Here is a 288358-nt window from a genome sequence, read left to right on the forward strand (position 1 = left end):
AGATGAGTCTCTCACAAACACATTGGAAGGGCAATCTGAAGAGCCCCCAGGTACCAGTCTGGAAGTATGCATGTTTAGGTTAAATACATGTTAACAAATAAAATGTTTCCTGATCTTTCTTCTTCTCTCAGATATAGGAGAGACAATTTAAACAAAGATTTTTGGGAGGGGCTGTCTGTTGTTCCACGTGTTTCTATTGGCTAATAGCAGTAAGGACTGTCTGCTGTTCCACGTGTTTCTATTGGCTAATAGCAGTAAGGACTGTCTGCTGTTCCACGTGTTTCTATTGGCTAATAGCAGTAAGGACTGTCTGCTGTTCCATGTGTTTCTATTGGCTAATAGCAGTAAGGACTGTCTGTTGTTCCACGTGTTTCTATTGGCTAATAGCAGTAAGGACTGTCTGCTGTTCCATGTGTTTCTATTGGCTAATAGCAGTAAGGACTGTCTGCTGTTCCATGTGTTTCTATTGGCTAATAGCAGTAAGGACTGTCTGCTGTTCCACGTGTTTCTATTGGCTAATAGCAGTAAGGACTGTCTGCTGTTCCATGTGTTTCTATTGGCTAATAGCAGTAAGGACTGTCTGCTGTTCCATGTGTTTCTATTGGCTAATAGCAGTAAGGACTGTCTGCTGTTCCATGTGTTTCTATTGGCTAATAGCAGTAAGGACTGTCTGCTGTTCCATGTGTTTCTATTGGCTAATAGCAGTAAGGACTGTCTGCTGTTCCATGTGTTTCTATTGGCTAATAGCAGTAAGGACTGTCTGTTGTCCAAAGAGTTTGTATGGACTGACAGCAGTAAATGCCAAAATTATATTTCATTATATTTTTATATATTTTTGATATACTTCAAAACGATACTTGGTATGACCTTCTTAAAACATTTCCATGTAGTTCAGAAGAACCCCCCGGTTTAGACAGGGCTTAGACTCTTATGGGTTAATCATTCTGTGGTGGGATTTTCATAGCATTTATTCACAGAACTTTTCACAATGCATGCGGCCCAAGTGGTACCTATGGCTCGTCCAAACTAGTGCAGAGGGCATAGGATGCTATTTGGGACAAAGGTTCTGGCATCAAAGTAGGGCTCAATCAGTCATCCTCTAACAGCTGATGCAGGTTCTGGCATCACAGTAGGGCTCAATCAGTCATCCTCTAACAGCTGATGCAGGTTCTGGCATCACAATAGGGCTCAATCAGTCATCCTCTAACAGCTGATGCAGGTTCTGGCATCACAGTAGGGCTCAATCAGTCATCCTCTAACAGCTGATGCAGGTTCTGGCATCACAGTAGGGCTCAATCAGTCATCCTCTAACAGCTGATGCAGGTTCTGGCATCACAGTAGGGCTCAATCAGTCATCCTCTAACAGCTGATGCAGGTTCTGGCATCACAGTAGGGCTCAATCAGTCATCCTCTAACAGCTGATGCAGGTTCTGGCATCACAGTAGGGCTCAATCAGTCATCCTCAAACAGCTGATGCAGGTTCTGGCATCACAGTAGGGCTCAATCAGTCATCCTCTAACAGCTGATGCAGGTTCTGGCATCACAGTAGGGCTCAATCAGTCATCCTCTAACAGCTGATGCAGGTTCTGGCATCACAGTAGGGCTCAATCAGTCATGCTCTAACAGCTGATGCAGGTTCTGGCATCACAGTAGGGCTCAATCAGTCATCCTCTAACAGCTGATGCAGGTTCTGGCATCACAGTAGGGCTCAATCAGTCATCCTCAAACAGCTGATGCAGGTTCTGGCATCACAGTAGGGCTCAATCAGTCATCCTCTAACAGCTGATGCAGGTTCTGGCATCACAGTAGGGCTCAATCAGTCATCCTCTAACAGCTGATGCAGGTTCTGGCATCACAGTAGGGCTCAATCAGTCATCCTCTAACAGCTGATGCAGGTTCTGGCATCACAGTAGGGCTCAATCAGTCATGCTCTAACAGCTTACCACATCAGCCAGACCACAGTATTGCTTCAATAAATTAACACAGAAAGATAGCACACCACAATCAGGCTCAAATGCTTCATATCTTACAGAGTGGGAAGACAGCGTCACATTAAATCAGTTCTGTAGGCCTATGAGTCATTTAGTAGACTCTCTTATCCAGAGACACTACAGTAGTGAATCATTTAGTAGACTCTCTGATTAGAGCCACTACAGTAGTGAGTCATTTAGTAGACTCTCTTATCCAGAGACACTACAGTAGTGAATCATTTAGTAGACTCTCTGATTAGAGCCACTACAGTAGTGAATCATTTAGTAGACTCTCTTATCCAGAGACACTACAGTAGTGAATCATTTAGTAGACTCTCTTATCCAGAGACACTACAGTAGTGAATCATTTAGTAGACTCTCTGATTAGAGCCACTACAGTAGTGAGTCATTTAGTAGACTCTCTTATCCAGAGACACTACAGTAGTGAATCATTTAGTAGACTCTCTTATCCAGAGACACTACAGTAGTGAATCATTTAGTAGACTCTCTTATCCAGAGACACTACAGTAGTGAATCATTTAGCGGAATCTCTGATTAGAGCCACTACAGTAGTGAATCATTTAGCAGACTCTCTTATCCAGAGACACTACAGTAGTGAATCATTTAGTAGACTCTCTTATCCAGAGCCACTACAGTAGTGAATCATTTAGTAGACTCTCTGATTAGAGCCACTACAGTAGTGAATCATTTAGCAGACTCTCTTATCCAGAGACACTACAGTAGTGAATCATTTAGTAGACTCTCTGATTAGAGCCACTACAGTAGTGAGTCATTTAGTAGACTCTCTTATCCAGAGACACTACAGTAGTGAGTCATTTAGTAGACTCTCTTATCCAGAGACACTACAGTAGTGAATCATTTAGTAGACTCTCTTATCCAGAGACACTAAAATCAAATCAAATCAAATTTATTTATATAGCCCTTCGTACATCAGCTGATATCTCAAAGTGCTGTACAGAAACCCAGCCTAAAACCCCAAACAGCAAGCAATGCAGGTGGAGAAGCACAGTGGCTAGGAAAAACTCCCTAGAAAGGCCAATACCTAGGAAGAAACCTAGAGAGGAACCAGGCTATGTGGGGTGGCCAGTCCTCTTCTGGCTGTGCCGGGTGGAGATTATAACAGAACATGGTCAAGATGTTCAATGTTCATAAATGACCAGCATGGTCGAATAATAATAAGGCAGAACAGTTGAAACTAGAGCAGCAGCACAGTCAGGTGGAAGTTGAAACTGGAGCAGCAGCATGGCCAGGTAGACTGGGGACAGCAAGGAGTCATCATGTCAGGTAGTCCTGGGGCATGGTCCTAGGGCTCAGGTCAGTTGAAACTGGAACAGCAGCATGGCCAGGTGGACTGGGGACAGCAAGGAGTCATCATGTCAGGTAGTCCTGGGGCATGGTCCTAGGGCTCAGGTCCTCCGAGAGAGAGAAAGAAAGACTACTACTACAGTAGTGAATCATTTAGTAGACTCTCTTATCCAGAGACACTACAGTAGTGAATCATTTAGTAGACTCTCTTATCCAGAGACACTACAGTAGTGAATCATTTAGTAGACTCTCTTATCCAGAGCCACTACAGTAGTGAGTCATTTAGTAGACTCTCTTATCCAGAGACACTACAGTAGTGAATCATTTAGTAGACTCTCTGATTAGAGCCACTACAGTAGTGAGTCATTTAGTAGACTCTCTTATCCAGAGACACTACAGTAGTGAATCATTTAGTAGACTCTCTGATTAGAGCCACTACAGTAGTGAGTCATTTAGTAGACTCTCTTATCCAGAGACACTACAGTAGTGAATCATTTAGTAGACTCTCTGATTAGAGCCACTACAGTAGTGAGTCATTTAGTAGACTCTCTTATCCAGAGACACTACAGTAGTGAATCATTTAGTAGACTCTCTGATTAGAGCCACTACAGTAGTGAGTCATTTAGTAGACTCTCTTATCCAGAGACACTACAGTAGTGAATCATTTAGTAGACTCTCTGATTAGAGCCACTACAGTAGTGAGTCATTTAGTAGACTCTCTTATCCAGAGACACTACAGTAGTGAATCATTTAGTAGACTCTCTGATTAGAGCCACTACAGTAGTGAGTCATTTAGTAGACTCTCTTATCCAGAGACACTACAGTAGTGAATCATTTAGTAGACTCTCTGATTAGAGCCACTACAGTAGTGAGTCATTTAGTAGACTCTCTTATCCAGAGACACTACAGTAGTGAATCATTTAGTAGACTCTCTGATTAGAGCCACTACAGTAGGGAGTCATTTAGTAGACTCTCTTATCCAGAGACACTACAGTAGTGAATCATTTAGTAGACTCTCTGATTAGAGCCACTACAGTAGTGAGTCATTTAGTAGACTCTCTTATCCAGAGACACTACAGTAGTGAATCATTTAGTAGACTCTCTGATTAGAGCCACTACAGTAGTGAGTCATTTAGTAGACTCTCTTATCCAGAGACACTACAGTAGTGAATCATTTAGTAGACTCTCTGATTAGAGCCACTACAGTAGTGAGTCATTTAGTAGACTCTCTTATCCAGAGACACTACAGTAGTGAATCATTTAGTAGACTCTCTTATCCAGAGACACTACAGTAGTGAATCATTTAGCGGAATCTCTTATCCAGAGCCATTACAGTAGTGAGTCATTTAGTAGACTCTCTTATCCAGAGCCATTACAGTATTGAGTCATTTAGTAGACTCTCTGATTAGAGCCACTACAGTAGTGAGTCATTTAGCAGACTCTCTGATCCAGAGCCACTACAGTAGTGAGTCATTTAGCAGACTCTCTGATCCAGTTAGAATTAGAGTGTCAGTTAGAATTAGAGTGTCAGTTAGAATTAGAGTGTCAGTTAGAATTAGAGTGTCAGTTAGAATTAGAGTGTCAGTTAGAATTAGAGTGTCAGTTAGAATTAGAGTGTCAGTTAGAATTAGAGCGTCAGTTAGAATTAGAGCGTCAGTTAGAATTAGAGCGTCAGTTAGAATTAGAGCGTCAGTTAGAATTAGAGTGTCAGTTAGAATTAGGGTGTCAGTTAGAATTAGAGTGTCAGTTAGAATTAGAGTGTCAGTTAGAATTAGTGTCAGTTAGAATTAGTGTCAGTTAGAATTAGAGTGTCAGTTCGAATTAGAGCGTCAGTTAAAATTAGAGTGTCAGTTAGAATTAGAGTGTCAGTTAGAATTAGAGTGTCAGTTAGAATTAGAGCGTCAGTTAGAACTAGTGTCAGTTAGAATTAGAGCGTCAGTTAGAATTAGAGTGTCAGTTAGAATTAGAGTGTCAGTTAGAATTAGAGTGTCAGTTAGAATTAGTGTCAGTTAGAATTAGAGTGTCAGTTAGAATTAGTGTCAGTTAGAATTAGAGTGTCAGTTAGAATTAGAGCGTCAGTTAGAATTAGTGTCAGTTAGAATTAGAGTGTCAGTTAGAATTAGTGTCAGTTAGAATTAGAGTGTCAGTTAGAATTAGTGTCAGTTAGAATTAGAGTGTCAGTTAGAATTAGAGTGTCAGTTAGAATTAGAGTGTCAGTAAGAATTAGAGTGTCAGTTAGAATTAGAGTGTCAGTTAGAATTAGAGTGTCAGTTAGAATTAGAGTGTCAGTTAGAATTAGTGTCAGTTAGAATTAGAGCGTCAGTTAGAATTAGAGTGTCAGTTAGAATTAGAGTGTCAATTAGAATTAGAGCGTCAGTTAGAATTAGAGTGTCAGTTAGAATTAGTGTCAGTTAGAATTAGAGTGTCAGTTAGAATTAGTGTCAGTTAGAATTAGTGTCAGTTAGAATTAGTGTCAGTTAGAATTAGAGTGTCAGTTAGAATTAGTGTCAGTTAGAATTAGTGTCAGTTAGAATTAGAGTGTCAGTTAGAATTAGAGTGTCAGTTAGAATTAGAGTGTCAGTTAGAGTTAGAGCGTCAGTTAGAATTAGAGTGTCAGTTAGAATTAGTGTCAGTTAGAATTAGTGTCAGTTAGAATTAGTGTCAGTTAGAATTAGAGTGTCAGTTAGAATTAGTGTCAGTTAGAATTAGAGTGTCAGTTAGAATTAGAGTGTTAGTTAGAATTAGAGCGTCAGTTAGAATTAGAGTGTTAGTTAGAATTAGTGTCAGTTAGAATTAGTGTCAGTTAGAATTAGAGTGTCAGTTAGAATTAGAGTGTCAGTTAGAATTAGAGTGTCAGTTAGAATTAGAGTGTCAGTTAGAATTAGAGTGTCAGTTAGAATTAGAGTGTCAGTTAGAATTAGTGTCAGTTAGAATTAGAGTGTCAGTTAGAATTAGAGTGTCAGTTAGAATTAGAGTGTCAGTTAGAATTAGAGTGTCAGTTAGAATTAGAGTGTCAGTTAGAATTAGTGTCAGTTAGAATTAGAGTGTCAGTTAAAATTAGTGTCAGTTAGAATTAGAGTGTCAGTTAGAATTAGAGTGTCAGTTAGAATTAGAGTGTCAGTTAGAATTAGTGTCAGTTAGAATTAGAGTGTCAGTTAGAATTAGTGTCAGTTAGAATTAGAGTGTCAGTTAGAATTAGTGTCAGTTAGAATTAGTGTCAGTTAGAATTAGAGTGTCAGTTAGAATTAGTGTCAGTTAGAATTAGTGTCAGTTAGAATTAGAGTGTTAGTTAGAATTAGAGTGTCAGTTAGAATTAGAGTGTTAGTTAGAATTAGAGCGTTAGTTAGAATTAGAGTTTCAGTTCACGAAAGGCTTGAATTTATTCATGACATTTTTCTCATAAAGTAGACATAGTCCGCACAACAGCTGCCTATATGCAGTATTTAAATACATGCCATTATTTATGGAGTGTGTGCTATCTCCTGAATGATTCCTCTTTTCCTCATTCTAATGCTCCCACCCTGGTTTGAATGGAAGGTCCTAAATAATGCCTTCAGAAAGTATTCACGCCGCTTCTCTTTTTACACATTTTCTTGTGTTACAGCCTGAATTTAAAATAGATTGTATTTAGATTTCTTGTTACCAGCCTAAACACAATACCCCAAAATGTCAAAGTGGAATTTTTTACAAAAAATAAAAAAGTTCAACGCTGCCATGGAGACAAGTGTTTTAATACTAAAGCCTCTCTTGAAAAAGCCAAACCTTGACCCAGAAAATCCCCAAAATGTAATAAACTATTGGCCTATGTCGAATCTCCCATTCTTCTCAAACATTTTAGAAAAAGCTGATGCGCAGCAACTCATTGACTTCCTGAAGACAAACAATGTACACGAAATGCTTCGGTCTGGTTTTAGACCCCATCATAGCACCGAGACTGCACTCTGAAAGTGGTAAATTATCTTTTAATTGCATCAGACCAAGGTTCTGCATCTGTCCTCGTGCTCCTAGACCTTAGTGCTGCTTTTGACACCATCGATCACCACTTTTTGGGGGGAGAGATTAGAAACCCTAATTGGTCGCTGAATAGTAAGGAACTCCCCCGACCTCATTGTCTAGGTCCTAATTGGTCGCTGAATAGTAAGGAACTCCCCTCACCTCATTGTCTAGGTCCTAATTGGTCGCTGAATAGTAAGGAACTCCCCTCACCTCATTGTCTTGGTCCTAATTGGTCGCTGAATAGTAAGGAACTCCCCTCACCTCATTGTCTTGGTCCTAATTGGTCGCTGAATAGTAAGGAACTCCCCTCACCTCATTGTCTTGGTCCTAATTGGTCGCTGAATAGTAAGGAACTCCCCTCACCTCATTGTCTTGGTCCTAATTGGTCGCTGAATAGTAAGGAACTCCCCTCACCTCATTGTCTTGGTCCTAATTGGTCGCTGAATAGTAAGGAACTCCCCTCACCTCATTGTCTTGGTCCTAATTGGTCGCTGAATAGTAAGGAACTCCCCTCACCTCATTGTCTAGGTCCTAATTGGTCGCTGAATAGTAAGGAACTCCCCTCACCTCATTGTCTAGGTCCTAATTTAACAAATATAAATATTCCCAAAATGCATCCTGTTTGCAACAAGGCACTAAAGTATTCATCATCTGAAGACACATGATAAACTGTAGCTATATGAAGGGGTTGATGACGTGCTGACGTCACTTCCTGTCACAGCTTGTGGACTTGTTTAAGTGATGCTGTGCGTTTTCTTGCTAGCCTTACTTTGCTATGTGCCAACTTTAAGGTTTTTATTTTTTCCCCACGCTCAACTTTTTTCATTCAACTTTTTCACCCCGGACGCTTTATCTGGACGTGGTTCGTCAGGACCTCCACCAGCCGAAGCTAAGTAGTAACATTAACATGATGCCTTCTAATTGCAGTCACTGTACTCATAATATACAGGAGAACAATCGCCTTATGGCAAGGATAGCCGTGCTGCAAGCCCAGCTTCAGACGCAATCGTTAGGCAAGAGTAATTTAAGTGTAGGAAAGGATGAAACAGCGTCTGTGCCACCAGTAAGTACAGATAGTAGTATAAATCCCCTCACACGGTCCTCGCAGCCGGACAACTTTCTCAATGCTTCTGGAGGGAAATGCTGCAGGAATGTTCAACCGGTGTCACTCATTCAGCAGACAGAAATGTTCAACCGGTTCTCCCCATTAAGCAACGAGTCGAGTCAGAGGCAGAGCCTTCTCTTGTCTCTACTCCTCCGGTTACGGGGTCTGAGACGCCGAAGCTTCCCACCATTAGCTCTGACAAATTGAAAACCCTAGTTATTGGCGACTTCTTTACCCGCGGTATTAGACTTAAAACTAATCATCCAGCGATCATACACTGTTTACCAGGGGGCAGGGCTACCGACGTTAAGGCTAATCTGAAGATGGTGCTGGCTACGGCTAAAACTGGTGAGTGTAGAGAGTATAGAGATATTGTTATCCACGTCGGCACCAACGATGTTAGGATGAAACAGTCAGAGGTCACCAAGCGCAACATAGCCTCAGCATGTAAATCAGAAAGATGTGTCAGCATCGAGTAATTGTCTCTGGCCCCCTCCCAGTTAGGGGGAGTGATGAGCTCTACAGCAGAGTCTCTGGCCCCCTCCCAGTTAGGGGGAGTGATGAGCACTACAGCAGAGTCTCTGGCCCCCTCCCAGTTAAGGGGAGTGATGAGCTCTACAGCAGTCTCACAACTCAATCGCTGGTTGAAAACTGTTTTCTGCCCCTCCCAAAAGATAGAATTTGTAGATAATTGGCCCTCTTTCTGGGGCTCACCCACAAACAGGACCAAGCCTGGCCTGCTGAGGAGTGACAGACTCCATCCTAGCTGGAGGGGTGCTCTCATCTTATCTACCAACATAGACAGGGCTCTAACTCCTCTAGCTCCAAAATGAGATGGGGTGCAGGCCAGGCAGCAGGCTGTTAGCCAGCCTGCCAGCATAGTGGAGTCTGCAACTAGCACAGTCAGTGTAGTCAGCTCAGCTATCCCCATTGAGAACGTGTCTGTGCCTCGACCTGGGTTGGGCAAAACTAAACATGGCGGTGTTCGTCTTAGCAATCTCACTGGAGTAAAGACCTCCTCCATTCCTGTCATTATTGAAAGAGATTGTGATACCTCACATCTCAAAATAGGGCTACTTAATGTTAGATCCCTCACTTCCAAGGCAGTTATAGTCAATGAACTGATCATTATATCGCTGTGACTGGCCTGACTGAAACATGGCTCAGGCCTGATGAATTTACTGTGTTAAATGAGGCTTCTCCTCCTGGTTACACTAGTGACCATATCCCCCATGCATCTCGCAAAGGCGGAGGTGTTGCTAACATTTACGATACCAAATTTCAAATTACAAAAAAAAAAGACTGCATTTTTGTCTTTTGAGCTTCTAGTCATGAAATCTATGCAGCCTACTCAATCACTTTTTATAGCTACTGTTTACAGGCCTCCTGGGCCCTATACAGCGTTCCTAACTGAGTTCCCTGAATTCTTATCAGACATTGTAGTCATGAAATATAATATTCAAATTTTTGGTGACTTTAATATTCACATGGAAAAGTCCACAGACCCACTCCAAAAGGCTTTCGGAGCCATCATCGACTCAGTGGGTTTTGTCCAACATGTCTCCGGACCTACTCACTGCCACAGTCATACTCTGGACCTAGTTTTGTCCCATGGAATAAATATTGTGGATCTTAATGTTTTTCCTCATAATCCTGGACTATCGGACCACCATTTTATTACGTTTGCAATCGTAACAAATAATCTGGTACCCTAGATGCAGTCGCACCCCTAAAAACAAAAAATATTTGTCACAAGAAACTAGCTCCTGGTATACAAAAAATACTCTGAAGCAAGCTTCCAGAAAATTGGAACGGAAATGGCGCCACACCAAACTGGAAGTCTTCCGATTAGCTTGGAAAGACAGTACTGTACTGTATCGAAGAGCCCTTACTATCCTACCGATCCTCGACTTCGGCGATGTCATCTACAAAATTGCCTCCAACACTCTACTCAGCAAACTGGATGCAGTCTATCACAGTGCCATCCGTTTTGTTACTAAAGCACCTTATACCACCCACCACTGTGACCTGTATGCTCTAGTCGGCTGGCCCTCGCTACATATTCATCGCCAGACTCACTGGCTCCAGGTCATCTACAAGTCCATGCTAGGTAAAGTTCCACCTTATCTCAGTTCACTGGTCACGATGGCAACACCCGTAGCACGCGCTCCAGCAGGTGTATCTCACTGATCATCCCTAAAGCCAACACCTCATTTGGCCGCCTTTCCTTCCAGTTCTCTGCTGCCTGTGACTGGAACGAATTGCAAAAATCGTTGAAGTTGGAGACTTATCTCCCTCACCAACTTTAAACATCTGCATTCTGAGAAGCTAACCGATCGCTGCAGCTGTACATAGTCCATCGGTAAATAGCCCACCCAATCTATCTACCTCATCCCCATACTGTTTTTATTTATTTACTTTTCTGCTCTTTTGCACACCAGTATCTCTACCTGCACATGACCATCTGATCATTTATCCCTCCAGTGTTAATCTGTAATTATTTGCCTACCTCCTCATGCCTTTAGCACACAATGTATATAGACTCCCCTTTTTTTCTACTGTGTTATTGACTTGTTAATTGTTTACTCCATGTGTAACTCTGTGTTGTCTGCTCACACTGCTATGCTTTATCTTGGCCAGGTCGCAGTTGTAAATGAGAACTTGTTCTCAACTAGCCTACCTGGTTAAATAAAGGTGAAATATATATATTTTTTAAAGAAATACTGTTGCTCGATTATCCTATTTTTGCAACTTAATTGAGGAGAATAAGAACAATCCAAAATATATTTTTGATACTGTCGCAAAGCGAAAACGAAAAAGCAGCATTCTCCAAGAGAGGATGGCTTTCACTTCAGCAGTATTAAATTCATGAAAATCTTTGAGGAAAAGATCATGATCATTAGAAAGCAAATTACGGACTCCTCTTTAAATCTGCGTGTTTCTCCAAAGCTCAGTTGTCCTGAGTCTGCCCAACTCTGCCAGGACCTAGGATCAAGGGAGACACTCAAGTTTTTTGATACTATATCTCTTGACACAATGATGAAAATAATCATGGCCTCTAAACCTTCAAGCTGCATACTGGACCCTATTCCAACTAAACTACTGAAAGATCTGCTTCCTGTGCTTGGCCCTCCTATGTTGAACATAATAAACGTCTCTCTATCCACCAAACTCACTAAAAGTGGCAGTAATAAAGCCTCTCTTGAAAAAACCAAACCAAACCTCCTTCTATAGAGCTCAAATTTGAAGGAGTGGTCTGCCTATCCATGTGAGAGAGAGAGAGTGACTCGTTCTCGACCTTTGTGTTTTTAATGAAGACTCACTCATGATTGAGTGTCGTCTGGCCCAGGAGTGTGAAGGTGAATGGAAAGGCACTGGAGCAACGAACCGCCAATGCTGTCTCTGCCTGGCTGGTTCCCCCCTTTCCACTGGGATTCTCTGCCTCTAACCCTATGACAGGGGCTGTGTCACTGGCTTACTGGTGCTCTTCCATGCCATCCCTAGGAGGGGTGCGTCACTTGAGAGGGTTGAGTCACTGACGTGATCTTCCTGTCTGGATTGTGCCGTGGGGGAGATCTTTGTGGGCTATTCTCAGCCTTGTCTCAGGATGGTAAGTTGGTGATTGAAGATATCCCTCTAGTGGTGTGGGGGCTGTGTTTCGGCAAAGTGGGTGGGGTTATATCCTGCCTGGTTGGCCCTGTCCAGGTGTGTAGTCCGACGGGGTCACAGTGTATCCCGACGCTTCCTCTCTTAGCCTACAGTAATTATGCTGCAATACTTCATGTGTAGGGGGGCTAGGACCAGTCTGTTATATCTGGAGTATTTCTCCTGTCTTATCCGGTGTTCTGTGTGAATTTAAGTATGCTCTCTCTAATTCTCTCTGTTTCTCTCTCTCTCTTTCTGACATTTACTCCTGAGGTGCTGACCTGTTGCACCCTCTACAACCACCACTGTGATTATTATTATTGGACCATGCTGGTCATCTATAAACATTTGAACATCTTGGCCATGTTCTGTTATAATCTCCACCCCGCGTAGCCAGAAGAGGACTGGCCACCCCTCATAGCCTGGTTCCTCTCTAGGTTTCTTCCTAGGTTTTGACCTTTCTAGGGAGTTTTTCCTAGCCACCGTGCTTCTACACCTGCATTGCTTGCTGTTTGGGGTTTTAGGCTGGGTTTCTGTACAGCACTTTGAGATATCAGTTGATGTACGAAGGGCTATATAAATACATTTGATTTGATTTACTCTACTCTTCTACACTATGCTATACTCTACTGTACTGTATTTCACTATACTCTACTGTACACTACTCTGCTCTGCTCTACTATAGTCTACTCTACTATACTCTACACTACTCTACACTACACGACTCTACACTACTCTACTCTACTGTACTGTATTTCACTATACTCTACTGTACATTACTGTACTGTACTGTACTGTACTGTACTGTACTGTACTGTACTGTACTGTACTGTACTGTACTCCAATCTACTGTACACTACTCTACTCTACTGTACTCTACTCTACACCACTCTACTCTACACCACTCTACTCTACACTACACGACTATATTATACTATACACTACTCTACTCTTCTACAACTATGCTATACTCTACTGTACTGTACTTCACTGTACTCTACTCTACCGTACTCTACTCTACTGTACTATACTCTACTCTACACTACCATACACTACTATACACTACTATACTCTACTGTACTGTACTTCACCATACTCTACAGCACTCTACTATACTCTACTGTACTGTACAATACTCTACTCTACTGTACTGTATTTAACTATACTCTACTGTGCACTACTCTACTCTGCTCTACTATAGTCTACTATACTCTACTCTACACTACTCAACTTTACTGTACTCTACACGACTCTACTCTACTATACCCTACTGTACTGTATTTCACCATACTCTACTGTACATTACTCTACTCTACTGTACTGTACTATACTCCAATCTACTGTACACTACTCTACTCTACTGTACTCTACTCTACACCACTCTACTCTACACCACTCTACTCTACACTACACTACTCTACTCTACTATGTTATACTATACACTACTCTACTCTACTCTTCTACACTATGCTATACTCTACTGTACTGTACTGTACTTCACTCTACTCTACCGTATTCTACTCTACTGTACTATACTCTACTGTACTATACTTCACCATACTCTACTCTACTCTACTCTACTATACTATACTCTACTCTACTCTACACTACTCTACTATACACTACTATACTCCACTGTACTGTACTTCACTCTACTCCACTCTTCCACACTATACTATACTCTACTGTACTTCACCATAGTATACTCTACTCTACAGTACTCTACTGTACTATACTATACTCTACTCTACTGTACGCTACTGTACTATACTCTACTGTACTGTACTATACTCTACTCTACACTACACTACTCTACTCTACTATACACTACTATACTCTACTGTAATGTACTTCACTATACTCTACTCTACTCTGCAGCACTCTACTATACTCTACTGTACTGTACTATACTGTACTCTACACTACTCTACTCTACTCTACTCTACTCTACTCTACTCTACTCTACTCTACTGTACTATACTCTACTCTACTATACTCTACTCTACTATGCACTACTATACTATACTCTACTCTTCTACACTATACTGTACTGTACTTCACCATACTCTACTGTACTATAATGTACTGTACTATACTCTACTCTGCACTACTCTACTCTACTGTACTATACTCTACTGTACTATACTCTACTGTACTCAGCTCTACTGTACTCTACTCTACTGTACTCTACTCTTCTACACTATGCTATATTCTACTGTACTGTACTCCACTATACTCTACACCACTCTACTCTGCACTACTCTACTCTACTCTACACCACTCTACTCTGCACTACTCTACACTACTCTACTCTACTCTACACTACTCTACACTACTCTACACTACTCTATTCTATTCTACACTACTCTACACTACTCTACTCTACAGTACACTACTCTACTCTACACTGCTCTACACTACTCTACACTGCTCTACTCTACTCTAATCTACACTACTCTACACTACTCTACACTACTCTACACTACTCTATTCTATTCTACACTACTCTACTCTACTCTACACTACTCTACACTACTCTATTCTATTCTACACTACTCTACACTACACTACTCTACACTACTCTACACTACTCTATTCTATTCTACACTACTCTATTCTATTCTACACTACTCTACTCTACTCTACACTACTCTACTCTACTCTAATCTACACTACTCTACACTACTCTACACTACTCTATTCTATTCTACACTACTCTACACTATTTTACTCTACACTGCTCTACACTACTCTACACTGCTTTACACTACTCTACTATACACTACTGTACTTTACTTCACTCTACTCCACTCTTCCACACTATACTATACTCTACTGTACTTCACCATACTATACTCTACTCTACAGTACTCTACTGTACTATACTATACTCTACTGTACGCTACTGTACTATACTCTACTGTACTATACTCTACTCTACTCTACTCTACACTACACTACTCTACTCTACTATACACTACTATACTCTACTGTAATGTACTTCACTATACTCTACTCTACTCTGCAGCACTCTACTATACTCTACTGTACTGTACTATACTGTACTCTACTCTACTCTACTCTACTCTACTATGCACTACTATACTATACTCTACTCTTCTACACTATACTGTACTGTACTTCACCATACTCTACTCTACTATACTGTACTGTACTATACTATACTCTACTCTGCACTACTCTACTCTACTGTACTATACTCTACTGTACTATACTCTACTGTACTCAGCTCTACTGTACTCTACTCTACTCTACTCTACACTACTCTACTCTACTCTACTCTACTCTACTCTACTCTACTCTACACTACTCTACTCTAATCTACACTACTCTACACTACTCTACTCTACTCTACTCTACTCTAATCTACACTACTCTACTCTAATCTACACTACTCTACACTACTCTACTCTACTCTACTCTACACTACTCTACTCTACTCTACTCTACACTACTCTACTCTACTCTACTCTACACTACTCTACTCTACACTACTCTACTCTACTCTACTCTACTCTACTCTACACTACTCTACTCTACTCTACTATCTTTGATACTAACCACGTTTCATCCATAGTTTTTATGCGAGTGAAGTCATACCGACAGCTGCGATGGAAACAGGAAGTTTCGGTACAATTTTATATATGCCGACAGATCATTTGTTTGTTCGAAATGGTGGGGTATTTTTCTATCTGTAAATACATTATACGAGAAATAGTGGTGGAAATGCTTTATGCACAAGTATTGATATAAAAAACACATCATTTTGAGGTAAACTTGGAGTCACGTGATGATATGGTGTGTTGTCCTCCCACTACGACTCAGGAAACCATGCAGTTTATTAGACTACAGATGAAATAAGTGAAGATGATCTTCACAGGGTGGTGAAAGTCCACGGTGATGAGCTTGATGCTCCTTTCCAATAAATATTGAGGGTCTTATTCTGCTGACATGATGATTGATGCTTGAAAAATAAAAACATTCCAGCTCTTATCCATGTAGACTAGCTTACACGCACTGTATCCCGCACTGTATCCCGCACTGTATCCCGCACTGTATCCCGCACTGTATCTGCTAGCTGTGTGCTTACCCGCACTGTATCTGCTAGCTGTGTGCTTACACGCACTGTATCCCGCACTGTATCTGCTAGCTGTGTGCTTACCCGCACTGTATCCCGCACTGTATCTGCTAGCTGTGTGCTTACCCGCACTGTATCCCGCACTGTATCTGCTAGCTGTGTGCTTACCCGCACTGTATCTGCTAGCTGTGTGCTTACCCGCACTGTATCTGCTAGCTGTGTGCTTACCCGCACTGTATCCCGCACTGTATCTGCTAGCTGTGTGCTTACCCGCACTGTATCCCGCACTGTATCCCGCACTGTATCTGCTAGCTGTGTGCTTACCCGCACTGTATCCCGCACTGTATCCCGCACTGTATCCCGCACTGTATCCCGCACTGTATCTGCTAGCTGTGTGCTTACCCGCACTGTATCCCGCACTGTATCTGCTAGCTGTGTGCTTAACCACACGTGCCAAGACCAGAGTAGGCTATTTAACACAACGGTTTTTGTGACAAAACTAACAGTTGGAAATGCGATGGAAACACGTTGAATGTTCCATTTTAATTCGGTAATTACACTTTTAAGCGAAGGTCACGAGGTCATCACGCACGTTTAAAAAAAAATCTGCAACAAGTCCATTTGGTGGAAACACCGCTAGTGGGAAAACGCGTCCATTTTGCAACCAGCCTGAAAACAATGACCAGAAACTGTTAGAATTTATCACCGCAGTGATTTAGGAATCCATGTGACTAGGCAGCCACTTGTTGTTCTCCTTGCAGCTAATAACAAATGAGGCTAATTGTTTTTTTCTATTTGTTTTTGTTTTGTTTGCAGGGACAGATGGCAAATTGATTTGTTAATTTCACTCCATGGCAATGGCAGGACAAATCAGTTGTGCACAACTAGTTTGTAGGTAAGACATTTTAACATCTGATTAAAAACTTAGGAAATGCAACTAGCTATGTGGCGTTCAATCTTGCTAGCCAGCCAAGTTATTTGTGCATTCTTACACGATCAGTCAATCCATGCAGTGTCTGTTTACGTTAGCTAACTTTCTTCTTGTCACTTCCCCTCCCTTCGTGTTTCACCATTGCATATAAAGACAATTTTAGCATATTTTCAATTAAACGTAAACCGGTGACAACTTGATCAAGCCTATGAATATGCAAAACTGTTGACTAAACTATAGCACATTATTAACAAAGGTATTTGTGGTTCTCAGCAACTTGAAGCAGCACTGGTAGTCAGGTTTTCTTCCCCCATTGGCCTTATGTTTCTGTTCTCCTCAGGTTGGAGCACAACCCATCATTTATTCATTTAGTAATCAACAAGTGTTGATGTCTCCACATGTTTCTGGTTTTGAGGCTTGGGCATCTGAAGCTGCAGTTCATCTGTCTAATGAGAGAGACAGGCATCATCTGGGGAGTCTGTCTAATCCCCTGTTGGGAGAGAGACAGGCATCATCTGGGGAATCTGTCTAATCCCCTGCAAGGAGAGAGACAGGCATCATCTGGGGAGTCTGTCTAATCCCCTGCAAGGAGAGAGACAGGCATCATCTGGGGAGTCTGTCTAATCCCCTGTTGGGAGAGAGACAGGCATCATCTGGGGAGTGTAGTTCATCTGTCTAATCTCCTGCAAGGAGAGAGACAGGCATCATCTGGGGAGTGTAGTTCATCTGTCTAATCCCCTGCAAGGAGAGAGACAGGCATCATCTGGGGAGTCTGTCTAATCCCCTGCAAGGAGAGAGACAGGCATCATCTGGGGAGTCTGTCTAATCCCCTGCAAGGAGAGAGACAGGCATCATCTGGGGAGTGTAGTTCATCTGTCTAATCCCCTGCAAGGAGAGAGACAGGCATCATCTGGGGAGTCTGTCTAATCCCCTGCAAGGAGAGAGACAGGCATCATCTGGGGAGTCTGTCTAATCCCCTGCAAGGAGAGAGACAGGCATCATCTGGGGAGTCTGTCTAATCCCCTGCAAGGAGGGAGACAGGCATCATCTGGGGAGTCTGTCTAATCCCCTGCAAGGAGAGAGACAGGCATCATCTGGGGAGTCTGTCTAATCCCCTGCAAGGAGAGAGACAGGCATCATCTGGGGAGTGTAGTTCATCTGTCTAATCCCCTGCAAGGAGAGAGACAGGCATCATCTGGGGAGTCTGTCTAATCCCCTGCAAGGAGGGAGACAGGCATCATCTGGGGAGTCTGTCTAATCCCCTGCAAGGAGAGAGACAGGCATCATCTGGGGAGTCTGTCTAATCTCCTGCAAGGAGAGAGACAGGCATCATCTGGGGAGTCTGTCTAATCCCCTGCAAGGAGAGAGACAGGCATCGTCTGGGGAGTCTGTCTAATCCCCTGTTGGGAGAGAGACAGGCATCATCTGGGGAGTCTGTCTAATCCCCTGTTGGGAGAGAGACAGACATCATCTGGGGAGTCTGTCTAATCCCCTGCAAGGAGGGAGACAGGCATCATCTGGGGAGTCTGTCTAATCCCCTGCAAGGAGAGAGACAGGCATCATCTGGGGAGTCTGTCTAATCCCCTGCAAGGAGGGAGACAGGCATCATCTGGGGAGTCTGTCTAATCCCCTGCAAGGAGAGAGACAGGCATCATCTGGGGAGTCTGTCTAATCCCCTGCAAGGAGAGAGACAGGCATCATCTGGGGAGTGTAGTTCATCTGTCTAATCCCCTGCAAGGAGAGAGACAGGCATCATCTGGGGAGTCTGTCTAATCCCCTGCAAGGAGGGAGACAGGCATCATCTGGGGAGTCTGTCTAATCCCCTGCAAGGAGAGAGACAGGCATCATCTGGGGAGTCTGTCTAATCTCCTGCAAGGAGAGAGACAGGCATCATCTGGGGAGTCTGTCTAATCCCCTGCAAGGAGAGAGACAGGCATCGTCTGGGGAGTCTGTCTAATCCCCTGTTGGGAGAGAGACAGGCATCATCTGGGGAGTCTGTCTAATCCCCTGTTGGGAGAGAGACAGGCATCATCTGGGGAGTCTGTCTAATCCCCTGCAAGGAGGGAGACAGGCATCATCTGGGGAGTCTGTCTAATCCCCTGCAAGGAGAGAGACAGGCATCATCTGGGGAGTCTGTCTAATCCCCTGTTGGGAGAGAGACAGGCATCATCTGGGGAGTGTAGTTCATCTGTCTAATCTCCTGCAAGGAGAGAGACAGGCATCATCTGGGGAGTGTAGTTCATCTGTCTAATCCCCTGCAAGGAGAGAGACAGGCATCATCTGGGGAGTCTGTCTAATCCCCTGCAAGGAGAGAGACAGGCATCATCTGGGGAGTCTGTCTAATCCCCTGCAAGGAGAGAGACAGGCATCATCTGGGGAGTGTAGTTCATCTGTCTAATCCCCTGCAAGGAGAGAGACAGGCATCATCTGGGGAGTCTGTCTAATCCCCTGCAAGGAGAGAGACAGGCATCATCTGGGGAGTCTGTCTAATCTCCTGCAAGGAGAGAGACAGGCATCATCTGGGGAGTCTGTCTAATCCCCTGCAAGGAGAGAGACAGGCATCGTCTGGGGAGTCTGTCTAATCCCCTGTTGGGAGAGAGACAGGCATCATCTGGGGAGTCTGTCTAATCCCCTGTTGGGAGAGAGACAGGCATCATCTGGGGAGTCTGTCTAATCCCCTGCAAGGAGGGAGACAGGCATCATCTGGGGAGTGTAGTTCATCTGTCTAATCTCCTGCAAGGAGAGAGACAGGCATCATCTGGGGAGTCTGTCTAATCCCCTGCAAGGAGAGAGACAGGCATCATCTGGGGAGTCTGTCTAATCCCCTGCAAGGAGAGAGACAGGCATCATCTGGGGAGTCTGTCTAATCCCCTGCAAGGAGGGAGACAGGCATCATCTGGGGAGTCTGTCTAATCCCCTGCAAGGAGAGAGACAGGCATCATCTGGGGAGTCTGTCTAATCCCCTGCAAGGAGAGAGACAGGCATCATCTGGGGAGTGTAGTTCATCTGTCTAATCCCCTGCAAGGAGAGAGACAGGCATCATCTGGGGAGTCTGTCTAATCCCCTGCAAGGAGGGAGACAGGCATCATCTGGGGAGTCTGTCTAATCCCCTGCAAGGAGAGAGACAGGCATCATCTGGGGAGTCTGTCTAATCTCCTGCAAGGAGAGAGACAGGCATCATCTGGGGAGTCTGTCTAATCCCCTGCAAGGAGAGAGACAGGCATCATCTGGGGAGTCTGTCTAATCTCCTGCAAGGAGAGAGACAGGCATCATCTGGGGAGTCTGTCTAATCCCCTGTTGGGAGAGAGACAGGCATCATCTGGGGAATCTGTCTAATCCCCTGCAAGGAGAGAGACAGGCATCATCTGGGGAGTCTGTCTAATCCCCTGCAAGGAGAGAGACAGGCATCATCTGGGGAGTCTGTCTAATCCCCTGTTGGGAGAGAGACAGGCATCATCTGGGGAGTGTAGTTCATCTGTCTAATCTCCTGCAAGGAGAGAGACAGGCATCATCTGGGGAGTGTAGTTCATCTGTCTAATCCCCTGCAAGGAGAGAGACAGGCATCATCTGGGGAGTCTGTCTAATCCCCTGCAAGGAGAGAGACAGGCATCATCTGGGGAGTCTGTCTAATCCCCTGCAAGGAGAGAGACAGGCATCATCTGGGGAGTGTAGTTCATCTGTCTAATCCCCTGCAAGGAGAGAGACAGGCATCATCTGGGGAGTCTGTCTAATCCCCTGCAAGGAGAGAGACAGGCATCATCTGGGGAGTCTGTCTAATCCCCTGCAAGGAGAGAGACAGGCATCATCTGGGGAGTCTGTCTAATCCCCTGCAAGGAGGGAGACAGGCATCATCTGGGGAGTCTGTCTAATCCCCTGCAAGGAGAGAGACAGGCATCATCTGGGGAGTCTGTCTAATCCCCTGCAAGGAGAGAGACAGGCATCATCTGGGGAGTGTAGTTCATCTGTCTAATCCCCTGCAAGGAGAGAGACAGGCATCATCTGGGGAGTCTGTCTAATCCCCTGCAAGGAGGGAGACAGGCATCATCTGGGGAGTCTGTCTAATCCCCTGCAAGGAGAGAGACAGGCATCATCTGGGGAGTCTGTCTAATCTCCTGCAAGGAGAGAGACAGGCATCATCTGGGGAGTCTGTCTAATCCCCTGCAAGGAGAGAGACAGGCATCGTCTGGGGAGTCTGTCTAATCCCCTGTTGGGAGAGAGACAGGCATCATCTGGGGAGTCTGTCTAATCCCCTGTTGGGAGAGAGACAGGCATCATCTGGGGAGTCTGTCTAATCCCCTGCAAGGAGGGAGACAGGCATCATCTGGGGAGTGTAGTTCATCTGTCTAATCTCCTGCAAGGAGAGAGACAGGCATCATCTGGGGAGTCTGTCTAATCCCTTGCAAGGAGGGAGACAGGCATCATCTGGGGAGTCTGTCTAATCCCCTGCAAGGAGAGAGACAGGCATCATCTGGGGAGTCTGTCTAATCCCCTGCAAGGAGAGAGACAGGCATCATCTGGGGAGTCTGTCTAATCTCCTGCAAGGAGAGAGACAGGCATCATCTGGGGAGTCTGTCTAATCCCCTGCAAGGAGAGAGACAGGCATCGTCTGGGGAGTCTGTCTAATCCCCTGTTGGGAGAGAGACAGGCATCATCTGGGGAGTCTGTCTAATCCCCTGTTGGGAGAGAGACAGGCATCATCTGGGGAGTCTGTCTAATCCCCTGCAAGGAGGGAGACAGGCATCATCTGGGGAGTGTAGTTCATCTGTCTAATCTCCTGCAAGGAGAGAGACAGGCATCATCTGGGGAGTCTGTCTAATCCCTTGCAAGGAGGGAGACAGGCATCATCTGGGGAGTCTGTCTAATCCCCTGCAAGGAGGGAGACAGGCATCATCTGGGGAGTGTAGTTCGTCTGTCTAATCCCCTGCAAGGAGAGAGACAGGCATCATCTGGGGAGTGTAGTTCATCTGTCTAATCCCCTGCAAGGAGAGAGACAGGCATCATCTGGGGAGTCTGTCTAATCCCCTGCAAGGAGGGAGACAGGCATCATCTGGGGAGTCTGTCTAATCCCCTGCAAGGAGAGAGACAGGCATCATCTGGGGAGTCTGTCTAATCTCCTGCAAGGAGAGAGACAGGCATCATCTGGGGAGTCTGTCTAATCCCCTGCAAGGAGAGAGACAGGCATCATCTGGGGAGTCTGTCTAATCCCCTGCAAGGAGAGAGACAGGCATCATCTGGGGAGTCTGTCTAATCCCCTGTTGGGAGAGAGACAGGCATCATCTGGGGAGTCTGTCTAATCCCCTGTTGGGAGAGAGACAGGCATTATCTGGGGAGTCTGTCTAATCCCCTGCAAGGAGGGAGACAGGCATCATCTGGGGAGTGTAGTTCATCTGTCTAATCTCCTGCAAGGAGAGAGACAGGCATCATCTGGGGAGTCTGTCTAATCCCTTGCAAGGAGGGAGACAGGCATCATCTGGGGAGTCTGTCTAATCCCCTGCAAGGAGAGAGACAGGCATCATCTGGGGAGTCTGTCTAATCCCCTGCAAGGAGAGAGACAGGCATCATCTGGGGAGTCTGTCTAATCCCCTGCAAGGAGGGAGACAGGCATCATCTGGGGAGTGTAGTTCATCTGTCTAATCCCCTGCAAGGAGAGAGACAGGCATCATCTGGGGAGTGTAGTTCATCTGTCTAATCCCCTGCAAGGAGGGAGACAGGCATCATCTGGGGAGTCTGTCTAATCCCCTGCAAGGAGGGAGACAGGCATCATCTGCGGACTGTAGTTCATCTGTCTAATCCCCTGCAAGGAGAGAGACAGGCATCATCTGGGGAGTCTGTCTAATCCCCTGCAAGGAGAGAGACAGGCATCATCTGGGGAGTCTGTCTAATCCCCTGTTGGGAGAGAGACAGGCATCATCTGGGGAGTGTAGTTCATCTGTCTAATCCCCTGCAAGGAGGGAGACAGGCATCATCTGGGGAGTCTGTCTAATCTCCTGCAAGGAGAGAGACAGGCATCATCTGGGGAGTCTGTCTAATCCCCTGTTGGGAGAGAGACAGGCATCATCTGCGGAGAATCCCCTGTTGGGAGAGTGACAGGCATCATCTGCGGAGTCTGTCTAATCCCCTGCAAGGAGAGAGACAGGCATCATCTGGGGAGTCTGTCTAATCCCCTGCAAGGAGGGAGACAGGCATCATCTGGGGAGTCTGTCTAATCTCTTGCAAGGAGGGAGACAGGCATCATCTGGGGAGTCTGTCTAATTCCCTGCAAGGAGGGAGACAGGCATCATCTGGGGAGTGTAGTTCATCTGTCTAATCCCCTGCAAGGAGGGAGACAGGCATCATCTGGGGAGTCTGTCTAATCTCTTGCAAGGAGGGAGACAGGCATCATCTGGGGAGTCTGTCTAATCCCCTGTTGGGAGAGAGACAGGCATCATCTGGGGAGTCTGTCTAATCCCCTGCAAGGAGAGAGACAGGCATCATCTGGGGACTGTAGTTAATCTGTCTAATCCCCTGTTGGGAGAGAGACAGGCATCATCTGGGGAGTCTGTCTAATCCCCTGCAAGGAGAGAGACAGGCATCATCTGGGGAGTCTGTCTAATCCCCTGCAAGGAAAGAGACAGGCATCATCTGGGGAGTCTGTATAATCCCCTGCAAGGAGAGAGACAGGTATCATCTGGGGAGTCTGTCTAATCCCCTGCAAGGAGAGAGACAGGCATCATCTGGGGAGTCTGTATAATCCCCTGTTGGGAGAGAGACAGGCATCATCTGGGGAGTCTGTCTAATCCCCTGCAAGGAGAGAGACAGGCATCATCTGGGGAGTCTGTCTAATCTCTTGCAAGGAGGGAGACAGGCATCATCTGGGGAGTCTGTCTAATCCCCTGCAAGGAGAGAGACAGGCATCATCTGGGGAGTCTGTCTAATCCCCTGCAAGGAGGGAGACAGGCATCATCTGGGGAGTCTGTCTAATCTCTTGCAAGGAGGGAGACAGGCATTATCTGGGGAGTCTGTCTAATCCCCTGCAAGGAGGGAGACAGGCATCATCTGGGGAGTGTAGTTCATCTGTCTAATCCCCTGCAAGGAGGGAGACAGGCATCATCTGGGGAGTCTGTCTAATCTCTTGCAAGGAGGGAGACAGGCATCATCTGGGGAGTCTGTCTAATCCCCTGCAAGGAGAGAGACAGGCATCATCTGGGGAGTCTGTCTAATCCCCTGCAAGGAGGGAGACAGGCATCATCTGGGGAGTCTGTCTAATCCCCTGTTGGGAGAGAGACAGGCATCATCTGGGGAGTCTGTCTAATCCCCTGCAAGCAGAGAGACAGGCATCATCTGGGGACTGTAGTTCATCTGTCTAATCCCCTGTTGGGGGAGAGACAGGCATCATCTGGGGAGTCTGTCTAATCCCCTGCAAGGAGAGAGACAGGCATCATCTGGGGAGTCTGTCTAATCCCCTGCAAGGAGAGAGACAGGCATCATCTGGGGAGTCTGTCTAATCCCCTGTTGGGAGAGAGACAGGCATCATCTGGGGAGTCTGTCTAATCCCCTGCAAGGAGAGAGACAGGCATCATCTGGGGACTGTAGTTCATCTGTCTAATCCCCTGTTGGGAGAGAGACAGGCATCATCTGGGGAGTCTGTCTAATCCCCTGCAAGGAAAGAGACAGGCATCATCTGGGGAGTGTAGTTCATCTGTCTAATCCCCTGCAAGGAGGGAGACAGGCATCATCTGGGGAGTCTGTCTAATCTCCTGCAAGGAGAGAGACAGGCATCATCTGGGGAGTCTGTCTAATCCCCTGCAAGGAGGGAGACAGGCATCATCTGGGGAGTCTGTCTAATCCCCTGCAAGGAGGGACACAGGCATCATCTGGGGAGTGTAGTTCATCTGTCTAATCCCCTGCAAGGAGAGAGACAGGCATCATCTGGGGAGTGTAGTTCATCTGTCTAATCCCCTGCAAGGAGGGAGACAGGCATCATCTGGGGAGTCTGTCTAATCTCCTGCAAGGAGAGAGACAGGCATTATCTGTGGAGTCTGTCTAATCCCCTGCAAGGAGAGAGACAGGCATCATCTGGGGAGTCTGTCTAATCCCCTGCAAGGAGGGAGACAGGCATCATCTGCGGACTGTAGTTCATCTGTCTAATCCCCTGCAAGGAGAGAGACAGGCATCATCTGGGGAGTCTGTCTAATCCCCTGCAAGGAGAGAGACAGGCATCATCTGGGGAGTCTGTCTAATCCCCTGTTGGGAGAGAGACAGGCATCATCTGGGGAGTGTAGTTCATCTGTCTAATCCCCTGCAAGGAGGGAGACAGGCATCATCTGGGGAGTCTGTCTAATCCCCTGCAAGGAGGGAGACAGGCATCATCTGGGGAGTCTGTCTAATCCCCTGCAAGGAGAGAGACAGGCATCATCTGGGGACTGTAGTTCATCTGTCTAATCCCCTGTTGGGAGAGAGACAGGCATCATCTGGGGAGTCTGTCTAATCCCCTGCAAGGAGAGAGACAGGCATCATCTGGGGAGTCTGTCTAATATCTTGCAAGGAGGGAGACAGGCATCATCTGGGGAGTCTGTCTAATCCCCTGCAAGGAGAGAGACAGGCATCATCTGGGGAGTCTGTCTAATCCCCTGCAAGGAGGGAGACAGGCATCATCTGGGGAGTCTGTCTAATCTCTTGCAAGGAGGGAGACAGGCATTATCTGGGGAGTCTGTCTAATCCCCTGCAAGGAGGGAGACAGGCATCATCTGGGGAGTGTAGTTCATCTGTCTAATCCCCTGCAAGGAGGGAGACAGGCATCATCTGGGGAGTCTGTCTAATCTCTTGCAAGGAGGGAGACAGGCATCATCTGGGGAGTCTGTCTAATCCCCTGCAAGGAGAGAGACAGGCATCATCTGGGGAGTCTGTCTAATCCCCTGCAAGGAGGGAGACAGGCATCATCTGGGGAGTCTGTCTAATCCCCTGTTGGGAGAGAGACAGGCATCATATGGGGACTGTAGTTCATCTGTCTAATCCCCTGTTGGGAGAGAGACAGGCATCATCTGGGGAGTCTGTCTAATCCCCTGCAAGGAGAGAGACAGGCATCATCTGGGGAGTCTGTCTAATCCCCTGCAAGGAGAGAGACAGGCATCATCTGGGGAGTCTGTCTAATCCCCTGTTGGGAGAGAGACAGGCATCATCTGGGGAGTCTGTCTAATCCCCTGCAAGGAGAGAGACAGGCATCATCTGGGGACTGTAGTTCATCTGTCTAATCCCCTGTTGGGAGAGAGACAGGCATCATCTGGGGAGTCTGTCTAATCCCCTGCAAGGAAAGAGACAGGCATCATCTGGGGAGTGTAGTTCATCTGTCTAATCCCCTGCAAGGAGGGAGACAGGCATCATCTGGGGAGTCTGTCTAATCTCCTGCAAGGAGAGAGACAGGCATCATCTGGGGAGTCTGTCTAATCCCCTGCAAGGAGGGAGACAGGCATCATCTGGGGAGTCTGTCTAATCCCCTGCAAGGAGGGAGACAGGCATCATCTGGGGAGTGTAGTTCATCTGTCTAATCCCCTGCAAGGAGAGAGACAGGCATCATCTGGGGAGTGTAGTTCATCTGTCTAATCCCCTGCAAGGAGGGAGACAGGCATCATCTGGGGAGTCTGTCTAATCTCCTGCAAGGAGAGAGACAGGCATTATCTGTGGAGTCTGTCTAATCCCCTGCAAGGAGAGAGACAGGCATCATCTGGGGAGTCTGTCTAATCCCCTGCAAGGAGGGAGACAGGCATCATCTGCGGACTGTAGTTCATCTGTCTAATCCCCTGCAAGGAGAGAGACAGGCATCATCTGGGGAGTCTGTCTAATCCCCTGCAAGGAGAGAGACAGGCATCATCTGGGGAGTCTGTCTAATCCCCTGTTGGGAGAGAGACAGGCATCATCTGGGGAGTGTAGTTCATCTGTCTAATCCCCTGCAAGGAGGGAGACAGGCATCATCTGGGGAGTCTGTCTAATCCCCTGCAAGGAGGGAGACAGGCATCATCTGGGGAGTCTGTCTAATCCCCTGCAAGGAGAGAGACAGGCATCATCTGGGGACTGTAGTTCATCTGTCTAATCCCCTGTTGGGAGAGAGACAGGCATCATCTGGGGAGTCTGTCTAATCCCCTGCAAGGAAAGAGACAGGCATCATCTGGGGAGTGTAGTTCATCTGTCTAATCCCCTGCAAGGAGGGAGACAGGCATCATCTGGGGAGTCTGTCTAATCTCCTGCAAGGAGAGAGACAGGCATCATCTGGGGAGTCTGTCTAATCCCCTGCAAGGAGGGAGACAGGCATCATCTGGGGAGTCTGTCTAATCCCCTGCAAGGAGGGAGACAGGCATCATCTGGGGAGTGTAGTTCATCTGTCTAATCCCCTGCAAGGAGAGAGACAGGCATCATCTGGGGAGTGTAGTTCATCTGTCTAATCCCCTGCAAGGAGGGAGACAGGCATCATCTGGGGAGTCTGTCTAATCTCCTGCAAGGAGAGAGACAGGCATTATCTGTGGAGTCTGTCTAATCCCCTGCAAGGAGAGAGACAGGCATCATCTGGGGAGTCTGTCTAATCCCCTGCAAGGAGGGAGACAGGCATCATCTGCGGACTGTAGTTCATCTGTCTAATCCCCTGCAAGGAGAGAGACAGGCATCATCTGGGGAGTCTGTCTAATCCCCTGCAAGGAGAGAGACAGGCATCATCTGGGGAGTCTGTCTAATCCCCTGTTGGGAGAGAGACAGGCATCATCTGGGGAGTGTAGTTCATCTGTCTAATCCCCTGCAAGGAGGGAGACAGGCATCATCTGGGGAGTCTGTCTAATCCCCTGCAAGGAGGGAGACAGGCATCATCTGGGGAGTCTGTCTAATCCCCTGCAAGGAGAGAGACAGGCATCATCTGGGGACTGTAGTTCATCTGTCTAATCCCCTGTTGGGAGAGAGACAGGCATCATCTGGGGAGTCTGTCTAATCCCCTGCAAGGAAAGAGACAGGCATCATCTGGGGAGTGTAGTTCATCTGTCTAATCCCCTGCAAGGAGGGAGACAGGCATCATCTGGGGAGTCTGTCTAATCTCCTGCAAGGAGAGAGACAGGCATCATCTGGGGAGTCTGTCTAATCCCCTGCAAGGAGGGAGACAGGCATCATCTGGGGAGTCTGTCTAATCCCCTGCAAGGAGGGAGACAGGCATCATCTGGGGAGTGTAGTTCATCTGTCTAATCCCCTGCAAGGAGAGAGACAGGCATCATCTGGGGAGTGTAGTTCATCTGTCTAATCCCCTGCAAGGAGGGAGACAGGCATCATCTGGGGAGTCTGTCTAATCCCCTGCAAGGAGAGAGACAGGCATCATCTGGGGAGTCTGTCTAATCCCCTGCAAGGAGGGAGACAGGCATCATCTTCGGACTGTAGTTCATCTGTCTAATCCCCTGCAAGGAGAGAGACAGGCATCATCTGGGGGATCTGTCTAATCCCCTGCAAGGAGAGAGACAGGCATCATCTGGGGAGTCTGTCTAATCCCCTGTTGGGAGAGAGACAGGCATCATCTGGGGAGTGTAGTTCATCTGTCTAATCCCCTGCAAGGAGGGAGACAGGCATCATCTGGGGAGTCTGTCTAATCCCCTGCAAGGAGAGAGACAGGTATCATCTGGGGAGTCTGTCTAATCCCCTGCAAGGAGAGAGACAGGCATCATATGGGGAGTCTGTATAATCCCCTGTTGGGAGAGAGACAGGCATCATCTGGGGAGTCTGTCTAATCCCCTGCAAGGAGAGAGACAGGCATCATCTGGGGAGTCTGTCTAATCCCCTGCAAGGAGGGAGACAGGCATCATCTGGGGAGTCTGTCTAATCTCTTGCAAGGAGGGAGACAGGCATCATCTGGGGAGTCTGTCTAATCCCATGCAAGGAGGGAGACAGGCATCATCTGGGGAGTGTAGTTCATCTGTCTAATCCCCTGCAAGGAGGGAGACAGGCATCATCTGGGGAGTCTGTCTAATCTCTTGCAAGGAGGGAGACAGGCATCATCTGGGGAGTCTGTCTAATCCCCTGCAAGGAGAGAGACAGGCATCATCTGGGGAGTCTGTCTAATCCCCTGCAAGCAGGGAGACAGGCATCATCTGGGGAGTCTGTCTAATCCCCTGTTGGGAGAGAGACAGGCATCATCTGGGGAGTCTGTCTAATCCCCTGCAAGGAGAGAGACAGGCATCATCTGGGGACTGTAGTTCATCTGTCTAATCCCCTGTTGGGAGAGAGACAGGCATCATCTGGGGAGTCTGTCTAATCCCCTGCAAGGAAAGAGACAGGCATCATCTGGGGAGTCTGTCTAATCCCCTGCAAGGAGAGAGACAGGCATCATCTGGGGAGTCTGTATAATCCCCTGCAAGGAGAGAGACAGGTATCATCTGGGGAGTCTGTCTAATCCCCTGCAAGGAGAGAGACAAGTATCATCTGGGGAGTCTGTCTAATCCCCTGCAAGGAGGGAGACAGGCATCATCTGGGGAGTCTGTCTAATCCCCTGTTGGGAGAGAGACAGGCATCATCTGGGGAGTCTGTCTAATCCCCTGCAAGGAGAGAGACAGGCATCATCTGGGGACTGGAGTTCATCTGTCTAATCCCCTGTTGGGAGAGAGACAGGCATCATCTGGGGAGTCTGTCTAATCCCCTGCAAGGAAAGAGACAGGCATCATCTGGGGAGTGTAGTTCATCTGTCTAATCCCCTGCAAGGAGGGAGACAGGCATCATCTGGGGAGTCTGTCTAATCTCCTGCAAGGAGAGAGACAGGCATCATCTGGGGAGTCTGTCTAATCCCCTGCAAGGAAGGAGACAGGCATCATCTGGGGAGTCTGTCTAATCCCTTGCAAGGAGGGAGACAGGCATCATCTGGGGAGTGTAGTTCATCTGTCTAATCCCCTGCAAGGAGAGAGACAGGCATCATCTGGGGAGTGTAGTTCATCTGTCTAATCCCCTGCAAGGAGGGAGACAGGCATCATCTGGGGAGTCTGTCTAATCTCCTGCAAGGAGAGAGACAGGCATCATCTGTGGAGTCTGTCTAATCCCCTGCAAGGAGAGAGACAGGCATCATCTGGGGAGTCTGTCTAATCCCCTGCAAGGAGGGAGACAGGCATCATCTGCGGACTGTAGTTCATCTGTCTAATCCCCTGCAAGGAGAGAGACAGGCATCATCTGGGGAGTCTGTCTAATCCCCTGCAAGGAGAGAGACAGGCATCATCTGGGGAGTCTGTCTAATCCCCTGTTGGGAGAGAGACAGGCATCATCTGGGGAGTGTAGTTCATCTGTCTAATCTCCTGCAAGGAGAGAGACAGGCATCATCTGGGGAGTCTGTCTAATCCCCTGTTGGGAGAGAAACAGGCATCATCTGCGGAGAATCCCCTGTTGGGAGAGAGACAGGCATCATCTGCGGAGTCTGTCTAATCCCCTGCAGGGAGAGAGACAGGCATCATCTGGGGAGTCTTTCTAATCCCCTGCAAGGAGGGAGACAGGCATCATCTGGGGAGTCTGTCTAATCTCTTGCAAGGAGGGAGACAGGCATCATCTGGGGAGTCTGTCTAATCCCCTGCAAGGAGGGAGACAGGCATCATCTGGGGAGTGTAGTTAATCTGTCTAATCCCCTGCAAGGAGGGAGACAGGCATCATCTGGGGAGTCTGTCTAATCTCTTGCAAGGAGGGAGACAGGCATCATCTGGGGAGTCTGTCTAATCCCCTGCAAGGAGAGAGACAGGCATCATCTGGGGACTGTAGTTCATCTGTCTAATCCCCTGTTGGGAGAGAGACAGGCATCATCTTGGGAGTCTGTCTAATCCCCTGCAAGGAGAGAGACAGGCATCATCTGGGGAGTCTGTCTAATCCCCTGCAAGGAAAGAGACAGGCATCATCTGGGGAGTCTGTATAATCCCCTGCAAGGAGAGAGACAGGTATCATCTGGGGAGTCTGTCTAATCCCCTGCAAGGAGAGAGACAGGTATCATCTGGGGAGTCTGTCTAATCCCCTGCAAGGAGAGAGACAGGCATCATATGGGGAGTCTGTATAATCCCCTGTTGGGAGAGAGACAGGCATCATCTGGGGAGTCTGTCTAATCCCCTGCAAGGAGAGAGACAGGCATCATCTGGGGAGTCTGTCTAATCCCCTGCAAGGAGGGAGACAGGCATCATCTGGGGAGTCTGTCTAATCTCTTGCAAGGAGGGAGACAGGCATCATCTGGGGAGTCTGTCTAATCCCATGCAAGGAGGGAGACAGGCATCATCTGGGGAGTGTAGTTCATCTGTCTAATCCCCTGCAAGGAGGGAGACAGGCATCATCTGGGGAGTCTGTCTAATCTCTTGCAAGGAGGGAGACAGGCATCATCTGGGGAGTCTGTCTAATCCCCTGCAAGGAGAGAGACAGGCATCATCTGGGGAGTCTGTCTAATCCCCTGCAAGCAGGGAGACAGGCATCATCTGGGGAGTCTGTCTAATCCCCTGTTGGGAGAGAGACAGGCATCATCTGGGGAGTCTGTCTAATCCCCTGCAAGGAGAGAGACAGGCATCATCTGGGGACTGTAGTTCATCTGTCTAATCCCCTGTTGGGAGAGAGACAGGCATCATCTGGGGAGTCTGTCTAATCCCCTGCAAGGAAAGAGACAGGCATCATCTGGGGAGTCTGTCTAATCCCCTGCAAGGAGAGAGACAGGCATCATCTGGGGAGTCTGTATAATCCCCTGCAAGGAGAGAGACAGGTATCATCTGGGGAGTCTGTCTAATCCCCTGCAAGGAGAGAGACAAGTATCATCTGGGGAGTCTGTCTAATCCCCTGCAAGGAGAGAGACAGGCATCATCTGGGGAGTCTGTCTAATCCCCTGCAAGGAGAGAGACAGGCATCATCTGGGGAGTCTGTATAATCCCCTGCAAGGAGAGAGACAGGTATCATCTGGGGAGTCTGTCTAATCCCCTGCAAGGAGAGAGACAGGCATCATCTGGGGAGTCTGTATAATCCCCTGTTGGGAGAGAGACAGGCCTCATCTGGGGAGTCTGTCTAATCCCCTGCAAGGAGAGAGACAGGTATCATCTGGGGAGTCTGTCTAATCCCCTGCAAGGAGAGAGACAGGCATCATCTGGGGAGTCTGTATAATCCCCTGCAAGGAGAGAGACAGGCATCATCTGGGGAGTCTGTATAATCCCCTGCAAGGAGAGAGACAGGCATCATCTGGGGAGTCTGTATAATCCCCTGTTGGGAGAGAGACAGGCATCATCTGGGGAGTCTGTCTAATCCCCTGCAAGGAGAGAGACAGGCATCATCTGGGGAGTCTGTCTAATCTCTTGCAAGGAGGGAGACAGGCATCATCTGGGGAGTCTGTCTAATCCCCTGCAAGGAGAGAGACAGGCATCATCTGGGGAGTCTGTCTAATCCCCTGCAAGGAGGGAGACAGGCATCATCTGGGGAGTCTGTCTAATCTCTTGCAAGGAGGGAGACAGGCATCATCTGGGGAGTCTGTCTAATCCCCTGCAAGGAGGGAGACAGGCATCATCTGGGGAGGGTAGTTCATCTGTCTAATCCCCTGCAAGGAGGGAGACAGGCATCATCTGGGGAGTCTGTCTAATCTCTTGCAAGGAGGGAGACAGGCATCATCTGGGGAGTCTGTCTAATCCCCTGCAAGGAGAGAGACAGGCATCATCTGGGGAGTCTGTCTAATCCCCTGCAAGGAGGGAGACAGGCATCATCTGGGGAGTCTGTCTAATCCCCTGTTGGGAGAGAGACAGGCATCATCTGGGGAGTCTGTCTAATCCCCTGCAAGGAGAGAGACAGGCATCATCTGGGGACTGTAGTTCATCTGTCTAATCCCCTGTTGGGAGAGAGACAGGCATCATCTGGGGAGTCTGTCTAATCCCCTGCAAGGAGAGAGACAGGCATCATCTGGGGAGTCTGTCTAATCCCCTGCAAGGAGAGAGACAGGCATCATCTGGGGAGTCTGTATAATCCCCTGCAAGGAGAGAGACAGGCATCATCTGGGGAGTCTGTCTAATCCCCTGCAAGGAGAGAGACAGGTATCATCTGGGGAGTCTGTCTAATCCCCTGCAAGGAGAGAGACAGGCATCATCTGGGGAGTCTGTATAATCCCCTGTTGGGGAGTCTGTATTATCCCCTGTTGGGAGAGAGACAGGCATCATCTGGGGAGTCTGTCTAATCCCCTGCAAGGAGAGAGACAGGCATCATCTGGGGAGTCTGTCTAATCTCTTGCAAGGAGGGAGACAGGCATCATCTGGGGAGTCTGTCTAATCCCCTGCAAGGAGAGAGACAGGCATCATCTGGGGAGTCTGTCTAATCCCCTGCAAGGAGGGAGACAGGCATCATCTGGGGAGTCTGTCTAATCTCTTGCAAGGAGGGAGACAGGCATCATCTGGGGAGTCTGTCTAATCCCCTGCAAGGAGGGAGACAGGCATCATCTGGGGAGTGTAGTTCATCTGTCTAATCCCCTGCAAGGAGGGAGACAGGCATCATCTGGGGGGTCTGTCTAATCCCCTGCAAGGAGAGAGACAGGCATCACCTGGGGAGTCTGTCTAATCCCCTGCAAGGAGAGAGACAGGCATCATCTGGGGAGTCTGTCTAATCCCCTGCAAGGAGAGAGACAGGCATCACCTGGGGAGTCTGTCTAATCCCCTGCAAGGAGAGAGACAGGCATCACCTGGGGAGTCTGTCTAATACCCTGCAAGGAGAGAGACAGGCATCATCTGGGGAGTCTGTCTAATCCCCTGCAAGGAGGGAGACAGGCATCATCTGGGGAGTCTGTCTAATCTCCTGCAAGGAGAGAGACAGGCATCATCTGCGGACTGTAGTTCATCGGTCTAATCCCCTGCAAGGAGAGAGACAGGCATCATCTGGGGAGTCTGTCTAATCCCCTGCAAGGAGAGAGACAGGCATCATCTGGGGAGTATGTCTAATCCCCTGCAAGGAGAGAGACAGGCATCATCTGGGGAGTCTGTCTAATCCCCTGTTGGGAGAGAGACAGGCATCATCTGGGGAGTCTGTCTAATCCCCTGTTGGGAGAGAGACAGGCATCATCTGGGGAGTCTGTCTAATCCCCTGCAAGGAGAGAGACAGGCAGCATCTGGGGAGTCTGTCTAATCCCCTGCAAGGAGAGAGACAGGCATCATCTGGGGAGTCTGTCTAATCCCCTGTTGGGAGAGAGACAGGCATCATCTGGGGAGTCTGTCTAATCCCCTGCAAGGAGAGAGACAGACATAATATTACAATACTGTATTAATTTAATTTAATATATATTCCTGTTTGATATTCAATTCATTCATATAATTAAATTGGACATGTTCTCCTTTATAATATGCCAGTGTTTGTTTTGTATCTAATTAATTTAGGTTACGTCAGGATGAAGTAGTCTAGACCTTCTAATCTAGTTGTATTGCCTCATATATCGCCTAGCAATATTAGTTATCAATGCATAAAGTGAATATAAAACCAAGCTATCTTGAACATCAGTGTCATTTAATAATATGTGTGTTAAAAGATGCATTTATCACAATGCAGGCGTGCTCATTGGAAATTTAACAGCAGCAGTCTTAATGCAATGCGATACTAGCTTCACAGTGAAACACCACTATTCTGGCTATTTATCATTCTTAAACAGGAAGCAAAATAGGAAGCAAAACATCCACTTAGGTTGGAGTCATTAAAACTCGTTTTCAACCACTCCACAAATGTCTTGTTAACAAACTATAGTTTGGGCAAGTTGTTTAGGACATCTACTTTGTGCATGGCACAAGTCATTTTTTTCCAACAATTGTTTACAGACAGATTATTTCACTTATAATTCACTGTTTCACAATTCCAGTGGGTCAGAAGTTTACATGCTGTAAGTTGACTGTGCCTTTAAACAGCATAGAAAATTCCAGAAAATTATTGCATGGCTTTAGAAGCTTCTGATAGGCTAATTGACATAATTTGAGTCAATTGGAGGTGTGCCGGTGTATGCATTTCAAAGCCTACTTTCAAACTCAGTGCCTCTTTGCTTGACGTCATGGGAAAATCAAAAGAAATCAGCCAAGATCTCAGAAAATAATTGTAGACCTCCACAAGTCTGGTTCATCCTTGGGAGCAATTTCCAAACGACTAAAGGTACCACATTCATCTGTACAAGCAATAGTACACAAGTATAAACACCATGGGACCACGCAGCCGTCATACCGCTCAGGAAGGAGACGTGTTTGGTACTTTTGTGTGAAAAGTGCAAATCAATCCCAGAACAACAGCAAAGGACCTTGTGAAGACGGAGGAAACAAGTACAAAAGTATCTATATCCACAGTAATGCAAGTCATATTATCGACATAACCTGAAAGGCCGTTCAGCAAGGAAGAATGCAGTGCTCCAAAACTGCCATTAAATAGCCAGTCTACGGTTTGCAAATGCAAATGGGACAAAGATCAACATTTTTGGAGAAATGTCCTCTGGTCCGATGAAACAAAAAATATAACTGTTTGGCCGTAATGACCATCGTTATGTTTGGTTTGAAAAAGTGGGAGGCTTGCAAGCCCAAGAACATCATTCCAACCTTGAAGCACGGGGGTGGCAGCATCTTGTTGTGGGGGTGCTTTGCTGCAGGAGGGACTGGTGCACTTCACAAAATAGATGGCATCATGAGGTAGGGAAATTATGTTGATGTATTGAATCAACATCTTAAGACATCAGTCAGGAAGTTAAAGCTTGGTCGCAAATGGGTCTTCCAAATTGACAATGACCCCAAGCATACTTCCAAAGTTGTGGCAAAATGGCTTAAGGACAACAAAGTCAAGGTTTTGGAGTGGCCATCACAAAGCCTGACCTCAAACCTATAGAAAATATGTGGGCAGAACTGAAAAAGCGTGTGCGAGCAAGGAGGCCTACAAACCTGACTCAGTTACACCAGCTCTGCCAGGAGGAATGGGCCAATATTCACCCAACTTATTGTGGGAAGCTTGTGGAAGGCTACCCAAAATGTTTGACCAAAGTTAAACAATTTATAGGCAATGCAACCAAATACTAATTGAGTGTATGTAAACTTCTGACCCACTGGGAATGTGAAATAAAAGCTGAAATAAATCATTCTCTCTACTATTATTCTGACATGTCACATTCTTAAAATAACGTTGTGATCCTAACTGACCGAAGACAGGGAATTTTTTTACTAGGATTAAATGTCAGGAATTGTGAAAAACTTTAAATGTATTTGGGTAAGGTGTATGTAAACTTCTGACTCAACTGTATCTGTGACCAATAGATGCATATCCATAGATTAGGGCCTAATCAATTGATTTCAATTGACTGATTTCCTTACATGAACTGGAACTCAGTGAAACCTAAAAAGAATTGTGGCATTTTGTGTTTATATTTTTGTTTATTATACACGAGCACCAATACTTCCATGCGTTACGTTGATGATCTAGTAACACTTAAAGGGACAGTACACTAGGTAGGTCTATCAAACCATACACACCTCAAATCAACTTTGTATCGCTTTGGTTTTTAGATAAATATTTAAATGTGAGTGACATGGGATTTAGGTGTGCAGCACATCAGAAAGATGTGTAGGTGAGCAGTGGAGTGGGTGGAGTGGAAATGAGATGTTTTACCAGGTTTTGGTGAAGATGTTGGGAAGTTTCAGTGTCCAGTGGTGTGAAATTAAGGACAAAGTGATCAACGATGGTTAATAGCATTCAGACAATGTGCACAATGAGAAGTAGCATAACATACCATAACATCAGATAAGGACCCAGAGGAGGGAGAACACTATATTTGATAGATATAGCATAACATACCATAACATCAGATAAGGACCCAGAGGAGGGAGAACACTATATTTGATAGATATAGCATAACATACCATAACATCAGTTAAGAACTGGTCGTCTAGTCGTCTGGTCGGCATTCTGAACAGAGAGTAAAAGGTGCAGATTTCTGGGCGCGGAAGAATAGATTCAAGGCTTAATGTCCAGACAAGGGTATGATGGTAGGATGGTAGGATGGTAGGATGGTAGGAAAAACTAAAGGTTTTGTGATTATGCTGCGGTCTTTTATGGTTTATGGTTTTTATGGTTTAGTACGGTACCCTGCATCACTACTTCATTGCTCCAGACCAGTAGAAGGAGATTTAGGAGAGTTAGAGCACTGATTATTTTTTGGGGTCCCAAGGTGCTACTGTGTCTCTAAAAATACACTTGTTTTTTTTCTTACTACTCGTAAGCTTCAGCATTACTTACTAAAAACGTTATACTAATGTTTTGATTCTAAATACATTTAGACTACAATTAGGGTGTGGATATGTTAGGATTATTTTGCTCTCACTGTAGTATTGTAGAATACTACCGACCGGTTATGTCGTACAGCGTCCAAGTGGCACAGTGGTCTAAGACACTGCATTGCTACAGATGCTGGTTCAATACCTGTGACCGGTTGACCCATGTTAGGCTTTTAGTTTCTCTCCCTCTAAAAACAGAAATGAATCATTCTAAATAACGAACTGGCTTTATTTACAAATTAGTGAGAATGTCTCACCTCAGGTTCAAGAATGGCCTTTTTCTTGCTCACTCTAGGTTAAATTAAAACTTCTCCAAATATCATAATTTTTTAAACAAAGCAATTATTATTATTAATAAATTAATTTAGAATGATATAAAAGCCCCTTAGATATTCTCACAGAGCCTAATGAAAAATGCCCTTTAAATATTAATTTAGAATCCTCCAATCCTTGTATGCTCTTAGTACTGTAGCCTACTACCGCCCGTCATGATGTACAGCGCCATATTTTCCGCTCCATCCTAACGGAAACCCAGAGGGTTTCGTTTTTCTTGGAATTGAAACACCATAATATTAATCAAATTAATTAAGCTAAAAATGTTTAAATCAATCCCATATACTATGTTCTTACAAAAAAGGTCTTAAATTCTCTAGTAATGCCAATATTGAAGACTATCAAATGCTTTTCAAATATGCCCTCTGGTGGTCAAACTAGCACTAACTAGCATTAAAGGTAAAAATGTCTGACATTTAAATAACGTGCCATAGAATTCTACAGCAGCCCCCAAGGTGTGCTGCAGTATAATGTAAATTTTAAAGGAGGAACCACTGTAAGGAAATCAGTCAATTTAAATCAATTCATTAGGCCCTAATCTATGGATATGCATCTATTGGGCACAGATACCTTAAAAAGGTAAGGGCATGGATCAGAAAACCAGTCACTATCTGGAATGACCACCATTTGCCTCATGTAGCATGACATCGCCTTCACATAAAGTTGATCAGGCTGTTGATTGTGGCCCGTGGAAGGTTGTCCCACTCCTTTTCAATGTCTGTGAGAAGTTGCTGGATATTTTCAGGAACTGGGACATGCTGTCGTACACGTTGATCCAGAGCATCCCGAACATGCTCAATGGGTGACATGTAAAAGAAAAGGCTTTTTAAGAAAATCCAAAGGGTATGTGATGTATGTCCCTACCGCGTGAACAATCCAATGTTGGTTTGTGGTGGCTAGGTCACATGGTCAAGGAGCTAGGTCACATGGTCAAGGAGCTAGGTCACATGGTCAAGGAGCTAGGTCACATGGTCAAGGAGCTAGGTCACATGGTCAAGGAGCTAGGTCACATGGTCAAGGAGCTAGGTCACATGGTCAAGGAGCTAGGTCACATGGTCAAGGAGCTAGGTCACATGGTCAAGGAGCTATATGGATGGAAGCAAAAAAAGAAACGTCCCTTTTTCAGGATCTTGTCTTTCAAAGATGATTCGCAAAAATCCAAATAACTTCACAGATCTTCATTATAATGGGTTTAAACACTGTTTCCCATGCTTGTTCAACGAACCATAAACAATTAATGAACATGCACCTGTGGAAGGGTCGTTAAGACACTAACAGCTTACAGACAGTAGGCAATTAAGGTCACAGTTATGAAAACATAGGACACTAAAGAGGCCTTTCTACTGACTCTGAAAAACACCAAAATTAAGATGCCCAGGGTCCCTGCTCATCTGCGTGAAGGTGCCTTAGGCATGCTGCAAGGAGGCGTGAGGACTGCAGATCTGGCCAGAGCAATACATTGCAATGTCCACACTGTGAGACGCCTGAGACAGCGCTACAGGGAGACAGGACGGACAGCTGATCATCCTCGCTGTGGCTGACCACTTGTAACAACACCTGCACAGGATCGGTACATCCGAACATCACACTTGTGGGACAGGTACAGGATGGAAACAACACCTGCCCGAGTTACACCAGGAATGCACAATCCCTCCATCAGTGTTCAGACTGTCCTCAATAGGCTGAGAGAGGCTGGACTGAGGGCTTGTAGGCCTGTTGTAAGACAGGTCGTCACCAGACATCACCGGCAACAATGTCGCCTATGGGCACAATGTATATGAGATTGCTAAGTAACGTGGTTGAAGAGCTATTGACATTTGTAAATTTGATCTGAATAGTGTGATCATGCACTTTGTTGATATTACCCAACTCGTTGCAACGACGGTGCGCCAGGAAACTCAGGTTGGAATCAGGAAATTATGACCTGTGGAATGTTGTACACCTGTTTTCCTTCATCGGGTATGATGCTCAAATCGTGCTCGAGCTATTTTATTGGCAGGTCCGAATGTCAGACGAATATCGAAAGTCAAACCAACTTTACAACGTTAACGGCTGCAGCTGAGAGCGCGCGTAGCATCATGTGTCTGTGATTGGACCCCTGGTTTTAATGTCTATGGATTGGACCCCTGGATTCAATTTCTGTGATTGGACCCCTGGTTTTAATGTCTATGGATTGGACCCCTGGTTTTAATGTCTATGGATTGGACCCCTGGTTTCAATTTCTGTGATTGGACCCCTGGTTTTAATGTCTATGGATTGGACTCATCCGCAAATTTCTCACACTCCGTGCGCAGGTGGACGAACCGCGACCGGACTAGCGAGCGAGCATGGGGAGAGAACCCAACCGTTATATAAATAGAGGACATTTTCAAGCTGTCATAAGCCGCAAGGTTTGACATCCAAATAACTATTTCTTTTTTAATTGTATTTACGATATAATTAGCCTAGTCTAATTTCAATTTCTGTGTATAGCGTTACATTTCTTGACGAACGCTCTAGACTTTGTATGTTAAGCTACTGTTTGTAGCCTGTATTATTTTATATCTGGCAAAAGTTTGACTATTTCGAAGGATGTTTTTCTTATTCCATTTTTTTCAAACCATGCTTTAGAATCTTGCGTCTACCCTAACGGGGGAATCACCGCAGAACAACAGACGTGGTTTTTAATATCTTCCTCCGGTGACAATTTCAACATCGAGAAGGCATTCATCTCATCGTACATCAAACTACACTCAGGATTCCGACAGTTAAAATTAATGTCGCCTTCCAGAATGGACTTCGTATGCCTTTACTTTCTCCAGATGGTCCTTATTGGTGAGTACAACACGTCGGACATTATTTTGAATTAAAAGACTGTAAAGTTGCGCTGGTCAGACTAATCGGGGGGATGAGGGGGGCAACATGTATTTGGCTGGGGTAATTGAATCAGTATGTACAATATTCTCATCCATCTAGATTATTCTGAAGAAACAGACATACTACAGTTCTGACTTTATTTCTATGGAATGACCGTAAAGTATTGCTTATTGTTTTGTGGATGAGGGATTATTGCAAATTGATGTAGAGGCGTAATAGTCTGCATATACCAAAGCCATGTTGTACAGGGTCGCAGGCTGAACAGAGTGTGAAGCAAGAATTCTGGAGTTACCTTTACACCATTGAACTTCATAGACCCTCATTTAATGTTACTTGTTTTGGGCTTAATGTTTCTGTCCTGCACATTTGGCTGTAGTGGGGTGAATGAATCAGTGTGTGTGTGTGTGTGTGTGTGTGTGTGTGTGTGTGTGTGTGTGTGTGTGCGTGAACCATAGACATGAGAAATAGTGGTGCTGAGGATGCTGCAGCACCTCCTGAAAAATCACACCCAAAAATATATTTTTGGCAAAAACGCATTTTGTTTTACTAAAGTAGTGCAGTGGGCCTTTCTTTGTATTAACAGACTGATATTATATCAATAGTAGACATCTGTATTGCAGGCAAAAACATTTCAGCATCTTCGCTTTGGCAGAAAAGGTATTTGTATAATTAAGAGCAGTATCTTGCAGGATTCAATAGTTGTAATTGTAAGAGTTGTTTCTCTTTCTCTGTGATGTCACTCTAATGGATGAAAGAAAGAACATTGTGGCAGTTGGTAGAGCATGGCTCTTGCAATGTTGTGGATTTCATTCTCACAGGGGACCAGTATGAAAAAGTATGAAAATGAATTTGCTCACTACTGTAAGTTGCTCTGGGTAAGACTGTCTACGAAAAAGGAATGAATAGACCATTTCAGTTTTCACATAGCATTATGTACTGGGAAACATATATAAAGCAAGTATTTTTATATTCCAAAAGTATTATCCGATTAACTGTTTTCTACAGATAATTATCAGACTCAAGTTACAAATGCTGGTAAACACTCAAATGCATTTAGTTTGAAAAAATCACATACGTAATGCACTGGGTCTTTACAAGTTCTGTTTTAAAGTAGTGCACTGGGTCTTTACAAGTTCTGTTTTAAAGTAGTGCACTGGGTCTTGACTAGTCCTGTTTTAAAGTAGTGTACTGGGTCTTTAATAGTCCTGTATTAAAGTAGTGTACTGGGTCTTTAATAGTCCTGTTTTAAAGTAGTGTACTGGGTCTTGACTAGTCCTGTATTAAAGTAGTGTACTGGGTCTTGACTAGTCCTGTTTTAAAGTAGTGTACTGGGTCTTTAATAGTCCTGTATTAAAGTAGTGTACTGGGTCTTTAATAGTCCTGTTTTAAAGTAGTGTACTGGGTCTTGACTAGTCCTGTATTAAAGTAGTGTTCTGGGTCTTTACTAGTCTTTTACTAGTCCTGTATTAAAGTAGTGCACTGGGTCTTGACTAGTCCTGTTTTAAAGTAGTGTACTGGGTCTTTAATAGTCCTGTATTAAAGTAGTGTACTGGGTCTTTAATAGTCCTGTTTTAAAGTAGTGTACTGGGTCTTGACTAGTCCTGTATTAAAGTAGTGTACTGGGTCTTGACTAGTCCTGTTTTAAAGTAGTGTACTGGGTCTTTAATAGTCCTGTATTAAAGTAGTGTACTGGGTCTTTACTAGTCCTGTATTAAAGTAGTGTACTGGGCCTTTACTAGTCCTTTACTAGTCCTGTATTAAAGTAGTGTACTGGGTCTTGACTAGTCCTGTTTTAAAGTAGTGTACTGGGTCTTTACTAGTCCTTTACTAGTCCTGTATTAAAGTAGTGTACTGGGTCTTTACTAGTCCTTTACTAGTCCTGTATTAAAGTAGTGTACTGGGCCTTTACTAGTCCTTTACTAGTCCTGTATTAAAGTAGTGTACTGGGTATTTACTAGTCCTGTATTAAAGTAGTGTACTGGGCCTTTACTAGTCCTTTACTAGTCCTGTTTTAAAGTAGTGTACTGGGTCTTTACTAGTCCTTTACTAGTCCTGTATTAAAGTAGTATACTGGGTCTTTACTAGTCCTTTACTAGTCCTGTATTAAAGTAGTGTACTGGGTATTTAATAGTCCTGTATTAAAGTAGTGCACTGGGTCTTTACAAGTCCTGTTTTAAAGTAGTGTACTGGGTCTTGACTAGTCCTGTTTTAAAGTAGTGTACTGGGTCTTTAATAGTCCTGTATTAAAGTAGTGTACTGGGCCTTTACTAGTCCTTTACTAGTCCTGTATTAAAGTAGTGTACTGGGTCTTTACTAGTCCTGTATTAAAGTAGTGTACTGGGCCTTTACTAGTCCTTTACTAGTCCTGTATTAAAGTAGTGCACTGGGTCTTTACAAGTCCTGTTTTAAAGTAGTGTTCTGGGTCTTTACTAGTCTTTTACTAGTCCTGTATTAAAGTAGTGTACTGGGTCTTGACTAGTCCTGTTTTAAAGTAGTGCACTGGGTCTTTACTAGTCCTGTTTTAAAGTAGTGTACTGGGTCTTTACTAGTCCTTTACGAGTCCTGTATTAAAGTAGTGTACTGCGTCTTTACTAGTCCTTTACTAGTCCTGTATTAAAGTCGTGTACTGGGTCTTTACTAGTCCTGCATTAAATAGTGTACTGGGCCTTTACTAGTCCTGTATTAAAGTAGTGTACTGGGCCTTTGCTAGTCCTTTATTAAATAGTGTACTGGGCCTTTACTAGTCCTGTATTAAAGTAGTGTACTGGGTCTTTACTAGTCCTTTACTAGTCCTGTATTAAAGTAGTGTACTGGGTCTTTACTAGTCCTGTATTAAAGTAGTGCACTGGGCCTTTACTAGTCCTGTATTAAAGTAGTGTACTGGGTCTTTACTAGTCCTTTACTAGTCCTGTATTAAAGTAGTGTACTGGGTCTTTACTAGTCCTGTATTAAAGGAGTGTACTGGGTCTTTACTAGTCCTGTATTAAAGGAGTGTACTGGGTCTTTACTAGTCCTTTACTAGTCCTGTATTAAAGTAGTGTACTGGGCCTTTACTAGCCCTGTCTTAAAGGAGTGTACTGGGCCTTTACTAGTCCTGTATTAAAGTAGTGTACTGGGCCTTTACTAGTCCTGTATTAAAGGAGTGTACTGGGCCTTTACTAGTCGTTTACTAGTCCTTTACTAGTCCTGTATTAAAGTAGTGTACTGGGTCTTTACTAGTCCTTTACTAGTCCTGTATTAAAGTAGTGTACTGGGTATTTACTAGTCCTGTATTAAAGTAGTGCACTGGGTCTTTACAAGTCCTGTTTTAAAGTAGTGTACTGGGTCTTGACTAGTCCTGTTTTAAAGTAGTGTACTGGGTCTTTAATAGTCTTGTATTAAAGTAGTGTACTGGGCCTTTACTAGTCCTTTACTAGTCCTGTATTAAAGTAGTGTACTGGGTCTTTACTAGTCCTGTATTAAAGTAGTGTACTGGGCCTTTACTAGTCCTTTACTAGTCCTGTATTAAAGTAGTGTACTGGGTCTTGACTAGTCCTGTTTTAAAGTAGTGTACTGGGTCTTTAATAGTCCTGTATTAAAGTAGTGTACTGGGTCTTGACTAGTCCTGTTTTAAAGTAGTGTACTGGGTCTTTAATAGTCCTGTATTAAAGTAGTGTACTGGGCCTTTACTAGTCCTGTATTAAAGTAGTGTACTAGTCCTTTACTAGTCCTGTATTAAAGTAGTGTACTGGGCCTTTACTAGTCCTTTACTAGTCTTGTATTAAAGTAGTGTACTGGGTCTTTACTAGTCCTGTATTAAAGTAGTGTACTGGGCCTTTACTAGTCCTTTACTAGTCCTGTATTAAAGTAGTGTACTGGGCCTTTACTAGTCCTGTATTAAAGTAGTGTACTGGGTCTTTACTAGTCCTTTACTAGTCCTGTATTAAAGTAGTGTACTGGGCCTTTACTAGTCCTGTATTAAAGTAGTGTACTGGGCCTTTACTAGTCCTGTATTAAAGTAGTGTACTGGGCCTTTACTAGTCCTTTACTAGTCCTGTATTAAAGTAGTGTACTGGGTATTTACTAGTCCTGTATTAAAGTAGTGTACTGGGCCTTTACTAGTCCTGTATTAAAGTAGTGTACTGGGCCTTTACTAGTCCTTTACTAGTCCTGTATTAAGGTAGAGTACTGGGTCTTTACTAGTCCTGTATTAAAGTAGTGTACTGGGTCTTTACTAGTCCTGTCTTAAAGGAGTGTACTAGTCCTTTACTAGTCCTGTATTAAAGGAGTGTACTGGGTCTTTACTAGTCCTGTCTTAAAGGAGTGTACTGGGTCTTTACTAGTCCTTTAGTAGTCCTGTATTAAAGTAGTGTACTGGGCCTTTACTAGTCCTGTATTAAAGTAGTGTACTGGGCCTTTACTAGTCCTGTATTAAGGTAGAGTACTGGGTCTTTACTAGTCCTGTATTAAAGGAGTGTACTGGGCCTTTACTTGTCCTGTATTAAGGTAGAGTACTGGGTCTTTACTAGTCCTGTATTGAAGGAGTGTACTGGGCCTTTACTAGTCCTTTACTAGTCCTGTATTAAAGTAGTGTACTGGGCCTTTACTAGTCCTGTATTAAAGTAGTGTACTGGGCCTTTACTAGTCCTGTATTAAAGTAGTGTACTGGGCCTTTACTAGTCCTGTATTAAAGGAGTGTACTGGGTCTTTACTAGTCCTGTATTAAAGGAGTGTACTGGGTCTTTACTAGTCCTGTCTTAAAGGAGTGTACTGGGCCTTTACTAGTCCTGTATTAAAGTAGTGTACTGGGCCTTTACTAGTCCTGTATTAAAGTAGTGTACTAGTCCTTTACTAGTCCTGTATTAAAGTAGTGTACTAGTCCTTTACTAGTCCTGTATTAAAGGAGTGTACTGGGTCTTTACTAGTCCTTTACTAGTCCTGTATTAAAGGAGTGTACTGGGTCTTTACTAGTCCTGTCTTAAAGGAGTGTACTGGGCCTTTACTAGTCCTGTATTAAAGTAGTGTACTGGGCCTTTACTAGTCCTGTATTAAAGTAGTGTACTGGGTCTTTACTAGTCCTGTATTAAAGTAGTGTACTGGGCCTTTACTAGTCCTTTACTAGTCCTGTATTAAAGTAGTGTACTGGGTCTTTACTAGTCCTGTATTAAAGTAGTGTACTGGGCCTTTACTAGTCCTTTACTAGTCCTGTATTAAAGTAGTGTACTGGGTCTTGACTAGTCCTGTTTTAAAGTAGTGTACTGGGTCTTTAATAGTCCTGTATTAAAGTAGTGTACTGGGCCTTTACTAGTCCTGTATTAAAGTAGTGTACTAGTCCTTTACTAGTCCTGTATTAAAGTAGTGTACTAGTCCTTTACTAGTCCTGTATTAAAGGAGTGTACTAGTCCTTTACTAGTCCTGTATTAAAGTAGTGTACTGGGTATTTACTAGTCCTGTATTAAAGTAGTGTACTAGTCCTTTACTAGTCCTGTATTAAAGGAGTGTACTAGTCCTTTACTAGTCCTGTATTAAAGTAGTGCACTGGGTCTTTACAAGTCCTGTTTTAAAGTAGTGTTCTGGGTCTTTACTAGTCTTTTACTAGTCCTGTATTAAAGTAGTGTACTGGGTCTTGACTAGTCCTGTTTTAAAGTAGTGCACTGGGTCTTTACTAGTCCTGTTTTAAAGTAGTGTCTGGGTCTTTACTAGTCCTTTACGAGTCCTGTATTAAAGTAGTGTACTGCGTCTTTACTAGTCCTTTACTAGTCCTGTATTAAAGTCGGGTACTGGGTCTTTACTAGTCCTGTATTAAATAGTGTACTGGGCCTTTACTAGTCCTGTATTAAAGTAGTGTACTGGGCCTTTGCTAGTCCTTTATTAAATAGTGTACTGGGCCTTTACTAGTCCTGTATTAAGGTAGAGTACTGGGCCTTTACTAGTCCTGTATTAAAGGAGTGTACTGGGTCTTTACTAGTCCTTTACTAGTCCTGTATTAAAGTAGTGTACTGGGCCTTTACTAGTCCTGTATTAAAGTAGTGTACTGGGCCTTTACTAGTCCTGTATTAAAGTAGTGTACTGGGCCTTTACTAGTCCTTTACTAGTCCTGTATTAAAGTAGTGTACTGGGTATTTACTAGTCCTGTATTAAAGTAGTGTACTGGGCCTTTACTAGTCCTGTATTAAAGTAGTGTACTGGGCCTTTACTAGTCCTTTACTAGTCCTGTATTAAGGTAGAGTACTGGGTCTTTACTAGTCCTGTATTAAAGTAGTGTACTGGGTCTTTACTAGTCCTGTCTTAAAGGAGTGTACTAGTCCTTTACTAGTCCTGTATTAAAGGAGTGTACTGGGTCTTTACTAGTCCTGTCTTAAAGGAGTGTACTGGGTCTTTACTAGTCCTTTAGTAGTCCTGTATTAAAGTAGTGTACTGGGCCTTTACTAGTCCTGTATTAAAGTAGTGTACTGGGCCTTTACTAGTCCTGTATTAAGGTAGAGTACTGGGTCTTTACTAGTCCTGTATTAAAGGAGTGTACTGGGCCTTTACTTGTCCTGTATTAAGGTAGAGTACTGGGTCTTTACTAGTCCTGTATTAAAGGAGTGTACTGGGCCTTTACTAGTCCTTTACTAGTCCTGTATTAAAGTAGTGTACTGGGCCTTTACTAGTCCTGTATTAAAGTAGTGTACTGGGCCTTTACTAGTCCTGTATTAAAGTAGTGTACTGGGCCTTTACTAGTCCTGTATTAAAGGAGTGTACTGGGTCTTTACTAGTCCTGTATTAAAGGAGTGTACTGGGTCTTTACTAGTCCTGTCTTAAAGGAGTGTACTGGGCCTTTACTAGTCCTGTATTAAAGTAGTGTACTGGGCCTTTACTAGTCCTGTATTAAAGTAGTGTACTAGTCCTTTACTAGTCCTGTATTAAAGTAGTGTACTAGTCCTTTACTAGTCCTGTATTAAAGGAGTGTACTGGGTCTTTACTAGTCCTTTACTAGTCCTGTATTAAAGGAGTGTACTGGGTCTTTACTAGTCCTGTCTTAAAGGAGTGTACTGGGCCTTTACTAGTCCTGTATTAAAGTAGTGTACTGGGCCTTTACTAGTCCTGTATTAAAGTAGTGTACTGGGTCTTTACTAGTCCTGTATTAAAGTAGTGTACTGGGCCTTTACTAGTCCTTTACTAGTCCTGTATTAAAGTAGTGTACTGGGTCTTTACTAGTCCTGTATTAAAGTAGTGTACTGGGCCTTTACTAGTCCTTTACTAGTCCTGTATTAAAGTAGTGTACTGGGTCTTGACTAGTCCTGTTTTAAAGTAGTGTACTGGGTCTTTAATAGTCCTGTATTAAAGTAGTGTACTGGGCCTTTACTAGTCCTGTATTAAAGTAGTGTACTAGTCCTTTACTAGTCCTGTATTAAAGTAGTGTACTAGTCCTTTACTAGTCCTGTATTAAAGGAGTGTACTAGTCCTTTACTAGTCCTGTATTAAAGTAGTGTACTGGGTATTTACTAGTCCTGTATTAAAGTAGTGTACTAGTCCTTTACTAGTCCTGTATTAAAGGAGTGTACTAGTCCTTTACTAGTCCTGTATTAAAGTAGTGCACTGGGTCTTTACAAGTCCTGTTTTAAAGTAGTGTTCTGGGTCTTTACTAGTCTTTTACTAGTCCTGTATTAAAGTAGTGTACTGGGTCTTGACTAGTCCTGTTTTAAAGTAGTGCACTGGGTCTTTACTAGTCCTGTTTTAAAGTAGTGTCTGGGTCTTTACTAGTCCTTTACGAGTCCTGTATTAAAGTAGTGTACTGCGTCTTTACTAGTCCTTTACTAGTCCTGTATTAAAGTCGGGTACTGGGTCTTTACTAGTCCTGTATTAAATAGTGTACTGGGCCTTTACTAGTCCTGTATTAAAGTAGTGTACTGGGCCTTTGCTAGTCCTTTATTAAATAGTGTACTGGGCCTTTACTAGTCCTGTATTAAGGTAGAGTACTGGGCCTTTACTAGTCCTGTATTAAAGGAGTGTACTGGGTCTTTACTAGTCCTTTACTAGTCCTGTATTAAAGTAGTGTACTGGGCCTTTACTAGTCCTGTATTAAAGTAGTGTACTGGGCCTTTACTAGTCCTGTATTAAAGTAGTGTACTGGGCCTTTACTAGTCCTTTACTAGTCCTGTATTAAAGTAGTGTACTGGGTATTTACTAGTCCTGTATTAAAGTAGTGTACTGGGCCTTTACTAGTCCTGTATTAAAGTAGTGTACTGGGCCTTTACTAGTCCTTTACTAGTCCTGTATTAAGGTAGAGTACTGGGTCTTTACTAGTCCTGTATTAAAGTAGTGTACTGGGTCTTTACTAGTCCTGTCTTAAAGGAGTGTACTAGTCCTTTACTAGTCCTGTATTAAAGGAGTGTACTGGGTCTTTACTAGTCCTGTCTTAAAGGAGTGTACTGGGTCTTTACTAGTCCTTTAGTAGTCCTGTATTAAAGTAGTGTACTGGGCCTTTACTAGTCCTGTATTAAAGTAGTGTACTGGGCCTTTACTAGTCCTGTATTAAGGTAGAGTACTGGGTCTTTACTAGTCCTGTATTAAAGGAGTGTACTGGGCCTTTACTTGTCCTGTATTAAGGTAGAGTACTGGGTCTTTACTAGTCCTGTATTAAAGGAGTGTACTGGGCCTTTACTAGTCCTTTACTAGTCCTGTATTAAAGTAGTGTACTGGGCCTTTACTAGTCCTGTATTAAAGTAGTGTACTGGGCCTTTACTAGTCCTGTATTAAAGTAGTGTACTGGGCCTTTACTAGTCCTGTATTAAAGGAGTGTACTGGGTCTTTACTAGTCCTGTATTAAAGGAGTGTACTGGGTCTTTACTAGTCCTGTCTTAAAGGAGTGTACTGGGCCTTTACTAGTCCTGTATTAAAGTAGTGTACTGGGCCTTTACTAGTCCTGTATTAAAGTAGTGTACTAGTCCTTTACTAGTCCTGTATTAAAGTAGTGTACTAGTCCTTTACTAGTCCTGTATTAAAGGAGTGTACTGGGTCTTTACTAGTCCTTTACTAGTCCTGTATTAAAGGAGTGTACTGGGTCTTTACTAGTCCTGTCTTAAAGGAGTGTACTGGGCCTTTACTAGTCCTGTATTAAAGTAGTGTACTGGGCCTTTACTAGTCCTGTATTAAAGTAGTGTACTGGGTCTTTACTAGTCCTGTATTAAAGGAGTGTACTGGGCCTTTACTAGTCCTTTACTAGTCCTGTATTAATGGAGTTTCCTGGGCCTTTACTAGTCCTGTATTAAGGTAGTGTACTGGGCCTTTACTAGTCCTATATTAAATAGTGTACTGGGCCTTTACTAGTCCTATATTAAATAGTGTACCGTGCATTCTGCATCACCCCCCCCCCCCCCCCCCACCTACAAACTACTTCTCTTCGACTATGGTGTGAACAATGTTCTCATCTCAACATGTTCTCAAACATACACATTTCCAGTGTCTTACAGTGTAACACTGCAATAGGTAATAGTGTATTGCCTAAACTTATGCTCTCAATTCTGACTTTGGATGTGAGCTGAACGTAGTTCTCACTGTACCACGATGCTTCCGTCTGGCCGCTCTACCATTTAGGCCTGATTAGTGGAGTGCTACAGAGAAGGTTGTCCTTCTGGATGGTTCTCCCTTCTCCACAGAGGAACTCTGGAGCTCTGTCTGTGACCTGACCATCGGGTTCTTGATCACTTCCCTGACCAAGGTCCTTCTCCCCAGATTGCTCAGTTGGCCGGGTGGCCATTTCCATGAAGAGTCTTGGTGGTTCAAAACTTCTTCCATTTAAGAATGATGGAGGCCACTGTGTTCTTGGGGATCTTCAATGCAGCAGAAATGTTTGGGTAACCTTCCCCAGATCTGTGCCTCAACACAATCCTGTCTCAGTGCTCTACGGACAATTCCTTTGACCTCATCACTTGGTTTCTGCTCTCACATGCACTGTCAATTGTGGGACCTTATATAGACAGATGTGTGCATTTCCCCCAAAATATATATTTGTATTTATTTATTTCACCTTTATTTATTTATTTTATTTAACCAGGTAGGCTAGTTGAGAACACCTTTATTTAACCAGGTAGGCTAGTTGAGAACACCTTTATTTAACCAGGTAGGCTAGTTGAGAACACCTTTATTTAACCAGGTAGGCTAGTTGAGAACACCTTTATTTAAACAGGTAGGCTAGTTGAGAACACCTTTATTTAACCAGGTAGGCTAGTTGAGAACACCTTTATTTAACCAGGTAGGCTAGTTGAGAACACCTTTATTTAACCAGGTAGGCTAGTTGAGAACGAGTTCTCATTTACAACTGCGACCTGACCAAGATAAAGCACAGCAATTCGACACATACAACAACACAGAGTTACACATGGAATAAACAAACATACAGTCAATAACACAATAGAAAAAAGAAAGTCTATATACAGTGTGTGCAAATGACATGAGGAGGTAAGGCAATAAATAGGCCATAGTAGCGAAGTAATTACAATTTAGCAGATTAACACTGGAGTGATAGATGAGCAGATGATGGTGTGTAAGAAGTGATACTGGTGTGCAAAAGAGCAGCAAAGTAAATAAAAACAGTATGGGGATGAGGTAGATACATTGGGTGGGCTATTTACAGATGGACTATGTACAGCTGCAGTGATCAGTTAGCTGCTTAGATAGCCAATGTTTAGCCAGTGAGGGAAATATAAGTCTCCAGCTTCAGCGATTTCTGCAATTCGTTCCAGTCACTGGCAGCAGAGAACTGGAAGGAAAGGCGGGGAAAGGAGGAATTGGCTTTGGGGATGACCATTGAGATACACCTGCTGGAACGAGTGCTACGGGTGGCTGTTGTTATCGTGACCAGTGAGCTGAGATAAGGCGGAGCTTTACCTAGCATAGATTTATAGATGACCTGGAGCCAGTGGGTCTGGCGATGAATATGTAGTGTAGTGAGGGCACTGTACTAAACATCTTTACTAAACTTTAGACATGCGAGTTACCACACCCAGCCTCAGCGATGGTTAACTCAGGGAATTATTTTGGTCCCTGCTGAGTGAGATAAATCAGCCTCTTGCTCCTTATTTGTGGAACCATCTTCAAAATGTTGTTAAATGTGAGCTTGTGGTGCTTCTATGGTAATTCAGAAAGCTGAGGACCTGATGAATGTTTGTGTTTTTCTCTCTGCTTGCATTTTGGCTTTATATTTTGCCGTGTGAATATTCATTTCTGTAATTCAGAGAACGGTCTCAGTAGACTAACTGATAAAATAAAGGTTAGATAAATCACATTCGTCAGTTGTATAAATAAACAAAATAGCTGACATTGTATTCCCATTTGACCTTTGCTGTGCTTATAAATGGTTGAAAGCCCAGTGATAGACATTTGTGTGACAACTAAACCAAAAGTCATACATAGTTTTTCAATTGGGAATTTGGTTGTGCTTTTAGATGGTTGAAACCACAGTGATAACACATTGGGAATTCAACTAACTTCTGGCTGTCTTTTTGACTGGGTGAATAAAGGTTGGAATGTCATTGAGCAAAGCCTCAACCAAATATGACCTAATTATCCACGTTGAAATTACGTCGTGTGCCCAGTGAGAGGTAAATCTAACCTTCACCACCAGGTGACCCTGCGCTCCATTAGGACAGGATCCAGTTGGACCTGCTAACGCCACTGCTACATGATCACAACATGACTGGACTCTGCTTCGCTCCTCATAGTGACACTTGTTGTGAAGAGGGGGAGGGGATTGTCACACGCATACGCACACAAGCTCTTGCAGGTGCACTCTACACACACATACATTGTAATAATGTTGTATGGTGGTATTAAACATTTTTGTATTGTAGATATGTAGTGGTGTAATACTGTTATATAATGGACTGTTTTCTATTTTGTAATGTAAGTGCCTTAATGTGTTTGGACCCCAGGAAGAGTAGATGCTGCCTTGGCAACAGCTAATGGGGAACCCTAATAAATACAAATACAAATGTCTGTTATAAAAATATATTATGTGTTTTTGACATGAAGATCAACTGTACTAGTTGTTCTGATCTTGTCCCATCTTGATTACTGTCTGGTAATATGGTCAGGTGCAGTAAAGAAAGACCTTGCAAAGCTGCAGCTGGTTCAAAAGAGAGCATGCCTTTCACTTCCTTAACTGCAGTTATAATGTCTATGTTCATGTTTTTAGGTCAATTGTAAAGTATTTTTGTCTGTAATGTGTCAGATCCCAGGAAAACTAGCTGTCCTCATTGGCGTCGGCTAATGAGGCCCCCAGGAAGACTAGCTGTCCCTGTTGGCGTCGGCTAATGAGGCCCCCAGGAAAACTAGCTGTCCCTAATGGTGTCAGCTAATGAGGCCCCCAGGAAAACTAGCTGTCCCCAATGGTGTCAGCTAATGAGGCCCCCAGGAAGACTAGCTGTCCCTGTTGGTGGGCTAATGAGGCCCCCAGGAAAACTAGCTGTCCCCAATGGTGTCAGCTAATGAGGCCCCCAGGAAGACTAGCTGTCCCTGTTGGCGTCGGCTAATGAGGCCCCCAGGAAAACTAGCTGTCCCCAATGGTGTCAGCTAATGAGGCCCTCAGGAAGACTAGCTGTCCCTGTTGGTGGGCTAATGAGGCCCCCAGGAAGACTAACTGTCCCCAATGGTGTCAGCTAATGAGGCCCCCAGGAAGACTAGCTGTCCCTGTTGGCGTCGGCTAATGAGGCCCCCAGGAAAACTAGCTGTCCCCAATGGTGTCAGCTAATGAGGCCCCCAGGAAGACTAGCTGTCCCTGTTGGCGTCGGCTAATGAGGGCCCCAATAAAATCTAAATGAATACAAACGAATAATGTAAATGCACCCCCTTCTAGCCCCATACCTCACTGGAGCTCTCATTTGACCTCATCAGGAAATCACAACATGACAGTTGGTCCCTGGAGGCCACACCATCACAACAAGGCTGAACCCCATCCTTTCTCTACAGTATTATCACCATCACAACAAGGCTGAACCCCGTCCTTTCTCTACAGTATTACCACCATCACAACAAGGCTGAACCCCGTCCTTTCTCTACAGTATTACCACCATCACAACAAGGCTGAACCCCATCCTTTCTCTACAGTATTACCACCATCACAACAAGGCTGAACCCCATCCTTTCTCTACAGTATTACCACCATCACCATCACGATAAGGCCAAACCCCATCCTTTCTCTACAGTATTACCACCATCACCATCACAATAAGGCTGAACCCCATCCTTTCTCTACAGTATCACCACCATCACCATCACAACAAGGCTGAACCCCATCCTTTCTCTACAGTATCATCACCATCACAACAAGGCTGAACCCCATCCTTTCTCTACAGTATTATCACCATCACAACAAGGCTGAACCCCATCCATTCTCTACAGTATTACTACCCCCACCATCACAATAAGGCTGTGGACCTACTCGTCACAGTAGACACACACACGCGCGCACGCACGCACGCAGGCAGGCAGGCAGGCACACACGCGCAAACAAGCACACATTCACACACACACGTCACGTCAGAGCCCTCCTTCAGTGGAGACACACGTCACGGCAGAGCCCCTAGTCCATTGTGTTTTTCTGCTGAAGTTTTCACCTTTTCAGGGAAATGTCAACACAGGAGATGTTCTCTGTCCATCAGACTGCACTGAGGCACAGCCATGACGGCTCTACCCGGAGCCACAGGGAGCTCCAGTCTCCAGTTACTAATCTATGCTTGAGTTATTTGGCCAAAGTAAATTATCTAAGAATAACAATAGGTTTCACAACTTGGGTATCAACAACAACAGCAGCAGTACCAGCCATGTTTAATGCGTCTATTCTGTTGTGCTCTGTGTTTAGACCATTTTAAGTCTTTAGTGATGTGGACTAAAGTGATGTGGTGATGTGGACTTTAGTGATGTGGTAAACTAGCCTCTCAAGGCACATCATGATGACAGATGTGAGTGCTACAGGGCAGGTAGTCTTAGAGCTCTTAAGATCAGGAATGATGGTGGTCAGTTTGAGACGTGGGGATTACAGACTGGGACGAGGAAAGGTTGAATGGTTCTGACCGTGAATGCCGGTCTGCGGGTGCTCTGTGAACGCGCCAAGGAAATACCGTCCAGCCCTTTCGGCCTTACGAGTGCTAAACTGATTAAAAACCTTACTCACGTCGGCCTCGGAGAGGGAGATTACCCAGTCCCCTGGGGCAGCGTGGGCCCTTGAGCACAGATCAGTGTTGTTTTTGTCGAAGCACGCATAAAATGCATTGAGTTAATCTTTTAGAGAGTTATTGTTGGGCAGATCATAGCTGGGTCTTTCCTTGTAAGCATGCGGCAGGATTCGGAGTCTGTGGATTCCACCTTGTTCATATATTGTCCTTTTGCTTGTTTGATGGGAGCTCGTAGAAGGACTTCTTCGTCTGTGTCTTCAGCCGTAGGCTGCGATAGCGCTTTGTACAGTAGCCCTGTCCTTTAGATTAGCGCCAACATCTGCGTTATTCCAGGGCTTTTGATTAGGCAAGCAGCGAATCTTCACTGTGGGGACAACGACGGCATTAATGAAGCTGGTGACAGAGGTAGTTAGCACGTCGATGCTATCGGACGGAGTCCCAGAACATTATACATTCAGCGCTAGCAAAGCAGTTTGGTAGCATAGAGGACTGTTTCTCAACGGATCGCGCCATGGGTAGTTCCTGTTTTGAGTTTCTGCTTGTAAACAGGAAGCAGGAGTATAGAGTCATGATCTAATTTACCTACGGGGGGGGATGAGGGAGGGCCTTGAATGCTTGCTTGTGGGTAGAGTAACAGTGGTCTAGAACTGTATCGCCCCCTAGTGGAGAAGGAGACGTGTTGATGGAAGTTGGGCATTAAAAAGGAAAGCAGCCTCCGGGTTTATGTTTTCCTGCTTGTTTACAGCCGTGTACAGTTTGTTAAACGCCAGCTTGTTGTTTTTCTTGTCCTGAGGTGGAATATATACAGCAGTCACGATAACAGATGAAAACTCTCTCGGGAGGTTAGAAGGGTCGGCATTTGACCATCTGGTATTCCAAGACGAGTGAACAATGGTCAGCACACCATTGGCTGTTGATGAAGAGGCATACCCCACCCCCTCTGCATTTACCTGAATCCAATGTCCTGTCTGTATCATGCCTGCTCCCGCTCTCCCTCGCCATACTGCCTATCATTACGTACACCTGTCACACCCCTTCGTTACGCTCACCAGCCTCCTCATTGGACCCACCTGAGCTCCATCAATTATCTGTCTGTTCCTCACGTTATTCTCTGTGTCTGCATTAATGTCGTTACTGTCCCCTGTCCAGATGCTATTCCTGTCCTGTTTCCTGTCCGTTATTTATTACATGTTCTCCCTATACCAGCTTCCTGTCTCCAGCGTCGATCCTCACAATCTGCTTGGTGAATGGAGAATCCATCCAGTTGGATAGCCATGTTTCAGAAAAGCAGAGAATATTGCCAGAGCAGTCCAGTGTGTTGTGAAATCTCAACCAATCACAGCAGGCATTGCGATTTGAGATTAATTCCAGGGGTTTCTTGCAGTGCCTGCTCTACTGCCCGAAGTCAGTGATGGAAACTCATATCAGACGTAACAGTCTGCAATTTCTAAGTTCTTAGAACATCAAAAGGTTTGGGGCTGGACCAAAAACCTTCGGGGCTGAAGCCCCGGAAGGCCAAACCTAATGAAGCCTATAATGAAAACCAAGCATAATCACGTAGACACACACACACACACACACACACACACACACACACACACACACACACACACACACACACACACACACACACACACACACACACACACACACACACACACACACACACACACACACACACACACACACACACACACACACAATGTGTTGTGATTCATACATATTTAGTCCTTCAACTGACTTTTAGACTGCTTTCTCTCCCATTAATATTGTTGACAACCATGACAACATATTATTTGCATATCACAACATTAACACAACATTTGCATAATATTAATAAACACAATTAATAATTCATGTAGGGATACGAAAAGGCATCTGCTAAATATTCATATGAACTCGATCACAATCTTATAGCGTTCTGATATCACATACAATCAGGCTGTGCTAACCATGATGTTTCTGTTAATGCTGTAGTTAGCAGCTGCTTTAGGCTAGCTGCAGTACACGCATACCAACGAATGGTAGTATTAAGAGTTGACTACGACAGTGTGAGTGCAGTTTATTCAAAATGAGTCTACTCTAAATTCAACCAACTTGACAATTGTTGCGAGTCTGATGCATCAGGATCAGGCAAAAGCTTCCAGAGGTTTCTGAGGTGTCTGAAACACACACACACACACACACACACACAATAGATAAAATTGTCTCTCCTGCAATTATCCCCATAGCACCCTCATAATCAACACTGTAACTTCATAATCAACACCGTAAAACACTTCATTACCATCACAGTAATGACATCATTACCGGCCCCCAGTGCACCATGGGTAATAGACTCCGCAGATGTATCCCTTGGTACACTCTGTTTCCTCCACAGTATACCTCACTGTCCCACTCCTCTCTCTGTCCCACTCCCCTCACTGTCCCACTCCTCTCTCCTGCTTCCTCCACATTATACCTCACTGCCCCATTCCTCTCTCCTGCTTCCTCCACAGTATACCTCACTGTCCCACTCCTCTCTCCTGCTTCCTCCACAGTATACCTCACTGTCCCACTCCTCTCTCCTGCTTCCTCCACAGTATACCTCACTGTCCCACTCCTCTCACTGTCCCACTCCCCTCACTGTCCCACTCCTCTCACTGTCCCACTCCTCTCACTGTCCCACTCCTCTCACTGTCCCACTCCTCTCACTGTCCCACTCCTCTCACTGTCCCACTCCCCTCACTGTCCCACTCCTCTCTCCTGCTTCCTCCACAGTATACCTCACTGTTCCACTCCTCTCTCCTGCTTCCTCCACAGTATACCTCACTGTCCCACTCCTCTCTCCTGCTTCCTCCACAGTATACCTCACTGTCCCACTCCTCTCTCCTGCTTCCTCCACAGTATACCTCACTGTCCCACTCCTCTCTCCTGCTTCCTCCACAGTACACCTCACTGTCCCACTCCCCTCACTGCCCCACTCCTCTCTCCTGCTTCCTCCACAGTACACCTCACTGTCCCACTCCCCTCACTGTCCCACTCCTCTCTCCTGCTTCCTCCACAGTATACCTCACTGTCCCACTCCTCTCTCCTGCTTCCTCCACAGTACACCTCACTGTCCCACTCCCCTCACTGTCCCACTCCTCTCTCCTGCTTCCTCCACAGTATACCTCACTGTCCCACTCCTCTCTCCTGCTTCCTCCACAGTACACCTCACTGTCCCACTCCCCTCACTGTCCCACTCCTCTCTCCTGCTTCCTCCACAGTATACCTCACTGTCCCACTCCTCTCTCCTGCTTCCTCCACAGTACACCTCACTGTCCCACTCCCCTCACTGCCCCACTCCTCTCTCCTGCTTCCTCCACAGTACACCTCACTGTCCCACTCCCCTCACTGTCCCACTCCTATCTCCTGCTTCCTCCACAGTATACCTCACTGTTCCACTCCTCTCTCCTGCTTCCTCCACAGTATACCTCACTGTCCCACTCCTCTCACTGTCCCACTCCCCTCACTGTCCCACTCCTATCTCCTGCTTCCTCCACAGTATACCTCACTGTCCCACTCCTCTCTCCTGCTTCCTCCACAGTATACCTCACTGTCCCACTCCTCTCTCCTGCTTCCTCCACAGTATACCTCACTGTCCCACTCCTCTCACTGTCCCACTCCTCTCACTGTCCCACTCCTCTCACTGTCCCACTCCTCTCACTGTCCCACTCCCTCACTGTCCCACTCCTCTCACTGTCCCACTCCCTCACTGTCCCACTCCCCTCACTGTCCCACTCCTCTCTCCTGCTTCCTCCACAGTATATCTCACTGTCCCACTCCTCTCTCCTGCTTCCTCCACAGTATACCTCACTGCCCCACTCCTCTCTCCTGCTTCCTCCACAGTATACCTCACTGTCCCACTCCTCTCTCCTGCTTCCTCCACAGTATACCTCACTGTCCCACTCCTCTCTCCTGCTTCCTCCACAGTATACCTCACTGTCCCACTCCTCTATCCTGCTTCCTCCACAGTATAACTCACTGTCCCACTCCTCTCTCCTGCTTCCTCCACAGTATACCTCACTGTCCCACTCCTCTCACTGTCCCACTCCCCTCACTGTCCCACTCCTCTCTCCTGCTTCCTCCACAGTACACCTCACTGTCCCACTCCCCTCACTGTTCCACTCCTCTCTCCTGCTTCCTCCACAGTATACCTCACTGTCCCACTCCTCTATCCTGCTTCCTCCACAGTATAACTCACTGTCCCACTCCTCTCTCCTGCTTCCTCCACAGTATACCTCACTGTCCCACTCCCCTCACTGCCCCATTCCTCTCTCCTGCTTCCTCCACAGTATACCTCACTGTCCCACTCCCCTCACTGCCCCACTCCTCTCTCCTGCTTCCTCCACAGTATACCTCACTGTCCCACTCCTCTCTCCTGCTTCCTCCACAGTATACCTCACTGTCCCACTCCTCTCTCCTGCTTCCTCCACAGTATACCTCACTGTCCCACTCCTCTCTCCTGCTTCCTCCACAGTATACCTCACTGTCCCACTCCTCTCTCCTGCTTCCTCCACAGTATACCTCACTGTCCCACTCCTTTCTCTGTCCCACTCCCCTCACTGCCCCACTCCTCTCTCCTGCTTCCTCCACATTATACCTCACTGCCCCACTCCTCTCTCCTGCTTCCTCCACAGTATACCTCACTGCCCCACTCCTCTCTCCTGCTTCCTCCACAGTATACCTCACTGTCCCACTCCTCTCTCCTGCTTCCTCCACAGTATACCTCACTGTCCCACTCCTCACTCCTGCTTCCTCCACACTACATCAACAACATACCTTATCTATGAGTGGAGCAGAAGGAAGAGAAGCCTGATTTAAACAACATAGCTACTCTGGTTGAAGCCTGATTTAAACAACATAGCTACTCTGGTTGAAACCTGATTTAAACATCATCGCTACTCTGGTTGAAGCCTGATTTAAACATCATAGCTACTCTGGTTGAAGCCTGATTTAAACATCATAGCTACTCTGGTTGAAGCCTGATTTAAACATCATAGCTACTCTGGTTGAAGCCTGATTTAAACATCATAGCTACTCTGGTTGAAGCCTGATTTAAACATCATAGCTACTCTGATTGAAGCCTGATTTAAACACATAGCTACTCTGGGTGAAGCCTGATTTAAACAACATAGCTACTCTGGGTGAAGCCTGATTTAAACAACATAGCTACTCTGGTTGTGTAAGTGTGTCGTTCCAGTATGTTCCAGTGTTTCTAAAGGGACTGGACTGAGCAGCTTGTTGACTGGGTGGCGTGGACTAAGTCTCTCTGTAGTTGACCGGTAATAGCAGATCAAGGTGAAGGCCTGTTGGTTACCACCGTACAGCCTCAGTACATCTGTGACTATAGATGGAACTGTTGTTGATGACTCCACAGCTGACAGACACTAGATAATTAACAATAGTTCCAGCTCCAGCTCATCTCCTCTCCCGTTAAGACTGTAAAGCCAGCAGAATCTCAGAGCCACATGTCATTTATAGAATCTAACAGACCATAGGACAGAGACTGTGTCTCCCAAATGGCACCCTATTCCCTACATATCATATCATAGTTTGGACCAGGGTGTAGGGAATAGGGTGTAAGGAATAGACAACACAGCAACTCTTCTCTGATGAAAGCTTTACACAGGACCAGTCTGTAGAAACAAGATGTCACCATGAATAAAAATTTTAACGTCCCTCCTCGTTCCTTCTTTGTAAAGGGGCTCGGAACTAGAGAGAGCTTATTTGTTGTTTTTAAATAATTAAAGACAGATTCTTGTTAGAAAATCCTTTTGTTGTTTTGTAACTGACTCCTAGGCAATCTGAGCCACTCAACCCCCCTCCCTCCCAGGCAATCTGAGCTACTCAACCTCCCTCCCTCCCCCTCCCTCCCAGGCAATCTGAGCCACTCAACCTCCCTCCCAGGCAATCTAAGGCACTCAACCTCCCTCCCTCCCCGGCAATCTGAGCCACTCAACCTCCCTCCCATGCAATCTGAGGCACTCAACCTCCCTCCCTCCCTTCCACCGAGGCAATCTAAGCCACTCAACCTCCCTCCCAGACAATCTGAGGCACTCAACCCTCCCTCCCTCCCACCCAGGTCATCTGAGCCACTCGACCTCCCTCCCTCCCACCCAGGTAATCTGAGCCACTCGACCTCCCTCCCTCCCACCCAGGTAATCTGAGCCACTCGACCTGTCTCCCTCCCACCCAGGTAATCTGAGCCACTCGACCTCCCTCCCTCCCACCCAGACAATCTGAGGCACTCAACCTCCCTCCCTCCCACCCAGGTAATCTGAGCCACTCGACCTCCCTCCCTCCCACCCAGGTAATCTGAGCCACTCGACCTCCCTCCCTCCCACCCAGGTAATCTGAGCCACTCGACCTGTCTCCCTCCCACCCAGGTAATCTGAGCCACTCGACCTCCCTCCCTCCCACCCAGACAATCTGAGGCACTCAACCTCCCTCCCTCCCACCCAGGTAATCTGAGCCACTCGACCTCCCTCCCTCCCACCCAGGTAATCTGAGCCACTCGACCTCCCTCCCTCCCACCCAGGTAATCTGAGCCACTCGACCTCCCTCCCTCCCACCCAGGTAATCTGAGCCACTCGACCTCCCTCCCTCCCACCCAGGTAATCTGAGCCACTCAACCTCCCTCCCTCCCACCCAGGTAATCTGAGCCACTCGACCTCCCTCCCTCCCACCCAGGTAATCTGAGCCACTCGACCTCCCTCCCTCCCACCCAGGTAATCTGAGCCACTCGACCTCCCTCCCTCGCACCCAGGTAATCTGAGCCACTCGACCTCCCTCCCTCCCACCCAGGTAATCTGAGCCACTCGACCTCCCTCCCTCCCACCCAGGTAATCTGAGCCACTCAACCTCCCTCCCACCCAGGCAATCTGAGGCACTCAACCTCCCTCCCTCCCACCCAGGTAATCTGAGCCACTCGACCTCCCTCCCTCCCACCCAGGTAATCTGAGCCACTCGACCTCCCTCCCTCCCACCCAGGTAATCTGAGCCACTCGACCTGTCTCCCTCCCACCCCGGTAATCTGAGCCACTCTACCTCCCTCCCTCCCACCCAGACAATCTGAGGCACTCAACCTCCCTCCCTCCCACCCAGGTAATCTGAGCCACTCGACCTCCCTCCCTCCCACCCAGGTAATCTGAGCCACTCGACCTCCCTCCCTCCCACCCAGGTAATCTGAGCCACTCGACCTGTCTCCCTCCCACCCCGGTAATCTGAGCCACTCTACCTCCCTCCCTCCCACCCAGACAATCTGAGGCACTCAACCTCCCTCCCTCCCACCCAGGTAATCTGAGGCACTCAACCTCCCTCCCTCCCACCCAGGTAATCTGAGCCACTCGACCTCCCTCCCTCCCACCCAGGTAATCTGAGCCACTCGACCTGTCTCCCTCCCACCCAGACAACCTGAGGCACTCGACCTCCCTCCCTCCCACCCAGGTAATCTGAGCCACTCGACCTCCCTCCCTCCCACCCAGGTAATCTGAGCCACTCGACCTCCCTCCCTCCCACCCAGGTAATCTGAGCCACTCGACCTCCCTCCCTCCCACCCAGGTAATCTGAGCCACTCGACCTCCCTCCCTCCCACCCAGGTAATCTGAGCCACTCGACCTCCCTCCCTCCCACCCAGGTAATCTGAGCCACTCGACCTCCCTCCCTCCCACCCAGGTAATCTGAGCCACTCGACCTCCCTCCCCCCCACCCAGGTAATCTGAGCCACTCGACCTCCCTCCCTCCCACCCAGGTAATCTGAGCCACTCGACCTCCCTCCCTCCCACCCAGGTAATCTGAGCCACTCGACCTGTCTCCCTCCCACCCAGGTAATCTGAGGCACTCAACCTCCCTCCCACCCAGGTAATCTGAGCCACTCGACCTCCCTCCCTCCCACCCAGGTAATCTGAGCCACTCGACCTCCCTCCCACCCAGGTAATCTGAGCCACTCGACCTCCCTCCCTCCCACCCAGGTAATCTGAGCCACTCGACCTCCCTCCCTCCCACCCAGGTAATCTGAGCCACTCGACCTGTCTCCCTCCCACCCAGGTAATCTGAGCCACTCGACCTGTCTCCCTCCCACCCAGGTAATCTGAGGCACTCAACCTCCCTCCCACCCAGGTAATCTGAGCCACTCGACCTCCCTCCCTCCCACCCAGGTAATCTGAGCCACTCGACCTCCCTCCCACCCAGGTAATCTGAGCCACTCGACCTCCCTCCCTCCCACCCAGGTAATCTGAGGCACTCAACCTCCCTCCCACCCAGGTAATCTGAGCCACTCGACCTCCCTCCCTCCCACCCAGGTAATCTGAGCCACTCGACCTGTCTCCCTCCCACCCAGGTAATCTGAGCCACTCGACCTGTCTCCCTCCCACCCAGGTAATCTGAGCCACTCGACCTCCCTCCCTCCCACCCAGGTAATCTGAGCCACTCGACCTGTCTCCCTCCCACCCAGGTAATCTGAGCCACTCGACCTGTCTCCCTCCCCACCCAGGTAATCTGAGCCACTCGACCTCCCTCCCTCCCACCCAGGTAATCTGAGCCACTCGACCTGTCTCCCTCCCACCCAGGTAATCTGAGCCACTCGACCTGTCTCCCTCCCACCCAGGTAATCTGAGGCACTCAACCTCCCTCCCACCCAGGTAATCTGAGCCACTCAACCTCCCTCCCACCCAGGTAATCTGAGCCACTCGACCTGTCTCCCTCCCTCCCAGACAATCTGAGGCACTCAACCTCCCTCCCTCCCACCCAGGTAATCTGAGCCACTCGACCTCCCTCCCTCCCACCCAGGTAATCTGAGCCACTCGACCTCCCTCCCTCCCACCCAGGTAATCTGAGCCACTCGACCTCCCTCCCACCCACCCAGGTAATCTGAGCCACTCAACCTCCCTCCCACCCAGGTAATCTGAGCCACTCGACCTGTCTCCCTCCCTCCCAGACAATCTGAGGCACTCAACCTCCCTCCCTCCCACCCAGGTAATCTGAGCCACTCGACCTCCCTCCCTCCCACCCAGGTAATCTGAGCCACTCGACCTCCCTCCCTCCCACCCAGGTAATCTGAGCCACTCGACCTGTCTCCCTCCCACCCAGGTAATCTGAGCCACTCTACCTCCCTCCCTCCCACCCAGACAATCTGAGGCACTCAACCTCCCTCCCTCCCACCCAGGTAATCTGAGCCACTCGACCTGTCTCCCTCCCACCCAGGTAATCTGAGCCACTCGACCTGTCTCCCTCCCACCCAGGTAATCTGAGCCACTCGACCATCCCTCCCTCCCCACCCAGGTAATCTGAGCCACTCGACCTGTCTCCCTCCCACCCAGGTAATCTGAAGCCACTCGACCTGTCCTCCCTCCCACCCAGGTAATCTGAGGCACTCAACCTCCCTCCCACCCAGGTAATCTGAGCCACTCGACCTCCCTCCCTCCCACCCAGGTAATCTGAGCCACTCGACCTCCCTCCCACCACAGGTAATCTGAGCCACTCGACCTCCCTCCCTCCCACCCAGGTAATCTGAGCCACTCGACCTCCCTCCCTCCCACCCAGGTAATCTGAGCCACTCGACCTGTCTCCCTCCCACCCAGGTAATCTGAGCCACTCGACCTGTCTCCCTCCCACCCAGGTAATCTGAGGCACTCAACCTCCCTCCCACCCAGGTAATCTGAGCCACTCGACCTCCCTCCCTCCCCACCCAGGTAATCTGAGCCACTCGACCTCCCTCCCACCCAGGTAATCTGAGCCACTCGACCTCCCTCCCTCCCACCCAGGTAATCTGAGGCACTCAACCTCCCTCCCACCCAGGTAATCTGAGCCACTCGACCTCCCTCCCTCCCACCCAGGTAATCTGAGCCACTCGACCTGTCTCCCTCCCACCCAGGTAATCTGAGCCACTCGACCTCCCTCCCTCCACCCAGGTAATCTGAGCCACTCGACCTGTCTCCCTCCCACCCAGGTAATCTGAGCCACTCGACCTCCCTCCCTCCCACCCAGGTAATCTGAGCCACTCGACCTGTCTCCCTCCCACCCAGGTAATCTGAGCCACTCGACCTGTCTCCCTCCCACCCAGGTAATCTGAGCCACTCGACCTCCCTCCCTCCCACCCAGGTAATCTGAGCCACTCGACCTGTCTCCCTCCCACCCAGGTAATCTGAGCCACTCGACCTGTCTCCCTCCCACCCAGGTAATCTGAGGCACTCAACCTCCCTCCCACCCCAGGTAATCTGAGCCACTCGACCTCCCTCCCTCCCACCCAGGTAATCTGAGCCACTCGACCTCCCCTCCCACCCAGGTAATCTGAGCCACTCGACCTCCCTCCCTCCCACCCAGGTAATCTGAGCCACTCGACCTCCCTCCCCTCCCACCCAGGTAATCTGAGCCACTCGACCTGTCTCCCTCCCACCCAGGTAATCTGAGCCACTCGACCTGTCTCCCTCCCACCCAGGTAATCTAAGGCACTCAACCTCCCTCCCACCCGGTAATCTGAGCCACTCGACCTCCCTCCCTCCCACCCAGGTAATCTGAGCCACTCGACCTCCCTCCCACCCAGGTAATCTGAGCCACTCGACCTCCCTCCCTCCCACCCAGGTAATCTGAGCCACTCGACCTCCCTCCCTCCCACCCAGGTAATCTGAGCCACTCGACCTGTCTCCCTCCCACCCAGGTAATCTGAGCCACTCGACCTGTCTCCCTCCCACCCAGGTAATCTGAGCCACTCGACCTGTCTCCCTCCCACCCAGGTAATCTGAGCCACTCGACCTGTCTCCTCCCACCCAGGTAATCTGAGCCACTCGACCTGTCTCCCTCCCACCCAGGTAATCTGAGCCACTCGACCTCCCTCCCACCCACCCATGTAATCTGAGCCACTCGACCTCCCTCCCTCCCACCCAGGTATCTGAGCCACTCTACCTGTCTCCCTCCCACCCAGGTAATCTGAGCCACTCGACCTCCCTCCCTCCCACCCAGGTAATCTGAGGCACTCAACCTCCCTCCCACCCAGGTAATCTGAGCCACTCGACCTCCCTCCCTCCCACCCAGGTAATCTGAGCCACTCGACCTGTCTCCCTCCCACCCAGGTAATCTGAGCCACTCGACCTCCCTCCCTCCCACCCAGGTAATCTGAGCCACTCGACCTGTCTCCCTCCCACCCAGGTAATCTGAGCCACTCGACCTCCCTCCCTCCCACCCAGGTAATCTGAGCCACTCGACCTGTCTCCCTCCCACCCAGGTAATCTGAGCCACTCGACCTCCCTCCCTCCCACCCAGGTAATCTGAGCCACTCGACCTGTCTCCCTCCCATCCAGGTAATCTGAGCCACTCGACCTCCCTCCCACCCAGGTAATCTGAGCCACTCGACCTCCCTCCCTCCCACCCAGGTAATCTGAGCCACTCGACCTCCCTCCCACCCAGGTAATCTGAGCCACTCGACCTCCCTCCCTCCCACCCAGGTAATCTGAGCCACTCGACCTCCCTCCCTCCCACCCAGGTAATCTGAGCCACTCGACCTCCCTCCCTCCCACCCAGGTAATCTGAGGCACTCAACCTCCCTCCCACCCAGGTAATCTGAGCCACTCGACCTCCCTCCCTCCCACCCAGGTAATCTGAGCCACTCGACCTGTCTCCCTCCCACCCAGGTAATCTGAGCCACTCGACCTCCCTCCCTCCCACCCAGGTAATCTGAGCCACTCGACCTGTCTCCCTCCCACCCAGGTAATCTGAGCCACTCGACCTTCCTCCCTCCCACCCAGGTAATCTGAGCCACTCGACCTGTCTCCCTCCCACCCAGGTAATCTGAGCCACTCGACCTGTCTCCCTCCACCCAGGTAATCTGAGGCACTCAACCTCCCTCCCACCCAGGTAATCTGAGCCACTCGACCCTCCCTCCCACCCAGGTAATCTGAGCCACTCGACCTCCCTCCCTCCCACCAGGTAATCTGAGCCACTCGACCTGTCTCCCTCCCACCCAGGTAATCTGAGGCACTCAACCTCCCTCCCACCCAGGTAATCTGAGCCACTCGACCTCCTTCCCTCCCACCCAGGTAATCTGAGCCACTCGACCTCCCTCCCACCCAGGTAATCTGAGCCACTCGAACTCCCTCCCCTCCCACCCAGGTAATCTGAGCCACTCGACCCTCCCTCCCTCCCACCCAGGTAATCTGAGCCACTCGACCTGTCTCCCTCCCACCCAGGTAATCTGAGCCACTCGACCTGTCTCCCTCCCACCCAGGTAATCTGAGCCACTCGACATGTCTCCCTCCCACCCAGGTAATCTGAGCCACTCGACCTGTCTCCCTCCCACCCAGGTAATCTGAGCCACTCGACCTGTCCTCCCTCCCACCCAGGTAATCTGAGCCACTCGAACCTCCCTCCCACCCACCCAGGTAATCTGAGCCACTCGACCTCCCTCCCTCCCACCCAGGTAATCTGAGGCACTCAACCTCCCTCCCACCCAGGTAATCTGAGCCACTCGACCTCCCTCCCACCCAGGTAATCTGAGCCACTCGACCTCCCTCCCTCCCACCCAGGTAATCTGAGCCACTCGACCTGTCTCCCTCCCACCCAGGTAATCTGAGCCACTCGACCTCCCTCCCACCCAGGTAATCTGAGCCACTCGACCTCCTCCCTCCCACCCAGGTAATCTGAGCCACTCGACCTCCCTCCCACCCAGGTAATCTGAGCCACTCGACCTCCCTCCCTCCCACCCAGGTAATCTGAGCCACTCGACCTCCCTCCCTCCCACCCAGGTAATCTGAGCCACTCGACCTGTCTCCCTCCCACCCAGGTAATCTGAGCCACTCGACCTGTCTCCCTCCCACCCAGGTAATCTGAGCCACTCGACCTCCCTCCCTCCCACCCAGGTAATCTGAGCCACTCGACCTGTCTCCCTCCCACCCAGGTAATCTGAGCCACTCGACCTGTCTCCCTCCCACCCAGGTAATCTGAGCCACTCGACCTCCCTCCCTCCCACCCAGGTAATCTGAGCCACTCGACCTCTCCTCCCTCCCACCCAGGTAATCTGAGCCCTCGACCTGTCTCCCTCCCACCCAGGTAATCTGAGCCACTCGACCTGTCTCCCCTCCCACCCAGGTAATTCTGAGCCACTCGACCTGTCTCCCTCCCACCCAGGTAATCTGAGCCACTCGACCTGTCTCCCTCCCACCCAGGTAATCTGAGCCACTCGACCTGTCTCCCTCCCACCCAGGTAATCTGAGCCACTCGAACCTCCTCCCACCCACCCAGGTAATCTGAGCCACTCGACCTCCCTCCCTCCCACCCAGGTAATCTGAGCCACTCGACCTGTCTCCCTCCCACCCAGGTAATCTGAGCCACTCGACCTCCCTCCCTCCCACCCAGGTAATCTAGGCACTCAACCTCCCTCCCACCCAGGTAATCTGAGCCACTCGACCTCCCTCCCTCCACCCAGGTAATCTGAGCCACTCGACCTGTCTCCCTCCCACCCAGGTAATCTGAGCCACTCGACCCTCCCTCCCTCCCCACCCAGGTAATCTGCAGCCCACTCGACCTGGTCTCCCTCCCACCCAGGTAATCTGAGCCACTCGAACCTCCCTCCCTCCCACCCAGGTAATCTGAGCCACTCGACCTGTCTCCCTCCCATCCAGGTAATCTGAGCCACTCGACCTCCCTCCCACCCAGGTAATCTGAGCCACTCGACCTCCCTCCCTCCCACCCAGTGTATCTGAGCCACTCGACCTCCCTCCCTCCCACCCAGGTAATCTGAGCCACTCGACCTCCCTCCCTCCCACCCAGGTAATCTGAGCCACTCGACCTCCCTCCCTCCCACCCAGGTAATCTGAGGCACTCAACCTCCCTCCCACCCAGGTAATCTGAGCCACTCGACCTCCCTCCCTCCCACCCAGGTAATCTGAGCCACTCGACCTGTCTCCCTCCCACCCAGGTAATCTGAGCCACTCGACCTCCCTCCCTCCCACCCAGGTAATCTGAGCCACTCGACCTGTCTCCCTCCCACCCAGGTAATCTGAGCCACTCGACCTCCCTCCCTCCCACCCAGGTAATCTGAGCCACTCGACCTGTCTCCCTCCCACCCAGGTAATCTGAGCCACTCGACCCTCCCTCCCTCCCACCCAGGTAATCTGAGCCACTCGACCTCCCTCCCTCCCACCCAGGTAATCTGAGCCACTCGACCTGTCTCCCTCCCACCCAGGTAATCTGAGCCACTCGACCTCCCTCCCTCCCACCCAGGTAATCTGAGCCACTCGACCTGTCTCCCTCCCACCCAGGTAATCTGAGCCACTCGACCTCCCTCCCTCCCACCCAGGTAATCTGAGCCACTCGACCTGTCTCCCTCCCACCCAGGTAATCTGAGCCACTCGACCTCCCTCCCACCCAGGTAATCTGAGCCACTCGACCTCCCTCCCTCCCACCCAGGTAATCTGAGCCACTCGACCTCCCTCCCACCCAGGTAATCTGAGCCACTCGACCTCCCTCCCACCCAGGTAATCTGAGCCACTCGACCTCCCTCCCACCCAGGTAATCTGAGCCACTCGACCTCCCTCCCTCCCACCCAGGTAATCTGAGCCACTCGACCTCCCTCCCACCCAGGTAATCTGAGCCACTCGACCTCCCTCCCTCCCACCCAGGTAATCTGAGCCACTCGACCTCCCTCCCACCCAGGTAATCTGAGCCACTCGACCTCCCTCCCTCCCACCCAGGTAATCTGAGCCACTCGACCTCCCTCCCCTCCCACCCAGGTAATCTGAGCCACTCGACCTGTCTCCCTCCCACCCAGGTAATCTGAGCCACTCGACCTCCCTCCCCTCCCACCCAGGTAATCTGAGCCACTCGACCTCCCTCCCTCCCACCCAGGTAATCTGAGCCACTCGACCTGTCTCCCTCCCACCCAGGTAATCTGAGCCACTCGACCTCCCTCCCACCCAGGTAATCTGAGCCACTCGACCTGTCTCCCTCCCACCCAGGTAATCTGAGCCACTCGACCTGTCTCCCTCCCACCCAGGTAATCTGAGGCACTCAACCTCCCTCCCACCCAGGTAATCTGAGCCACTCGACCTCCCTCCCTCCCACCCAGGTAATCTGAGCCACTCGACCTCCCTCCCACCCAGGTAATCTGAGCCACTCGACCTCCCTCCCTCCCACCCAGGTAATCTGAGCCACTCGACCTCCCTCCCTCCCACCCAGGTAATCTGAGCCACTCGACCTGTCTCCCTCCCACCCAGGTAATCTGAGCCACTCGACCTGTCTCCCTCCCACCCAGGTAATCTGAGCCACTCGACCTGTCTCCCTCCCACCCAGGTAATCTGAGCCACTCGACCTGTCTCCCTCCCACCCAGGTAATCTGAGCCACTCGACCTGTCTCCCTCCCACCCAGGTAATCTGAGCCACTCGACCTGTCTCCCTCCCACCCAGGTAATCTGAGCCACTCGACCTCCCTCCCACCCACCCAGGTAATCTGAGCCACTCGACCTCCCTCCCTCCCACCCAGGTAATCTGAGCCACTCGACCTGTCTCCCTCCCACCCAGGTAATCTGAGCCACTCGACCTCCCTCCCTCCCACCCAGGTAATCTGAGGCACTCAACCTCCCTCCCACCCAGGTAATCTGAGCCACTCGACCTCCCTCCCTCCCACCCAGGTAATCTGAGCCACTCGACCTGTCTCCCTCCCACCCAGGTAATCTGAGCCACTCGACCTCCCTCCCTCCCACCCAGGTAATCTGAGCCACTCGACCTGTCTCCCTCCCACCCAGGTAATCTGAGCCACTCGACCTGTCTCCCTCCCACCCAGGTAATCTGAGCCACTCGACCTCCCTCCCTCCCACCCAGGTAATCTGAGCCACTCGACCTGTCTCCCTCCCACCCAGGTAATCTGAGGCACTCAACCTCCCTCCCACCCAGGTAATCTGAGCCACTCGACCTCCCTCCCTCCCACCCAGGTAATCTGAGCCACTCGACCTCCCTCCCACCCAGGTAATCTGAGCCACTCGACCTCCCTCCCTCCCACCCAGGTAATCTGAGCCACTCGACCTCCCTCCCTCCCACCCAGGTAATCTGAGCCACTCGACCTGTCTCCCTCCCACCCAGGTAATCTGAGCCACTCGACCTGTCTCCCTCCCACCCAGGTAATCTGAGCCACTCGACCTGTCTCCCTCCCACCCAGGTAATCTGAGCCACTCGACCTGTCTCCCTCCCACCCAGGTAATCTGAGCCACTCGACCTGTCTCCCTCCCACCCAGGTAATCTGAGCCACTCGACCTGTCTCCCTCCCACCCAGGTAATCTGAGCCACTCGACCTCCCTCCCACCCACCCAGGTAATCTGAGCCACTCGACCTCCCTCCCTCCCACCCAGGTAATCTGAGCCACTCGATCTGTCTCCCTCCCACCCAGGTAATCTGAGCCACTCGACCTGTCTCCCTCCCACCCAGGTAATCTGAGGCACTCAACCTCCCTCCCACCCAGGTAATCTGAGCCACTCGACCTCCCTCCCTCCCACCCAGGTAATCTGAGCCACTCGACCTGTCTCCCTCCCACCCAGGTAATCTGAGCCACTCGACCTCCCTCCCTCCCACCCAGGTAATCTGAGCCACTCGACCTGTCTCCCTCCCACCCAGGTAATCTGAGCCACTCGACCTGTCTCCCTCCCACCCAGGTAATCTGAGCCACTCGACCTCCCTCCCTCCCACCCAGGTAATCTGAGGCACTCAACCTCCCTCCCACCCAGGTAATCTGAGCCACTCGACCTCCCTCCCTCCCACCCAGGTAATCTGAGCCACTCGACCTGTCTCCCTCCCACCCAGGTAATCTGAGCCACTCGACCTCCCTCCCTCCCACCCAGGTAATCTGAGCCACTCGACCTGTCTCCCTCCCACCCAGGTAATCTGAGCCACTCGACCTGTCTCCCTCCCACCCAGGTAATCTGAGCCACTCGACCTCCCTCCCTCCCACCCAGGTAATCTGAGCCACTCGACCTGTCTCCCCCCACCCAGGTAATCTGAGCCACTCGACCTCCCTCCCACCCAGGTAATCTGAGCCACTCGACCTCCCTCCCTCCCACCCAGGTAATCTGAGCCACTCGACCTCCCTCCCACCCAGGTAATCTGAGCCACTCGACCTCCCTCCCACCCAGGTAATCTGAGCCACTCGACCTCCCTCCCTCCCACCCAGGTAATCTGAGCCACTCGACCTCCCTCCCTCCCACCCAGGTAATCTGAGCCACTCGACCTGTCTCCCCCCACCCAGGTAATCTGAGCCACTCGACCTCCCTCCCACCCAGGTAATCTGAGCCACTCGACCTCCCTCCCTCCCACCCAGGTAATCTGAGCCACTCGACCTCCCTCCCACCCAGGTAATCTGAGCCACTCGACCTCCCTCCCACCCAGGTAATCTGAGCCACTCGACCTCCCTCCCTCCCACCCAGGTAATCTGAGCCACTCGACCTCCCTCCCTCCCACCCAGGTAATCTGAGGCACTCAACCTCCCTCCCACCCAGGTAATCTGAGCCACTCGACCTCCCTCCCTCCCACCCAGGTAATCTGAGCCACTCGACCTGTCTCCCTCCCACCCAGGTAATCTGAGCCACTCGACCTCCCTCCCTCCCACCCAGGTAATCTGAGCCACTCGACCTGTCTCCCTCCCACCCAGGTAATCTGAGCCACTCGACCTCCCTCCCTCCCACCCCAGGTAATCTGAGCCACTCGACCTGTCTCCCTCCCACCCAGGTAATCTGAGCCACTCGACCTGTCTCCCTCCCACCCAGGTAATCTGAGCCACTCGACCTCCCTCCCTCCCACCCCAGGTAATCTGAGCCACTCGACCTGTCTCCCTCCCACCCAGGTAATCTGAGCCACTCGACCTGTCTCCCTCCCACCCAGGTAATCTGAGGCACTCAACCTCCCTCCCACCCAGGTAATCTGAGCCACTCGACCCTCCCTCCCTCCCACCCAGGTAATCTGAGCCACTCGACCTCCCTCCCACCCAGGTAATCTGAGCCACTCGACCTCCCTCCCTCCCACCCAGGTAATCTGAGCCACTCGACCTCCCTCCCTCCCACCCAGGTAATCTGAGCCACTCGACCTGTCTCCCTCCCACCCAGGTAATCTGAGCCACTCGACCTGTCTCCCTCCCACCCAGGTAATCTGAGGCACTCAACCTCCCTCCCACCCAGGTAATCTGAGCCACTCGACCTCCCTCCCTCCCACCCAGGTAATCTGAGCCACTCGACCTCCCTCCCACCCAGGTAATCTGAGCCACTCGACCTCCCTCCCTCCCACCCAGGTAATCTGAGCCACTCGACCTCCCTCCCACCCACCCAGGTAATCTAAGCCACTCGACCTCCCTCCCACCCAGGTAATCTGAGCCACTCGACCTCCCTCCCTCCCACCCAGGTAATCTGAGGCACTCAACCTCCCTCCCACCCAGGTAATCTGAGCCACTCGACCTCCCTCCCTCCCACCCAGGTAATCTGAGCCACTCGACCTGTCTCCCTCCCACCCAGGTAATCTGAGCCACTCGACCTCCCTCCCTCCCACCCAGGTAATCTGAGCCACTCGACCTGTCTCCCTCCCACCCAGGTAATCTGAGCCACTCGACCTCCCTCCCTCCCACCCAGGTAATCTGAGCCACTCGACCTGTCTCCCTCCCACCCAGGTAATCTGAGCCACTCGACCTCCCTCCCTCCCACCCAGGTAATCTGAGCCACTCGACCTGTCTCCCTCCCACCCAGGTAATCTGAGCCACTCGACCTCCCTCCCACCCAGGTAATCTGAGCCACTCGACCTCCCTCCCTCCCACCCAGGTAATCTGAGCCACTCGACCTCCCTCCCACCCAGGTAATCTGAGCCACTCGACCTCCCTCCCTCCCACCCAGGTAATCTGAGCCACTCGACCTCCCTCCCACCCAGGTAATCTGAGCCACTCGACCTCCCTCCCTCCCACCCAGGTAATCTGAGCCACTCGACCTCCCTCCCACCCAGGTAATCTGAGCCACTCGACCTCCCTCCCTCCCACCCAGGTAATCTGAGCCACTCGACCTCCCTCCCACCCAGGTAATCTGAGCCACTCGACCTCCCTCCCTCCCACCCAGGTAATCTGAGCCACTCGACCTCCCTCCCACCCAGGTAATCTGAGCCACTCGACCTCCCTCCCTCCCACCCAGGTAATCTGAGCCACTCGACCTGTCTCCCTCCCACCCAGGTAATCTGAGCCACTCGACCTCCCTCCCACCCAGGTAATCTGAGGCACTCAACCTCCCTCCCTCCCACCCAGGTAATCTGAGCCACTCGACCTGTCTCCCTCCCACCCAGGTAATCTGAGGCACTCAACCTCCCTCCCTCCCACCCAGGTAATCTGAGCCACTCGACCTCCCTCCCACCCAGGTAATCTGAGCCACTCGACCTCCCTCCCTCCCACCCAGGTAATCTGAGCCACTCGACCTGTCTCCCTCCCACCCAGGTAATCTGAGCCACTCGACCTCCCTCCCTCCCACCCAGGTAATCTGAGCCACTCGACCTGTCTCCCTCCCACCCAGGTAATCTGAGCCACTCGACCTCCCTCCCACCCAGGTAATCTGAGCCACTCGACCTCCCTCCCTCCCACCCAGGTAATCTGAGCCACTCGACCTCCCTCCCACCCAGGTAATCTGAGCCACTCGACCTCCCTCCCTCCCACCCAGGTAATCTGAGCCACTCGACCTCCCTCCCACCCAGGTAATCTGAGCCACTCGACCTCCCTCCCTCCCACCCAGGTAATCTGAGCCACTCGACCTCCCTCCCACCCAGGTAATCTGAGCCACTCGACCTGTCTCCCTCCCGCCCAGGTAATCTGAGCCACTCGACCTGTCTCCCTCCCACCCAGGTAATCTGAGCCACTCGACCTCCCTCCCACCCAGGTAATCTGAGGCACTCAACCTCCCTCCCTCCCACCCAGGTAATCTGAGCCACTCGACCTCCCTCCCACCCAGGTAATCTGAGCCACTCGACCTCCCTCCCTCCCACCCAGGTAATCTGAGCCACTCGACCTGTCTCCCTCCCACCCAGGTAATCTGAGCCACTCGACCTCCCTCCCTCCCACCCAGGTAATCTGAGCCACTCGACCTGTCTCCCTCCCACCCAGGTAATCTGAGCCACTCGACCTCCCTCCCACCCAGGTAATCTGAGCCACTCGACCTCCCTCCCACCCAGGTAATCTGAGCCACTCGACCTCCCTCCCTCCCACCCAGGTAATCTGAGCCACTCGACCTCCCTCCCACCCAGGTAATCTGAGCCACTCGACCTGTCTCCCTCCCGCCCCAGGTAATCCGAGCCACTCGACCTGTCTCCCTCCCACCCAGGTAATCTGAGCCACTCGACCTCCCTCCCACCCAGGTAATCTGAGGCACTCAACCTCCCTCCCTCCCACCCAGGTAATCTGAGCCACTCGACCTCCCTCCCACCCAGGTAATCTGAGCCACTCGACCTCCCTCCCTCCCACCCAGGTAATCTGAGCCACTCGACCTGTCTCCCTCCCACCCAGGTAATCTGAGCCACTCGACCTCCCTTCCTCCCACCCAGGTAATCTGAGCCACTCGACCTGTCTCCCTCCCACCCAGGTAATCTGAGCCACTCGACCTCCCTCCCTCCCACCCAGGTAATCTGAGCCACTCGACCTCCCTCCCTCCCACCCAGGTAATCTGAGCCACTCGACCTCCCTCCCTCCCACCCAGGTAATCTGAGCCACTCGACCTGTCTCCCTCCCACCCAGGTAATCTGAGCCACTCGACCTCCCTCCCACCCAGGTAATCTGAGCCACTCGACCTCCCTCCCTCCCACCCAGGTAATCTGAGCCACTCGACCTCCCTCCCTCCCACCCAGGTAATCTGAGCCACTCGACCTCCCTCCCTCCCACCCAGGTAATCTGAGCCACTCGACCTCCCTCCCTCCCACCCAGGTAATCTGAGCCACTCGACCTGTCTCCCTCCCACCCAGGTAATCTGAGACACTCGACCTCCCTCCCTCCCACCCAGGTAATCTGAGCCACTCGACCTCCCTCCCTCCCACCCAGGTAATCTGAGTCACTCGACCTGTCTCCCTCCCACCCAGGTAATCTGAGCCACTCGACCTCCCTCCCTCCCACCCAGGTAATCTGAGCCACTCGACCTCCCTCCCTCCCACCCAGGTAATCTGAGCCACTCGACCTCCCTCCCTCCCACCCAGGTAATCTGAGCCACTCGACCTCCCTCCCTCCCACCCAGGTAATCTGAGCCACTCGACCTGTCTCCCTCCCACCCAGGTAATCTGAGCCACTCGACCTCCCTCCCTCCCACCCAGGTAATCTGAGCCACTCGACCTCCCTCCCTCCCACCCAGGTAATCTGAGCCACTCGACCTGTCTCCCTCCCACCCAGGTAATCTGAGCCACTCGACCTCCCTCCCTCCCACCCAGGTAATCTGAGCCACTCGACCTGTCTCCCGCTCCATTTAGATGTAGATGTATTGGTGTATTGATTTAGGAAACATTTTTTGCTGCTACTGTCTCTTATGACTGAAAATAACTTCTGTACATCATGTTGCTGCTACTGTCTCTTATGACTGAAAATAACTTCTGTACATCATGTTGCTGCTACTGTCTCTTATGACTGAAAATAACTTCTGTACATCATGTTGCTGCTACTGTCTCTTATGACTGAAAATAACTTCTGAACATCATGTTGCTGCTACTGTCTCTTATGACTGAAAATAACTTCTGTACATCATGTTGCTGCTACTGTCTCTTATGACTGAAAATAACTTCTGGACATCATGTTGCTGCTACTGTCTCTTATGACTGAAAATAACTTCTGTACATCATGTTGCTGCTACTGTCTCTTATGACTGAAAATAACTTCTGTACATCATGTTGCGATTCCTCACCAACATTCTCACCAGCATCTGTTTTTCCTTTAATGAGTCCGACGTGAAGCCATACTGCTTTCCTGGGAACAGGCCCAAATCACCCGTCATTTGTGTGAAGAGACGACGGAGAAAAAGAAGACAGAGGTCGGGCTGCCTTCTGAGAATTTGTTGGCAATCGAATAAACCCTCCCTGCCTTTCGTTCTTCTAGCTAACGTGCAGTCATTGGAAAATAAAATCTACGAGGTAGATTTAACCAGCATTAAACATTAAAACTGTAATATCTTAAGCTTCACCGAGTCGTTGCTGAACGATGACATCATCAACATACAGCTGGCTGGTTATACGATATACCAGCAGGATAGAACAGCGGCATCTGATAAGACAAGGGGTGCGGACTATGCATATATGTAAACAACAGCTGGTGCATGATATCTAAGGAAGTCTTGAGGTTTTGCTAGTCTGAGGTAGAGTATCTCATGATAAGCAGTAGACCACACTATCTACCTAGAGCGTTTTCATCTGTATTTTTAGTAGCTGTCTACATACCACCACAGACCGATGCTGGCACAAAGACCGCATTGAATGAGCTGTATTCCGCCATAAGCAAACAAGAAAACGCTCATCCAGGGGCGGCACTCCTAGTGGCAGGGAAACTTATATCTGTTTTACCAAATTTCTATCAGCATGTTAAATGTGCAACCAGAGGGAAAATAACTCTAGACCACATTTACTCCACACACAGAGATGCATACAAAGCTCTCCCACGCCCTCCATTTGGCAAATCAGGACCATAATTCTATCCTCGCGATTCCTGCTTACAAGTAAAGATTAAAGCAGGAAGTACTAGTGACTCTGTCAATAAAAAAGTGGTCAGATGAAGCCGATGCTAAGCTACGGGACTGTTTTGCTATCACAGACTGGAACATGTTTCGGGATTCTTTTTACAGCATTGAGGAGTAGACCACATCAGTCATTAGCTTCACCAATGATGTCGTCCCCACAATGAGTGTACGTACATACCCCAACCAGAAGCCATGGATTACAGGCAAAATCCATACTGAGCTAAAGGCTAGAGCTGCTGCTTTCAAGGAGCGGGACTCTAACCCGGAAGCTTATAAGAGATCCCCCTATGCCTTCCGATGAACCATCAAACAGGAAAAGTATCAATACAGGACTATGATCGAATCGTACTACACCGGCTCCGACACTCGTCAGATGCGGCAGGGATTGCAAACCATTACAGACTACAGAGGGGAAGCACAGCCGAGAGCTGCCCAGTGACACGAGCTAAACTGCTATGCTTGCTTCGAGGCAAATAACACTGAAACATGCATGAGACCACCAGCTGTTCCGGACGCATGTGGGATCACGCTCTCGGCAGCCGATGTGAGTAAGACATTTAGACAGATCAACATTCACAAGGCCGCAGGAACAGACGAATCACAAAGTCGTGTACTGCGAGCTTTCGCTGACCAACTGGTAAGTGTCTTCACTGACATTTTCATACCTCTCCCTGTCCGAGTGTGTAATACCAACATGTTTTAAGCAGACCACCATAGTCCCATAGTCCATAGTCTCTGACGGGCCACCCTCAGGTGGTAAGGGTACGTAACAACACGTCCGCCTCGCTGATCCTCAACACGGGGCCCCTCAGGGGTGCGTGCTTAGTCCCCTCCTGTACTCCCTGTTCACATGACTGCACGGCCAGGCATGACTCCAACACCATCATTAAGTTTAGCGATTACACAACAGTGATAGGACTGATCACCGACAACTACGAGACAGCCTATAGGGAGGATGTCAGAGACCTGGCCGGGTGGTGCCAGAACAACAACCTCTTCCTCAACGTGATCAAGACAAATGAGATGATTGTGGACTACAGGAAAAGGAGGACCGAGCACGCCCCCATTCTCATCGACGGGGCTGTAATGGAGCAGGTTGAGAGCTTCAAGTTCCTTGTTGTCCACATCACCAACAAACTAACATGGTCTAAGCACACCGAGACAGTTGTGAAGAGGGCACAACAAAACCTATTCCACCTCCAGGAGACTGAAAAGATTTTGCATTTGTTCTCAGATCCTCACAAGGTTCTACAGCTGCACCGTCGAGATCATCATGACTGGTTTCATCACTGCCTGGTATGGCAACTGCTCTGCCTCCGACCGCAAAGCACTGCAGAGGGTAGAGCATACTAGAGGTCGGCATGGCCGACTAATTAGGGCCGATTTCAAGTTTTCATAACAATCGGTAATCTGCCTTTTTTGGATGCCAATTATGGCCAATTACATTGCAATCCACGAGGAGACTGTGTGGCAGGCTGACCACCTGTTACGCGACCACCTGTTACCACCTGTTATGCGCAGCATCAAAAGGACCTTGTGGCTGCAAGAAGCCAAGGTAAGTTGCTAGCTAGCATTAAACTTATCTTATAAAAAACAATCAATCTTAACATAATCACTAGTTAACTAAGCATGGTTGATGATATTACTAGGTTAACTAGCTTGTCCTGTGTTGCATATAATCAATGCTGTGCCTGTGAATTTATCATCGAATCACAGCCTACTTCAACTTTGCCAAACGGTTGATGATTTAACAAAACACAAATTGCACTTTTACTTTCTTCTCCAACACTTTGCATTATTTATCAAACTGAACATGTTTAATTATTTTATTTATTTGATACTATATTGATTTCATTTATGTATTATATTAAGTTCAAATAAAAGTGTTCATTCAGTATTGTTGTAATTGTCAATATTACAAATGCATTTTTTTTTAAATCAGCAGATTAATCGGTAGCGGCTTTTTTTTGGGTCCTCCAATAATCGGTATCGGTATCGGCGTTGAAAAAAATCATAATCGGTCGACCTCTAACACAAACCCACCGTCGCTGGACCAGACAGGACGCGCAAAAAATTACTATAAAAATCTAACTTTCATTAAATCACACATGCAAGATAGCAAATTAAAGCTACACTTGTTGTGAATCCAGCCAACATGTCAGATTTCAAAAAGGCTTTTCGGCGAAAGCAAACGATGCTATTATCTGAGGGTAGCACCTCCGTAAACAAAGAGTGAATCCATATTTCAACCCTGCAGGCTCGACACAAAACACAGAAATAAAAATATAATTCATGCCTTACCTTTGACAAGCTTCTTTTGTTGGCAATATGTCCCATACACATCACAAATGGTCCTTTTGTTTGATTAATTCCGTTGATATATATCCAAAATGTCCATGTATTTGGCGTGTTTGAATCACAGGTTCCAACTTGCTCAACTTGACTACAAAATATCTCAAAAGTTACTTTGTAAACTTTGCCAAAACATTTCAAACTACTTTTGTAATACAACTTTAGGCATTTTTTAACGTAAATAATTGATCAAATTGAAGAAGGGATACAGGAAGAAGACAAACTGTAGCTAGCTTTCTGGTCACGCGCCTCTATCTAACAGTACACTTCAAGTAACCCTCGTTCAAGATGGCCGTACTTCTTCATTACACAAAGGAATAACCTCAACCAATTTCTAAAGACTGTTGACATCCAGTGGAAGCGATAGGAACTGCAAGAAGGTCCCTTAGAAATGGATTCCCAATGGAAACCCATTGAAAAGAGAGTGACCTCAAAAAAGAAATCTGAATGGTTTGTCCTTGACGGTTCACCTGCTAAATATGTTCTGTTATACTCACAGACATGATTCAAACAGTTTTAGAAACTTCAGAGTGTTTTCCCACAAAATCCACTAATAATATGCATATCTTATCTTCTGGGGATGAGTAGCAGGCAGTTGAATTTGGGCATGCATTTCATCTGGACGTGAAAATACTGCCCCCTGTCACCAAGAAGTTAACGACCGTTCCCCAGGTGCATGTTCAATAATTGTTTATGGTTCATTGAGCAAGCATGGGAAACAGTGTTTAAACCCGTTACAATGAAGATCTGTGAAGTTATTTGGATTTTTATGGATTATCTTTGAAAGACAGGGTCCTGAAAAAGGGACGTTTCTTTGTTTGCTGAGTCTATATATAAAAATTTGGGTGATTTAAATCGTTTTTGGATTTTTTTTGGGGTCGTCCAATAATCGGTATCGGCATTGAAAAATCATAATCGTCATCTAGTGCGTACGGCCAGATTACTGCACCTGTACATAGCCCACCTATAATTTAGCCCAAACAACTACCTCTTTCCCAACTGTATTTAATTTATTTATTTATTTTGCTCCTTTGCACCCCATTATTTGTATTTCTACTTTGCACATTCTTCCACTGCAAATCTACCATTCCAGTGTTTTACTTGCTATATTGTATTTACTTTGCCACCATGGCCTTTTTTTGCCTTTACCGCCCTTCTCACCTCATTTGCTCACATCGTATATAGACTTGTTTCTACTGTATTATTGACTGTATGTTTGTTTTACTCCATGTGTAACTCTGTGTCGTTGTATGTGTCGAACTGCTTTGCTTTATCTTGGCCAGGTCGCAATTGTAAATGAGAACTTGTTCTCAACTTGCCTACCTGGTTAAATAAAGGTGAAAAAAAGTACATCACTGGGTCCAAGCTTCCTGCCATCCATGCGGTGTCAAAGGAAGGCCCTAAAAATTGTCAAAGTCTCCAGCCACCATAGTCATAGAATGCTCTCCCTGCTACTGCACGGCAAGCTGTATCAGAGCACCAAGTCTAGGTCTAAGAGGTTTCTTAACAGCTTATACCCCCAAGCCATAAGACTCCTGAACATCTAATCAAATGGCTACCCTGTCACGTTCGTTGTATGAATCAGACCAAGGTATGCGTACATTCTTTATTAATATACAAACTAACCAAAATAACAAGACGACACGTGACGCTATCAAAAGAGTGCTGAACAGGCGACTACTCATAGACAAGATCCCACAAACACCAAAAGGAAATGGCTGCCTAAATATGATCCTCAATCAGAGACAACGATAAACAGCTGTCTCTGATTGGGAACCATATCAGGCCAACAAAGAAATACAAAAACTCCTAGACTTACAAAACTCTAGACATACAAAACCCTAGACAATACAAAAACTCTAGACATACAAAACCCTAGACAATACAAAAACTAGCATACCCACCCTAGTCACACCCTGACCTAACCAAAATATCAAGAAAACAAAGATCTCAGGTCAGGGCATAAGGTCACTGTAAGGTCTAAACCTTTTGTATTCAGCATTTCACTGTAAGGTCTAAACCTTTTGTATTCAGCATTTCACTGTAAGGTCTACTACACCTGTTGTATTCAGCATTTCACTGTAAGGTCTACTACACCTGTTGTATTCAGCATTTCACTATAAGGTCTAGTACACCTGTTGTATTCAGCATTTCACTATAAGGTCTAGTACACCTGTTGTATTCAGCATTTCACTGTAAGGTCTACTACACCTGTTGTATTCAGCATTTCACTGTAAGGTCTACTACACCTGTTGTATTCAGCATTTCACTATAAGGTCTACTACACCTGTTGTATTCAGCATTTCACTGTAAGGTCTACTACACCTGTTGTATTCAGCATTTCACTGTAAGGTCTACTACACCTGTTGTATTCAGCATTTCACTGTAAGGTCTACTACACCTGTTGTATTCAGCATTTCACTGTAAGGTCTACTACACCTGTTGTATTCAGCATTTCACTGTAAGGTCTACTACACCTGTTGTATTCAGCATTTCACTGTAAGGTCTACTACACCTGTTGTATTCAGCATTTCACTATAAGGTCTACACCTGTTGTATTTGGCGCATGTTACTAATAACATTTGATTTGAAGTAGATAATATACAAAAGTGAAATAAACAGTGAAAATGAACAGTAAACATTACAAATACAGAAGTTCCAACAGTATAAAGACTTTACAAATGTCATTATGTGTGTATATACAGTGTTGTAACAATGTGTAAATGGTTAAAGTACAAAAGGGAAAATAAATACACATAAATATGGGTTGTATTCTTCACTGGTTTACCTTTTATTGTGGCAACAGGTCACAAATCTTACTGCTGTGATGGCACACCATGGTATTTCACCTAGTGGATATGGGAGTTTATCAAAATCGGGTTTGTTTTCTAATTCTTTGTGGATCTGTGTAACCTGAGGGAAATGTGTGTCTCTAATATGGTCATACATTGGGCAGGAGGTTAGGAAGTGCAGCTCGTTTTCCACCTCATTTTGTGGCCAGTGAGCACATAGCCTGTCTTCTCTTAATTAAAACCTCTTAAGGTATAAGGGGCAACATTTTCACTTTTGGATAAATAGCGTGCCCAATTTCAACTTCCTGCTACTCATGCCAAGAATATATGATATGCATATTATTAGTAGATTTTGATATAAAACACTCTGAAGTTTCTAAAACTGTTTGAATCATGTCTGTGACTATAACATAACTTATGTAGCAGGCAGAACCCTGAGGACTAACCGTTCAGATTTTTTTTTTTTTTAGGTCTGTTCAGTGGTTCTCAATGGGAAACGATGTTTTCAGTTCCTACCGCTTCCACTGGATGTCACCAGACTTTGGAATTTGGTTGAGGTTATTCCTTTGTGCAATGAATAAGTAGGCCATCTAGGAACTGCGTAACACAACACTGTTGAGAGTTGCGCAAGACTTGAAAAGTAGCTTGGTTTGTTGTCTTCCTGTATTGAACACAGATAGACCCGTCTTCAATTCGATCGATTATTAACGTTTAAAAATACCTCAAGTTGTATTACAAAAAGTAGTTTGAAATGTTTTGGCAAAGTTTACAGGCAACTTTTGAGATATTTTGTAGTGACGTTGTGCAAATTGGAAGCGGTGTTTTTCTGGATCAAACGCGCAAAAGTTAGATCTTTATATAATTTCATTTAAATTTGCTGCATTTTCCCTGGCTTTTGGCAAAGTGGGAATCAAGCGTCCCCTATACCATAAGACGTTTTTAAGAGCCTGCCTATGGCGGTCTTTCTCTGTAGCAAGGCTATGCTCACTGAGTCTTTACATAGTCAAAGCTTTCCTTAAGTTTGGGTCAGTCACAGTGGTCAGCCACTGTGTACTCTCTGTTTAGTGCCAAATAACATTCTAGTTTGCTCAGTTTTTTTGCTACTTCTTTCCAATGTGTCAAGTAATTATCTTTTTGTTTTCTCATGATTTGGTTGGGTCTAATTGTGCTGCTGTCCTTTGGCTCTGTGGGGTCTGTTTGAATTTGTGAATAGAGCCACGAGACCAACTTGCTTAAATGACTCTTCTCCAAATTCATCTCTCTGTAGGTGATGACTTTGTTATGGAATGTTTGGGAATCGCTTCATTTTAGGAGGTTGTAAATTGTAAAGTCTCTTTTCTGGATTATGACAATTAGAGGGTATCGGCCTAATCCTGCTCTGCATTATTTGGTGTTTTATGTTGTACACAGAGGATATTTTTTGCAGAATTCTGCATGCAGAGTCACAATTTGGTGTTTGTCCCATTTTGTGAATTCTTGGTTGGTGAGCGGACCCCAGACCTCACAACCATAAAGTGCAGTGGGTTCTATAACTGATTAAAGTATTTTTTGCCAGATCCTAATTGGTATGTTGAATTTAATGTTCCTTTTGATGGCATAGAAGGCCCTTCTTGCATTGTCTCTCAGCTCGTTCACAGCTTTGTGGAAGTTACCTGTGGCGCTGATGTTTAGGCCGAGGTATGTATAGTTTTTTTCTGTTCTAGGGCAGGTATTCCCAAACTGGGGTACGTGCAATGCCTTCGGGGTACACCAAATAAAAGTTTAATTCACATTTTCAAACAGTCCATTTAGATTTTCCAGCGGGGCAATACATGAGGGTGATGTTTTTTTCTCTCCTCGTTTCAAAAAATACAGTTAAACCATCTAGTCGAATACAGGTAGTCACATAATTAGCATCCAGTCAAATGAACCGTTATGCAGGAATTCCACTAATGTTCCAAACGTAGCTGCTGCTCATTCCTCTCGAAAATTGAGAAATGGTCAAAAAAATGTAAGGCCTCATAGAGACAAATAGAGAAAAATAGAGACAAATACTGCTACTACCAGCAGTACTACACCTGCACCTGTCGACGACACAGGTTTTTCTGCTTCCACCAGCACATCCAATGCAATGATATGGCCAGCGACCATGTAACGCTTTTACAACATACAGAAGTGCACTGGTTATCAAGGGGCAAAGTATTGACACCTTTTTTTAAATTGAGAGTCTAGCTTTAGTTTTCTTAGTGACCACTTGCATGACGATGAGTTTCTCACACCACTGGCCTGTCTGGGTGATGTATTTTTCTTGCCTGAATGTTCTGAATCTAGGATTACAGGGACTCTCCACAACTATATTCAATGTGCAGGACAAAATTGAGGTGATGATTAAGAAGTTGGAGCTCTTCTCTGTCTGTATTAACAAGGACAACACACAGGTCTTTCCATCATTGTATGAGTTTTTGTGTTCAGTTGAACAAGCTTACGGACAATGTCAAATGTGATATAGCGAAGCACCTGAGTGAGTTGGGTGCGCATTTACGCAAGTACTTTCCAGAAAAGGACAACACAAACAACTGTATTCGTTATCCCTTTCATGCCCTGCCTCCAGTCCACTTACTGATATCTGAACAAGAGAGCCTCATCAAAATTGTAACAAGCGGTTCTGTGAAAATTGGTTCTGTGAAAATGTTATTTAATCTGAAGCCACTGCCAGATTTCTGGATAGGGCTGCACTCAGAGTATCCTGCCTTGGCAAATCGTGCTGTTAAGACACTGATGCCCTTTGCAACCACGTACCTATGTGAGAGTGGATTCTCAGCCCTCAATAGCATGAAAACTAAATACAGGCACAGACTTTGTGTGAAAAAAATATTTAAGATGGAGTTATGTGTATGCTTTCAAGCACACCCTTCTCATTAAGCTGTGGTGAATTATTCACCATTTTAGATGAACAAACAAGGTTTTACATGTAAGATGGTTAAATAAAGAGCAAAATTATTGATTATTATTATATTATTATTTGTGCCCTGGTCCTATAAGAGCTTTTTGTCACTTCCCACGAGCCGGGTTGTGACAAAAACTCCAACTCATTCTTATGTTTAATAAATGTGTGTGTGTGTGTGGCAGGCTTACAATGATGGCAAAAAAATAACATTTGATAGTGTGCTGACCCTGGTGCTAGAGGAGGTACGCAGCTGGAGGTTGAATGTTTGAAGGGACTATAAAAGGTTTGGGAACCACTGCTCTTGGGCAACGGTGTCTAAATGAAATTTGTATTTGTGATCCTGGCGACTGGACCTTTTTTGGAACACCATTATTTTTGTCTTACTGAGATTTACTGTCAGGGCCCAGGTCTGTACAATCTGTGCAGAAGATCTAGGTGCTGCTGTAGACCCTTCTTGGTTGGGGACAGATCTAGGTGCTGCTGTAGGCCCTTCTTGGTTGGGGACAGATCTAGGTGCTGCTGTAGACCCTCCTTGGTTGGTGACAGATCTAGGTGCTGCTGTAGACCCTCCTTGGTTGGGGACAGATCTAGGTGCTGCTGTAGGCCCTCCTTGGTTGGGGACAGATCTAGGTGCTGCTGTAGACCCTTCTTGGTTGGGGACAGATCTAGGTGCTGCTGTAGGCCCTCCTTGGTTGGGGACAGATCTAGGTGCTGCTGTAGGCCCTTCTTGGTTGGTGACAGATCTAGGTGCTGCTGTAGGCCCTCCTTGGTTGGTGACAGATCTAGGTGCTGCTGTAGGCCCTCCTTGGTTGGGGACAGATCTAGGTGCTGCTGTAGGCCCTCTTTGGTTGGGGACAGATCTAGGTGCTGCTGTAGGCCCTTCTTGGTTGGGGACAGATCTAGGTGCTGCTGTAGGCCCTCCTTGGTTGGGGACAGATCTAGGTGCTGCTGTAGGCCCTCTTTGGTTGGGGACAGATCTAGGTGCTGCTGTAGGCCCTTCTTGGTTGGGGACAGATCTAGGTGCTGCTGTAGGCCCTCCTTGGTTGGGGACAGATCTAGGTGCTGCTGTAGGCCCTCCTTGGTTGGGGACAGATCTAGGTGCTGCTGTAGGCCCTCCTTGGTTGGTGACAGATCTAGGTGCTGCTGTAGGCCCTTCTTGGTTGGGGACAGATCTAGGTGCTGCTGTAGGCCCTCCTTGGTTGGGGACAGATCTAGGTGCTGCTGTAGGCCCTCTTTGGTTGGGGACAGATCTAGGTGCTGCTGTAGGCCCTTCTTGGTTGGGGACAGATCTAGGTGCTGCTGTAGGCCCTCCTTGGTTGGTGACAGATCTAGGTGCTGCTGTAGGCCCTCCTTGGTTGGTGACAGATCTAGGTGCTGCTGTAGGCTCTCCTTGGTTGGGGACAGAAGCACCAGATCATCAGCAAACGGTGACATTTCACTTCAGATTCTAGTAGGGGGATGCCGGGTGCTGCAGACTGTTCTAGTGCCCTTGTCAATTTGTTGATATATATTTTGAAGAGGGTGGGGCTTAAGCTGCATCCCTGTCTCAACCCATGGCCCTGTGGAAAGAAATTTGTTTTTTGCCAATTTTTGCATACATGAATTTTATAATGTCTTATGTTTTTCCCCCATCACCACTTTCCATCAATTTGTATAGCAGACCCTCATTTCAAAGGCTTTTTTGAAATCAACAAAGCATGAGAAGACTTTGTTCTGGTTTGTTTGTTTGTCAATTAGGGTGTGCAGGTTGAATAAATCAAATCAAATGTATTTATAAAGCCCTTCTTACATCAGCTGATATCTCAACGTGCTGTACAGAAACCCAGACTAAAACCCCAAACAGCAAGCAATGCAGGTGTAGAAGCACAGTGGCTAGAAAAAAACTTCTTAGATAGGCCAAAACCTAGGAAGAAACCTAGAGAGGAACCAGGCTATGAGGGGTGGCCAGTCCTCTTCTGGCTGTGCCGGGTGGAGATTATAACAGAACATCGCCAAGATGTTCAAATGTTCATAGATGACCAGCAGGGTCAAATAATAATAATCACAGTGGTTGTAGAGGCTGCAACAGGTCAGCACCTCAGGAGTAAATGTCAGTTGGCTTTTCATAGCCGATCATTCAGAGTATCTCTACCACTACATTGTCTGTCGTACGGTAATTTGGTAAAAAGCCAATTTGACATTTGTCAGTACATTGTTTTCACTGGGGAAATGTAGAAGTCTGTTGTTAATGATAATACAGAGGATTTTCCCAAGGTTTCTGTTGACACATATCCCACGGTAGTTATTAGGGTCAAATTTGTCTCCACTTTTGTGGATTGGGGTGATCAGCCCTTGGTTCCAAATATTGGGGAAGATGCCAGAGCTAAGGATGATGTTAAAGAGTTTAAGTGTAGCCAAATGGAATGTGTGGTCTGTATATTTTAGCATTTCATTGAAGACACCATCAACACCACAGGCCTTTTTGGGTTGGAGGGTTTGTATTTTGTCCTGCAGCTCATTCAACGTAATTGGAATCCAGTGGGTTCTGGTCTTTAATAGTTGATTCTAAGATTTGTATTTGATCATGTATATGTTTTTGCTGTTTGTTCTTTGTTACAGGGCAAATAAGATTGGAGAAGTGGTTTACCCAGACATCTCTGTTTTGGATAGATAACTGTTTTTTGTTTAGTGTTTTCCAGTTTTCCCAGAAGTGGTTAGAGTCTATTTGTTCTTCAATTTCATTGAGCTGATTTCTGACGTGCTGTTCCTTCTTTTACCATAGTGTATGTCTGTATTGTTTTAGTGATTCACCATAGTGAAGGCGTAGACTCAGGTTTTCTGGGTCTCTGTTTTTGGTTGGAACGGTTTCTCAATTTCTTTCGGATCAATAACTACACCTTCTCCCTCCCCGGAAATCTGAGCTACTCAACCGCTCTCTCTCTCTCTCTCTGTCCCTCTCTCGGTCCCTCTCTCTCTCTCTCTCTCTCTCTCTCTCTCTCTCTCTCGGTCCCTCTCTCTCTCTCTCTGTACCTCTCTCTTTCTCGGTCCCTCTCATCTCTCTCAGCCTCTCTCTCCACCTCTCCCGCCCTCCCTCTCTCTCTCTTTCTCTCTCTCTCTCTCTCCATCTCTCCTGCCCTCCCTCTCTCTCCCTCTCATCTCTCTCCACCTCTCCCTCCCTCCCTCTCTCTTAATTACACTGTTTTCTTCATGCATCAGATTAAGATTCCCAGTACTTTTTAGGGCAATACCACTTACCTAGAATATGAATAGCTGTTGTCCGTTATAAAGATCAGGCTCTGAGTGTTCAAATGAAATCAGGAAGCATGTAGTTGCTTTGGCAACACCAGAACGGTGTTTTTATCAAATCAACTCTTCGCAGCTCAGCTCAGCTGATTCAGATCTTGGTACATTTCCTCCTTCAGCACATCAAGGATATCATCTATCTCAGGACAGACAGGTTAGTGCTGCGATTAAACTTTGAATAGAACTCAGTGTCAAAACCTTCAGGTCTGGCAGCGTGAGTACAAGGCAGCATCAAAACCTTCAGGTCTGGCAGCGTGAGTACAAGGCAGCATCAAAACCTTCAGGTCTGGCAGCGTGAGTACAAGGCAGCATCAAAACCTTCAGGTCTGGCAGCGTGAGTACAAGGCAGCATCAAAACCTTCAGGTCTGGCAGCGTGAGTACAAGGCAGCATCAAAACCTTCAGGTCTGGCAGCGTGAGTAGAAGCCAGTATCAAAACCTTCAGGTCTCACCTACTGAGAGAGAGAGGACTGAAGGTTCTTCACCTACAGAGAGAAAGAGGACTGAAGATCATTCACCTACTGAGAGAGAGTGGACTGAAGGTCATTCACCTACTGAGAGAGGACTGAAGGTCATTCACCTACTGAGAGAGAGAGGATTGAAGGTCATTCACCTACTGAGAGAGAGGACTGAAGGTGATTCACCTACTGACAGAGAGGACTGAAGGTCATTCACCTACTGAGAGAGAGAGGACTGAAGATCATTCACCTATTAAGAAAGAGAGGATTGAAGGTCATTCACCTACTGAGAAAGAGAGGACTGAAGGTCATTCACCTACTGAGAGAGAGGACTGAAGGTGATTCACCTACTGAGAGAGAGGACTGAAGGTGATTCATCTACTGAGAGAGAGGACTGAAGGTGATTCACCTACAGAGAGAGAGGACTGAAGGTCATTCCCCTACTGAGAGAGGACTGAAGGTGATTCACCTACAGCGAGAGAGGACTGAAGGTGATTCACCTACAGAGAGAGAGTGAACTGAAGGTGATTAACCTACTGAGAGAGAGGACTGAAGGTCATTCCCCTACAGAGAGAGAGGACTGAAGGTCATTCCCCTACAGAGAGAGAGGACTGAAGGTCATTCACCTACTGAGAGAGAGGACTGAAGGTCATTCACCTACTGAGAGAGAGGACTGAAGGTCATTCACTTACAGAGAGAGAGGACTGAAGGTGATTCCCCTACTGAGAGGAAGAGTACTGAAGGTCATTCCCTACTGAGAGGAAGAGGACTGAAGGTGATTCCCCTACTGAGAGGAAGAGTACTGAAGGTCATTCCCTACTGAGAGGAAGAGGACTGAAGGTCATTCATCTACTGAGAGGAAGAGGACTGAAGGTCATTCCCCTACTGAGAGGAAGAGTACTGAAGGTCATTCCCTACTGAGAGAGAGGACTGCAGGTCATTCACCTACTGAGAGAGAGGACTGAAGGTCATTCACCTACTGAGAGAGAGGACTGAAGGTCATTCACTTACAGAGAGAGAGGACTGAAGGTGATTCCCCTACTGAGAGGAAGAGTACTGAAGGTCATTCCCTACTGAGAGAGAGGACTGAAGGTCATTCACCTACTGAGAGAGAGGACTGAAGGTCATTCACTTACAGAGAGAGAGGACTGAAGGTGATTCCCCTACTGAGAGGAAGAGTACTGAAGGTCATTCCCTACTGAGAGGAAGAGGACTGAAGGTCATTCATCTACTGAGAGAGAGTGGACTGGTCATTCACACGCAGTCAGGGGGATAAAGTTTAATCAGAAAGTATTCATACCCCTTGACTTATTCAACATTTTACAGCCTTGTTACAATCCAAAATATATATATTTTTCTCACACATTTCTGAAAACATGTTTTTAGAAATGTTTGCAAATGTATTGAAAAATTCAATATAACAATAGAGATAAACTCAAAATACCAACATGTGAGAAATACTGTACTTTATTACTGTTTCAATGGAAAACACTAAAATCATTTACTGATTTAATTAAAAATCTGTCCTCCAAATCAAGGTTTCACAATGAATGGCACCCTTAAATATTATTGTAAATAACATCTACCAAAATTAAACCAGGAATTACATTTTACTCATTTAAGTTTATCTAAGTGTTAAGGAACTATATTGAGCCATTACATCACTTCCTGTTTCACTAGGGTATAAAAACGGCTACAAGAAGATCCACAAATGATTGAATAGACCACTGAGCCCTGGCAGGGAAATTATTAAAACATTCAAAAGACATGGAACAGTTGAAAACCTCATGGGTAGAGGACGCAAATGCATTTTGCCCCCCAGGATAGGGAGGAGGATGGTGAGAGAAGCAACTAAATCCCCAAGAATCACTGTGAAAGAATTGCAGGCCAGACGCCACCTCCACAACCACAGGCTCTTTGGAAGGGTTGCCAGAAGAAAGACCTTAATGACCCCAATACACAGACACAAAGCGCTAGGAGTTTGCCAAACGTCATTTAAATTATGACTGGAGGAAGGTGCTCTGGTCAGATGAGACCAAAATGGAATGTTTTAGTCAGATACAGCAGTCCAGAGGCACCTCATACCCACGGGGAAATATGGAGGGGGGTCAGTGATGTTTTGGGGCTGTCTTAATTCCAGAGGTCCAGAGGCACCTCATACCCACGGGGAAATATGGAGGGGGGTCAGTGATGTTTTGGGGCTGTTTTAATTCCAGAGGTCCAGAGGCACCTCATACCCACGGGGAAATATGGAGGGGGGTCAGTGTGGTTTTGGGGCTGTTTTAATCCCAGAGGTCCAGGGGCACCTCATACCCACGGGGAAATATGGAGGGGGGTCAGTGTGGTTTTGGGGCTGTTTTAATCCCAGAGGTCCAGAGGCACCTCATACCCACGGGGAAATATGGAGGGGGGTCAGTGATGTTTTGGGGCTGTTTTAATCCCAGAGGTCCAGAGGCACCTCATACCCACGGGGAAATATGGAGGGGGGTCAGTGATGTTTTGGGGCTGTTTTAATTCCAGAAGTCCAGAGGCACTGGTTAAGTGATGGCATAATGAATTCCACCAAGCATCAGGAAATCTTGGCTGACAATCTGGTTGCCTCTGCCAGAAGGCTTCCAGAAGGCTGGGACTTGGCTGACTTTCCAACAAGACAATGACCCAAAACATACCTTAAGATCCACACAGAAATGGTTCTGTCACAACAAAATCAATGTTCTGCCATGGCCATCTCAGTCACCTGACCTCAATCCAATGGGAAACCTTTTGGGCTGAGTGGAAGAGGGCAGTTGATAAGCACAAACCCAAGAATGTGAAGGATCTTGAAAGGATCTGCATAGAGGAATGGTCCAAAATCCCTCCAAATGTGTTCCTCCAACCTTGTCAAACATTACAGGAAAAGACTCCACGCTGTTATCCTTGCCAGAGGCACTAAGTACTAAATGAGGAGTGCCAATAATGATGAAACCTTGATTTTGGTGAAATGTATTTGTTATTAAATAATTGTATGATTTTGGTGGGCTCCATTGACGGATCAATAACATCCACGGATCAATAACATCGTAGTCACAAGGATTATTAATGACTGAGGACGGATCAACAACATTGTAGACACAAGGATTAATAATACTAACCTAATTGACAGAGCAAAAATAAGGAAGTCGGTACAGGCTTCCATTGAAACATTAATATAGTATTTCTCAGGTTTTGAGTTTATCTCTATAATTATATAGTTTATATTTGTTAAAGTATTGTTTGTGCGTTGCCAGTCAGGGGTGCCAGTAATTTTGGAGCCCGCTGTATGTATTCACACCCCTGAGTAAATACATGTTAGAATCACCTTTGGCAGCGATTACAGAAGTAGAAAACTGTAACTAAGCCACTCAGAAACATTCTACGTCTTCTTGGTAAGCAACTCCAGTATATATTTGTTTTTTTCTCCCAGTGTAGATTTGGCCTTGTGTTTTAGGTTATTGTCCTGCTGAAAGGTGAATGTGTCTCCCAGTGTCTGTTGGAAAGCAGACTGAACCAGGTTTTTCTCTAGGATTTTGCCTGTGCTTAACTCTATTCCATGTTTATTTGTATAGTAAAAAACTCCCTAGTCCTTATCGATTACAAGCATACCCGGAACATGATGCAGCCACCACTATGCTTAAACGTATAAAGACTGGAATTCTGCCATGTGGTTGTATTGGATTTGCCATAAACACAACACTTTGTATTCAGGACAGAAAGTGAATTTCTTCTCCACATTTGTTGGCTGTTTTACTTTAGTGCCATATTGCAAACAGGATGCATGTTTTGGAACATGTTTTGTTCTGTACCGACTTCCTTATTTTTGCTCTGTCAATTAGGTTAGTATTAATAATCCTTGTGACTACAATGTTGTTGATCCGTCCTTAGTCATTAATAATCCTTAATAGTTTAATGATGCTGCGTCAATCTAAGTAACATAATAAAATGTGTTTCTATGGGCTGTAGTAGTAAAGGCCAAATTCAATATTTTAATCAACTAATTATATACATACACTACCAGTCAAAAGTTTGAACATACTTAATTATTCAATAGTTTTTCTTTATTTGTACTATTGTCTACATTGTAGAATAATACTGAAGACATCAAAACTATGAAATAACACATATGGAATAATATACTCACCAAAAAAGTTCAAACCAAACAAATTCAAACAAATTTCATATTTGAGATTTTCCAAAGTAGCCACCCTTTGCCTAGATGACAGCTTTGCACACTCTTGGCATTCTCTCAACCAGCTTCACCTGGAATGCCTTTCCAACAGTTTTGAAGGAGTTTCCACATATTTGTTTTTCAATAGGACAATGACCCAACACACCTCCAGGCTGTGTAGGGGCTATTAGACCAAGAAGGAGAGTGACGGTGTGCTGCATCACATGACCCGGCCTCCACAATCATCCAACCTCATGAGTTGGACTGCAAAGTGAAGGAAAAGCAGCCAACAAGTGCTCAGCATATGTGGGAACGTTTTCAAGACTGTTAGAAAAGCATTCCAGGTGAAGATGGTTGAGAGAATATCAAGAGTGTGCAAAGCTGTCATCAGTTCCATTTTTGCTTGGCCAGCAGATAGTTACATGACCTACAGCTAGTAACAGATAGTTACATGACCTACAGCTAGTAACTATAGTTACATGACCTACAGCTAGTAACAGATAGTTACATGACCTACAGCTAGTAACAGATAGTTACATGACCTACAGCTAGTAACAGATAGTTACATGACCTACAGCTAGTAACTATAGTTACATGACCTACAACTAGTAACTATAGTTACATGACCTACAGCTAGTAACTATAGTTACATGACCTACAGCTAGTAACTATAGTTACATGACCTACAGCTAGTAACTATAGTTACATGACCTACAGCTAGTAACTATAGTTACATGACCTACAGCTAGTAACTATAGTTACATGACCTACAGCTAGTAACTATAGTTACATGACCTACAGCTAGTAGCAGATAGTTACCTGGTTGGGGGTTTCCGACACAAAACAACTATTGATTTAGAACCACGGAGAAAGTAGAAAACAGGAGCTGCCTCCACTATTTCAGCACCATTTCAATATAAAATCACCTCTGCTCAGTTTAATACAGTGACAACTAAAAGATACCAAAAACTATTTAGCTCATACAACGTAAGATAAATATGATGTGGCTGTCCATGGTTCTGATTTGTGTGTGTGTGTGTGTGTGTGTGTGTGCGTGCGTGCGTGCGTGCGTGCGCGTGTTTGTTCGTTCGTTCAAGTAGAAAAACATGTTGACTCCCTAGTTGTAGAGGAGCACCGATGCCATCCTCCTCTCCTTCATGTTGACGAAACGAAAAGGAAGAGTTGCAAAGAAAAAAGCCTAATCTCAGACTGGCCAATAAAAAGAAAAGATTAAGATGGAAAAAAATAACACAGACACTGGACAGAAAGGCCAGTATCACGGAGTTGCCTCTTCACTGTTGACGTTGAGACTGGTGTTTTGCAGGTACTATTTAATGAAGCTGCCATTTGAGGACTTGTGAGGCGTCTGTTTCTCAAACTAGACACTCTAATATACTTGTCCTCTTGCTCAGTTGTGCACCGGGGCCTCCCACTCCTCTTTCTATTCTAGTTAGACCCGTTTGTGCTGTTCTAAGAAGGGAGTTGTACGAGATCTTCACTTTCTTGTCAAATTCTCACATGGAATAGCCTTCATTTCTCAGAACAAGAAAACACTGATGCGTCTCAGAAGAAAGTTCTTTGTTTCGGGTCATTTTGAGCCTGTAATCGAACCCAGAAATGCTGATGCTCCAGATACTCTGGAGTCTAAAGAAGGCCAGTTTTATTGCTTCTTTAATCAGCACAACAGTTTTCAGCTGTGCTAATATAATTGCAAAGGGTTTTCTAATGATCAATTAGCCTTTTAAAATAATAAACTTGGATTAGCTAACACAACGTACCATTGGAACACAGGAGTGATGGTTGCTGATAACGGGTCTCTGTACGCCTATGTAGATATTCCATACAAAATCTGCCATTTCCAGCTACAATAGTCATTTACAACATTAACAATGTCTACACTGTATTTCTGATCAATTTGATGTTATTTTAATGGATAAAAAAAAACTTGAATTTCAAAACTAGGACATTTCTAAGTGACCCCAAACTTTTGAACGATAGTGTATGTCTGAACCATGATAGATGTCTGTTATCCATGTAGCTGTACCATGATAGATGTCTGTCTGTTATCCATGTAGCTGTACCATGATAGATGTCTGTTATCCATGTAGCTGTACCATGATAGATGTCTGTCTGTTATCTATGTAGCTGTACCATGATAGATGTCTGTCACCCATGTAGCTGTACCATGATAGATGTCTGTTATCCATGTAGCTGTACCATGATAGATGTCTGTTATCCATGTAGCTGTACCATGATAGATGTCTGTTATCCATGTAGCTGTACCATGATAGATGTCTATCTGTTATCTATGTAGCTGTACCATGATAGATGTCTGTTATCCATGTAGCTGTACCATGATAGAGGTCTGTTACCCATGTAGCTGTACCATGATAGATGTCTGTTATCTATGCAGCTGTACCATGAAAGATGTCTGTCTGTTATCCATGTAGCTGTACCATGATAGATGTCTGTCTGTTATCCATGTAGCTGTACCATGATAGATGTCTGTCTGTTATCCATGTAGCTGTACCATGATAGATGTCTGTCTGTTATCCATGTAGCTGTACCATGATAGATGCCTGTTATCCATGTATCTGTACCATGATAGATGTCTGTTATCTATGTAGCTGTACCATGATATGTCTGTTATCCATGTAGCTGTACCATGATAGATGTCTGTCTGTTATCCATGTAGCTGTACCATGATAGATGTCTGTTATTCATGTATCTGTACCATCATAGATGTCTGTTATCTATGTAGCTGTACCATGATAGATGTCTATCTATGTAGCTGTACCATGATAGATGTCTGTTATCTATGTAGCTGTACCATGATATGTCTGTTATCCATGTAGCTGTACCATGATAGAGATCTGTCTGTTATCTATGTAGCTGTACCATGATATATGTCTGTTATCCATGTAGCTGTACCATGATAGATGCCTGTTATCCATGTAGCTGTACCATGATAGATGTCTGTCTGTTATCCATGTAGCTGTACCGTGATAGATGTCTGTCTGTTATCCATGTAGCTGTACCATGATAGATGTCTGTCTGTTATCCATGTAGCTGTACCATGATAGATGTCTGTTATCCATGTAGCTGTACCATGATAGATGTCTGTTATCCATGTAGCTGCACCATCATAGATGTCTGTCTGTTATCCATGTAGCTGTACCATGATAGATGTATGTTATCCATGTAGCTGCACCATCATAGATGTCTGTCTGTTATCCATGTAGCTGCACCATCATAGATGTCTGTCTGTTATCCATGTATCTGAACCATGATAGATGTCTGTTATCCATGTAGCTGTACCATGATATATGTCTGTTACCCATGTAGCAGTACCATGATAGATGTATGTTATCCATGTAGCTGCACCATCATAGATGTCTGTCTGTTATCCATGTAGCTGTACCACGATAGATGTCTGTTATCCATGTAGCTGTACCATGATAGATGTATGTTATCAATGTAGCTGTACCATGATATATGTCTGTCTGTTATCCATGTAGCTGTACCATGATAGATGTCTGTCTGTTATCCATGTAGCTGTACCATGATAGATGTCTGTTATCCATGTAGCTGTACCATGATAGATGTCTGTTATCCATGTAGCTGTACCATGATAGATGTCTGTTATCTATGTAGCTGTACCATGATAGAGGTCTGTTACCCATGTAGCTGTACCATGATAGATGTCTGTTATCTATGCAGCTGTACCATGATAGATGTCTGTCTGTTATCCATGTAGCTGTACCATGATAGATGTCTGTTATCCATGTAGCTGTACCATGATAGATGTCTGTCTGTTATCCATGTAGCTGTACCATGATAGATGTCTGTCTGTTATCCATGTAGCTGTACCATGATAGATGTCTGTTATCCATGTAGCTGTACCATGATATATGTCTGTCTGTTATCCATGTAGCTGTACCATGATAGATGTCTGTTATCCATGTATCTGTACCATCATAGATGTCTGTTATCTATGTAGCTGTACCATGATAGATGTCTATCTATGTAGCTGTACCATGATATGTCTGTTATCCATGTAGCTGTTCCATGATAGATGTCTGTCTGTTATCTATGTAGCTGTACCATGATATATGTCTGTTATCCATGTAGCTGTACCATGATAGATGCCTGTTATCCATGTAGCTGTACCATGATAGATGTCTGTTTGTTATCCATGTAGCTGTACCGTGATAGATGTCTGTCTGTTATCCATGTAGCTGTACCATGATATATGTCTGTCTGTTATCCATGTAGCTGTACCATGATAGATGTCTGTTATCCATGTAGCTGTACCATGATAGATGTCTGTTATCTATGTAGCTGTACCATGATAGATGTCTGTTATCCATGTAGCTGCACCATCATAGATGTCTGTCTGTTATCCATGTAGCTGTACCATGATAGATGTATGTTATCCATGTAGTTGCACCATCATAGATGTCTGTCTGTTATCAATGTAGCTGCACCATCATAGATGTCTGTCTGTTATCCATGTAGCTGTACCATGATAGATGTCTGTCTGTTATCCATGTAGTTGCACCATCATAGATGCCTGTCTGTTATCCATGTAGCTGTACCATGATAGATGTCTGTTATCCATGTAGCTGTACCATGATAGATGTCTGTTATCCATGTAGCTGTACCATGATAGATGTCTGTTATCCATGTAGCTGTACCATGATAGATGTCTGTTATCCATGTAGCTGCACCATCATAGATGTATGTCTGTTATCCATGTAGCTGTACCACGATAGATGTCTGTTATCAATGTAGCTGTACCATGATAGATGTATGTTATCAATGTAGCTGTACCATGATAGATGTCTGTCTGTTATCCATGTAGCTGTACCATGATACATGTCTGTTATCCATGTAGCTGTACCATGATAGATGTCTGTTATCCATGTAGCTGTACCATGATAGATGTCTATCTGTTATCTATGTAGCTGTACCATGATAGATGTATGTTACCCATGTAGATGACCCATGATAGATGTCTGTTATCTATGTAGCTGTACCATGATAGATGTCTGTTATCCATGTAGCTGTACCATGATAGATGTCTGTTATCTATGCAGCTGTACCATGATAGATGTCTGTTATCTATGCAGCTGTACCATGATAGATGTCTGTCTGTTATCCATGTAGCTGTACCATGATAGATGTCTGTTATCCATGTAGCTGTACCATGATAGATGTCTGTTATCCATGTAGCTGTACCATGATAGATGTCTGTCTGTTATCTATGTAGCTGTACCATGATAGATGTCTGTCTGTTATCCATGTAGCTGTACCATGATAGATGTCTGTTATCCATGCAGCTGTACCATGATAGATGTCTGTCTGTTATCCATGTAGCTGTACTATGATAGATGTCTGTCTGTTATCCATGTAGCTGTGCCATGATAGATGTCTGTCTGTTATCCATGTAGCTGTACCATGATAGATGTCTGTCTGTTATCCATGTAGCTGTACCATGATAGATGTCTGTTATCCATGTAGCTGTACCATGATATATGTCTGTCTGTTATCCATGTAGCTGTACCATGATAGATGTCTGTTATCCATGTATCTGTACCATCATAGATGTCTGTTATCTATGTAGCTGTACCATGATAGATGTCTATCTATGTAGCTGTACCATGATATGTCTGTTATCCATGTAGCTGTACCATGATAGATGTCTGTCTGTTATCTATGTAGCTGTACCATGATATATGTCTGTTATCCATGTAGCTGTACCATGATAGATGCCTGTTATCCATGTAGCTGTACCATGATAGATGTCTGTTTGTTATCCATGTAGCTGTACCGTGATAGATGTCTGTCTGTTATCCATGTAGCTGTACCATGATATATGTCTGTCTGTTATCCATGTAGCTGTACCATGATAGATGTCTGTTATCCATGTAGCTGTACCATGATAGATGTCTGTTATCCATGTAGCTGTACCATGATAGATGTCTGTTATCCATGTAGCTGCACCATCATAGATGTCTGTCTGTTATCCATGTAGCTGTACCATGATAGATGTATGTTATCCATGTAGTTGCACCATCATAGATGTCTGTCTGTTATCAATGTAGCTGCACCATCATAGATGTCTGTCTGTTATCCATGTAGCTGTACCATGATAGATGTCTGTCTGTTATCCATGTAGTTGCACCATCATAGATGCCTGTCTGTTATCCATGTAGCTGTACCATGATAGATGTCTGTTATCCATGTAGCTGTACCATGATAGATGTCTGTTATCCATGTAGCTGTACCATGATAGATGTCTGTTATCCATGTAGCTGTACCATGATAGATGTCTGTTATCCATGTAGCTGCACCATCATAGATGTATGTCTGTTATCCACGTAGCTGTACCACGATAGATGTCTGTTATCAATGTAGCTGTACCATGATAGATGTATGTTATCAATGTAGCTGTACCATGATAGATGTCTGTCTGTTATCCATGTAGCTGTACCATGATACATGTCTGTTATCCATGTAGCTGTACCATGATAGATGTCTGTTATCCATGTAGCTGTACCATGATAGATGTCTATCTGTTATCTATGTAGCTGTACCATGATAGATGTATGTTACCCATGTAGATGACCCATGATAGATGTCTGTTATCTATGTAGCTGTACCATGATAGATGTCTGTTATCCATGTAGCTGTACCATGATAGATGTCTGTTATCTATGCAGCTGTACCATGATAGATGTCTGTTATCTATGCAGCTGTACCATGATAGATGTCTGTCTGTTATCCATGTAGCTGTACCATGATAGATGTCTGTTATCCATGTAGCTGTACCATGATAGATGTCTGTTATCCATGTAGCTGTACCATGATAGATGTCTGTCTGTTATCTATGTAGCTGTACCATGATAGATGTCTGTCTGTTATCCATGTAGCTGTACCATGATAGATGTCTGTTATCCATGCAGCTGTACCATGATAGATGTCTGTCTGTTATCCATGTAGCTGTACTATGATAGATGTCTGTCTGTTATCCATGTAGCTGTGCCATGATAGATGTCTGTCTGTTATCCATGTAGCTGTACCATGATAGATGTCTGTCTGTTATCCATGTAGCTGTACCATGACAGATGTCTGTTATCCATGTAGCTGTACCATGATAGATGTATGTTATCCATGTAGCTGCACCATCATAGATGTCTGTCTGTTATCCATGTAGCTGTACCATGATAGATGTCTGTTATCCATGTAGCTGTACCATGATAGATGTCTGTTATCCATGTAGCTGTACCATGATAGATGTCTGTTATCCATGTAGCTGTACCATGATAGATGTCTATCTGTTATCTATGTAGCTGTACCATGATAGATGTCTGTTACCCATGTAGCTGTACCATGATAGATGTCTGTTATCTATGCAGCTGTACCATGATAGATGTCTGTCTGTTATCCATGTAGCTGTACCATGATAGATGTCTGTTATCTATGCAGCTGTACCATGATAGATGTCTATCTGTTATCTATGTAGCTGTACCATGATAGATGTCTGTTACCCATGTAGCTGTACCATGATAGATGTCTGTTATCTATGCAGCTGTACCATGATAGATGTCTGTTATCCATGTAGCTGTACCATGATAGATGTCTGTTATCCATGTAGCTGTACCATGATAGATGTCTGTTATCCATGTAGCTGTACCACGATAGATGTCTGTTATCAATGTAGCTGTACCATGATAGATGTATGTTATCAATGTAGCTGTACCATGATAGATGTCTGTCTGTTATCCATGTAGCTGTACCATGATACATGTCTGTTATCCATGTAGCTGTACCATGATAGATGTCTGTTATCCATGTAGCTGTACCATGATAGATGTCTATCTGTTATCTATGTAGCTGTACCATGATAGATGTATGTTACCCATGTAGATGACCCATGATAGATGTCTGTTATCTATGTAGCTGTACCATGATAGATGTCTGTTATCCATGTAGCTGTACCATGATAGATGTCTGTTATCTATGCAGCTGTACCATGATAGATGTCTGTTATCTATGCAGCTGTACCATGATAGATGTCTGTCTGTTATCCATGTAGCTGTACCATGATAGATGTCTGTTATCCATGTAGCTGTACCATGATAGATGTCTGTTATCCATGTAGCTGTACCATGATAGATGTCTGTCTGTTATCTATGTAGCTGTACCATGATAGATGTCTGTCTGTTATCCATGTAGCTGTACCATGATAGATGTCTGTTATCCATGCAGCTGTACCATGATAGATGTCTGTCTGTTATCCATGTAGCTGTACTATGATAGATGTCTGTCTGTTATCCATGTAGCTGTACCATGATATATGTCTGTCTGTTATCCATGTAGCTGTACCATGATAGATGTCTGTCTGTTATCCATGTAGCTGTACCATGATAGATGTCTGTTATCCATGTAGCTGTACCATGATAGATGTATGTTATCCATGTAGCTGCACCATCATAGATGTCTGTCTGTTATCCATGTAGCTGCACCATCATAGATGTCTGTTTGTTATCCATGTAGCTGTACCATGATAGATGTCTGTTATCCATGTAGCTGTACCATGATAGATGTCTGTTATCCATGTAGCTGTACCATGATAGATGTCTGTTATCCATGTAGCTGTACCATGATAGATGTCTATCTGTTATCTATGTAGCTGTACCATGATAGATGTCTGTTACCCATGTAGCTGTACCATGATAGATGTCTGTTATCTATGCAGCTGTACCATGATAGATGTCTGTCTGTTATCCATGTAGCTGTACCATGATAGATGTCTGTTATCTATGCAGCTGTACCATGATAGATGTCTGTCTGTTATCCATGTAGCTGTACCATGATAGATGTCTGTCTGTTATCCATGCAGCTGTACCATGATAGATGTCTGTCTGTTATCCATGTAGCTGTACCATGATAGATGTCTGTTATCCATGTAGCTGTACCATGATAGATGTATGTTATCCATGTAGCTGTACCATGATAGATGTCTATCTGTTATCTATGTAGCTGTACCATGATAGATGTATGTTACCCATGTAGCTGTACCATGATAGATGTCTGTTATCTATGTAGCTGTACCATGATAGATGTCTGTTATCCATGTAGCTGTACCATGATAGATGTCTGTTATCTATGCAGCTGTACCATGATAGATGTCTGTCTGTTATCCATGTAGCTGTACCATGATAGATGTCTGTCTGTTATCCATGTAGCTGTACCATGATAGATGTCTGTCTGTTATCCATGTAGCTGTACCATGATAGATGTCTGTCTGTTATCCATGTAGCTGTACCATGATAGGTGTCTGTTATCCATGTAGCTGTACCATGATAGATGTCTGTTATCCATGTAGCTGTACCATGATAGATGTATGTTATCCATGTAGCTGCACCATCATAGATGTCTGTCTGTTATCCATGTAGCTGCACCATCATAGATGTCTGTCTGTTATCCATGTAGCTGTACCATGATAGATGTCTGTTATCCATATAGCTGTACCATGATAGATGTCTGTTATCCATGTAGCTGTACCATGATAGATGTCTATCTGTTATCTATGTAGCTGTACCATGATAGATGTCTGTTACCCATGTAGCTGTACCATGATAGATGTCTGTTATCTATGTAGCTGTACCATGATAGATGTCTGTTACCCATGTAGCTGTACCATGATAGATGTCTGTTATCCATGCAGCTGTACCATGATAGATGTCTGTCTGTTATCCATGTAGCTGTACCATGATAGATGTCTGTCTGTTATCCATGTAGCTGTACCATGATAGATGTCTGTCTGTTATCCATGTAGCTGTACCATGATAGATGTCTGTCTGTTATCCATGTAGCTGTACCATGATAGATGTCTGTCTGTTATCCATGTAGCTGTACCATGATAGATGCCTGTTATCCATGTATCTGTACCATGATAGATGTCTGTTATCTATGTAGCTGTACCATGATATGTCTGTTATCCATGTAGCTGTACCATGATAGATGTCTGTCTGTTATCCATGTAGCTGTACCATGATAGATGTCTGTTATCCATGTATCTGTACCATCATAGATGTCTGTTATCTATGTAGCTGTACCATGATAGATGTCTATCTATGTAGCTGTACCATGATAGATGTCTGTTATCTATGTAGCTGTACCATGATATGTCTGTTATCCATGTAGCTGTACCATGATAGAGATCTGTCTGTTATCTATGTAGCTGTACCATGATAGATGTCTGTTATCTATGCAGCTGTACCATGATAGATGTCTGTTATCCATGTAGCTGTACCATGATAGATGTCTGTTATCCATGTAGCTGTACCATGATAGATGTCTGTTATCCATGTAGCTGTACCACGATAGATGTCTGTTATCAATGTAGCTGTACCATGATAGATGTATGTTATCAATGTAGCTGTACCATGATAGATGTCTGTCTGTTATCCATGTAGCTGTACCATGATACATGTCTGTTATCCATGTAGCTGTACCATGATAGATGTCTGTTATCCATGTAGCTGTACCATGATAGATGTCTATCTGTTATCTATGTAGCTGTACCATGATAGATGTATGTTACCCATGTAGATGACCCATGATAGATGTCTGTTATCTATGTAGCTGTACCATGATAGATGTCTGTTATCCATGTAGCTGTACCATGATAGATGTCTGTTATCTATGCAGCTGTACCATGATAGATGTCTGTTATCTATGCAGCTGTACCATGATAGATGTCTGTCTGTTATCCATGTAGCTGTACCATGATAGATGTCTGTTATCCATGTAGCTGTACCATGATAGATGTCTGTTATCCATGTAGCTGTACCATGATAGATGTCTGTCTGTTATCTATGTAGCTGTACCATGATAGATGTCTGTCTGTTATCCATGTAGCTGTACCATGATAGATGTCTGTTATCCATGCAGCTGTACCATGATAGATGTCTGTCTGTTATCCATGTAGCTGTACTATGATAGATGTCTGTCTGTTATCCATGTAGCTGTACCATGATATATGTCTGTCTGTTATCCATGTAGCTGTACCATGATAGATGTCTGTCTGTTATCCATGTAGCTGTACCATGATAGATGTCTGTTATCCATGTAGCTGTACCATGATAGATGTATGTTATCCATGTAGCTGCACCATCATAGATGTCTGTCTGTTATCCATGTAGCTGCACCATCATAGATGTCTGTTTGTTATCCATGTAGCTGTACCATGATAGATGTCTGTTATCCATGTAGCTGTACCATGATAGATGTCTGTTATCCATGTAGCTGTACCATGATAGATGTCTGTTATCCATGTAGCTGTACCATGATAGATGTCTATCTGTTATCTATGTAGCTGTACCATGATAGATGTCTGTTACCCATGTAGCTGTACCATGATAGATGTCTGTTATCTATGCAGCTGTACCATGATAGATGTCTGTCTGTTATCCATGTAGCTGTACCATGATAGATGTCTGTTATCTATGCAGCTGTACCATGATAGATGTCTGTCTGTTATCCATGTAGCTGTACCATGATAGATGTCTGTCTGTTATCCATGCAGCTGTACCATGATAGATGTCTGTCTGTTATCCATGTAGCTGTACCATGATAGATGTCTGTTATCCATGTAGCTGTACCATGATAGATGTATGTTATCCATGTAGCTGTACCATGATAGATGTCTATCTGTTATCTATGTAGCTGTACCATGATAGATGTATGTTACCCATGTAGCTGTACCATGATAGATGTCTGTTATCTATGTAGCTGTACCATGATAGATGTCTGTTATCCATGTAGCTGTACCATGATAGATGTCTGTTATCTATGCAGCTGTACCATGATAGATGTCTGTCTGTTATCCATGTAGCTGTACCATGATAGATGTCTGTCTGTTATCCATGTAGCTGTACCATGATAGATGTCTGTCTGTTATCCATGTAGCTGTACCATGATAGATGTCTGTCTGTTATCCATGTAGCTGTACCATGATAGGTGTCTGTTATCCATGTAGCTGTACCATGATAGATGTCTGTTATCCATGTAGCTGTACCATGATAGATGTATGTTATCCATGTAGCTGCACCATCATAGATGTCTGTCTGTTATCCATGTAGCTGCACCATCATAGATGTCTGTCTGTTATCCATGTAGCTGTACCATGATAGATGTCTGTTATCCATATAGCTGTACCATGATAGATGTCTGTTATCCATGTAGCTGTACCATGATAGATGTCTATCTGTTATCTATGTAGCTGTACCATGATAGATGTCTGTTACCCATGTAGCTGTACCATGATAGATGTCTGTTATCTATGTAGCTGTACCATGATAGATGTCTGTTACCCATGTAGCTGTACCATGATAGATGTCTTTATCCATGCAGCTGTACCATGATAGATGTCTGTCTGTTACCATGTAGCTGTACCATGATAGATGTCTGTCTGTTATCCATGTAGCTGTACCATGATAGATGTCTGTCTGTTATCCATGTAGCTGTACCATGATAGATGTCTGTCTGTTATCCATGTAGCTGTAGCCATGATAGATGTCTGTCTGGTATCCATGTAGCTGTACCATGATAGATGCCTGTTATCCATGTATCTTACCATGATAGATGTCTGTTATCTATGTAGCTGTACCATGATATGTCTGTTATCCATGTAGCTGTACCATGATAGATGTCTGTTCTGTTATCCATTAGCTGTACCATGATAGATGTCTGTTATCCATGTATCTGTACCATCATAGATGTCTGTTACTCTATGTAGCTGTACCATGATAGATGTCTATCTATGTAGCTGTACCATGATAGATGTCTGTTATCTATGTAGCTGTAGCATGATATATGTCTGTTATCCATGTAGCTGTACCATGATAGATGCCTGTTATCCATGTAAGCTGTACCATGATAGATTCTGTCTGTTATCCATGTAGCTGTACCGTGATAGATGTCTGTCTGTTATCCATGTAGCTGTACCATGATAGATGTCTGTCTGTTATCCATGTAGCTGTACCATGATAGATGTCTGTTATCCATGTAGCTGTACCATGATAGATGTATGTCTGTTATCCATGTAGCTGTACCATGATAGATGTCTGTCTGTTATCCATGTAGCTGTACCATGATAGATGTCTGTTATCCATGTAGCTGTACCATGATAGATGTCTGTCTGTTATCCATGTAGCTGTACCATGATAGATGTCTGTTATCCATGTAGCTGTACCATGATAGATGTCTGTTATCCATGTAGCTGTACCATGATAGATGTCTATCCATGTAGCTGTACCATGATATGTCTGTTATCCATGTAGCTGTACCATGATAGATGTCTGTCTGTTATCCATGTAGCTGTACCATGATAGATGTCTGTTATCCATGTAGCTGTACCATGATAGATGTCTGTTATCCATGTAGCTGTACCATGATAGATGTCTGTTTGTTATCCATGTAGCTGTACCGTGATAGATGTCTGTCTGTTATCCATGTAGCTGTACCATGATAGATGTCTGTCTGTTATCCATGTAGCTGTACCATGATAGATGTCTGTTATCCATGTAGCTGTACCATGATAGATGTCTGTTATCCATGTAGCTGTACCATGATAGATGTCTGTTATCCATGTAGCTGTACCATGATAGATGTCTGTCTGTTATCCATGTAGCTGTACCATGATAGATGTCTGTTATCCATGTAGCTGTACCATGATAGATGTCTGTCTGTTATCCATGTAGCTGTACCATGATAGATGTCTGTCTGTTATCCATGTAGCTGTACCATGATAGATGTCTGTCTGTTATCCATGTAGCTGTACCATGATAGATGCTGTCTCTTATACATGTAGCTGTACCATGATAGATGTCTGTTATCCATGTAGCTGTACCATGATAGATGTCTGTTATCCATGTAGCTGTACCATGATAGATGTCTGTTATCCATGTAGCTGTACCATGATAGATGTCTGTTATCCATGTAGCTGTACCATGATAGATGTATGTCTGTTATCCATGTAGCTGTACCATGATAGATGTCTGTTATCCATGTAGCTGTACCATGATAGATGTCTGTTATCCATGTAGCTGTACCATGATAGATGTCTGTCTGTTATCCATGTAGCTGTACCATGATAGATGTCTGTTATCCATGTAGCTGTACCATGATAGATGTCTGTTATCCATGTAGCTGTACCATGATAGATGTCTGTCTGTTATCTATGTAGCTGTACCATGATAGATGTCTGTTATCCATGTAGCTGTACCATGATAGATGTCTGTTATCTATGTAGCTGTACCATGATAGATGTCTGTTATCCATGTAGCTGTACCATGATAGATGTCTGTTATCCATGTAGCTGTACCATGATAGATGTCTGTTATCTATGTAGCTGTACCATGATAGATGTCTGTCTGTTATCCATGTAGCTGTACCATGATAGATGTCTGTTATCCATGTAGCTGTACCATGATAGATGTCTGTTATCCATGTAGCTGTACCATGATAGATGTCTGTCTGTTATCTATGTAGCTGTACCATGATAGATGTCTGTCTGTTATCCATGTAGCTGTACCATGATAGATGTCTGTTATCCATGTAGCTGTACCATGATAGATGTCTGTCTGTTATCCATGTAGCTGTACCATGATAGATGTCTGTCTGTTATCCATGTAGCTGTACCATGATAGATGTCTGTCTGTTATCCATGTAGCTGTACCATGATAGATGTCTGTCTGTTATCCATGTAGCTGTACCATGATAGATGTCTGTTATCCATGTAGCTGTACCATGATAGATGTATGTTATCCATGTAGCTGTACCATCATAGATGTCTGTCTGTTATCCATGTAGCTGTACCATGATAGATGTCTGTTATCCATGTAGCTGTACCATGATAGATGTCTGTTATCCATGTAGCTGTACCATGATAGATGTCTGTTATCCATGTAGCTGTACCATGATAGATGTCTATCTGTTATCTATGTAGCTGTACCATGATAGATGTCTGTCTGTTATCCATGTAGCTGTACCATGATACATGTCTGTTATCCATGTAGCGGTACCATGATAGATGTCTGTTATCCATGTAGCTGTACCATGATAGATGTCTATCTGTTATCTATGTAGCTGTACCATGATAGATGTATGTTACCATGTAGCTGACCATGATAGATGTCTGTTATCTATGTAGCTGTACCATGATAGATGTCTGTTATCCATGTAGCTGTACCATGATAGATGTCTGTTATCTATGTAGCTGTACCATGATAGATGTCTGTTATCTATGTAGCTGTACCATGATAGATGTCTGTCTGTTATCCATGTAGCTGTACCATGATAGATGTCTGTTATCCATGTAGCTGTACCATGATAGATGTCTGTTATCCATGTAGCTGTACCATGATAGATGTCTGTCTGTTATCTATGTAGCTGTACCATGATAGATGTCTGTCTGTTATCCATGTAGCTGTACCATGATAGATGTCTGTTATCCATGCAGCTGTACCATGATAGATGTCTGTCTGTTATCCATGTAGCTGTACCATGATAGATGTCTGTCTGTTATCCATGTAGCTGTACCATGATAGATGTCTGTCTGTTATCCATGTAGCTGTACCATGATAGATGTCTGTCTGTTATCCATGTAGCTGTACCATGATAGATGTCTGTTATCCATGTAGCTGTACCATGATAGATGTCTGTTATCCATGTAGCTGCACCATCATAGATGTCTGTCTGTTATCCATGTAGCTGTACCATGATAGATGTCTGTTATCCATGTAGCTGTACCATGATAGATGTCTGTTATCCATGTAGCTGTACCATGATAGATGTCTGTTATCCATGTAGCTGTACCATGATAGATGTCTATCTGTTATCTATGTAGCTGTACCATGATAGATGTCTGTTATCCATGTAGCTGTACCATGATAGATGTCTGTTATCTATGCAGCTGTACCATGATAGATGTCTGTCTGTTATCCATGTAGCTGTACCATGATAGATGTCTGTTATCCATGTAGCTGTACCATGATAGATGTCTGTCTGTTATCCATGTAGCTGTACCATGATAGATGTCTGTTATCCATGTAGCTGTACCATGATAGATGTCTGTTATCCATGTAGCTGTACCATGATAGATGTCTGTTATCCATGTAGCTGTACCATGATAGATGTCTGTTATCCATGTAGCTGTACCATGATAGATGTCTGTTATCCATGTAGCTGTACCATGATAGATGTCTGTTATCCATGTAGCTGTACCATGATAGATGTCTGTTATCCATGTAGCTGTACCATGATAGATGTCTGTCTGTTATCCATGTAGCTGTACCATGATAGATGTCTGTTATCCATGTAGCTGTACCATGATAGATGTCTGTTATCCATGTAGCTGTACCATGATAGATGTCTATCTGTTATCTATGTAGCTGTACCATGATAGATGTCTGTTATCCATGTAGCTGTACCATGATAGATGTCTGTTATCTATGTAGCTGTACCATGATAGATGTCTGTTATCCATGTAGCTGTACCATGATAGATGTCTGTTATCCATGTAGCTGTACCATGATAGATGTCTGTTATCCATGTAGCTGTACCATGATAGATGTCTGTTATCCATGTAGCTGTACCATGATAGATGTCTGTTATCCATGTAGCTGTACCATGATAGATGTCTGTTATCCATGTAGCTGTACCATGATAGATGTCTGTCTGTTATCCATGTAGCTGTACCATGATAGATGTCTGTTATCCATGTAGCTGTACCATGATAGATGTCTGTTATCCATGTAGCTGTACCATGATAGATGTCTATCTGTTATCCATGTAGCTGTACCATGATAGATGTCTGTTATCCATGTAGCTGTACCATGATAGATGTCTGTTATCTATGTAGCTGTACCATGATAGATGTCTGTTATCCATGTAGCTGTACCATGATAGATGTCTGTTATCTATGTAGCTGTACCATGATAGATGTCTGTTATCTATGTAGCTGTACCATGATAGATGTCTGTCTGTTATCCATGTAGCTGTACCATGATAGATGTCTGTTATCCATGTAGCTGTACCATGATAGATGTCTGTTATCCATGTAGCTGTACCATGATAGATGTCTGTCTGTTATCCATGTAGCTGTACCATGATAGATGTCTGTCTGTTATCCATGTAGCTGTACCATGATAGATGTCTGTTATCCATGTAGCTGTACCATGATAGATGTCTGTCTGTTATCCATGTAGCTGTACCATGATAGATGTCTGTCTGTTATCCATGTAGCTGTACCATGATAGATGTCTGTCTGTTATCCATGTAGCTGTACCATGATAGATGTCTGTCTGTTATCCATGTAGCTGTACCATGATAGATGTCTGTTATCCATGTAGCTGTACCATGATAGATGTCTGTTATCCATGTAGCTGTACCATGATAGATGTCTGTCTGTTATCCATGTAGCTGTACCATGATAGATGTCTGTTTGTTATCCATGTAGCTGTACCATGATAGATGTCTGTTATCCATGTAGCTGTACCATGATAGATGTCTGTTATCCATGTAGCTGTACCATGATAGATGTCTGTTATCCATGTAGCTGTACCATGATAGATGTCTATCTGTTATCCATGTAGCTGTACCATGATAGATGTCTGTTATCCATGTAGCTGTACCATGATAGATGTCTGTTATCTATGTAGCTGTACCATGATAGATGTCTGTCTGTTATCCATGTAGCTGTACCATGATAGATGTCTGTTATCTATGTAGCTGTACCATGATAGATGTCTGTCTGTTATCCATGTAGCTGTACCATGATAGATGTCTGTCTGTTATCCATGTAGCTGTACCATGATAGATGTCTGTCTGTTATCCATGTAGCTGTACCATGATAGATGTCTGTTATCCATGTAGCTGTACCATGATAGATGTCTGTTATCCATGTAGCTGTACCATGATAGATGTCTATCTGTTATCTATGTAGCTGTACCATGATAGATGTATGTTACCCATGTAGCTGTACCATGATAGATGTCTGTTATCTATGTAGCTGTACCATGATAGATGTCTGTTATCCATGTAGCTGTACCATGATAGATGTCTGTTATCTATGTAGCTGTACCATGATAGATGTCTGTCTGTTATCCATGTAGCTGTACCATGATAGATGTCTGTCTGTTATCCATGTAGCTGTACCATGATAGATGTCTGTCTGTTATCCATGTAGCTGTACCATGATAGATGTCTGTCTGTTATCCATGTAGCTGTACCATGATAGATGTCTGTTATCCATGTAGCTGTACCATGATAGATGTCTGTTATCCATGTAGCTGTACCATGATAGATGTCTGTTATCCATGTAGCTGTACCATGATAGATGTCTGTCTGTTATCCATGTAGCTGTACCATGATAGATGTCTGTCTGTTATCCATGTAGCTGTACCATGATAGATGTCTGTTATCCATGTAGCTGTACCATGATAGATGTCTGTTATCCATGTAGCTGTACCATGATAGATGTCTGTTATCCATGTAGCTGTACCATGATAGATGTCTGTTATCCATGTAGCTGTACCATGATAGATGTCTGTCTGTTATCCATGTAGCTGTACCATGATAGATGTCTGTTATCCATGTAGCTGTACCATGATAGATGTCTGTTATCCATGTAGCTGTACCATGATAGATGTCTATCTGTTATCTATGTAGCTGTACCATGATAGATGTATGTTATCCATGTAGCTGACCATGATAGATGTCTGTTATCCATGTAGCTGTACCATGATAGATGTCTGTTATCCATGTAGCTGTACCATGATAGATGTCTGTTATCCATGTAGCTGTACCATGATAGATGTCTGTTATCTATGTAGCTGTACCATGATAGATGTCTGTCTGTTATCCATGTAGCTGTACCATGATAGATGTCTGTTATCCATGTAGCTGTACCATGATAGATGTCTGTTATCCATGTAGCTGTACCATGATAGATGTCTGTCTGTTATCTATGTAGCTGTACCATGATAGATGTCTGTCTGTTATCCATGTAGCTGTACCATGATAGATGTCTGTTATCCATGTAGCTGTACCATGATAGATGTCTGTCTGTTATCCATGTAGCTGTACCATGATAGATGTCTGTCTGTTATCCATGTAGCTGTACCATGATAGATGTCTGTCTGTTATCCATGTAGCTGTACCATGATAGATGTCTGTCTGTTATCCATGTAGCTGTACCATGATAGATGTCTGTTATCCATGTAGCTGTACCATGATAGATGTCTGTTATCCATGTAGCTGTACCATGATAGATGTCTGTCTGTTATCCATGTAGCTGTACCATGATAGATGTCTGTTATCCATGTAGCTGTACCATGATAGATGTCTGTTATCCATGTAGCTGTACCATGATAGATGTCTGTTATCCATGTAGCTGTACCATGATAGATGTCTATCTGTTATCTATGTAGCTGTACCATGATAGATGTCTGTTATCCATGTAGCTGTACCATGATAGATGTCTGTTATCTATGTAGCTGTACCATGATAGATGTCTGTCTGTTATCCATGTAGCTGTACCATGATAGATGTCTGTTATCTATGTAGCTGTACCATGATAGATGTCTATCTGTTATCCATGTAGCTGTACCATGATAGATGTCTGTTATCCATGTAGCTGTACCATGATAGATGTCTGTTATCCATGTAGCTGTACCATGATAGATGTCTGTTATCCATGTAGCTGTACCATGATAGATGTCTGTTATCCATGTAGCTGTACCATGATAGATGTCTGTTATCCATGTAGCTGTACCACGATAGATGTCTGTTATCAATGTAGCTGTACCATGATAGATGTCTGTTATCAATGTAGCTGTACCATGATAGATGTCTGTCTGTTATCCATGTAGCTGTACCATGATAGATGTCTGTTATCCATGTAGCTGTACCATGATAGATGTCTGTTATCCATGTAGCTGTACCATGATAGATGTCTATCTGTTATCTATGTAGCTGTACCATGATAGATGTCTGTTATCCATGTAGCTGACCATGATAGATGTCTGTTATCTATGTAGCTGTACCATGATAGATGTCTGTTATCCATGTAGCTGTACCATGATAGATGTCTGTTATCTATGCAGCTGTACCATGATAGATGTCTGTTATCTATGTAGCTGTACCATGATAGATGTCTGTCTGTTATCCATGTAGCTGTACCATGATAGATGTCTGTTATCCATGTAGCTGTACCATGATAGATGTCTGTTATCCATGTAGCTGTACCATGATAGATGTCTGTCTGTTATCTATGTAGCTGTACCATGATAGATGTCTGTCTGTTATCCATGTAGCTGTACCATGATAGATGTCTGTTATCCATGTAGCTGTACCATGATAGATGTCTGTCTGTTATCCATGTAGCTGTACCATGATAGATGTCTGTCTGTTATCCATGTAGCTGTACCATGATATATGTCTGTCTGTTATCCATGTAGCTGTACCATGATAGATGTCTGTCTGTTATCCATGTAGCTGTACCATGATAGATGTCTGTTATCCATGTAGCTGTACCATGATAGATGTCTGTCTGTTATCCATGTAGCTGCACCATGATAGATGTCTGTTTGTTATCCATGTAGCTGTACCATGATAGATGTCTGTTATCCATGTAGCTGTACCATGATAGATGTCTGTTATCCATGTAGCTGTACCATGATAGATGTCTGTTATCCATGTAGCTGTACCATGATAGATGTCTATCTGTTATCTATGTAGCTGTACCATGATAGATGTCTGTTACCCATGTAGCTGTACCATGATAGATGTCTGTTATCTATGCAGCTGTACCATGATAGATGTCTGTCTGTTATCCATGTAGCTGTACCATGATAGATGTCTGTTATCTATGTAGCTGTACCATGATAGATGTCTGTCTGTTATCCATGTAGCTGTACCATGATAGATGTCTGTCTGTTATCCATGTAGCTGTACCATGATAGATGTCTGTCTGTTATCCATGTAGCTGTACCATGATAGATGTCTGTTATCCATGTATCTGTACCATGATAGATGTCTGTTATCTATGTAGCTGTACCATGATATGTCTGTTATCCATGTAGCTGTACCATGATAGATGTCTGTCTGTTATCCATGTAGCTGTACCATGATAGATGTCTGTTATCCATGTAGCTGTACCATGATAGATGTCTGTTATCTATGTAGCTGTACCATGATAGATGTCTATCTATGTAGCTGTACCATGATAGATGTCTGTTATCTATGTAGCTGTACCATGATATGTCTGTTATCCATGTAGCTGTACCATGATAGAGATCTGTCTGTTATCTATGTAGCTGTACCATGATAGATGTCTGTTATCTATGTAGCTGTACCATGATAGATGTCTGTTATCCATGTAGCTGTACCATGATAGATGTCTGTTATCCATGTAGCTGTACCATGATAGATGTCTGTTATCCATGTAGCTGTACCATGATAGATGTCTGTTATCAATGTAGCTGTACCATGATAGATGTCTGTTATCAATGTAGCTGTACCATGATAGATGTCTGTCTGTTATCCATGTAGCTGTACCATGATAGATGTCTGTTATCCATGTAGCTGTACCATGATAGATGTCTGTTATCCATGTAGCTGTACCATGATAGATGTCTATCTGTTATCTATGTAGCTGTACCATGATAGATGTATGTTACCCATGTAGCTGACCATGATAGATGTCTGTTATCTATGTAGCTGTACCATGATAGATGTCTGTTATCCATGTAGCTGTACCATGATAGATGTCTGTTATCTATGCAGCTGTACCATGATAGATGTCTGTTATCTATGCAGCTGTACCATGATAGATGTCTGTCTGTTATCCATGTAGCTGTACCATGATAGATGTCTGTTATCCATGTAGCTGTACCATGATAGATGTCTGTTATCCATGTAGCTGTACCATGATAGATGTCTGTCTGTTATCTATGTAGCTGTACCATGATAGATGTCTGTCTGTTATCCATGTAGCTGTACCATGATAGATGTCTGTTATCCATGCAGCTGTACCATGATAGATGTCTGTCTGTTATCCATGTAGCTGTACTATGATAGATGTCTGTCTGTTATCCATGTAGCTGTACCATGATATATGTCTGTCTGTTATCCATGTAGCTGTACCATGATAGATGTCTGTCTGTTATCCATGTAGCTGTACCATGATAGATGTCTGTTATCCATGTAGCTGTACCATGATAGATGTATGTTATCCATGTAGCTGCACCATCATAGATGTCTGTCTGTTATCCATGTAGCTGCACCATCATAGATGTCTGTTTGTTATCCATGTAGCTGTACCATGATAGATGTCTGTTATCCATGTAGCTGTACCATGATAGATGTCTGTTATCCATGTAGCTGTACCATGATAGATGTCTGTTATCCATGTAGCTGTACCATGATAGATGTCTATCTGTTATCTATGTAGCTGTACCATGATAGATGTCTGTTACCCATGTAGCTGTACCATGATAGATGTCTGTTATCTATGCAGCTGTACCATGATAGATGTCTGTCTGTTATCCATGTAGCTGTACCATGATAGATGTCTGTTATCTATGCAGCTGTACCATGATAGATGTCTGTCTGTTATCCATGTAGCTGTACCATGATAGATGTCTGTCTGTTATCCATGTAGCTGTACCATGATAGATGTCTGTCTGTTATCCATGTAGCTGTACCATGATAGATGTCTGTTATCCATGTAGCTGTACCATGATAGATGTCTGTTATCCATGTAGCTGTACCATGATAGATGTCTATCTGTTATCTATGTAGCTGTACCATGATAGATGTATGTTACCCATGTAGCTGTACCATGATAGATGTCTGTTATCTATGTAGCTGTACCATGATAGATGTCTGTTATCCATGTAGCTGTACCATGATAGATGTCTGTTATCTATGCAGCTGTACCATGATAGATGTCTGTCTGTTATCCATGTAGCTGTACCATGATAGATGTCTGTCTGTTATCCATGTAGCTGTACCATGATAGATGTCTGTCTGTTATCCATGTAGCTGTACCATGATAGATGTCTGTCTGTTATCCATGTAGCTGTACCATGATAGGTGTCTGTTATCCATGTAGCTGTACCATGATAGATGTCTGTTATCCATGTAGCTGTACCATGATAGATGTATGTTATCCATGTAGCTGCACCATCATAGATGTCTGTCTGTTATCCATGTAGCTGCACCATGATAGATGTCTGTCTGTTATCCATGTAGCTGTACCATGATAGATGTCTGTTATCCATGTAGCTGTACCATGATAGATGTCTGTTATCCATGTAGCTGTACCATGATAGATGTCTATCTGTTATCTATGTAGCTGTACCATGATAGATGTCTGTTACCCATGTAGCTGTACCATGATAGATGTCTGTTATCTATGTAGCTGTACCATGATAGATGTCTGTTACCCATGTAGCTGTACCATGATAGATGTCTGTTATCCATGCAGCTGTACCATGATAGATGTCTGTCTGTTATCCATGTAGCTGTACCATGATAGATGTCTGTCTGTTATCCATGTAGCTGTACCATGATAGATGTCTGTCTGTTATCCATGTAGCTGTACCATGATAGATGTCTGTCTGTTATCCATGTAGCTGTACCATGATAGATGTCTGTCTGTTATCCATGTAGCTGTACCATGATAGATGCCTGTTATCCATGTAGCTGTACCATGATAGATGTCTGTTATCTATGTAGCTGTACCATGATATGTCTGTTATCCATGTAGCTGTACCATGATAGATGTCTGTCTGTTATCCATGTAGCTGTACCATGATAGATGTCTGTTATCCATGTATCTGTACCATGATAGATGTCTGTTATCTATGTAGCTGTACCATGATAGATGTCTATCTATGTAGCTGTACCATGATAGATGTCTGTTATCTATGTAGCTGTACCATGATATGTCTGTTATCCATGTAGCTGTACCATGATAGAGATCTGTCTGTTATCTATGTAGCTGTACCATGATATATGTCTGTTATCCATGTAGCTGTACCATGATAGATGTCTGTTATCCATGTAGCTGTACCATGATAGATGTCTGTCTGTTATCCATGTAGCTGTACCATGATAGATGTCTGTCTGTTATCCATGTAGCTGTACCATGATAGATGTCTGTCTGTTATCCATGTAGCTGTACCATGATAGATGTCTGTTATCCATGTAGCTGTACCATGATAGATGTCTGTCTGTTATCCATGTAGCTGTACCATGATAGATGTCTGTTATCCATGTAGCTGTACCATGATAGATGTCTGTCTGTTATCCATGTAGCTGTACCATGATAGATGTCTGTCTGTTATCCATGTAGCTGTACCATGATAGATGTCTGTTATCCATGTAGCTGTACCATGATAGATGTCTGTTATCCATGTAGCTGTACCATGATAGATGTATGTTATCAATGTAGCTGTACCATGATATATGTCTGTCTGTTATCCATGTAGCTGTACCATGATAGATGTCTGTTATCCATGTAGCTGTACCATGATAGATGTCTGTTATCCATGTAGCTGTACCATGATAGATGTCTGTCTGTTATCCATGTAGCTGTACCATGATAGATGTCTGTTATCCATGTAGCTGTACCATGATAGATGTCTGTTATCCATGTAGCTGTACCATGATAGATGTCTGTTATCCATGTAGCTGTACCATGATAGATGTCTGTCTGTTATCCATGTAGCTGTACCATGATAGATGTCTGTTATCCATGTAGCTGTACCATGATAGATGTCTGTCTGTTATCCATGTAGCTGTACCATGATAGATGTCTGTCTGTTATCCATGTAGCTGTACCATGATAGATGTCTGTCTGTTATCCATGTAGCTGTACCATGATAGATGTCTGTCTGTTATCCATGTAGCTGTACCATGATAGATGTCTGTTATCCATGTAGCTGTACCATGATAGATGTCTGTTATCTATGTAGCTGTACCATGATAGATGTCTGTTATCTATGTAGCTGTACCATGATAGATGTCTGTCTGTTATCCATGTAGCTGTACCATGATAGATGTCTGTTATCCATGTAGCTGTACCATGATAGATGTCTGTTATCCATGTAGCTGTACCATGATAGATGTCTGTCTGTTATCTATGTAGCTGTACCATGATAGATGTCTGTCTGTTATCCATGTAGCTGTACCATGATAGATGTCTGTTATCCATGTAGCTGTACCATGATAGATGTCTGTCTGTTATCCATGTAGCTGTACCATGATAGATGTCTGTCTGTTATCCATGTAGCTGTACCATGATAGATGTCTGTCTGTTATCCATGTAGCTGTACCATGATAGATGTCTGTCTGTTATCTATGTAGCTGTACCATGATAGATGTCTGTTATCCATGTAGCTGTACCATGATAGATGTCTGTTATCCATGTAGCTGTACCACGATAGATGCCTGTTATCAATGTAGCTGTACCATGATAGATGTATGTTATCATGTAGCTGTACCATGATAGATGTCTGTCTGTTATCCATGTAGCTGTACCATGATAGATGTCTGTTATCCATGTAGCTGTACCATGATAGATGTCTGTTATCCATGTAGCTGTACCATGATAGATGTCTATCTGTTATCTATGTAGCTGTACCATGATAGATGTATGTTACCCATGTAGCTGACCATGATAGATGTCTGTTATCTATGTAGCTGTACCATGATAGATGTCTGTTATCCATGTAGCTGTACCATGATAGATGTCTGTTATCTATGCAGCTGTACCATGATAGATGTCTGTTATCTATGCAGCTGTACCATGATAGATGTCTGTCTGTTATCCATGTAGCTGTACCATGATAGATGTCTGTTATCCATGTAGCTGTACCATGATAGATGTCTGTTATCCATGTAGCTGTACCATGATAGATGTCTGTCTGTTATCTATGTAGCTGTACCATGATAGATGTCTGTCTGTTATCCATGTAGCTGTACCATGATAGATGTCTGTTATCCATGCAGCTGTACCATGATAGATGTCTGTCTGTTATCCATGTAGCTGTACTATGATAGATGTCTGTCTGTTATCCATGTAGCTGTACCATGATATATGTCTGTCTGTTATCCATGTAGCTGTACCATGATAGATGTCTGTCTGTTATCCATGTAGCTGTACCATGATAGATGTCTGTTATCCATGTAGCTGTACCATGATAGATGTATGTTATCCATGTAGCTGCACCATCATAGATGTCTGTCTGTTTCCATGTAGCTTGCACCATCTATAGATGTCTGTTGTTATCCATGTAGCTGTACCATGATAGATGTCTGTTATCCATGTAGCTGTACCATGATAGATGTCTGTTATCCATGTAGCTGTACCATGATAGATGTCTGTTATCCATGTAGCTGTACCATGATAGATGTCTATCTGTTATCTATGTAGCTGTACCATGATAGATGTTCTGTTACCCATGTAGCTGTACCATGATAGATGTCTGTTATCTATGCAGCTGTACCATGATAGATGTCTGTCTGTTATCCATGTAGCTGTACCATGATAGATGTCTGTTATCTATGCAGCTGTACCATGATAGATGTCTGTCTGTTATCCATGTAGCTGTACCATGATAGATGTCTGTCTGTTATCCATGCAGCTGTACATGAAGATGTCTGTCTGTTCCATGTAGCTGTACCATGATAGATGTCTGTTATCCATGTAGCTGTACCATGATAGATGTATGTTATCCATGTAGCTGTACCATGATAGATGTCTATCTGTTATCTATGTAGCTGTACCATGATAGATGTATGTTACCCATGTAGCTGTACCATGATAGATGTCTGTTATCTATGTAGCTGTACCATGATAGATGTCTGTTATCCATGTTAGCTGTACCATGATAGATGTCTGTTTATCTATGCAGCTGTACCATGATAGATGTCTGTCTGTTATCCATGTAGCTGTACATGATAGATGTCTGTCTGTTATCCATGTAGCTGTACCATGATAGATGTCTGTCTGTTATCCATGTAACTATACCATGATAGATGTCTGTCTGTTTATCCATGTAGCTGTACCATGATAGGTGTCTGTTATCCATGTAGCTGTACCATGATAGATGTCTGTTATCCATGTAGCTGTACATGATAGATGTATGTTATCCATGTAGCTGCACCATCATAGATGTCTGTCTGTTATCCATGTAGCTGCACCATCATAGATGTCTGTCTGTTATCCATGTACGCTGTACCATGATAGATGTCTGTTATCCATATAGCTGTACCATGATAGATGTCTGTTATGCCATGTAGCTGTAACCATGATAGATGTCTATCTGTTATCTATGTAGCTGTACCATGATAGATGTCTGTTACCCATGTAGCTGTACCATGATAGATGTCTGTTATCTATGTAGCTGTACCATGATAGATGTCTGTTACCATGTAGCTGTACCATGATAGATGTCTGTTATCCATGCAGCTGTACCATGATAGATGTCTGTCTGTTATCCATGTAGCTGTACCATGATAGATGTCTGTCTGTTATCCATGTAGCTGTACCATGATAGATGTCTGTCTGTTATCCATGTAGCTGTACCATGATAGATGTCTGTCTGTTATCCATGTAGCTGTACCATGATAGATGTCTGTCTGTTATCCATGTAGCTGTACCATGATAGATGCCTGTTATCCATGTAGCTGTACCATGATAGATGTCTGTTATCTATGTAGCTGTACCATGATATGTCTGTTATCCATGTAGCTTGTACCATGATAGATGTCTGTCTGTTATCCATGTAGCTGTACCATGATAGATGTCTGTTATCCATGTATCTGTACCATCATAGATGTCTGTTATCTATGTAGCTGTACCATGATAGATGTCTATCTATGTAGCTGTACCATGATAGATGTCTGTTATCTAGTAGCTGTACCATGATATGTCTGTTATCCATGTAGCTGTACCATGATAGAGATCTGTCTGTTATCTATGTAGCTGTACCATGATATATGTCTGTTATCCATGTAGCTGTACCATGATAGATGCCTGTTATCCATGTAGCTGTACCATGATAGATGTCTGTCTGTTATCCATGTAGCTGTAACCGTGATAGATGTATGTCTGTTATCCATGTAGCTGTACCATGATAGATGTCTGTCTGTTATCCATGTAGCTGTACCATGATAGATGTCTGTTATCCATGTAGCTGCACCATCATAGATGTCTGTCTGTTATCCATGTAGCTGTACCATGATAGATGTATGTTATCCATGTAGCTGCACCATCATAGATGTCTGTCTGTTATCCATGTAGCTCGCCACCATCATAGATGTCTGTCTGTTATCCATGTATCTGAACCATGATAGATGTCTGTTTATCCATGTAGCTGTACCATGATATATTGTCTGTTACCCATTTATCCAGTACCATGCACCCAATCATAGATGTCTGTCTGTTATCCATGTAGCTGTACCACGATAGATGTTTGTTATCCATGTAGCTCGTACCATGATAGATGTATGTTATAATGTATCTGTACATGATATATGTCTGTCTGTTATCCATGTAGCTGTACCATGATAGATGTCTGTTATCCATGTAGCTGTACCATGATAGATGTCTGTTATCCATGTAGCTGTACCATGATAGATGTCTGTTATCCATGTAGCTGCACCAATCATAGATGTCTGTCTGTTATCCATGTAGCTGTACCATGATAGATGTATGTTATCCATGTAGTTGCACCATCATAGATGTCTGTCTGTTATCAATGTAGCTGCACCATCATCAGATGTCTGTCTGTTATCCATGTAGCTGTACATGATAGATGTCTGTCTGTTATCCATGTAGTTGCACCATCATAGATGCCTGTCTGTTTACCATGTAGCTGTTACATGATAGATGTCTATCTGTTATCTATGTAGCTGTACCATGATAGATGTATGTTACCCATGTAGATGACCCATGATAGATGTCTGTTATCTATGTAGCTGTACCATGATAGATGTCTGTTATCCATGTAGCTGTACCATGATAGATGTCTGTTATCTATGCAGCTGTACCATGATAGATGTCTGTTATCTATGCAGCTGTACCATGATAGATGTCTGTCTGTTATCCATGTAGCTGTACCATGATAGATGTCTGTTATCCATGTAGCTGTACCATGATAGATGTCTGTTATCCATGTAGCTGTACCATGATAGATGTCTGTCTGTTATCTATGTAGCTGTACCATGATAGATGTCTGTCTGTTATCCATGTAGCTGTACCATGATAGATGTCTGTTATCCATGCAGCTGTACCATGATAGATGTCTGTCTGTTATCCATGTAGCTGTACTATGATAGATGTCTGTCTGTTATCCATGTAGCTGTACCATGATAGATGTCTGTCTGTTATCCATGTAGCTGTACCATGATAGATGTCTGTCTGTTATCCATGTAGCTGTTACCATTAGATGTCTGTTATCCATGTAGCTGTACCATGATAGATGTATGTTATCCCATGTAGCTGCACCATCATCAGATGTCTGTCTGTTATCCATGTAGCTGTACCATGATAGATGTCTGTTATCCATGTAGCTGTACCATGATAGATGTCTGTTATCCATGTAGCTGTACCATGATAGATGTCTGTTTATCCATGTAGCTGTACCATGATAGATGTCTATCTGTTATCTATGTAGCTGTACATGATAGATGTCTGTTACCCATGTAGCTGTACCATGATAGATGTCTGTTATCTATGCAGCTGTACCATGATAGATGTCTGTCTGTTATCCATGTAGCTGTACCATGATAGATGTCTGTTATCTATGCAGCTGTACCATGATAGATGTCTATCTGTTATCTATGTAGCTGTACCATGATAGATGTCTGTTACCCATGTAGCTGTACCATGATAGATGTCTGTTATCTATGCAGCTGTACCATGATAGATGTCTGTTATCCATGTAGCTGTACCATGATAGATGTCTGTTATCCATGTAGCTGTACCATGATAGATGTCTGTTATCCATGTAGCTGTACCACGATAGATGTCTGTTATCAATGTAGCTGTACCATGATAGATGTATGTTATCAATGTAGCTGTACCATGATAGATGTCTGTCTGTTATCCATGTAGCTGTACCATGATACATGTCTGTTATCCATGTAGCTGTACCATGATAGATGTCTGTTATCCATGTAGCTGTACCATGATAGATGTCTATCTGTTATCTATGTAGCTGTACCATGATAGATGTATGTTACCCATGTAGATGACCCATGATAGATGTCTGTTATCTATGTAGCTGTACCATGATAGATGTCTGTTGTCCATGTAGCTGTACCATGATAGATGTCTGTTATCTATGCAGCTGTACCATGATAGATGTCTGTTATCTATGCAGCTGTACCATGATAGATGTCTGTCTGTTATCCATGTAGCTGTACCATGATAGATGTCTGTTATCCATGTAGCTGTACCATGATAGATGTCTGTTATCCATGTAGCTGTACCATGATAGATGTCTGTCTGTTATCTATGTAGCTGTACCATGATAGATGTCTGTCTGTTATCCATGTAGCTGTACCATGATAGATGTCTGTTATCCATGCAGCTTGTACCATGATAGATGTCTGTCTGTTATCCATGTAGTCTGTACTATGATAGATGTCTGTCTGTTATCCATGTAGCTGTACCATGATATATGTCTGTCTGTTATCCATGTAGCTGTACCATGATAGATGTCTGTCTGTTATCCATGTAGCTGTACCATGATAGATGTCTGTTATCCATGTAGCTGTACCATGATAGATGTGTGTTATCCATGTAGCTGCACCATCATAGATGTCTGTCTGTTATCCATGTAGCTGCACCATCATAGATGTCTGTTGTTATCCATGTAGCTGTACCATGATAGATGTATCCATGTAGCTGTACAGATAGATGTCTGTTATCCATGTAGCTGTACCATGATAGATGTCTGTTATCCATGTAGCTGTACCATGATAGATGTCTATCTGTTATCTATGTAGCTGTACCATGATAGATGTCTGTTACCCATGTAGCTGTACCATGATAGATGTCTGTTATCTATGCAGCTGTACCATGATAGATATCTGTCTGTTATCCATGTAGCTGTACCATGATAGATGTCTGTTATCTATGCAGCTGTACCATGATAGATGTCTGTCTGTTATCCATGTAGCTGTACCATGATAGATGTCTGTCTGTTATCCATGCAGCTGTACCATGATAGATGTCTGTCTGTTATCCATGTAGCTGTACCATGATAGATGTCTGTTATCCATGTAGCTGTACCATGATAGATGTATGTTATCCATGTAGCTGTACCATGATAGATGTCTATCTGTTATCTATGTAGCTGTACCATGATAGATGTATGTTATCCATGTAGCTGTACCATGATAGATGTCTGTCTGTTATCCATGTAGCTGTACCATGATAGATGTCTGTCTGTTATCCATGTAGCTGTACCATGATAGGTGTCTGTTATCCATGTAGCTGTACCATGATAGATGTCTGTTATCCATGTAGCTGTACCATGATAGATGTATGTTATCCATGTAGCTGCACCATCATAGATGTCTGTCTGTTATCCATGTAGCTGCACCATCATAGATGTCTGTCTGTTATCCATGTAGCTGTACCATGATAGATGTCTGTTATCCATATAGCTGTACCATGATAGATGTCTGTTATCCATGTAGCTGTACCATGATAGATGTCTATCTGTTATCTATGTAGCTGTACCATGATAGATGTCTGTTACCCATGTAGCTGTACCATGATAGATGTCTGTTATCTATGTAGCTGTACCATGATAGATGTCTGTTACCCATGTAGCTGTACCATGATAGATGTCTGTTATCCATGCAGCTGTACCATGATAGATGTCTGTCTGTTATCCATGTAGCTGTACCATGATAGATGTCTGTCTGTTATCCATGTAGCTGTACCATGATAGATGTCTGTCTGTTATCCATGTAGCTGTACCATGATAGATGTCTGTCTGTTATCCATGTAGCTGTACCATGATAGATGTCTGTCTGTTATCCATGTAGCTGTACCATGATAGATGCCTGTTATCCATGTATCTGTACCATGATAGATGTCTGTTATCTATGTAGCTGTACCATGATATGTCTGTTATCCATGTAGCTGTACCATGATAGATGTCTGTCTGTTATCCATGTAGCTGTACCATGATAGATGTCTGTTATCCATGTATCTGTACCATCATAGATGTCTGTTATCTATGTAGCTGTACCATGATAGATGTCTATCTATGTAGCTGTACCATGATAGATGTCTGTTATCTATGTAGCTGTACCATGATATGTCTGTTATCCATGTAGCTGTACCATGATAGAGATCTGTCTGTTATCTATGTAGCTGTACCATGATATATGTCTGTTATCCATGTAGCTGTACCATGATAGATGCCTGTTATCCATGTAGCTGTACCATGATAGATGTCTGTCTGTTATCCATGTAGCTGTACCGTGATAGATGTCTGTCTGTTTTCCATGTAGCTGTACCATGATAGATGTCTGTCTGTTATCCATGTAGCTGTACCATGATAGATGTCTGTTATCCATGTAGCTGCACCATCATAGATGTCTGTCTGTTATCCATGTAGCTGTACCATGATAGATGTATGTTATCCATGTAGCTGCACCATCATAGATGTCTGTCTGTTATCCATGTAGCTGCACCATCATAGATGTCTGTCTGTTATCCATGTATCTGAACCATGATAGATGTCTGTTATCCATGTAGCTGTACCATGATATATGTCTGTTACCCATGTATCAGTACCATGATAGATGTATGTTATCCATGTAGCTGCACCATCATAGATGTCTGTCTGTTATCCATGTAGCTGTACCACGATAGATGTCTGTTATCCATGTAGCTGTACCATGATAGATGTATGTTATCAATGTAGCTGTACCATGATATATGTCTGTCTGTTATCCATGTAGCTGTACCATGATAGATGTCTGTTATCCATGTAGCTGTACCATGATAGATGTCTGTTATCCATGTAGCTGTACCATGATAGATGTCTGTTATCCATGTAGCTGCACCATCATAGATGTCTGTCTGTTATCCATGTAGCTGTACCATGATAGATGTATGTTATCCATGTAGTTGCACCATCATAGATGTCTGTCTGTTATCAATGTAGCTGCACCATCATAGATGTCTGTCTGTTATCCATGTAGCTGTACCATGATAGATGTCTGTCTGTTATCCATGTAGTTGCACCATCATAGATGCCTGTCTGTTATCCATGTAGCTGTACCATGATAGATGTCTGTTATCCATGTAGCTGTACCATGATAGATGTCTGTTATCCATGTAGCTGTACCATGATAGATGTCTGTTATCCATGTAGCTGCACCATCATAGATGTATGTCTGTTATCCATGTAGCTGTACCACGATAGATGTCTGTTATCAATGTAGCTGTACCATGATAGATGTATGTTATCAATGTAGCTGTACCATGATAGATGTCTGTCTGTTATCCATGTATCTGTACCATGATACATGTCTGTTATCCATGTAGCTGTACCATGATAGATGTCTGTTATCCATGTAGCTGTACCATGATAGATGTCTATCTGTTATCTATGTAGCTGTACCATGATAGATGTATGTTACCCATGTAGATGTACCATGATAGATGTCTGTTATCTATGTAGCTGTACCATCATAGATGTCTGTTATCCATGTAACTGTACCATGATAGATGTCTGTTATCTATGCAGCTGTACCATGATAGATGTCTGTCTGTTATCCATGTAGCTGTACCATGATAGATGTCTGTTATCCATGTAGCTGTACCATGATAGATGTCTGTTATCCATGTAGCTGTACCATGATAGATGTCTGTCTGTTATCTATGTAGCTGTACCATGATAGATGTCTGTCTGTTATCCATGTAGCTGTACCATGATAGATGTCTGTTATCCATGCAGCTGTACCATGATAGATGTCTGTCTGTTATCCATGTAGCTGTACTATGATAGATGTCTGTCTGTTATCCATGTAGCTGTACCATGATAGATGTCTGTCTGTTATCCATGTAGCTGTACCATGATAGATGTCTGTCTGTTATCCATGTAGCTGTACCATGATAGATGTCTGTTATCCATGTAGCTGTACCATGATAGATGTATGTTATCCATGTAGCTGCACCATCATAGATGTCTGTCTGTTATCCATGTAGCTGCACCATCATAGATGTCTGTCTGTTATCCATGTAGCTGTACCATGATAGATGTCTGTTATCCATGTAGCTGTACCATGATAGATGTCTGTTATCCATGTAGCTGTACCATGATAGATGTCTGTTATCCATGTAGCTGTACCATGATAGATGTCTATCTGTTATCTATGTAGCTGTACCATGATAGATATCTGTTACCCATGTAGCTGTACCATGATAGATGTCTGTTATCTATGCAGCTGTACCATGATAGATGTCTGTCTGTTATCCATGTAGCTGTACCATGATAGATGTCTGTTATCTATGCAGCTGTACCATGATAGATGTCTGTCTGTTATCCATGTAGCTGTACCATGATAGATGTCTGTCTGTTATCCATGCAGCTGTACCATGATAGATGTCTGTCTGTTATCCATGTAGCTGTACCATGATAGATGTCTGTTATCCATGTAGCTGTACCATGATAGATGTATGTTCTCCATGTAGCTGTACCATGATAGATGTCTATCTGTTATCTATGTAGCTGTACCATGATAGATGTATGTTACCCATGTAGCTGTACCATGATAGATGTCTGTTATCTATGTAGCTGTACCATGATAGATGTCTGTTATCCATGTAGCTGTACCATGATAGATGTCTGTTATCTATGCAGCTGTACCATGATAGATGTCTGTCTGTTATCCATGTAGCTGTACCATGATAGATGTCTGTCTGTTATCCATGTAGCTGTACCATGATAGATGTCTGTCTGTTATCCATGTAGCTGTACCATGATAGATGTCTGTCTGTTATCCATGTAGCTGTACCATGATAGGTGTCTGTTATCCATGTAGCTGTACCATGATAGATGTCTGTCTGTTATCCATGTAGCTGTACCATGATAGATGTATGTTATCCATGTAGCTGCACCATCATAGATGTCTGTCTGTTATCCATGTAGCTGCACCATCATAGATGTCTGTCTGTTATCCATGTAGCTGTACCATGATAGATGTCTGTTATCCATATAGCTGTACCATGATAGATGTCTGTTATCCATGTAGCTGTACCATGATAGATGTCTATCTGTTATCTATGTAGCTGTACCATGAAAGATGTCTGTTACCCATGTAGCTGTACCATGATAGATGTCTGTTATCTATGTAGCTGTACCATGATAGATGTCTGTTACCCATGTAGCTGTACCATGATAGATGTCTGTTATCCATGCAGCTGTACCATGATAGATGTCTGTCTGTTATCCATGTAGCTGTACCATGATAGATGTCTGTCTGTTATCCATGTAGCTGTACCATGATAGATGCCTGTCTGTTATCCATGTAGCTGTACCATGATAGATGTCTGTCTGTTATCCATGTAGCTGTACCATGATAGATGTCTGTTATCCATGTAGCTGTACCATGATATATGTCTGTCTGTTATCCATGTAGCTGTACCATGATAGATGTCTGTTATCCATGTATCTGTACCATCATAGATGTCTGTTATCCATGTAGCTGTACCATGATATATGTCTGTTACCCATGTAGCAGTACCATGATATATGCCTGTTATCCATGTAGCTGTACCATGATAGATGTATGTTAACCATGTAGCTGCACCATCATATATGTCTGTCTGTTATCCATGTAGCTGTACCACGCTAGATGTCTGTTAGCCATGTAGCTGTACCATGATAGATGTATGTTATCAATGTAGCTGTACCATGATATATGTCTGTCTGTTATCCATGTAGCTGTACCATGATAGATGCCTGTCTGTTATCCATGTAGCTGTACCATGATAGATGTCTGTTATCCATGTAGCTGTACCATGATAGATGTCTGTTATCCATGTAGCTGTACCATGATAGATGTCTGTTATCCATGTAGCTGTCCCATGATAGATGTCTATCTGTTATCTATGTAGCTGTACCATGATAGATGTCTGTTACCCATGTAGCTGTACCATGATAGATGTCTGTTATCTATGTAGCTGTACCATGATAGAGGTCTGTTACCCATGTAGCTGTACCATGATAGATGTCTGTTATCTATGCAGCTGTACCATGATAGATGTCTGTCTGTTAACCATGTAGCTGTACCATGATAGATGTCTGTCTGTTATCCATGTAGCTGTACCATGATAGATGTCTGTCTGTTATCCATGTAGCTGTACCATGATAGATGTCTGTCTGTTATCCATGTAGCTGTACCATGATAGATGTCTGTTATCCATGTAGCTGTACCATGATATATGTCTGTCTGTTATCCATGTAGCTGTACCATGATAGATGTCTGTTATCCATGTATCTGTACCATCATAGATGTCTGTTATCTATGTAGCTGTACCATGATAGATGTCTATCTATGTAGCTGTACCATGATAGATGTCTGTTATCTATGTAGCTGTACCATGATATGTCTGTTATCCATGTAGCTGTACCATGATAGATGTCTGTCTGTTATCTATGTAGCTGTACCATGATATATGTCTGTTATCCATGTAGCGGTACCATGATAGATGCCTGTTATCCATGTAGCTGTACCATGATAGATGTCTGTTTGTTATCCATGTAGCTGTACCGTGATAGATGTCTGTCTGTTATCCATGTAGCTGTACCATGATATATGTCTGTCTGTTATCCATGTAGCTGTACCATGATAGATGTCTGTTATCCATGTAGCTGTACCATGATAGATGTCTGTTATCCATGTAGCTGTACCATCATAGATGTCTGTTATCCATGTAGCTGCACCATCATAGATGTCTGTCTGTTATCCATGTAGCTGTACCATGATAGATGTATGGTATCCATGTAGTTGCACCATCATAGATGTCTGTCTGTTATCAATGTAGCTGCACCATCATAGATGTCTGTCTGTTATCCATGTAGCTGTACCATGATAGATGTCTGTCTGTTATCCATGTAGTTGCACCATCATAGATGCCTGTCTGTTATCCATGTAGCTGTACCATGATAGATGTCTGTTATCCATGTAGCTGTACCATCATAGATGTCTGTTATCCATGTAGCTGCACCATCATAGATGTCTGTCTGTTATCCATGTAGCTGTACCATGATAGATGTATGGTATCCATGTAGTTGCACCATCATAGATGTCTGTCTGTTATCAATGTAGCTGCACCATCATAGATGTCTGTCTGTTATCCATGTAGCTGTACCATGATAGATGTCTGTCTGTTATCCATGTAGTTGCACCATCATAGATGCCTGTCTGTTATCCATGTAGCTGTACCATGATAGATGTCTGTTATCCATGTAGCTGTACCATGATAGATGTCTGTTATCCATGTAGCTGTACCATGATAGATGTCTGTTATCCATGTAGCTGTACCATGATAGATGTCTGTTATCCATGTAGCTGCACCATCATAGATGTATGTCTGTTATCCATGTAGCTGTACCACGATAGATGTCTGTTATCAATGTAGCTGTACCATGATAGATGTATGTTATCAATGTAGCTGTACCATGATAGATGTCTGTCTGTTATCCATGTAGCTGTACCATGATAGATGTCTGTTATCCATGTAGCTGTACCATGATGAATGTCTGTTATCTATGTAGCTGTACCATGATAGATGTCTGTTACCCATGTAGCTGTACCATGATAGATGTCTGTTACCCATGTAGATGTACCATGATAGATGTCTGTCTGTTATCCATGTAGCTGTACCATGATAGATGTCTGTCTGTTATCCATGTAGCTGTACCATGATAGATGTCTGTCTGTTACCCATGTAGATGTACCATGATAGATGTCTGTTACCCATGTAGATGTACCATGATAGATGTCTGTCATCTATGTAGCTGTACCATGATAGATGTCTGTTATCCATGTAGCTGTACCATGATAGATGTCTGTTATCTATGCAGCTGTACCATGATAGATGTCTGTCTGTTATCCATGTAGCTGTACCGTGATAGATGTATGTCTGTTATCCATGTAGCTGTACCATGATAGATGTCTGTCTGTTATCCATGTAGCTGTACTATGATAGATGTCTGTCTGTTATCCATGTAGCTGTACCATGATAGATGTCTGTCTGTTATCCATGTCGCTGTACCATGATAGATGTCTGTTATCCATGTAGCTGTACCATGATAGATGTATGTTATCCATGTAGCTGCACCATCATAGATGTCTGTCTGTTATCCATGTAGCTGCACCATCATAGATGTCTGTCTGTTATCCATGTAGCTGTACCATGATAGATGTCTGTTATCCATGTAGCTGTACCATGATAGATGTCTGTTATCCATGTAGCTGTACCATGATAGATGTCTGTTATCCATGTAGCTGTACCATCATAGATGTCTGTTATCCATGTAGCTGCACCATCATAGATGTCTGTCTGTTATCCATGTAGCTGTACCATGATAGATGTATGGTATCCATGTAGTTGCACCATCATAGATGTCTGTCTGTTATCAATGTAGCTGCACCATCATAGATGTCTGTCTGTTATCCATGTAGCTGTACCATGATAGATGTCTGTCTGTTATCCATGTAGTTGCACCATCATAGATGCCTGTCTGTTATCCATGTAGCTGTACCATGATAGATGTCTGTTATCCATGTAGCTGTACCATGATAGATGTCTGTTATCCATGTAGCTGTACCATGATAGATGTCTGTTATCCATGTAGCTGTACCATGATAGATGTCTGTTATCCATGTAGCTGCACCATCATAGATGTATGTCTGTTATCCATGTAGCTGTACCACGATAGATGTCTGTTATCAATGTAGCTGTACCATGATAGATGTATGTTATCAATGTAGCTGTACCATGATAGATGTCTGTCTGTTATCCATGTAGCTGTACCATGATAGATGTCTGTTATCCATGTAGCTGTACCATGATGAATGTCTGTTATCTATGTAGCTGTACCATGATAGATGTCTGTTACCCATGTAGCTGTACCATGATAGATGTCTGTTACCCATGTAGATGTACCATGATAGATGTCTGTCTGTTATCCATGTAGCTGTACCATGATAGATGTCTGTATGTTATCCATGTAGCTGTACCATGATAGATGTCTGTCTGTTACCCATGTAGATGTACCATGATAGATGTCTGTTACCCATGTAGATGTACCATGATAGATGTCTGTCATCTATGTAGCTGTACCATGATAGATGTCTGTTATCCATGTAGCTGTACCATGATAGATGTCTGTTATCTATGCAGCTGTACCATGATAGATGTCTGTCTGTTATCCATGTAGCTGTACCGTGATAGATGTATGTCTGTTATCCATGTAGCTGTACCATGATAGATGTCTGTCTGTTATCCATGTAGCTGTACTATGATAGATGTCTGTCTGTTATCCATGTAGCTGTACCATGATAGATGTCTGTCTGTTATCCATGTCGCTGTACCATGATAGATGTCTGTTATCCATGTAGCTGTACCATGATACATGTATGTTATCCATGTAGCTGCACCATCATAGATGTCTGTCTGTTATCCATGTAGCTGCACCATCATAGATGTCTGTCTGTTATCCATGTAGCTGTACCATGATAGATGTCTGTTATCCATGTAGCTGTACCATGATAGATGTCTGTTATCCATGTAGCTGTACCATGATAGATGTCTGTTATCCATGTAGCTGTACCATGATAGATGTCTATCTGTTATCTATGTAGCTGTACCATGATAGATGTCTGTTACCCATGTAGCTGTACCATGATAGATGTCTGTTATCTATGTAGCTGTACCATGATAGATGTCTGTTATCCATGTAGCTGTACCATGATAGATGTCTGTTATCTATGCAGCTGTACCATGATAGATGTCTGTCTGTTATCCATGTAGCTGTACCATGATAGATGTCTGTCTGTTATCCATGTAGCTGTACCATGATAGATGTCTGTCTGTTATCCATGTAGCTGTACCATGATAGATGTCTGTCTGTTATCCATGTAGCTGTACCATGATAGATGTCTGTTATCCATGTAGCTGTACCATGATAGATGTATGTTATCCATGTAGCTGCACCATCATAGATGTCTGTCTGTTATCCATGTAGCTGCACCATCATAGATGTCTGTCTGTTATCCATGTAGCTGTACCATGATAGATGTCTGTTATCCATATAGCTGTACCATGATAGATGTCTGTTATCCATGTAGCTGTACCATGATAGATGTCTGTTATCCATGTAGCTGTACCATGATAGATGTCTATCTGTTATCTATGTAGCTGTACCATGATAGATGTCTGTTACCCATGTAGCTGTACCATGATAGATGTCTGTTATCTATGTAGCTGTACCATGATAGATGTCTGTTATCCATGTAGCTGTACCATGATAGATGTCTGTTATCTATGTAGCTGTACCATGATAGATGTCTGTTATCTATGTAGCTGTACCATGATAGATGTCTGTTATCCATGTAGCTGTACCATGATAGATGTCTGTTAGCCATGTAGCTGTACCATGATAGATGTGTCTGTTAGCCATGTAGCTGTACCATGATAGATGTCTGTCTGTTATCCATGTAGCTGTACCATGATAGATGTCTGTCTGTTATCCATGTAGCTGTACCATGATAGATGTCTGTTATCCATGTAGCTGTACCATGATATATGTCTGTTATCCATGTAGCTGTACCATGATAGATGTCTGTCTGTTATCCATGTAGCTGTACCATAATATATGTCTGTTATCCATGTAGCTCTACCATGATAGATGTCTGTTATCCATGTAGCTGTACCATGATAGAGGTCTGTTATCCATGTAGCTGTACCATGATAGATGTCTGTTATCCATGTAGCTGTACCATGATAGATGTCTGTTATCAATGTAGCTGTGCCACGATAGATGTCTGTGTATTATCCATGTAGCTGTACCATGATAGATGTCTGTCTGTTATCCATGTAGCTGTACCATGATAGATGTCTGTCTGTTATCCATGTAGCTGTACCATGATAGATGTCTGTTATCCATGTAGCTGTACCATGATAGATGTCTGTTATCTATGCAGCTGTACCATGATAGATGTCTGTCTGTTATCCATGTAGCTGTGCCATGATAGATGTCTGTCTGTTATCCATGTAGCTGTACCATGATTGATGTCTGTTATCCATGTAGCTGTACCATGATAGATGTCTGTTATCCATGTAGCTGTACCATGATAGATGTCTGTTATCCATGTAGCTGTACCATTCATGTACCATGAAGATTCAACCTCATTGTTTGGAAATAAATATGAACACAGGAAAATTACGTGTTTGACTTCACTGGGCCTCATTAGACTTTGCCACCCCATAGTGGATGAATAAAATCATAATTAGAATTTGCCACCCCATAGTGGATGAATAAAATCATAATTAGACTTTGCCACCCCATAGTGGAGCTGATGCTTTCAAGGAGCGGGACACTAATCCGGAGCGGGACACTAATCCGGACGCTTATAAGAAATTCCGCTATGCCCTCAGACGAACCATCAAACAGGTAAAGCGTCAATACAGGACTTAGACTGAATCTTACTACACCGGCTCTGATGCTCGTCGGATGTGGCAGGGCTTGAAAACTATTACGGACTACAAAGGGAGACCCAGCCACGAGCTGCCTAGTGACACGAGCCCACCAGACGAGCTAAATGCCTTTTATGATCACTTCGAGGCAAGCAACACTGAAGCATGCATGAGAGCACCAGCTGTTCTGGATGACTGTGATCAGGCTCTCCGTAGCCAATGTGGGAAAGTCCTTTAAACAGGTCAACATTCAAAGCCACAGGGCCAGACGGATTACAAGTACGTGTACTCAAAGCATGCACAGAGGAAGAGGCAAGTTTCTTCACTGACATTTTCAGCTTCTCCCTGGCCGAGTCTGTAATACCGACATGTTTCAAACAGACCATAGTCCCTGTGCCCAAGAAAGTGAAGGTAACTCTCCTAAATGATTGCCGCCCTGTAGCACTCACATCTGTAGCCATAAAGTACTTTGAAAGGCTGGTCATGGCTCACAACCCCATCATGCCAGAAACACACACTCCAATTTGCGTACCGCCCCAACAGATCCACAGAAGACACAATCTCAATCGCACTCCACACTGCCCTTTACCACCTGGACAAAAGGAACACCTATGTGAGAATGCTGTTCATTAACTTCTCTAGGGTAAGGGGCAGCATTGGGAATTTTGGATGAAAAGCGTGCCCAAATTAAAGGTCCTGCTACTCTGCCACTAAAGCTAGAATATGCATATAATTAGTCGATTTGGATAGAAAACACTCAAGTTTTGTAAAACTGTTTGAATGATGCCTGTGAGTATGACAGAACTCATATGGCAGGCAAAAACCAGGAGGTGGGAAATCTGAGGTTTGTAGTTTTTCGACTCTTCGAATACACAGTGTCTATGGGGTCATGTTACACTTCCTACGGCTTCCACTAGATGTCAACAGTCTTTAGAAACTTTTTTGATGCTTCTACTGTGTGGTGGGGCCGAATGAGAGGAGAATGAGTCATAGGTCTGCCAGCAGCTATATTTCTGATTTTTGTGACTCCTCTCTTTGGCTGTTTTTCTGTGACTTGGCTCTGACCTAACATAATTGTTTGGTTTGCTTTCGTCGTAAAGCCTTTTGTGGGTATATGTGGGTATTACAGACTCGGTCAGGGAGACATTGAAAATGTCAGTGAAGACACTTGCCAGTTGGTCCGCGCATGCTCGCAGTACACGTCCTGGTAATCCATCTGGCCCTGCAGCTTTGTGGATGTTGACATGTTTAAAGGTCTTGCTCACATTGGCTACCGAGAGCGTTATCACACAGTCATCCAGAACAGCTGGCGCTCTCGTGTATGCTTCAGTGTTGCTTGCCTCGAAGCGAGCATAAAAAGGCATTTAGGTCTTCTGGTAGGCTCTCGTCACTGGACAGCTCGCGTCTAGATCTCCCTTTGTAGTCTGTAATAGTTCTACAGGATTAGTATAAATGTGATCAATACATGTGGATGATCTTGTTCCTGTAGTGTTTGTAAACACCCTGGTAGGTTTATTAATAACCTGAACCAGATTACAGACATTGGTTACAGTGAGAAGCTTCCTCTTGAGCGGACAGCTTGATGAAAACCAGTCAATTATCAGGTCACCAAGAAAGTAGACCTCTCTGTTTACATCATATACACTATCAAGCATTTCACACATATTATTTAGATACTGACTGTTAGCACTTGGTGGCCTACAGCAACACCCCAAAATAAAAGGCTTTAGATGAAGGGCCAAGTGAACCTGCAACCACAACACTTCAATAACACCTGACATAAGATCTTCTCTAAGCATTACAGGGAATATGGCTCTGAATATATACAACACCTCCCCTATAAACATTACAGGGATATGGATCTGAATATATACAGCACCTCCCCTATAAACATTACAGGGATATGGCTCTGAATATATACAGTAACACCTCCCCTATAAACATTACAGGGATATGGCTCTGAATATATACAACACCTCCCCTATAAACATTACAGGGATATGGATCTGAATATATACAGCAACACCTCCCCTATAAACATTACAGGGATATGTATCTGAATATATACAGCAACACCTCCCCTATAAACATTACAGGGATATGGATCTGAATATATACAGCAACACCTCCCCTATAAACATTACAGGGATATGGCTCTGAATATATACAACACCTCCCCTATAAACATTACAGGGATATGGCTCTGAATATATACAACACCTCCCCTATAAACATTACAGGGATATGGCTCTGAATATATACAGCACCTCCCCTATAAACATTACAGGGATATGGCTCTGAATATATACAACAACACCTCCCCTATAAACATTACAGGGATATGGCTCTGAATATATATAACACCTCCCCTATAAACATTACAGGGATATGGCTCTGAATATATACAACACCTCCCCTATAAACATTACAGGGATATGGCTCTGAATATATACAACACCTCCCCTATAAACATTACAGGGATATGGCTCTGAATATATACAACACCTCCCCTATAAACATTACAGGGATATGGCTCTGAATATATACAACACCTCCCCTATAAACATTACAGGGATATGGCTCTGAATATATACAGCAACACCTCCCCTATAAACATTACAGGGATATGGCTCTGAATATATACAACACCTCCCCTATAAACATTACAGGGATATGGCTCTGAATATATACAGCAACACCTCCCCTATAAACATTACAGGGATATGGCTCTGAATATATACTACACCTCCCCTATAAACATTACAGGGATATGGCTCTGAATATATACAGCAACACCTCCCCTATAAACATTACAGGGATATGGCTCTGAATATATACAACACCTCCCCTATAAACATTACAGGGATATGGCTCTGAATATACACAACAACACCTCCCCTATAAACATTACAGGGATATGGCTCTGAATATATATAACAACACCTTCCATATAAACATTACAGGGATATGGCTCTGAATATATACAGCAACACCTCCCCTATAAACATTACAGGGATATGGCTCTGAATATATACAGCAACACCTCCCCTATAAACATTACAGGGATATGGCTCTGAATATATACAACACCTCCCCTATAAACATTACAGGGATATGGCTCTGAATATATACAACACCTCCCCTATAAACACTACAGGGATATGGCTCTGAATATATACAACACCTCCCCTATAAACATTACAGGGATATGGCTCTGAATATATACAGCAACACCTCCCCTATAAACATTACAGGGATATGGCTCTGAATATATACAACACCTCCCCTATAAACATTACAGGGATATGGCTCTGAATATATACAACACCTCCCCTATAAACACTACAGGGATATGGCTCTGAATATATACAACACCTCCCCTATAAACATTACAGGGATATGGCTCTGAATATATACAACACCTCCCCTATAAACATTACAGGGATATGACTGAATATATACAGCAACACCTCCCCTATAAACATTACAGGGATATGGCTCTGAATATACACAACAACACCGCCCACTATAAACATTACAGGGATATGGCTCTGAATATACACAACAACACCTCCCCTATAAACATTACAGGGATATGGCTCTGAATATATTCAGCAACACCTCCCCTATAAACATTACAGGGATATGGCTCTGAATATATACAGCAACATCTCCCCTATAAACATTACAGGGATATGGCTCTGAATATATACAACACCTCCCCTATAAACATTACAGGGATATGGCTCTGAATATATACAACACCTCCCCTATAAACATTACAGGGATATGGCTCTGAATATATACAACAACACCTCCCCTATAAACATTACAGGGATATGGCTCTGAATATATACAACACCTCCCCTATAAACATTACAGGGATATGGCTCTGAATATATACAACACCTCCCCTATAAACATTACAGGGATATGGCTCTGAATATATACAACACCTCCCCTATAAACATTACAGGGATATGGCTCTGAATATATACAACACCTCCCCTATAAACATTACAGGGATATGGCTCTGAATATACACAACAACACCTCCCCTATAAACATTACAGGGATATGACTGAATATATACAGCAACACCTCCCCTATAAACATTACAGGGATATGGCTCTGAATATATACAACACCTCCCCTATAAACATTACAGGGATATGGCTCTGAATATATACAACACCTCCCCTATAAACATTACAGGGATATGGCTCTGAATATACACAACAACACCTCCCCTATAAACATTACAGGGATATGGCTCTGAATATATACAACACCTCCCCTATAAACATTACTGGGATATGACTGAATATATACAACACCTCCCCTATAAACATTACTGGGATATGGCTCTGAATATATACAACAACACCTCCCCTATAAACATTACAGGGATATGGCTCTGAATATACACAACAACACCGCCCACTATAAACATTACAGGGATATGGCTCTGAATATATACAACAACACCTCCCCTATAAACATTACAGGGATATGGCCCTGAATATATACAGCACCTCCCCTATAAACATTACAGGGATATGGCTCTGAATATATACAACACCTCCCCTATAAACATTACAGGGATATGGCTCTGAATATATACAACACCTCCCCTATAAACATTACAGGGATATGGCTCTGAATATATACAGCAACACCTCCCCTATAAACATTACAGGGATATGGCTCTGAATATATACAACACCTCCCCTATAAACATTACAGGGATATGGCTCTGAATATATACAACACCTCCCCTATAAACATTACAGGGATATGGCTCTGAATATATACAACACCTCCCCTATAAACATTACAGGGATATGGCTCTGCATATATACAACACCTCCCCTATAAACATTACAGGGATATGGCTCTGAATATATACAACACCTGACATAAGATCTTCTCTAAGCATTACAGGGATATGGCTCTGAATATATACAGCAACACCTCCCCTATAAACATTACAGGGATATGGCTCTGAATATATACTACACCTCCCCTATAAACATTACAGGGATATGGCTCTGAATATATACAGCAACACCTCCCCTATAAACATTACAGGGATATGGCTCTGAATATATACACAACACCTCCCCTATAAACATTACAGGGATATGGCTCTGAATATATACAACACCTCCCCTATAAACATTACAGGGATATGGCTCTGAATATACACAACAACACCTCCCCTATAAACATTACAGGGATATGGCTCTGAATATATATAACAACACCTTCCATATAAACATTACAGGGATATGGCTCTGAATATATACAGCACCTCCCCTATAAACATTACAAGGATATGGCTCTGAATATATACAACACCTCCCCTATAAACACTACAGGGATATGGCTCTGAATATATACAACACCTCCCCTATAAACATTACAGGGATATGGCTCTGAATATATACAACACCTCCCCTATAAACATTACAGGGATATGACTGAATATATACAGCAACACCTCCCCTATAAACATTACAGGGATATGGCTCTGAATATATACAACACCTCCCCTATAAACATTACAGGGATATGGCTCTGAATATATACAACACCTCCCCTATAAACATTACAGGGATATGGCTCTGAATATACACAACAACACCTCCCCTATAAACATTACAGGGATATGGCTCTGAATATATACAACACCTCCCCTATAAACATTACTGGGATATGACTGAATATATACAACACCTCCCCTATAAACATTACTGGGATATGGCTCTGAATATATACAACAACACCTCCCCTATAAACATTACAGGGATATGGCTCTGAATATACACAACAACACCGCCCACTATAAACATTACAGGGATATGGCTCTGAATATATACAACAACACCTCCCCTATAAACATTACAGGGATATGGCCCTGAATATATACAGCACCTCCCCTATAAACATTACAGGGATATGGCTCTGAATATATACAACACCTCCCCTATAAACATTACAGGGATATGGCTCTGAATATATACAACACCTCCCCTATAAACATTACAGGGATATGGCTCTGAATATATACAGCAACACCTCCCCTATAAACATTACAGGGATATGGCTCTGAATATATACAACACCTCCCCTATAAACATTACAGGGATATGGCTCTGAATATATACAACACCTCCCCTATAAACATTACAGGGATATGGCTCTGAATATATACAACACCTCCCCTATAAACATTACAGGGATATGGCTCTGCATATATACAACACCTCCCCTATAAACATTACAGGGATATGGCTCTGAATATATACAACACCTGACATAAGATCTTCTCTAAGCATTACAGGGATATGGCTCTGAATATATACAGCAACACCTCCCCTATAAACATTACAGGGATATGGCTCTGAATATATACTACACCTCCCCTATAAACATTACAGGGATATGGCTCTGAATATATACAGCAACACCTCCCCTATAAACATTACAGGGATATGGCTCTGAATATATACACAACACCTCCCCTATAAACATTACAGGGATATGGCTCTGAATATATACAACACCTCCCCTATAAACATTACAGGGATATGGCTCTGAATATACACAACAACACCTCCCCTATAAACATTACAGGGATATGGCTCTGAATATATATAACAACACCTTCCATATAAACATTACAGGGATATGGCTCTGAATATATACAGCACCTCCCCTATAAACATTACAAGGATATGGCTCTGAATATATACAACACCTCCCCTATAAACACTACAGGGATATGGCTCTGAATATATACAACACCTCCCCTATAAACATTACAGGGATATGGCTCTGAATATATACAACACCTCCCCTATAAACATTACAGGGATATGACTGAATATATACAGCAACACCTCCCCTATAAACATTACAGGGATATGGCTCTGAATATACACAACAAAACCGCCCACTATAAACATTACAGGGATATGGCTCTGAATATACACAACAACACCTCCCCTATAAACATTACAGGGATATGGCTCTGAATATATTCAGCAACACCTCCCCTATAAACATTACAGGGATATGGCTCTGAATATATACAGCAACATCTCCCCTATAAACATTACAGGGATATGGCTCTGAATATATACAACACCTCCCCTATAAACATTACAGGGATATGGCTCTGAATATATACAACACCTCCCCTATAAACATTACAGGGATATGGCTCTGAATATATACAACACCTCCCCTATAAACATTACAGGGATATGGCTCTGAATATATACAACACCTCCCCTATAAACATTACAGGGATATGGCTCTGAATATATACAACACCTCCCCTATAAACATTACAGGGATATGGCTCTGAATATACACAACAACACCTCCCCTATAAACATTACAGGGATATGACTGAATATATACAGCAACACCTCCCCTATAAACATTACAGGGATATGGCTCTGAATATATACAACACCTCCCCTATAAACATTACAGGGATATGGCTCTGAATATATACAACACCTCCCCTATAAACATTACAGGGATATGGCTCTGAATATACACAACAACACCTCCCCTATAAACATTACAGGGATATGACTGAATATATACAGCAACACCTCCCCTATAAACATTACAGGGATATGGCTCTGAATATATACAACACCTCCCCTATAAACATTACAGGGATATGGCTCTGAATATATACAACAACACCTCCCCTATAAACATTACAGGGATATGGCTCTGAATATATACAACACCTCCCCTATAAACATTACTGGGATATGGCTCTGAATATACACAACAACACCTCCCCTATAAACATTACAGGGATATGGCTCTGAATATATATAACAACACCTTCCATATAAACATTACAGGGATATGGCTCTGAATATATACAGCAACACCTCCCCTATAAACATTACAGGGATATGGCTCTGAATATATACAGCAACACCTCCCCTATAAACATTACAGGGATATGGCTCTGAATATATACAACACCTCCCCTATAAACATTACAGGGATATGGCTCTGAATATATACAACACCTCCCCTATAAACACTACAGGGATATGGCTCTGAATATATACAACACCTCCCCTATAAACATTACAGGGATATGGCTCTGAATATATACAGCAACACCTCCCCTATAAACATTACAGGGATATGGCTCTGAATATATACAACACCTCCCCTATAAACATTACAGGGATATGGCTCTGAATATATACAACACCTCCCCTATAAACACTACAGGGATATGGCTCTGAATATATACAACACCTCCCCTATAAACATTACAGGGATATGGCTCTGAATATATACAACACCTCCCCTATAAACATTACAGGGATATGACTGAATATATACAGCAACACCTCCCCTATAAACATTACAGGGATATGGCTCTGAATATACACAACAACACCGCCCACTATAAACATTACAGGGATATGGCTCTGAATATACACAACAACACCTCCCCTATAAACATTACAGGGATATGGCTCTGAATATATTCAGCAACACCTCCCCTATAAACATTACAGGGATATGGCTCTGAATATATACAGCAACATCTCCCCTATAAACATTACAGGGATATGGCTCTGAATATATACAACACCTCCCCTATAAACATTACAGGGATATGGCTCTGAATATATACAACACCTCCCCTATAAACATTACAGGGATATGGCTCTGAATATATACAACAACACCTCCCCTATAAACATTACAGGGATATGGCTCTGAATATATACAACACCTCCCCTATAAACATTACAGGGATATGGCTCTGAATATATACAACACCTCCCCTATAAACATTACAGGGATATGGCTCTGAATATATACAACACCTCCCCTATAAACATTACAGGGATATGGCTCTGAATATATACAACACCTCCCCTATAAACATTACAGGGATATGGCTCTGAATATACACAACAACACCTCCCCTATAAACATTACAGGGATATGACTGAATATATACAGCAACACCTCCCCTATAAACATTACAGGGATATGGCTCTGAATATATACAACACCTCCCCTATAAACATTACAGGGATATGGCTCTGAATATATACAACACCTCCCCTATAAACATTACAGGGATATGGCTCTGAATATACACAACAACACCTCCCCTATAAACATTACAGGGATATGGCTCTGAATATATACAACACCTCCCCTATAAACATTACTGGGATATGACTGAATATATACAACACCTCCCCTATAAACATTACTGGGATATGGCTCTGAATATATACAACAACACCTCCCCTATAAACATTACAGGGATATGGCTCTGAATATACACAACAACACCGCCCACTATAAACATTACAGGGATATGGCTCTGAATATATACAACAACACCTCCCCTATAAACATTACAGGGATATGGCCCTGAATATATACAGCACCTCCCCTATAAACATTACAGGGATATGGCTCTGAATATATACAACACCTCCCCTATAAACATTACAGGGATATGGCTCTGAATATATACAACACCTCCCCTATAAACATTACAGGGATATGGCTCTGAATATATACAGCAACACCTCCCCTATAAACATTACAGGGATATGGCTCTGAATATATACAACACCTCCCCTATAAACATTACAGGGATATGGCTCTGAATATATACAACACCTCCCCTATAAACATTACAGGGATATGGCTCTGAATATATACAACACCTCCCCTATAAACATTACAGGGATATGGCTCTGCATATATACAACACCTCCCCTATAAACATTACAGGGATATGGCTCTGAATATATACAACACCTGACATAAGATCTTCTCTAAGCATTACAGGGATATGGCTCTGAATATATACAGCAACACCTCCCCTATAAACATTACAGGGATATGGCTCTGAATATATACTACACCTCCCCTATAAACATTACAGGGATATGGCTCTGAATATATACAGCAACACCTCCCCTATAAACATTACAGGGATATGGCTCTGAATATATACACAACACCTCCCCTATAAACATTACAGGGATATGGCTCTGAATATATACAACACCTCCCCTATAAACATTACAGGGATATGGCTCTGAATATACACAACAACACCTCCCCTATAAACATTACAGGGATATGGCTCTGAATATATATAACAACACCTTCCATATAAACATTACAGGGATATGGCTCTGAATATATACAGCACCTCCCCTATAAACATTACAAGGATATGGCTCTGAATATATACAACACCTCCCCTATAAACACTACAGGGATATGGCTCTGAATATATACAACACCTCCCCTATAAACATTACAGGGATATGGCTCTGAATATATACAACACCTCCCCTATAAACATTACAGGGATATGACTGAATATATACAGCAACACCTCCCCTATAAACATTACAGGGATATGGCTCTGAATATACACAACAAAACCGCCCACTATAAACATTACAGGGATATGGCTCTGAATATACACAACAACACCTCCCCTATAAACATTACAGGGATATGGCTCTGAATATATTCAGCAACACCTCCCCTATAAACATTACAGGGATATGGCTCTGAATATATACAGCAACATCTCCCCTATAAACATTACAGGGATATGGCTCTGAATATATACAACACCTCCCCTATAAACATTACAGGGATATGGCTCTGAATATATACAACACCTCCCCTATAAACATTACAGGGATATGGCTCTGAATATATACAACACCTCCCCTATAAACATTACAGGGATATGGCTCTGAATATATACAACACCTCCCCTATAAACATTACAGGGATATGGCTCTGAATATATACAACACCTCCCCTATAAACATTACAGGGATATGGCTCTGAATATACACAACAACACCTCCCCTATAAACATTACAGGGATATGACTGAATATATACAGCAACACCTCCCCTATAAACATTACAGGGATATGGCTCTGAATATATACAACACCTCCCCTATAAACATTACAGGGATATGGCTCTGAATATATACAACACCTCCCCTATAAACATTACAGGGATATGGCTCTGAATATACACAACAACACCTCCCCTATAAACATTACAGGGATATGACTGAATATATACAGCAACACCTCCCCTATAAACATTACAGGGATATGGCTCTGAATATATACAACACCTCCCCTATAAACATTACAGGGATATGGCTCTGAATATATACAACAACACCTCCCCTATAAACATTACAGGGATATGGCTCTGAATATATACAACACCTCCCCTATAAACATTACTGGGATATGGCTCTGAATATACACAACAACACCTCCCCTATAAACATTACAGGGATATGGCTCTGAATATATATAACAACACCTTCCATATAAACATTACAGGGATATGGCTCTGAATATATACAGCAACACCTCCCCTATAAACATTACAGGGATATGGCTCTGAATATATACAGCAACACCTCCCCTATAAACATTACAGGGATATGGCTCTGAATATATACAACACCTCCCCTATAAACATTACAGGGATATGGCTCTGAATATATACAACACCTCCCCTATAAACACTACAGGGATATGGCTCTGAATATATACAACACCTCCCCTATAAACATTACAGGGATATGGCTCTGAATATATACAGCAACACCTCCCCTATAAACATTACAGGGATATGGCTCTGAATATATACAACACCTCCCCTATAAACATTACAGGGATATGGCTCTGAATATATACAACACCTCCCCTATAAACACTACAGGGATATGGCTCTGAATATATACAACACCTCCCCTATAAACATTACAGGGATATGGCTCTGAATATATACAACACCTCCCCTATAAACATTACAGGGATATGACTGAATATATACAGCAACACCTCCCCTATAAACATTACAGGGATATGGCTCTGAATATACACAACAACACCGCCCACTATAAACATTACAGGGATATGGCTCTGAATATACACAACAACACCTCCCCTATAAACATTACAGGGATATGGCTCTGAATATATTCAGCAACACCTCCCCTATAAACATTACAGGGATATGGCTCTGAATATATACAGCAACATCTCCCCTATAAACATTACAGGGATATGGCTCTGAATATATACAACACCTCCCCTATAAACATTACAGGGATATGGCTCTGAATATATACAACACCTCCCCTATAAACATTACAGGGATATGGCTCTGAATATATACAACAACACCTCCCCTATAAACATTACAGGGATATGGCTCTGAATATATACAACACCTCCCCTATAAACATTACAGGGATATGGCTCTGAATATATACAACACCTCCCCTATAAACATTACAGGGATATGGCTCTGAATATATACAACACCTCCCCTATAAACATTACAGGGATATGGCTCTGAATATATACAACACCTCCCCTATAAACATTACAGGGATATGGCTCTGAATATACACAACAACACCTCCCCTATAAACATTACAGGGATATGACTGAATATATACAGCAACACCTCCCCTATAAACATTACAGGGATATGGCTCTGAATATATACAACACCTCCCCTATAAACATTACAGGGATATGGCTCTGAATATATACAACACCTCCCCTATAAACATTACAGGGATATGGCTCTGAATATACACAACAACACCTCCCCTATAAACATTACAGGGATATGGCTCTGAATATATACAACACCTCCCCTATAAACATTACTGGGATATGACTGAATATATACAACACCTCCCCTATAAACATTACTGGGATATGGCTCTGAATATATACAACAACACCTCCCCTATAAACATTACAGGGATATGGCTCTGAATATACACAACAACACCGCCCACTATAAACATTACAGGGATATGGCTCTGAATATATACAACAACACCTCCCCTATAAACATTACAGGGATATGGCCCTGAATATATACAGCACCTCCCCTATAAACATTACAGGGATATGGCTCTGAATATATACAACACCTCCCCTATAAACATTACAGGGATATGGCTCTGAATATATACAACACCTCCCCTATAAACATTACAGGGATATGGCTCTGAATATATACAGCAACACCTCCCCTATAAACATTACAGGGATATGGCTCTGAATATATACAACACCTCCCCTATAAACATTACAGGGATATGGCTCTGAATATATACAACACCTCCCCTATAAACATTACAGGGATATGGCTCTGAATATATACAACACCTCCCCTATAAACATTACAGGGATATGGCTCTGCATATATACAACACCTCCCCTATAAACATTACAGGGATATGGCTCTGAATATATACAACACCTGACATAAGATCTTCTCTAAGCATTACAGGGATATGGCTCTGAATATATACAGCAACACCTCCCCTATAAACATTACAGGGATATGGCTCTGAATATATACTACACCTCCCCTATAAACATTACAGGGATATGGCTCTGAATATATACAGCAACACCTCCCCTATAAACATTACAGGGATATGGCTCTGAATATATACACAACACCTCCCCTATAAACATTACAGGGATATGGCTCTGAATATATACAACACCTCCCCTATAAACATTACAGGGATATGGCTCTGAATATACACAACAACACCTCCCCTATAAACATTACAGGGATATGGCTCTGAATATATATAACAACACCTTCCATATAAACATTACAGGGATATGGCTCTGAATATATACAGCACCTCCCCTATAAACATTACAAGGATATGGCTCTGAATATATACAACACCTCCCCTATAAACACTACAGGGATATGGCTCTGAATATATACAACACCTCCCCTATAAACATTACAGGGATATGGCTCTGAATATATACAACACCTCCCCTATAAACATTACAGGGATATGACTGAATATATACAGCAACACCTCCCCTATAAACATTACAGGGATATGGCTCTGAATATACACAACAAAACCGCCCACTATAAACATTACAGGGATATGGCTCTGAATATACACAACAACACCTCCCCTATAAACATTACAGGGATATGGCTCTGAATATATTCAGCAACACCTCCCCTATAAACATTACAGGGATATGGCTCTGAATATATACAGCAACATCTCCCCTATAAACATTACAGGGATATGGCTCTGAATATATACAACACCTCCCCTATAAACATTACAGGGATATGGCTCTGAATATATACAACACCTCCCCTATAAACATTACAGGGATATGGCTCTGAATATATACAACACCTCCCCTATAAACATTACAGGGATATGGCTCTGAATATATACAACACCTCCCCTATAAACATTACAGGGATATGGCTCTGAATATATACAACACCTCCCCTATAAACATTACAGGGATATGGCTCTGAATATACACAACAACACCTCCCCTATAAACATTACAGGGATATGACTGAATATATACAGCAACACCTCCCCTATAAACATTACAGGGATATGGCTCTGAATATATACAACACCTCCCCTATAAACATTACAGGGATATGGCTCTGAATATATACAACACCTCCCCTATAAACATTACAGGGATATGGCTCTGAATATACACAACAACACCTCCCCTATAAACATTACAGGGATATGACTGAATATATACAGCAACACCTCCCCTATAAACATTACAGGGATATGGCTCTGAATATATACAACACCTCCCCTATAAACATTACAGGGATATGACTCTGAATATATACAACAACACCTCCCCTATAAACATTACAGGGATATGGCTCTGAATATATACAACACCTCCCCTATAAACATTACTGGGATATGGCTCTGAATATATACAACAACACCTCCCCTATAAACATTACAGGGATATGGCTCTGAATATACACAACAACACCGCCCACTATAAACATTACAGGGATATGGCTCTGAATATATACAACAACACCTCCCCTATAAACATTACAGGGATATGGCCCTGAATATATACAGCACCTCCCCTATAAACATTACAGGGATATGGCTCTGAATATATACAACACCTCCCCTATAAACATTACAGGGATATGGCTCTGAATATATACAACACCTCCCCTATAAACATTACAGGGATATGGCTCTGAATATACACAACAACACCTCCCCTATAAACATTACAGGGATATGACTGAATATATACAGCAACACCTCCCCTATAAACATTACAGGGATATGGCTCTGAATATATACAACACCTCCCCTATAAACATTACAGGGATATGGCTCTGAATATATACAACAACACCTCCCCTATAAACATTACAGGGATATGGCTCTGAATATATACAACACCTCCCCTATAAACATTACTGGGATATGGCTCTGAATATACACAACAACACCTCCCCTATAAACATTACAGGGATATGGCTCTGAATATATATAACAACACCTTCCATATAAACATTACAGGGATATGGCTCTGAATATATACAGCAACACCTCCCCTATAAACATTACAGGGATATGGCTCTGAATATATACAGCAACACCTCCCCTATAAACATTACAGGGATATGGCTCTGAATATATACAACACCTCCCCTATAAACATTACAGGGATATGGCTCTGAATATATACAACACCTCCCCTATAAACACTACAGGGATATGGCTCTGAATATATACAACACCTCCCCTATAAACATTACAGGGATATGGCTCTGAATATATACAGCAACACCTCCCCTATAAACATTACAGGGATATGGCTCTGAATATATACAACACCTCCCCTATAAACATTACAGGGATATGGCTCTGAATATATACAACACCTCCCCTATAAACACTACAGGGATATGGCTCTGAATATATACAACACCTCCCCTATAAACATTACAGGGATATGGCTCTGAATATATACAACACCTCCCCTATAAACATTACAGGGATATGACTGAATATATACAGCAACACCTCCCCTATAAACATTACAGGGATATGGCTCTGAATATACACAACAACACCGCCCACTATAAACATTACAGGGATATGGCTCTGAATATACACAACAACACCTCCCCTATAAACATTACAGGGATATGGCTCTGAATATATTCAGCAACACCTCCCCTATAAACATTACAGGGATATGGCTCTGAATATATACAGCAACATCTCCCCTATAAACATTACAGGGATATGGCTCTGAATATATACAACACCTCCCCTATAAACATTACAGGGATATGGCTCTGAATATATACAACACCTCCCCTATAAACATTACAGGGATATGGCTCTGAATATATACAACAACACCTCCCCTATAAACATTACAGGGATATGGCTCTGAATATATACAACACCTCCCCTATAAACATTACAGGGATATGGCTCTGAATATATACAACACCTCCCCTATAAACATTACAGGGATATGGCTCTGAATATATACAACACCTCCCCTATAAACATTACAGGGATATGGCTCTGAATATATACAACACCTCCCCTATAAACATTACAGGGATATGGCTCTGAATATACACAACAACACCTCCCCTATAAACATTACAGGGATATGACTGAATATATACAGCAACACCTCCCCTATAAACATTACAGGGATATGGCTCTGAATATATACAACACCTCCCCTATAAACATTACAGGGATATGGCTCTGAATATATACAACACCTCCCCTATAAACATTACAGGGATATGGCTCTGAATATACACAACAACACCTCCCCTATAAACATTACAGGGATATGGCTCTGAATATATACAACACCTCCCCTATAAACATTACTGGGATATGACTGAATATATACAACACCTCCCCTATAAACATTACTGGGATATGGCTCTGAATATATACAACAACACCTCCCCTATAAACATTACAGGGATATGGCTCTGAATATACACAACAACACCGCCCACTATAAACATTACAGGGATATGGCTCTGAATATATACAACAACACCTCCCCTATAAACATTACAGGGATATGGCCCTGAATATATACAGCACCTCCCCTATAAACATTACAGGGATATGGCTCTGAATATATACAACACCTCCCCTATAAACATTACAGGGATATGGCTCTGAATATATACAACACCTCCCCTATAAACATTACAGGGATATGGCTCTGAATATATACAGCAACACCTCCCCTATAAACATTACAGGGATATGGCTCTGAATATATACAACACCTCCCCTATAAACATTACAGGGATATGGCTCTGAATATATACAACACCTCCCCTATAAACATTACAGGGATATGGCTCTGAATATATACAACACCTCCCCTATAAACATTACAGGGATATGGCTCTGCATATATACAACACCTCCCCTATAAACATTACAGGGATATGGCTCTGAATATATACAACACCTGACATAAGATCTTCTCTAAGCATTACAGGGATATGGCTCTGAATATATACAGCAACACCTCCCCTATAAACATTACAGGGATATGGCTCTGAATATATACTACACCTCCCCTATAAACATTACAGGGATATGGCTCTGAATATATACAGCAACACCTCCCCTATAAACATTACAGGGATATGGCTCTGAATATATACACAACACCTCCCCTATAAACATTACAGGGATATGGCTCTGAATATATACAACACCTCCCCTATAAACATTACAGGGATATGGCTCTGAATATACACAACAACACCTCCCCTATAAACATTACAGGGATATGGCTCTGAATATATATAACAACACCTTCCATATAAACATTACAGGGATATGGCTCTGAATATATACAGCACCTCCCCTATAAACATTACAAGGATATGGCTCTGAATATATACAACACCTCCCCTATAAACACTACAGGGATATGGCTCTGAATATATACAACACCTCCCCTATAAACATTACAGGGATATGGCTCTGAATATATACAACACCTCCCCTATAAACATTACAGGGATATGACTGAATATATACAGCAACACCTCCCCTATAAACATTACAGGGATATGGCTCTGAATATACACAACAAAACCGCCCACTATAAACATTACAGGGATATGGCTCTGAATATACACAACAACACCTCCCCTATAAACATTACAGGGATATGGCTCTGAATATATTCAGCAACACCTCCCCTATAAACATTACAGGGATATGGCTCTGAATATATACAGCAACATCTCCCCTATAAACATTACAGGGATATGGCTCTGAATATATACAACACCTCCCCTATAAACATTACAGGGATATGGCTCTGAATATATACAACACCTCCCCTATAAACATTACAGGGATATGGCTCTGAATATATACAACACCTCCCCTATAAACATTACAGGGATATGGCTCTGAATATATACAACACCTCCCCTATAAACATTACAGGGATATGGCTCTGAATATATACAACACCTCCCCTATAAACATTACAGGGATATGGCTCTGAATATACACAACAACACCTCCCCTATAAACATTACAGGGATATGACTGAATATATACAGCAACACCTCCCCTATAAACATTACAGGGATATGGCTCTGAATATATACAACACCTCCCCTATAAACATTACAGGGATATGGCTCTGAATATATACAACACCTCCCCTATAAACATTACAGGGATATGGCTCTGAATATACACAACAACACCTCCCCTATAAACATTACAGGGATATGACTGAATATATACAGCAACACCTCCCCTATAAACATTACAGGGATATGGCTCTGAATATATACAACACCTCCCCTATAAACATTACAGGGATATGACTCTGAATATATACAACAACACCTCCCCTATAAACATTACAGGGATATGGCTCTGAATATATACAACACCTCCCCTATAAACATTACTGGGATATGGCTCTGAATATATACAACAACACCTCCCCTATAAACATTACAGGGATATGGCTCTGAATATACACAACAACACCGCCCACTATAAACATTACAGGGATATGGCTCTGAATATATACAACAACACCTCCCCTATAAACATTACAGGGATATGGCCCTGAATATATACAGCACCTCCCCTATAAACATTACAGGGATATGGCTCTGAATATATACAACACCTCCCCTATAAACATTACAGGGATATGGCTCTGAATATATACAACACCTCCCCTATAAACATTACAGGGATATGGCTCTGAATATATACAGCAACACCTCCCCTATAAACATTACAGGGATATGGCTCTGAATATATACAACACCTCCCCTATAAACATTACAGGGATATGGCTCTGAATATATACAACACCTCCCCTATAAACATTACAGGGATATGGCTCTGAATATATACAGCAACACCTCCCCTATAAACATTACAGGGATATGGCTCTGAATATATACAACACCTCCCCTATAAACATTACAGGGATATGGCTCTGAATATATATAACAACACCTCCCCTATAAACATTACAGGGATATGACTGAATATATACAGCAACACCTCCCCTATAAACATTACAGGGATATGGCTCTGAATATACACAGCAACACCTCCCCTATAAACATTACAGGGATATGGCTCTGAATATATACAACACCTCCCCTATAAACATTACAGGGATATGGCTCTGAATATATACAGCACCTCCCCTATAAACATTACAGGGATATGGCTCTGAATATACACAGCAACACCTCCCCTATAAACATTACAGGGATATGGCTCTGAATATATACAACACCTCCCCTATAAACATTACAGGGATATGGCTCTGAATATATACAACAACACCTCCCCTATAAACATTACAGGGATATGGCTCTGAATATATACAACACCTCCCCTATAAACATTACAGGGATATGGCTCTGAATATATACAACACCTCCCCTATAAACATTACAGGGATATGGCTCTGAATATATACAACACCTCCCCTATAAACATTACAGGGATATGGCTCTGAATATATACAACACCTCCCCTATAAACATTACAGGGATATGGCTCTGAATATATACAACAACACCGCCCACTATAAACATTACAGGGATATGGCTCTGAATATATACAACACCTCCCCTATAAACATTACAGGGATATGGCTCTGAATATATACAACACCTCCCCTATAAACATTACAGGGATATGGCTCTGAATATATACAACAACACCTCCCCTATAAACATTACAGGGATATGGCTCTGAATATACACAACAATACCTCCCCTATAAACATTACAGGGATATGGCTCTGAATATATACAGCAACACCTCCCCTATAAACATTACAGGGATATGGCTCTGAATATATACAACACCTCCCCTATAAACATTACAGGGATATGGCTCTGAATATACACAACAACACCTCCCCTATAAACATTACAGGGATATGGCTCTGAATATATACAACACCTCCCCTATAAACATTACTGGGATATGGCTCTGAATATATACAACAACACCTCCCCTATAAACATTACTGGGATATGGCTCTGAATAGATACAACAACACCGCCCACTATAAACATTACAGGGATATGGCTCTGAATATATACAACACCTCCCCTATAAACATTACAGGGATATGGCTCTGAATATATACAGCAACACCTCCCCTATAAACATTACAGGGATATGGCTCTGAATATATACAACACCTCCCCTATAAACATTACAGGGATATGACTCTGAATATATACAGCAACACCTCCCCTATAAACATTACAGGGATATGGCTCTGAATATATACAACACCTCCCCTATAAACATTACAGGGATATGGCTCTGAATATATACAACAACACCTCCCCTATAAACATTACAGGGATATGGCCCTGAATATATACAACAACACCTCCCCTATAAACATTACAGGGATATGGCTCTGAATATATACAGCAACACCTCCCCTATAAACATTACAGGGATATGGCTCTGAATATATACAACACCTCCCCTATAAACATTACAGGGATATGGCTCTGAATATATACAGCAACACCTCCCCTATAAACATTACAGGGATATGGCTCTGAATATAGACAGCAACACCTCCCCTATAAACATTCCTGTCTCTTCTAAAGATGTTATATCCTTGTATTTCTACTGCTGTATCATCAAATGAATTATCTAAGTGATTCTCAGAAATGGCTAATATATGAATGTTACCTGATGTTAGCAATCTGATTTCAAAGCCTACACATATAAATATGGGCTATTTTCAGACATTTCCTGGGAAGTTTGTTATGAATAGACATCATATGGAAAAGACAAACAAAGAAGATAACAAATACATACATTCAGTAGCCCATTAATGACCTGATCCCTGCTGTTATACTGACCTCTTCCTGACCCCAGCTGTTATACTGACCTGTTCCTGACCCCTGCTGTTATACTGACCTGTTCCTGACCCCTGCTGTTATACTGACCTGTTCCTGACCCCTGCTGTTATACTGACCTGTTCCTGACCCCTGCTGTTATACTGACCTGTTCCTGACCCCTGCTGTTATACTGACCTGTTCCTGACCCCTGCTGTTATACTGACCTCTTCCTGACCCCAGCTGTTAAACTGACCTCTTCCTGACCCCAGCTGTTAAACTGACCTGTTCCTGACCCCTGCTGTTATACTGACCTCTTCCTGACCCCAGCTGTTATACTGACCTGTTCCTGACCCCTGCTGTTATACTGACCTCTTCCTGACCCCAGCTGTTATACTGACCTGTTCCTGACCCTGCTGTTATCCTGACCTGTTCCTGACCCCTGCTGTTATCCTGACCTCTGCTGTTATACTGACCTGTTCCTGACCCCTGCTGTTATACTGCATTCTAAAAGATGACATATCATAAACTAGTCCTAACCATAACCAGTAACCCCTGACCTCTAACCCCTGAACTCTAACCGTAACCCCTGACCTCTAACCTCAACCCCTGACCTCTAACCCCTTACCTCTAATCCCTGACCTCTAACCCTAACCCCTGAACTCTAACCCCTGACCTCTAACCCTAACCTCTAATCCCTTACCTCTGACCATAACCCCTGACCTCTAACCCCTGACCCCTGACATCTAACCATAATCCCTGATCTCTAACCCTAACCCTGACCTCTAAACCGAACCTCTAACCCTAACCCCTGACCTCTAACCACTGCTGTTTCTATTTTCCCCCAGGGCTCCCCCTATTTGTGTCTGCGGGGAGGGACAGAGACTGTCTACAGGCTGGGGACACCTGCTCCAGTGATGATGGGTGCAGCCCTCGTCTGCGGACGCTGAGACAGTGTGTGGCGGGGGACGGCAGTGTGAAGCTGGGCCCTGGGGCCAGGAACCAGTGTGAGAACGCAGTCACGGCCCTGCTGTCCTCCCCGCTGCACGGCTGCCAGTGTAAACGAGGCATGAAGAGAGAGAAGAACTGCCTCAGTATCTATTGGAGCCTGCACCAGTCTGTCCTGCATGGTGAGACAATAACACCTAACCCTAATCTATATTACCAGTCTGTTTAACACCTAGTCCTAATCTATAGCACCAGTCTGTCCTACATGGTGAGATTATAACACCTAACCCTAATCTATAGTACCAGTCTATATAACACCTAGCGCTAATCTATAGTACCAGTCTGTCCTACATGTTGAGATTATAACACCTAACCCTAATCTATAGTACCAGTCTATATAACACCTAGCCCTAATCTATAGTACCAGTCTGTCCTACATGTTGAGATTATAACACCTAGCCCTAATCTAAAGTACCAGTCTATATAACACCTAACCCTAATCTGTAGTACCAGTCTATATAACACCTAGCCCTAATCTATAGTACCAGTCTATATAACACCTAGCCCTAATCTATAGTACCAGTCTATATAACACCTAGCCCTAATCTATAGTACCAGTCTATATAACACCTAGCCCTAATCTATAGTACCAGTCTGTCCTACATGGTGAGATTATATTAGCTAGTCCTAATCTATAGTACCAGTCTATATAACACCTAGCCCTAATCTATAGTACCAGTCTATATAACACCTAGTCCTAATCTATAGTACTAGTCTATATAACACCTAGCCCTAATCTATAGTACCAGTCTATATAAAACCTAGTCCTAATCTATAGTACCAGTCTATATAACACCTAGCCCTAATCTATAGTACCAGTCTATATAACATCTAGCCCTAATCTATAGTACCAGTCTATATAACACCTAGCCCTAATCTATAGTACCAGTCTGTCCTACATGGTGAGATTATAACACCTAACTCTAATCTATAGTACCAGTCTATATAACACCTACCCATAATCTATAGCACCAGTCTGTCCTACATGGTGAGATTATAACACCTAGCCCTAATCTATAGTACCGGTCTGTCCCACAAAATGATATTATAACGCCTAACCCTAATCTATAGTACCAGTCTATATAACACAGCCCTAATCTATAGTACCAGTTTATATAACACCTAGTCCTAATCTATAGTACCAGTCTATATAACATCTAGCCCTAATCTATAGTACCAGTCAAAGTCAAAATCCAGACCTGAATCCAATCGAGAATCTGTGGAAAGAAATCACAAATGCTCTCCATCCAACCTCACTGAGCTCGAGCTGTTTTGCAAGGAGGAATGGGAAAAAATGTCAGTCTCTCGATGTGCAAAACTGATAGAGACATACCCCAAGCGACTTACAGCTGTAATCGCAGCAAAAGGTGGCGCTACAAAGTATTAAGTTAAGGGGGCTGAATAATTTTGCACGCCCAATTTTTCAGTTTTTGATTTGTTAAAAAAGTTTGAAATATCCAATAAATGTCGTTCCACTTCATGATTGTGTCCCACTTGTTGATTCTTCACAAAAAAATACCGTTTTATATCTTTATGTTTGAAGCCTGAAATGTGGCAAAAGGTCGCAAAGTTCAAGGGGGCCGAATACTTTCGCAAGGCACTGTAACACCTAGCCCTAATCTATAGTACCAGTCTGTCCTACATGGTGAGATTATATTAGCTAGTCCTAATCTATAGTACCAGTCTATATAACACCTAGCCCTAATCTATAGTACCAGTCTATATAACACCTAGTCCTAATCTATAGTACTAGTCTATATAACACCTAGCCCTAATCTATAGTACCAGTCTATATAAAACCTAGTCCTAATCTATAGTACCAGTCTATATAACATCTTGCCCTAATCTATAGTACCAGTCTATATAACACCTAGCCCTAATCTATAGTACCAGTCTGTCCTACATGGTGAGATTATAACACCTAACTCTAATCTATAGTACCAGTCTATATAACACCTACCCATAATCTATAGCACCAGTCTGTCCTACATGGTGAGATTATAACACCTAGCCCTAATCTATAGTACCGGTCTGTCCCACAAAATGATATTATAACGCCTAACCCTAATCTAGAGTACCAGTCTATATAACACAGCCCTAATCTATAGTACCATTCTATATAACACCTAATCCTAATCTATAGTACCAGTCTGTCCTACATGTTGAGATTATAACACCTAACCCTAATCTATAGCACCAGTCTGTATAACACCTAGTCCTAATCTATAGTACCAGTCTATATAACACCTAGCCCTAATCTATAGTACCAGTCTATATAACACCTATTCCTAATCTATAGTACCAGTCTGTCCAACAGCTGTACATAGTCTATCGGTAAATAGCCCACCCATTTTTACCTACCTCATCCCCATACTGTTTTTATTTATTTACTTTTCTGCTCTTTTGCACACCAATATCTCTACCTGTACATGACCATCTGATCATTTATCACTCCAGTGTTAATCTGCAAAATTGTAATTATTCGCCTACCTCCTCATGCCTTTTGCACACAATGTATATAGACTCCACTTTTTTTTCTACTGTGTTATTGACTTGTTAATTGTTTACTCCATGTGTAACTCTGTGTTGTCTGTTCACACTGCTATGCTTTATCTTGGCCAGGTCGCAGTTGCAAATGAGAACTTGTTCTCAACTAGCCTACCTGGTTAAATAAAGGTGAAATAAATATATATATATTTTTTAAATAACACCTAGCCCTAATCTATAGAACCAGTCTGTATAACACCTAGCCCTAATCTATAGTACCAGTCTATTTAACACCTAGCCCTAATCTATAGTACCAGTCTATATAACACCTAGCCCTAATCTATAGTACCAGTCTGTCCAACATGGTGGGATTATAACACCTAGTCCTAATCTATAGAACCAGTTTAAATAACACAGCCCTAATCTATAGTAGCAGTCTATATAACACCTAGCCCTAATCTATAGTACCAGTCTGTCCTACATGGTGAGATTATATTACCTAGTCCTAATCTATAGTACCAGTCTATATAACACCTAGCCCTGATCTATAGTACCAGTCTATATAACACCTAGTCCTAATCTATAGTACCAGTCTATATAACACCTAGCCCTAATCTATAGTACCAGTCTATATAACACCTAGTCCTAATCTGTAGTACCAGTCTATATAACATCTAGCCCTAATCTATAGTACCAGTCTATATAACACCTAGCCCTAATCTATAGTACCAGTCTGTCCTACATGGTGAGATTATAACACCTAACCCTAATCTATAGTACCAGTCTATATAACACAGCCCTAATCTATAGTACCATTCTATATAACACCTAATCCTAATCTATAGTACCAGTCTGTCCTACATGTTGAGATTATAACACCTAACCCTAATCTATAGTACCAGTCTATATAACACCTAGCCCTAATCTATAGTACCAGTCTGTCCTACATGTTGAGATTATAACACCTAATCTATAGTACCAGTCTATATAACACCTAGCCCTAATCTATAGCACCAGTCTGTCTAACACCTAGTCCTAATCTATAGTACCAGTCTATATAACACCTAGCCCTAATCTATAGTACCGGTCTGTCCCACAAAATGATATTATAACGCCTAACCCTAATCTATAGTACCAGTCTATATAACACAGCCCTAATCTATAGCACCATTCTATATAACACCTAATCCTAATCTATAGTACCAGTCTGTCCTACATGTTGAGATTATAACACCTAACCCTAATCTATAGCACCAGTCTGTATAACACCTAGTCCTAATCTATAGTACCAGTCTATATAACACCTAGCCCTAATCTATAGTACCAGTCTATATAACACCTATTCCTAATCTATAGTACCAGTCTGTCCAACAGCTGTACATAGTCTATCGGTAAATAGCCCACCCATTTTTACCTACCTCATCCCCATACTGTTTTTATTTATTTACTTTTCTGCTCTTTTGCACACCAATATCTCTACCTGTACATGACCATCTGATCATTTATCACTCCAGTGTTAATCTGCAAAATTGTAATTATTCGCCTACCTCCTCATGCCTTTTGCACACAATGTATATAGACTCCACTTTTTTTTCTACTGTGTTATTGACTTGTTAATTGTTTACTCCATGTGTAACTCTGTGTTGTCTGTTCACACTGCTATGCTTTATCTTGGCCAGGTCGCAGTTGCAAATGAGAACTTGTTCTCAACTAGCCTACCTGGTTAAATAAAGGTGAAATAAATATATATATTTTTTTTAAATAACACCTAGCCCTAATCTATAGAACCAGTCTGTATAACACCTAGCCCTAATCTATAGTACCAGTCTATTTAACACCTAGCCCTAATCTATAGTACCAGTCTATATAACACCTAGCCCTAATCTATAGTACCAGTCTGTCCAACATGGTGGGATTATAACACCTAGTCCTAATCTATAGAACCAGTTTAAATAACACAGCCCTAATCTATAGTAGCAGTCTATATAACACCTAGCCCTAATCTATAGTACCAGTCTGTCCTACATGGTGAGATTATATTACCTAGTCCTAATCTATAGTACCAGTCTATATAACACCTAGCCCTGATCTATAGTACCAGTCTATATAACACCTAGTCCTAATCTATAGTACCAGTCTATATAACACCTAGCCCTAATCTATAGTACCAGTCTATATAACACCTAGTCCTAATCTGTAGTACCAGTCTATATAACATCTAGCCCTAATCTATAGTACCAGTCTATATAACACCTAGCCCTAATCTATAGTACCAGTCTGTCCTACATGGTGAGATTATAACACCTAACCCTAATCTATAGTACCAGTCTATATAACACAGCCCTAATCTATAGTACCATTCTATATAACACCTAATCCTAATCTATAGTACCAGTCTGTCCTACATGTTGAGATTATAACACCTAACCCTAATCTATAGTACCAGTCTATATAACACCTAGCCCTAATCTATAGTACCAGTCTGTCCTACATGTTGAGATTATAACACCTAATCTATAGTACCAGTCTATATAACACCTAGCCCTAATCTATAGCACCAGTCTGTCTAACACCTAGTCCTAATCTATAGTACCAGTCTATATAACACCTAGCCCTAATCTATAGTACCAGTCTATATAACACCTATTCCTAATCTATAGTACCAGTCTGTCCTACATGTTGAGATTATAACACTTAGGGACAGGGGGATTGAGAGAGGACAGGGAGAGAGAGTGGACAGGGAGAGAGAGAGAGGACAGGGACAGCGAGAGGACAGGGAGAGGGAAGACAAGGAGGTAATGGGACAGGTTGAGAGAGAGAGGCACAGGGAGATTGAGAGATGACAGGGAGAGAGAGAGGACAGGGAGAGGGAGAGAGTAGACAAGGAGATAATGGGACAATGAGAGAGAGGGACAGGGTGATTGAGAGAGGACAGGGAGAAAGAGAGAGAGGACAGGGAGAGAATGGGACAGGGAAAGAGGGACAGGGAGATTGAGAGAGGACAGGGAGATTGAGAGAGGACAGGGAGAGAGAGAGGACAAGGAGAGAATGGGACAGGGCGATTGAGAGAGGACAGGGAGTGCGAGAGAGTGGACAAGGAGAGAATGGGACAGGTTGAGAGAGAGAGGGACAGGGAGATTGAGAGAGGACAGGGAGAGAGAGAGGACAGGGAGAGGGAGAGAGAAGACAAGGAGAGAATGGAACAGGTTGAGAGAGGACAGGGAGAGAGAGAGGACAAGGAGAGAATGGGACAGGTTGAGAGAGAGAGAGGGACAGGGACAGGGAGAGAGAGGGGACAAGGTGAGAATGGGACAGGTTGAGAGAGTGTCAGGGAGAGAGAGAGAGAGAGGGACAGGGAGAGACAAACTGTCTCAGTATCTATTGGAGCCTGCATAGTGAGACCACAGGAAAGGCCAGGGAAGATGTCAGGGGTCAAAGATCAGACACGGGGTCAAGGAACCCTAGTCTGTAACTACTTTGTCAGCTCGACTGTATGTCCACCTACTTCAATTACTAAACATTTATTGGGTGATTCCTGAAAACATTGACGTGTGTCTGTCTGCAGGACTGAGTCTGGTGGAGAGTTACCCGTACGAACCAGAGGAGAGGGGCTTCGACTACGTACGCCTGGCCTACATGGCTGCAGGTGAGTGTTTACCCTGGGGGTAGATAGAGGGGGGCAGCTTTAGTCCTGTGCCTCTATCACTGCAGGTGAGTGTTTACCCTGGGGGTAGATAGAGGGGGGCAGCTATAGTCCTGTGCCTCTATCACTGCAGGTGAGTGTTTACCCTGGGGGTAGATAGAGGGAGGCAGCTATAGTCCTGTGCCCCTATCACTGCAGGTGAGTGTTTACCCTGGGGGTAGATAGAGGGGGGCAGCTTTAGTCCTGTGCCTCTATCACTGCAGGTGAGTGTTTACCCTGGGGGTAGATAGAGGGGGGCAGCTATAGTCCTGTGCCCCTATCACTGCAGGTGAGTGTTTACCCTGGGGGTAGATAGAGGGGGGCAGCTATAGTCCTGTGCCCCTATCACTGCAGGTGAGTGTTTACCCTGGGGGTAGATAGAGGGGGGCAGCTATAGTCCTGTGCCTCTATCACTGCAGGGGAGTGTTTACCCTGGGGGTAGATAGATGGGGCCTGCGGACAACTCTCGTAACTTGTCTGTGTGTCTACCCTGGGACCAACTCTCGTAACCTGTCTGTGTGTCTACCCTGGGAACAACTAGACTAACCTGTCTGTGTGTCTACCCTGGGAACAACTAGACTAACCTGTCTGTGTGTCTACCCTCGAACCAACTCTCGTAACCTGTCTGTGTGTCTACCCTGGGACCAACTCTCGTAACCTGTCTTTGTGTCTACCCTGGGACCAACTAGACTAACCTGTCTGTGTGTCTACCCTGGGACCAACTCTCGTAACCTGTCTTTGTGTCTACCCTGGGACCAACTAGACTAACCTGTCTGTGTGTCTACCCTGGGACCAACTCTCGTAACCTGTCTTTGTGTCTACCCTGGGACCAACTAGACTAACCTGTCTGTGTGTCTACCCTGGTACCAACTCTCGTAACCTGTCTTTGTGTCTACCCTGGGACCAACTAGACTAACCTGTCTGTGTGTCTACCCTGGGAACAACTAGACTAACCTGTCTGTGTGTCTACCCTGGGACCAACTCTCGTAACCTGTCTGTGTGTCTACCCTGGGACCAACTCTCGTAACCTGTCTGTGTCTACCCTGGGACCAACTAGACTAACCTGTCTGTGTCTCTACTCTGGGACCAACTAGACTAACCTGTCTGTGTGTCTACCCTGGGACCAACTAGACTAACCTGTCTGTGTGTCTACTCTGGGACCAACTAGACTAACCTGTCTGTGTGTCTACCCTGGGACCTACTAGACTAACCTGTCTGTGTGTCTACTCTGGGACCTACTAGACTAACCTGTCTGTGTGTCTACCCTGGGACCAACTAGACTAACCTGTCTGTGTGTCTACTCTGGGACCAACTAGACTTACCTGTCTGTGTCTACCCTGGGACCTACTAGACTAACCTGTCTGTGTGTCTACCCTGGGACCAACTAGACTAACCTGTCTGTGTGTCTACCCTGGGAACAACTAGACTAACCTGTCTGTGTGTCTACCCTGGGACCAACTAGTCTAACCTGTCTGTGTGTCTACCCTGGGACCAACTAGACTAACCTGTCCGTGTGTCTACCCTGGGACCAACTCTCGTAACCTGTCTGTGTGTCTACCCTGGGACCAACTCTCGTAACCTGTCTGTGTGTCTACCCTGGGACCAACTAGACTAACCTGTCTGTGTGTCTACTCTGGGACCTACTAGACTAACCTGTCTGTGTGTCTACTCTGGGACCAACTCTCGTAACCTGTCTGTGTGTCTACCCTGGGACCAACTCTCGTAACCTGTCTGTGTGTCTAGCCATGTTATTGCCTGGTACTCCTGCACATTGACTCAGTACTGGTATCTCTGTATATAGCCATGTTATTGCCTGGTACTCCTGCACATTGACTCAGTACTGGTACCTCTGTATATAGCCATGTTATTGCCTGGTACTCCTGCACATTGACTCAGTACTGGTACCTCTGTATATAGCCATGTTATTGCCTGGTACTCCTACACATTGACTCAGTACTGGTACCTCTGTATATAGCCATGTTATTGCCTGGTACTCCTGCACATTGACTCAGTACTGGTACATCTGTATATAGCCATGTTAATGCCTGGTACCCCTGCACATTGACTCAGTACTGGTACCTCTGTATATAGCCATGTTATTGCCTGGTACTCCTGCACATTGACTCAGTACTGGTACCTCTGTATATAGCCATGTTATTGCCTGGTACTCCTGCACATTGACTCAGTACTGGTACCTCTGTATATAGCCATGTTATTGCCTGGTACCCCTGCACATTGACTCAGTACTGGTACCTCTGTATATAGCCATGTTATTGCCTGGTACCCCTGCACATTGACTCAGTACTGGTACCTCTGTATATAGCCATGTTATTGCCTGGTACTCCTGCACATTGACTCAGTACTGGTACCTCTGTATATAGCCATGTTATTGCCTGGTACTCCTGTGTGAAGGGATAGAAATGGAGGAGCTGGCTCTCTGCTCTTCATTCACCCTACGCGCACACACACACACACACACACACACACACACACACACACGCACACACACACGCACACACGCACACACGCACACACGCACACACGCACACACGCACACACGCACACACACGCACACACGCACACACGCACGCACACACGCACACACACGCATTAACCCTCCAAAATATGATATTAAACGATGAGGGCTAATTAAACTCAGACAGTGTCCAGACAGAATAGACACATCCAACACTTGATTCATGTTATATTTAGTACCTTCTACAGATAAGACTTATTTTAGATTGCTTTTTAATTTACATAGAATGAATCCTTTTCATTTAATTTCCAGATGCAGGAGTCTTATCACTAAAAACTTCAATTAGTCTTATTAATCATTGGGACAGACATCCTGTATGGGTCCTGGTCAGAAGACATCCTGTTTGGATCCTTGTCTGAAGACACTCTGTTTGGGTCCTGGTCAGAAGACACTCTGTTTGGGTCCTGGTCAGAAGACATCCTGTTTGGGTCCTGGTCAGAAGACATCCTGTTTGGGTCCTGGTCAGAAGACATCCTGTTTGGGTCCTGGTCAGAAGACATCCTGTTTGGGTCCTGGTCAGAAGACATCCTGTTTGGGTCCTGGTCAGAAGACACTCTGTATGGGTCCTGGTCAGAAGACACTCTGATTGGGTCCTGGTCAGAAGACACTCTGATTGGGTCCTGGTCAGAAGACACTCTGTTTGGGTCCTGGTCAGAAGACACTCTGTTTGGGTCCTGGTCAGAAGACACTCTGTTTGGGTCCTGGTCAGAAGACACTCTGTTTGGGTCCTGGTCAGAAGACATCCTGTATGGGTCCTGGTCAGAAGACACTCTGTTTGGGTCCTGGTCAGAAGACATCCTGTTTGGGTCCTGGTCAGAAGACATCCTGTTCGGGTCCTGGTCAGGGTTAGGGACCACTACATAGGGGACAGGGTTAGGGACCACTACATAGGGGACAGGGTTAGGGACCACTACATAGGGGACAGGGTTTGGGACCACTACATAGGGGACAGGATTAGGGACCACTACATAGGGGACAGGGTTAGGGACCAATACATAGGGGACAGGGTTAGGGACCACTACATAGGGGACAGGGTTAGGGACCACTACATAGGGGACAGGGTTAGGGACCACTACATAGGGGACAGGGTTAGGGACCACTACATAGGGGACAGGGTTAGGGACCACTACATAGGGGACAGGATTAGGGACCACTACATAGGGGACAGGATTAGGGACCACTACATAGGGGACAGGGTTAGGGACCACTACATAGGGGACAGGGTTAGGGACCACTACATAGGGGACAGGGTTAGGGACCAGACTTAAAGTCAACATTTACTCAGAAGACATCCTGTTTGGGTCCTGGTCAGAAGACACTCTGTATGGGTCCTGGTCAGAAGACATCCTGTTTGGGTCCTGGTCAGAAGACACTCTGTTTGGGTCCTGGTCAGAAGACATCCTGTATGGGTCCTGGTCAGAAGACACTCTGATTGGGTCCTGGTCAGAAGACATCCTGTTTGGGTCCTGGTCAGAAGACATCCTGTTTGGGTCCTGGTCAGAAGACATCCTGTTCGGGTCCTGGTCAGGGTTAGGGACCACTACATAGGGGACAGGGTTAGGGACCACTACATAGGGGACAGGGTTAGGGACCACTACATAGGGGACAGGGAACACTACATAGGGGACAGGGAACACTACATAGGGGACAGGGAACACTACATAGGGGACAGGGACCACTACATAGGGGACAGGGTTAGGTGACCACTACATAGGGGACAGGGTTAGGTGACCACTACATAGGGGACAGGATTAGGGACCACTACATAGGGGACAGGGTTAGGGACCACTACATAGGGGACAGGGTTAGGAACCACTACATAGGGGACAGGGTTAGGGACCACTACATAGGGGACAGGGTTAGGGACCACTACATAGGGGACAGGGTTAGGGACCACTACATAGGGGACAGGGTTAGGGACCACTACATAGGGGACAGGGTTAGGGACCACTACATAGGGGACAGGGTTAGGGACCACTACATAGTGGACAGGGTTAGGGACCACTACATAGGGGACAGGGTTAGGGACCACTACATAGGGGACAGGGTTAGGGACCACTACATAGGGGACAGGGTTAGGGACCACTACATAGGGGACAGGTTTAGGGACCACTACATAGGGGACAGGGTTAGGGACCACTACATAGGGGACAGGGTTAGGGACCACTACATAGGGGACAGGGTTAGGGACCACTACATAGGGGACAGGGTTAGGGACCACTACATAGGGGACAGGGTTAGGGACCACTACATAGGGGACAGGGTTAGGGACCACTACATAGGGGACAGGGTTAGGGACCACTACATAGGGGACAGGGTTAGGGACCACTACATAGGGGACAGGGAACACTACATAGGGGACAGGGTTAGGGACCACTACATAGGGGACAGGGACCACTACATAGGGGACAGGGTTAGGGACCACTACATAGGGGACAGGGTTAGGGACCACTACATAGGGGACAGGGTTAGGGACCACTACATAGGGGACAGGGTTAGGGACCACTACATAGGGGACAGGGTTAGGGACCACTACATAGGGGACAGGGTTAGGGACCACTACATAGGGGACAGGATTAGGGACCACTACATAGGGGACAGGGTTAGGGACCACTACATAGGGGACAGGGTTAGGGACCACTACATAGGGGACAGGGTTAGGGACCACTACATAGGGGACAGGGTTAGGGACCACTACATAGGGGACAGGGTTAGGGACCACTACATAGGGGACAGGGTTAGGGACCACTACATAGGGGACAGGGTTAGGGACCACTACATAGGGGACAGGGTTAGGGACCACTACATAGGGGACAGGGTTAGGGACCACTACATAGGGGACAGGGTTAGGGACCACTACATAGGGGACAGGGTTAGGGACCACTACATAGGGGACAGGGTTAGGGACCACTACATAGGGGACAGGGTTAGGGACCACTACATAGGGGACAGGGTTAGGGACCACTACATAGGGGACAGGGTTAGGGACCACTACATAGGGGACAGGGTTAGGGACCACTACATAGGGGACAGGGTTAGGGACCACTACATAGGGGACAGGGTTAGGGACCACTACATAGGGGACAGGGTTAGGGACCACTACATAGGGGACAGGGTTAGGGACCACTACATAGGGGACAGGGTTAGGGACCACTACATAGGGGACAGGGTTAGGGACCACTACATAGGGGACAGGGTTAGGGACCACTACATAGGGGACAGGGTTAGGGACCACTACATAGGGGACAGGGTTAGGGACCACTACATAGGGGACAGGGTTAGGGACCACTACATAGGGGACAGGGTTAGGGACCACTACATAGGGGACAGGGTTAGGGACCACTACATAGGGGACAGGGTTAGGGACCACTACATAGGGGACAGGGTTAGGGACCACTACATAGGGGACAGGGTTAGGGACCACTACATAGGGGACAGGGTTAGGGACCACTACATAGGGGACAGGGTTAGGGACCACTACATAGGGGACAGGGTTAGGGACCACTACATAGGGGACAGGGTTAGGGACCACTACATAGGGGACAGGGTTAGGGACCACTACATAGGGGACAGGGTTAGGGACCACTACATAGGGGACAGGGTTAGGGACCACTACATAGGGGACAGGATTAGGGACCACTACATAGGGGACAGGGTTAGGGACCACTACATAGGGGACAGGGTTAGGGACCACTACATAGGGGACAGGGTTAGGGACCACTACATAGGGGACAGGGTTAGGGACCACTACATAGGGGACAGGGTTAGGGACCACTACATAGGGGACAGGGTTAGGGACCACTACATAGGGGACAGGGTTAGGGACCACTACATAGGGGACAGGGTTAGGGACCACTACATAGGGGACAGGGTTAGGGACCACTACATAGGGGACAGGGTTAGGGACCACTACATAGGGGACAGGGTTAGGGACCAGACTGAAAGTCAACTCAATCAAATGTATTTTTTAATGTATTTATAGTTATTATTTATTCATGAAGCTGTTTTACATAATCAGATGTCACAAAGTGCTATTCCTTGTTTTGTTTCCAGTAGATGAGGTGGGCATAACGACGTTGAACCGTTGTCTGGACGCGGCGAAGGCGTGTAACGTGGACGAGACGTGTCAGAAACTCCGTACGGAATACGTCTCGGCCTGCATCCAGCCGTCGGCCCGCTCAGGCCCTTGTAACAGAGCCAGGTGTAACAAGGCTCTCAGGAAGTTCTTCGACCGGGTCCCTCCTGACTACACCCACCAGCTGCTGTTCTGCCCCTGCACAGGTAGGAGGGGCGGGGGGGTAGTGTGGGTGTGTATAGTGTGTGGGTGTGTATAGTGTGTGGGTGTCTAGTGTAGTGTGTGAGTGTGTAGTGTGTGTAGTGGGTGAGTGTGTACTGTGTGGGTGTGCGTGTGTGGGTGTGTATAGTGTGTGTGTGTGTGTGTGTGTAGTGTGTGGGTGTGTATAGTGTGTGGGGGTGTGAGTGTAAGTGTAGTGTGTGGGTGTGTGTGTTTGAGTGTAGTGGGTGGGTGAGTGTGTAACTAACCCAGTCTAACCATGTCCAGACATGGCGTGCGCTGAGAGACGGAGACAGACCATCATACCAGCCTGCTCCTACGAGGACCAAGACAAACCCAACTGTCTGGCTGCACTGCGCATCTGTAGGAACGACTACGTATGCAGGTAAGGCTGGGTTGGCTGGGTGGGTGGGTGTATGGGTGGGTTGGCTGGGTTGGTTGGCTGGGTGGGTGGCTGGCTGGCTGGGTTGGCTGGGTGGGTGGGTTGACTAGGTGGGTTGGCTGGGTGGGTGGGTGGGTTGGTTGGTTGGTTGGCTGGGTGGGTTGGCTAGGTTGGTTGGCTGGGTGGGTGTATGGGTGGGTTGGCTGGGTGGGTGGGTGGGTTGGTGTGTGGGTGGATGTATGGGTGGGTTGGCTGGGTTGGTTGGCTGGGTGGGTGGCTGGCTGGCTGGGTTGACTGGGTGGGTTGGTGGGTGTATGGCTGGGTTGGCTGGGTTGGTTGGCTGGGTGGGTTGGCTAGGTTGGTTGGCTGGGTGGGTGTATGGGTGGGTTGGCTGGGTGGGTTGGCTGGGTGGGTTGGTGTGTGGGTGGGTGGGTGTATGGGTGGGTTGGCTGGGTTGGGTGGGTGTATGGGTGGGTTGGCTGGCTGGCTGGCTGGGTGGGTTGGCTGGGTGGGTGTATGGGTGGGTTGGCTGGGTGGGTGGGTATATGGTTGGGTTGGGTGGGTGGGTTGGGTGGGTGTATGGGTGGGTGGGTTGGGTGGGTGGGTGTGTTGGCGGGTGTATGGGTGGGTGGGTTGGGTGGGTGTGTTGGCGGGTGTATGGGTGGGTTGGCTGGGTGGGTGGGTGTATGGCTGGGTTGGCTGGGTTGGTTGGCTGGGTGGGTTGGCTAGGTTGGTTGGCTGGGTGGGTGTATGGGTGGGTTGGCTGGGTGGGTTGGCTGGGTGGGTGGGTGGGTTGGTGTGTGGGTGGATGGGTGTATGGGTGGGTTGGCTGGGTTGGGTGGGTGTATGGGTGGGTTGGCTGGCTGGCTGGGTGGGTTGGCTGGGTGGGTATATGGTTGGGTTGGGTGGGTGGGTTGGGTGGGTGTATGGGTGGGTGTGTTGGCGGGTGTATGGGTGGGTGGGTTGGGTGGGTGTGTTGGCGGGTGTATGGGTGGGTTGGCTGGGTGGGTGGGCGGGTGGGTGGGTGGGTTGGCTGGCTGGGTGGGTGGGTGGGTGGGTTGGCTGGGTGGGTGGATGTGCAGCTTTGTGTGTTCGACTGTATATTTGTGGGGGTGTGTTGAGACCATACGTTTCCACAGAGTCTAGAGGTATTCTGTTGGAGGGTCCAGTTCAACATACTATACTGTTGGAGGATCCAGTTCAACATACTACACTGTTGGATGGTCCAGTTCAACATACTACACTGTTGGAGGGTCCAGTTCAACATACTACACTGTTGGAGGGTCAAGTTCAACATACTACACTGTTGGATAGTCCAGTTCAACATACTACACTGTTGGAGGGTCCAGTTCAACATACTACACTGTTGGATAGTCCAGTTCAACATACTACACTGTTGGAGGATCCAGTTTAACATACTACACTGTTGGATGGTCCAGTTCAACATACTACACTGTTGGAGGGTCCAGTTCAACATACTACACTGTTGGATGGTCCAGTTCAACATACTACACTGTTGGATGGTCCAGTTCAACATACTACTGTGGTATACTGTTGGATGGTCCAGTTCAACATACTACACTGTTGGAGGGTCCAGTTCAACATACTATACTGTTGGATGGTCCAGTTCAACATACTATACTGTTGGATGGTCCAGTTCAACATACTATACTGTTGGATGGTCCAGTTCAACATACTATACTGTTGGATGGTCCAGTTCAACATACTACACTGTTGGATGGTCCAGTTCAACATACTACTGTGGTATACTGTTGGATGGTCCAGTTCAACATACTACACTGTTGGAGGGTCCAGTTCAACATACTACACTGTTGGATGGTCCAGTTCAACATACTACACTGTTGGATGGTCCAGTTCAACATACTACTGTGGTATACTGTTGGATGGTCCAGTTCAACATACTACACTGTTGGAGGGTCCAGTTCAACATACTATACTGTTGGATGGTCCAGTTCAACATACTATACTGTTGGATGGTCCAGTTCAACATACTATACTGTTGGATGGTCCAGTTCAACATACTATACTGTTGGATGGTCCAGTTCAACATACTATACTGTTGGATGGTCCAGTTCAACATACTATACTGTTGGATGGTCCAGTTCAACATACTACACTGTTGGAGGGTCCAGTTCAACATACTACACTGTTGGATGGTCCAGTTCAACATACTACACTGTTGGATGGTCCAGTTCAACATACTACTGTGGTATACTGTTGGATGGTCCAGTTCAACATACTACACTGTTGGAGGGTCCAGTTCTTGGCTGAGATGGGAGAACCTGCCAGAATGACATCAGTCTCTATAGCACTTCACCAATCTGGGTTTTATGGGAGAGTGGCCAGATAGAAGCCACTCCTGAGAAAAAGGCACATGACAGCAGTTTGCAAAAAGACACATGAAAGACTTTGGCAAAAGATTATGTGGTCTGATCAGACCAACATTTAACTATTTGGCCTGAATGCAAAGCACTGTTGTCATTCTAACCAGAAAGGAAGAGAGACTGTTGATTCTTCAAACAACAACTTTTTATTATAAGATTTGCAAAGCTGGAGCGGTTAACAATCACTCAAAAGGTGCAGAGTTAAGAGCCCAACGAACAAGAGTTGGGTCTCAGCTTTTATAACCGTTGTCTACGTGACAGTTTAACTTCTTCGATATAGGGGGCGCTCTTTTTATTTTTGGATAAAAAAACGTTCCCGTTTTAAACAAGATATTTTGTCACGAAAAGATGCTCGACTATGCATATAATTGACAGCTTTGGAAAGAAAACACTGACGTTTCCAAAACTGCAAAGATATTATCTGTGAGTGCCACAGAACTGATGCTGCAGGCGAAACCAAGATGAAATTTCAAACAGGAAATGGCCCAGATTTTGAAGGCGCTGTGTTCCAATGTCTCCTTATATGGCTGTGAATGCACAAGGAATGAGCCTACACTTTCTGTCGTTTCCCCAAGGTGTCTGCAGCATTGTGAAGTATTTGTAGGCATATCATTGGAAGATTGACCATAAGAGACTACATTTACCAGGTGCTCGCTTGGTGTCCTCCGTTGCAATTATTGCGTAATCTCCAGCTGCGTGTATTTTTCCATTTGCGTCAGAGGAGAAACCCAACTGCCACGAATGACTTATCATCGAATAGATATGTGAAAAACACCTTGAGGATTGATTCTAAACAACGTTTGCCATGTTTCTGTCGATATTATGGAGTTAATTTGGGAAAAAGTTTGGCGTTGTAATGACTGAATATTCGGGGGGTTTTCTTAGCCAAATGTGATGAACAAAACGGAGCTATTTCGTCTACACAAATAATATTTTGTGGAAAAATGAACATTTGCTATCTAACTAAGAGTCTCGTCATTGAAAACATCCGAAGTTCTTCAAAGGTAAATGATTTTATTTGAATGCTTTTCTTGTTTTTGTGAAAATGTTGCCTGCTGAATGCTAGGCTTAATGCTATGCTAGCTATCAATACTCTTACACAAATGCTTGTGTAGCTATGGTTGAAAAGCATATTTTGAAAATCTGAGATGACAGTGTTGTTAACAAAAGGCTAAGCTTGTGAGCCAATATATTTATTTCATTTCATTTGCGATTTTCATGAATAGTTAACGTTGCGTTATGGTAATGAGCTTGAGGCTATGATTACGCTCCCGGATACGGGATTGCTCGATGCAAGAAGTTAACAGATGTGTGAGAGCCTGGTGGGAACATAGCGTACAAACAAGTCATAACGCCAGTTTCGTTACTATCTAGCTGATGCTGCTCCAGCTAGCCTATGTTATCTTCATATCACCTGACAGCTGTGCCCTTGAAAGATACAAAAATAATAGGATGGACCAAAAATTGGTCACTCTCAGACGGCCCTTTGTCTTTGGCCACGTGACTAAGTTACACTGAGACAAGAGAGGAAAAATACTTGCTTCTTCTTACATGACAGAAACAGACAGTGGAAATGTACAGGTTTAAGGTTTATACAGCACATGCGCATAACATAGTTTGTTATTGTCCCCACCATATTCCTCCCTTTTGAGACTAATTTCAACCTAATACTAAATTACAAGTAAGCATGTATGTAATAATTCATAATGTAAGCCAATTATGTCATAATCTAAGCAAAAATTCAACCAAGCAAAATATAAAACGTTGTAGGAGAGGGTTTTCTTACACTAGTACATTATCTTTGTAAATGGCTTCTGTTGAGCCTCTGAGTTTTTTTTACCTTCACATGGTGCGAAATATTCTTCAGGGAATCATCATTTATACAGTTACACAGGAGTACACTCTTCATCTGTACAAAGAGGACAATCATCACGTTGACACTGTCCACAGTACAGGGGTTCAGCATCGACCTCCTGCTTCTTCCAGCAATGTGGCGGTTAATGTTTGCTGGACTCCCGTCCTGAGCCTGCGGTTGGCTCGAGCTGGAGTGGCTGTTTTAAGTCGCCGTGGGACTATGCTGGTGTTGCATACTTCAGTTGCATTATGGCCACTTCTTGCTTTGTGCTGTTCTGCTCCTCCCAGGAGCCATAAAATATCTGGCGTGAACCCACATAGACCTCTCTGTAACCTTTACCTCCATCTTGGTCGAAGGGAAGAGGAGGAGGAGAGGAGAAGGGAAGAGAAGGAGTTATATATGATGATGATGATGAGGGACACAGGAGGGTGTTAAATCAAATCAAATCCAAAAAAAGTGGGTATGTGGGTATGAGGTATGGTACTGTATATCATAGCAGATCCATATTAGTCTAATACCCTTGGTCTAGCAGTCATTAGTCTAATACCCTTGGTCTAGCAGTCATTAGTCTAATACCCTTGGTCTAGCAGTCATAAGTCTAATACCCTTGGTCTAGCAGTCATTAGTCTAATACCCTTGGTCTAGCAGTCATTAGTCTAATACCCTTGGTCCAGTAGTCATTAGTCTAATACCCTTGGTCTAGCAGTCATTAGTCTAATACCCTTGGTCCTGTAGTCATTAGTCTAATACCCTTGGTCCAGTAGTCATTAGTCTAATACCCTTGGTCTAGCAGTCATTAGTCTAATTCCCTTGGTCTAGCAGTCATTAGTCTAATTCCCTTGGTCTAGCAGTCATTAGTCTAATTCCCTTGGTCTAGCAGCCAGGAGATCTTATACATTTTGTTATATGAGATAATCTTCATCAGCTAACATCACTTTGGCATTTATGTAATACAGCGTGGTGTGGGTAAGGCTCTGCTTCTATGGTAGGCATGAGTGGGTAAGTCTCTGTGGTAGCCCTGAGTGGGTAAGGCTCTGTGGTAGCCATGTTTGGGTAAGGCTCTGTGGTAGCCACGAGTGGGTAAGGCTCTGTGGTAAGTGATGGATGTTGTATTCTGCATTCCTCCCTCCTCCTCCCCAGGTCCCGCTGGGCCCAGTTCCAGTATGACTGCCAGCCCTCAGAGCACGTTGCCAGCGGTTGCAAGCAGGACAACTACGCAGTCTGTCTCCTTGCCTACACCGGCCTCATAGGTAAGAACTAACACTCACAGGTTTGTTAATAATAGGCTTGCAAAACTGGACGGATGAAATTTGCAGATCGTGAGATGCTCCCGTTACCTGGGGGTAAGCTGGGTAGATGGTGGAGGAATGCAGGTGAGACAGGGGGAGGAAGGCAGGGAGACAGGGGAGCAAGGCAGAGGAGTAAGGAGGAGGAAGGCAGGTGAGTATTTTTATTTTATTTTTTATTTCACCTTTATTTAACCAGGTAGGCTAGTTGAGAACACCTTTATTTAACCAGGTAGGCTAGTTGAGAACACCTTTATTTAACCAGGTAGGCTAGTTGAGAACACCTTTATTTAACCAGGTAGGCTAGTTGAGAACACCTTTATTTAACCAGGTAGGCTAGTTGAGAACACCTTTATTTAACCAGGTAGGCTAGTTGAGAACACCTTTATTTAACCAGGTAGGCTAGTTGAGAACACCTTTATTTAACCAGGTAGGCTAGTTGAGAACACCTTTATTTAACCAGGTAGGCTAGTTGAGAACACCTTTATTTAACCAGGTAGGCTAGTTGAGAACACCTTTATTTAACCAGGTAGGCCAGTTGAGAACACCTTTATTTAACCAGGTAGGCTAGTTGAGAACACCTTTATTTAACCAGGTAGGCTAGTTGAGAACACCTTTATTTAACCAGGTAGGCTAGTTGAGAACACCTTTATTTAACCAGGTAGGCTAGTTGAGAACACCTTTATTTAACCAGGTAGGCTAGTTGAGAACACCTTTATTTAACCAGGTAGGCTAGTTGAGAACACCTTTATTTAACCAGGTAGGCTAGTTGAGAACACCTTTATTTAACCAGGTAGGCTAGTTGAGAACACCTTCATTTAACCAGGTAGGCTAGTTGAGAACACCTTTATTTAACCAGGTAGGCTAGTTGAGAACAAGTTCTCATTTGCAACTGCGACCTGGCCAAGATAAAGCATAGCAGTGTGAGCATACAACACAGAGTTACACATGGAGTAAACAATTAACAAGTCAATAACACAGTAGAAAACAAAGGGGGGGTCTATATACAATGTGTGCAAAAGGCATGAGGAGGTAGGCAAATAATTACAATTTTGCAGATTAACACTGGAGTGATAAATTATCAGATGGTCATGTACAGGTAGAGATATTGGTGTGCAGAAGAGCAGAAAAGTAAATAAATAAAAACAGTATGGGGATGAGGTGGGCTATTTACCAATAGACTATGTACAGCTGCAGCGATCGGTTAGCTGCTCAGATAGCTGATGTTTGAAGTTGGTGAGGGAGATAAAAGTCTCCAACTTCAGCGATTTTTGCAATTCGTACAGAGGAGTAAGAGGAGTAAGGGGGAGGAAGGGAGGAGAGATGGGAGGAGAGACAGGGGAGAAAGGGAGGAGAGATAGGGGAGGAAGGCAGAGGAGTAAGGGGGAGGAAGGGAGGAGAGATGGGAGGAAGGGAGGAGAGATGGGGGAGGAAGGCAGGGGAGGAAGGGGAGGAAGGCAGGGGAGACGGGGGAGGAAGGCAGAGGAGTGAGGGGGAGAAAGGCAGGGGAGTAAGGGGGAGGAAGGCAGAGGAGTAAGGGGGAGGAAGGCAGGGGAGTAAGGGGGAGGAAGGCAGGGGAGACGGGGGAGGAAGGCAGATGAGTAAGGGGGAGGAAGGGAGGAGAGACGGGGAGGAAGGGAGGAGAGACAGGGGAGGAAGGCAGAGGAGTAAGGGGGAGGAAGGCAGGGGAGGAAGGGAGGAGAGACGGGGGAGGAAGGCAGAGGAGTAAGGGGGAGGAAGGGAGGAGAGATGGGGGAGGAAGGCAGAGGAGGGGAGACGGGGGAAAGCGGGGAGACGGGGGAGGAAGGGAGGAGAGACGGGGGAGGGAGGGAGGGAGGAGAGACGGGGGAGGAAGGGAGGAGAGACGGGGGACGAAGGCAGAGGAGGAAGGGGAGGAAGGCAGGGGAGACGGGGGAGGAAGGGAGGAGAGACAGGGGAGGAAGGGAGGAGAGACGGGGGAGGAAGGCAGAGGAGTAAGGGGGAGGAAGGGAGGAGAGATGGGAGGAGAGACAGGGGAGGAAGGGAGGAGAGATAGGGGAGGAAGGCAGAGGAGTAAGGGGGAGGAAGGGAGGAGAGACGGGGAGGAAGGCAGAGGAGTGAGGGGGAGAAAGGCAGGGGAGTAAGGGGGAGGAAGGCAGAGGAGTAAGGGGGAGGAGGGCAGGGGAGTAAGGGGGAGGAAGGCAGGGGAGACGGGGGAGGAAGGCAGATGAGTAAGGGGGAGGAAGGGAGGAGAGACGGGGAGGAAGGGAGGAGAGACAAGGGAGGAGAGACGGGGGAGGAAGGTAGGAGAGACGGGGGAGGAAGGTAGGAGAGACGGAGGAGGAAGGGGGAGGACGGCAGGGGAGACGGGGGAGGAAGGCAGAGGAGTCAGGGGGAGGAAAGCAGAGAAGTAAGGGGGGAGGAAGGGAGGAGAGACGGGGGAGGAAGGCAGAGGAGTAAGGGGGAGGAAGGGAGGAGAGACGGGGGAGGAAGGCAGAGGAGTAAGGGGGAGGAAGGGAGGAGAGACGGGGGAGGAAGGGAGGAGAGACGGGGGAGGAATGGAGGAGAGACGGGGGAGGAATGGAGGAGAGACGGGGGAGGAAGGCAGAGGAGTAAGGGGGAGGAAGGGAGGAGAGACGGGGGAGGAAGGCAGAGGAGTAAGGGGGAGGAAGGGAGGAGAGACGGGGGAGGAAGGCAGAGGAGTAAGGGGGAGGAAGGCAGGGGAGACGGGGGAGGGAGGGAGGAGAGACGGGGGAGGAAGGCAGAGGAGTAAGGGGGAGGAAGGCAGAGGAGTAAGGGGGAGGAAGGCAGGGGAGACGGGGGAGGAAGGCAGGGGAGACGGGGGAGGAAGGCAGGGGAGACGGGGGAGGAAGGCAGGGGAGACGGGGGAGGAAGGCAGGGGAGACTGGGGAGGAAGGCAGGGGAATAAGGGGGGGGGGGAGGCTGGAATGATAGATGGGAGGAAGGGGAGACAGAAAGACGGAGAGAGACGTGAAGGGAGTTGGGGAGAGAGGCTGACGGAGAGAGAGAGATGAAGGGAGTTGGGGAGAGCGAGAGAGAGATGAAGGGAGTTGGGGAGAGAGAGAGATGAAGGGAGTTGGGGAGAGAGAGAGGGAGATTGGAGTCTCTGGAGTGCCTTTGGTGGATTTGGTCTGACATTGAATGCACTAAAAGAAAAAGCCTGAAAAGCATTTTACTCCAAATCTCGTGCAAAATATTGAATAGTGTCATTTTACCAATTGCACTATGTAGAAGTGAGGTTTGGGGTCCAACCTGTAATTACAATTGTAAGCATAGGGAGAAAGCCCAATGGAACATCTACATACAGAATTGTGCAGAATGATCCTTATTATCCAAAGAAAGTACCAGATAAGGCAGAGCAGAACTTGGAAGATTCACTTTAATTGTAAATATAAAGAAAAAGACTAACATTTTGGCACCATTTGAAAATAAGCCCCAAAGCATCCTCACAATTCAAAGCACTAGAAACCCACGAGCTGAACCCTGCAAAGAGTCCCCTATTATCCAAACACAGGGAAATGAAAACTTCTTATTTGACAATTTGGGAAAATGAAACAAAAACACAAACAAAATTGCTATTTGGCCCTCAAGAGAATACAAATTGGCAGAATATCTCTACTCTGTCAGAGATAGAAAGCAGAGACAGATCCTTACCAAATACAGCCTCAGCAACCAGCAATTGATTATTGAAAAAGGGAGACACAAAAAGACATGGAGCATCTATGTGGGAGGAGCATCTATGTGGGAGGAGCATCTATGTGGGAGGAGCATCTATGTGGTAGAGACAGAGATTCACTTCTTCCTCTACTGTGAGAAATACTCCAAAATAAGATAATATTTTTCCAAGAAAATATCTCAATCAATTCCCAACTTTATTAAGGTTACGTTCCTGCCAAGGCAGCAGCTACTCTTCCTGGGGTTTATTATGGATCCCCATTAGTTCCTGTTGCCAAGGCAGCAGCTACTCTTCCTGGGGTTTATTATGGATCCCCATTAGTTCCTGTTGCCAAGGCAGCAGCTACTCTTCCTGGGGTTTATTATGGATCCCCATTAGTTCCTGTTGCCAAGGCAGCAGCTACTCTTCCTGGGGTTTATTATGGATCCCCATTAGTTCCTGTTGCCAAGGCAGCAGCTACTCTTCCTGGGGTTTATTATGGATGCCCATTAGTTCCTGCCAAGGCAGCAGCTACTCTTCCTGGGGTTTATTATGGATCCCCATTAGTTCCTGTCAAGGCAGCAGCTACTCTTCCTGGGGTTTATTATGGATCCCCATTAGTTCCTGTCAAGGCAGCAGCTACTCTTCCTGGGGTTTATTATGGCCCCCATTAGTTCCTGCCAAGGCAGCAGCTACTCTTCCTGGGGTTTATTATGGATCCCCATTAGTTCCTGTTAAGGCAGCAGCTACTCTCCCTGGGGTTTATTATGGATCCCCATTAGTTCCTGCCAAGGCAGCAGCTACTCTTCCTGGGGTTTATTATGGATCCCCATTAGTTCCTGCCAAGGCAGCAGCTACTCTTCCTGGGGTTTATTATGGATCCCCATTCATTCCTGCCAAGGCAGCAGCTACTCGTCCTGGGGTCCAAATCAATTTGTATTAGTCACATGCACAGAATACAGCCTTACAGTGAAATGCTTACTACGAGCCCCTAACCAACAATTTTGTTTATAAAAAATGTGGATAAGAATAAGAAATAAGAGTAACAAGTAATTAAAGAGCAGCAGTAAAATAACAATAGCGAGACTATATACAGGCAGGTACCGATACACAGTCAATGTTTTATAAATTTTACCTTAATTTAACAAGTCAGTTAAGAACAAATTGTTATTTTCAATGATGGCCTAGGAATGGTTGGTTAATTGGCACCACACGTCCCGCTAGGGCACCTCCCCCCACTGCTCAACTGACACAGTAGCGCACAGAACGCAAAAAATATTCGTAGAAATATTTAACCTCCACACATTAACAAGTCCAATAGCTCAAATGAAAGATAAACACCTTGTTCATCTAGCCACCAAGTCAGATTTGATAAAATGTTTTACGGCGAAAACATAGCACATATTTATGTCAAACCACCACCAAAGATAGGCTAATTTACATAGCCATTTTGTAGAACAATAGATGCAATCACAAAAGCAGGATTAAAAGTAAAATAATTCACTAACCTTTTGAAAATCTTCATCAGATGACAGGAATAGGACATGTTATACAGTACATTTATGTTTTTTTCAATAATATGCTAATTATATCCATAAATCACGGTTTACATAGAAGGTCATGGCTAAAAAATGCTACAACAATGCCTGGAGAAATTATGGTAACTCTGCCAGATAACAGAAATACACATCATAAACGTTGACTAAATATACATGTTCTACATATACTTAGAAAGATACACTTCTTCTTAATAAAACAGCTGTGTTACATTTATTTTTAACTTTACAGATTTCGTTCACTAGGCTATAATGTGAGTCGGCGCTCAGGAATTAGCGTTTTGGCTCCTCTATCTCGGAGTCCACAGAAACCCAAATTTAACACATAAATGTTCCCTTACCTTTGCTGTTCTTCCATCAGAAGACCTGGAAGGGTTTATACTTACCAAAAACAGCTTTAGTTTTGAAGTCTGTGTCTTTCGGTTATCAAACACGACATATTTCGGTTGAAATGCAGCCAAAAAGTAAAGTCAGTTCGCACCAAAACGTCGAAATTACATATTATATGTCGACTAAACTTGTCAAACTTGGTTCAGAACACAGCGTTAGCATGCTATATAGCTTCACCGCAATTCTCAGGACAAAGAGAAACACACGCATCGTTTAATCAATCTTGAAAGAAAGACACCACAGGCGCAGAATGCGCGTGAGACTAACCTGTTTTCTCGCGCGACCGAAAGGATTCGGCCTGTCATTACTCTCCTGAGCTCGCGAATCACACAATGAGAAGCCCCATTGAAAGCGGACACCGCGCTGAAGGCATAGGAACTGTTCCCAGGACTGTAGGTGCTTGGGAAGGGTGGGGGCGATGACGTCAAAGTTGGGCCAACTTTTTGGATGACAAGAGAGTTTGGGGGAAGGAGTGCCCTGAGAGTTCTGCTTTACTTACAGACATAATTTAAACGGTTTTAGAAGCTTTAGAGTGTTTTCTATTCAATAATAATTTTTAATTGCATATATTAGCAATTTTTGACAGATTTCTTTTCTGTTTACTATGGGCACGCATTTCACCAACGGGGGCAGTATTCTGCCCTAGCCTTAACAGGTTTTAACTGCCTTGTTCAGGGGCAGAACGACAGATTTTGACCTTGTCAGCTCGGGGACTCGATCTTGCAACCGATCTTGCAACGCTCTAACCACTAAGCTATCTGCGGGTGGCACCAGTTATTTGAGGTAGTATGTACATGTAGGTAGAGTTATTAAAGTGACTATGCATAGATGTCACCAGAGAATGGCAGTGTTGTAAAGAGGGGTGAAGGGGAGGGGGGGGTTCCAGGAACATTAAGGAAGTTATATATCATTTTAAATATTACATGACACTTTTCACAACACATTAGTGTGTTCCCTCAGGCCACGACTCTACTGTCATGTATAAAACCATCGCAGAGTCCTAAAGGGCAGCCCTATATAATGCAATACTTTTCACCTGGGTTTATTTAAGGTTTGAAGAGGTAGTGTTTTTTCAGTTACATTACCTGAACACATCAGTTAATATCAATTACATTACCTGAACATATCAGTTTATATCAGTTACATTACCTGAACACATCAGTTTATATCAGTTACATTACCTGAACGAACACATCAGTTTATATCAGTTACATTACCTGAACGAACACATCAGTTTATATCAGTTACATTACTTGAACACATCAGTTTATATCAGTTACATTACCTGAACACGTCAGTTTATATCAGTTACATTACCTGAACACGTCAGTTTATATCAGTTACATTACCTGAACACATCAGTTAATATCAGTTACATTACCTGAACACATCAGTTAATATCAATTACATTACCTGAACACATCAGTTTATATCAGTTACATTACCTGAACACATCAGTTTATATCAGTTACATAACCTGAACACATCAGTTTATATCAGTTACATTACCTGAACACGTCAGTTTATATCAGTTACATTACCTGAACACATCAGTTTATATCAGTTACATTACCTGAACACATCAGTTTATATCAGTTACATTACCTGAACACATCAGTTTATATCAGTTACATTACCTGAACACATCAGTTTATATCAGTTACATTACCTGAACACATCAGTTTATATCAGTTACATTACATGAACACGTCAGTTTATATCACTTACATTACCTGAACACATCAGTTTATATCACTTACATTATGTGTAATGTGGCAGGGCTTGCAAACTATTACGGTTTACAAAGGAAAGACAAAGTTGTGAACTGTCCAATGACGTGAGCCTACCAGACAAGCTAAATTCCTGGGTAACTATATTACATCACTAGGTAACTATATTACATCACATCACTGGGTAACTATATTACATCACTGGGTAACTATATTACATTCCCATCACTGGGTAACTATATTACATTACTGGGTTATTGTGACCCAGCACTGTTGGGTTATGTGAATGAAAGATAAAAATAAATAAAAATAAATTAGGAACACAAAAAACAAAAACTTTAGAAACACAATCCATATTATATTTTGATGAAAAAATTGTCATTTTAATCCATAGAGACGTGAAGGAGAAGCTTGTCGGATGTTGATCTCTTTAATATATCCATTTAGCCTCCACTCCACTCCCCTACCGGGTATCCATTTACCCTCCACTCCACCAACCCCTACCGGGTATCCATTTAGCCTCCACTCCACTCCCCTACCGGGTATCCATTTAGCCTCCACTCCACTCCCCTACCGGGTATCCATTTAGCCTCCACTCCCCCAACCCCTACCGGGTATCCATTTAGCCTCCACTCTCCAACCCCTACCGGGTATCCATTTAGCCTCCACTCCACTCCCCTACCGGGTATCCATTTACCCTCAGCTCCCCCAACCCCTACCGGGTATCCATTTAGCCTCCACTCCCCAACCCCTACCGTGTATCCATTTAGCCTCCACCCCCCCCTACCGTGTATCCATTTAGCCTCCACCCCCCATACCGTGTAACTATTTAGCCTCCACTCTCCCTACCGGGTATCCATTTAGCCTCCACTCCCCAACCCCTACCGTGTATCCATTTAGCCTCCACTCCCCCTACCGTGTATCCATTTATCCTCCACTCCCCCTTCCGTGTATCCATTTAGCCTCCACTCCCCAACTCCTACCGTGTATCCATTTAGCCTCCACTCCCCCTACCAGGTATCCATTTAGCCTCCACTCCCAACCCCCTACCGGGTATCCGTTTAGCCTCCACTCCCCATCCCCTACCGGGTATCCATTTAGCCTCCACTCCACTCCCCCTACCGGGTATCCATTTAGCCTCCACTCCCCATCCCCTACCGTGTATCCATTTAGCCTCCACTCCCCTACCAGGTATCCATTTAGCCTCCACTCCCCATCCCCTACCGTGTATCCATTTAGCCTCCACTCCCCCCTACCAGGAATCCATTTAGCCTCCACTCCCCCTACCGTGTATCCATTTAGCCTCCACTCCCCCTACCGTGTATCCATTTAGCCTCCACTCCCCCTACCAGGTATCCATTTAGCCTCCACTCCCCCTACCGTGTATCCATTTAGCCTCCACTCCCCCTACCGTGTATCTATTTAGCCTCCACTCCCCTACTGTGTATCTATTTAGCCTCCACTCCCCCTACCGTGTATCTATTTAGCGTCCACTCCCCCTACCGTGTATCCATTTAGCCTCCACTCCCCCTACCGTGTATCCATTTAGCCTCCACTCCCCCTACCAGGTATCCATTTAGCCTCCACTCCCCCTACCGTGTATCTATTTAGCCTCCACTCCCCTACTGTGTATCTATTTAGCCTCCACTCCCCCTACCGTGTATCTATTTAGCGTCCACTCCCCCTACCGTGTATCCATTTAGCCTCCACTCCCCCTACCGTGTATCCATTTAGCCTCCACTCCCCAACTCCTACCGTGTATCTATTTAGCCTCCACTCCCCAACCCCTACCATGTATCCATTTAGCCTCCACTCCCCCTACCGTGTATCCATTTAGCCTACACGCCCCCTACCGGGTATCCATTTAGCCGCCACTCCCCAACCCCTACCAGGTATCCATTTAGCCTCCACTCCACTCCCCCTACCGGGTATCCATTTACCCTTCACTCCCCAACCCCTACCGGGTATCCATTTAGCCTCCACTCCACTCCCCCTACCGTGTATCCATTTAGCCTCCACTCCCCCTACCGTGTATCCATTTAGCCTCCACTCCCCCTACCGTGTATCTATTTAGCCTCCACTCCCCCTACTGTGTATCTATTCAGCCTCCACTCCCCCTACCGTGTATCTTTTTAGCCTCCACTCCCCCTACCGGGTATCCATTTAGCCTCCACCCCCCCTACCGTGTATCCATTTAGCCTCCACTCCCCAACTCCTACCGTGTATCTATTTAGCCTCCACTCCCCAACCCTTACCATGTATCCATTTAGCCTCCACTCCCCTTACCGTGTATCCATTTAGCCTCCACTCCCCCTACCGGGTATCCATTTAGCCTCCACTCCCCAACCCCCACCGGGTATCCATTTAGCCTCCACTCCCCAACCCCTACCGGGTATCCATTTAGCCTCCACTCCCCAACCCCTACCGGGTATCCATTTAGCCTCCACTCCACTCCCCCTACCGGGTATCCATTTAGCCTCCACTCCCCCAACCGTGTATCCATTTACCCTCCACTCCCCCTACCGGGAATCCATGTATCCTCTACTCCCCAACCCCTACGGGGTATGCATTTAGCCTCCACTCCCCAACCCCTACCGGGTATCCATTTAGCCTCCACTCCCCCTACCGTGTATCCATTTAGCCTCCACTCCCCCTACCGGGTATCCATTTATCCTCCACTCCCCAACCCCTACCGGGTATCCATTTAGCCTCCACTCCACTCCCCCCACCGGGTATCCATTTACCCTTCACTCCCCAACCCCTACCGGGTATCCATTTAGCCTCCACTCCACTCCCCCTACCGTGTATCCATTTAGCCTCCACTCCCCCTACCGTGTATCCATTTAGCCTCCACTCCCCCTACCGTGTATCTATTTAGCCTCCACTCCCCCCTACCGTGTATCCATTCACCCTCCACTCCCCCTACCGGGAATCCATGTATCCTCTACTCCCCAACCCCTACCGGGTATGCATTTAGCCTCCACTCCACTCCCCCTACTGGGTATCCATTCACCCTTCACTCAACTCCCCTTACCGGGTATCCATTTACCCTCCACTCCCCAACCCCTACCGGGTATCCATTTAGCCTCCACACCCCCTACCGTGTATCCATTTACCCTCCACTCCCCCTACCGGGAATCGAGTTATCCTCTACTCCCCCAACCCCTACTAGGTATCCATTTAGCCTCCACTCCCCCTACCGTGTATCCATTTACCCTCCTCTCCCCCTAACGGGTATCCATTTACCCTTCACTCCCCAACCCCTACCGGGTATCCATTTAGCCTCCACTCCACTCCCCCTACCGGGTATCCATTTAGCCTCCACTCCACTCCCCCTACCGGGTATCCATTTAGCCTCCACTCCCCCTACCGTGTATCCATTTAGCCTCCACTCCCCCTACCGTGTATCCATTTAGCCTCCACTCCCCCTACCGTGTATCCATTTAGCCTCCACTCCCCAACCCCTACCGTTTATCCATTTATCCTCCACTCCCCCTACAGGGTATCTATCTAGCCTCCACTCCACTCCCCCTACCGGGTATCCATTTACCCTCCACCCCCCTACCGGGTATCCATTTAGCCTCCACTCCACTCCCCCTACCGGGTATCCATCCACCCCCCCTACCGGGTATCCATTTAGCCTCCACTCCCCCTACCGGGTATCCATTTAGCCTCCACTCCACAACCCTTACCGGGCATCCATTTAGCCTCCACTCCACTCCCCCTACCGGGTATCCACTTACCCTCCACCCCCCCTACCGGGTATCCATTTAGCCTCCACTCCACTCCCCCTACCGGGTATCCATTTACTCTCCACCCCCCCTACCGGGTATCCATTTAGCCTCCACTCCACTCCCCCTACCGGGTATCTATTTACCCTCCACTCCCCCAAACCCTAACGGGTATCCATTTAGCCTCCACTCTCCAACCCTTACCGGCTATCCATTTACCCTCCACTCCCCCATCCGTACATCCATTTAGCCTCCACTCCCCCTACCGTGTATCCATTTAGCCTCCACTGCCCAACCCCTACCGTTTATCCATTCAGCCTCCTCTCCCCCTACCGTGTATCCATTTATCCTCCACTCCCCCTACCGGGTATCTATTTAGCCTCCACTCCCCAACCCCTACCGGGTATCCATTTATCCTCCACTCCCCAACCCCTACCGGGTATCCATTTAGCCTCCACTCCACTCCCCCCACCGGGTATCCATTTACCCTTCACTCCCCAACCCCTACCGGGTATCCATTTAGCCTCCACTCCACTCCCCCTACCGTGTATCCATTTAGCCTCCACTCCCCCTACCGTGTATCCATTTAGCCTCCACTCCCCCTACCGTGTATCTATTTAGCCTCCACTCCCCCTACCGTGTATCCATTCACCCTCCACTCCCCCTACCGGGAATCCATGTATCCTCTACTCCCCAACCCCTACCGGGTATGCATTTAGCCTCCACTCCACTCCCCCTACTGGGTATCCATTCACCCTTCACTCAACTCCCCTTACCGGGTATCCATTTACCCTCCACTCCCCAACCCCTACCGGGTATCCATTTAGCCTCCACACCCCCTACCGTGTATCCATTTACCCTCCACTCCCCCTACCGGGAATCCAGTTATCCTCTACTCCCCCAACCCCTACTAGGTATCCATTTAGCCTCCACTCCCCCTACCGTGTATCCATTTACCCTCCTCTCCCCCTAACGGGTATCCATTTACCCTTCACTCCCCAACCCCTACCGGGTATCCATTTAGCCTCCACTCCACTCCCCCTACCGGGTATCCATTTAGCCTCCACTCCACTCCCCCTACCGGGTATCCATTTAGCCTCCACTCCCCCTACCGTGTATCCATTTAGCCTCCACTCCCCCTACCGTGTATCCATTTAGCCTCCACTCCCCCTACCGTGTATCCATTTAGCCTCCACTCCCCAACCCCTACCGTTTATCCATTTATCCTCCACTCCCCCTACAGGGTATCTATCTAGCCTCCACTCCACTCCCCCTACCGGGTATCCATTTACCCTCCACCCCCCTACCGGGTATCCATTTAGCCTCCACTCCACTCCCCCTACCGGGTATCCATCCACCCCCCCTACCGGGTATCCATTTAGCCTCCACTCCCCCTACCGGGTATCCATTTAGCCTCCACTCCACAACCCTTACCGGGCATCCATTTAGCCTCCACTCCACTCCCCCTACCGGGTATCCACTTACCCTCCACCCCCCCTACCGGGTATCCATTTAGCCTCCACTCCACTCCCCCTACCGGGTATCCATTTACTCTCCACCCCCCCTACCGGGTATCCATTTAGCCTCCACTCTACTCCCCCTACCGGGTATCTATTTACCCTCCACTCCCCCAAACCCTAACGGGTATCCATTTAGCCTCCACTCTCCAACCCTTACCAGCTATCCATTTACCCTCCACTCCCCCATCCGTACATCCATTTAGCCTCCACTCCCCCTACCGTGTATCCATTTAGCCTCCACTGCCCAACCCCTACCGTTTATCCATTCAGCCTCCTCTCCCCCTACCGTGTATCCATTTATCCTCCACTCCCCCTACCGGGTATCTATTTAGCCTCCACTCCCCAACTCCTACCGTGTATCCATTTAGCCTCCACTCCCCCTACTGGGTAACCATTTAGCCTCCACTCCCCAACCACTACCGGGCATCCATTTAGCCTCCACTCCACTCCCCCTATCGGGTATCCATTTACCCTCCACCCCCCCTACCGGGTATCCATTTAGCCTCCACTCCACTCCCCCTACCGGGTATCTATTTACCCTCCACTCCCCCAAACCCTACCGGGTATCCATTTAGCCTCCACTCCACTCCCCCTACCGGGTATCCATTTAGCCTCCACTCCCCCTACCGTGTATCCATTTAGCCTCCACTCCCCCTACCGTGTATCCATTTAGCCTCCACTCCCCCTACCGTGTATCCATTTAGCCTCCACTCCCCAACCCCTACCGTTTATCCATTTATCCTCCACTCCCCCTACAGGGTATCTATTTAGCCTCCACTCCACAACCCTTACCGGGCATCCATTTAGCCTCCACTCCACTCCCCCTACCGGGTATCCATTTACCCTCCGCCCCCCTACCGGGTGTCCATTTAGCCTCCACTCCACTCCCCCTACCGGGTATCCATTTACCATCCACCCCCCCTACCGGGTATCCATTTAGCCTCCACTCCACAACCCTTACCGGGCATCCATTTAGCCTCCACTCCACTCCCCCTACCGGGTATCCATTTACCCTCCACCCCCCTACCGGGTGTCCATTTAGCCTCCACTCCACTCCCCCTACCGGGTATCCATTTACCCTCCACCCCCCTACCGGGTATCCATTTAGCCTCCACTCCACTCCCCCTACCGGGTATCCATCCACCCCCCCTATCGGGTATCCATTTAGCCTCCACTCCCCCTACCGGGTATCCATTTAGCCTCCACTCCACAACCCTTACCAGGCATCCATTTAGCCTCCACTCCACTCCCCCTACCGGGTATCCACTTACCCTCCACCCCCCCTACCGGGTATCCATTTAGCCTCCACTCCACTCCCCCTACCGGGTATCCATTTACTCTCCACCCCCCTACCGGGTATCCATTTAGCCTCCACTCCACTCCCCCTACCGGGTATCTATTTACCCTCCACTCCCCCAAACCCTACCGGGTATCCATTTAGCCTCCACTCTCCAACCCTTACCGGCTATCCATTTACCCTCCACTCCCCCATCCGTACATCCATTTAGCCTCCACTCGCCCTACCGTGTATCCATTTAGCCTCCACTGCCCAACCCCTACCGTTTATCCATTCAGCCTCCTCTCCCCCTACCGTGTATCCATTTATCCTCCACTCCCCCTACCGGGTATCTATTTAGCCTCCACTCCCCAACTCCTACCGTGTATCCATTTAGCCTCCACTCCCCCTACTGGGTAACCATTTAGCCTCCACTCCCCAACCCCAACCTGGTATCCATTTACCCTCCACTCCCTCTACCGGGTATCTATTTAGCCTCCACTCCACTCCCCCTACCGGGTATCCATTTAGCCTCCACTCCCCCAACCGGGTATCCATTTACCCTCTACTCCCCCAGGTTCTTTTGGTCGCCTGGCGGAGATATTTAGACAAATTGTTGTTGTTTTTTTTACAGAAATATTTGGTGATAGACTAGGAGTACTTTAAGTTCAATTCTCTCTGTGGGCTAATATTTCTGTATTTTCCTGAATACTGTTTTATGTTTCCTGGTTTTAGATTGTCTGTTTTTTACTCTCAATATTATAATTATTCATAGCAATGGATTTTCTGAGTCATGTCATGTCAATGCTCAAATCACTTTTATTTGTGTGTGTGTAATTCCCCTTTAATTGTTCATCTAGCAAGAGAGGAATGTGTCAGACTAGTGATGTTTCTGCTGTTAGGCCTACTGCTGCAGCACATCATGACAGAGTTGGCGAAACAATCGTCACCCAATTGACAGAAATAATTATTATATACTGTAGTTCTGTCAGGTAAGTCTACTTTGCAGTTAACATTTAATTGAGAAGGTTTTTGGGGAATGTCTACCCACAAGACGGTTATCATTAGCATCGCCAACTGACTACATACACAGAGTGATAGACACACGCACGCACCAAACAGACAGACTGGCAATATTGCTGGAAATTAATTGGCTAATATTGTGTTAGGTTTGGCTTTTTAAGCCAATAGAGGCTAACCAGGGGTGGGATAATGTCTTTAATTGGATAGTAGCTGGCAGGTTTATGTTTTTGACAGTTTGCGATGGAAAACATGAAAAAAATGCATGTACCTATAGAATTGATTGGCGAACTACTCATAGGCTCACGATCTACCTGTTGGAGAACCCTGGCTTAACTATCTACCTGTTCGAGAGCCCTGGCTTAACTAACTTATCTACCTGTTGGAGAACCCTGGCTTAACCATCTACCTGTTGGAGAACCCTGGCTTAACCATCTACCTGTTGGAGAGCCCAGGCTTAACCATCTACCTGTTGGGAGAACCCTGGCTTAACCATCTACCTGTTGGAGAGCCCTGGCTTAACCATCTACCTGTTGGAGAACCCTGGCTTAACCATCTACCTGTTGGAGAACCCTGGCTTAACTATCTACCTGTTGGAGAGCCCTGGCTTAACTATCTACCTGTTGGAGAACCCTGGCTTAACTACCTTATCTACCTGTTGGAGAGCCCAGGCTTAACCATCTACCTGTTGGAGAGCCCAGGCTTAACCATCTACCTGTTGGGAGAACCCTGGCTTAACCATCTACCTGTTGGAGAGCCCTGGCTTAACCATCTACCTGTTGGAGAGCCCTGGCTTAACCATCTACCTGTTGGAGAACCCTGGCTTAACCATCTACCTGTCGGAAAGCCCTGGCTTAACTACCTTATCTACCTGTTGGAGAACCCTGGCTTAACCATCTACCTGTTGGAGAGCCCAGGCTTAACTATCTACCTGTTGGAGAGCCCTGGCTTAACCATCTACCTGTTGGAGAGCCCAGGCTTAACCATCTACCTGTTGGAGAGCCCAGGCTTAACTATCTACCTGTTGGAGAGCCCTGGCTTAACCATCTACCTGTTGGGAGAGCCCAGGCTTAACCATCTACCTGTTGGAGAGCCCAGGCTTAACCATCTACCTGTTGGAGAACCCTGGCTTAACCATCTACCTGTTGGAGAACCCAGGCTTAACCATCTACCTGTTGGAGAGCCCTGGCTTAACTACCTTATCTACCTGTTGGAGAACCCTGGCTTAACTACCTTATCTACCTGTTGGAGAGCCCTGGCTTAAGTATCTACCTGTTGGAGAACCCTGGCTTAACTATCTACCTGTTGGAGAACCCTGGCTTAACTATCTTCTGGTTGGAGAACCCTGGCTTAACCATCTACCTGTTGGGAGAGCCCAGGCTTAACCATCTACCTGTTGGAGAGCCCCGGCTTAACCATCTACCTGTTGGAGAACCCTGGCTTAACCATCTACCTGTTGGAGAACCCAGGCTTAACCATCTACCTGTTGGGAGAGCGCCGGCTTAACCATCTACCTGTTGGGAGAGCCCAGGCTTAACTACCTTATCTACCTGTTGGAGAGCCCTGGCTTAACTACCTTATCTACCTGTTGGAGAGCCCTGGCTTAACTACCTTATCTACCTGTTGGAGAACCCTGGCTTAACTACCTTATCTACCTGTTGGAGAGCCCTGGCTTAAGTATCTACCTGTTGGAGAACCCTGGCTTAACTATCTACCTGTTGGAGAACCCTGGCTTAACTATCTTCCTGTTGGAGAACCCTGGCTTAACCATCTACCTGTTGGAGAACCCTGGCTTAACTATCTTCCTGTTGGAGAACCCTGGTTAAACCAAATGCAGGTTATTCATCAGCCCTCTACTGTTAAAAGCAAGATGGAGAAAGAGACCGGGAGAAAATACATCTCAACTAACAGTAGACTGAGAGATACTTGCTGTTAGGTGCCTAGGGGCCAGAGAGAATTGGATGGAGGTACATTTGAAGAATCATCTAGATAGCTGCAAGGCTCTGTCTCCAAACATTCCCCCATTCAACAGAGAGAAAACACAACACATTTTCCAGGGCTTCATCCCAAATGGCACCCTATTTGGCCTAAGTACACTATATAGGTGATAGGGTGCTATTTGGGACGAAGCCCAGAAAACCAGTCAACCTACAAACAAATAATATGGGTTAGGGTGTTTCTGCACACAGACACTGTGGGTTAGGGTGTTTCTGCACACAGACACTGTGGGTTAGGGTGTTTCTGCACACAGACACTGTGGGTTAGGGTGTTTCTGCACACAGACACTGTGGGTTAGGGTGTTTCTGCACACAGACACTGTGGGTTAGGGTGTTTCTGCACACAAACACTGTGGGTTAGGGTGTTTCTGCACACAGACACTGTGGGTTAGGGTGTTTCTGCACACAGACACTGTGGGTTAGGGTGTTTCTGCACACAGACACTGTGGGTTAGGGTGTTTCTGCACACAGACACTGTGGGTTAGGGTGTTTCTGCACACAAACACAGCTCACCTGTCTTCTCCAACTGAAGCTTTAGTCTCAAAACTCAACAAGGCTTTCATCTTCTATCAGTAAATATTCCCCGTTCATAGTCTGTGGAAAACAATATGCTCTGGGAATTGTTCTTTTGAAACAGAACATTTATATTTGTTAAGACTATTAGTAGTTGTAACGGTCGTCGCATGAAGGAGAGGACCAAAGCGCAGCGTGGTAAGTGTTCATCTTGATTTTTAATACGAATAGTGAACACTGAAACAAAAACAATAAAACCACAAATGAACTGAACGGTGAAATAAACACAGAACAGAAAATTAACACCTACGAAGCACAAGTGGGAAAAGGCTACCTAAGTATGATTCTCAATCAGAGACAACTAACGACACCTGCCTCTGATTGAGAACCATACCAGGCCAAACGCAAACACAGCATAGAAAACGGAACATAGATAACCCACCCAACTCACGCCCTGACCATACTAAAACAATGACATAACAAAAGAACTAAGGTCAGAACGTGACAGTAGTGCAACATGTGAATATTTGTGTCAGAGCAGTCTGCCTCAACCAACATGTGTCCAAGCAGTCTGCCTCAACCAACATATGTGTGTCAGAGCAGTCTGACTCAACCAACATGTGTGTCTGAGCAGTCTGCCTCAACCAACATGTCAGAGCAGTCTGCCTCAACCAACATCTGTGTGTCAGAGCAGTCTGCCTCAACCAACATCTGTGTGTCTGAGCAGTCTGCCTCAACCAACATATGTGTGTCAGAGCAGTCTGCCTCAACCAACATGTGTGTCTGAGCAGTCTGCCTCAACCAACATATGTCAGAGCAGTCTGCCTCAACCAACATATGTGGGGTCAGAGCAGTCTGTCTCAACCAACATATGTCAGAGCAGTCTTTCTCAACCAACATATGTGTGTCAGAGCAGTCTGCCTCAACCAACATATGTCTGAGCAGTCTGCCTTAACCAACATATGTGTGTCAGAGCAGTCTGCCTCAACCAACATGTGTGTCAGAGCAGTCTGTCTCAACCAACATGTGTGTCAGAGCAGTCTGTCTTAACCAACATGTGTGTCAGAGCAGTCTGCCTCAACCAACATGTGTGTCTGAGCAGTCTGCCTCAACCAACATATGTCAGAGCAGTCTGCCTCAACCAACATATGTGGGGTCAGAGCAGTCTGTCTCAACCAACATATGTCAGAGCAGTCTTTCTCAACCAACATATGTGTGTCAGAGCAGTCTGCCTCAACCAACATATGTGTGTCAGAGCAGTCTGCCTCAACCAACATATGTGTGTCAGAGCAGTCTGCCTCAACCAACATATGTGTGTCAGAGCAGTCTGCCTCAACCAACATGTGTGTCAGAGCAGTCTGTCTCAACCAACATGTGTGTCAGAGCAGTCTGTCTTAACCAACATGTGTGTCAGAGCAGTCTGCCTCAACCAACATATGTGTCAGAGCAGTCTGCCTCAACCAACATATGTCAGAGCAGTCTGCCTCAACCAACATATGTCAGAGCAGTCTGCCTCAACCAACATATGTCAGAGCAGTCTGCCTCAACCAACATATGTCAGAGCAGTCTGCCTCAACCAACATATGTCAGAGCAGTCTGTCTCAACCAACATATGTCAGAGCAGTCTTTCTCAACCAACATATGTCAGAGCAGTCTGTCTCAACCAACATATGTCAGAGCAGTCTGTCTCAACCAACATATGTCAGAGCAGTCTGCCTCAAACAACATATGTGTGTCAGAGCAGTCTGCCTCAACAAACATGTGTGTCAGAGCAGTCTGTCTCAACCAACATGTGTCAGAGCAGTCTGCCTCAAACAACATATGTGTGTCAGAGCAGCCGGTCTCAACCAACATATGTGTGTCAGAGCAGTCTGCCTCAACCAACAAGGTTGCACAATTAGATTCCCCATCTGATTGTGTATTTTAAATGTTGCATAGATGTTTCATTTCACATCTCTCCCCCCACCTTCCATCCCTCCCTCTCGCCCTGCCTCTCTCACCCTCCCGCCTTCTCTCTCTCACCCTCCCGCCTTCTCTCTCTCACCCTCCCGCCCTGCCTCTCTCTCACCCTCCCGCCCTGCCTCTCTCTCACCCTCCCGCCCTTCCTCTCTCTCACCCTCCCGCCCTGCCTCTCTCTCACCCTCCCGCCCTGCCTCTCTCTCACCCTCCCGCCCTGCCTCTCTCTCACCCTCCCGCCCTGCCTCTCTCTCACCCTCCCGCCCTGCCTCTCTCTCACCCTCCCGCCCTGCCTCTCTCTCACCCTCCCGCCCTGCCTCTCTCTCACCCTCCCGCCCTGCCTCTCTCTCAACCTCCCGCCCTGCCTCTCTCTCACCCTCCCGCCCTGCCTCTCTCTCACCCTCCCGCCCTGCCTCTCTCTCACCCTCCCGCCCTGCCTCTCTCTCACCCTCCCGCCCTGCCTCTCTCTCACCCTCCCGCCCTGCCTCTCTCTCACCCTCCCGCCCTGCCTCTCTCTCACCCTCCCGCCCTGCCTCTCTCTCACCCTCCCGCCCTGCCTCTCTCTCACCCTCCCGCCCTGCCTCTCTCTCACCCTCCCGCCCTGCCTCTCTCTCACCCTCCCGCCCTGCCTCTCTCTCACCCTCCCGCCCTGCCTCTCTCTCCAGGAAGTACGATAACGCCTAACTACCTGGATAACTCGACGTCTAATGTGGGTCCGTGGTGTTCGTGCTCTGCCTCCGGGAACCACCGGGAGCAGTGCGATGACTTCCTGGAATATTTCCATGACAACATCTGCCTGAGTGAGTGACAGCACCAGTCAACGTGCACTATGGTAACCGTAGAAACAACAACACAATATAGCTGTAGTAACACTACCGCCAAAACACTCCAACGGTAGTAACACTGTCAAATTACCACAACACCATCAACATTGTCTGCCATAACACCCCTAACACTATGGACAAGTGTTTCAGCCCCTCACCATACTGTACAATAAACTGGTGTTAGTTCAGCTGCCTGTCTGGAGATTCCTCATCAGTTAAGGTAGTTAAGCCAGGGCTCTCCAACAGGTAGATAGATGAGTTAAGGTAGTTAAGCCAGGGCTCTCCAACAGGTAGATAAGTTAGTTAAGGTAGTTAAGCCAGGGCTCTCCAGCAGGTAGATAAGTTAGTTAAGCTAGTTAAGCCAGGGCTCTCCAACAGGTAGATAAGTTAGTTAAGGTAGTTAAGCCAGGGCTCTCCAACAGGTAGATAAGTTAGTTAAGGTAGGTAAGCCAGGGCTCTCCAACAGGTAGATAAGTTAGTTAAGGTAGTTAAGCCAGGGCTCTCCAACAGGTAGATAAGTTAGTTAAGGTAGTTAAGCCAGGGCTCTCCAACAGGTAGATAAGTTAGTTAAGGTAGTTAAGCCAGGGCTCTCCAACAAATAGATACATGAGTTAAGGTAGTTAAGCCAGGGGTCTCCAACAAATAGATAAATGAGTTAAGGTTGGTAAGCCAGGGCTCTCCAACAGATAGATAAGTTAGTTAAGGTAGTTAAGCCAGGGCTCTCCAACAGGTAGATACGTTAGTTAAGGTAGTTAAGCCAGGGCTTTCCAACAGGTAGATAAGTTAGTTAAGGTAGTTAAGCCAGGGCTCTCCAACAGGTAATTAAGTTAGTTACGGTAGTTAAGCCAGGGCTCTCCAACAGATAGATAAGTTAGTTAAGGTAGTTAAGCCAGGGCTCTCCAACAGGTAGATACGTTAGTTAAGGTAGTTAAGCCAGGGCTTTCCAACAGGTAGATAAGTTAGTTAAGCCAGGGCTCTCCAACAGGTAATTAAGTTAGTTACGGTAGTTAAGCCAGGGCTCCCCAACAGGTAGATAAGATAGTTAAGCCAGGGCTCCCCAACAGGTAGATAAGATAGTTAAGCCAGGGCTCCCCAACAGGTAGATAAGATAGTTAAGCCAGGGCTCCCCAACAGGTAGATAAGATAGTTAAGCCAGGGCTCTCCCACAGGTAGATAAGATAGTTAAGCCAGGGCTCCCCAACAGGTAGATTTACATATCCCACCCATGGTTAGCCACTATTGGCTTAAAAAGCCAATTCATTTCCAGCAATATTGCCCATCTGTTTATGTGGTGCATGTACAGTTGAAGTCAGAAGTTTACATACACTTAGGTTGGAGTCATTAAAACTCGTTTTTCAACCACTCCACAAGAGGTTAATTAACAAACTATATTTTGGCAAGTCGGTTAGGACATCTACTTTGTGCATGACATAGGTAATTTTTCCAACAATTGTTTACAGACAGATTATTTCACTTATAATTCACTGTATCACAATTTCAGTGGGTCAGAAGTTTACATACACTAAATTGACTGTACCTTTAAACAGCATGGGAATTTCTAGAATATGATATCATGGCATTAGAAGCTTCTGATAGGCTAATTGACATAATTTGAGTCAATTGGAGGTGTACCTGTGGATGTATTTCAAGGCCTGCCTTCAAACTCAGTACCTCTTTGCTTCACATCATGGGAAATTCAATAGAAATCAGCCAAGACCTCAGACAAAAATTGTAGACCTCAAGTCTGGTTCATACTTGGGAGCAATTTCCAAATGTCTGAAGGGTACCGCTTTCATCTGTACAAACAATAGTATGCAAGTATAAACACCATGTGACCACGCAGCCGGCATACCGCTCAGGAAGGAGACTCATTTTGTCTCCTAGAGATGAACGTACTTTGGTGTCAAAAGTGCATGTGATTAAATAAATAAATGCTAAAATAAATCATTATCTCTGTTATTATTCTGATATTTCATATTCTTAAAATAAAGTGGTGATCCTAACTGACCTAAGACAGGGAATTTTTACTAGGATTAAATGTCAGGAATTGTGAAAAACCGAGTTTAAATGTATTTGGCTTAGGTGTATGTAAACTTCCTACTTCAACTGTACATATGAGACGAGTAATGTAGGATATGTAATCATTATTAAAGTGCCGTTATATAAAGTGACTAGTGATGCCTTTATTAAGTCCATTTACTTAAGTGGCTGGAGTTGAGTCTGTATGTTGGCAACAGCCTCTCTATGTTAATGATGGCTGTTTAACAGTCTGATGCCCTTGAGATAGAAGCTGTTTTTCAGTCTCTCGGCCCCTGCTTTGATGCACCTGTACTGACCTCGGCCTTCTGGATGATAGCGGGGTGAATAGGCAGTGGCTCGGGTGGTTGTTGTCCTTGATGATCTTTTTGGTCTGACGAGTTTGGAGGGTACTATGGTGTTAAATGCTGAGCTGTAGTCGATGAACAGCATTCTCACATAGGTATTCCTCTTGTCCAGATGGGTTAGGGCAATGTGCAGTGTGGTTGAGATTACGTCATTTGTGGACCTATTGGGGCGTTAAGCAAATTGAAATGTCTAGGGTGTCTGGTAAGGTAGAGGTGATATGATCCTTAACTAGCTTCTCAAAGCACTTCATGATGACAGAAGTGAGTGCTACGGGGCGATAGTCATTTAGTTCAGTTACCTTTGCCTTCTTGAGTACAGGAACAGTGGTGGCCATCTTGAAGCATGTGGGGACAGCAGACTGGGATAGGGAGAGGTTTAATGTGCCTGTAAGCACACCAGCCAGCTGATCTGCACATTCTCTGAGGACGCGGCTAGGGATGCCTTCTGGACCGGCAGCCTTGCGAGGGTTAACACGTTTAAATGTTTTACTCAAACCAATTTGTCACATACACATGGTTAGCAGATGTTAATGCGAGTGCAGCGAAATGCTTGTGCTTCTAGTTCATGCAGTAATATCTTAACAAGTAATCTAACCTAACAATTTCACAACAACTACCTTAAACACACAAGTGTAAAGGAATGAATAAGAATATGTACATATAAATATATGGATGATTGATGGCCGAACGGCGTGGGCAAGATGCAGTAGATGGTATAGAGTACAGTATATACATATGAGATGAGTAATGTAGGGTATGTAAACAAGTTGCAGTAGATGGTATAGAGTACAGTATATACATATGAGATGAGTAATGTAGGGTATGTAAACAAGTTGCAGTAGATGGTATAGAGTACAGTATATACATATGAGATGAGTAATGTAGGGTATGTAAACAAGTTGCAGTAGATGGTATAGAGTACAGTATATACATATGAGATGAGTAATGTAGGGTATGTAAACAAGATGCAGTAGATGGTATAGAGTACAGTATATACACATGAGAAGAGTAATGTAGGGTATGTAAACATTATATAAAGTGGCATTGTTTAAAGTGACTAGTGATACATTTATTACATACATTTTTCCATTATTAAAGTGGCTGGAGTTGAGTCAGTGTGTTGGCAGCAGCCACTCAATGTTAGTGGTGGCTGTTTAACAGTCTGATGGCCTTGAGACAGAGAGTTGAGTCAGTGTGTTGGCAGCAGCCACTCAATGTTAGTGGTGGCTGTTTAACAGTCTGATGGCCTTGAGACAGAGAGTTGAGTCAGTATGTTGGCAGCAGCCACTCAATGTTAGTGGTGGCTGTTTAACAGTCTGATGGCCTTGAGACAGAGAGTTGAGTCAGTGTGTTGGCAGCAGCCACTCAATGTTAGTGGTGGCTGTTTAACAGTCTGATGGCCTTGAGATAGAAGCTGTTTTTCAGTCTCTCGGTCCCTGCTTTGATGCACCTGTACTGACCTCACCTTCTGGATGATAGCGGGGTGAACAGGCAGTGGCTCGGGTGGTTGTTGTCCTTGTTGATCTTTTTGGCCTTCCTGTAACATCGGGTGGTGTAGGTGTCCTGGAGGGCAGGTAGTTTGCTCCCGGTGATGCGTTGTGCAGACCTCACTACCCTCTGGAGAGCCGGTTGTGGGCGGAGCAGTTTCCGTACCAGGTGGTGATACAGCCCGGCAGTGTTTTTGGTGACAAGCCAAATTTCTTCAGCCGCCTTCTTCACCACGCTGTCTGTGTGGGTGGAACATTTCAGTTTGTCCGTGATGTGTACGCCGAGGAACTTAACTTTCCACCTTCTCCACTACTGTCCCGTCGATGTGGATAGGGGGCTGCTCCCTCTGCTGTTTCCTGAAGTCCACAATCATCTCCTTAGTTTTGTTGACGTTGAGTGTGAGGTTATTTTCCTGACACCACACTCCGAGGGCCCTCACCTCCTCCCTGTAGGCCGTCACGTCATTGTTGGTAATCAAGCCTACCACTGTAGTGTCGTCTGCAAACTTGATGACGTTGGCCACGGAGAAGGAGAGCCCACAAGCTTTGGTAGCGGGCCGTTGTCAGTGGTACTGTATTGTCAAAGCGAGAAAATAAGTTGTTTAATTTGTCTGGGAGCAAGACGTTGATGTCCGCGACGGGTTATCTTCTGTAATCTGTGATTGACTGTAGACCCTGCGGGGTTATGTAGCCAGACAGTGATGCTAATGATAATAATAATTATTATTATTATTATTATAATAATCATAACGGCCTTGTGGGGAGACAGAAACACTTTCCCCAAAACCTTCTCAAATAAATGTTAGCTACAAGGTAGGCTGACAGAACTATACTGTATAATAATTATTTGCATCAATTGGGTGGCGATTATTTTGCCAACGATTATTATTTTGCCATGATGTGCTGTAGCAGTAGGCCTAACAGCAGAAACACAGAAATACTGACATTCCTCTCTTGCTAGATGCACAAGGGGAGTTACAGGCAAAAATCTAAATGTGGTATCTTTTTTTTTTACCTCAAAAATGGTCTTCTGATGTGATTTAAGCATTGCCATTGACTCTTCTGATTGTGATTTATAGAATCCACCTCTACCCAAATCTAACTGCCTGTAACTCAGGACCTAAAGCAAGGATATGCATATTCTTGATACCATTTGAAAGGAAACAATTTGAAGTTTGTGGAAATGTAAAATTAAAATTGGAGAATATAAAACATTAGATCTGGTTAAAGATAATACAAAGAAAATCCAATGAACCATTCTGTTACTGTTCAAGACTGACCAAGTTGCCTAGTTGATTTATTAATACAAGTGTTCTTTCACTGTGCACTCTCCTCAAACACGGTGTTCTTTCACTGTGCACTCTCCTCAAACACGGTGTTCTTTCACTGTGCACTCTCCTCATACACGGTGTTCTTTCACTGTGCACTCTCCTCAAACACGGTGTTCTTTCACTGTGCACTCTCCTCAAACACGGTGTTCTTTCACTGTGCACTCTCCTCAAACACGGTGTTCTTTCACTGTGCACTCTCCTCAAACACGGTGTTCTTTCACTGTGCACTCTCCTCAAACACGGTGTTCTTTCACTGTGCACTCTCCTCAAACACGGTGTTCTTTCACTGTGCACTCTCCTCAAACACGGTGTTCTTTCACTGTGCACTCTCCTCAAGACTAAATGAGTAGCTTGTGAAATGTTTCATTTTTTAAAGTAGCTCTCATGCTGGAAAATGTTGGAGACCCATGGACTAGAGCCTCCACACACACACACACACACACACACACACACACACACACACACACACACACACACACACACACACACACACACACACACACACACACACACACACACACACACACACACACACACACACACACACACCTACCCAAATACCTACATACCTACCTACCTACCCACCCAACTACCTACCCAACTACCTACCTACCTACCTACCTACCTACCCAACTACCTACCTACCTACCTACCTACCCAAATACCTACCTACCTACCTACCCAACTACCTACCTACCTACCCAACTACCTACCTACCTACCTCACTTAACTGTCCTCTGTCATTCTGAACAGGGAAAGCCATGCTAGCGTTTGGGAATGGGACAGACACGCAGTTCTCCGCAGGAGCAGCAAGCCAACCAGACATGCCCGGCCCGGCTCACACTACCCTCAACAACCACATCCAGCGCCTGGCAACCACCGTCTCTGGCATCACCATGGAAACTGAACTTAACGTCTTGGGAGCACAGATGCCCACTCAGGTAAGTAGTGCATAGGGTGTCATTTGGAACACAGCCCTAATGTGTGTTCCATGATGAGGTAACAGGAGAGAACCTGCTGTAAACAGCCACAAGGAGGTAACAGGAGAGAACCTGCTGTAACAGCCACGATGAGGTAACAGGAGAGAACCTGCTGTAACAGCCACAATGAGGTAACAGGAGAGAACCTGCTGTAACAGCCACGATGAGGTAACAGGAGAGAACCTGCTGTAACAGCCATGATGAGGTAACAGGAGAGAACCTGCTGTAACAGCCATGATGAGGTAACAGGAGAGAACCTGCTGTAACAGCCACGATGAGGTAACAGGAGAGAACCTGCTGTAACAGCCATGATGAGGTAACAGGAGAGAACCTGCTGTAACAGCCATGATGAGGTAACAGGAGAGAACCTGCTGTAACAGCCATGATGAGGTAACAGGAGAGAACCTACTAATAGCCATGATGAGGTAACAGGAGAGAACCTGCTGTAACAGCCATGATGAGGTAACAGGAGAGAACCTGCTGTAACAGCCATGATGAGGTAACAGGAGAGAACCTGCTGTAACAGCCATGATGAGGTAACAGGAGAGAACCTGCTGTAACAGCCATGATGAGGTAACAGAAGAGAACCTGCTGTAACAGCCATGATGAGGTAACAGGAGAGAACCTGCTGTAACAGCCATGATAAGGTAACAGGAGAGAACCTGCTGTAACAGCCATGATGAGGTAACAGAAGAGAACCTGCTGTAACAGCCATGATGAGGTAACAGAAGAGAACCTGCTGTAACAGCCATGATGAGGTAACAGTAGAGAATCTGCTATAACAGCCATGATGAGGTAATAGGAGAGAACCTTCTGTAACAGCCATGATGATGTAACAGGCAGTCCTACAGTAACAAGGTGGGGTCTCACTAACCAATAGTAGAATAGGATAGTGCCCTCAACCAATAGTAGAATAGGATAGTCTCACTTGATGTACAGGACACCCCCTGGACAGGACACTAGTCTATCTCCTGTTTCTGTAGTGAGACAGCTTGATGTACAGGACACCCCCTGGACAGGACACTAGTCTATCGCAGTCGCTAATTCAGTCCATCCTTATTGTGTAAATGCATTGCGTGCAGGAGACTTGCGGTGTAGTGTTGTCTTTTTGTTCAAACAATTCCCTTCTTCCCCAGGTGAATGAAATACAGTTTAAACTGCTACTTCCTAACAGAGTTTGTGTCTCCCCATGCAGGTGAATGACAAGGATAGACTTTGGGGTGATGATGGTGAAGACTCGACCCTGCTGGAGCTATTAGACCATGGAGCCCCTCCACTCCACCTGTCTGCCCTAGGCTGGACCATTCCCCTGGGTCTCTCCCTGCTGCTGTGCTACCAGTAGTCTGGCCTGGCCCTGGGGCTCCATAGACTACACTACACACTGATCGAAACTGGGGGTGGAGAGAGAGAGAAACACAGAGAGAGAGAGAGAGAGAGAGAGAGAGAGAGAGAGAGAGAGAGAGAGAGAGAGAGAGGATGTATGTACAATGCCTTCAGGAAGTATGCATATCCTTTGACCACATTTTGTGTTACAGCCTGAATTAAAAAATAATTCTCACCCATCTTGACACAATACCCCATAATGACAAAGTGAACACATCTGGATTTGGTGATTTTCTACCATTCTTCCCTGCAGATCTTTTCTAGCTCCATTACGTTAGATGGGGAGAGGCAGTGAACAGCAAGCTTGATTTTTTCCATAGATTGTCAATGGGATTCAAGTCTGGGCTTTGGCCACTCAAGGACTTTCACATTCTTGTTTGAAGCAATTCCAGCAATGCTTTGGCTGTTTGCTTGGGGTCATTGTCCTGTTAGGATGTAAATCTTCACCCCAGTCTAAGGTCGTTTGCGCTCTGAAGCAGGTTCTCATCAAGGAATTGCCTGTATTTGGCTCTATTCATTGTTCCCTCTAATCTTACCAGTTTGCTAGTCCCTGCAGCTGAAAGGCATCCCCATGGCAGGATGCTGCCACCACTATGCTTCGTGGTAGGGAGGGTGTTAGATGGGTGATGAGCTGTGCCTGGTTTTCTCCAGACATAGCGCTTTACATTCAGGACAAAGTGTAAATGTTTTATCTCATCAGATCACACAATGTTTTGCCTTATGATCTCAGTCTTTCACGTGCCTTTTTGCAAACATCCAGGCGTGCTGTCATGTGCCTTTTTCTCAGGAGTGGCTTCTGTCTACCCACTCTCCCATGAAGCCCAGATTGGTGACATGCTGTAGAGACTGTTATCCTTCTGGAAGGTTCTCCCATCTCAGCCAAGGAACTGTAAAACTCTGTGGTCATTGGGTTCTTGGTCACCTCCCTGACCAAGGTTCTTCTTGCCACGGGAACTCAGTTTTGTCGGACGGCCAACTCCAGACAGAGTCTGGGTAGCTCCATATTTTTTCCATTTCCCAATGATGGAGACCACTGCGCTCTTGTAAATTTTCAACACTCTAAACTATGGTATACATTTGACCAGATATATGCCTCATCACATCATGATATTTGTACGTCTAACTTTCTCACTCATGATTATTCGCGATTTATTCAGGACTATCCGTAACCATGGTAGCATCCACATTAATAGAGAAGTGTTCAGAAACACCTTCCTAATTGTGTTGCACCCTCTTTTACCCTCAGAACAGCCTCAATTTGTCAGGGACATGGACTATACAAGGTGTCTAAAGCGTTCCACAGGGATGCTGGCCCATGTTGACTCCAATGCTTCCCACAGTTGTGTCAAGTTGGCTGGACGGTGGTGGACCATGCTTGAGTGTGAAAAACCCCGCAGCGTTGCAATTTTTGACACAAACCGGTGAGCCTGGCACCTAATACCATACCCTGTTCAAAGGCACACATCTTTTGTCTTGCCAAGTCACCCTCTGATTGGCACACAGACACAATCAATGTCTCAATTGTCTCAAGGCTTAAAAATCCTTCTTTAACCTGTCTCCTCCCCTTCATCTACACTGATTGAAGTGGATTTTACAAATGACACCATTAAGGGATCATGTCTTTCACCTGGATTCACCTTTTCGATGGAAAGAGCAGGTGTTGATAATGTTGTGTCCACTCAATGTATTCTATATTCATTTTTACAATAAAAGTGACTCCAAATGTGACACAATACATTATTTACCATTAATTAATTTCTATGGATGGAAATACCCTCCAAATAAAGCTGCCAGTCTGCACGTTAAACCAATAGTCATGTATCAGGTATCAGGTCAAATTCAAAATGCTGGAGTATAGAGGCAAAACAACAACAAGACATGGTCACTGTCCCAATACTTCTGGAGTATAGAGGCAAAACAACAAGACATGGTCACTGTCCCAATACTTCTGGAGTATAGAGGCAAAACAACAAGACATGGTCACTGTCCCAATACTTCTGGAGTATAGAGGCAAAACAACACCAAGACATGGTCACTGTCCCAATACTTCTGGAGTATAGAGGCAAAACAACAACAAGACATGGTCACTGTCCCAATACTTCTGGAGTATAGAGGCAAAACAACAACAAGACATGGTCACTGTCCCAATACTTCTGGAGTATAGAGGCAAAACAACAAGACATGGTCACTGTCCCAACACTTCTGGAGTATAGAGGTAAAACAACAAGACATGGTCACTGTCCCAATACTTCTGGAGTATAGAGGCAAAACAACAACAAGACATGGTCACTGTCCCAATACTTCTGGAGTATAGAGGCAAAACAACACCAAGACATGGTCACTGTCCCAATACTTCTGGAGTATAGAGGCAAAACAACAACAAGACATGGTCACTGTCCCAATACTTCTGGAGTATAGAGGCAAAACAACAAGACATGGTCACTGTCCCAATACTTCTGGAGTATAGAGGCAAAACAACACCAAGACATGGTCACTGTCCCAATACTTCTGGAGTATAGAGGCAAAACAACAAGACATGGTCACTGTCCCAATACTTCTGGAGTATAGAGGCAAAACAACAAGACATGGTCACTGTCCCAATACTTCTGGAGTATAGAGGCAAAACAACAAGACATGGTCACTGTCCCAATACTTCTGGAGTATAGAGGCAAAACAACAACAAGACATGGTCACTGTCCCAATACTTCTGGAGTATAGAGGCAAAACAACAACAAGACATGGTCACTGTCCCAATACTTCTGGAGTATAGAGGCAAAACAACAAGACATGGTCACTGTCCCAATACTTCTGGAGTATAGAGGTAAAACAACAAGACATGGTCACTGTCCCAATACTTCTGGAGTATAGAGGCAAAACAACAACAAGACATGGTCACTGTCCCAATACTTCTGGAGTATAGAGGCAAAACAACAACAAGACATGGTCACTGTCCCAATACTTCTGGAGTATAGAGGTAAAACAACAAGACATGGTCACTGTCCCAATACTTCTGGAGTATAGAGGCAAAACAACAACAAGACATGGTCACTGTCCCAATACTTCTGGAGTATAGAGGCAAAACAACAACAAGACATGGTCACTGTCCCAATACTTCTGGAGTATAGAGGCAAAACAACAACAAGACATGGTCACTGTCCCAATACTTCTGGAGTATAGAGGCAAAACAACAACAAGACATGGTCACTGTCCCAATACTTCTGGAGTATAGAGGTAAAACAACAAGACATGGTCACTGTCCCAATACTTCTGGAGTATAGAGGCAAAACAACAACAAGACATGGTCACTGTCCCAATACTTCTGGAGTATAGAGGCAAAACAACAAGACATGGTCACTGTCCCAATACTTCTGGAGTATAGAGGCAAAACAACAACAAGACATGGTCACTGTCCCAATACTTCTGGAGTATAGAGGCAAAACAACAACAAGACATGGTCACTGTCCCAATACTTCTGGAGTATAGAGGCAAAACAACAACAAGACATGGTCACTGTCCCAATACTTCTGGAGTATAGAGGCAAAACAACAAGACATGGTCACTGTCCCAATACTTCTGGAGTATAGAGGCAAAACAACAAGACATGGTCACTGTCCCAATACTTCTGGAGTATAGAGGCAAAACAACAAGACATGGTCACTGTCCCAATACTTCTGGAGTATAGAGGTAAAACAACAAGACATGGTCACTGTCCCAATACTTCTGGAGTATAGAGGCAAAACAACAACAAGACATGGTCACTGTCCCAATACTTCTGGAGTATAGAGGCAAAACAACAACAAGACATGGTCACTGTCCCAATACTTCTGGAGTATAGAGGTAAAACAACAAGACATGGTCACTGTCCCAATACTTCTGGAGTATAGAGGCAAAACAACAACAAGACATGGTCACTGTCCCAATACTTCTGGAGTATAGAGGCAAAACAACAACAAGACATGGTCACTGTCCCAATACTTCTGGAGTATAGAGGCAAAACAACAACAAGACATGGTCACTGTCCCAATACTTCTGGAGTATAGAGGCAAAACAACAACAAGACATGGTCACTGTCCCAATACTTCTGGAGTATAGAGGTAAAACAACAAGACATGGTCACTGTCCCAATACTTCTGGAGTATAGAGGCAAAACAACAACAAGACATGGTCACTGTCCCAATACTTCTGGAGTATAGAGGCAAAACAACAAGACATGGTCACTGTCCCAATACTTCTGGAGTATAGAGGCAAAACAACAACAAGACATGGTCACTGTCCCAATACTTCTGGAGTATAGAGGCAAAACAACAACAAGACATGGTCACTGTCCCAATACTTCTGGAGTATAGAGGCAAAACAACAACAAGACATGGTCACTGTCCCAATACTTCTGGAGTATAGAGGCAAAACAACAAGACATGGTCACTGTCCCAATACTTCTGGAGTATAGAGGCAAAACAACAAGACATGGTCACTGTCCCAATACTTCTGGAGTATAGAGGCAAAACAACAAGACATGGTCACTGTCCCAATACTTCTGGAGTATAGAGGCAAAACAACAAGACATGGTCACTGTCCCAATACTTCTGGAGTATAGAGGCAAAACAACAACAAGACATGGTCACTGTCCCAATACTTCTGGAGTATAGAGGCAAAACAACAAGACATGGTCACTGTCCCAATACTTCTGGAGTATAGAGGCAAAACAACAAGACATGGTCACTGTCCCAATACTTCTGGAGTATAGAGGCAAAACAACAAGACATGGTCACTGTCCCAATACTTCTGGAGTATAGAGGCAAAACAACAACAAGACATGGTCACTGTCCCAATACTTCTGGAGTATAGAGGCAAAACAACAACAAGACATGGTCACTGTCCCAATACTTCTGGAGTATAGAGGCAAAACAACAAGACATGGTCACTGTCCCAATACTTCTGGAGTATAGAGGTAAAACAACAAGACATGGTCACTGTCCCAATACTTCTGGAGTATAGAGGCAAAACAACAACAAGACATGGTCACTGTCCCAATACTTCTGGAGTATAGAGGTAAAACAACAAGACATGGTCACTGTCCCAATACTTCTGGAGTATAGAGGCAAAACAACAACAAGACATGGTCACTGTCCCAATACTTCTGGAGTATAGAGGTAAAACAACAAGACATGGTCACTGTCCCAATACTTCTGGAGTATAGAGGCAAAACAACAACAAGACATGGTCACTGTCCCAATACTTCTGGAGTATAGAGGCAAAACAACAAGACATGGTCACTGTCCCAATACTTCTGGAGTATAGAGGCAAAACAACAACAAGACATGGTCACTGTCCCAATACTTCTGGAGTATAGAGGCAAAACAACAACAAGACATGGTCACTGTCCCAATACTTCTGGAGTATAGAGGCAAAACAACAACAAGACATGGTCACTGTCCCAATACTTCTGGAGTATAGAGGCAAAACAACAACAAGACATGGTCACTGTCCCAATACTTCTGGAGTATAGAGGCAAAACAACAAGACATGGTCACTGTCCCAATACTTCTGGAGTATAGAGGCAAAACAACAAGACATGGTCACTGTCCCAATACTTCTGGAGTATAGAGGCAAAACAACAAGACATGGTCACTGTCCCAATACTTCTGGAGTATAGAGGCAAAACAACAAGACATGGTCACTGTCCCAATACTTCTGGAGTATAGAGGCAAAACAACAACAAGACATGGTCACTGTCCCAATACTTCTGGAGTATAGAGGCAAAACAACAAGACATGGTCACTGTCCCAATACTTCTGGAGTATAGAGGCAAAACAACAACAAGACATGGTCACTGTCCCAATACTTCTGGAGTATAGAGGCAAAACAACAAGACATGGTCACTGTCCCAATACTTCTGGAGTATAGAGGCAAAACAACAAGACATGGTCACTGTCCCAATACTTCTGGAGTATAGAGGTAAAACAACAAGACATGGTCACTGTCCCAATACTTCTGGAGTATAGAGGCAAAACAACAACAAGACATGGTCACTGTCCCAATACTTCTGGAGTATAGAGGTAAAACAACAAGACATGGTCACTGTCCCAATACTTCTGGAGTATAGAGGCAAAACAACAACAAGACATGGTCACTGTCCCAATACTTCTGGAGTATAGAGGCAAAACAACAACAAGACATGGTCACTGTCCCAATACTTCTGGAGTATAGAGGCAAAACAACAAGACATGGTCACTGTCCCAATACTTCTGGAGTATAGAGGCAAAACAACAAGACATGGTCACTGTCCCAATACTTCTGGAGTATAGAGGCAAAACAACAAGACATGGTCACTGTCCCAATACTTCTGGAGTATAGAGGCAAAACAACAAGACATGGTCACTGTCCCAATACTTCTGGAGTATAGAGGCAAAACAACAACAAGACATGGTCACTGTCCCAATACTTCTGGAGTATAGAGGCAAAACAACAAGACATGGTCACTGTCCCAATACTTCTGGAGTATAGAGGCAAAACAACAACAAGACATGGTCACTGTCCCAATACTTCTGGAGTATAGAGGCAAAACAACAAGACATGGTCACTGTCCCAATACTTCTGGAGTATAGAGGCAAAACAACAACAAGACATGGTCACTGTCCCAATACTTCTGGAGTATAGAGGCAAAACAACAACAAGACATGGTCACTGTCCCAATACTTCTGGAGTATAGAGGCAAAACAACAAGACATGGTCACTGTCCCAATACTTCTGGAGTATAGAGGCAAAACAACAAGACATGGTCACTGTCCCAATACTTCTGGAGTATAGAGGCAAAACAACAAGACATGGTCACTGTCCCAATACTTCTGGAGTATAGAGGCAAAACAACACCAAGACATGGTCACTGTCCCAATACTTCTGGAGTATAGAGGCAAAACAACAAGACATGGTCACTGTCCCAATACTTCTGGAGTATAGAGGCAAAACAACAAGACATGGTCACTGTCCCAATACTTCTGGAGTATAGAGGCAAAACAACAAGACATGGTCACTGTCCCAATACTTCTGGAGTATAGAGGCAAAACAACAACAAGACATGGTCACTGTCCCAATACTTCTGGAGTATAGAGGCAAAACAACAACAAGACATGGTCACTGTCCCAATACTTCTGGAGTATAGAGGCAAAACAACAAGACATGGTCACTGTCCCAATACTTCTGGAGTATAGAGGTAAAACAACAAGACATGGTCACTGTCCCAATACTTCTGGAGTATAGAGGCAAAACAACAACAAGACATGGTCACTGTCCCAATACTTCTGGAGTATAGAGGCAAAACAACAACAAGACATGGTCACTGTCCCAATACTTCTGGAGTATAGAGGTAAAACAACAAGACATGGTCACTGTCCCAATACTTCTGGAGTATAGAGGCAAAACAACAACAAGACATGGTCACTGTCCCAATACTTCTGGAGTATAGAGGCAAAACAACAACAAGACATGGTCACTGTCCCAATACTTCTGGAGTATAGAGGCAAAACAACAACAAGACATGGTCACTGTCCCAATACTTCTGGAGTATAGAGGCAAAACAACAACAAGACATGGTCACTGTCCCAATACTTCTGGAGTATAGAGGTAAAACAACAAGACATGGTCACTGTCCCAATACTTCTGGAGTATAGAGGCAAAACAACAACAAGACATGGTCACTGTCCCAATACTTCTGGAGTATAGAGGCAAAACAACAAGACATGGTCACTGTCCCAATACTTCTGGAGTATAGAGGCAAAACAACAACAAGACATGGTCACTGTCCCAATACTTCTGGAGTATAGAGGCAAAACAACAACAAGACATGGTCACTGTCCCAATACTTCTGGAGTATAGAGGCAAAACAACAACAAGACATGGTCACTGTCCCAATACTTCTGGAGTATAGAGGCAAAACAACAAGACATGGTCACTGTCCCAATACTTCTGGAGTATAGAGGCAAAACAACAAGACATGGTCACTGTCCCAATACTTCTGGAGTATAGAGGCAAAACAACAAGACATGGTCACTGTCCCAATACTTCTGGAGTATAGAGGCAAAACAACAAGACATGGTCACTGTCCCAATACTTCTGGAGTATAGAGGCAAAACAACAACAAGACATGGTCACTGTCCCAATACTTCTGGAGTATAGAGGCAAAACAACAAGACATGGTCACTGTCCCAATACTTCTGGAGTATAGAGGCAAAACAACAAGACATGGTCACTGTCCCAATACTTCTGGAGTATAGAGGCAAAACAACAAGACATGGTCACTGTCCCAATACTTCTGGAGTATAGAGGCAAAACAACAACAAGACATGGTCACTGTCCCAATACTTCTGGAGTATAGAGGCAAAACAACAACAAGACATGGTCACTGTCCCAATACTTCTGGAGTATAGAGGCAAAACAACAAGACATGGTCACTGTCCCAATACTTCTGGAGTATAGAGGTAAAACAACAAGACATGGTCACTGTCCCAATACTTCTGGAGTATAGAGGCAAAACAACAACAAGACATGGTCACTGTCCCAATACTTCTGGAGTATAGAGGTAAAACAACAAGACATGGTCACTGTCCCAATACTTCTGGAGTATAGAGGCAAAACAACAACAAGACATGGTCACTGTCCCAATACTTCTGGAGTATAGAGGTAAAACAACAAGACATGGTCACTGTCCCAATACTTCTGGAGTATAGAGGCAAAACAACAACAAGACATGGTCACTGTCCCAATACTTCTGGAGTATAGAGGCAAAACAACAAGACATGGTCACTGTCCCAATACTTCTGGAGTATAGAGGCAAAACAACAACAAGACATGGTCACTGTCCCAATACTTCTGGAGTATAGAGGCAAAACAACAACAAGACATGGTCACTGTCCCAATACTTCTGGAGTATAGAGGCAAAACAACAACAAGACATGGTCACTGTCCCAATACTTCTGGAGTATAGAGGCAAAACAACAACAAGACATGGTCACTGTCCCAATACTTCTGGAGTATAGAGGCAAAACAACAAGACATGGTCACTGTCCCAATACTTCTGGAGTATAGAGGCAAAACAACAAGACATGGTCACTGTCCCAATACTTCTGGAGTATAGAGGCAAAACAACAAGACATGGTCACTGTCCCAATACTTCTGGAGTATAGAGGCAAAACAACAAGACATGGTCACTGTCCCAATACTTCTGGAGTATAGAGGCAAAACAACAACAAGACATGGTCACTGTCCCAATACTTCTGGAGTATAGAGGCAAAACAACAAGACATGGTCACTGTCCCAATACTTCTGGAGTATAGAGGCAAAACAACAACAAGACATGGTCACTGTCCCAATACTTCTGGAGTATAGAGGCAAAACAACAAGACATGGTCACTGTCCCAATACTTCTGGAGTATAGAGGCAAAACAACAACAAGACATGGTCACTGTCCCAATGCTTCTGGAGTATAGAGGCAAAACAACAACAAGACATGGTCACTGTCCCAATACTTCTGGAGTATAGAGGCAAAACAACAACAAGACATGGTCACTGTCCCAATACTTCTGGAGTATAGAGGCAAAACAACAAGACATGGTCACTGTCCCAATACTTCTGGAGTATAGAGGCAAAACAACAACAAGACATGGTCACTGTCCCAATACTTCTGGAGTATAGAGGCAAAACAACAACAAGACATGGTCACTGTCCCAATACTTCTGGAGTATAGAGGCAAAACAACAACAAGACATGGTCACTGTCCCAATACTTCTGGAGTATAGAGGCAAAACAACAACAAGACATGGTCACTGTCCCAATACTTCTGGAGTATAGAGGCAAAACAACAAGACATGGTCACTGTCCCAATACTTCTGGAGTATAGAGGCAAAACAACAAGACATGGTCACTGTCCCAATACTTCTGGAGTATAGAGGCAAAACAACAAGACATGGTCACTGTCCCAATACTTCTGGAGTATAGAGGCAAAACAACAAGACATGGTCACTGTCCCAATACTTCTGGAGTATAGAGGCAAAACAACAACAAGACATGGTCACTGTCCCAATACTTCTGGAGTATAGAGGCAAAACAACAAGACATGGTCACTGTCCCAATACTTCTGGAGTATAGAGGCAAAACAACAACAAGACATGGTCACTGTCCCAATACTTCTGGAGTATAGAGGCAAAACAACAAGACATGGTCACTGTCCCAATACTTCTGGAGTATAGAGGCAAAACAACAACAAGACATGGTCACTGTCCCAATGCTTCTGGAGTATAGAGGCAAAACAACAACAAGACATGGTCACTGTCCCAATACTTCTGGAGTATAGAGGCAAAACAACAAGACATGGTCACTGTCCCAATACTTCTGGAGTATAGAGGCAAAACAACAAGACATGGTCACTGTCCCAATACTTCTGGAGTATAGAGGCAAAACAACAACAAGACATGGTCACTGTCCCAATACTTCTGGAGTATAGAGGCAAAACAACAAGACATGGTCACTGTCCCAATACTTCTGGAGTATAGAGGCAAAACAACAACAAGACATGGTCACTGTCCCAATAATTCTGGAGTATAGAGGCAAAACAACAAGACATGGTCACTGTCCCAATACTTCTGGAGTATAGAGGCAAAACAACAACAAGACATGGTCACTGTCCCAATACTTCTGGAGTATAGAGGCAAAACAACACCAAGACATGGTCACTGTCCCAATACTTCTGGAGTATAGAGGCAAAACAACAACAAGACATGGTCACTGTCCCAATACTTCTGGAGTATAGAGGCAAAACAACAACAAGACATGGTCACTGTCCCAATACTTCTGGAGTATAGAGGTAAAACAACAAGACATGGTCACTGTCCCAATACTTCTGGAGTATAGAGGCAAAACAACAAGACATGGTCACTGTCCCAATACTTCTGGAGTATAGAGGTAAAACAACAAGACATGGTCACTGTCCCAATACTTCTGGAGTATAGAGGCAAAACAACAAGACATGGTCACTGTCCCAATACTTCTGGAGTATAGAGGCAAAACAACAAGACATGGTCACTGTCCCAATACTTCTGGAGTATAGAGGCAAAACAACAAGACATGGTCACTGTCCCAATACTTCTGGAGTATAGAGGCAAAACAACAACAAGACATGGTCACTGTCCCAATACTTCTGGAGTATAGAGGCAAAACAACAAGACATGGTCACTGTCCCAATACTTCTGGAGTATAGAGGCAAAACAACAACAAGACATGGTCACTGTCCCAATACTTCTGGAGTATAGAGGCAAAACAACAACAAGACATGGTCACTGTCCCAATACTTCTGGAGTATAGAGGTAAAACAACAAGACATGGTCACTGTCCCAATACTTCTGGAGTATAGAGGCAAAACAACAACAAGACATGGTCACTGTCCCAATACTTCTGGAGTATAGAGGCAAAACAACAACAAGACATGGTCACTGTCCCAATACTTCTGGAGTATAGAGGTAAAACAACAAGACATGGTCACTGTCCCAATACTTCTGGAGTATAGAGGCAAAACAACAACAAGACATGGTCACTGTCCCAATACTTCTGGAGTATAGAGGTAAAACAACAAGACATGGTCACTGTCCCAATACTTCTGGAGTATAGAGGCAAAACAACACCAAGACATGGTCACTGTCCCAATACTTCTGGAGTATAGAGGCAAAACAACAACAAGACATGGTCACTGTCCCAATACTTCTGGAGCTCACTGTATGTAAATAAGATATTTCTGTATTTCATTATCAATACATTTGCAAAAATGTCAACAAAAAAAAAATGCATTGTTTCATTATGGGGTATTGTGTGTATTTCGGTGAAACAACTTTAATCCATTTTGAATTCCGGCTGTAACAACAACATGTGGATAAGTCAAGGGGTGTGAATACTTTCTGAAGCCCCTGTACATATGTAAAGAAAAGGAAGGTATGTTCTGTCTCTCCTTCTCCTTTCACAAACCACTCATCTCTCCTCCCTCCTTCACAAACCACTCATCTCCTCCCTCCTTCACAAACCACTCATCTCTCCTCCCTCCTTCACAAACCACTCATCTCTCCTCCTTCCTTCACAAACCACTCATCTTTCCGCCCTCCTTCACAAACCACTAATCTCTCCACCCTCCTTTCACAAACCACTCATCTCTCCTCCTTCGTCCCCCTTCACAAACCACTCATCTCTCCTCTTCCTTTCACAAACCACTCATCTCTCCTCCTTCCTTCACAAACCACTCTCATCTCTTCTCCTTCATCCCCCCTTCACAAATCACTCATCTCTCCTCCTCCTTTCACAAACCACTCTTATCTCTCCTCCTTCCTTCAGAAACCACTCATCTCTCCTCCTTCCTTTCACAAACCACTCATCCCTCCTTCACAAACCACTCATCTCTCCACCCTCCTTTCACAAACCACTCATCTCTCCTCCTTCGTCCCCCTTCACAAACCACTCATCTCTCCTCTTCCTTTCACAAACCACTCATCTCTCCTCCTTCGTCCCCCCTTCACAAACCACTCATCTCTCCTCCTCCTTTCACAAACCACTCTCATCTCTCCTCCTTCCTTCACAAACCACTCATCTCTCCTCTTCCTTTCACAAACCACTCATCTCTCCTCCTTCGTCCCCCCTTCACAAACCACTCATCTCTCCTCCTCCTTTCACAAACCACTCTCATCTCTCCTCCTTCCTTCACAAACCGCTCTCATCTCCCCTCCTTCCTTCATAAACCACTCATCTTTCCTCCTTCGTCCCCCTTCACAATCCACTCATCTCTCCTCTTCCTTTCACAAACCACTCATCTCTCCTCTTCCTTTCACAAACCACTCATCTCTCCCCCTTTGTCCCCGCTTCACAAACCACTCATCTCTCCTCTTCCTTTCACAAACCACTCATCTCTCCTCCTTCGTCCCCCCTTCACAAACCACTCATCTCTCCTCCTCCTTTCACAAACCACTCTCATCTCTCCTCCTTCCTTCAGAAACCACTCATCTCTCCTCCTTCCTTCACAAACCACTAATCTCTTCTCCTTCCTTCACAAACCACTCATCTCTCCTCCTTCCTTCACAAACCACTCATCTCTCCACCCTCCTTTCACAAACCACTCATCTCTCCTCCTTCGTCCCCCTTCACAAACCACTCATCTCTCCTCTTCCTTTCACAAACCACTCATCTCTCCTCCTTCGTCCCCCCTTCACAAACCACTCATCTCTCCTCCTCCTTTCACAAACCACTCTCATCTCTCCTCCTTCCTTCACAAACCACTCTCATCTCTCCTCCTTCGTCCCCCATTCACAAACAACTCATCTCTCCTCCTCCTTTCACAAACCACTCTCAGGTCTCCTCCTTCCTTCACAAACCACTCATCTCTCCTCCTTCCTTCACAAACCACTCTCATCTCTCCTCCTTCCTTCACAAACCACTCTCATCTCTCCTCCTTCCTTCACAAACCACTCTCATCTCTCCTCCTTCCTTCACAAACCACTCATCTCTCCTCCTTCATCCCCCTTCACAAACCACTCATCTCTCCTCTTCCTTTCACAAACCACTCATCTCTCCTGCTTTGTCCCCCCTTCACAAACCACTCATCTCTCCTCCTTTGTCCCCCCTTCACAAACCACTCATCTCTCCTCCTCCTTTCACAAACCACTCTCATCTCTCCTCCTTCCTTCACAAACCACTCTCATCTCTCATCTCTCCAGTCTTTTTTCCCTCTATTTTCTATGGATCACTCAGATCAGATGCACTCTCTGTCAGAATGGGCCGACCGAGTTCTAACGGCTCAGGACATTCAGAACTTTCCTCCGTCATGTGATATATCAATGTGAACATTCTGAAGACTCCACCTTCTCCAATACCAACTGGCCTGATAGACACAGCAGCACAACGTCAGAACATAGAATTAGCTTGCGTCCCAAATGTCACCCTGTTCCCTATGTAGTGCACTACTTTTGACTAGGGCCCATAGGACTCTCATCAAAAGTAGGACACTAAATTCCGTCTTCAAGCAACTTACCCTTTTACTTAAGTTACGTCATAGTTCACTTTGTTACCAGCAACACTAAATTATGTCATAGTTCACCATGTTACCAGCAACACTAAATTATGTCATAGTTCACTTTGTTACCAGACGCTCTGAGCACAACTACATAGGATGAGAATGGTTACACCATGCTGTTAACCTTTTACTAAACTGTTTGTTATTGTATGGTAATGTTTAGTAATGTTTAAGTTACAAACATCTGGTGAAGAACATTCTGTTGTCATGACATCATTTACAGGGCGAATGGAGGAAGAAGAAGGTTAACGACCAAATGGCACCCTATTCCCTATACCATCACCCATAGGGCACTTTGACCAGGACCCACATGGCTCTAATAGGGCACTTTGACCAGGACCCACATGGCTCTAATAGGGCACTTTGACCAGGACCCATAGGGCTCTAATAGGGCACTGCGACCAGGACCCATAGGGCTCTAATAGGGCACTTTGACCAGGACCCATAGGGCTCTAATAGGGCACTGTGACCAGGACCCATAGGGCTCTAATAGGGCTGTTTGACCAGGACCCATAGGGCTCTAATAGGGCACATTGACCAGGACCCATAGGGCTCTAATAAGGCACTTTGACCAGGACCCATAGGGCTCTAATAGGGCACTTTGACCAGGACCCATAGGGCTCTAATAGGGCACATTGACCAGGACCCATAGGGCTCTAATAAGGCACTTTGACCAGGACCCATAGGGCTCTAATAGGGCTCTGTGATCAGGACCCATAGGGCTCTAATAGGGCTCTGTGACCAGGACCCATAGGGCTCTAATAGGGCACTTTGACCAGGACCCATAGGGCTCTGTGACCAGGACCCATAGGGCTCTAATAGGGCTGTTTGACCAGGACCCATGGGGCTCTAATAGGGCTCTGTGACCAGGACCCATAGGGCTCTAATAGGGCACTGTGACCAGGACCCATAGATCTCTAATAGGGCTCTGGTCTAAAGTAGAGCACTATATAGGGAATAGGGGGCCATTTGGAACTCTGGTTGGACTTGTACCTGGGAGGGATTCCCCAATAATGTAGATATTCAAATTAAATGTTTAAGATGTTAAGAGAGAAGTACATTTATTTGAATGTAATTGGACTTCACCACACCATTGTGGGGATCCTGGGGCAAGACAGATGCCATGGATCTCACTATGTTCCATGTGTCAGCCCATCTTTCTACAGTCAGAGGGCTGTATCTCAATGATCTCTTGTACCTCCAGAAGTGTGCACTCGTTCACTACTCCACACAGCATCGGGTTGGTCTTGGGCTTGAGAGGGAGTTTCCATATATATATATGTCCCTTTCCTTTAAAATACACGAAGGAAAGTGTACAAGTGCACACTTCAGGGGGAAAGAGAGTTAATTGGGACACGTCCTAAGAGTAAACATGTTCCATATCAGCCTACCTTTCACAGGGAACTACTCACCATATGGGACAAACAGAACAGACACTACATGACCAAAAGTATGTGGACACCTGATTGTCGAATATCTCATTACAAAATCATGGGCATTAATATGGAGTTGGTCCCCTCTTCGCTGCTATAACAGCCTCCACTCTTCTGGGAAGGCTTTCCACTAGATGTTGGAACATTGCTGCTATAACAGCCTCCACTCTTCTGGGAAGGCTTTCCACTAGATGTTGGAACATTGCTGCTATAACAGCCTCCACTCTTCTGGGAAGGCTTTCCACTAGATGTTGGAACATTGCTGCTATAACAGCCTCCACTCTTCTGGGAAGGCTTCCCACTAGATGTTGGAAAACATTGCTGCTATAACAGCCTCCACTCTTCTGGGAAGGCTTTCCACTAGATGTTGGAACATTGCTGCTATAACAGCCTCCACTCTTCTGGGAAGGCTTTCCACTAGATGTTGGAACATTGCTGCTATAACAGCCTCCACTCTTCTGGGAAGGCTTTCCACCAGATGTTGGAACATTGCTGCAGGGACTTGCTTCCATTCAGCCACAAGAGCATTAGTGAGGTCGGGGCACTGATGTTGGGCGATTAGACCTGACTCGCAGGTCTGATCTTAGGCTTGTGTGCCGCTGCACGGCCATGGTAACTCATTTCATGAAGCTCCCGGCGAACAGTTCTTTTGGAGTTTGGAACTCGGTACTGAGTGTTGCATCCGAGGACACACGATTTTTAAGCACTTCAGCACTCGGCGGTCCCATTATGTGAGCGTGTGTGGCCTACCACTTTGCGGCTGAGCCGTTGTTGCTCCCAGACGTTTCCCCTTCACAATAGCAGCACTGACATTTGACTGGGGCAGCTCGAGAAGGGTGGAAATTTGACGAACTGACTTGATGGAAAGGTGGCATCCTATGAAGGTGCCACATATTTTTGTATATACAGTGCATTCGGAAAGTATTCAGACCCCTTGACTTTTTTCACATTTTCTTACAGCCTTATTCTAAAATGGATTAAATAATAATTATTCCTCATCAATCCACACATACGTAATAACCTATAATGACAAAGCGAAAACATTTTTTTTTAGAAATGTTTGCAAATATATAAAAATAATTAAAAACAGAAATACCTTATTTACATAATTATTCAGACCTTTTGCTATGAGATTCTAAATTGAACTCAGGTGCATCCTGTTTCCGTTGATCATTCTTGAGATGTTTCTACAACTTGGTTGGAGTCCACCTGTGATAAATTCAATTGATTGGACATGATTTAGAAAGGCACACACCTCTCTATATAAGGTCCCACAGTTGACAGTGCACGTCAGAGCAAAAACCAAGCCTTGAGGTCAAAGGAATTGTCCATAAAGCTTGGAGACAGGATTGTTTCGAGGCACAGATATGGGAAAGGGTACTAAAACATGTCTGCAGCATTGAAGGTCCCCAAGAACACAGTGGCCTTCATCATTCTTAAATGGAAGAAGTTTAGAACCACCAAGACTCTTCCTAGAGCTGGCCGCCCGGCCAAACTGAGCAATCAGGGGACAAGGGCCTTGGTCCGGGAGGTGACCAAGAACCCGATGGTCACTCTGACAGAACTCCAGAGTTCCTCTGTGGAGATGGGAGAAGCTTCCAGAAGGACAATCATCTTTGCAGCACTCCACCAATCACACCTTTATTGTAGAGTGGACAGACGGAAGCCACTCCTCAGTAAAAGGCACATGACAGCACGCTTGGAGTTTGTCAAAAGGCACCTAAAGACTCTCAGACCATGAGAAACCAGATTCTCTGGTTTGATGAAACCAAGATTGAACTCTTTAGCCTGAATGCCAAGCTTCACATCTGGACGAAACCTGGCACCATCCCACGGTGAAGCATGGCGGTGGCAGCATCATGCTGTGGGGATGTTTTTCAGCGACAGGGACTGGGAGACTAGTCAGGATCGAGGGAAAGATGAACGGGTCAAAGTACAGAGAGATCCTTGATGGAAACCTGCTCGAGAATGCTCAGAACCTCAGACAGGACAACGACTCTAAGCACACAGCCAAGACAACGGGAGTGGCTTCTGGACAAATCTGAATGTCCTTGAGTGGCCCAACCAGAGCCCAGACTTGAACCCGATTGAACATCTCTGGAGAAACCTGAACATAGCTGTACAGTGACGCTCCACATCCAACCTGACAGAGCTTTAGAGGATCTGCAGATAAGAATGGGAGAAACACAGGTGTGCCATACTTTCCGAATGCACTGTATAGTGTACCTTTCACAGGGAACTACTACCTACATGGGACAAACAGAACAGGATTTCTTTAAAAAGCCATGATTTCATTTTAAATATTGACTCTAGTGATGAGACAGGGGTTTGATGAACGGATGATATCATGTTATATTGACTCTAGTGATGAGAGAGGGGTTTGATGAACGGATGATATCATGTTATATTGACTCTAGTGATGAGAGACAGGGGTTTGATGAACGGATGATATCATGTTTCATTGACTCTAGTGATGAGAGACAGGGGTTTGATGAACGGATGATATCATGTTACATTGACTCTAGTGATGAGAGACAGGGGTTTGATGAACGGATGATATCATGTTACATTGACTCTAGTGATGAGAGACAGGGGTTTGATGAACGGATGATATCATGTTATATTGACTCTAGTGATGAGAGACAGGGGTTTGATGAATGGATGATATCATGTTATATTGACTCTAGTGATGAGAGACAGGGGTTTGATGAACGGATGATATCATGTTACATTGACTCTAGTGATGAGAGACAGGGGTTTGATGAACGGATGATATCATGTTATATTGACTCTAGTGATGAGAGACAGGGGTTTGATGAATGGATGATATCATGTTATATTGACTCTAGTGATGAGAGACAGGGGTTTGATGAACGGATGATATCATGTTATATTGACTCTAGTGATGAGAGACAGGGGTTTGATGAATGGATGATATCATGTTACATTGACTCTAGTGATGAGAGACAGGGGTTTGATGAATGGATGATATCATGTTATATTGACTCTAGTGATGAGAGACAGGGGTTTGATGAACGGATGATATCATGTTACATTGACTCTAGTGATGAGAGACAGGGGTTTGATGAATGGATGATATCATGTTACATTGACTCTAGTGATGAGAGACAGGGGTTTGATGAACGGATGATATCATGTTATATTGACTCTAGTGATGAGAGACAGGGGTTTGATGAACGGATGATATCATGTTATATTGACTCTAGTGATGAGAGACAGGGGTTTGATGAACGGATGATATCATGTTATATTGACTCTAGTGATGAGAGACAGGGGTTTGATGAACGGATGATATCATGTTACATTGACTCTAGTGATGAGAGACAGGGGTTTGATGAACGGATGATATCATGTTACATTGACTCTAGTGATGAGAGACAGGGGTTTGATGAACGGATGATATCATGTTTCATTGACTCTAGTGATGAGAGACAGGGGTTTGATGAACAGATGATCTGTGACCCAACCTAAACCTTTCTCATAGCACAGGTCCTGGGCTCAGGTACAGAGAGGGTTGCAACTTCCCCCAAATTCCCAGGTTTTCCAGAAATCCTGGTTGGAGGATTTTTGGATTCCTGGCTTATTCCCTTCTGATTCCAATCATCTTCCACATGGGATTTTTGGAAAACCTGGGAATTTTGTGAGAAAATACCTGGATTTTCAACTCTAGTCAAGTACAGACTAAAACAGTTAAATCCGTAATGCCCTGTCCTGGAAGCCTCTGTCTCCCATCACTAGTTGAACCCAGCACAATTCTGTTGCCCTGGTCTGTTCTGATTGGTTTGTTATGAAGGCAGTGAACCAGTCAGGAGGTGTTCTGATGTTCTTCTGCACCGAGACAGAAACGACTGACTAACCTGCTTCCTGTTCCTCTCTCTCTGGGGGCAATTGGTTCCTGTCTCTCTGATTGGAGGATCTCATGTGTCACTCTCAGTCCCAGCCAATAAAGATGTCAGATAACACTGTAGAGTGGCGTGTACTTCCACCAGTTTCTCTGTGGGCTGTTACAGAAAGCTGGATCAATAAGTTAACTATTCAAAAAAACATTTTTTTAAGTGAATAAAGCGCAGATCTTCCGCGACCCAGGTTTGAATCTCTGCCATAGACTTAAAATTGGCTCAACAACTAATCTACAAATGTAGTTTTCTTAGTCAACCTGGAAATCAAGAGATGTGTCTTGCTGTTTATCAAAGTTAGCTGGACAACAATGTTCCTGTTCTCTGGAACGCCGATTTCTCCCAGGTGGAGTTAGGTTGTCAGCTTCATGATGACGATGTCTCTTTGTCAAATCATCAAATAAAATGTCATTTGTCACATGCGCTGAATACAACAGGTGTAGACCTTACCATGACATGCTGAATACAACAGGTGTAGACCTTACCATGACATGCTGAATACAACAGGTGTAGACCTTACCATGACATGCTGAATACAACAGGTGTAGACCTTACCATGACATGCTGAATACAACAGGTGTAGACCTTACCATGACATGCTGAATACAACAGGTGTAGACCTTACCATGACATGCTGAATACAACAGGTGTAGACCTTACCATGACATGCTGAATACAACAGGTGTAGACCTTACCATGACATGCTGAATACAACAGGTGTAGACCTTACCGTGACATGCTGAATACAACAGGTGTAGACCTTACCGTGACATGCTGAATACAACAGGTGTAGACCTTACCATGACATGCTGAATACAACAGGTGTAGACCTTACCATGACATGCTGAATACAACAGGTGTAGACCTTACCATGACATGCTGAATACAACAGGTGTAGACCTTACCATGACATGCTGAATACAACAGGTGTAGACCTTACCGTGACATGCTGAATACAACAGGTGTAGACCTTACCGTGACATGCTGAATACAACAGGTGTAGACCTTACCGTGACATGCTGAATACAACAGGTGTAGACCTTACCGTGACATGCTGAATACAACAGGTGTAGACCTTACCGTGACATGCTGAATACAACAGGTGTAGACCTTACCGTGACATGCTGAATACAACAGGTGTAGACCTTACCGTGACATGCTGAATACAACAGGTGTAGACCTTACCATGACATGCTGAATACAACAGGTGTAGACCTTACCATGACATGCTGAATACAACAGGTGTAGACCTTACCATGACATGCTGAATACAACAGGTGTAGACCTTACCATGACATGCTGAATACAACAGGTGTAGACCTTACCATGACATGCTGAATACAACAGGTGTAGACCTTACCATGACATGCTGAATACAACAGGTGTAGACCTTACCATGACATGCTGAATACAACAGGTGTAGACCTTACCATGACATGCTGAATACAACAGGTGTAGACCTTACCATGACATGCTGAATACAACAGGTGTAGACCTTACCATGACATGCTGAATACAACAGGTGTAGACCTTACCATGACATGCTGAATACAACAGGTGTAGACCTTACCATGACATGCTGAATACAACAGGTGTAGACCTTACCATGACATGCTGAATACAACAGGTGTAGACCTTACCATGACATGCTGAATACAACAGGTGTAGACCTTACCATGACATGCTGAATACAACAGGTGTAGACCTTACCATGACATGCTGAATACAACAGGTGTAGACCTTACCATGACATGCTGAATACAACAGGTGTAGACCTTACCGTGACATGCTGAATACAACAGGTGTAGACCTTACCGTGACATGCTGAATACAACAGGTGTAGACCTTACCGTGACATGCTGAATACAACAGGTGTAGACCTTACCGTGACATGCTGAATACAACAGGTGTAGACCTTACCGTGACATGCTGAATACAACAGGTGTAGACCTTACCGTGACATGCTGAATACAACAGGTGTAGACCTTACCGTGACATGCTGAATACAACAGGTGTAGACCTTACCGTGACATGCTGAATACAACAGGTGTAGACCTTACCGTGACATGCTGAATACAACAGGTGTAGACCTTACCGTGACATGCTGAATACAACAGGTGTAGACCTTACCGTGACATGCTGAATACAACAGGTGTAGACCTTACCGTGACATGCTGAATACAACAGGTGTAGACCTTACCGTGACATGCTGAATACAACAGGTGTAGACCTTACCATGACATGCTGAATACAACAGGTGTAGACCTTACCATGACATGCTGAATACAACAGGTGTAGACCTTACCATGACATGCTGAATACAACAGGTGTAGACCTTACCATGACATGCTGAATACAACAGGTGTAGACCTTACCGTGACATGCTGAATACAACAGGTGTAGACCTTACCGTGACATGCTGAATACAACAGGTGTAGACCTTACCATGACATGCTGAATACAACAGGTGTAGACCTTACCATGACATGCTGAATACAAGCCTTTAACCAACAATGCAGAGTTAAAAAAAAGAAAGAAAACATTTATAGTAACACAATAAAACAACAATAACAAGGCTATATATACAGGGGGTACCTGGGCTGAGTCAGTGTGGAGGCTATATATACAGGGGGTACCTGGGCTGAGTCAGTGTGGAGGCTATATATACAGGGGGTAGTGGGGCTGAGTCAGTGTGGAGGCAATATATACAGGGGGTAGTGGGGCTGAGTCAGTGTGGAGGCTATATATACAGGGGGTAGTGGGGCTGAGTCAGTGTGGAGGCTATATATACAGGGGGTAGTGGGGCTGAGTCAGTGTGGAGGCTATATATACAGGGAGTACCGGTACTGAGTCAGCGTGGAGGCTATATATACAGGGAGTACCGGTACTGAGTCAGTGTGGAGGCTATATATACAGGGGGTACCTGGGCTGAGTCAGCGTGGAGGCTATATATACAGGGGGTAGTGGGGCTGAGTCAGTGTGGAGGCTATATATACAGGGAGTACCGGTACTGAGTCAGCGTGGAGGCTATATATACAGGGGGTAGTGGGGCTGAGTCAGTGTGGAGGCTATATATACAGGGGGTAGTGGGGCTGAGTCAGTGTGGAGGCTATATATACAGGGGGTAGTGGGGCTGAGTCAGTGTGGAGGCTATATATACAGGGGTAGTGGGGCTGAGTCAGTGTGGAGGCTATATATACAGGGGGTAGTGGGGCTGAGTCAGTGTGGAGGCTATATAGACAGGGGGTAGTGGGGCTGAGTCAGTGTGGAGGCTATATATACAGGGGGTAGTGGGGCTGAGTCAGTGTGGAGGCTATATATACAGGGGGTAGTGGGGCTGAGTCAGTGTGGAGGCTATATATACAGGGGGTAGTGGGGATGAGTCAGTGTGGAGGCTATATATACAGGGGGTAGTGGGGCTGAGTCAGTGTGGAGGCTATATATACAGGGGGTAGTGGGGATGAGTCAGTGTGGAGGCTATATATACAGGGGGTAGTGGGGCTGAGTCAGTGTGGAGGCTATATATACAGGGGGTAGTGGGGCTGAGTCAGTGTGGAGGCTATATATACAGGGAGTACCGGTACTGAGTCAGTGTGGAGGCTATATATACAGGGAGTACCGGTACTGAGTCAGTGTGGAGGCTATATATACAGGGGGTAGTGGTACTGAGTCAGTGTGGAGGCTATATATACAGGGGGTAGTGGGGCTGAGTCAGTGTGGAGGCTATATATACAGGGGGTAGCGGGGCTGAGTCAGTGTGGAGGCTATATATACAGGGAGTACCGGTACTGAGTCAGTGTGGAGGCTATATATACAGGGGGTAGTGGTACTGAGTCAGTGTGGAGGCTATATATACAGGGGGTAGTGGGGCTGAGTCAGTGTGGAGGCTATATATACAGGGAGTACCGGTACTGAGTCAGTGTGGAGGCTATATATACAGGGGGTAGTGGGGCTGAGTCAGTGTGGAGGCTATATATACAGGGGGTAGTGGGGATGAGTCAGTGTGGAGGCTATATATACAGGGGGTAGTGGGGCTGAGTCAGTGTGGAGGCTATATATACAGGGGGTAGTGGGGATGAGTCAGTGTGGAGGCTATATATACAGGGGGTAGTGGGGCTGAGTCAGTGTGGAGGCTATATATACAGGGGGTAGTGGGGCTGAGTCAGTGTGGAGGCTATATATACAGGGGGTAGTGGGGCTGAGTCAGTGTGGAGGCTATATATACAGGGGGTAGTGGGGCTGAGTCAGTGTGGAGGCTATATATACAGGGGGTAGTGGGGATGAGTCAGTGTGGAGGCTATATATACAGGGGGTAGTGGGGCTGAGTCAGTGTGGAGGCTATATATACAGGGGGTAGTGGGGCTGAGTCAGTGTGGAGGCTATATATACAGGGGGTAGTGGGGCTGAGTCAGTGTGGAGGCTATATATACAGGGGGTAGTGGGGCTGAGTCAGTGTGGAGGCTATATATACAGGGGGTAGTGGGGATGAGTCAGTGTGGAGGCTATATATACAGGGGGTAGTGGGGCTGAGTCAGTGTGGAGGCTATATATACAGGGGGTAGTGGGGCTGAGTCAGTGTGGAGGCTATATATACAGGGGGTAGTGGGGCTGAGTCAGTGTGGAGGCTATATATACAGGGGGTACCTGGGCTGAGTCAGTGTGGAGGCTATATATACAGGGGGTAGTGGGGCTGAGTCAGTGTGGAGGCTATATATACAGGGGGTAGTGGGGCTGAGTCAGTGTGGAGGCTATATATACAGGGGGTAGTGGGGCTGAGTCAGTGTGGAGGCTATATATACAGGGGGTAGTGGGGCTGAGTCAGTGTGGAGGCTATATATACAGGGGGTAGTGGGGCTGAGTCAGTGTGGAGGCTATATATACAGGGGGGTAGTGGGGATGAGTCAGTGTGGAGGCTATATATACAGGGGGTAGTGGGGCTGAGTCAGTGTGGAGGCTATATATACAGGGGGTAGTGGTACTGAGTCAGTGTGGAGGCTATATATACAGGGGGTAGTGGGGCTGAGTCAGTGTGGAGGCTATATATACAGGGGGTAGTGGTACTGAGTCAGTGTGGAGGCTATATATACAGGGGGTAGTGGGGCTGAGTCAGTGTGGAGGCTATATATACAGGGGGTAGCGGGGCTGAGTCAGTGTGGAGGCTATATATACAGGGAGTACCGGTACTGAGTCAGTGTGGAGGCTATATATACAGGGGGTAGTGGTACTGAGTCAGTGTGGAGGCTATATATACAGGGGGTAGTGGGGCTGAGTCAGTGTGGAGGCTATATATACAGGGGGTAGTGGGGATGAGTCAGTGTGGAGGCTATATATACAGGGGGTAGTGGGGCTGAGTCAGTGTGGAGGCTATATATACAGGGGGTAGTGGGGCTGAGTCAGTGTGGAGGCTATATATACAGGGGGTAGTGGGGCTGAGTCAGTGTGGAGGCTATATATACAGGGGGTAGTGGGGCTGAGTCAGTGTGGAGGCTATATATACAGGGGGTAGTGGGGATGAGTCAGTGTGGAGGCTATATATACAGGGGGTAGTGGGGCTGAGTCAGTGTGGAGGCTATATATACAGGGGGTAGTGGGGCTGAGTCAGTGTGGAGGCTATATATACAGGGGGTAGTGGGGCTGAGTCAGTGTGGAGGCTATATATACAGGGGGTACCTGGGCTGAGTCAGTGTGGAGGCTATATATACAGGGGGTAGTGGGGCTGAGTCAGTGTGGAGGCTATATATACAGGGGGTAGTGGGGCTGAGTCAGTGTGGAGGCTATATATACAGGGGGTAGTGGGGCTGAGTCAGTGTGGAGGCTATATATACAGGGGGTAGTGGGGCTGAGTCAGTGTGGAGGCTATATATACAGGGGGTAGTGGGGCTGAGTCAGTGTGGAGGCTATATATACAGGGGGTAGTGGGGCTGAGTCAGTGTGGAGGCTATATATACAGGGGGTAGTGGGGCTGAGTCAGTGTGGAGGCTATATATACAGGGGGTAGTGGGGCTGAGTCAGTGTGGAGGCTATATATACAGGGGGTAGTGGGGCTGAGTCAGTGTGGAGGCTATATATACAGGGGGTAGTGGGGCTGAGTCAGTGTGGAGGCTATATATACAGGGAGTACCGGTACTGAGTCAGTGTGGAGGCTATATATACAGGGGGTAGTGGGGCTGAGTCAGTGTGGAGGCTATATATACAGGGGGTAGTGGGGATGAGTCAGTGTGGAGGCTATATATACAGGGGGTAGTGGGGCTGAGTCAGTGTGGAGGCTATATATACAGGGGGTAGTGGGGCTGAGTCAGTGTGGAGGCTAGATATACAGGGGGTAGTGGGAATGAGTCAGTGTGGAGGCTATATATACAGGGGGTAGTGGGGCTGAGTCAGTGTGGAGGCTATATATACAGGGGGTAGTGGGGATGAGTCAGTGTGGAGGCTATATATACAGGGGGTAGTGGGGCTGAGTCAGTGTGGAGGCTATATATACAGGGGGTAGTGGGGCTGAGTCAGTGTGGAGGCTATATATACAGGGGGTAGTGGGAATGAGTCAGTGTGGAGGCTATATATACAGGGGGTAGTGGGGCTGAGTCAGTGTGGAGGCTATATATACAGGGGGGTAGTGGGGCTGAGTCAGTGTGGAGGCTATATATACAGGGGGTAGTGGGGCTGAGTCAGTGTGGAGGCTATATATACAGGGGGTAGTGGGGCTGAGTCAGTGTGGAGGCTATATATACAGGGAGTACCGGGGCTGAGTCAGTGTGGAGGCTATATATACAGGGAGTACCGGGACTGAGTCAGTGTGGAGGCTATATATACAGGGGGTAGTGGTACTGAGTCAGTGTGGAGGCTATATATACAGGGAGTACCGGTACTGAGTCAGTGTGGAGGCTATATATACAGGGGGTACTGGTACTGAGTCAGTGTGGAGGCTATATATACAGGGAGTACAGGGGCTGAGTCAGTGTGGAGGCTATATATACAGGGGGTAGTGGTACTGAGTCAGTGTGGAGGCTATATATACAGGGGTAGCGGGACTGAGTCAGTGTGGAGGCTATATATACAGGGAGTACCGGGACTGAGTCAGTGTGGAGGCTATATATACAGGGGGTAGTGGGGCTGAGTCAGTGTGGAGGCTATATATACAGGGGGGTAGTGGTACTGAGTCAGTGTGGAGGCTATATATACAGGGGTAGCGGGACTGAGTCAGTGTGGAGGCTATATATACAGGGAGTACCGGGACTGAGTCAGTGTGGAGGCTATATATACAGGGGGTAGCGGGACTGAGTCAGTGTGGAGGCTATATATACAGGGGGTAGTGGGGCTGAGTCAGTGTGGAGGCTATATATACAGGGGGTAGTGGGGCTGAGTCAGTGTGGAGGCTATATATACAGGGGGTAGTGGGGCTGAGTCAGTGTGGAGGCTATATATACAGGGGGTAGTGGGGCTGAGTCAGTGTGGAGGCTATATATTCCGGGGGTAGTGGGGCTGAGTCAGTGTGGAGGCTATATATATAGGGAGTACCGGGGCTGAGTCAGTGTGGAGTCTATATATACAGGGAGTACCGGGACTGAGTTAATGTGGAGGCTATATATACAGGGGGTAGTGGTACTGAGTCAGTGTGGAGGCTATATATACAGGGAGTACCGGTACTGAGTCAGTGTGGAGGCTATATATACAGGGGGTACCGGTACTGAGTCAGTGTGGAGGCTATATATACAGGGAGTACAGGGGCTGAGTCAGTGTGCATTATATATATACAGGGGGTAGTGGTACTGAGTCAGTGTGGAGGCTATATATACAGGGGTAGCGGGACTGAGTCAGTGTGGAGGCTATATATACAGGGAGTACCGGGACTGAGTCAGTGTGGAGGCTATATATACAGGGGGTAGTGGGGCTGAGTCAGTGTGGAGGCTATATATACAGGGGGTAGTGGTACTGAGTCAGTGTGGAGGCTATATATACAGGGGTAGCGGGGCTGAGTCAGTGTGGAGGCTATATATACAGGGAGTACCGGGACTGAGTCAGTGTGGAGGCTATATATACAGGGGGTAGCGGGGCTGAGTCAGTGTGGAGGCTATATATACAGGGAGTACCGGTACTGAGTCAGTGTGGAGGCTATATATACAGGGAGTACCGGGACTGAGTCAGTGTGGAGGCTATATATACAGGGAGTACCGGGGCTGAGTCAGTGTGGAGGCTATATATACAGGGAGTACCGGGGCTGAGTCAGTGTGGAGGCTATATATACAGGGAATACCGGTACTGAGTCAGTGTGGAGGCTATATATACATGGGGTAGCGGTACTGAGTCAGTGTGGAGGCTATATATACAGGGAGTACCGGGGCTGAGTCAGTGTGGAGGCTATATATACACAGGGAGTACCGGTACTGAGTCAGTGTGGAGGCTATATATACATGGGGTAGCGGTACCCGAGTCAGTGTGGAGGCTATATATACAGGGAGTACCTGGGCTGAGTCAGTGTGGAGGCTATATATACAGGGGGTAGCGGTACTGAGTCAGTGCGGAGGCTATATATACAAGGAGTACCGGTACCGAGTCAGTGCGGAGGCTATATATACAGGGGGTAGTGGTACTGAGTCAGTGTGGAGGCTATATATACAGGGAGTACCGGGGCTGAGTCAGTGTGGAGGCTATATATACAGGGAGTACCGGGGCTGAGTCAGTGTGGAGGCTATATATACAGGGAGTACCGGTACTGAGTCAGTGTGGAGGCTATATATACATGGGGTAGCGGTACTGAGTCAGTGTGGAGGCTATATATACGGGGGTAGCGGTACTGATTCAGTGTGGAGGCTATATATACAGGGAGTACCGGGGCTGAGTCAGTGTGGAGGCTATATATACAGGGGGTAGCGGTACTGAGTCAGTGTGGAGGCTATATATACGGGGGTAGCGGTACTGATTCAGTGTGGAGGCTATATATACAGGGAGTACCGGGGCTGAGTCAGTGTGGAGGCTATATATACAGGGGGTAGCGGTACTGAGTCAGTGTGGAGGCTATATATACAGGGAGTACTGGGGCTGAGTCAGTGTGGAGGCTATATATACACAGGGAGTACCGGTACTGAGTCAGTGTGGAGGCTATATATACGGGGGTAGCGGTACTGAGTCAGTGTGGAGGCTATATATACAGGGAGTACCGGGACTGAGTCAGTGTGGAGGCTATATATACAGGGGGTAGCGGTACTGAGTCAGTGCGGAGGCTATATATACAGGGAGTACCGGGACTGAGTCAGTGTGGAGGCTATATATACAGGGGGTAGCGGTACCGAGTCAGTGCGGAGGCTATATATACAAGGAGTACCGGTACCGAGTCAGTGCGGAGGCTATATATACAGGGAGTACCGGGGCTGAGTCAGTGTGGAGGCTATATATACAGGGAGTACCGGGGCTGAGTCAGTGTGGAGGCTATATATACAGGGAGTACCGGTACTGAGTCAGTGTGGAGGCTATATATACATGGGGTAGCGGTACTGAGTCAGTGTGGAGGCTATATATACAGGGGGTAGCGGTACTGAGTCAGTGTGGAGGCTATATATACAGGGGGTAGCAGTACTGAGTCAGTGTGGAGGCTATATATACAGGGAGTACCGGGACTGAGTCAGCGTGGAGGCTATATATACAGGGGGTAGCGGTACTGAGTCAGCGTGGGAGGCTATATATACAGGGGGTAGCGGTACTGAGTCAGCGTGGAGGCTATATATACAGGGGGTAGCGGTACTGAGTCAGTGTGGAGGCTATATATACATGAGTTGGGAGTAGGACGGGGCTACTGAGGGGGAGACGGGGCTACTGAGGTGGGAGTAGGACGGGGCAACTGAGGGGGGAGGAGGACAGGGCTACTGAGGGGGAGTTGGACGGGGCCACTGAGGGGGGAGTAGGATGGGGCTACTGAGGGGGGAGTAGGACGGGGCCACTGAGGTGGGAGTAGGACGGGGCTACTGAGGGGGAGACGGGGCTACTGAGGGGGGAGGAGGACGGGGCTACTGAGGGGGAGTAGGACGGGGCTACTGAGGAGGAGTAGGACGGGGCTACTGAGGGGGAGTAGGACAGGGCTACTGAGTGGGAGTAGGACGGGGCTACTGAGGGGGAGTAGGACAGGGCTACTGAGTGGGAGTAGGACGGGGCTACTGAGGGGGAGTAGGACAGGGCTACTGAGGGGGAGTAGGACGGGGCTACTGAGGGGGAGTAGGACGGGGCTACTGAGGGGGAGTAGGACAGGGCTACTGAGGGGGAGTAGGACGGGGCTACTGAGGGGGAGTAGGACGGGGCTACTGAGGTGGGAGGAGGACGGGGCTACTGAGGGGGAGGAGGACGGGGCTACTGAGGGGGGAGGAGGACGGGGCTACTGAGGGGGGAGTATTACGGGGCTACTGAGGGGCAGTAGGACGGGGCTACTGAGGGGATTTTGAGGTACACTACACACTCCCCACTTCTCATCATGATTCATCTGGCCAGTATCAAGAACCACATACCGATTTTGAACACCTTAATTGAGTATTTTCTGCAGCTATGTTACTGTAATTTAATGATGCCAATGTGTTTTCATTATTTTATGAGAATTTGTAAGATTCTTGTTTGCATAAAATAGACGGAGACCAGCCATTTCAATAATAGGTAACAGAATTTATTCTTGGAGCGCGCTGCCACTTTACCACGAGCAACAGTTTATATACAATAACATGACGTCATTTCATTGCTTAACAGAATCCCCTCCTCTCGACCGGGACAAAGTGAGGTTAATAGTTCATTCTAACTTACTAACACACTCACAGGTCACACAACATAACTGAATTAACTTTTGACCCCCAACATTATTGATCACCACTTAGCTGGCAGTTCTAATTAACAGAAAACCTAGGAATGCACTCACTTCCTTATCTGAAAACCTCAGAGCTCAGTTTCGTCGGTTCAACCATAGGTTAACTACATTATCTGTTTACTTAATCCACAGACCATTCCTTTCTTCCCAGTTGGAATGGTGTTCATTAACTTTAATTACTCCTTGTCTGTGTCACACAATCCCTTCTTAGGAACTCATATTGTTAATCAGATATAATAAAACAGAGTATAAGTTTACTTAGTTACAGTTCCATTTAAAATGATTTGTTCAGTCATTTAATCATAATTTTCCCAACAGGCTACCAAACTCAAATTATAGATGTCGGATTAAAATGAGACTATAGCGTCCATAAAGTGACAAATGGATTTACATTTTTAGGTTCGTAGGTTAAACAGTTTTTATTACTTTTATGATGCATCCTCATAGGTGCTTCCTTTTTGTAGTATTTCTGACCGTGCTGTGTTGCTGGGCAACAACACAGCTGCTTGCACCTGGCTGCCAGTCATAATAAGTGTATGCTAACAAACCTAGGCTACTGTGGATAGCTAGCGATACGGTGGTATCTATGCTGAGGTTAATGAATAAATGCAAGCAGATATTTTGATTAGCTAGGTAGTTAGCTAGCTAACATTACCTAGCTAACGTTAGCATGCTTGGACAAAGTCCAGCAGTTAGTCTCTGTAGCTAGCTAACAACAGTCATCTGAAAGCTAGCTAGCTAATGAACAGGCAAATATAGGTATTTGGTTTTATTTTTTATACCTGTCATATGAGAGCTAACGTTGGCTAGGACACTAACCAACAAGCGAGGAAAGCTACCTAGCTATATATTTTTATAGTCATCATGGGCAGTGGTGTAAAGTATTGAAGTAAAAATACTTTAAAGTACTACTTAAGTAGTTTTGGGGGGTATCTGTACTTTACTATTTATATTTCTGACAACTTTTACTTTCACTACATTCCTACAGAAAATAATATACACTTTACTCCATACTCCATACATTTTCCCTGACACCCAAAAGTACTCATTACATTTTGAATGCTTAGCAGGAAAGGAAAATGGTCCAATTCAGGCACTTATCAAGAACACTTCTGATCTGGAGGACACACTAAACACAAATGCTTCATTTGTAAATGATGCGAGTGTTGGAGTGTGCCCCCTCAGTAAATTAAATTTGAAATGATTTATACATTTACTTTTGATACTTCAGTATATTTAATACCAAATACTTTTACTCAAGTAGTATTTTAGTGGGTGACTTTCACTTGAGTCTTGAGTTTCTATTAAGATATCTTTACTTTTACTCAAGTATGACAATTGGGTACTTTTCCCATAAAATGATTAATTCATTCAAGGTTTATAGAAAAGTCAGAAAAACAATAGTGCAAACCACGTCTCCACCATATATATGTTTTAAAAGTAACCAACAATTTACTCTGAGAATTTACCATGTTGAAAAGTGAATGAAATGTTACCACAGACATGATCAAAAAGTAGTCACTGCTCATTATACAACGGGTGGGTCTAATCCTGAATGCTGATTGGTTAAAAGCACAGTCCAACCGGTGTCTATTCCACAAATTAGCGCCGGCTAAATCTATGACATTAAAATGCCTATTTACTCTGTTCCATCTGACTGTGCAATCCACTATCTCATCAGCCCAGGCAGGGAATGTATAAACTTGGTATCCACTATAAAAAGCATCAAGACATTATCTCACATTTCTTTTAGACTAACAATTAGTTTTCAACAGTGGAGATTTGTATAAACCTTGCTGTCTGTCTCTCAGACATTTGTAACATTGTTTCAATATTCAAATTCGATCTCCAGCTGTCCTGTAGTAATGAACGTGTCGGGAGTCGGGACAAGACAGACAGGCAGGCAGCGTTTCTCAGCCAGTCAAAATCATGAATCAGCAGCATTTGTATATATACAAAGAACTATCAATAGAAAACAGGTAAACCAAACAAAGTGAAACTAGTTTGAAGTCTTTCCAGCTTCAGTTTGAAGTGATTGTGTTAGCTGTGTTGTTAGCTGTGTTGTTGGCTAGCTCCTCTGAACAACAGTGTCCTGACGGCACATTTTCTATGCCAGGTGAAATTACACCTCATTAGCTTATTGTTATGGATGTATCCAAATTAATGTCACTAGAAAACAGCTTAAACAAACACAAATGCAGCTACTGTTGGTATTCAAGCGTTTTGACGTGACTGTCAGTTAGCCATAGTTGGTTAGCTAGCAAGGGATAATAACTGCCAGCCAGTATGGCAATGGAAGATTTAGAACGAACGACTAGATAGATACAGAACAGAAAGACTGGCAACCGGACCAGCCAGCTTGGGTAGCAACCCTAGATTTGTGTCGGGACTATATCTTGTGGAAGGATGAAATAGTTAGAATAAATTCATAAAAATCTAACTTACTTAACTTATTTCACTTTTAGCCCTTTTTCTCACCAACTTCTTGATATCCAGTTGAAAGTTAAGAGGAGTCTTGTCTCATCACTGCAACTCCCCTACGGACTCGGGAGAGGCAACGTTCGAGAGCTGTGCGTCTTCCGAAACACGACCCTGCCAAGACACACTGCTTCTTGACACACTGCCCACTTAACCCGGAAGCCAGCCACATACCAACGTGTCGGAGGAAACACCGTCCAACTGATGACCAAAGTCAGCTTGCAGGCGCTCGGCCCGCCACAAGGAGTCGCAAGAGCACGATGAGAGGGAAATCCCGGCAGAATTAAGGCAGTTTATACCATTTTAAAACATTACAATACATTCAGACAGTGTACCCTCAGGCCCCTCCTCCACCACTACCACATATCTACAGTATTAAATCCATGTGTACGTGTGTGTATAGTGCGTGTGGTATCATGTGTGTGTGTCTGTGCCTATGTTTGTGTCTCTTCACAGTCCACGCTCTTCCGCAAGGTGTTTTTGTAATGTTTGTTAAATCTAATTTTACTGCTGGCGTGAGTTACCTGATGTGGAATAGAGTTCCATGTACTCATGGCTCTATGTAGTACTGTGCGCCTCCCATAGTCTGTTCTGGACTTGGGGACTGTGAAGAGACCTCTGGTGCCATGTCTTGTGGGGTATGCATGGGTGTCCGAGCTGTGTGCCTGTAGTTTAGACAGACAGCTTGGTGCCTTCAACATGTCAATACCTCTTCATAAATAAAAGTAGTGATGAAGTCAATCTGTCCTCCACTTTGAGCCAGGAGAGATTGACATGCATATTATTAAATGTTAGCTCTCTGCATACATCCAAGGGCCAACCGTGCGGCCCTGTTCTGAGCCAATTGTAATTTTCCTAAGTCCTGACCACACGACTGAAAAGTAGTCCAGGTGCGACAAAACTAGGGCCTGTAGGACCTGCCTTGTTGATAGTGCTGTCAAGAAGGTAGAAACTAGGGCCTGTAGGACCTGCCTTGTTGATAGTGCTGTTGAGAAGGTAGAAACTAGGGCCTGTAGGACCTGCCTTGTTGATAGTGCTGTTGAGAAGGTAGAAACTAGGGCCTGTAGGACCTGCCTTGTTGATAGTGCTGTCAAGAAGGTAGAAACTAGGGCCTGTAGGACCTGCCTTGTTGATAGTGCTGTTGAGAAGGTAGAAACTAGGGCCTGTAGGACCTGCCTTGTTGATAGTGTTGTTGAGAAGGTAGAAACTAGGGCCTGTAGGACCAACCTTGTTGATAGTGTATTTAAGAAGGTAGAAACTAGGGCCTGTAGGACCTGCCTTGTTGATAGTGTTGTTAAGAAGGTAGAAACTAGGGCCTGTAGGACCTGCCTTGTTGATAGTGTTGTTAAGAAGGTAGAAACTAGGGCCTGTAGGACCTGCCTTGTTGATAGTGCTGTTGAGAAGGTAGAAACTAGGGCCTGTAGGACCTGCCTTGTTGATAGTGTTGTTGAGAAGGTAGAAACTAGGGCCTGTAGGACCTGCCTTGTTGATAGTGCTGTTGAGAAGGTAGAAACTAGGGCCTGTAGGACCTGCCTTGTTGATAGTGCTGTTAAGAAGGTAGAAACTAGGGCCTGTAGGACCTGCCTTGTTGATAGTGTTGTTAAGAAGGTAGAAACTAGGGCCTGTAGGACCTGCCTTGTTGATAGTGTTGTTAAGAAGGTAGAAACTAGGGCCTGTAGGACCTGCCTTGTTGATAGTGTTGTTAAGAAGGTAGAAACTAGGGCCTGTAGGACCTGCCTTGTTGATAGTGTTGTTAAGAAGGTAGAAACTAGGGCCTGTAGGACCTACCTTGTTGATAGTGTTGGTAAAAAGGTAGAAACTAGGGCCTGTAGGACCTGCCTTGTTGATAGTGCTGTTGAGAAGGTAGAAACTAGGGCCTGTAGGACCTGCCTTGTTGATAGTGCTGTTAAGAAGGTAGAAACTAGGGCCTGTAGGACCTGCCTTGTTGATAGTGTTGTTAAGAAGGTAGAAACTAGGGCCTGTAGGACCTGCCTTGTTGATAGTGTTGTTAAGAAGGTAGAAACTAGGGCCTGTAGGACCTGCCTTGTTGATAGTGTTGTTAAAAAGGTAGAAACTAGGGCCTGTAGGACCTGCCTTGTTGATAGTGTTGTTAAGAAGGTAGAAACTAGGGCCTGTAGGACCTACCTTGTTGATAGTGTTGTCAAGAAGAGCAGCGCTTTATTATGGACAGACTTCTCCACCTCTTAGCTACTGATGTGTCAATATGTTTTGACCATGACAGTTTAACTCCAGGGCAGGTTTGTGACACAGTCTGGGATCGAACCCAGATCCGTAGTGAAGCCTCAGCACTGCGATGCAGTGGCTTAGACAGCTGCACCACTCGGGAGGCCTCTGCATAAAGTTTGTAATGAAAATATATGTAAAGCATTATTCGTAAGCCGTTGTATGAGTTTTCACTTAAATATAACTCTGTGGTGCTGATCAACGGCAGAACGGCACTAACTTGGAACCTCAACTGACAATAGAGGCTACAGGAGTGAAAACATGGGATTTTTATCAATGTAATCCACTAAATACAAAATAAACAGGGACTAAATATACACTACCGTTCAAAAGTTTGGGGTCACTCAGAAATGTCCTTGTTTTTGAAAGAAAAGCACATTTTTTGTCCATTAAAATAACATCAAATTGATCAGAAATACAGTGTAGACATTGTTAATGTAATGTTGTAAATGACTATTGTAGCTGGAAACTGAAGATTTTTTAAATGGAATATCTACATAGGCGTACAGAGACCCATTATCAGCAACCATCACTCCTGTGCTCCCAATGGTACGTTGTGTTAGCTAATCCAAGTTTATCATTTTAAAAGGCTAATTGATCATTAGAAAACCCTTTTGCAATTATTATGTTAGCACAGGTGTAAATTGTTGTCCTGATTAAAGAATCAGAGTATCTGACTCCAGAGTATCTGGAGCATCAGCATTTCTGGGTTCGATTACAGGCTCAAAATGACCCGAAACAAAGAACTTTCTTCTGAGACGCATCAGTCTTTTCTTGTTCTGAGAAATGAAGGCTATTCCATGCGAGAATTTGACAAGAAAGTAAAGATCTCGTACAACTCCCTTCCTAGAACAGCACAAACGGGTCTAACTAGAATAGAAAGAGGAGTGGGAGGCCCCGGTGCACAACTGAGCAAGAGGACAAGTATATTAGAGTGTCTAGTTTGAGAAACAGACACCTCACAAGTCCTCAAATGGCAGCTTCATTAAATAGTACCCGCAAAACACCAGTCTCAATGTCAACAGTGAAGAGGCAACTCCGGGATGCTGGCCTTCTAGGCAGAGTTCCTCTGTCCGGTGTCTGTGTACTTTTGCCCATCTTAATCTCTTATTTTTATTGGCCAGTCTGAGATGTCTTTTTCTTTGCAACTCTGCCTAGTTGACTGGCATCATAATACAACATAATTATACAATATAATTAAATTAAATTAAAATCTCAATTAAAAGTAATTGAGACACGAAAACGCTATTTTGAAATTAAACTGAATGGAACATTCAGAGACTTGTCCCGAAGCCACTCCTGCGTTGTCTTGGCTGTGAGCTTGGGGTCGTTGTCCTGTTGGCAGGTGAACCTTAGCTCCAGTCTGAGGTCCTGAGCGCTCTGGAACAGGTTTTCATCAAGGATCTCTGCACTTTGCTCTGTTCATGTTTCCCTCAATCCGGACTAGTCTCCCAGTACCTGCTGCTGAAAAACATCCCCACAGCATGATGCTGCCACCACCATGCTTCACTGTAAGGATTAGACCAGGTTCAGGCCAAAGAGTTCAATCATGGTTTCATCAAACCAGAGAATCTTTTTTGTCATGGTCTGAGTCCTTTAGGTGCCTCTTGGCAAACTCCAAGTGGGCTGTCATGTGCCTTTTACAGAGGAGTGGCTTCCATCTGGCCACTCGGCCATAAAGGCCTGATTGGTGGAGTGCTGCAGAAATGGTTGTCCTTCTGGAAGGTCCTCTCATCTCCACAGAGGAACTCTGGAGCGTTGTCAGAGTGACTATCGGGTTTTTGGTCACCTCCCTGTCCAAGGCCCTTCTCCCCCGATTGCTCAGTTTGGCCGGACGGCCAGCTCTAGGAAGAGTCTTGGTGGTTCCAAACTTCTTCCAGTTAAGAATGATGGAGGCCTTCCTGGGGACCTTCAATGATGCAAAAATTATTTGGTACCCTTCCCCAGATCTGTGCCTCAACACAATCCTGTCTCTGAGCTCTACGGACCATTCCTTTGACCTCATTACTTGGTTTTTGCTCTGACATTCACTGTCAACTGTGGGACCTTATATAGACAGGTGTGTGCCTTTCCAAATCATGTCCAATCAATTGAATTTACCACAGGTGGACTCCAACCAAGTTGTAGAAACATCTCAAGAATGATCAACGGAAACAGGATGCACCTGAACTCAATTTAGAGTCTCATAGCAAAGAGTCTGAAAACGTATGTAAAAAGGTATCTGTTTATTTTTTTTAAATAAATTCACAAAAAATTCTAAAACCTGCTTTGTTATTATGTGGTGTTGTGATGTTTTTAAAAATCTAATATTTAATCCATTTTAGATTTAGGTTGTAACCTAACAAACAAAATGTGTTAAGTCAATGGATCTGAATACTTCCTGAATGCACTGTAGATTATTTGTCTGTATGTATTGTTGATATAGACCTATTGTAAATGTGTATTATTGCTGCGTCACCATCATTGTTGCGCAAAGAAATACGAGTACAAACACACATCTTTAAGCTACATATTATTTTGACAGAGGTAATGAGCTGTCTATTGACCAGCATAGCCATGATTAAACAGGACCATGTTTGAAACACAAGCGGTCCTGAGCTTATGTCAATATTCCACAGGTAAACTAACGGTTACATAAACCAGGAATGCAGACAGGCTTTATCTGAGCTGTCCAACACATCTCCTCCTGCTGTTTACCTACTGACCAACAAAGCATGTTATTCTGATGTTTTGCTAAAATACAGGTTTAAGGAAATAAAAAGGCAGGCCTGTAGCACATTTATACGAGACAAAACAGCTCCGTCAAGCCTTGCAAAGCTTGCGTTTATTTAATAATTAAAAAGCTGTGTAATGGGATAATGTCTTACTGTGGTGTGTGGAGAATCCAATACTTCATCTTGTATGTGGTACAAATCACATTATTGTGTGGCCTCCTCTAAGAGTGAATGAGGTCTGAATCCTAAGCAACCTGCCTACACATAGTTTGGTGTACAATATCAACATAGCTACTGTAGTAGATCGACGCTGTGTGATGGAAAACCTTGGTAAAACATGGGTGGAATAGGCATTGGTGGTGCTCATGAATTTCCTTATTTTTTCCCCGGCTTCAGATCAATACCTGTTCTCACTTAAAACACAGCTTTAGTTTCTAACACAACAGTAAAAGGTAGACAACAACAGGTGAATTTTACCATTTAATTATAAAACATTCATGTCATTATTTTATTTACATTTGTAACTACAATATCATCACTTAGCTAGTAATCCTTAGTTTCAACATAGTTGAATCACTTTTCTAGTGGAGCTTTTTGTTCTGCTGAACATCATGTGCCGCCTTACATTACTGTACTTTAAGAGCCAGAGGAGTTGGATTTTCAAAACCAATCAACAAATATATCATTCACAATACTTTGTCATTATTTTAAAAAACAAACAGCATTGCTGCTAAATTATAGATATTACCAAACTATTTCCTCAAGTATCTACAATGCCAATTTACAAAGAGAGGAAGAGAGAGAAGAGAGAGAGGAGAAAGGGAGAGATAAAACAGAAAACTCTGTTGGATACCAGGGTATGTATGTTCCTAGGGGGTTGTTGTGTATCTCTGTTAATGGAGACCAGTTCCTAGGGGGTTGTTGTGTATCTCTGTTAACGGAGACCAGTTCCTAGGGGGTTGTTGTGTATCTCTGTTAACGGAGACCAGTTCCTAGGGGGTTGTTGTGTATCTCTGTTAATGGAGACCAGTTCCTAGGGGGTTGTTGTGTATCTCTGTTAATGGAGACCAGTTCCTAGGGGGTTGTTGTGTATCTCTGTTAACGGAGACCAGTTCCTAGGGGGTTGTTGTGTATCTCTGTTAACGGAGACCAGATCCTAGGGGGTTGTTGTGTATCTCTGTTAACTGAGACCAGTTCCTAGGGGGTTGTTGTGTATCTCTGTTAATGGAGACCAGTTCCTAGGGGGTTGTTGTGTATCTCTGTTAACTGAGACCAGTTCCTAGGGGGTTGTTGTGTATCTCTGTTAACTGAGACCAGTTCCTAGGGGGTTGTTGTGTATCTCTGTTAATGGAGACCAGTTCCTAGGGGGTTGTTGTGTATCTCTGTTAATGGAGACCAGTTCCTAGGGGGTTGTTGTGTATCTCTGTTAATGGAGACCAGTTCCTAGGGGGTTGTTGTGTATCTCTGTTAATGGAGACCAGTTCCTAGGGGGTTGTTGTGTATTTTTGACCTTTATTTTATTTTATTTTACTAGGCAAGTCAGTTAAGAACAAATTCTTATTTTCAATAACGGCCTAGGAACAGTGGGTTAACTGCCTGTTCAGGGGCAGAACGACAGATTTGTACCTTGTCAGCTCGGGGATTTGAACTTGCAACGTTCCGGTTAATAGTCCAACGCTCTAACCACTAGGCTACCCTGCCGTATCTCTGTTAACGGAGACCAGATCTTAGGGGGTTGTTGTGTATCTCTGTTAACGGAGACCAGTTCCTAGGGGGTTGTTGTGTATCTCTGTTAACGGAGACCAGTTCCTAGGGGGTTGTTGTGTATCTCTGTTAACGGAGACCAGTTCCTAGGGGGTTGTTGTGTATCTCTGTTAACGGAGACCAGTTCCTAGGGGGTTGTTGTGTATCTCTGTTAACGGAGACCAGATCCTAGGGGGTTGTTGTGTATCTCTGTTAACTGAGACCAGTTCCTAGGGGGTTGTTGTGTATCTCTGTTAAAGTAGACCAGTTCCTAGGGGGTTGTTGTGTGATAGCATGAGCTGACAGAATAGGAGCGGCAGCAGGGGTTTGGTCACCTGTTGAACAGATTTTAAAAGGTGTCACCAGGCAAGGGGCATCATGATGTTATGAGGAGAGTAGAGGACAGTGTATAGGTGCCACCCCAGGTAGAGGACAGTGTACAGGTGCCACCCCAGGTAGAGGACAGTGTACAGGTGCCACCCCAGGTAGAGGACAGTGTATAGGTGCCACCCCAGGTAGAGGACAGTGTACAGGTGCCACCCCAGGTAGATGCCGGGTACAGGGCCCCCCACCAGGTAGAGGACAGTGTATAGGTGCCACCCCAGGTAGAGGACAGTGTACAGGTGCCACCCCAGGTAGATGCCGGGTACAGGGCCCCCCCCCCAGGTAGAGGACAGTGTATAGGTGCCACCCCAGGTAGAGGACAGTGTACAGGTGCCACCCCAGGTAGAGGACAGTGTACAGGTGCCACCCCAGGTAGAGGACAGTGTATAGGTGCCACCCCAGGTAGAGGACAGTGTACAGGTGCCACCCCAGGTAGATGCCGGGTACAGGGCCCCCCACCAGGTAGAGGACAGTGTATAGGTGCCACCCCAGGTAGAGGACAGTGTACAGGTGCCACCCCAGGTAGATGCCGGGTACAGGGCCCCCCCCCCAGGTAGAGGACAGTGTATAGGTGCCACCCCAGGTAGAGGACAGTGTACAGGTGCCACCCCAGGTAGATGCCGGGTACAGGGCCCCCCCCCCCAGGTAGAGGACAGTGTATAGGTGCCACCCCAGGTAGAGGACAGTGTACAGGTGCCACCCCAGGTAGATGCCGGGTACAGGCCCCCCCCCCCCCCAGGTAGAGGACAGTGTATAGGTGCCACCCCAGGTAGAGGACAGTGTACAGGTGCCACCCCAGGTATATGCCGGGTACAGGGCCCCCCCCAGGTAGAGGACAGTGTAAAGGTGCCACCCCAGGTAGAGGACAGTGTACAGGTGCCACCCCAGGTAGAGGCCGGGTACAGGGGCCACCCCAGGTAGAGGCTGTGTACAGGGGCCCCCCAGGTAGAGGACAGTGTACAGGGGCCCCCCAGGTAGAGGACAGTGTACAGGTGCCACCCCAGGTAGAGGACAGTGTACAGGGGCCCCCCAGGTAGAGGCCGGGTACAGGGCCCCCCCCCCCCCAGGTAGAGGCCGGGTACAGGTGCCACCCCAGGTAGAGGACAGTGTACAGGGGCCCCCCAGGTAGAGGCCGGGTACAGGGCCCCCCCCCAGGTAGAGGCCGGGTACAGGGGCCACCCCACGTAGAGGCTGTGTACAGGGGCCCCCCAGGTAGAGGACAGTGTACAGGTGCCACCTCAGGTAGAGGACAGGATACAGGGGACTGGTTGAAAATATTGGACCCCCTGCCTGCATCTCGATCTGTAGAGGGATTTACTGTATGAGATCACAGAGAAACTCATCCCATAAGAGAGGTCACAGAGAAACTCATCCCATAATACAGGTCTACAGGTCACAGAGACACTCATCCCATAATACAGGTCTACAGGTCACAGAGACACTCATCCCATAATACAGGTCTACAGGTCACAGAGACACTCATCCCATAATACAGGTCTACAGGTCACAGAGACACTCATCCCATAATACAGGTCTACAGGTCACAGAGACACTCATCCCATAATACAGGTCTACAGGTCACAGAGACACTCATCCCATAATACAGGTTGCAGTTTCTCTTGCCATAGGCCTACATTCATTTACAGAGAACAATATTTTCCCCTTTGTGTTATTATTACTAAATGTAATCAAATTGAAATGTCCCCCAGCCTGTCTGTCCCAGTGAGGTATATAGGGAGATCTGCTGCTGCTGTGAAGATGGGAGGAGAAGAGAGGAAGTTTACACTGCCTTCACAATCCACGGGTCAAATCCCTCCCTAAGCCCTACCAATGTATTGCCGCACAGAAGGTCCTTCAGAAGCCAGGTGGGTTGGAGGTTGTTAGATACTAGGTGGCGATGCCCAGGTTAGCTCAAGAGGATTCTAAGATCCCATAATCCTTGGCATAAATGCGGAAGAATTCTAAACAATGAGAAGAGTAGTGCGAGCGAAATGACGGGAAATGCATCTTCAATTTAGGAGACTGGAGGCTACAGGCTCTCACAGGAGAGGAGGCTACAGGCTCTCACAGGAGAGGAGGCTACAGGCTCTCACAGGAGAGGAGGCTACAGGCTCTCACAGGAGAGGAGGCTACAGGCTCTCAGAGGAGACTGGAGGCTACAGGCTCTCAGAGGAGACTGGAGGCTACAGGCTCTCAGAGGAGACTGGAGGCTACAGGCTCTCAGAGGAGAGGAGGCTGGAGGAGACAGGAGATCTCTGTAAGGAGAGAGAGACATGATATCTCTGTTATGAGGAGAGAGATGTGATATCTCTGTTAGGAGAGAAAGACGTGATATCTCTGTTAGGAGAGAGAGACGTGATATCTCTGTTAGGAGAGAGAGAGACGTGATATCTCTGTTAGGAGAGAGAGACGTGATATCTCTGTTAGGAGAGAGAGACGTGATATCTCTGTTAGGAGAGAGAGACGTGATATCTCTGTTAGGAGAGAGAGACGTGATATCTCTGTTAGGAGAGAGAGACGTGATATCTCTGTTAGGAGAGAGAGACGTGATATCTCTGTTAGGAGAGAGAGACGTGATATCTCTGTTAGGAGAGAGAGACATGGAGATCTCTGTTAGGAGAGAGAGACATGGAGATCTCTGTTAGGAGAGAGAGACATGATATCTCTGTTAGGAGAGAGAGACATGATATCTCTGTTAGGAGAGAGAGAGAGATGGAGATCTCTGTTAGGAGAGAGACATGATATCTCTGTTAGGAGAGAGACATGATATCTCTGTTAGGAGAGAGACATGATATCTCTGTTAGGAGAGAGACATGATATCTCTGTTAGGAGAGAGAGACATGATATCTCTGTTAGGAGAGAGAGACATGGAGACAACTATCAACTACACCACCTGACTGGCTCCATGAGGACTTACAGGCTAAGAGGGGAGGCAGAGAGCTGGGGTTATTGAGGTGTGTTTTGGATATTAACAGAGGGGAAAACAGCGCCTGTACAGGAATGAACCAGCACAGCCCAGTAGCTTTAACCTACAAGGATGTGGTTGGTAGCTCCGGTTAAAACTATACAATCTGACTGGGGTTTTCCAGCCTAACAGAGGAGGCTGGAGTATTCAGGGGTGTCAGTGAGTCAGGACATCAACAGAGGAAACACAAGAGGGGAAGAAAACATGGACTAGCCTGGTCCCAGATCTATTTGGCATGTCAATGACCACAGGGAGCTGGCAAGACAACATAAACAGATCTGTTTGGCATGTCAATGACCATAGGGAGCTGGCAAGACAACATAAACAGATCTGTTTGGCATGTCAATGACCACAGGGAGCTGGCAAGACAACATAAACAGATCTGTTTGGCATGTCAATGACCACAGGGAGCTGGCAAGACAACATAAACAGATCTGTTTGGCATGTCAATGACCATAGGGAGCTGGCAAGACAACATAAACAGATCTGTTTGGCATGTCAATGACCACAGGGAGCTGGCAAGACAACATAAACAGATCTGTTTGGCATGTCAATGACCATAGGGAGCTGGCAAGACAACATAAACAGATCTGTTTGGCATGTCAATGACCACAGGGAGCTGGCAAGACAACATAAACAGATCTGTTTGGCATGTCAATGACCATAGGGAGCTGGCAAGACAACATAAACAGATCTGTTTGGCATGTCAATGACCATAGGGAGCTGGCAAGACAACATAAACAGATCTGTTTGGCATGTCAATGACCATAGGGAGCTGGCAAGACAACATAAACAGATCTGTTTGGCATGTCAATGACCATAGGGAGCTGGCAAGACAACATAAACAGATCTGTTTGGCATGTCAATGACCGCAGGGAGCTGGCAAGACAACATAAACAGATCTGTTTGGCATGTCAATGACCACAGGGAGCTGGCAAGACAACATAAACAGATCTGTTTGGCATGTCAATGACCATAGGGAGCTGGCAAGACAACATAAACAGATCTGTTTGGCATGTCAATGACCACAGGGAGCTGGCAAGACAACATAAACAGATCTGTTTGGCATGTCAATGACCACAGGGAGCTGGCAAGACAACATAAACAGATCTGTTTGGCATGTCAATGACCACAGGGAGCTGGCAAGACAACATAAACAGATCTGTTTGGCATGTCAATGACCACAGGGAGCTGGCAAGACAACATAAACAGATCTGTTTGGCATGTCAATGACCACAGGGAGCTGGCAAGACAACATAAACAGATCTGGGATTGAATAAAGCACAGCCATAAGGTCCTGTTCTAAACTAGTAAGACACATAGTCCATGATGCCTGTTCTCTCCAACAGCTCTGTCTGGATGTGTTGCTGCATTTAAGTGTTTAAAAAATATATATATTTAACCTTTATTTAACTAGGCAAGTCAGTTAAGAACAAATTCTTATTTACAATGATGGCCTACCGGGGAACAGTGGGTTAACTGCCTGTTCAGGGGCAGAACGACAGATGTTTTATCTTGTCAGCTCGGGGATTCGATCTAGGAACCTTTCGGTTACTGGCCCAACACTCTAACCACCACTATGCTAACTATTTAAAGGGTAGTTAGCATAAACATAACCACATTTAATGTAATGTAACATATAAGGATTTACACTAGTTTACTCATCAAAAGTCCCAATGCAAATATCCCTCCCTTTTCTATTACAGGAGTTACGACAGAACACCCATCAGAATTCCCAACAATGCCCAAGTCATGTCAGAAAATGTTTTTCCGGGTGTGATGTAATATAGAGGACCCACCAAGCCAGCCTATTCCCTATAACGTAAACTCCAACAAAATATAACTTCAAATGTATACAATTAAACCAAATCGTCATGACTACTGGTTTGAATAGAATTTTCAGCCAACTTACAAGCAAATACTATGAATTTATTGTTACAAACCAACTTACAAAGTTGCTAGATAACTATCCCGACCAGATCACCGACCATTTCGAATCCCACCGTACTTTCTCCGATATGCAATCTGGTTTCCAAACTGGTCACGGGTGCACCTCAGCCACGCTCAAGGTCCTAAACGATATCATAACCGCCATCGATAAAAGACAATACTGTGCAGCCATCTTCATCGACCTGGCCAAGGCTTTCGACTCTGTCAATCACCACATCCTTATCGGCAGACTTGCCAGCCTTGGTTTCTCAAATGACTGTCTCGCCTGGTTCACCAACTACTTCTCAGAAAGAGTTCCGTGTGTGAAATCGGCGGGCCTGTTGTCCGGACCTCCGTCAGTCTCTATGGGGGAGCCATAGGGTTCAATTCTTGGGCCGACTCTCTTCTCTGTATACATCAATGATGTCGCTCTTATTGCGGGTGATTCTTTGATCCACCTCTACGAAGACGACACCATTCTGTATACCTCTGGCCCTTCGTTGGACACTGTGTTAACTAACCTCCAGATGAGCTTCAATGCCATACAACTCTCCTTCCATGGCCTACAGCTGCTCTTAAATGCAAGTAAAACTAAATGCATGCTCTTCAACCGATTGCTGCCAGCACCTGCCTGCCCATCCAGCATCACTACTCTGGACGGTTCTGACTTAGAATATGTGGAAAATTACGCTGCCAAACATACCCTTGTAAAACTGACTATACTACTGATCCTTGACTTCGGCGATGTCATTTACAAAATAGCCTCCAACACTCTACTCAGCAAACTGGATGCAGTCTATCACAGTGCCATACGTTTTGTCACCAAAGCCCCATATACCACCCACCACTGCAACCTGTATGCTCTCGTTGCCAGGCCCTCGCTTCATATTCGTCGCCAAACCCACTGGCTCCAGGTAATCTATAAGTCTGTGCTTGGTAAAGCACTGCCTTATCTCAGCTCACTGGTCACCATAGCAGCACCCACCCGTAGTACACGATCCAGCAGGTATATTTCACATCCCCAAAGCCTATTCCTCCTTTGACCGCCTTTCCTTCCAGTTCTCTGCTGCCAATAACTGGAAAAAAATGGCAAAAATCTATGAAGTTGGAGACTCATATCACCCTCATTAACTTTAAGCATCAGCTGTCAGAGCAGCTCACAGATCATTGCACCTGTACACAGCCCATCTAACTACCTCATCCCCATATTGTTATATATTTTTTTCTCCTCTGCACCCCAGTATCTCTACTTGCACATTCATCTTCTGCACATCTATCATTCCAGTGTTTAATTGCTATATTGTAATTACTTCGCTACAGCCTATTTATTTCCCTACCTCCCTAATCTTACCTCATTTGCAGACACTGTATATAAACTTTTCTATTGTGTTATTGACTGTATGTTTGTTTATTCTATGTGTAACTCTGTGTTGTTGATTGTGTCGTGCTGCTTTGCTTTATCTTGGCCAGGTCGCAGTTGTAAATGAGAACTTGTTCTCAACTGGCCTACCTGGTTAAATAAAGGTGAAAAAAATGCTAACGTTAGCCCTACTAGACTGCAAACGTTAGCCCTACTAGACTGCTAACGTTAGCCATACTAGACTGCAAACATTATCCCTGCTAGACTGCAAACGTCAGCCCTACTAGACTGCTAACGTCATCCCTACTAGACTGCTAACGTTAGCCCTACTAGACTGCTAACGTTAGCCCTACTAGACTGCTAACGTCAGCCCTACTAGACTGCTAACAGCAGCCCTACTAGACTGCTAACAGCAGCCCTACTAGACTGCTAACGTTAGCCCTACTAGACTGCTAATGTTAGCCCTACTAGACTGCTACCTACCGTTAGCCCTACTAGACTGCTAACGTTAGGCCTACTAGACTGCTAATGTTAGCCCTACTAAACTGCTAACGTTACATTAGCCCTGAATGAGTCAGCCAGTTACTATCAACACCTAGCTTACTGCTACATTAAAGTAAACAACAGGCTGTTATACAGAGAGCTGGGGACTAAGTAGCCTGAGTGCCACATCTGTTTGTGCTCTTGCCAACTCCATTGCTGTCATTGTCAAGACAGACAAACAGACTGGCACTCAGGCTGGGGACTAACTGATATAACTGGTGAGGTGTAGAAACAAACTAAATGTGACAGTTATCTGGTAGTAGAAAGCATACCAAGTAGGATGACTGGTAGTTCAGCAGACAGACCGCATACCAAGTAGGATGACTGGTAGTTGATCAGACAGTCTAGCAGACAGACAGACAGACAGACAGACAGACAGACAGACAGACAGACAGACAGACAGACAGACAGACCAAGTGGAATGACTGGTAGTTGATCAGACAGACAGACAGACAGACAGACAGACAGACAGACAGACAGACCAAGTGGAATGACTGGTAGTTGATCAGACAGACAGACAGACAGACAGACAGACAGACAGACAGACAGACAGACAGACAGACAGACAGACAGACAGACAGACAGACAGACAGACAGACAGACAGACAGACAGACAGACAGACAGACAGACAGACAGACAGACAGACAGACAGACAGACAGACAGACAGACAGACAGACAGACAGACAGACAGACAGACAGACAGACAGACAGACAGACAGACAGACAGACAGACAGACAGACAGACAGACAGACAGACAGACAGACAGACAGACAGACAGACAGACAGACAGACAGACAGACAGACAGACAGACAGACAGACAGACAGACAGACAGACAGGACAGACAGACAGACAGACAGACAGACAGACAGACAGACAGACAGACAGACAGACAGACAGACAGACAGACAGACAGACAGACAGACAGACAGACAGACAGACAGACAGACAGACAGACAGACAGACAGACAGACAGACAGACAGACAGACAGACAGACAGACAGACAGACAGACAGACAGACAGACAGACAGACAGACAGACAGACAGACAGACAGACAGACAGACAGACAGACAGACAGGACAGACAGACAGACAGACAGACAGACAGACAGACAGACAGACAGACAGACAGACAGACAGACAGACAGACAGACAGACAGACAGACAGACAGACAGACAGACAGACAGACAGACAGACAGACAGACAGACAGACAGACAGACAGACAGACAGACAGACAGACAGACAGACAGACAGACAGACAGACAGACAGACAGACAGACAGACAGACAGACAGACAGACAGACAGACAGACAGACAGACAGACAGACAGACAGACAGACAGACAGACAGACAGACAGACAGACAGACAGACAGACAGACAGACAGACAGACAGACAGACAGACAGACAGACAGACAGACAGACAGACAGACAGACAGACAGACAGACAGACAGACAGACAGACAGACAGACAGACAGACAGACAGACAGACAGACAGACAGACAGACAGACAGACAGACAGACAGACAGACAGACAGACAGACAGACAGACAGACAGACAGACAGACAGACAGACAGACAGACAGACAGACAGACAGACAGACAGACAGACAGACAGACAGACAGACAGGACAGACAGACAGACAGACAGACAGACAGACAGACAGACAGACAGACAGACAGACAGACAGACAGACAGACAGACAGACAGACAGACAGACAGTCTAACAGACAGACAGACAGACAGCATACCAAGTAGAATGACTGGTAGTTGATCAGGTAGACAGACAGCATACCAAGTAGGATGACTGATAGTTGATCAGACAGTCTAGCAGACAGACAGCATACCTAGTAGGATGACTGATAGTTGATCAGACAGACAGACAGACATACAGACAGCATACCAAGTAGGATGACTGGTAGTTGATCAGACAGTCTAGCAGACAGACAGACAGACAGCATACCAAGTAGATTTACTGGTAGTTGACCAGACAGTCTACGAAACAGACAGAATACCAAGTAGAATGACTGGTAGTTGATCAGACAGTCTAGCAGACAGACAGACAGACAGACAAGCATACCAAGTAGAATGACTGGTAGTTGATCAGACAGTCTAGCAGACAGACAGACAGACAGACAGACAGACAGACAGACAGACAAGCATACCAAGTAGAATGACTGGTAGTTGACCAGACAGTCTACGAAACAGACAGAATACCAAGTAGAATGACTGGTAGTTGATCAGACAGTCTAGGAGACAGACAGACAGACAGACAGACAGACAAGCATACCAAGTAGAATGACTGGTAGTTGATCAGACAGTCTAGCAGACAGACAGACAGACAGACACGCATACCAAGTAGAATGACTGGTAGTTGATCAGACAATAGACAGCGATCAAGCTTCTCCTTTACTCTGACCAGGTGGTAGAGGACTAATACAAGTCTTTTTTTCTTTCCCCTAAGTTCCACATGTCTGTCAGCCAGGTGTGGTTCCCCAGGTGCAGCAGGTGTCCGTTGGGAAGCTGCAGGGTGTGACTGTCAATCAGACATCCCTCTCCCGCTCCCTTCCTCCTCTCAGCAGGTATGCAGCTCCCCCCAGGAAACCCCCTGCCTCTCTCTCTCTTCATCCCTCCATCCAGTCCGGGGGTGTAGTCTCTGGGGCAGGGGGAGGGGTTAGGGTGGAGCAGGGTGGGGTCCAGGACCGTGGCAGGGGGTATGATCAGATACAGGTGGAGGGCTGTGCAGAGGGGTGTTGCTTCCTGTTCCTCAGACCACATGACTTCTCCTTGTAACCAAGACACATCTGCTGAGACACATCCACCAGGGCCGAGGCCACCGTTAGACCTACACAGAGACAGGAAGTGATATATTAGTAACAGGAAGTGATGTATTAGTTTGTCACTAAACAATATGGGCCTTATGATACAGTGTTGAATTCAGGGAATGGTTGCGATTTAAACAAATAGAATGATGTATTAATAGAATTATTCATTTAACCACTCTGAGGTTTGAAAGACTAAATATATAGATTCATATATGATTAGTGTTCATTATATAGATTTATCTGATTAGTGTTTAGTATATAGAGAAACATACAGTCTATTAACATAGTTCTATGTCAGAATTAGATAAACATAGTCTATTAAAATAGTTCCACGTCAGAATGTTTAGATAAACATACAGTCTATTACCATAGTTCTACGTCAGTGTTCAGATAAACATACAGTCTATTACCATAGTTCTACGTCAGAGTGTTCAGATAAACAGTCTATTAACATTGTTTAGCTGAACACTCTGACGTAGAACTATGTTAATAGACTGTTAATCTGAACACTGACGTAGAACTATGTTAATAGACTATGTTTATCTGAACACTCTGACGTAGAACTATGTTAGACTATGTTTATCTGAACACTCACATAGAACTATGTTAATAGAATATGTTTATCTGAACACTCTGACGTAGAACTGTCTATTAACATAGTTCTACCTCAGTGTTCAGATAAACATAGTCTATTACCATAGTTCTACGTCAGAATGTTTAGATAAACACAGTCTATTAACATAGTTCTACGTCAGAGTGTTCAGATAAACATAGTCTATTAACATAGTTCTATGTCAGAATGTTCAGATAAACATATAGTCAATTAACATAGTTCTACGTCAGAATGTTTAGATAAACACAGTCTATTAACATAGTTCTACGTCAGAGTGTTCAGAATTAAAGCATTTTAATCCGGTCCAGATGCTAATCACAGCTAATCTCACATCCTCCTATACAGAAACATATATACTGTATTCTATACCTTCTATTGCATTTTGCCTATGCCGCTCTGTCATTGCTCATCTATATATTTATTTGTATATTTTCTTATTCCATTCCTTTACTTAGATTTGCGTTCATTAAGTAGTTGTGGAATTGTTAGATTACTTGTTAGATATTACTGCACTGTCGGAGCTAGAAGCACATGCATTTCGCTACACTCGCATTAACATCTGCTAACCATGTGACCAATAACATCTAACCATGTGACCAATAACATCTGCTAACCATGTGCATATGACCAATAGCATTTGATATGAAACACAAAATTACCATAGCCGGGGCTAAAGTGCTAACAGAAGAATGGTTGGAGGCTGAAGGAGGTTTGTGACAGCAGGGCTGTTGATGGGCAGAACATGATGTGATGGCAGGGCTGTTGATGGGCAGAACATGATGTGACAGCAGAGCTGTTGATGGTCAGAACATGATGTGATGGCAGGGCTGTTGATGGTCAAAACATGATGTGATGGCAGGGCTGTTGATGGTCAGAACATGATGATGTGATGGCAGGACTGTTGATGGTCAGAACATGATGATGTGATGGCAGGGCTGTTGATGGTCAGAACATGATGTGATGGCAGGGCTGTTGATGGTCAGAACATGATGTGATGGCAGGGCTGTTGATGGTCAGAACATGATGATGTGATGGCAGGGCTGTTGATGGTCAGAACATGATGTGATGGCAGGGCTGTTGATGGTCAGAACATGATGTGATGGCAGGGCTGTTGATGGTCAGAACATTATGTGATGGCAGGATGTGATAGCAGGGCTGTTGATGGTCAGAACATGATGTGATGGCAGGGCTGTTGATGGTCAGAACATGATGATGTGATGGCAGGGCTGTTAATGGTCAGAACATGATGATGTGATGGCAGGGCTGTTGATGGTCAGAACATGATGTGACAGCAGGGCTGTTGATGGTCAGAACATGATGTGATGGCAGGGCTGTTGATGGTCAGAACAGGATGTGATGGCAGGGCTGTTGTTGGTCAGAACATGATGTTGTGACAGCAGGGCTGTTGATGGTCAGAACATGATGTGATGGCAGGGCTGTTGATGGTCAGAACATGATGACGTGATGGCAGGGCTGTTGATGGTCAGAACATGATGATGTGATGGCAGGGCTGTTGATGGTCAGAACATGATGATGTGATGGCAGGGCTGTTAATGGGCAGAACATGATGATGTGATGGCAGGGCTGTTGTTGGTCAGAACATGATGTTGTGACAGCAGGGCTGTTGATGGTCAGAACATGATGTGATGGCAGGGCTGTTGATGGTCAGAACATGATGTGATGGCAGGTCTGTTGATGGTCAGAACATGATGTGATGGCAGGGCTGTTGATGGGCAGAACATGATGTGACAGCAGGGCTGTTGATGGGCAGAACATGATGTGACAGCAGGGCTGTTGATGGTCAGAACATGATGATGTGATGGCAGGGCTGTTGATGTTCAGAACATGATGATGTGATAGCAGGGCTGTTGATGGTCAGAACATGATGATGTGATGGCAGGGCTGTTGATGGTCAGAACATGATGTGATGGCAGGGCTGTTGATGTTCAGAACATGATGATGTGACAGCAGGGCTGTTGATGGTCAGAACATGATGTGATGGCAGGGCTGTTGATGGTCAGAACATGATGATGTGACGGCAGGGCTGTTGATGGTCAGAACATGATGATGTGACAGCAGGGCTGTTGATGGTCAGAACATGATGTGATGGTCAGAACATGTTGTGATGGCAGGGCTGTTGATGGTCAGAACATGATGTGACAGCAGGGCTGTTGATGGTCAGAACATGATGATGTTACAGCAGGGCTGTTGATGGTCAGAACATGATGATGTGACAGCAGGGCTGTTGATGGTCAGAACATGACGTGATGGCAGGGCTGTTGATGGTCAGAACATGATGATGTGATGGCAGGGCTGTTGATGGTCAGAACATGATGTGATGGCAGGGCTGTTGATGGTCAAAACATGATGTGATGGCAGGGCTGTTGATGGTCAGAACATGATGATGTGACAGCAGGGCTGTTGATGGTCAGAACATGACGTGATGGCAGGGCTGTTGATGGTCAGAACATGATGATGTGATGGCAGGGCTGTTGATGGTCAGAACATGATGTGATGGCAGGGCTGTTGATTGTCAGAACATGATGTGATGGCAGGGCTGTTGATGGTCAGAACATGATGTGATGGCAGGGCTGTTGATGGTCAAAACATGATGTGATGGCAGGGCTGTTGATGGTCAGAACATGATGATGTGATGGCAGGGCTGTTGATGGTCAGAACATGATGATGTGATGGCAGGGCTGTTGATGGGCAGAACATGATGATGTGACGGCAGGGCTGTTGATGGTCAGAACATGACGTGATGGCAGGGCTGTTGATGGTCAGAACATGATGTGATGGCAGGGCTGTTGATGGTCAGAACATGATGTGATGGCAGGGCTGTTGATGGTCAGAACATGATGTGATGGCAGGGCTGTTGATGGTCAGAACATGACGTGATGGCAGGGCTGTTGATGGTCAGAACATGATGATGTGATGGCAGGGCTGTTGATGGTCAGAACATGATGATGTGATGGCAGGGCTGTTGATGGGCAGAACATGATGATGTGACGGCAGGGCTGTTGATGGTCAGAACATGACGTGATGGCAGGGCTGTTGATGGTCAGAACATGATGTGATGGCAGGGCTGTTGATGGTCAGAACATGATGTGATGGCAGGGCTGTTGATGGTCAGAACATGATGTGATGGCAGGGCTGTTGATGGTCAGAACATGACGTGATGGCAGGGCTGTTGATGGTCAGAACATGATGATGTGATGGCAGGGCTGTTGATGGTCAGAACATGATGTGATGATGGCAGGGCTGTTGATGGTCAGAACATGATGTGATGGCAGGGCTGTTGATGGTCAGAACATGATGTGACGGCAGGGCTGTTGATGGTCAGAACATGATGTGACGGCAGGGCTGTTGATGGTCAAAACATGATGTGATGGCAGGGCTGTTGATGGTCAGAACATGATGTGACAGCAGGGCTGTTGATGGTCAGAACATGATGATGTGATGGCAGGGCTGTTGATGGTCAGAACATGATGATGTGACAGCTGGGATGTTGCTGGTCAGAACATGATGATAAATGACATGTTGTGTAAAGGCCTGAAAAATAACCTCGGGGAGGAGGCCGCCTCTGTGAGCTCCAGATGGAAGGTTTTGTTATGACAGAGTGACAATTTAATTAATAAAAGACCTAAAGCTGACAGACTGGGAGAGAGGGGAAGGGATAAGGAGAGAGACGGGGAGAGAGAAGGGGGAGAGGGAGAGAGAGTGGGGGGGGGGAAGAGGGGGAGAGAGTGAGTGAGCGGGGGGGTCATCCCTCTATCTTACCAGACTGACCGGGTGGGGGGATGCCCCCGGTGCCTCTGGGTAAACGGACGAAGATGGAGAGGACAGCAGCCTTGTTCCCAAAACACGGCTCCATGGCGATGGGCTTGGGCACCGTCTGAACAGGAAAGAGAGACATCAGGTAAGACGTTAGAGATACAATTTCCGTTGTTTTTAATTCTCTGTGTCATATCAACAGTCCTGCTGGGCGTGACAAGGAGTTGGCTAAAGAGCAGAAACAGACTGGCAGTCAGGATAACCAGCTGAATGCTCCTGTACACTTTACTGCAACAATTCATCAGAGCACTCGAGTCAGACAGGCACAGTGGATTTTTGTGTTAAGACAGTTAACACTCTAGCCTCACCCAACAGAGAACAATCTCTCTCTTCCTCCCCGACAGCCCTTCTCACCATCTATCTCTATCAATCTCTCTAAGAATCTCTCTAGCAATCTCTCTAGCAATCTCTATTCTGCTGTCCTCTCTATTCTGCTTTCTTCTTTATCCTTCTCTCTCTTCTCTCCTCCTCTTCTTCGTCTATCTATCTATCTCGCTCTCTTTTCTCTATCCCACACACGTGCACACGGACACATACCTCTCTTTCCAAGAGGGAACCCACACATAGGCCGTATCCCAATCAACAAGGATGCTGTATTTCTAGGCAGGACATCACAATTGGCATGTCCCAATTCCAAGTTCCTTTAAAATGGGCAGCATCCCATGAATCCTTCGCCAAGCAGGCTATACCATAACATCTTGCGACGCACCGAAAATTCTAAACAATTCTGAATTAATGGTGGACAAAACTCCCCACTTGGGAGAACATTTTCCAGAAGAATAAGGAATAACTTCGACAAATGTAAGTATAACATTTATTTATTCACCAAATTATGTAAAAATATTCAACAAATTACTTTCATAAGAATTTTATTTTTCAAATGTTGAGTAACTGTTGTTTATCAGCCCGTTGCCACACTAGCTAGCACATCGTATGCGATAGCTAGCTAACATTAACGTTAGTAGGTGATCTCGTCCTGCATATCAGTTGTTTAGAGATGTCACGTTCTGACCTTTATTTCCTTTGTTTTGTATTTATTTAGTATGGTCAGGGCGTGAGTTGGGGTGGGCAGTCTATGTTTGTTTTTCTATGATTTGGGGATTTCTATGTTTCGGCCTAGTATGATTCTCAATCAGAGGCAGGTGTCATTAGTTCTCTCTGATTGAGAATCATACTTAGGTAGCCTGGGTTGCACTGTTTGTTTGTGGGTGTTTGTTTCCGTGTCTGTGTTGTTCACCACACGGTACTGTTTTGGGTTTCGTTCGTTCCACGTTTATTGTTTTTTTTGTATTCAGTTGTTCATGTGTAGTATTTCTTATTAAAAGAACCATGGACACTTCCCACGCCGCATATTGGTCCTCCGATCCTTCTCTTCTCTTTGGAAGAAGAGGAGGAAATCCCTTACAAGAGATTAACAACTAAACTAAATGCGCCTAATCGTAGATTCAGCAAAGTGTAAATTGTGAAGACCTGGACAGTTTTTAAATCAGGAATTTGTAAACTTGCTAGCCAGCTAAAGACATGTAGCAAATAGTTTTTTTCCCCCCCCATTTGTTTTTCAGGGACTGAAGTGGACACCTGATTGTCTTTCACTCCATTGCATTGGCTTGGCGGAGAAAACAGCCCGACTCGTTTGGAGGTAAGACATTTTAACAACATCTGATGAAAAATGTAGAAAATGCAGCCAGCTGTGGTTCCTGTTCAATCTGGGCTTGCTAGCCAGCCAAGTGATTTGTGCATTCTGTTGTTGAGTCTGTTTGGCTGCTTTACCGTAGTAGCAGTGTCTGTTTAGCGACCTAACTTCAGCTTGTCACGTTCCCTTCGCCGTTGTGTTTGGTGTTACTTGTTCAAGATAGATGATAGGTTATTCTACTCTTACTGTAAACAACTGAACCAGCCTAAAATATGCAAAACTGGTAACAAAACCCATGAATAAAGGTTTTTGTGGCTTCAGCAATCTGAAGCAGCTATGAAATTTCAGCAGTGAAGGTACATTTTTCCTCCTTGTCTCTGCTTGAAGGCCATGTCCTCCTGACACCCTGCAGATGTAAAGGAGGTGTTGTGAACCAGGATAATAACTATATTCCTGGATTTTATACCCAACAAAAATAGAAACGTAACATGCTAACAATTTCAACATTTTGCTGAGTTACAGTTCATATAAGGAAGTCAGTCAATTGAAATAAAAGGATTAGGTCCCTGATCTATGCATGTGTAAATCATCTAGAAAGATGTGTCGGCATCGAGTCTCTGTCTCTGACCTCCTCCTGCTCTACAGCAGAGTCTCACAACTCAATCGCTGGTTGAAAACTGTTATTTGCCCCTTCCAAAAGATAGAATTTGTAGATAATTGGCCCCCTTTCTGGGACTCACCCACAAACAGGACCAAGCCTGGCCTGCTGAGGAGTGACGGACTCCATCCTAGCTGGAGGGGTGCTCTCATCTTATCTACCAACATAGACAGGGCTCTAACTCCTCTAGCTCCACAATGTGATGGGGTGCAGGCCAGGCAGCAGGCTGTTAGCCAGCCTGCCAGCTTAGTGGAGTCTGCCACTAGCACAGTCAGTGTAGTCAGCTCAGCTATCACCATTGAGACCGTGTCTGTGCCTCGATCTAAGTTGGGAAAAACTAAACATGGTGGTGTTCGCCTTAGCAATCTCACTAGGATAAAGATTATTGAAAGAGATCGTGACAAGTAGTCAGCTCAGCTATCCCCATTGAGACCATGTCTGGGCCTCGATCTAGGTTGGGCAAAACTAAACATGGTGGTGTTCGCCTTAGCAATCTCACTAGGATAAAGACCTCCTCCATTCCTGCCATTATTGAAAGAGATCGTGACAAGTAGTCAGCTCAGCTATCCCCATTGAGACCATGTCTGGGCCTCGATAAAAGCCTAGGTTGGGCAAAACTAAACATGGTGGTGTTCATTTTAGCAATCTCACTGGAATAACGACCACCTTCATTCCTCCATTCCTCAAAATAGGGCTACTTAATGTTAGATCCCTCACTTTCAAGGCAGTCAGAGCCAATGAACTAAACACGGATCATAATATTGATGTGACTGGCCTGACTGTGTTGTAACTTTAATGTGTTTGAGTTCATCTTTAGATTTATTTGCATATGTAATTGTATTGGGTTGTGTTGAATGATGTTTTTTGACTGCAAGTCCCAGAATGCCTTGCGAGAGGAATGAGTGATAACGCGGCAATTATGTGCAGGTGTTGAGTGATTGTGGCTGACTTTTCGACAGCATCTTACCTGCATTGCTCTGTACCAAAACAATTGTTGTTAAATGTAACGTAAACAAGTATTCTTACTAAAAGAAGCTTTCGTATCAAAACCGACGTCCCGAGTCATTACTAAGAAGTTAGCTAATCTAAAATTTTGGTGCCGAAACCCGGGATATGAGCTGCGACAAAGAAGTGGCTGAAATGGCTGAGGAGGAACGTCGGCATGAAGCAGAAAGAATGAGACGAAAGCGGGGTACCATTCGAGGCGCAACAACACGGATTTTTAATCAGATTGACGTGGAAATATCCAAGTCAAATCCGGATACCGATCACTTGAGTACATTGTTGGAATTGCTATCAGCTAAGGAGGACAGTTTGTTTGAACTCGATCGTGGAATTGAACAGTTAACGCCATTGGACGGATTGGAGGCAGAGATTGCATGCACGGAGGATTATAAAGAGCGCATTATCATGCTGAAGAGCCGTGCACAAAGAGTGATAACGAAGAAACAGGACGTCAATCCATTACCAGCCCGGGTGAGTGACGCTAACTCAGTAAGGCTACCAAAGTTGATTATTGAGAAATTCTATGGAGATGTCAGTATGTGGCAGGAGTTTTGGAGCCAGTATGAGACTGCTATTCACAACAATGATTCACTGTGTAAAAAAGAGAAGTTTATCTATCTGAAAACATATCTCACTGGTCCAGCTGCAAAGGCAGTAGCAGGACTGATGTTAACAGACAGTAACTATGATAATGCAATCACTCTACTCAAGAGCAGATTTGTATGGAAAGATCTTGTGATTAGTGCTCATATGTCAAAGCTGCTGGATCTCACACCTGTGAAGAAATCCTCTGATCTAAATGCATTGAGGCAGCTATATGATTCATGTGAAATTCAGATTAGGAGCCTGGAATCACTGGGTGTAGTGTCAGAAACCTATGGACCCCTACTATTCCCAATCTTACTGCAGATGATTCCAGAGGACATAGCTCTTGACTATAGTTGTCAGAGGGGAGTAGATGATGAATGGAAAGTGTCTGAGATGATCAGTTTCCTACAGAAAGAGGTTCAGAGCAGGGAGAGAGCGCTACAAATGACAAGATCATACAACCAACAGAAAGAGAGCAAACCATGGAACCAGTCATGCTTCTCCAATGAAATGAAACCAAAAAGACCCAGCATGCCCTCTGTTGCAGCACTGCATACAGCCAGCCAGAAGGAACAACAAACGTGTCTATTCTGTGACAGTGCAGACCACAAATCAGAAAACTGCCCTGACTACAATATTGCTACACGCAAAGAGAAACTAAAGAACATGGGAAGATGCTTTGTATGTTTAGGACAGAGACACATAGCAAAATTCTGTAAAGTCAAAGATGTGTCATGTGCAACATGTGGAAGCAGACATCACATTGCGGTGTGTACCAGTAAGAGGAGTGAGGTGCAACCCCCTACTGTTTCTGTAGATGCTGTTGTTTCCTCAGTTATTCTCCATTCAGTGAAGATGAAACCAGATGGACAGAACACTGTGTTGCTACAAACGGCAAAGGCATGGGTAGAAGGCCCATCGGGCAGGAAGATAGCTCGTTGCTTACTAGATGGAGGCAGTCAGAGAAGCTTCATACATAACCTTGTGAAGGGCTTGAAGCCACCAGTAATCAGACAAGAGGCACTCACTCTTCACACGTTTGGCTCCTCTGCCCCAGCAACGTCCCAACGCAACACAGTGAAAGTCATCTTGGAGAATGTCTGGAACAAACAGCAGAGAATAGAGAGAGGCAATTGAAACCCCACAAGTGTGCACAGCTGGGATGAAGGTTCCTGGTGAACGGATTCAGCATGAGCTCAGTAAAAGGGGACTGTAGCTCGCAGACTTTCCAGGAGATGACAATGATCCTGAACTCTCTGTCCTGATAGGAGCAGACTACTACTGGCAGATAGTATCAGGCAGAGTGGAGCGACTGACGGAGACGCTAGTTGCTTTAGAGAGCACCTTTGGATGGTCGGTGCAGGGACCCGTGTCCATGTCAAGTGTCGCCGAGGCAACCTGCATGTTCATCCCACTTGATGAAGACCCATTAGTCTCCAAGCAACTGCATGCATTCTGGGAGCTTGAGTCTCTGGGTATTCTAAGCGAGAGGACACAGAACCCAGAGGAAAACGAGGCTCTACAAAGGTTCGAGGAAACAACCACCTTCAAAGATGGGCGATACCATGTGGAGTTGCCATGGAAACGAGAAATGCCAGAACTCCAAGACAACTATAGAATCGCCAAGAAACGGTTTGAATGTCTGAAGAAAAGACTGAAGAAGGATGTGACGTTGTACAGCAGATACAATGAAGTAGTAGAAGACTACTTACAACAAGATATGGCAGAGGACGTGCCCAAGGACAACGCATCCAGTGCAGACAACGTAAAATACTACTTACCTCACCATGCAGTACTCCGAGAAGATAAGGTGACAACAAAACTGAGAGTGGTGTTTGATGCCTCGTCCCATGAAGATGGCTGTCCATCTCTCAATGACTGTCTACTCACAGGACCGAACCTGAATCCGGATCTGCTCAGCGTTCTGATAAAGTTCAGACTACATGAGATCGCATTCATGGCAGACATCAAGAAAGCTTTCCTGCAGATATCCCTAGCAGAGAGAGACAGACGCCGTGAGATTTCTATGGCTCACTGGCCCACCAAGGGGAGAAAATTAAGAGTAGCTGCGTGTGCTGAGGATGAAAAGAGTGGTATTTGGAGCTTCCCCAAGTCCATTTTTGCTGGCAGCTACAATCAGGAAGCACCTGAACCAATATGAAACCGAACAACCAGAAGTTGTAGAGATACTGAGAGAGTCACTCTACGTAGATGACTTCATTGCAAGTTCACGCAATGTTGAAGAGGCTTACCTTGTGACAACAACTGCAAAGCGAATGCTGTCGATTGCAGGCATGGACCTCTGCAAATGGATGACCAATTCTCCTGAATTGAAAACAAAATGGGAAGAGAGTACGACAACTGACCACCCGTTGACGTTACAAACACAAGGATTAGTGCTGAAGGTTTAGTATGGAGGCCGGAAACGGATGACTTTGTGTTTGACCTTAGGCCACTACTGAGCATTCTAAGGCAAAAGGAAAACACAAAGAGATGTGTTCTGCAGTCGTCTGCACATATCTTCGACCCTCTTGGTTTCTTAACTCCCTTCACCATCAGGATCAAGTGCATGTTCCAGGAAATGTGGGAGAGGGGACTCAGCTGGGACGAAGAATTACCATCTGATCTGACACGAGAATGGCAACAGTGGTGTTCAGAACTACCCCAGTTACACCAGCTCATCATACCAAGGTGGTACCGAACAGACATGCGGCCACAGAATAACCACACCCTGAAACTACACGTGTTCTGTGATGCAAGTGAAAGGGCTTACAGTGCAGTAGCTTACTTGCAAGGTGAGTCACAAGACAGGGAAACAACAAGTCTAGTTGCATCCAACTTAAGAAAATGACGCTGCCACGCCTGGAGCTCATGGGAGCTGTGATTGGAGCGAGACTAGCAAACAACTTGATGACCACACTGAAAATTGAAGAAAAACAGATCAAAATGTGGACAGACTCGATGATCGTGCTGCATTGGATTTGCAGCTCAGCTCAGAAATGGAAACAGTTTGTTGTGAACAGAGTGACGGAGATCCAGTCCTTGACCAATCCAGAGTCATGGTCACATATTGAAGGGAAAACTAATCCAGCTGACCTCCCTACCAGAGGACAAACTGTTCGAAACTTGACTTGGCGGAAAATGTCATACTTTTAAACTCGAACAAAACAGAGATGCTTGTTCTAGGTCCCAAGAAACAAAGAGATCCTCTGTTGGATCTGACAATTCATCTTGATGGTTGTGCAGTCGTCTCAAATAAAACTGTGAAGGACCTCGGTGTTACCCTGGACCCTGATCTCTCTTTCGACGAACATTTCAAGGACAGCCATTTTCCATATTCATAACATTGTAAAAATCTGAAATGTTCTGTCCATAAATGATGCAGAAAAGTTACTCCATGCTTTTGTCACTTCTAGGTTAGTCTACTGAAATGCTCTACTTTCCGGCTACCCGGATAAAGCACAAAATAAACTTCAGTTAGCGCTAAACACGGCTGCCAGGATCTTGACTAGAACAACAAATGTGATCATATTACTCCAGTGCTAGCCTCTCTACACTGGGTTCCTGTAAAGGCAAGGCTGATTTCAAGGTTTTACTGCTGACCTACAAAGCATTACATGGGCTTGCTCCTACCTATCTCTCCTACACGTACGCTACGCTACGGTCACAAGACGCAGGCCTCCTAATTGTCCCTAAAATTTCTAAGCAAACAGCTGGAGGCAGGGCTTTCTCCTATAGAGCTCCATTTTTATGGAATGGTCTGCCTACCCATGTGAGAGACGCAAACTCAGTCTCAACCCTTCAGTCTTTACTGAAGACTCATCTCTTCAGTGGGTCATATGATTGAGTGTAGTCTGGCCCAGGAGTGTGAAGGTGAACGGAAAGGCTCTGGAGCAACGAACCGCCCTTGCTGTCTCTGCCTGGCCGGCCCCCCTCTCTCCACTGGGATTCTCTGCCTCTAACCCTATTACAGGGGCTGAGTCACTGGCTTACTAGGGCTCTTTCATACCGTCCCTAGGAGGGGTGTGTCACTTGAGTGGGTTGAGTCACTGTGATCTTCCTGTCTGGGTTGGCGCCCTCCCTCAGGTTCGTGGGAGGAGGAGATCTTCGTTGGCTATAATCAGCCTTGTCTCAGGGTAGTAAATTTGTGGTTTGATATCCTTCTAGAGGTTTGGGGCTGTGCTTTGGGGTTATATCCTGCCTGGTTGGCCCTGTCCGGGGGTATCGTCGGATGGGGCCACAGTGTCTCCTGACCCCTCCTGTCTCAGCCTCCAGTATTTATGCTGCAGTAGTTTACGTGTCGGGGGGCTAGGGTCAGTCTGTTATATCTGGAGTATTTCTCCTGTCTTATCCGGTGTCCTGTGTGAATTTAAGTATGCTCCCTCTAATTCTCTCTCTCCCTCTCCTCCTTGGGGACCTGAACCCTTGGGACTATGCCTCAGGACTACCTGGCATGATGACTCCTTGCTGTCCACCTGGTCGTGCTGCTGCTCCAGTTTCAACTGTTCTGCCTGCGGCTATGGAACCCTGACCTGTTCACCGGACGTGCTACCTGTCCCAGACCTGCTGTTTTCAACTCTCTCTACCGCACCTGCTGTCGCGAACTCTGAATGCTCGGCTATGAAAAGCCAACTGACATTTACTCCTGAGGTGTCGACCTGTTGCACCCTCTACAACCACTGTGATTATTATTATTTGACCCTGCTGGTCATCTATGAACATTTGAACATCTTGGCCATGTTCTGTTATAATCTCTACCCGGCAGAGCCAGAAGAACATCTACTCTATCAAAATAAAGTGTTACTGATAGGAACACTCAAACCTTTTCACCAATAACATAATGGAAGAACTGATGATGATGAAAACATTCCCCCATTGCTGACACCACAGCTCTGAGGACAAGTGGTTTGGGGGAAGGGGATTGGCTGACGGGACAGTGATGTCACACTCACCTTGATGTTTCCACCAATTAGGTCCGGCGGCTCCTCGTCCATTTCCAAGGCAACATTGATGGTGGCGAACGGCCGGCTAGCCATCTGCTGCATCTCACGGAGGAGTTGCTGAGGGGAAGAAGAGGATGAGGAGGAAGGTCAGTGAGGAAGAACGAGGACAGCCCATTTTGGCACACTCAAAAAACACATTGTGCATCCGAATTCCAAATATAGCTCATTACATAGGGTATATAGCACACTACACAGGGCATAAGGCGCACTACAGATGGTATAGATCACACTAATTAGGGCATATAGCGCACTACAGATGGTAAAGATCACACTAAATAGGGCATATAGCGCGGTCATGACTTTGCCCTCTTTGGGTACAGCGAACACCATCCACCCGCTCTCTGCTCCATTCAACCAGGCTGCTGTGGTCAGTGAGGTCGTAAATTCCTGAGGAGAAGACCCTGCCTCATGGCCACACAGTATATGAGACGGAGTGGATTTTCATAGAGAACAAAGGAATTTCTTCCACCTCACAGAACTTGAGGTCCGAACAACGTTTACGTTCCGGGGAAGGTAGAACATATCGGTGAAGAATCCAGCTACGAACTGGTCCGTTTGTTACAACTTGGGGAAGCTCATGGGAGACTGTGTGGCCACATTACCATAACGCTGTTTATATAATAGCCTCAGATATGAGGTTTACATCTAATTGTTGTATAAGATTAATGAGTGAGTATGATACTGTTTGTAAAATTGTGTAATTTGATTTTGGACTGTTTAATGAAGGAAACTCCAATTCCCTTTTGAGTTGAACTAAATCAGAGGACCGCCCACGAGCCCAGTTAGGGTCAGGCATACTGGGACAGCCCCTATTCTGCAATTCCGAATAAAACCCCAATTTTGAGAAACTATCAGTAGACCATGTTTTCTCTCAATCACAAGAGGACAAAGGTTGCAGACCATTGTTGAATCTTTTAACCAAACCACGTGGTTAAACTCTTAGACTATCGACACCGACAAAATAAGAACACATCTTTGATAATAATTACTAGTCTGCAGCTAGGAATTCGGTATCATTGAACGTGAAGAACGACAACCTGCCGAAACATCCATTCTATAACGTAATGAATGAATGTCACTCTGAACAATCCATTCTAACCGTGAGAGAGAGAGAGAGAGGACAAACTCTCCAACAGAAACTAACTTTTCAACAAAGATCAAGACGACACACTGAGCGTAAATATATATATTGATTGCAATTGTTGCCGAATGAGTGAGCGTTCATGTGTAAAGGATTAGCATTTCAATTGTTACAGTGCCTTGCGAAAGTATTCGGCCCCCTTGAACTTTGCGACCTTTTGCCACATTTCAGGCTTCAAACATAAAGATATAAAACTATTTTTTTGTGAAGAATCAACAACAAGTGGGACACAATCATGAAGTGGAACGACATTTATTGGATGTTTCAAACTTTTTTAACAAATCAAAAACTGAAAAATTGGGCGTGCAAAATTATTCAGCCCCTTTACTTTCAGTGCAGCAAACTCTCTCCAGAAGTTCAGTGAGGATCTCTGAATGATCCAATGTTGACCTAAATGACTAATGATGATAAATACAATACACCTGTGTCTAATCAAGTCTCCGTATAAATGCACCTGCACTGTGATAGTCTCAGAGGTCCGTTTAAATGCGCAGAGAGCATCATGAAGAACAAGGAACACACCAGGCAGGTCCGAGATACTGTTGTGAAGAAGTTTAAAGCCGGATTTGGATACAAAAAGATTTCCCAAGCTTTAAACATCCCAAGGAGCACTGTGCAAGCGATAATATTGAAATGGAAGGAGTATCAGACCACTGCAAATCTACCAAGACCTGGCCGTCCCTCTAAACTTTCAGCTCATACGAGAAGACTGATCAGAGATGCAGCCAAGAGGCCCATGATCACTCTGGATGAACTGCAGAGATCTACAGCTGAGGTGGGAGACTCTGTCCATAGGACAACAATCAGTCGTATATTGCACAAATCTGGCCTTTATGGAAGAGTGGCAAGAAGAAAGCCATTTCTTAAAGATATCCATAAAAAGTGTAGTTTAAAGTTTGCCACAAGCCACCTGGGAGACACACCAAACATGTGGAAGAAGGTGCTCTGGTCAGATGAAACCAAAATTGATCTTTTTGGCAACAATGCAAAACGTTATGTTTGGCGTAAAAGCAACACAGCTCAACACCCTGAACACACCATCCCCACTGTGAAACATGGTGGTGGCAGCATCATGGTTTGGGCCTGCTTTTCTTCAGCAGGGACAGGGAAGATGGTTCAAATTGATGGGAAGATGGATGGAGCCAAATTCAGGACCATTCTGGAAGAGAACCTGATGGAGTCTGCAAAAGACCTGAGACTGGGATGGAGATTTGTCTTCCAACAAGACAATGATCCAAAACATAAAGCAAAATCTACAATGGAATGGTTCAAAAATAAACATATCCAGGTGTTAGAATGGCCAAGTCAAAGTCCAGACCTGAATCCAATCGAAAATCTGTGGAAAGAACTGAAAACTGCTGTTCACAAATGCTCTCCATCCAATCTCACTGAGCTCGAGCTGTTTTGCAAGGAGGAATGGGAAAAAATGTCAGTCTCTCGATGTGCAAAACTGATAGAGACATACCCCAAGCGACTTACAGCTGTAATCGCAGCAAAAGGTGGCGCTACAAAGTATTAACTTAAGAGGGCTGAATAATTTTGCACGCCCAATTTTTCAGGTTTTGATTTGTTAAAAAAGTTTGAAATATCCAATAAATGTCGTTCCACTTCATGATTGTGTCCCACTTGTTGTTGATTCTTCAAAAAAAAATAGTTTTATATCTTTATGTTTGAAGCCTGAAATGTGGCAAAAGGTCGCAAAGTTCAAGGGGGCCGAATACTTTCGCAAGGCACTGTATAATTATTAACTCTGTAGTGTCTTTTATCTCAGTCCACCAAGCCGCGATGCCGTTTTAGCCCACTAGGGCACATTCCCCTATCATTTCATATAACCACATTTACTTTGTTTGTTTGCATTTCTGTGAATTACTTAGTTAAATAAATGATTTAAGACAATTGATGTATGGGTGACTCATAGTGAAGACTTGGTTCGTGCAGATAACCAACAATTTACGACGTTTGGAATGAGACTAACGTGAGGTAAAATAAATAATTCATTAATTCGAAGACTAATTGATCAGATAAAATATCTAAAGACTTATTTTAGGAAATTATAACTTTGTAATCTGAATATTTTCCTTGGTCCCCCGACTTCCTAGTTAATTACAGTTACATGATTAATCAGTTTGATCGCATACTAATTACAGAGAATCTTTGATAAAAACTAAGTCTTCAATTTAATGATAGTAAAGACACGACACAATACCCCACACTACCCCATTATACCAGACCCCACACCACCCTAACCTACACCACCCAATCATACCTGAGCCCACACCACCCTAACCTACACCACCCCATCATACCTGAGCCCACACCACCCTAACCTACACCACCCCATCATACCTGACCCCACACAACCCTAACCGACACCACCACAATATACCTGACACAACACCACCCTAACCTACACTACCCCATCATACCAGGCCCAACACCACCCTAACCTACACCACCCAATCATACCAGACCCCACACCACCCCAACCTACACCACCCAATCATACATCACCCCACACTACCCAATCATACATGACACCACACCATCCTAACCTACACCACCCTAACCTACACCACCCAGACCCTACATTAGAGCTGGGACACCACTACACACTAGAGCTGGGACATCACTACACACTAGAGCTGGGACATCACTACACACTAGAGCTGGGACACCACTTCACACTAGAGCTGGGACACCACTACACACTAGAGCTGGGACATCACTACACACTAGAGCTGGGACACCACTACACACTAGAGCTGGGACACCACTACACACTAGAGCTGGGACACCACTACACACTAGAGCTGGGACACCACTACACACTAGAGCTGGGACATCACTAGAGCTGGGACACCACTACACACTAGAGCTGGGACACCACAACACACTAGAGCTGGGACACCACTACACACTAGAGCTGGGACAGCACTACACACTAGAGCTGGGACAGCACTACACACTAGAGCTGGAACATCACTAGAGCTGGGACACCACTAGAGCTGGGACACCACTACAAACTAGAGCTGGGACACCACTACAAACTAGAGCTGGGACACCACTACACACTAGAGCTGGGACACCACTACACACTAGAGCTGGGACACCACTACACACTAGAGCTGGGACACCACTACACACTAGAGCTGGGACACCACTACACACTAGACATGGAACACCACTACACACTAGAGCTGGGACACCACTACACACTAGAGCTGGGACACCACTACACACTAGAGCTGGAACACCACTACACACTAGAGCTGGAACATCACTAGAGCTGGGACACCACTACACACTCGAGCTGGGACATCACTACACACTAGAGCTGGGACATCACTAGAGCTAGGACACCACTACACACTAGAGCTGGGACATCATTGGAGCTGGGACACCACTACACACTAGAGCTGGGACACCACTACACACTAGAGCTGGGACATCACTAGAGCTAGGACACCACTACACACTAGAGCTGGGACACCACTACACACTAGAGCTGGGACACCACTACACACTAGAGCTGGGACACCACTACACACTAGAGCTGGGACACCACTACACACTAGAGCTGGGAGACCACTACACACTAGAGCTGGGACACCACTACACACTAGAGCTGGGACACCACTACACACTAGAGCTGGGACATCACTGGAGCTGGGACACCACTACACACTAGAGCTGGGACACCACTACACACTAGAGCTGGGACATCACTAGAGCTAGGACACCACTACACACTAGAGCTGGGACACCACTACACACTAGAGCTGGGACACCACTACACACTAGAGCTGGGACACCACTACACACTAGAGCTGGGAGACCACTACACACTAGAGCTGGAACATCACTAGAGCTGGGACACCACTACACACTAGAGCTGGGACACCACTACACACTAGAGCTGGGACATCACTAGAGCTGGGACACCACTACACACTAGAGCTGGGACATCACTAGAGCTAGGACACCACTACACACTAGAGCTGGGACATCACTAGAGCTGGGACACCACTACACACTAGAGCTGGGACATCACTAGAGCTGGGACACCACTACACACTAGAGCTGGGACACCACTACACACTAGAGCTGGGACACCACTACACACTAGAGCTGGGACACCACTAGAGCTGGGACACCACTACACACTAGAGCACCACTACACACTAGAGCTGGGACACCACTACACACTAGAGCTGGGACACCACTACACACTAGAGCTGGGACACCACTACACACTAGAGCTGGGACACCACTACACACTAGAGCTGGGACACCACTACACACTAGAGCTGGAACACCACCAGAGCTGGGACACCACTACAAACTAGAGCTGGGACACCACTACAAACTAGAGCTGGGACACCACTACACACTAGAGCTGGGACACCACTACACACTAGAGCTGGGACATCACTACACACTAGAGCTGGAACATCACTAGAGCTGGGACACCACTACACACTAGAGCTGGGACACCACTACACACTAGAGCTGGGACACCACTACACACTAGACATGGAACACCACTACACACTAGAGCTGGGACACCACTACACACTAGAGCTGGAACATCACTAGAGCTGGGACACCACTACACACTCGAGCTGGGACATCACTACACACTAGAGCTGGGACATCACTAGAGCTAGGACACCACTACACACTAGAGCTGGGACATCACTGGAGCTGGGACACCACTACACACTAGAGCTGGGACACCACTACACACTAGAGCTGGGACATCACTAGAGCTAGGACACCACTACACACTAGAGCTGGGACACCACTACACACTAGAGCTGGGACACCACTACACACTAGAGCTGGGACACCACTACACACTAGAGCTGGGAGACCACTACACACTAGAGCTGGAACATCACTAGAGCTGGGACACCACTACACACTAGAGCTGGGACACCACTACACACTAGAGCTGGGACATCACTAGAGCTGGGACACCACTACACACTAGAGCTGGGACATCACTAGAGCTGGGACACCACTACACACTAGAGCTGGGACATCACTAGAGCTAGGACACCACTACACACTAGAGCTGGGACATCACTAGAGCTGGGACATCACTAGAGCTGGGACACCACTACACACTAGAGCTGGGACACCACTACACACTAGAGCTGGGACACCACTACACACTAGAGCTGGGACACCACTACACACTAGAGCTGGGACACCACTAGAGCTGGGACACCACTACACACTAGAGCACCACTACACACTAGAGCTGGGACACCACTACACACTCGAGCTGGGACACCACTACACACTCGAGCTGGGACGATAAACTGCAAATTATCGACACAGACCATAACGATCACTCATAAACTGCATTTTGCTGATATTGTTCATTACGATAAGTTAGAAAAGCTAGAGAAATGTGAAGTTTTAAATGAAACACGTTTACTAATCAAATCAAATGTTATTGGTCACATACACATGGTTAGCTGACGTCTGCTAATATGGTCATCAATGGGACAATTGATGGCTACAGCCATCAAACTAGTAGTTTAAAGGAGATGTTGTTTTAAACAGTGGCACAAATGACGGTTTTAAACGTATATTTCTGTATACTGTTGTCACACTAATTCAGACAATTCATCACCATATATCCCCCCAGCTCTAACACACACACACAGATCATTATCGTATTCAGTCAATTCATGGCCATATGGATTTCTTTAGATATCGCCCTTCTCTACACGCGTTGACATTCAAAAGAGGTTAATTTATCTTCAACATGGCAACCAGACTTCCTCAGGTAACTGCCACAGTAGTGTAAGTGCAACAGAACAGACCCACTCAGGTATAGGTTTTATCCAGGTGTTGGTCAGATGTTAACCGTGGTAACCACTCACCTCTCGTCGCCGTGATGCCCAGCAGCTCTGTTTGATCTTCCAGACGACTGCCGCCACCAGGAGGAGAGAAAGGAAGCAGCTGGGAGGAGACAGGAAGAGGAGAAGTTAGAGACAGGAAGAGGAGAAGTTAGAGACAGGAAGAGAAGGGGTTAGCGAAAGGAAGCAGCTGGGAGAAGACAGGAAGAGGAGGAGTTAGAGATAGGCCTCTTTACTGGTCTCTCATTCCTCTCCTTCTGCCTCTGGGAATCCATCAGACAGGGGTCAGTCACAGCTCCCCCTGGGAATCCCTCGGACAGGGGTCAGCCACAGCTCCCCCTGGGAATCCCTCAGACAGGGGTCAGCCACAGCTCCCCCTGGGAATCCCTCAGACAGGGGTCAGCCACAGCTCCCCCTGGGAATCCCTCAGACAGGGGTCAGCCACATCTCCCCCTGGGAATCCCTCAGACAGGGGTCAGCCACAGCTCCCCCTGGGAATCCCTCAGACAGGGGTCAGCCACATCTCCCCCTGGGAATCCCTCAGACAGGGGTCAGCCACAGCTTCCCCTGGGAATCCCTCAGACAGGGGTCAGCCCCAGCTCCCCTGTGAATCCCTCAGACAGGGGTCAGCCACAGGTGATTTTATTTGAACCCCCAAAGGTTTTACAAAAAAATTTGAAACGGTTGGGGAGGATTTTTGTAAAGAAAATCCGGAATGAATGAAAAATTGTTGTTTTATTTAGGAAATCTGTCCATCAGGTGGTCCCACAAATAAAACATGAACATCCAGAAAGTATTCATACCCTTGACTTATTCCACATTTTGTTGTGTTACAGCCTGAATTCAAAATAGATCTTTTTTTTTCTCAGCCATCTACACACAATACCCCATAACAACGAAGTGAAAACATATTAGAGAGTTTAGCAAATATATTTAAAATGAAATACAGAAATATCTAATTTACATAAGTATTCGCACCCGAGTCTAAACTTTGTTGAAGCAACTTTGGCGGCAATTACAGCCTAGGCGGCATTTTGAGCCTTTTATGAATATTTTATATTGAACCTTTATTTAACTAGGCAAGGCAGTTAAGAACATTCTTATTCACAATGACGGCCTATCCCGGCCAAAACCGGACGACACTAGGCCAACTGTACGCCGCCCTATGGGACTCCCAATTACGGCCAGTTGTGATACAGCCTGGATTCGAACCAGGGTGTCTGTAGTGACATCTCAAGCACTGAGATGCAGTTCCTTCGACTGTGAGTGTTTCTGGGTAAGTCTCTAAGAGCGTTTCACAATATTGGCCCTTTTACTATTTTCTCAATTCTTCAGCTCTGTCAAATTGGTTGTTGATCGTTGCTAGACAACCATTTTCAGGTCTTGCCATATCAACTATATTTAAGTCAAAACTGTAACTCGGCCCCTTAGGAACATTCACTGTCTTCTTGGTAAGCAACTCCAGTGTAGATTTGGCCTTGTGTGAAAGGTGAATTAATCTCCCAGGGTCTGGTGGAAGGCAGACTGAACCAGGTTTTCCTCTAGGATTTAGCCTATACTCAGCTCCATTCCATTTATTTTTTATCCTGAAAAACTCCCCAGTCCTTAACGATTACAAGCATACCCTTAACATGATGCAGCCACCATTATGATTTAAATTATGGAGAGTGGTACTCAGCAATGTGTTGTATTTGATTTGCTGCTCACATAACACTCTGTATTCAGGACAAAAATAAAACGAATTGCTTTTCCACATTTTTTGCCTTGTCGCAAACAGGATGCATTATTTTTCTGTACAGGACTCCTTTTAACTCCGTCATTCGGGTTAGTATGTGTTTTTTATTTGTATTTTTTACCCATCTACCAATAGGTGCCCTTCTTTGCGAGGCATTGGAAAACCTCCCTGGTCTTTGTGTTTGACATTCAGTGCTTGACTTTAGGACTTACAGATAATTGTATATGTGGGCTACAGAGATTGGGTAGTCATTCAAATATCAATGCGACTTGTTAAGCAAATGTTTATTCCTTTCAGCTTTTGATTGAAACACATAATTTCACTTTGAGATTATGGGGTATTGCGTGTCAATGTAATCAAGGTATGAAATTATTATTTAAAATACAATCTATTTTGGGCTCAGTTGTGGTCAATAAGTGTACAGGTGAATCTATTGGCCAACTCCTGCCCTAAGAGAACATTATCTCACCTCTACCCCTCCTATTACAGGTGAGAAATAGGAGGAATGTAGAGGAGGAGGAGAGGGGAAGAGGAGAGGGGGAGAGGAGGGGGAGAGGAGGGGGAGAGGAAGAGGAGATGGGGGAGAGAAGAGGAGAGATGAGGAGATGGGGAGAGAAGAGGAGATGGGGGAGAGAAGAGGAGAGGAAGAGGAGAGGGGGAGAGGAAGAGGAGAGGGGGAGAGGAAGAGGAGAGGGGGAGAAGAAGAGAGGGAGGACTAGGAGAGTACCTTTCTTCACTCAAACCCCACTGATCCTGGTCATCTATAATTAACGAGACGCAGAGCACCGCTGCACATAACTAGCCAATCCCAGTCCAGAAACCACACAGACTCCAAAGCCTATCAACCAATCAGATCCTCTGAGCTGCTGCTGGGAAACAGCCTCTCCCCAAGCTGATGTCCTCACCGAAAGGTCAGAGAGAGGGAGAGAGAGTTGGAAGAGATATGGTGAAAGGGGACACTCTTTTCATGCAATGTCAACTGCTGGGGGGTGCTATATGCCACATTAGTAGTGTAGGGAGACTACTGTAGTATATGAATGGGGCTAGTTAGTGTAGTGAGACTACTGTAACATATGAATGGGGCTAGTTAGTGTAGGTTGACTACTAATATATGAACAGGGCTAGTTAGTGTAGGTTGACTTACTGTAACAGATGAATGGGGCTAGTTAGTGCAGGGAGACTACTGTAATAGATGAACGGGGCTAGTTAGTGTAGGTTGACTACTGTAATAGATGAATGGGGCAAGTTAGTGTAGGGGGACAACTGTAAAATAGTGTAGGTTGACTACTGTAATAGATGAACGGGGCTAGTTAGTGCAGGGTGACTACTGTAAGATGAATGGGGCTAGTTAGTGTAGGGGGACAACTGTAAAATAGTGTAGGTTGACTACTGTAACAGATGAATGGGGCTAGTTAGTGTAGGTTGACTACTGTAATAGATGAACGGGGCTAGTTAGTGTAGGATGCCTACTGTAATAGATGAACGGGGCTAGTTAGTGTAGGATGCCTACTGTAATAGATGAACAGGGCTAGCTAGTGTAGGTTGACTAGGGTAGTTAGTGTAGGTTGACTAGTGTACTAGATGAACGGGGCTAGTTAGTGTAGGGAGACTACTGTAATAGATGATCAGGGCTAGTTAGTGTAGGTTGACTACTGTAACAGATGAATGGGGATAGTTAGTGTAGGTTGACTACTGTAACAGATGAATGGGGATAGTTAGTGTAGGTTGACTACTGCAATAGATGAACGGGGCTAGTTAGTGTAGGGAGACTACTGTAATATATGAACAGGGCTAGTTAGTGTAGGGGGACTACTGTAATTGATGACCGGGGCTATTTAGTGTAGGTTGACTACTAATATATGAACAGGGCTAGTTAGTGTAGGGGGACTACTGTAATAGATGAACGGGGCTAGTTAGTGTAGGTACACTACTGTAATAGATGAATGGGGCTAGTTAGTGTAGGTTGACTACTGTAATAGATGAATGGGGCTAGTTAGTGTAGGTTGACTACTGTAATAGATGAACGGGGCTAGTTAGTGTAGGATGCCTACTGTAATAGATGAACGGGGCTAGTTAGTGTAGGATGCCTACTGTAATAGATGAACAGGGCTAGCTAGTGTAGGTTGACTAGGGTAGTTAGTGTAGGTTGACTAGTGTACTAGATGAACGGGGCTAGTTAGTGTAGGGAGACTACTGTAATGATGATCAGGGCTAGTTAGTGTAGGTTGACTACTGTAACAGATGAATGGGGATAGTTAGTGTAGGTTGACTACTGTAACAGATGAATGGGGATAGTTAGTGTAGGTTGACTACTGCAATAGATGAACGGGGCTAGTTAGTGTAGGGAGACTACTGTAATATATGAACAGGGCTAGTTAGTGTAGGGGGACTACTGTAATTGATGACCGGGGCTATTTAGTGTAGGTTGACTACTAATATATGAACAGGGCTAGTTAGTGTAGGGGGACTACTGTAATAGATGAACGGGGCTAGTTAGTGTAGGTACACTACTGTAATAGATGAATGGGGCTAGTTAGTGTAGGTTGACTACTGTAATAGATGAATGGGGCTAGTTAGTGTAGGTTGACTACTGTAACAGATGAATGGGGCTAGTTAGTGTAGGTTTACTACAGTAATAGATGAATGGGGCTAGTTAGTGTAGGAGGCCTACTGTAATAGATGAACAGGGCTAGTTAGTCTAGGTTGACTACTGTAATAGATGAACGGGGCTAGTTAGTGTAGGTTGACTACTGCAATAGATGAACGGGGCTAGTTAGTGTAGCGAGACTACTGTAATAGATTAATGGGGCTAGTTAGTGTAGCGAGACTACTGTAATAGATTAATGGGGCTAGTTAGTGTAGTGAGACTACTGTAATAGATGAATGGGGCTAGTTAGTGTAGGTTGACTACTGTAATAGATGAACGGGGCTCGTTAGTGTAGGGAGACTACTGTAATAGATGAATGGGGCGAGTTAGTGTAGGGAGACTACTGTAATAGATGAATGGGGCTAGTTAGTGTCGGGAGACTACTGTAATATATGAACAGGGCTAGTTAGTGTAGGGGGACTACTGTAATAGATGAATGGGGATAGTTAGTGTAGGTTGACTACTGTAATAGATGAATGGGGCTAGTTAGTGTAGGGAGACTACTGTAATATATGAACAGGGCTAGTTAGTGTAGGGGGACTACTGTAATTGATGACCGGGGCTAGTTAGTGTAGGTTGACTACTAATATATGAACAGGGCTAGTTAGTGTAGGGGGACTACTGTAATAGATGAACGGGGCTAGTTAGTGTAGGTACACTACTGTAATAGATGAATGGGGCTAGTTAGTGTAGGTTGACTACTGTAATAGATGAATGGGGCTAGTTAGTGTAGGTTGACTACTGTAACAGATGAATGGGGCTAGTTAGTGTAGGTTTACTACAGTAATAGATGAATGGGGCTAGTTAGTGCAGGGTGACTACTGTAATAGATGATTGGGGCTAGTTAGTGTAGGAGGCCTACTGTAATAGATGAACAGGGCTAGTTAGTCTAGGTTGACTACTGTAATAGATGAACGGGGCTAGTTAGTGTAGGTTGACTACTGCAATAGATGAACGGGGCTAGTTAGTGTAGAGAGACTACTGTAACAGATGAACAGGGCTAGTTAGTGTAGCGAGACTACTGTAATAGATTAATGGGGCTAGTTAGTGTAGTGAGACTACTGTAATAGATGAATGGGGCGAGTTAGTGTAGGGAGACTACTGTAATAGATGAATGGGGCTAGTTAGTGTCGGGAGACTACTGTAATATATGAACAGGGCTAGTTAGTGTAGGGGGACTACTGTAATAGATGAATGGGGATAGTTAGTGTAGGTTGACTACTGTAATAGATGAATGGGGCTAGTTAGTGTAGGTTGACTACTGTAATAGATGAATGGGGCTAGTTAGTGTAGGTTGACTTACTGTAACAGATGAATGGGCTAGTTAGTGTAGGTTGACTACTGTAATAGATGAATGGGGCTAGTTAGTGTAGGGGGACTACTGTAATTGATGAACGGGGCTAGTTAGTGTAGGTTGACTACTTTAATATATGAACAGGGCTAGTTAGTGTAGGTTGACTACTGTAATAGATGAATGGGGCTAGTTAGTGTAGAAGGCCTACTGTAATAGATTAACGGGGCTAGTTAGTGTAGGAGGCCTACTGTAATAGATGAATGGGGCTAGTTAGTGTAGGTTGACTACTGCAATAGATGAATGGGGCTAGTTAGTGTCGGGAGACCACTGTAATAGATGAATGGGGCTAGTTAGTGTAGGTTGACTACTGTAATAGATGAATGGGGCTAGTTAGTGTAGGTTGACTACTGTAATATATGAATGGGGCTAGTTAGTGTAGGTTGACTTACTGTAACAGATGAATGGGCTAGTTAGTGTAGGTTGACTACTGTAATAGATGAATGGGGCTAGTTAGTGTAGGTTGACTACTGTAATAGATGAATGGGCTAGTTAGTGTAGGTTGACTACTGTAATAGATGAATGGGGCTAGTTAGTGTAGGTTGACTACTGTAATAGATGAATGGGGCTAGTTAGTGTAGGGGGACTACTGTAATAAATGAATGGGGGTAGTTAGTCTAGGTTGACAACTGTAATAGATGAACGGGGCTAGTTAGTGTAGGTTGACTACTGCAATAGATGAACGGGGCTAGTTAGTGTAGAGAGACTACTGTAACAGATGAACAGGGCTAGTTAGTGTAGCGAGACTACTGTAATAGATTAATGGGGCTAGTTAGTGTAGTGAGACTACTGTAATAGATGAATGGGGCGAGTTAGTGTAGGGAGACTACTGTAATAGATGAATGGGGCTAGTTAGTGTCGGGAGACTACTGTAATATATGAACAGGGCTAGTTAGTGTAGGGGGACTACTGTAATAGATGAATGGGGATAGTTAGTGTAGGTTGACTACTGTAATAGATGAATGGGGCTAGTTAGTGTAGGTTGACTACTGTAATAGATGAATGGGGCTAGTTAGTGTAGGTTGACTACTGTAATAGATGAATGGGGCTAGTTAGTGTAGGTTGACTACTGTAATAGATGAATGGGGCTAGTTAGTGTAGGGGGACTACTGTAATAGATGAATGGGGCTAGTTAGTGTAGGTTGACTACTGTAACAGATGAATGGGGATAGTTAGTGTAGGTTTCACTTACTGTAACAGATGAATGGGGCTAGTTAGTGCAGGGTGACTACTGTAATAGATGAATGAGGCTAGTTAGTGTAGGAGGCCTACTGTAATAGATGAATGGGGCTAGTTAGTGTAGGTTGACTACTGCAATAGATGAATGGGGCTAGTTAGTGTCGGGAGACCACTGTAATAGATGAATGGGGCTAGTTAGTGTAGGTTGACTACTGTAATAGATTAATGGGGCTAGTTAGTGTAGGTTGACTACTGTAATATATGAACAGGGCTAGTTAGTGTAGGGGGACTACTGTAATTGATGAACGGGGCTAGTTAGTGTAGGTTGACTACTGTAATAGATGAATGGGGCTAGTTAGTGTAGGTTGACTTACTGTAACAGATGAATGGGGCTAGTTAGTGTAGGTTAACTACTGTAATAGATGAATGGGGCTAGTTAGTGTAGGTTGACTACTTTAATAGATGAACGGGGCTAGTTAGTGTAGGTTGACTACTGTAATAGATGAATGGGGCTAATTAGTGTAGTTTGACTACTGTAATATATGAATGGTGCTAGTTAGTGTAGGGGGACTACTGTAATAAATGAATGGGGCTAGTTAGTGTAGGTTGACAACTTTAATAGATGAACGGGGCTAGTTAGTGTAGGTTGACTACTGTAATAGATGAATGGGGCTAATTAGTGTAGTTTGACTACTGTAATAGATGATTGGGGCTAGTTAGTGTAGGAGGCCTACTGTAATAGATGAACAGGGCTAGTTAGTCTAGGTTGACTACTGTAATAGATGAACGTGGCTAGTTAGTGTAGGTTGACTACTGCAATAGATGAACGGGGCTAGTTAGTGTAGAGAGACTACTGTAATAGATGAATGGGGCTAGTTAGTGTAGGTTGACTACTGTAATAGATGAACGTGGCTAGTTAGTGTAGGTTGACTACTGCAATAGATTAATGGGGCTAGTTAGTGTAGTGAGACTACTGTAATAGATGAATGGGGCTAGTTAGTGTAGGTTGACTACTGTAATAGATGAACGGGGCTCGTTAGTGTAGGGAGACTACTGTAATAGATGAATGGGGCGAGTTAGTGTAGGGAGACTACTGTAATAGATGAATGGGGCTAGTTAGTGTCGGGAGACTACTGTAATATATGAACAGGGCTAGTTAGTGTAGGGGGACTACTGTAATAGATGAATGGGGATAGTTAGTGTAGGTTGACTACTGTAATAGATGAACGGGGCTAGTTAGTGTAGGGAGACTACTGTAATATATGAACAGGGCTAGTTAGTGTAGGGGGACTACTGTAATTGATGACCGGGGCTAGTTAGTGTAGGTTGACTACTAATATATGAACAGGGCTAGTTAGTGTAGGGGGACTACTGTAATAGATGAACGGGGCTAGTTAGTGTAGGTACACTACTGTAATAGATGAATGGGGCTAGTTAGTGTAGGTTGACTACTGTAATAGATGAATGGGGCTAGTTAGTGTAGGTTGACTACTGTAACAGATGAATGGGGCTAGTTAGTGTAGGTTTACTACAGTAATAGATGAATGGGGCTAGTTAGTGCAGGGTGACTACTGTAATAGATGATTGGGGCTAGTTAGTGTAGGAGGCCTACTGTAATAGATGAACAGGGCTAGTTAGTCTAGGTTGACTACTGTAATAGATGAACGGGGCTAGTTAGTGTAGGTTGACTACTGCAATAGATGAACGGGGCTAGTTAGTGTAGAGAGACTACTGTAACAGATGAACAGGGCTAGTTAGTGTAGCGAGACTACTGTAATACATGAATGGGGCTAGTTAGTGTAGTGAGACTACTGTAATAGATGAATGGGGCTAGTTAGTGTAGGTTGACTACTGTAATAGATGAATGGGGCTAGTTAGTGTAGGTTGACTACTGTAATAGATGAACGGGGCTCGTTAGTGTAGGGAGACTACTGTAATAGATGAATGGGGCTAGTTAGTGTAGGGGGACTACTGTAATAGATGAACGGGGATAGTTAGTGTAGGTTGACTACTGTAATAGATGAATGGGGCTAGTTAGTGTAGGTTGACTACTGTAATATATGAATGGGGCTAGTTAGTGTAGGTTGACTTACTGTAACAGATGAATGGGCTAGTTAGTGTAGGTTGACTACTGTAATAGATGAATGGGGCTAGTTAGTGTAGGTTGACTACTGTAATAGATGAATGGGCTAGTTAGTGTAGGTTGACTACTGTAATAGATGAATGGGGCTAGTTAGTGTAGGGGGACTACTGTAATAAATGAATGGGGCTAGTTAGTGTAGGTTGACAACTTTAATAGATGAATGGGGCTAGTTAGTGTAGGTTGACTACTGTAACAGATGAATGGGGATAGTTAGTGTAGGTTTCACTTACTGTAACAGATGAATGGGGCTAGTTAGTGCAGGGTGACTACTGTAATAGATGAATGGGGCTAGTTAGTGTAGGTTGACTACTGCAATAGATGAATGGGGCTAGTTAGTGTCGGGAGACCACTGTAATAGATGAATGGGGCTAGTTAGTGTAGGTTGACTACTGTAATAGATGAATGGGGCTAGTTAGTGTAGGTTGACTTACTGTAACAGATGAATGGGGCTAGTTAGTGTAGGTTGACTACTGTAATAGATGAATGGGGCTAGTTAGTGTAGGTTGACTACTTTAATATATGAACGGGGCTAGTTAGTGTAGGGGGACTACTGTAATAAATGAATGGGGCTAGTTAGTGTAGGTTGACAACTTTAATAGATGAACGGGGCTAGTTAGTGTAGGTTGACTACTGTAATAGATGAATGGGGCTAATTAGTGTAGTTTGACTACTGTAATATATGAATGGTGCTAGTTAGTGTAGGTCGACTACTTTAATATATGAACAGGGCTAGTTAGTGTAGGGGGACTACTGTAATAGATGAACGGGGCTAGTTAGTGTTTTAGGACTACTGTAATAGATGTTCATAAAAGAGTCTCAGTTATGTGTTCTGCATCTAATTTTTGCATAAAATGAATGAGTAAGATGGAACTATTTGTGAAATGATGTGATGATGTTAATGTGAGAGAATTGTATTTCTGTTTAAAGTTTCACTAAGTCCTTGGACCAAACAGGACCTGGCGTCATGGGACAGCCCTTTCCTACGTTCCGAATAAAACCCCCACCTGAGTTTTCCCACTTCAGACCAGCTTCGCTCGATTACCGAGAGGGCTAAGGGTTGAGTAGAGACCAAGCTTATCTCGATTACCGAGAGGGCAAAGGTTTGAGTAGAGACCAAGCTTATCTCAATTACCGAGAGGGCTAAGGTTTGAGTAGAGACCAAGCTTACCTTGATTACCGAGAGGGCTTGGTTTGAGCCCATTGTTGAATTCTTAACCATACGACGTGGTTAACTAAGACTATCGAACCAACAGAATAAGAACACATCTTTGACACTAATTACGCCGTAGGCAGACATGGCTCTCAAGAGAAGACAGGCTATGTGGAAACTGAGCTGCACTTCCTAACCTCCTGCCCAATGTATGACCATATTAAAGAGACATATTTCCCTCAGATTACACAAATCCAATTTTGATCAACTCTACTGGGTGAAATTCCACACAGCAGCAAGATGTGTGACCTGTTGCCACATGAAAAGGGCACCAGTGAAGAACAAACACCATTGTAAATACAACCCATATTTATGCTTATTTATTTTCCCTTGTGTACTTTAACCATTTGTACATTGTTAAAACACTGTATATATATTTGACATTTGTAATGTCTTTATTGTTTTGAAACTTCTGTATGTGTATTGTTTACTGTTAATTTGATTGTTTATTTCACTTTTATATATTATCTACCTCACTTGCTTTGGCGATGTTAACACATGTTTCCCATGCCAATAAAGCCCTTGAATTGAATTGAGAGAGAGTAAGAGGACAAACTCTCCAACAGAGATCACGACGACACACTGAGCGTAAATATATATGAATGAGTGAGCGTTCATGTGCAAAGGATTAGCATTTCAATTGTTATAATTATCAAATTTCTAGTGTCTTTTATCTCAGTCGACCCCCACTTCCCTTTTGGCCACCATGCCGGTTTAGCCCACTAGGGCACATTCTCCAATCATTTCATGTAACCATATCTACTGTTTGTTTATGCATTTCTGTGATTAGTTAGTTAGTAAATAAAGGATTAAGCCAACTGATTTATTGGATGATTTATAGTGAAGACCGGGTTTGTGCAGATAACCAACAATTTACCACGTTTGGAATGAGACTAATGTGAGGTAAAGAATAGCACATTAATCAGAAGACTAATTGATCAGGTATTAAAATATCTGAAAGTTATATTAGGAAAATTATAACTTTGTAATCTGAATATCTGAAGAGGAGAAGGATGAGGAAGAGGATAATGAACAGGAGGAGGAAGAAATGAGGAGGAAGAGGCGGCGCTCACCTGAAGAATGTGACGAAGAACTGCACCAGATCCATGAAGTTACTGTGCTGAGAGAAGGCAATCTGAGGAGAGAGACAGACATGTTAAGACACAGACAGGTTAACAGACAAAAAGGTGATCTGAGGAGAGAGAGACAGACATGTTAAGACACAGACAGAAAGGTAATCTGAGGAGAGAGAGACAGTTTAGAGACAGACAGGTTGACAGACAAAAAGGTGATCTGAGGAGAGGAGAGACAGCTTAGAGACAGACAGGTTAACAGACAGAAAGGTAATCTGAGGAGAGGAGAGACAGCTTAGAGACAGACAGGTTGACACAGAGAGAAAGAGGCAGACAGACAGAAAGGTAATCTGAGGAGAGAGAGACAGTTTAGACACAGACAGGTTAACAGACAGAAAGGTAATCTGAGGAGAGGAGAGACAGCTTAGAGACAGACAGGTTGACACAGAGAGAAAGAGACAGACAGGCAGACAGACATGTTAACAGACAGAGAGAAAGACAGACATGCTGACAGACATGTTAACACAAAGAGAAAGACAGACAGGCAGACAGACATGTTAACAGACAGAGAGAAAGACAGACAGGCTGACAGACATGTTAACAGAGAGAGAAAGACAGACAGGCTGACAGACATGTTAACAGACAGAGAGAAAGACAGACAGGTTGACAGAGACGGGTTAAGAGACAGACAGCGAGAAAGACAGAGACAGAGAGACAGACTGGTATTACTCTGCCCTTTTGAAAGTCATGCCCCCTCCGTCTTTCCTAGATCAGTCTATATAACATAATATCAGTGTTAGAATCTCAATATCACAAACACAACTGGAGTCAGAACCAGTTTTAGGAGGGCATGTCATTTCTGGAATGGTATACCCCCGTTGCCCCTCATTTTCCCGTCAGTAGGGCCTGCTCCGCTCCTTCTCCCAAAGTAGTTGATGGTGCCGTGCCCAGTTGATAATCACTATAACTATACCAAACCTCATTTCACACATATAACAGATGACATAAATGAAGTAAAGTATGATGGGGCGGTAGGGATTGAATGGGTGAGTTGAAGAGCGATGAGAAGCGAACGATGCAGAATTCTGTCATCACCGGTTGTGAATGAAGAACAGGGCCAATCTATTGAATTGATCTATTCTAATTCTAACCTCTAAATGATATGTACCCTATATCAATCCACTAAACCCAAGCAATGAATTGTCACATCTCTGACGATCGTTCTTCTGATTAGACAGGTGGATTGTATTTATCATCCATCATTAGTCATTTAGGTCAACATTGGATCATTCAGAGATCCTCACTGAACTTCTGGAGAGAGTTTGCTGCACTGAAAGTAAAGGGGCTGAATAATTTTCTCATCATTCTATGTGAATATGTAATAGAAGCCTGCATCATTCTCTGTGAATATGTAATAGAAGCCTGCATCATTCTCTGTGAATATGTAATAGAAGCCTGCATCATTCTCTGTGAATATGTATTAGAAGCCTGCATCATTCTCTGTGAATATGTAATAGAAGCCTGCATCATTCTCTGTGAATATGTAATAGAAGCCTGCATCATTCTCTGTGAATATGTAATAGAAGCCTGCATCATTCTCTGTGAATATGTAATAGAAGCCTGCATCATTCTCTGTGAATATGTATTAGAAGCCTGCATCATTCTCTGTGAATATGTAATAGAAGCCTGCATCATTCTCTGTGAATATGTAATAGAAGCCTGCATCATTCTCTGTGAATATGTAATAGAAGCCTGCATCATTCTCTGTGAATATGTAATAGAAGCCTGCATCATTCTCTGTGAATATGTAATTGAAGCCTGCATCATTCTCTGTGAATATGTATTAGAAGCCTGCATCATTCTCTGTGAATATGTAATAGAAGCCTGCATCATTCTCTGTGAATATGTAATAGAAGCCTGCATCATTCTCTGTGAATATGTACTAGCAGCCTGCATCATTCTCTGTGCATATGTAATAGAAGCCTGCATCATTCTCTGTGAATATGTAATAGAAGCCTGCATCATTCTCTGTGAATATGTAATAGAAGCCTGCATCATTCTCTGTGAATATGTAATAGAAGCCTGCATCATTCTCTGTGAATATGTAATAGAAGCCTGCATCATTCTCTGTGAATATGTAATTGAAGCCTGCATCATTCTCTGTGAATATGTATTAGAAGCCTGCATCATTCTCTGTGAATATGTAATTGAAGCCTGCATCATTCTCTGTGAATATGTATTAGAAGCCTGCATCATTCTCTGTGAATATGTAATAGAAGCCTGCATCATTCTCTGTGAATATGTAATAGAAGCCTGCATCATTCTCTGTGAATATGTACTAGCAGCCTGCATCATTCTCTGTGCATATGTAATAGAAGCCTGCATCATTCTCTGTGAATATGTAATAGAAGCCTGCATCATTCTCTGTGAATATGTAATAGAAGCCTGCATCATTCTCTGTGAATATGTAATTGAAGCCTGCATCATTCTCTGTGAATATGTATTAGAAGCCTGCATCATTCTCTGTGAATATGTATTAGAAGCCTGCATCATTCTCTGTGAATATGTAATAGAAGCCTGCATCATTCTCTGTGAATATGTAATAGAAGCCTGCATCATTCTCTGTGAATATGTAATAGAAGCCTGCATCATTCTCTGTGAATATGTAATAGAAGCCTGCATCATTCTCTGTGAATATGTAATAGAAGCCTGCATCATTCTCTGTGAATATGTAATAGAAGCCTGCATCATTCTCTGTGAATATGTAATAGAAGCCTGCATCATTCTCTGTGAATATGTAATAGAAGCCTGCATCATTCTCTGTGAATATGTAATAGAAGCCTGCATCATTCTCTGTGAATATGTACTAGCAGCCTGCATCATTCTCTGTGCATATGTAATAGAAGCCTGCATCATTCTCTGTGAATATGTAATAGAAGCCTGCATCATTCTCTGTGAATATGTAATAGAAGCCTGCATCATTCTCTGTGAATATGTAA

At 45.0% G+C, this 288358-nt stretch overlaps 3 protein-coding genes across 7 annotated transcripts in view; 1 reads left to right on the forward strand and 2 right to left on the reverse strand.

Moving 5' to 3' along the window:
- Nucleotides 1-38559: 38559 nt before the first annotated feature.
- On the forward strand, nucleotides 38560-204672 carry LOC116374605 (GDNF family receptor alpha-4-like). Its single transcript, XM_031828100.1, has 9 exons — nucleotides 38560-38722; nucleotides 157381-157662; nucleotides 163593-163673; nucleotides 170299-170526; nucleotides 170807-170924; nucleotides 176322-176431; nucleotides 196477-196611; nucleotides 202591-202778; nucleotides 204013-204672. The coding sequence occupies exons 1-9, from the start codon at nucleotides 38560-38562 to the stop codon at nucleotides 204157-204159; spliced, it is 1452 nt and encodes a 483-aa protein (XP_031683960.1). The 3' UTR covers nucleotides 204160-204672.
- Nucleotides 204673-242385: 37713 nt separating this feature from the next.
- On the reverse strand, nucleotides 242386-246502 carry LOC116374727 (uncharacterized). The gene is made up of 2 exons (XM_031829392.1): nucleotides 244172-246502; nucleotides 242386-244111 (listed from the first exon to the last, which is right to left on the reverse strand). The coding sequence occupies exons 1-2, from the start codon at nucleotides 245339-245341 to the stop codon at nucleotides 244046-244048; spliced, it is 1236 nt and encodes a 411-aa protein (XP_031685252.1). The 5' UTR covers nucleotides 245342-246502; the 3' UTR covers nucleotides 242386-244045.
- A 5998-nt stretch (nucleotides 246503-252500) lies between these two features.
- Nucleotides 252501-288358, reverse strand: part of LOC109882006 (attractin) — a 715620-nt gene continuing 679762 nt past the window's right edge. For all 5 annotated transcript variants that reach the window (XM_031829398.1, XM_031829397.1, XM_031829396.1 and 2 more), the window contains exons 25-29: nucleotides 285360-285421; nucleotides 274046-274124; nucleotides 266957-267064; nucleotides 258067-258181; nucleotides 252501-253693 (exon numbers count right to left, since the gene is read on the reverse strand). In XM_031829398.1, the coding sequence (XP_031685258.1) occupies nucleotides 253569-253693; nucleotides 258067-258181; nucleotides 266957-267064; nucleotides 274046-274124; nucleotides 285360-285421 (489 nt within the window). In that variant the 3' untranslated portion in view covers nucleotides 252501-253568. The remainder of the gene's footprint in view (nucleotides 253694-258066; nucleotides 258182-266956; nucleotides 267065-274045; nucleotides 274125-285359; nucleotides 285422-288358) is intronic.

Source organism: Oncorhynchus kisutch, linkage group LG7 (genome assembly GCF_002021735.2).
Source record: "Oncorhynchus kisutch isolate 150728-3 linkage group LG7, Okis_V2, whole genome shotgun sequence".
NCBI lineage: Eukaryota > Metazoa > Chordata > Actinopteri > Salmoniformes > Salmonidae > Oncorhynchus > Oncorhynchus kisutch.

Excerpts from the sequence above, each read along its gene's own strand:
- LOC116374605 (XM_031828100.1), top strand. The coding sequence starts at position 38,560 with ATGGTCAAGGAGCTAGGTCACATGGTCAAGGAGCTAGGTCACATGGTC. Across the intron at positions 170,925-176,321 it reads AGGAACGACTACGTATGCAG|GTCCCGCTGGGCCCAGTTCC; the intron begins GTAAGGCTGGGT and ends CCTCCTCCCCAG. Across the intron at positions 196,612-202,590 it reads CCATGACAACATCTGCCTGA|GGAAAGCCATGCTAGCGTTT; the intron begins GTGAGTGACAGC and ends CATTCTGAACAG.
- LOC116374727 (XM_031829392.1), bottom strand. The coding sequence starts at position 245,341 with ATGCAGGCAGGGGGTCCAATATTTTCAACCAGTCCCCTGTATCCTGTC. Across the intron at positions 244,112-244,171 it reads TACACTGTCCTCTACCTGGG|GTGGCACCTGTACACTGTCC; the intron begins GTGGCACCTATA and ends CCTCTACCTGGG.